We start from the raw sequence: 288,358 nt of genomic DNA, 5'->3' as shown, positions 1-288,358 counted from the left end.
GAGCCTTCGCCTAAGCCCAGGCCATGTGCTGGCAGGTGAGGCTGTGGTCTTTAAACATCCTCCCTGTCTCCTGGTCTGAAGGAGGGGGTGGTCACCCTGCCCACATTCTTGAGAAGAAGGAAGACCAGCAAAGAAGTAGGACCCTGATGAAGCACTGGGTGGTAGACACCTTCCAAGGAGCATGAGGGGCCTGTCTTGGCAGTGTTCACAGATGACCTCACCAAGGAAATGACGTGTGAGAGATGAGGTCCAGGATTTGTGTTATTGCGGGTAAAATTTCTTAAAGACAAGCCTGTCGTTCAGATTTCCTTATGTTTTATTCATTCAACATGTCTTCAGGAGTAAAATATGAACTGTCACAACCTTGATGAAAGCTGTGTTCTAAACCTTTCCAGGAAAACGCTTTTTTCAGATGATAGATTGAGGAAAACTGCTTCTCCTTCACTTCTCAGCACGCTCTGAACTTGAACAATTTGACATGTTATTAACTGCTCTGAACGTGATTGTATTGCATTTGACCCTGGAAGAGGCCACCTCTCAGTGATTAACATTTCTGGGTGATTAACATTTTTAATAACTTATTTTAAGTTTGTAGTTTAGTAACTACTCTGTAAATACTCGTTCTTTAAGACTATTGCATCTGAAAAGTAATTCAGCTTTCATGTGACTGCCATCAACTTGACTTAGAATGTGATCCATTATTAAAGATTTAACAAGTTGAATGTTTTAAAATAACTGATTTCAAAGATGGAGCATTATAGCTACATAACAATTCCATTTCCATTACGATAAAGGCTCCCTTGGATCTCTGCTGTAATTTGCTACACCTGAAAAAAAAAAGTGGCTAAAATGAAATGACAACTTTTGTTTTTCAAAATTCCAAAATTAAATACATTCAAATTATACAAAGCTGCCCCTGACAGTTAAATTTTGGAGGTTTAAATGGAAAGGTTGCAAAGGCCTCAAACTAGTTTTAAAACCCAATAACTTAAAATGGCAAAGAAGTAGATACATCAAGTTCATGTTTTAGAGCTTTAAATGAATGTTTATAACACATTCTTACAAAACTTGACAGATTTGTTACAGTGAATAAAGTTTCTTGTGTACCATGAATTGTTCATTCTTTATATGTATATATATATATAAAAGCATTTCTATATAAAGTGCTATGATATATACAGTCTTAATATTAAGACTAGTGAAATAGATACTATTGTGATCATCATTTGACAGGAAAACTGAGCCACCAAGTGGCTAATTAACTGTTAGTATGGTATGGATCCAAGCTTTGAAACCAGATTCCAGAGCTCATAATATACCACTTCCAAATGTTGTTGAATGTATATAAACTATCTGATTGTTTTGCCTTCTAAGTCTTCTATTTAAAATATTGTTTTATTTATACTTTTTTCTTCCTTAAGGAAAAATAGGTTAGTTGTACTGAAAAGCAGTAAGGTATAATAAGAAGAGGCTACATGAGGTTTCCTAAGCATGTCAGGGCCAACCGGTAGAAACAAACTGTAAAATTAAACATGCACAGTGAATTCTTACCTTAAGGAAGAGAGTAGATTATTTTAATTCTGAGATCCTGGTCTCCATTTCTCAAGTGTCATGAACTCTCTTCAATTCATAACAGAAAAGCTTTCACCTGTAATATGTATTTGGAGAACGCTTCATGCATTCTTTTCTGTACAAATGCCTTTTATTACATATTTCACTAACTACTCTGCAGGCAATTTAACTAAATTTAGCATAAAATAGAATTGGCTTTGGCAGGACATTATTTGTCATTAAATCCTATGCATTGACACAATGGAAAATTTATTAGAGGATTCAATAATATTTACCTTAAGTGTGTTTTATTTTGTTATATAAATGCCATATGACTCATTTATGAAAACAGAGACATGTACCTCAGCCTGAAATTCTGAGTGTTGCAATGGCTGTACAGGTGAACTGTTTTATCTTCAGATCCGTATGGATTAGAGTGATTCTGAATTCACACTGATGAAAAAATGACCATAACTTCCATCTCAATGTGAAAAGCAAAAATTTCTATATTATAAAAAATATTTCCCTTCTCCTAGAAAGCAGTGCATGAAAATATCACCTTTCTAAATCTGCAATAAACACTGTTAAACAAGAGTCTTATGTAACAAATATTTCCTCTGGAGTTTGTTCATTAAATAGTTTCTCTGACATAGAATTTGTGTGGGACTTGTGCTGTCCAGAACAGGAGAAGAGGATCTTGACCAAATTCACTAGATGATAAACTATGCAAAAGACTTGATTATGTCTTATTTTTCTTTATTTTGCCCACAGTGTATTATTACACAGTGCTCTACATGGTAAAAGCCTAATATTTGTGTATTACTTGGAGAATCACGGAACGTCAGACCCAAGAGGAAACTTAAGAACACTGGTTCTGGGGTGAGTCTGAATTCAAACAACAAACTCTACCACATATTCATTGTGTGACCCAGGCCTCAGTTACTCATCTGCCAAATGGGGCAATAATAGGAGCCACAACATAGGGTTGTTGAGGGTCTTGAACAAGTTAATGTGAATAAAGCCTGTAGAACAGTTCTCAACAGATGTTAACCCCTATTATTCATTACATGCAATTTTCCAGGATTCTTTTAGGAATATCAACCAAGTAATAATCCCTTTCACAAGGGTTAATGATGTTCATAAGATTGGACAGCAGATACTGCACATGTCCTGCTAAACAGGAACCCCACATGTGACAGGCTTAACCCTTTCGCCACCGGGTTGTGGGAAAGTCCAGGGGAGACAAGGTACCAGGCAATGGGGATCATGGGGTGCAATCTGTTTATTATAGCCGGAGTGGAGGTATTAATATTTCAGTACTTTAAAACTGGTACCCGTGTGCCCTGGTTGAACATCAGCTCTGCTTCACACGTTCCCGCCGTAGACATCCAAACCACTGGACTTTCTAATCACTCCACACAGCAAAACAGACCTCTTCCTCCCATGCATATTTTAGTTTCTAATTCCCTACTGAGAGAGGTGAAAACAAACATAGTAGAATAATCAGAATATATATAACAACTGATATTTATGAGAGACATGTATATCCCCTACTTCTGAGCACTTCTTAATAATAGATATTTTAAATATCTGTGTAACAGAACACATATGGGGTGGCAAGTGCCAAGGGATTCTTAAAATAACATCAACAAAATCATCCAAAATAAATAAACTAATAATAACAAAGAACTACTGAATGGATTTTGTTAGCTGCCTACTGAGAATAAATTTCATGTGAGATGAATACAATCATTAGGGAGGAAAATATTTGCCTCCACTGCAGAAAAGCAGACTGAGAAATAAAAAGAAAACAAAACCCAGGGAACATTTAAAAACCAGTGGCAGCAGAGTCCTGGAGGGAAAAGATCATGTTAAATAAAAACTTCCCAATCCTCCATTTACTAAGTTTACCTGAGGTTTCTCTGGTCAAACAACCCAAAGCCGAAGAGTGAATACCAGACCACAGCAAATTTAGTCTTTAATGTTAAGATAGTACTTTCTCTTTCTCATGAGACATTTTTGTCTCTCCAAATGAATTAGAATTAGTTTGTCAATTTCCACAAAATAACTTACTGGGATTGGGATTGCATTGAGTCTATAGATCAAATTGGGAAAAACTGACATGTTGAGAGTATTGAGTCTTGCTATCCATGAACATGAAATCTTCTTTGGTTTTTTTCATCAGAGTCTTATAGTTTTCCTCATGTGGTTCTTATACATATTTTCTTAGATTTATGCCTAAGTATTTTACTTTTAAAGATGCTAATATAAATGTTATTATGTTCCTAATGTCAAATTCTGCTTGTTTACTGATGGTATACAGGAAAGAAACTGATTTTTGTATATTAACCTTATATCTTGCAACCTTGTTATAATTAGTTATTAATTCCAGGAGGGACTTTTTGTTGTTGTTGTTGTTGATTCTTTTGAATTTTCTACATAGATGATCATGTCATCTGTGAACAAAGAGAGTTTTATTTCTTCCTTCACAATCTCTATACATTTTGTTTCCTTTCCTTATTGCATTAGCTAAAACTTTTATTTCTTTCTTCACAATCTCTATACATTTTGTTTCCTTTTCTTATTGCATTAGCTAAAACTTTCAGTACAATGTTGGGAAGGAATGGTGAGAGGGAACATCCTTGCCTTGAACCTGATTTTAATGGAAAAGCTTTGAGCTTCTCACCACTAGTATGATATCAGCTCTAAGCTTTTTTGTATATATTCTTTATTAAGTTTATTAAGAAGTGAAACCAGTAAACTAGAAAGCCAAAATTCTAGTTCTGGTTTTCTCTGTGTTACGTCACTTAACTTCTCTGGTTGTAACGTATTTGCATATACTTGCAAATTAATGAGGTACCAAGCTTACTCTTAGGCTTCCCTGATGGTTCAGGTGGCAAAGAATCTGCCTGCAATGTGGGAGACCTGGGTTCAATCCCTGGGTTGGGAAGATCCCCTGGAGAAGGGCATGGCAACCCATTCCAGTATTCTTGCCTGGAGAATCCCCATGGAGAGAGGAGCCTGACAGACTATAGTCCGTGGAGTCTCAAAGAGTCAAACACACTCAACGACTAAGCACAGCCCAGCACAGTACTCATGATGTGATAAATGACCAAATTCTTCTAGCTGCCTGTCCTTGTATGCCTTCTTTAACCTCATTCCCATGATCAAACTGGTCTGAAAATTGACTGCTCTCACCATATGCATCAGTTGAAGTCAGAATATGATTTTATTCATCCAGATTTAGGGAAGTTCTAGTTTTTTCTAGGCACACACCACCTATGCATATCTGTGTGTGTGTGTGTATACATATGTATACATTATGAGATATATGTGTGTGTATATCCCATCTTGGACATCACACAAGAGGTCATCAAGGGTGAAACAAACAAATGCGTATAAATGTGTCATGAATAATGTGAGGTTTTCTTTTCTATTTTTCTATGGTTTTTAAGTTCTCCATAAAAACATAATTTGAAAATATCACTAAATTTTTTAAAGGGAAAATATGAGGGCTACATGATTTAAAGATATTACAGCAAGATATCAGGGAAGAGGAGAATTATATAAGTAACAGAAACATGCTACAAGTCAAATAGCTATACTTATTTACCCATGACAAACATATAATTAATTTTAAAGTAGATTTAAAATAAAAATGAAGTGAAAACTACATACCTAGATTGTCATTTCTGACAAAGACAGTTACATACCATACAAATGAGAAAAGACTCAGGCAGATACTTGTCCACTTTCACAATTTTACCTAGTTCTGAAGATGGATAATTTTTGTAGAATCACGCAGGGTCCAAAAGTTCATGTTGCAGGCATCTTCATGAGAAACTCCTGAGGCATGGCCTATTTTATATTGCACACCTCAGGATTCTAACGTCTATTTATAGTCTGCTTAAGCTCCTGATGTCGTTTGTATCTTTCTTAAAACTTAAAACTAAATTGTGAATTTGGGGACATAATTTGGGGACTAATTTGAGCAAATTACAACTGAACTCTCAAACCTCAGGATTCTAAGATCTATTTATATTCTGCTTAAGCTCCTGATGTCGTTTGTATCTTTCTTAAAACTTAAAATTTAATTGTGAATTTGGGGACAAATTTGGGGACTAATTTGAGCAAATTACAACTGAACTCTCAAACAGGTTCCAGGACATACTTTACCCTAAATATAGCATGTTGTTTCAGAGAAATAAAGCAATTTCATAAGAATCTCTGCTACATTCTGTAATTTCAAGTAAATCATATTACCATGACCTTGTTACAGAAAAAAAAAATTTCTTCATGACTAAGAAGATGACTTCCAAGTTTTACTGAGTATACTTCTCAGTAGTGTAAGCTTACAGGGAGAGAACATTGTGGACACCTCTTTGAAGTATGTTGTGATGTATTTTGATCTCCAGTAGATGTACTTCAATGTTTAATACTCCTCTCATTCTTTCTACAGAGAAAAAAGTAAGTGAACCCAAGACATGAACATCAGTAATATTCCTAGGCTTGCCTCTGAGATCAGATTGTGTTGGTATCCTTCCCAATGTACTTCCTCTGCTTTCCCTGACCATGTAATAGAATCCTGATTGTATCCAGGATGGCAAGGGGCCCAGCTAAATTCTCACTTCCTAGCTTCCTTTGCAGCTAACTGAGGACGGCAGGCACTGTTCTAGCCGATGAGACATACTTGCAGGGTTTGCTCACGCCGATGGCGGGCTGGGGATCCATGGGAGCTTCTTACTTACTCCTTCCACTTGCCCTGACTGTGAGCGTGATGGCTGGAATTCCTGTAGCCATTTTGGGACAACGAGGGAAAGGCCAAAAGGATCTCAGGGAGATCATCCTAGATGTGGCTGAGCTGAGAAACCACCACCACCAACCATCTGTTTCCTGACTTCATTCTGTGTAAGAAAAACAGTTTGCATAACACTGAAGTCATGTATTTCATTATCTTCAGCTAAAAACATTCCTCTCGGTTACCCCTCCTCAATCCAATCTCTTTTGTGCAATCAGGTAGATAGCAAAGCTTTGCTCTCATCCTTAACAGAAATCAAGAATGAGGATCCCTGATACATTAATCAGAGCAGCTGTTCTTGCACCTGTCCCACTAATGAGTCACCCCGGAAGACTTTTTGCTGTCAACTACAAAATCAGCGCTCAAATAAGCAATTATTTATATTATTCAAAAAACTGCCCTATTTCCAAATCTTGCACCCCTATGTCTGCCTGAGACTGTCGTCTATTTGAAATGGGGTTGTGTCAATGGTAGTGGATGGTCTCAGTTCTACATGTTACCAAGATTGCTCTAGTCTGAGCATTAAGGACAAACTGGCTGTGAAAGGAAGATTCACAGGAGGGAAACACGAAGGGCACGATTATTCCAGACGATTAAATGAAAGCTCGGTTGGTTACAAAGGTCTCAGCTCAAAGGAATAGAGGTGTATTAAACATGAGATGCGATTTCTTTGAAAGGGTGTACCAAATAATTTAGGAAGATTTTTCTTGTTGTTGTTTAGTTGCTCAGTCATGTCTGATTCCTTTGCAACCCCGTGGACTGTCGCCCGCCAGGCTCCTCTGTCCATGACATTTCCCAGGCAAGAATACTGGAGTGGGTTGCCATTGCCTACTCCAGGGGATCTTTCCGACCCAGGGACTGAACCCGTGTCTCCTGCCAGTCTCCTGCATTGCAGGCGTATTCTTCACCACAGAGCCACCAGGGAAGCCGATTTAGTAAGATAAGAAATTACTGTCTCCCATTCTCACAAAGTAAGAGTTAAAAACTATGAAATACACTATAAAATATCTTCTAGGTTATATTGGGCAGAATTGAAGATGAATACACAAAATGAAACTAAGGGCAAGTAATGATAATAATTGCAATGCGCTTTTAAGAAGCAAAGTACTTTACTAGTCATGTTTCTTATGTAACCCTCACAACCATACCATCCGGACGTCACTATTAGTATCTCCATTTAAGATAAGCAAACAAGGCCTTGGAGAGATTGTGCATCTTGCCTGAGATTATGTAACTAATGAGAAGGAAAGTAAGGACTCAAATCAGGGTCATCTGATGACAAAGGCCACGCTCTCAGCACTGCTCCTTAACCACCATGCGGTCCTGCCCCATGGATCAGAGGATGTCAGACCTGACAGACTCTGTGGTCACCCAGCCCAAGGGCTCACAATATTTTAGGCATAAAGACCCTTTCTATCAATCATGTTTTCAAATTTTACTGGTTGAAAACATACACATGAACAGAAGTATCTGTAAATTCAATAACACTCTTAAATGATTCCACACTATATTCACCATCTACATTCATTTGGCAAGTAGTAGTTCATATAAATGTGAAACCTAGGATTTATAGTCTAAAGACATCTCTTACTGAACTTGGAATTTCCAGACCCTTTGAAATATTTTCCTGACCCTCCCACTCAAGTTAGAAGTTGTCAGTTCTGGTCCTCTGAGTAGCAGATGACAAAGAGAGGATTACATGTGCAAAAGATGTATTGAGAGTATTTTCCATGAAGGTTAAGTGGAATATGGGCAGGAGTAGGCAGGGAGTGCCTTCACATCACGGTGCAAGTCCTGGGAAGGAGATCGAGAAGGAAGGATTGGACAGGAAGAGTCTCAGACTGAAGTGTAGGCCTGGTCAGCTGAGGGGAGGCCCTGAGCCAAACCTACCCATTAGAGGAAGCCCCTCACTGGGCCAGCACCAGGACCCCTCCCATGCCCAGTCACTGGCTGGGTGCAGCCTAGTATAAATGTGGCCTCAGATTCACAGGGGCAGTAGCTGGAGGCTGTCAGTCACTCACATTCTCTATAGCAGCTTGTTTTGAAGGCAGCCACAGGTTAGGAATCATGCATATGGTCCAATATCCTCATTATACAGTTGAGGAAAATGAAGCCCAATTACATGAAGTCAATCAGGATGAGAAATTACTTGATCCAACTTCCAGGTCGGCAGAGTACTTGAACACTTTTGACTCTGGAGTTAAATTCACCTGCAAAATGGGGGACCTGAGTGAGTGATTTAATGTTTCTTAGCTTCATTGCCTTCCCAAAGAGATATTGTTTAAAGGTACATACTTGCAACTAGTAAATAAATATATCCTGCAGAGCTAAAATACAGTACAGTGATTACAGACACCCAAACTGTATTATAAACCTTTAACTTACTAAGAGACTAGAACTTCAATTGCTCCCACCACAAGAAGAAATGATAATTATGTGATGTGATAGAGGTGTTAAGCTAATGCTACAATGGCAATCACAGTGCAATATAAATGTACCAATATTTTGTACACCTTAAACTTAAAGTGTTGTATGTCTAAATTAAAAAATGAAAATAGTAGTAGCTAACTCATAATACTGTTGTGGGTTTTAAAAACGAAAACACATATAAAAATGCTTAGCACAGTACCAGAGACATACTAACCACCCAACAAATGGTAGCAATTATTTCCGATCCAATATTTTTTCTACTAGATATAGATAAACTAAAAATGCAGAGAGCGTCTTATTATGTCCTTGTCCTGTCTCTCTAATTTATCCTTGCAAAGATACTCATAGAAAAGTAGTATCATCACCTTCATAATACCTAAATTACCCTTGATGTTTGCAAAAAATCTCCACTATTCAAGATTATTATCAGCATTGCAAATCTCTTAAAGCAAGTGGCCATTGTGCCCAGAGGAGACAATTAAAATAGTTTTAGGAAGACTTCCTCAACAAGTTTTTAGAGTTGAATCATTTAGTGCTTTCAATATTAATTCAGTTAAGTTTTATTCAGGATAAAAATAAGTCTCTGATGTTTAAAATCCAATTCAATGTCTTAAAATATTTACTAAAGTGGAGGAGAACAAATCAATGCTACAAGGTCAGGGAGGCGCATGCTCATTCTTGGAGAATCACTACTGCTCCCAAGAGCTCATCTCAGGCCTTTCGTGGAGTCTGGCAAAGGGAAGAGAGCCTCGGTGGGGCTGCAAGATCGTGAGAAGAGTCTTAATCAAGGTCTTGAGCTTTCGGTTCCAGAGAGGGCGTCAGGTAGACTTGAAGACTACTCTTCAACCTCTCTTTTTAAAGAAAACCAGTGTACTGGCATAATAATGGGAATATAACTGACTATTGAATCGTACATTTAAAAAATTATTGAGATGGTGAAAAAAGAGCAATAGGGAGCTCTATGTAAGGGGTGGGGAAAGAAGGCATGTGAAACTTTTGCTCAATATTTCTGTACACTAAAATTGCTTTAATATATAAAATTCATTAATTAAAAAAGAAAGAAAAAATACATATTATTTATTCTAGGTGAAAGAAGCCAGATACAAAAGGCCACATGTGTGACTCAATTTATATGAAAACCCCAGAACAGGCAAATCTGTAGATACAGAGAGTAGTTGGGGGAGGGGGTGACAGAGATTATAGGAAGAGAAGATAAACAGGCAGAACACAGAGGGTTTTTAGGGCAGTGAAAATACTCTGTGTGATGTCATAATGGTAGATATACGTCATTATGTATGTGCGTGCTAAGTTGCTTCAGTCCCGTCTGACACTTTGCGACCCTATGGACTGTAGCCCACCAGGCTCCTCTGCCCACGGGATTCTCCAGGCAAGAGTACTGGAGTGGGTTGCCATGCCTTCCTCCAGGGGATCTTCCTGACCCAGGGATCGAACCCACATCTCTTACATCTGCTGCACTGGCAGGCAGGTTCTTTACCACTAGCGCCACCTGGGAAGCCCATATGTTTATTATACGCTTGTCCAAATCCACAGACTATACAATACCAAGAGTAAACCAAAAAGTAAGCTATGGACTCTGGATGATTATCATATATCAGTATAGGTTCTTCCTTTGTTTAACAACAACAATAACAACAAAAGGATCATTCTGGTAAGGAATACTGATTGTAGCTGAGGCTACGCACATATGGGGTCAGGAAGCATGTGGAAAATCTCTGTACATTTCTCTCAATTTTGATATAATCCTAAAACTACTCAATTATAAAATCTTTAAAACAAAAGAGTTGATAGCGGTCACTGAGGGCTTGGGGAAGGAAGGAATGGGGAGTGACTGGTAACAGATATGGGGTTTCTTTTTGGGGTGCTAAAAATGTGCTGGAATTAGGTAGTGGTGATGTTTACACAGGTCTCTGTCTATACTAAAAATCTCTGAGTTGTATACATTTAAAGGGCCTGTTTTACATTATATGAGTTATACCTCAATAAATAAGAAATGTGTACTGGGTATAGTGAAGATTCCATTCCATTTACCCAGGAGACCGCTGGATACAATGAGGAGAGTGGAGTCCAGAGGGGAGGGGACCAGCAATGGTACTTGTCTCTCTTGCCTTGGGACCTTGCCCGTCACCCTGTCATCAGAGACTGTACAGCAAGGCCAGATGCTAAACTGGCTCTCAATAACTTCACCCTTTCATTGTCCCTGTGGTCATATATATTGGCAGGGGCGTGTGGTCCCCTGCTGTAAGTAGCTTCTTCTGTGTGCTTCTATTTCTCCTTTTCTTATCTGCTACATCAATGATTATCTCTTGACTTTTACTCCTTCCCATTCAATGCATACTCTTTCCACGTCTCCTTCATCTAGTTATCTTATGGATGAATAAATAAAAGCCTCTCTGGCTGGCTGGTTATCCTTTCATTCAGCTATTAACCATCTATACATTGATCCATTATCTACCTCAGGAATCCTCATCATTTTGGAAAGAAAGGGCTTACTTCCTGGCAACACCAACAGAAAAACAGCTCCTGCAAGGGAAGAGTCACTGTTATCTCCCAGCTTCTGTGACCAGGAACTAGTGAGTCTCTTCACTTCATATTCCTAGCTGCTACTACAGTAAAGGGAACAAAGCGACTGTTCATCAAGGCCATGGCCTGTCCAGCTGACCCACAGATGTATTATTTTAGCACTTGGCAATAACCATTTACAGAGTGTTATTAGGTCACTGTTTACACAGTGATGAAGGAAGTTGAAACAAATTGTTCAAGAGGTGTCTTGGAATACTGTGTGAATTTTAGTTTATTGACAGACATTTATTGACAAATATTTATAGCCAAAAGTAGAAGTTACCTACCTCCAAATTCCTTCTCTACAATTTCACCAGTTGCAGATTAATGGGGAAAGAAAGTAAATAGGAAGTAATTTAGCATACAGATGGCCAAACAAACACATGAAAAGATACTCAACATCACTCATTATTAGGAATAGAACTACCATATGACCCCAAAGTACCACTACTGGGCATATACCCTGAGAAAACCATAACTGAAGGAGACACACGTACTCCAATGTTCATTCTAGCACTTTTTACCATGGCCAGGATGTGAAACAATCTAGATGTCCACTGACAGATGAATGGATACATGAATTGTGGTACATATATCCATTGGAATATTTACTAAGCTATAAAACAGAAGGTCAGTCCTAATGAGGTGGATAAACCCAGAGTCTATTATACAGAGTGATGTTAAGTCAGAAAGAGAAAGATAAATTTTGCATATTAACACATGCATATGGGATCTAGAAAGATGCCGCTGATGAACCTACTCCCCGGGCAGACATGGAGAGACAAACATAGAGAATAGACTTATGGACACAGCATGGGAAGGAGAGAGTGGGACACCCAAAGGATAAAAGAAGAACTGCTGGTATAAGCAGCAGCGTGAATGAATCCCAAACTATTACGCTGAGTGAAGGAAGCATGAGCAAATGAGCAAATTCTGCATGAGTCCACTTACATGAATCTCACAGGAAAGTTCAGTTTCGTCTCAAGCAACAGAATGCATGTCAGTGATTACCTGGGCCCCAGAATGGGAAGGGGCAAAAAGGGACCCTTTGCAGATGATAGAAATGTCTTATATCTTGGTAGTCGTGGTGGCAGGCTGTCAAAACTCTTCAAAGTGTACATTTAAAATGTGTATATTTTCTTGTTTATAAATTATACCTTAATCAAGTTGATTTAAAAATATATGAATTCTCCTGCATCCAACTCTTAATCTCCTATAGCACTCCATGTCTTCTCTCTCCTGTTTGTTATAAGCCCTGGCAGCTACCCTTGTCACCTTCAAATGTTCTGTAGCAATTCTGAGGCATCAAGCGCTTCACCCCCTGTGGTCAGTGCTTACCTTCACGTGGTAACTATGGTTTGTCTTTTCTGACTTCAGCTTTAGTCAAGAGAATGCCCTGGAGGGTAAGTGTCTTGCATCCTTCAAGAAATTCTGAGTCATTCATTCTCCTCCAATTCAGCCATGTGTGCATTTCAGGCAGGATCTCAGAGGACTGTTCTAATGGAGACAAGATATTCTTTCTTTCTTCCTGCCCATGAGTGTGAGCAGCTTATGGACTAGAGATGAGTGTTCCCTCTCTCACTTTACTTCCTTGAGGGGATTTTCAGTTCAATAGGCAAGCTGGTGAGGCTCTTTCCACTTCCCACCCTTCCCCAGTTTGCTTGGCCAACTCCATCTGTGGACAGAGCACATGCCTCTTTCTCTTGAGTTATGAAGATCACACTGACAGAAGGCAAATTTGATTCCTTGCAGAGTGGTTTTATTGCAACTGAAGAAAATGATCCTTATTTTCCAAAAATCTTTCTCTGGGTCAGAGTGTGGCAGAGTTGACTCTTCGGCCTTTGCCAAGCAGTAATTTCAATAAATCAACCCCTCTTGCCTTTAGCGGTATGGTTTGCTAAATGAAAGATTCCTGGCAGGGAATCTCTTAAGAAAAATGTCTGGACTTAGCAAACATTAGAGATACTGGGGAGAGTTCAAGTCACTTTCTGAATAAGAAGAGAAATAAAAGCAAAAATTCAAAAGCAAACCATGAAAGTAGCCAAGAGAACAAACCCATTGAACTGTGATCTTTCGCAGGTGGGGTTGCTATTCTGCCAGGCCCTATTTCCACCTCAGGGCTCCTTGTAGGTGCAACTGTAAGCAGGAAGCAAGTTAGGCTTTACTTGACAACATTGGACTTCTGAGAGCATTTATTAAATGATTATGAACATCTGACAAGTTGCTCTCGGCTGGTGTTAATAACCTTCTACATGAAATAGTCTGCTCAAGGTTTCTAACAGCATCAGACAAGACAGTTCATGCATATAGTTGCAGGTACTCCGTGTTTTCCAGATTAATGAGACTACCTTGAAACAGTTCTAGTTCAACAGTTCTGTCCTTATTCCATCTGAGGTTTTCAAAATCCTTCAGGATCAAAAGGATGACTTGTGAAAGTCTTTTGTAAACTCTGATATTATAACTAGAATTTGATGGTTTTTAGAGTATACATTAAAAACCTACTAGAAAAAAAAAAAAAAACCTACTAGATAGTAAAAGATATGAGCAGGTAATTCCTGGAAAAAGATACACACATGGCCTTTTATATATATTAATAATGCTCAATTTCACTTATATAAGAGAAATACAAATTAAAATTATACTGAGATATCACTTCTTAACTATCTGACAAAAATGTTAAGACTTTAATGATATCCTTAATGGCCAGACAATGGGAGAAAAAGGACTTTCATATATTGCTGGTGGGAAGGCAAAATGGTACAGCCCATTTGAAGGGAACTTTGCCATTTTCTAGAAAAATTACATGTGCATTAACCCTTTAAGCCATCAATCTCACTGCTGAAAATTTACTCTGAAAATATACCTTCACACACAAAAAAGTTGTTCATTACATTATTTGTAGTAAAGTGTTAGGAATAAACCATATGCTCATTCATGTGTGTGTGGGTGTGTTAGTTGCTCAGTCGTGTGTGACCGTTTGGACCCCATGGACTGAAGCTTGCCAGGTTCCTCTGTCCGTGGGATTCTCCAGGCAAGAATGCTGGAGTGGGTTGCCATTCCCTTCTCTAATGCCCATCCATAGGGCATTACAAACAAATTACAGTATATCTGAATGGTAGAATACTATGCAGCTATCAAAAAGGATGAGAAAGATCTCTACAAACTAACATGAAGTAATCTGAAGAATATATTGTCAAGTGACAAAAAGCAAGGTGCAAAAGAAGGCTCATTTTATGTTCTTTTGTAGAGAGAGAAAATATATACCCTTATTTATGCAAAAAAGAAAATCAAGAACAATAAATCTAAAGCTAATGAATATAACTGCCTATAGGGGGTGGGTGTAGGGGTACAAGCACGACTTCTCTGATTAGAACTTTTTTAATAGTCTTAACTTTTAAATGATGTAACTATTTTACATATTCAAACATAAAATTAAGTAAAAAGAAAGAAAATAAAACCTTGAAAGTGAAAGTGAAGTCACTCAGTCCTGTCCGACTCTTTGCAACCCCATGGACTGTAGCCCACCAGGCTCCTCCGTCCATGGGATTTTCCAGGCAAGAAGACTCGAGTGGGTTGCCATTTCCTTTTCCAGGAGATCTTCCCAACCCAGGGATTGAACCTGGGTCTCCCGCATTGTAGGCAGATGCTTTACCATCTGAGCCACCAGGGAATAAAACCTTAACATTAAATAAAGAAGTGAATATTAATATATCCTAGATAGATAACACAGTCACACAGAAAAATTATTCAAATAACTTGTAAACATAACACTAAGACTGTACATCCTTAATAGAATATATCTTAAAATCAAGAGAGTTGCAAAGACATCTTGAACTTTATTTAATAGATTCAGAATTGGTAGTGTTCTTGTTAGTTGTATTTCGGAAATTACATTGTGTTTATTGTATAATAGTATAAACAAGCTGGAATCAAGATTGCCGGGAGAAATATCAATAACCTCAGATATGCAGATGACACCACCCTTGTGGCAGAAAGTGAAGAGGAACTAAAAAGCCTCTTGATGAAAGTGAAAGAGGAGAGTGAAAAAGTTGGCTTAAAGCTTAACATTCCGAAAACTAAGATCATGGCATCTGGTCCCATCACTTCATGGCAAATAGATGGGGAGACAGTGGAAACAGTGTCAGACTTTATTTTTTTGGGTTCCAAAATCACTGCAGATGGTGACTGCAGCCAAGAAATTAAAAGACGCTTACTACTTGGAAGGAAAGTTATGACCAACCTAGATAGCAGAGACATTACTTTGCCAACAAAGGTCCGTCTGGTCAAGGCTATGATTTTTCCATTGGTCATGTATGGATGTGAGAGTTGGACTGTGAAGAAAGCTGAGTGCCGAAAAATTGATGCTTTTGAACTGTGGTATTGGAGAAGACTCTTGAGAGTCCCTTGGACTGCAAGGAGATCCAACCAATCCATCCTAAAGGAGATCAGTCCTGGGTGTTCATTGGACAGACTGATGCTGAAGCTGAAACTCCAGTACTTTGGCCACCTCATGCAAAGAGTTGACTCGTTGGAAAAGACCCTGATGCTGGGAAGGATTGGGGGCAGGATAAGAAGGGGACGACAGAGGATGAGATGGTTGGATGGCATCACTGACTCGATGGACATGGGTTTGGGTAAACTCCGGGAGTTGGTGATGGACAGGGAGGCCTGGTGTGCTGCAGTTCATGGGGTCGCAAAGAGTCGGACACAACTGAGCGACTGAACTGAACTGAACTGATAAACAAGTAAAAATGTATATATGGAATGGGGAAATTAAGGCTTGGGGCTATGTTTTATTTGAATTGAAGAAGCATTCATCATTGAATTTTTCTTCTAGCTCTGTCTATAAAAAGGGGCCAGAGGCAATGATATTCCAGTAGTAATGAGCATACCTCACACCCGGTTCTTTGCTTCCAAGTGACATTTCCCACTTAAAGAAACTAGGGCTTCTTGCGAACATGGCTGGCTTCAGGTCTGGGGCAGGGAAAGTAAAAGGTAATATGGAAACATCTTGTGGCAGATAGCAAGAAAGTGCTCTAAGGTGAATTCAGCTATATCAAAGGGACAGAGAAGCATCGAACTTTAAAACAAAACACCTGAGTCCATACTTGTTGGGCTGCACACCACAGGTCTGCAAGGCCTGTACCTGCCTAGCTTCAGATCAAAGAAAGAGCCCAGAGTCATCAAAAGAGACGTCAGTGGTTTAATGGGGGACGGGGATCTTACATGTCTGAAGCAAGGTCCTGGAGCAACATCCCATCATGTGCGGTAGATGGCAGACAGGACATAGTGGCATTCTCTCCTGGGGGCAGGGAGAGCTCACCAATTATAGAGGGAATTGACTTGAGGTTGGTTCTTCGGTTAGCAGGGAAATCAGCACAGGGGCACACTCCTCACCATCAAGCTATCATAGTGGATATGCTCTGACCTTGAGTTAGAACAATGACCAGCTGGGGCCAAGAGCAAGCACGTAGGAAGGTCCATCGGGTGATTAGGGTTAGGTGAGGCAGGTGCTGGTGGAGCAGGGGATGTACAGAGAACAAGGGTATAGCCATCTTGGGTGGCCTGACCATACAACAGTGATACTCAAGGAGCGGGCAAGACCCTCACTTGCCAAGACCTCCATGTGAAATGTCTACAATTCTGTCCCTGGAGAAACACAATGCTACCACCAGAAAAAGAATCCACACAGAGGAATGTGCGTTTTGTGATTTAACCTTGGGAGTAATAAAACAAATTCAAAACAAGCGAGCTGGATTGAAAACATTAGGACCTTAGAACAGATTTTTCTCAGGGAGCAGAGAGACATGAAAGGGAGCAGAGCTAGGTCAACATGTCCCCCTTACGTGATGACAGGGCTAGGTCTTGGGCAAGCGAGAATTCTAGGAGGGGGCCTTTGGCCTGGTTTGGCCCATGTGCAGGACCTTGACACTCATTCTCAAACGGGGCCCTCCAGGACGGACATCCTTATTCCACAAAGCCAAAGGCCTTCTTTAGCTCGGGAATTCACGCAGTTAACAAAATGATTTATTGAGCGTCACTGAACCCACTCTGTCAGGAGAACTATTAATAGATGTGGCATAAACTCACCATCCTCACGCTACCAAGGATGTACAGTGGGTTCCAATAAGAGTTTCCAGCCTTCCTCTTAAGGGGGTGGTAACAGAACTTTCTCGGGGCGGGTTTGTCCAAACCCTCAGCTGTGTGTCCTGCATTGCCCTTGTGGCCACAGACACCCTATTCAAGCCTCTCAGCCTTCCTCCAGCACTTGCTCAAATTACAGGCTCTGGGCCCACTGACTACAAGAGGAAGCATCAGAGTCCCTCCAGCTTGCCTTGCCAGATGCTGCTTGTGGTTTTGTGACCACAGAGCTTTCTCTCTCTCTTGAACCCAAGTGCTCCAGTCCTGCCTCTCTCTGCAGAGCTATCCTCCCCCGGCTGCGGCGATGGTATTGTAGGCATTTTGTCAGCTAGAGGAGCCCTTGAGACTCCTGTTGGCCAGATCTCTCTGAAAATGGACCAGAAAGAACAGGGCAGCCACATCACATCCCATGAAGCTCCCCTGACGTCCCTCAGGGGCCACAGGTCATACACTTCCCCTTTAATCACCTCATGCCCAGCATCGTTGTGGGGCTCCCCAGGTGTCCTGCTTGCTCTGGAGGGCTGTGATCCCAGTTAGCCCCAAAGCCGCACGGCCTGAATGGATGGAAGGACAGGTGGAGACAGCCTGCATTTTGCCTGGAGCGCCTTCTCTGAGGCTCAGCTAAGGATACGCCAGACGTGCTGGAGCCGGCTCACCTGGGCTCAGGGGGACAGATAAGAGTTTCAGGAATTTTGCAGGTCCGTTGCTGAACTACTGGTAGCTTGAAATGGGCCTGGTGGGAAGATTTGCACCAAGGAGGTTGGCAAACACTACAATCCAGTGTCTTTCCTCTCACCCCCAGCTGGCTGGTGTCTTTCCCAGCTCACTGCTGTGAGCGATAGTGAGCTGTGCAGTCTAGAGAGTGGAGAAGCTCAGCAGTTTGAGAATCAGGGTGATTTGAACCAACATCCTAGCATTACACTTATATCACTTAACTTTAGTTTCCCAAAGTAAAGCTGAGATTAACAAAAAATATTCTATGTTATATGTAATGCCGATCTCCCATTCCTCCTGTTTCCGTTCGGAGAACTTCCATTAGAGCCTGTGATCCCCGAGTCGGGGAGGAGTGGCTTCCGTAACTGGTGAATTGAGCAGAAGCAGCTCGGCGCGCGTGACTGCCCTCCTAGCACCCAGCGCCAAACGTCATGGCAGGAGAGCCGCCCAAGTGTCCAAAGGTCCTGCACCAGATTCCAGCGGGCCAGAGGTCCCGACAACACAAAGCGGTTCTCGGACACTAGCTGGTGGCCACTGTTGAAGTCAACACTGATGCCGTCCACCAGGAGAGAGAATCCGACGTCATCGGTTCAGGGCTGCACCCCACAGGACTACCCTTTACATCAGATGCCAGCAGCCACATCCAGATCAGATCCACACCAGTGCTTCTGACTGACTGGCGGTTAATCAGAAGTTCCCACAACCCTTTCCTAGACTCAATTATTTGCTCACAGAACTCAGAGAAACATTTGACTGACTAGATGACCAGTTGATTGTAAAAGGCTATAACTTACGTAAGATATGCGCAGGGCAGGGAATGAGGAAGGGGGTTGTGATCACAGGCTCTCTCCCAGCACCTCCACCTGTTCACCATCCTGGAAGCTCTCCAAACCCTGTCCTTCTGGGTTTTTATGGAGGCTTCATTCCATAGGCATGGCTGATTAAATCACTGGACACTGATTCCAACCTCCAGCCCCACCCTTCTCCCCTGAGGTCAGGGAAGTGGGACTAAAAGTTCTAACCCTGGCTCCTGTGCGTGGGTGCCTCTAAATATCACCTCATTAACATAATAGAAGACTTTCTAGTGCTCTCATCACGTACAAGGGTTTTAGGAGTTCTGTGCCAGAAACTAAAACAAAGACCAAATACATATTTATTATAAATCACAATATCATGCACACAGTACAGGCAGCAAGAGGGAGGCATGCCTGCCTCCCTCCTCTCGGGACACTTCCTAAACATAGCTCATGACACATGACACATGCTTACGTCCCGTTGGCCAGAACTTAACCGTGTGGCCATCCTAATGGCAAAGGAAACTGGAATTTATTTTATTCCAGCCAGTCACACACACAGCTAAAAACCACAATTTCTTTTAATATGGACGAAATGAATAACAGATATTGAGGAGAAATCAATCCTCTCCACCACGACATACAAACATTAGACGCAGAGCTTTGCTCAGAGTAAGCAGTCACTATAGAGGCTCGACCCTGAAAGGGGAGGTGCTCATTACAAACTTCGCACTCCTTATTTTGGAAAAAGCTAGCACTGCATCTTTAAGTGAAACAGAACCTGGACCTCTGCACTGTTCTTGCTATAAAATGAAGCCTTCTCTTTTATTCCTCTCCTAAGACATTTCCTAGGTGCCGTTCTCTACTCACCCCTTACCAGCCTCTACTGGGTCCCTCACTGCAGGGAGTGCTGGTCAGGTGCCATCTGTGAGATCTGGGGTTGTAAACCTCTTTACACCTCTGTTTTCCAAGATGTAAATGGAGGGATAATTGTATCTATCTTATAAACTTGTTGTGAGGATCAAGTGAGTTAAAACTTGCAATGCACCTGAAACAGAGCCTGGTACATAGCAAGTACCATATACATTTTATTACTCTACTTAACTCTGGCCCATATCATACAGTACAGTAATTTTATAAAGCGGGATTTTTGTCCTTTATCAAAAGAATGGTATCAGAATGATAGTGTGGTCAGCTGAATCCTTTCTCCCAGGAGGTTTCGAGGGTTATTCTTGTATAAGTCATCACCAATATGACATAAATGCGCTAAGCGTGACTCAGAAAATCCTTGGGATTATCTATGTCCATTTAAAATTCTGCAGCATTCTATGTCATTATTAAAGAAAATTCATTCCTTTGTTCATTCAATGAGCACTATGCTAGTATTAAAGATACACTGAGGGACAAGACAAGTTCCTTCCTTAAGATGCTCACAGTTTACATGATCTGTCTACTCATCTATCTGTTGCTATCTCTCTATCATCTATCTATCTATCATATAACAATGAGAAAGGTCCATTTCATAGAATCCTTCCTATTACAGATAACTGAAACCCAGCTTAGATGAGTTTAAAGCACAGGGAGAATTTATTGACTCATTCATTTACCCAACAATAAATGGCTGAGCTATCTAGAGGTAAATTTTTCAGACATTTCAAAGCTGGGTCTGCGTGTTTAGAACTCTCCCTCCCTCCCTCTCTTGCTTTCCTCTGACAGGCTCCTTTCACATGGGTCAAAGACGGCCCCCAGCTTTGTCTGATAATTTAACAACCTCAGCTGAAACAAGGAGCCTCTTTCTCGGCAGCTCTGGCAGAAGTGCTGAGGCTGGTCTTCTGCGGTCCAGGTGAGTCACAGGCCCACCCCTGAGCCCCTCCTCGGCCTCTGAACTGGGACTTTAGCTCAACCATCCACCCCCAGGTGGAGGTGGGATCAGTCCCACCCAAGCCTTACGGACGAACAGTGGGGTGCTGTTAGCAAAAGAAGGGAGACTGGACGCTGGGAAGGTAAACACAAAAGACACTCACAACCATTGGCCAGCTTTTGATCCTAGAGATGAGGTGGGCGAGGGGCTTTCAAAGACATCCTCATGGAAGAGTTGATGTGTGAAATGGGTTTTGAAGGGCATTTGGAGTTCAGCTGACAGATGAGAGAATTTAAAGCAAAGGTAAGAACATGTACAAAGACCTAAGCATGTGATATCTTGTGGCTTATTTGGAGAAATGAGTAGGGTTAGGATATAATTTGAGGAGAAAAGAGTCAATGTAGCGAGGAAGATGGGTAGGTGTGAATCCAGTGGGAAGGTCTTTGTGTGCCCCAATGAAGATAATTGGGGCACATACATCTTCACACTTACAGAGATTTTTCCATGGTATTTCATTGACATAAAAGAAATTAATCTAACACAAAAGAAAACTGAAGACAGAAATTATAATTTCTCTTTGTATATCCATTGCCTGGCACATGGGCCAAATAAATGTTTATAGATCTGAAACTAGAATGTCTTTTGAGCTAAATGAGGTCATTTCTCTCCACCATATCTACATAGCATAGTGCCTGGTATATTTTAAGTGTTCCATATGTGTTGGCTATTATGTTTTTGTGGTCATTAGATCAATTTTTGAGGATATATATACTTGTCTTTCATAATTCCTCAGACTTCAGCTAATTCACTGTTAATTAATCCTCAGAAAACTTGGCATCAGAGTTGGAGATGTATTTAACTCAAACATTATTTAGCAGATTTATACCTAAACCAGCAACAACATCAAAAAAATTTAATACTGCTGTCCGGTAATTTGAAAATAAGAAATGTAAGTCAACTTGCCTGGTGGCTTAGAAGGCAAAGAGTCTGCCTGCAATGCAGGAGACCCAGGTTCAATCCTTGGGTCAGGAAGACCCCCTGGAGAAGGGAATGGCTACCCACTCCAGTATTCTTGCCTGGAGAATTCCATGGACAGAAGAGCCCGGGGGCTACAGTCCATGGAGTCCCAAAGAGTCAGACATGACTGAGGGACTAACACTTTCAAGATAAAAGGGACCCACAGAAACTGCACAGAGAGTGGATCTTCCAGATTGGTAAGGATTACTTTTTATTTGAGTAGACAAGGTCAGTTACACTTTGATGCATTTCTCAGTTAATTAATTTCACTTCTTTGCTGGCTAGTCTTCCCATTTTCCCAGAGCCCCTAGGAATCTATAAAATAAGAGATGATCATGCCAACCACTCCTCTTGGGATTATTACTGTATACATACAATGATCACAAGGTTATGAAACTAGACTTTAACAGTAATCAATTAAAACACTGAAAGAGTAATGGCGTATAGAAATGGGAATTCCCTCTGAAGCCAGAATTCCCATGTCCCCGTCATGTGTAGTGGTTGGAGGGGCAGAGGATCCTCTGGGCATATTTCCCGCAGACGCCTCTGTGGGACATCTTTGGTCTCCCTCTCACCTGCCCCAGGACCTCACTTCAGGCTTGCCTCTGTCAATCATTTTGAAACCTTATGTTTACACTTGATAGCCTTACCGGAGGGAGAGAGGAGAAACCATTCATTGTTCACTCAACAAATATCTATCAAGCACCTATCAGGAACATTCTAGAAACTGGGGTTACCAAACCTCTGCCCTCATGGAATTTTTATTCTCATGAAGGAACACATAAATCATGCAAATAAAAACATAATGTGAGATGGTAATAATATCCAATATATGCAGATAAATAAGGCAGAGAAGGTGGGGAGGAGAGGAGGGAATGGGTGATCAGGGAAGGCAGCCCTTTGAAGATGAGATTTGAACAGACCTGAGGGAGATAAGGGAATAGCCACGCTGAAGTTGAGGAAGACTGTTCCAGAAACTGAACAGCAAGTAGAGATGTCTTGAGGAGAAATGTATCTCGTGTGATAGAGGAGCACCAGAAACCCAATGTGTCTAGGGTGGAAGGAATAAAGAGGAGAATAGTAGATTACCTCAAAAGGGAATAGGCATTGCAAGGACCCTGTCGGCAGCTGGGAATATCCACAACTGCTTCTCTTTGCAGACACCTCATGTATTAATATTTCCTCTGTGTGCCTTCATTTCCCCCTTCTCCTACCTTTCCTCAGCAGACATTTTCTCTTCTCTTTCACAAGGCTATTTGTCATCTTTGTGACACGGGATCCCACTTCTCCTTTTCAGAGGCAGCCAGGTAACTTTTTTGCAGGGAAAGAGCATCTCCCCCATTGCTTGTATCAATCAAAGTGCGCCTCACCCACTGTCTCTGCTCAGCCAATCACACCATCTGGCCCTGGAATTAGTCTTCACCAAGATGAATTGAAGCTTAATCAACTTGACTGTGGTTCCCAGAAAAGACTGTTCAATAGCTTCAGGTCCCTGGTTCCCAAAAGCTGTCCTGGTGTCTCTCCTGTCTGGAACTTGACCACCCAGCTCTTCCTTCAAGTCCATAATCTAACCAAGTGCGTGCAAGCTCAGTCGTGTGATTCTTTGCAACTCCATGGACTGTAGCCTGCCAAGCTACTCTGTCCATGGGATTCTCCAGGCAAGAATACTAGGGTGGGTTGTCATTTCCTACTTCAGGAGATCTTCCCAACCCAAGGACTGAAACTACATCTCTTGTGTCTCCTGCACTAGCAGGCGAATTCTTTAACGCTGCACCACCTGGGAAACCCCAATCTAACCAAGACCTTCCAGTAAATTCATTTTTAACTTAACAAAGTACTCCTAACTTATCATCAATCCACTCTGGCTCTTCTTCTTGTCATGACTCATATCATGTGGTCCCCATTAATGCTAGGTTGTGGACTTGTGGGAACTTGTCCTTTTATAGCTTATAATTTGTCATTATAAAACCAAATTTTCAATCTAAAGAAAATGTTAACATTTTCCAATTGATTTATAAAGATAGTTTTTTAAAGCGAAACTGTTGTTTGCTATAATTTGACACATTAGGGAAAAAGTTATCACCACTACAAGGGATAGAAATTTAAAAAGTTCTTAAAGAGAAGGAAGGGATTAGAACATCATGATGAAACACACAAGCTCTGGAATCACACAGATTTGAGTCTGCAGTTCAGCTCTGCCATCTGGTAACACAATCTCAGGCAAAGATCTATCTTTGGCTCCCCTAGAAGCAGACCCTGAGATAAAGATTCCCGTGCAAGTCCATATCTAGGAAGTGATCCCAGGAAACTCCAGTAGGGGAAGAGAGAGAGAAGTAGATGTTGCCAGCAGAAGGTTCTTTAACCAGACAGGTAACTATGGGCCATCGGAGCACAATCCTGCTGGGAGTCTCTGAAGCCAGCCTAGAAAATGCCCCTCAGTTCTCCCCCACCCAAGGAGCAGGGGAGCTGTGATGTTTAAACACCAACTCCATCAGTCATTGGTTAAAGACCGCCATGGAGGGGGTGTGTTGGAATGGGGAATGGGCATATTCCCCAGCACTTCTGGCCTCTTCTGGGGCCAAAGAAACATATACAGACCTTGGCAGTGGGAAGCCAACCAGTGCCCATTGCATTGGCGACATGGGAGGGTACCGACAGCTCTCACCACACTACTTAGCTCTGAGGCATCAGCTTCCTCGTGTGTAAAATAGAATAATAATAATAGCACCTCACAGGGTGCTTATGAAGATTAAATGAGACGATGCGTGTGTAACTGTGGCAAATGAGTACACAGAAAGTTTGACCATGTGACCATCTGAAAGAGAAAAAGAAGGAAGCACATGGAAAATCCAAGGGGACTGCTAGGGAGAAGTGGGAGGGGGTGAACAGGGAAAAAAAAAAAAAAAACCTCCTATGAATTAAATATACAAACCAGACCTTGTGAAAGAAGCAATAATCTCCACACGTTCTAGCAGCAAACAGGCTTCTGGCAAAGAATTTCCAAGAGATTTGCTTCCTGAGAGACAGGAAGAAAGTTTGAGCAGCAAAACCCTCTACTTCCTGAAAGTTGGTAAATACAGTGAGAGAAAAGAGAGAAAAAGGGAAAGGATCTATTTTTCTGAAATTCTGCTTCTACTTTATTGTCTTTACCAGGAAGGAGGGTAATTAGTTCTCTCAACATGACAAGAACACACACTTCTGCCTTTTCCAAGAGGGAAAGAAAATTAGTTCATAAAGGCATTTAAAAAATGAAATGAAAGCTCTTTTACTTACTTTAATTTTTTATTGTTGTTAGTTTTTTTGTCATGGGCCTGGGTTCTGGGTTTTTCCCTTCCCAACAAGTCTTGCAGCTCCATGTTCTCAGGCAGAGGCGGGGCTGAATAGGGGGAGGAGAGAGAAACAATAGACAGTTCACCATCTGACTGCGAGGTACCAAGTCCTGGACAGAAAACAAAGGGTCTTCAGCTGTGTGGAGGTGGGTTTGCGATTTCCTTTCACTGTGGGAGAGAAGGGTAAGGAGACTTTTGAGCTGAGACCTGAAGGAAATGGGTCAGCCATGGGAATGCCTGGAGAAGAGCATTAAATGGCAAGTAGGAAGACTCTGCAGACAAGGCAATGGCACCCCACCCCAGTACTCTTGCCTGGAAAATCCCATGGAAGGAGGAGCCTGGTGGGCTGCAGTCCATGGGGTCGCAAAGAGTCCGACACGACTGAGTGACTTCACTTTCACTTTTCACTTTCATGCATTGGAGAAGGAAATGGCAACCCACTCCAGTGTTCTTGCCTGGAGAATCCCAGGGATGGGGGAGCCTGGTGGGCTGCCGTCTATGGGGTCGCACAGAGTCGGACACGACTAAAGTGACTTAGCAGCAGCAGCAGGAAGACCCTGGGGCAGGAAAGGGCCCAGTGTGCCTGAGACACACAAAGGGAGCCTGTGTGGCTGGAAGGGACAGAACCTGGACACATCAGACGATGCCTTCCCAGAAGCAGAGGTGGGCCTGAGAGGAGGCATTCACAGGGAGGGAAGAGGAGGACGCGAAGGAGAGGAGATGAGGGGGGCGAGGGGAAAGGGGGACCTGAGCAGACGATGGAGCAACTTGATCAGACTCACATTTCAGCAGGGTCCCCTGGCTGCTGATGTGAGAACAGCGAACAGGCTGTTCAGAAGCAAGGATGGATACAGGAAGCCTGGGGAGGGAGGCTCTCGCAACCATCCAGGTGAGCGATGACGTGGCCTGGACCTGGGTGGCCGTGATGGAGGTGCTAAGAACTCATATTCTGGATTTACCGTGAACAGACAGTCACCAGAATTTGCAGATGAACTGGATGCGGGGCCTGGGAGAGTAGAGAGGAATTAAGGAAGACTCAATTTACTCAAAGATCCTGTCCTACATGCCAGACACCATCCTAGACAATGAATAAAACAAAACTTCCGCCTTCATGAAAGATTCTGATAGTGGGGAAAACTGACCATAAAAAATGTAACTATTCAATAGGTTGGGCACATTGGGTGGTGGTGGAGCGCTATGAACAAAACCAAAACAAGGATAGGGAATGTCAAGCTTAGGGATTGCAATTAATAAAAGAGGATTTGGGGGAGGCCTTGCTGAGAAGGTAAGATCAGAATAAATACCAGAAGGAGGCGAAGGAGTGAGCCGTGTGGTTATCCTGGAGAACAGCAAGTGCAAACGCTCTGAGGTTTTGAGCACATTGATTTAATGATGCCATTTAGACATCAGAGTGGAGCTGTCGAGTGGGTAATGGGATGCATATTTCCTGAGCAGACCCTCTCAGTGTTTCTCCTGGCTTTGGGCCCACTCTCTTCCAGGTCAGGGGACTCACTGTCCTGGTTTCCCTGGGGCTGAGGGGTTTTCCAGGACAGAGAAACTTCGGTACTAAAACCAGGACAGTCCTAGGTAACAGCTGCTCACTGTGCCTCCAGGTCATCCTGCGTCTTGCTATCAGATGGATGCTTCTAAAATCTAATGCTGAAAAACGGATCCTAAAAGTCCTTCAGTTGTTCCTTCTAGGTTGAAAGATAAGAGTTAAAGTGCTGTAGAACCCAGGATGGAAGTCCCTCCCTCACCAGCACCCCACTGTCTATCAGCTGCCCCCACAGCCAACACACCTTTCCCACAACCCTCCAGCAGGGTGGCATCATCCTGGAAAAGCTGAGCTGTTTTGACTCCCCGCACCGCTTTCCTAGGTCCTGTCCTCTAGGCCCATCCCGTCCCCCGCCCTCCACTTCTCCGTGTACTTCTTGTGCTTAAGTCTCATTTCAAGGGTGACTTCCTAGAAGCCTTCAGGGAGGATATAGGTATTGTACATGCGTGTCTATCGGGTTCGCTGTATCGTGCTAAGGGCTGAATCCTGAAAAAGAATACAAATTACAAAGACAGACTTAGGTGTAAGAGTGAATATTTATTTAGAAGGGGCACATACAAACGAGGCGTCCTGAAGCATCACAGTAAATTGCCCTCTGGTCCCACCGTCTCCATCCCACATGGAAACTGGAAGCCCCCTTGTCTGCCTCCCTCTTCAGACCGCGAGACCCTTGGGGGCAGAGTTACCTGCTGTGCCTTTGCATCCCAAGTGCCTGGCACGTGGAAGCGGCTCAACGGATGTCTGTTGACTGATGAAATGAATGGTCAGGCTGGTGGTGACAAACACTGATCTGAGAGTCAAATTCTGGTTGTATTATTTATTTATCACGCTGGGGCATCGTTGCTTTACAACGCTGCGCTGGTTCCTGCTGTACGTCATGAGTCAGCCATAGGCATATGTGTGTATGTAGGCATGTGTGTGTATGTAGGCATGTGTATGTATGTAGGCAGATGTGTGTATGTAGGCATATGTATGTATGTAGGCATGTGTATGTATGTAGGCATATGTATGTATGTAGGCATATGTATGTAGGTAGGTATATGTATGTATGTAGGCATGTGTATGTATGTAGGCATATGTGTGTATGTAGGTATATGGCATACGTATGTATGTAGGCATGTGTATGTATGTAGGCATAGGTATGTATGTAGGCATAGGTATGTATGTAGGTATATGTATGTATGTAGGCATGTGTATGTATGTAGGCATAGGTATGTATGTAGGCATATGTATGTATGTAGTATATGGCATATGTATGTATGTAGGCATATGTATGTATGTAGGTATATGGCATATGTATGTATGTAGGCATATGTATGTATGTAGACATATGCATGTATATAGGCATAGGTATGCATGTAGGCATGTGTATGTATGTAGGCATATGTATGTATATAGGCATAGGTATGTATGTAGGCATATGTATGTAGGCATAGGTATGTATGCAGGCATATGTATGTATGTAGGCATATGTATGTATGTAGACATATGTATGTATGTAGACATATGTATGTGTGTAGGCATAGGTATGTATGTAGGCATATGTATGTATGTAGGCATATGTATGGGGGAGCATATCCCCCCACCCGCTCCCACCCCCGCTCCAGGTCACCGCCGAGCCCCAAGCTGAGCCCCGTGCCCTACAGTGACTCCCCAGGGGCCACCTTTCTTACGGACGGTGGGGCACTTATGTCAGTGACACTCCCCAGCTCATCGCACCCTCTCCTTCCCCCACCCTGGGTCCAGGAGACCATTCTCTGCGTAAATCCTGGTTTTGGTGACACCTGCCTCTGACTAGCTGTATCACCTGGAGACAAGGAACTTAAGCCCCCAGATATTAAAAGATGTTCGGTGACCTACCTGGGTGCAGTGGCTAGGTAGGTTGCCTGCAAGAATAAATCTCAATGCATATCCATTTCTCTTTTCCTATCCTTAGGTTCTGTCTGCCCTCCATCAGCCACAGGCCCCCGGGGCTGGGATACAAGCCAGGAAACCCCTGCCTGTGAAGACATGAATCTCTTTAGCTCCACTGTAGTACATTTCGGGACAACAATCAATGTTTCAGCTGAAATATTTTCCCCGCTGCTCACGAGTTAAGATTATTTAATTGATCTTTTAACCCTCCTATTTGTCTGCAGGTCAGCAGGTACATCCATAATATGCCATTGCGCTCTTGGAACTTGGTCCAGGGTCTGTAAATAAGGATGGGAGAGTGCTGTTTCTGCTGTTTAAGCCGATCAATGTTATTGTTTTAAAGGAACCAATTTCCTTCCTTGTAAGCCCAGGTATATAATAAATAAATAATTCAGCATCTCTGAAATATTTATTATAGGCAGGTAGCATTCGGCTCTCTGAGGAAAGCAAGTCGTCTAAGGATCGGATGCCGTTGGGTGTCAGCACCTCCACTAGTCATAGAGACTGTGTGCTTGTTGTTTTCCATCATTTGTCTGCTGCTCACAGCAACCTTGGGAGTCAGGCAGGGTGTCTCCTTTTTGAAGATGAAGAAACTCAAGAGGCATTAAGTAGCTTTACAGAGTCAGTAAGTCCGGGAGACAGTATTCTAATGGTTCTCTTTCTAATTCTCTGTGCAGCGCAAGAATTACAGTCCACTTTGTAAGCGTCAGCTCTTATAAAGGACGACAGTTACTGGGGTTTCTTTCCAGAGGAGGTGTTCTGTTTCTCTGTACTGCCTGGACGGAACCAAGTACTTATTACACTGTGCATCATGTCTGACCCCCATCCCCGAGTCAGTAGGCAGGATCCCAAACCAGCCTGTGGTTTTCAAGGCTGAGTCATGTTTGGACACACGAAGATCATCAGATGACTGCCCTATGCATTTCTTTTCCAAATCTCTGCTTTTGAGATGACCTGGCTCACACTGGTGTTTGCTAAATGTTACTCAGGTGGCCGTTACAGTCACACGCTGCTTTTTCTTGGATGGAAATCACCTGTTGTTGATGCGGATGATGGTTAATGCCATGATTAACCCAGCATTTACTTTGTCCCAAGGACTGTGCTAGCAACTTTACAAAATGTCATTTAGTTCTAAGAAACAACCTTTGAGGTAGATGTTAATGTCCTCATTTTTTAACTGAGATGCTTGAAACCCAAGAAGTTGCAAGAAATAACTAGTTCTGAACCACATAGGGAATCAGTAACCAGCACAACCAGGATTCAGACTGGGATCTCACCAATCATACAGTGGATGCCTTGAACCACAAGGATACCTCCAGTGGGAGAAGAGTCAGTATAGCCATTAACTAGCATAAACTCTAGTCATATTTAGGACATATCTATATTTCTAAGCTTAGGGTATCCATCTATCTATCCACCCATCTATTTATCCATCCATCCAGCCATTCCCTCACTCGCATAGATTGTCCCCTTTGCCTGGAATGTTTCTCTGCTCTCCCTGTAATTATGGAGCAAACCTCCTTTTCATCACTTAAGTCTCCCTTTTAAGTTTCACCTCCTCCTGGAAGCCTTCCCAGCCTGACTGTCCCAACTCCGCGCTCTCATGGTGCTCTGTGTCCCCTACTCAGGGGTGGATTCACACTCTGAGGGGTCTGAGCCACAAGGTACAGTCAAGGAGAAAGACGTGTGGTGTGATCAAGGGTAGAAACTTGAATTAAAGAAGGCAACTGGAGCTTAACTTCATTTCCTCTTCAGGCTTTTGTTTTTCTGAATATTCACTGTAGCATAATCACAGTCCTTTAGAGCTTAATCCAAGTATTAAGCTCTAAGTGTCCTTGAATCCAAGTGCTGGAATTTTATTTCTCTAAGGTACTGAACCATCTCAGCTCTAAGTAGACCAAAGTTCAGAAGATTTAAAATTATAATTGTGATTCAGATTTGAGCTCCCGAGTCTTAGATTCAGCACCCCACAGCCGTGGCCGGTAGAAATGTGAGAGCAGCCGAGCTGACCTGGCCTGAGGCCCTGAACGCCAACGCCTGTCACGATCACGCCAGTGCTCAGTCTGATTTGCCCAGCCTGTGTTTATCAGAGCTACTTCTGCTTATACGGACTTTGTTACTGAGAAAAATCAGATCACAATAAATATTACATTGGGATATTATGCTGTGTTAATAACCCATGCTGAAACTTAGAGATATTTGTTTCCTACATACAATAACAGGAACTCTGTGAATGTTATTATCTACATTTTGCCAGTATGGGAACTGAATCTGAGAGGTGTGAAGTGATCTCCTTGAGGTCACACAAACTAGTAAAAAGCACAGGAAACCAAGTTATGATTGCAGTGTAAACGTCCTTTGTCCATACTGAATCTCCCAAATACCAAATCATAAAACTAGACTTCACAGCTTCAGCAATCCTACTATAGATTTACACTTCTGCATGCAGACTAGTTTCACTAGAGAATGACAGGTTGACATGGGTGATCCAAAACAGTCGATATTTCTGCAAGTGGTATTTCCAAAGAACCTGTATTGGACCTATCTAAGCACTACTCTCTTTAATTTACATTGCTTTATCATAATCATGGAATTACCCCTCTGTTGAGACTGGTGAGTAGACGATGCCCTGAAACCTTATGTTGATTTTGATGTGATCATCTCTTTGTTAACACTTCACCTCAAACCGTCTCCTGAGAATCTTTGCTTATAAATCCCTAGACATTTCTAGAGCTAACCCAAGACTCCTGGGCTCAGAGGAATTCAAAGGGAAGCAATGAGCTGATAATCAAAGTCCCTCTGTGAGTCCTTGATGCTGTCTGGGACACCAGGCTTCCTCCACACTCTGCTTCTCTGCCAATCAAGCGAAACGACCCCAAGTCACTCTTGTGTCTATTCTTGTGTGGCACAAGCTGTTCATAATCAGAATAAAGGGGCTTGAAATGACAGGTGGAGCCCATGTTCCCCTCTCTACCTCCCAGACCACACGTCCTGGAGTAAAAAGGTAACAATGGGGTAACATTTACAGTAGAAAATCGTATTTCTCTACATCTTTTCCATGCCCCTGACTAACTTTGCTTCCCCCAGTTAGTTCTGAAAAGTCTGGGGTGATGGTTGATAGGCTCACCGGTACAGGATCCTGGGCATCTTCCTACCAGCCACCATTTCAGCCCCATTGTTGAACTCTCTGCCCTGGTCTTTTCCAGTAAGTCAGCTCTGCACATCAGGTGGCCAAAGTATAAGAGCTTCAGCTTCAGCATCAGTCCTTCCAATGAATATTCAGGGTTGATTCCCTTTAGAAGACTGGTTTGATCTTGCAGTCCAAGAGGCTCTCAAGAGTCTTCTCCAACACCACAGTTCAAAAGCATCAATTCTTCAGCACTCAGTCTTCTTTATGGTCCAACTCTCACATCCATACATGACCACTGGAAAAACCATAGCTTTGAATAGATGGATCTTTGTCCAAAAAGTGCTATCTCTGCTTTTTAATATGCTGTCTAGGTTTGTCATAGCTTTTCTTTCAAGGACCAAGTGTCTTTTAATTTCATGGCTTCAGTCACTGTCCACAGTGATTTTGAAACACAAGAAAATAAAATCTTTCACTACTTCTACTTTTCCCCCTTCTATTTGCCATGAAGTCATGGGACTGGATGTCATGGGAGACTGGATCTTTGCTTTTTGAATGTTGAGTTTTAAGCCAGCTTTTTCACTCTCCTCTTTCACCTTCATCAAGAGGCTCTTTAGTTCCTCTTCACTTTTTGCCATTAGAGTGGTATCATGTGCATGTCTGAGGTTATTGATATTTCCCCCAGCCATCTTGATTCCAGCTTGTGATTCATCCAGCCCAGTATTCTGAATAGAAGTTAAATAGGCATGGTAACAATATATAATATGTCCTACTCCTTTCCCAATTTTGAACCAGTCAGTTGCTACATGTACAGTTTTAACCGTTGTTTCTTGACCTGCATATAGGTTTCTCAGGAGACAGGTAACTGGTATTCCCATATCTTCATGAATTCGCCAGTTTGTTGTGATCCACACAGTCAAAGGCTTTAGCATAGTCAATGACGTAGAAGTAGATGTTTTCCTGGAACTCTGTTGCCTTCTCCATGATCCTACAAATGTTGGCAATTTGATTTCTAGTTCCTCTGCCTTTTCTCAACCCAGTTTATGCATCTGGAAGTTCTTAGTTCATGTGCCACTGAAGCCTAACTTAAAGGATTTTGAGTATAACCTTGCTAGCATGTGAAATGAGCACAGTTTTATGGTAGTTTGAACATTCTTTGTTATTCCCTTCTTTGAAATTGTAATGAAACTGATCTTTTCCAGTCCTGTGACCACTGCTGAGTTTTCCAAATTTGCTTACATATTGAGTGCAGCGCTTTCACAGCATCATCTCTTAGGATTTGAAATAGCTCAGATGGAATTCAATCACCTCCACCAGCTTTATTCATAGTAATGCTTCCTAAGGCCCACTTGACTTCACACTTCAGGATGTCTGAGTCTAGGTGAATGATCACACCATCGTGGTTATCTAGGTCATTAAGATCTTTTTTTGTCTAGTTCTTCTGTGAATTCTTGCCACTTCTTCTTAATATCTTCTGCTTCTGTTAGGTTCTTATAATTTCTGTCCTTTACTGTGCCCATCTTTGCATGAAATGTTCTTTTGATAGTTCCAATTTTCTTGAAGAGACCTCTAGTCTTTCCCATTCTATTATTTTCCTCTATTTCTGTGCACTGATCACTGTCTCCCATCACACCGCTATCCGCCTTCGCCCCTGAGGCACTGGGGACCACAAGCGCTGCACCCAGGCCCCTCCCTGCGGCGGCCCAGCTGCCACTCCTTCATGCTCTCTTCCTGACCCTCGGGTCTCACTGTGATGCCACAGCTGCTCTGCTAGAAGGAGGAAGTGCTCTTTCTGTGCCTTTTCTACTGTCACTGAAGCATGGCCTGGAGCAGGGCTGTTGTTCCAGACGCCCAGAGTCCTCGAGAGCAGCTCTCAGGGTTTTAGAGTGACTTCTCCGCCAGGGCTCTGATGGGAGCACTGGGAGGAGGCCTCCCTATTCTCAAACCACTTCTGTCTCGGCCACTAGGATGTTGTTCTCTGGCTGAATTTATATGCCAGCACCTCTGTCCTTAGCACCAGTTCTTCCTCAGGAGGATCTAGTGGCTCCCCACACAAAGAGGACCCTGCCAGGCCCACCCACCAGGCTTTTCCAAGCAGTGAAAAGTGTGCTCAGATCACCTGCTTCCAGCCCTGGGGTTACCAGCACTCAACTCCAAAACATACAAGAACTTGGGAAACTGGGCTGGCTGACTTCCACAAAGCCCAGCATATTCTTTCCACTTGAGGCATGAGAAGTCACCACTGTGCCCTTATCCCTGCTCCAAACACACCGGGGACTGGGTGGAAAGTCCACGCTGGCCACAAACTCCTACCAGAGACAGACAAACTGTCAACTCCAACAGTCTTCCAGACCTGAAGTCAACCAGGACATTGGTTAGCACCTGCCTGAGGTAGCCCTTCTTAGTAGATGCTAAGGTACTTAGAGGAGGAGTCCAGAAAAATGTAGCAATTGTGAGAGTCTTTGCAATTCCATAACCCCTGAGATATGCCTGCGCTGTATAGGTACTTACATAAACCTCACGAGTCCTTCCCTGGGAATTCTGCTTTTCTGAAAGACTCTTTGCAACTGGCCCCTTTGACAGCAACAAAACAGTGGCCTCTGAAAGGACAAACTTCCTCCTGGAAAAGGTTGCAGAAAAAGGATAAGTAAGGCCCAAACAAATACACATGGTAACCCCAAAACTTACCAATTCCAGTGTCCCTAATTTCCTGACCCCCGAGCCTCAGCTCCAGCTCATGCAGAGAGTGCCTGCTGCCCAAACTGTCAGCGCAGTTCCGTTCTGTTAGCCTCACCCTTGGCTTCTTTCTCGCCTGGAAAAATAATAACCTGACAAACACAGAATACCCTCAAGACATATTCAACACTCTGTTCATGTTGCTGAGCTTATAGGGCAAATGGAGAGAATATAACCAAGACATTGACAGTGAGCAATGAGCATTACCCAAGCAAGCACTGTTCTCAGCCGAGTCTGGCTTTAGTCTGGGCAGTGAAGTGAAAGTGTTAGTAGCTCAGCTGTGTCCGACTCTGCGACCTCATGGACTGTAGCCCACCAGGCTTCTCTGACCACGGGACTCTCCAGGCAAGAATACTGGAGTGGGTTGCCATTCCCTTCTCCAGGGGATCTTCCCAACCCAGGTATCAAACCCAGGTCTCCTGCATTGCAGGCAGATTCTTTAACATCTGAGCCACTAGGGAAGCCCAGTGAGGGATAAATTCAAGGGCACAGAGCAAACAGCAGAAGCCTAGAGAGATGCCCAAGACTTCTGTGCGTGGCACACGGATTTCCTAATATGAGCCAGACACTGTCAAGGACTTACCCAGTTCCCCTCCTAACCTGCACAACAGGTACCCTGAAGTGTGTATTATTAATATCATTCCTATTATAGCCCAGGTACCTGGGGCCCTTTGGTGATTGCCAAAGCTTTGCCAATGCAAAAAAAAAAGATTCTTGTGATTCTGACCAAGATCATGATCGCATTACTCAAAACTCAGCTGCAAGAAGCAGAAACTCAACTCAAACTAGCTTAAGGGGGTAAAACAGAAATTTATAGCTGGCTCGACATCAGGCATGGCTAGATCCAGGGACTAACATGTGTCCAATAGACTGACTCTGTCTCTTTCTATTGATTTTTCTGTCTCCACTTGCCACTGCTTCATTTTGTGTGTGTGGACTTTCTTCTGCAGAATATTCCTCCATAAAATAAGGAAGAGGACCATAAATGCTTCCAGGAAACATAAGCATTTACCTTACAATCCCAGAGGAAGAGAGAGACTTTTCTTTAGAATCCAATGTGTAATCTCTTAGAGAAGAGGTGGGCTCTGTTCAGGTCACATCCTGCTTACCCTTGAACCATTACCACGGGTCTAGAGGTTGAGCCCCATGATTGACAGCCAAGGCCACACAGAGAGGGAAGTTTGGCGACTCTTTGAAAGAAAGGTTGCCGTACAAACAACCCACGTGTCAACAGCACTACTAGGGCCTTTACTTGGATATAATCCCTTATGAACTTGAATCTGCTGGTTTTCATTGTGTAATTTCCCTTTGTCCATTATCTGTGGTATAATCATGAAAATGGGATCAGAACGACAAAGGCGGAAGGTCTAAGAAGGTTTGCGTGTGTGTGTGTGTGTGTTAAAATTAATTTGAGTCAGTAATTAGTGATTTTCTTTCTAGAACAAAAAGTATGTTGTGAAAATAGAATCACTGGAATCTTTTAAAAACTGTTTTAAGAAAATGCAGCGTCACCTTGTGGTGTTCATGCCAAAAATGTTTAACCCAAATTTAATCATGAAAGAAGAATCAGACAAATGCAAAAAACTGGCTTGGACTCTCCAAAAATACCAGTTTCATAAAAGACCGGCCACACACAGACACACATGTGTGTTTGTGTGCGCATGCTCAAAAAGGTAAGGAACCATATCGGGTTAAGGTGACTCAAGGTTATGACAAATATGGTGTGAGATTTTTTTATTAGATCCTGAATTTTTAAAAAATTATAAATGGCATAATTTGGACAATTTGGAAAACTCAGTACTAAGATCTATATATTAGATAATGATATCATTATCAATACTGCATTTTCTGAAAGTAATTGTGATTGTGTAGAAGAATGTCCTTGTTCTTAGGAGAATATGGTGATGTATTTAGGGATGAAGAGTCAGGTTGATGCAGCTAATTTTCAAATGATTCAGGAAGAAAAATGTACAGCTAGACAGGGAGAGATTAGAGAGACATGAGAGAGTGTGCAAGCTTGCGCATGTGGCCAAATGGTAAGAACTGGTGAATCTAGATGAAAGGTATATGGGTGTCATTATATATATATATTGTATTATTCTTACAATTTCTTTCCAAGTTTCAAATTTTTCAAAATCAAATATTGTTGGGAAGGGAGAAAAATTGACGTACAACCTCATAGCGATATAAAATCTAACCCCCACACTCGTAATGCAGAAAGTGGAGTCAAAAAACTGGCGATGTAAGTACCAGGCCTTTACTGCCAGATCAGTGAAACCGCTGAGTTTTACCAGCCAGAGCTGCAAGGCCCAAACCGGTTCACGTCCTCGCTGCAGAGGTTGGCGCCACCTGGTGGCAGTTGTCTGCTTCGGCTTAAATGAGAACGATGACTGTTCGGAGTCTGATCAGTGATTCCAGGAATTTCCATTCCTTTCAGTTCAGTCGCTCAGTCGTATCTGACTCTTTGCGACCCCATGAACTGCAACACGCCAGGCCTCCCTGTCCATCACCAAATCCTGGAGCTTGCTCAAACTCATGTCCATCGAGTCAGTGATGCCATCCAACCATCTCATCCTCTGTCATCCTCTTCTCCTCCTGCCCTCAATCTTTCCCAGCATCAGGGTCTTTTCCAAGGATTCAGCTCTTTGCATCAGGTGGCCAAAGTGTTGGAGTTTCAGCTTCAGCATCAGTCCTTCCTATAAATATTCAGGACTGATTTCCTTTAGAATTGACTGGTTTGATCTCCTTGCAGTCCAAGGGACTCTCAAGAGTCTTCAACAACACAATTTGAAAGTTATCAGTTTCCAGGTGGCATCCATTTCCTTGACTTGATTCAGGAGTGGCCAGGAGAATTCTGGAAAGGAGGTGACTACATTGTGGGCAGGGGTTGAGGGAAAGGCTATCTGTGTTCAGTCCTTGTGGGAAGTGCTGGCATCCAGAGGCTGCCTGGCTGTGACAGCGAACAGGCTTAGTTGCTCTCTGCCTGGAAGGAAGTTCCTGATTCCAGGAACCTAATGCCCAACCATGCAGTAGGGAAGTGGCTGGAAGAGTTTCACACAGCTCCTGGCTCAGAGCAGGCATCATTTAGCCAGTGACAGCAAGGTCATACCAGCGATTTCTAAAAACCAACAAACAATTTAGAAATTATTTGATGCCTCATTTCACTATGATTTACATCTTTTAAAGCAGTTTTATTAGAGAATAAAAGGGCATGTAGTTTTACATTTTTATTTACATGTGAATTTAGGTGACCATTCTTTTAAACTATTTTTAGTATCATCTATGTGCACATGTATGTTTTGAAAAACCTATGCATGTACATTTTGGGGCTTCCTTGGTGTCTCAGATGGTAAAGAATCTGCTTGCAATATGGGAGACCCAGGTTTGATTCCTGGATCGGGAAGACCCTCTGGAGAAGGGAATGGCAACCCACTCCAGTATTCTTACCTGTGAAATTCCATGGACACAGGAGCCATACACACACATATATACATATATAGACACCCAGGAGGTATTATAGCTTGTTACACTTATATGTACTCTTTCTCCACTGCTTCATTCTGCTTTTTTAATGCTGTTAATCTGAAAAGCATACATGGTATGGTTTATTTAATCAAACTCTTAACCATAAAACACATTTTGCTAAGATTTATATCTTGTCTATTTTTAGAGAAGACTTGATGTGGTGTGTTTAGCTAAATCACATATAAAACAAGTCAGTGAAAAAAATATTTAGAAGCTTGAAAAACCATCAAAAGAAGAAAGGAGCGTGGGGTAAGTTGAATTGTCCAAGTTTCGCTCTGGATTTCTTGGGGACAAAAAGGACATAAGATGCGCTGTTGCTTCTGGCCTCACACCAGGGTCTAGTCTGGCAGGAAGGGCTTCCAGGTGACCAGGACAAACGGAGACAGAGTCATTCGGCAGTAGCAGCTGCTGACGCCAAAACTAGAGGAGCAGCATCGTGAGGGCGTGGTGAGGTCCCTGCTCGCAGGCCACCGAGCACTCTGAATGGGCTGCCCAAGCCAGAGGCCCAGAGCAGGAGCGGAACACCAACGGGACAAGGGAAGAGCAGCATTCCTGGGAAGGAGGGTAAGCAGTAATTTGAAGACCAGGGATACAGAGGAGATGGATATATCTCTTCACCCCATAAAAGAAAGCTATGTTCATCTTTTGTATAAAAGACATTTGAATCACACGGTGACTCTGTATTTTGTGTAAGTGGCACAGAAATGTTCTTCTCATGAATACTTGTCCTAATACTCCTTTGCAGAAGACAGGACCCATGGTTTTAAAAAAGCTGAACAAGAGCTAAATGAATTTGTGGAAATCAATAACATGCCTGCAAACAACTGAGAAGTTAAGAAATATAATGAGAAAGATTCCAGTTCCAATTACAAGTTTAAAATATATATATATACTTGGTAGTAATTTCTATGAGAAATGTGTATGACCTCTCTAAAGAAAATCCAAAACTTAAAGAGCTCAAATACTTGGTTAATAGAAAGGATTACCATATTGGAAAATGAAATAGAATGTTGGTTCCTTGTAGATTTCATTTTTAGGTGAAAAACACCCAAACAAAATTCCAACAGAATCATTTTCATGGGAAGAAAAAGAATATATTTTAAGGACTTCCCTGGTAGCTCAAACAGTAAAGAATCTGCCTGCAATGCGGGAGACCCAGGTTCTATCCCTGGTTTGGGAAGATCCCCTGGAGAAGGGAATGGCAACCCACTCCAGTATTCTTGCCTGGAGAATTCCACTGGGCAGAGGAGCCAGGCAGGCTACAAACCACGGGGTCACAAAGAGTTGGGGTAAATATAGAATAATTTTCAAAAAGCAGCAGTAATATTAGAAAAGAGTCTTACATGGTAATTTGAAATAGTGTGGTAATCTTTGAATAACAGACAGATCATTGGACTAGAATAAGCACAAAAGATGTAGATACAATTCCACAGAAGAATTTAAATGATTTTTCACAAAACCATCACCAAATAGCAGAGGAGAGAATATAATGGTACTAGATAATTGCCTGTCAATTTGGCAGAAACTAATTATTTAGATCTTTATCTCACACATGTATCCCAATAAATTTCAAATGGATTAAATCTCTATATACAAAACTCAGGCCATTTTTTTAAAAAAGTAAAGTAAAATAAATATCTATCAAACTTCTGGGGGCAGTGCAACCTTCCAAACTTGGGAGTGGTTAAAGACATCACAAGACTGAAATTTCCCTGCACACAATTTTGAAACTTCTTCACACAAAAATATAAGCAAGCAAAAGATAGGTTGACTGAAAAAAACTATACACAACAAGGATATATGCTTAGTCGCTCAGTCGTGTCTGACTCTTTGTGATCCCATGGACTGTAGCCCACCAGGCTCCTCTGTCCCTGGGACTCTCTAGGCAAGAACACTGAAGTGGGTTGCCATTTCCTCCTCCAGGCAACAAGGACATAGACCGAGGTTAATGGTGTTTTTTTTGTTTGTTTGTTTGTTTTTTTAACCATTTTGTAATAGCATTTATGCACATTAGCAAGAAGACCACTATGACTGCTGGGGATAAAAAAATGAGCCAAGGACATTAATGGGAGAAATTGTTCGGAATCAGTGGTAACCAAAGAAATACGAACAACAGCTGAATGAAGTAAGCCAGAAAGATAAAGAACATTACAGCATACTAACACATATATATGGAATTTAGAAAGATGGTAATGATAACCCTATATGCAAAACAGAAAAAGAGACACAGAAGTACAGAACAGACTTTTGAACTCTGTGGGAGAAGGTGAGGGTGGGATGTTTCGAAAGAACAGCATGTATATTATCTATGGTGAAACAGATCACCAGCCCAGGTGGGATGCATGAGACAAGTGCTCGGGCCTGGTGCACTGGGAAGACCCAGAGGAATCGGGTGGAGAGGGAGGTGGGAGGGGGGATCGGGATGGGGAATACATGTAACTCCATGGCTGACTCATATCAATGTATGACAAAACCCACTGAAACGTTGTGAAGTAATTAGCCTCCAACTAATAAAAAAAAAAAAAAAAAGAACCAGCATTTGGTGGTGCCAGTGGTAAAGAGCCCGCTGCCAAGGCAGGAGATGTTAAGAGATGTGGATTTGATCCCTGGGTTGGGACAATCCCTTGGAGAAGGAAATGGCAACTCACTCCAGCATTCTTGCCTGGAGAATTCCATGGAAAGAGGAGCCTGGAGGGCTACAGTCTATGGGGCCACAAAGAGTCAGACACAACTGAGCATGCACATCGTTTTTCATTAAGTGAGTAAAATTTTAGGGGAAAAAAACACAAACAAAACGATTACTACCCAGAGTTGGGGGAGGGAGACTAGCAGTGTGGAAGGTATGCTCTGATCCCTCTAGTGGTGTTGGAAACCAAAAAACAACTTGCTGGAAAAGCAGTTGGTGATATTTATCAAGAACTATAAAAACAAGTGTAAACACTGACCAGTAATCCTAATAAAATTAACTTTATTTTGGACAGATCAAAATACTTTTAGATTACTTGCACTAAAGAGCTCTCTTGTTTGAAGCCACTAGCACATAATTAAAGTTGATGTACAAATATTTTACATTTCAAGAAAAAAATTCCCACTGCTGGAACTATGCTTCTCTATAGCTTGACATCTCTGCTCTCCATTATGAATACATTTGCAGAGTATCCGGAGCCTGATGCTAAGTTAGAGTAACTAATGAGTCTCAGGGTAGCTTAGAGTTATTTCTTCCCTTGGCATTGTGACCAGTCTTTCATCTAGCAAGTATTTTTTTAGCACAATCTGTATCCACACACTGGGGGGACATAGATTCAGTTCAGTTCAGTCACGCAGTTGTGTGTGACTATTCGAGACCCCATGGACTGCAGCTCGTCAGGCTTCCCTGCCCATCACCAACTTCCAAAGTTTACTCAAACTCAAGCCCATCACATCGCTGATGCCATCCAACCGTCTCATCTGCTGTCATCCCCTTCTCCTCCCACCTTCAATCTTTCCCAGCATCAGCGTCTTTTCCAAGGAGTCAGCTCTTTGCATCAGGTGGCCAAAGTATTGGAGCTTCAGCTTCAACATCAGTCCTTCCAATGAATATTCAGGACTGATTTCCTTTAGGATGGACTGGTTGGATCTCCTTGCAGTCCAAGGGACTCTTAAGAGTCTTCTCCAACACCACAGTTCAAAAGCATCCATTCTTCTGCGCTCAGCTTTCCCTATAGTCCAACTCTCACATCCATACATGACTACTGGAAAAACCACAGCTTTGACTAGATGGACCTTTTTTGGTAAAGTAATGTCTCTACTTTTTAACATGCTGCTAAGTTGGTCATAGCTTTTCTTCCAAGGAGCAAGTGTCTTTTAATTTCATGACTGCAGTCACCATCTGCAGTGATTTTGGAGCCCCCCAAAATAAAGTCCCTCACTGTTTCCATTGTTTCCCCATCTATTTATCATGAAGTGATGGGACTGGATGCCATGATCTTAGCTTTCTGAATGTTGAGTTTTAAGCCAACTTTTTCACTCTCCTCTTTCACTTTCATCAAGAGGCTCTTTAGTTCTTCTTTGCTTTCTGCCATAAGGGTGGTGTCATCTGCATATCTGCGGTTATTGATATTTCTCCCAGCAATCTTGATTCCAGCCTGTGCTCCATCCAGCCCAGCATTTCGCATGATGTATTCTGCATATAAGTTAAATAAGCAGGGTGACAATAAACAGCCTTGACATACTCCTTTCCCGATTTGGAACCAGTCTGTTGTTCTATGTTCAGTTCAAACTGTTGCTTCTTGACCTGCATACAGATTTCTCAGGAGGCAGGTCAGGTGGTCTGGTATTCCCATCTCTCTCAGAAATTTCCAGAGTTTGTTGTGATCCACACAGTCAACGGCTTTGGCATAGTCAATAAAGCAGACACAGATGTTTTTCTGGAACTCTCTTGCATTTTTGATGATCCAGCAGATGCTGGCAATTTGATCTCTGGTTCCTCTGCCTTTTCTAAATCAAGCTTGAATGTCTGGAAGTTCACGGGTCACGTACTGTTGAAGCCTGGCTTGGAGAATTTTGAGCATTACTTTGCTAGCATGTGAGATGAGTGCAATTGTGCGGTAGTTTGAGCATTCTTTGGCACTGCCTTTCTTTGGGATTGGAATGAAAATGGACCTTTTCCAGTCCTGTGGCCACTGCTGAGTTTTCCAAATTTGCTGGCATATTGAGTGCAGCACTTTCATAGCATCATCATTTAGGATTTCAAAGAGCTCAACTGGAGTTCCATCACCTCCACTAGCTTTGTTCATAGTGATGCTTCCTAAGGCCCGCTTGACTTTGCATTCCAGGACGTCTGGCTCTAGGTGAGTGATCACACCATCATGGTTATCAGGGTCATGAATATCTTTTTTGTATGGTTCATCTGTGTTTTCTTGCCACCTCTTCTTAATGTCTTCTGCTTCTGTTAGGTCCATACCATTTCTGTCCTTTATTGTGCTCATCTTTGCATGAAATATTCCCTTGGTATCTCTAATTTTCTTGAAGAGCTCTTTGGTCTTTCCCATTCTATTCACGAGACTCAATTTGGGCCCACTCAGGAAGTTTGGAGGCTGGCAGACGAGTGTATGTCATTTTAGAAGCATCCAGGAAAAAATTCCAAAATAGGAAAGAAAAAAAATCACTATGAGAAGCCACCAAATGCTTTACAACACTTCTATTTTGAGATATGCACTGCACACACATCACACCATCTTCAGCATCGATTTCTAAAATGATATACAGTACTGGTCTCATGTTACTTCATTGGTAAATGAAAAAGCAACAAACTCAGTAGCAATAAGCATCCTGAGGTGACTCTCTTGTTAGATGCTCAGAAGTGGTGAACAGAAGGCCGCCACACACACATGGACAACACACCCTGACAGCTCCAGGAGATGCCAGGGATGATGCGGAACTGCCCCTTTCCCTCTGGGATTCGCTGGGTGGTATCTATTCTGACCTGAGCAGGGATGCGTTTGGTGTTCTGACACATGAATCCACAAGCCACGAGAACCAGGATCTACAGATACACATTCCCAGCCTTGCCAGGTCTGGCCCAGAGTGGAAGGGCGTCTTGTGGTAAATTTTTCTTCATTCCCGACTTGGAAGTTTGCTAAGCTTCTTTCTTTGGTAAGGAGCTTTTACCCATGTATTTGTGTACATTTTACGTATAAAAAGGTGTCAAGTATACACTGTGTGCTCACGTTTAGTCACTCAGCTGTGTCTGATTCCATACAGACTCGATGGACTGTAGCCCACCAGGCTTCTATGTCCATGGAATTTTCCAGGCAAGAATACTGGAGTGAGTTGCCATTTCTTTCTCCAGTATATAGTAAGCACTTAGAAACAAAGCTGGCTGCATGTTAATCCGGGCAGGCTGCATTGAAAGAGGTGACTATCAAGATGTTCTTTAAGGAAAGAAGCTCATGTGCAAGGCTATTTTATAAAGTAGATTTTTGCCATAAGCTTAATTCTTCACCTTAGTGTGCATTTCTGATGCTGTTTCTTTGAACCACTGCATACTTGGTATATATTGATTTTATTTTTGCTCCTAGAGATTTAAGCAGTGAATAGAGGTTAATTTGTTATCTGGTCCATTGATTTTTCTCCTAAGAGAATGAGTTTCATTTTCATCATTTCTGACTATCAATTGCTACTAATACTTAAATGGATCCTCCCAGCTAACTTCTTTTCATGTCTAATATACTTTCTTTATTTAATATAATTTTTTGGCCACACCACACAACAGATGAGGGGGAATCTTAGTTCCCCAGCAGGGATCAAACCCGTGCCCTCTGCAGCAGAAGTAAGGAGTCTTAACCACTGGATCTCCAGGGAAGTCCCTAATACATTTTCTGAGTCATGCAATATTCCTGTGGTTATTGCAGGATTTTGTCATGATTGTTTGCTCCCATACCTCATTCTTATTTCTAAACCCCCTAGAGTGTTGCAGATTAAATGGGAGATTTCCAGGGAAATGCCCAAGAAGTAGTAACCTCTATTCTTTGATCAGGCTCTGAGCAAGTTGAGAAATAAAAGAACGAGTAAAGATAGAAGCCAGATTTCTTTTGATCCTTTTTTCTTTTTTCCTCTCTGCTTCATTTATTTCCACCATTTTATCTTCTACCTCACTTATCCTATCTTCTGCCTCCGTTATTCTACTCTTGGTTCCCTCCAAAAGAAATACAGAACAGACTTTTGAACTCTGTGGGAGAATGTGAGGGTGGGATATTTCAAAAGAACAGCATGTATACTATCTATGGTGAAACAGATCACCAGCCCAGGTGGGATGCATGAGACAAGTGCTCGGGCCTGGTGCACTGGGAAGACCCAGAGGAATCGGGTGGAGAGGGAGGTGGGAGGGGGGATCGGAATGGGGAATACGTGTAAATCTATGGCTGACTCATATCAATGTATGACAAAACCCACTGAAATGTTGTGAAGTAATTAGCCTCCAACTAATAAAAAAACAAAAAAACAAAAACAAATGAGAGGCATGAGAAATAGCACATTCATACATTCATGTCAGGAGGGTAAATTGGCACGACCTTCCTGGAAGGCAATTTGGAAATGTAGGTCAAATGTCTTTAGCCTGGCCATAATACTTCTAGAACTTTCCTCAAATAAACAGAATGCACACACACACAAAAAAAGATAGAAGCCAGAATATCAGTGTGATTCATAATAGGAACTAGATTGGAGGGCCCAGTTCAGAGTATTAACCAAATGGACTTGTTGACTGGATTAGGCAAATTTAAGTACTAAATTTCAGACAGAAATCAACCAGAAAACCTTCCTAACTTCCACCTGCCCACCCACCTCCCACATACCTCCTAGAATTGCAGAGCAGAGTAGATCTTTTCTCTGGGAAAGCAAGCTCCTTCACAAAGAGAATTAGGGAAGAATTTTTCCTCAATCTACTAATCAAGTAAATTACTACCTCCCAGGGATGAAGAGAGGGAAGGGAAATAAGTCAGGAGTTAAACTGATGGAGTGTCCTTCATGGGAAGGAAACATCAGGAGATGAGAAAAAGTGTTCCCCACTAATGAGATGTATATTGAGAGGCAATAATAAGAAATGGGAAGAGCAAGGAAGTGGGAATAAAAGTATTTGGCATTCATCTTGATTTTGCCATATTTTCTAGCCATAAAAACTTAAATAATAGCATCTCCCTGAGTCTCATCTTTCTCATCTGTAGAATGGAGATAATATCTGTTCTTCTTACCCTCCAAAGTTTTTACAAGATGACACAAATTAATACAACATAAAAAACTCTTAAGCACAAGGGTATGACATTGGCAGATAACAACTTACACAGAGTCCTAATAGAAAATGATAGGATCAAGAGCTTGATCTCTTAGTGGGTGGTTTTTGGTTTTTTCTTTCAGTTCTTAAGCTGAAGGTGGCTAATGTTATACTTGTTTATTAAAAGTCTTCCAAACAAATAGGAAAATTTATAGTCAAAGAAATAGAAATATAACAATCCCCAAAGGACTTTTATTTACATTTAAAATCTTAAAGGAGATAAAGGATGGAAGTTATAATCAAAAACAAAGAATTTTGAAAAACTACCAATTAAAAATTATGGAAAATAAGAAAGTAATCATTGACATGAGAAAGATATTAACTGTTGACTAGATTTAGTTAAAGAATCAGTGATTGAAAGGGAGGACTTGATCCAAAATAAAGCACAGAGACGAAATGAGAAAAAAATGTGAAAATGAAACTGAGATACAAAAGACAGATTATAATGCTCTGATGTAATTTTTCAGAATAAAAAAGTATTTCAACGGTACATTAAAAGGTATATCAAGCAGGACAACTTTTTAAAAAATCCACTCTTTAACTTGTAGAAGCAAAACTGTAGAACAGCAAGAGAAACTTCTCGAAAGCTAGCAGAGAGAAACTAAAAAGAATGACAATCAGACAGATGCAAAATTTCTAATTTGCAAAATGACACCAGAATAAATGAAGTTATATCTCCACAGTGCCAAGGAAAAGCAACACTGAATCTGGAATTCTATACCCAACTAAAATAACATATAACTTAATTGAATTTTGTATCATGTGAAAGTGTTCCTTATTCCCCCAACTGAGTATAATTTTAAAAGAAAGCAAGAGAGAGAATGAAATAGATATTTTCAGGCAAAGACTAAAATAATGTGTTATCCAGAAATCTTCCCTGAAAAAACAGGAAGAAGAAAAAGAAATCTATGAGGAAGGTGAAGGGTGCAATTATTGACTATAAAATAGAAATAATGATGGTCTACAAAAATAGAAATAATTAATTTTTCTTATTTAGAGACAACATAGACCTAAAATTCTAGATCATAACATAAAAGATGGTGATGAGTGAGATTAAGAGGGAAGATAAACATGCTAAGTTCCTTGTTTTCTTTGAGAGATGTATTTTACATGTGTGTTAAATATTTTATTTAATGTAATCCTTAGAAGAATAGAAGTAGAATATTTGAAAATTGGCGAAAAGAAGGTAGCATTGGGGAACAGAACAGAAGTCAGGAAAGAAGGGAAAAAAAGAGAAAGTATGAAGGTAGAAACTCAATGTAAAGTAGCAGAGATAGTCCAAATTATATCAGTAATCACAATAAATGTAGCCAGATTAAATTCACATCATAAAGGGACTTCTAGATTGAATGAAACAAGCAAAATAAGGTATTTTCATGTGACACGCCAAAGTGGAATCATCCCATTTCTTCTGAGCCAAGTGTGTATATGTGCGCATCTGTATTGTATAGGTGGTGGTGAAGGGGGAAATTCAGTTTATATGCTCTTTGCAAAAGATTCTGGTGGCACACACAAGTTTTTGTTGGGCTCAGTAGCACAATTTTTACTTTTGCATACATTCTTTTACAAGGTGTAATTCAATTAATTAAAAATTTGGGGGGGGGGGGATTCTGTGGTGATCCGATGGCTAGGACTCTGCAATCCCAGTGCATGGGGCCCAGGTTCACTCCCTGATTGGGGAACTAGGTCCCACATGTCACAACTAAGACCCAACACAGCCATATAAATAAATAAATACTAAATTTTTTTCATTAAAATTCTTCATCTGAAATGTGCAAAATCCTAATAAAAAGCAGGTGATAGTAGATATTGAAAAACCATTCAATGAGAATGGTTAAGAGACAACCCAAAATATCAGCTGGTTTATTCACTGTATGAGAAATAGGTCAACGTCACCATTTTATTCTAAATGCAGCCATTAAAATCTCAGAGAGAGAAAATTTCACACATCACTGATTATTCTTTTGACAATTTTAGCCAGAAGCTCTTCATTCTTTCCTGGGGCCTGTATAAATCAATTGTAACAAACTGTGCAATTATCATTCTTGCAACTGACTGCTTGTGGCAGATTTAAATTCCATTTTGCAAGCGAGCCAAAAACTCTCCTTTGCCTCCTAAGCTCAAAAGCCAGAAAGCAGCTGAAAGATGGTCATTGCTTTGTTCTTGAAGGGAGCTAATTACAGAGTTGTCTGCCTGCCTGGGATGGGCTCTCACAGCCAGTGTGTAAATAGGGACAATTAGAGCTCATTTCAAGCAGACATTATTTCTAAAAAAAGAAGCAGAAACTTCAGATTTTAATTACTCTCATAGGAATTATAACATTAAACAGAACCTGACCATTTTTTTTCTCCTCACAATTCAGTTCAACAAACATGACAACTCTCTGTCACAAGAATGTTCTAATTTTATCATTTCTACAGATGGTTTGGTAGGAACGTGAAGTTTAGTCCTCCCTTCTTTCCTCACTAGATTTATTTTAATCCTACATCACAGTCAAGTTTTTAGAAATTTGCATAGTATTGAAATATTAATGTTATTTTCCTACATCTTCTTAGAATCATCATTTTTACATTTAAAAATATTCAACTAATCAATCATTTATTAAACCCTACACAGATTTTTCAAGCATTTCACTTCATGCTTTGGAAACATTTTCTTGCTTAGACCTCCTATCTACATTAGGAGTGTTATTCTCAATTTATAGTTGAGGACACTGAGGTGTGGTTACTTGACCAAGGTCACACAGCCAGTGAGCCGTGGACCTGGGATTTAAATCTAGACAATTTCAAGAGCGCTTTGCTGCAGTGGAATTTAGAAAGCAGTGCTAAAGAGTCAGCACCCATCAAGGAACTCGGCGAGAGAGACAGGAGACATTATCAGGGGCTTCCCTGGTGGCTCAGCTGGTAAAGAATCTGCCTGCAATGCAGGAGACCTGGGTTCGATCCCTGGGTTGGGAAGATCCCCTGGAGAAGGAAATGGCAACCCACTCCAGTATTCTTGCCTAGAGATCCCATGGCCAGAGGAGCCTGATGGGCTGCAGTCCATGGGGTCGCAAAGAGTGGGACATAACTGAGCAACTAGCACTTGGGAACCACAGTAGGAATGTTGGCAGGGTGTGTGTGTGTCTTTCTGGGGAAGGAGCCCTACATTATCCTGGTGCAAGCTCAAGGGTGCAAGGTTATGGGGATCAGGACAGAGAGGGGATCATACTGAGTGGTCTTGGCAGTTTTTAGGTTATGGTCCAAGGTCAAATGACTGACCTTTCTCCAAGATCTGTTAGGCTTGTGGAGAGATGACTGCTTTGAGATGCTCCTTCTTCCTCTCATTTAATTTTATTCTGTGTCTGTGTTCTGAGCCTGATCCCATTGCTGTATCCCACTGACTCTCCCTTTCTCTCTGTTCCACAAGTGTTTACTATCTGCATCACACAAGTCAGTGGTTTGTTAGGTACTGTTTTCGACTCTGTTTCTGTTTTTCCATAGTCACACAACTTGGCTCAGATAGAATCACCTGACTCCTCTGAATGACGCTTTTGGCGGGAAAAACAAAATCAGGAGCGAGAATATTCTCTGACCCACAAAACCCCTCTGTGGGAGAAAAAAAATGTATCATTTTGTTATTGTTCATTAAAATATAATGAGTGTTTCTTTTTCACATCCAGACCTAGAATTGTGTGTAGTATATAGACTTGAGATTTAAAAATCAACTGGGATACAAGGAATGGTGGACAGGGCCTAAAGAAAAATATAGAGGCAGGGGAACTATTTTTATAATTTGTGATCTCAGTCTCTCTGCCTCTCTCTCTTTTTCTTGGAAGGACAGGATCACATGTCAAGTTCCCCTGGAGAAAGACTGACATGGAGATGTGCTTGCATCCGTCTACCAGGGAGTGTCCTCAGGTCAACACCTGGAAGGGAAGGGAAGGAGGGAAGGAAGACTGGGCGCAAGAAGGTGGCCTGTGATGCTATCACAACAGACACCTCAGCTGACCCTGTGGGGAGCTCTGGAGCCTGGATGGCCCTTTATAAGGGTCCTGAACTGAGGAACGAGGAAATGAGTCTTTACATCCATGTATCAAGCAGTCACTGACTGCAGGCTGCCCCCAGAAATGGAGTGGATCCATTCAAACAAAGGCAATTAGGGATCGAGGAAGTTCAAGACTCAGGTGAGAGGAAGATGATGAACCTGCCAACACTCCAGGTCGCTGAAGGAGCGAGTGCTTCAGTCCTGAAAGCTGGAGACGCACTGGCTGACATGCCACAGCATTCATTATAGGAGCTTTCTTGTTTTGCTTCTTAATTATGAAATATTTCCGATATACGGATGGAGAATAAAGCAACAAATAACCACATACCCATACACCAGTTTACAAAACAGAACATTACAAATTCAGCTAAACTATACCCAGTGCGCCTTACCCAATTTCATTTCCTTACCTTCCTGAAGTCACCCCCAATGTCTTTTTAAATATTTATTTATTTATTTGGCTGTGCCAGGCCTTAGTTGGGTTTCTCATTGTGGCATGAGAGATCTAGCTCCCGGACTAGGCAGAACCTGGGACCCCTGCGTTGGGAGCGCAGTCTTAGCCTCTGGACTGCCAGGAACGTGCCTGTAACCCTCACTCTGAGCCTGGTGTTTCTCCTCTTCAGGTAAGACAACCATTTTGCTGTGCCTGGAAATGGAGGGCTTCCAGGGTATAGAACTTTCGGTGGTAAAACGGTTCTAGGCAAACGGAGATGGCTAGTCCCCCTGTCAGGTATATTTTATACTTTTACTACATTTATATCAATTCACAAATTGTATTAGAGTCTATGTTTAAACTTCATGCAAAGAGGATCCTTATGCACTATTATTCTACACCTTGCTTTTTTTCACTCAATATAACATTGTAGAGATTGAGTCATATAAGTAATTATATTAATAGTTCAAGTTCACTCATGTCACACCTCCAGAAGATTCCACCACTGGGATACAACCATAATTAATTTACTTATTCTGCTGCTGATGAGACATTTTGGTTGTTTTCAGCTGTTCATTTCAAACTGTACTGCCATTAGCTGTTGTTCCTGTCCCCAGGCATATGTCTGAGAATTTTCTGTGTAGGAATAGATTTACTGGACTATCTTGCACACCCATCTTCACTTTTACTAGATAACGGGAAAAGTGCCCTCCAACACGACTGAACTAATTTCCCCCTCAATTAAGCTGTGTTTGAGAATGGCTTTTGCTCCTTTGAAAAAAATGAAATAGTCATTCACCTTTACCAAAGCTTGGTATTATCAGACATCGAAAATGCTGAAATCTAAGGGATATGAAATTCTGGTTTCTTTTTTTAATAGAAGTCTGTTTTTACTGTTAAAATGTAAATATTCATCAGATTTTGATTCTGATAATGATTTTGTCCTCACTGTGGACTCCAACTGTAATGACTTTTTGAATACACAGAAACCATCATGATACTTGTCACAGAGGAATCACTCAGTATATGCTTCTTGACTTAATGAATGATCAAATCCATCAAGTGTTCTATTTCTTGAAAATGTTTTCTTTCTTAAATACTTATGGAGGACCGAATAGTCATTCATTCATTCATTCATTATTATTCATTCATTATCAGGTACCTGTCATGTTTCAGGCACTCTTCCAAGGGTGCAAATATAGCAGTGAAATAGACAAAATCCCTGCCCTAGTGAGGCTCACGTTCTTGTCTATGTACTCGCTCCAGACTACAGGAGACGAAGACACAGCAGATGAGTGAGGCATGAAGTGCTCAGAGAAGGCCGCATGAGGGAGCTTGGACCAGGCTAGCCTTGAGGATGGTGCACCTCAGGTATTCAGACAGAAGATGCAAAGGGCACTTAGATGGAAGAGAAAGGGATGTTGGGTAGCAGTGAAAAAGGAGTGTTCAGGTGAGGATTTAGCGTTGGAACCAGAGAGTAGGCCCAACAAAGGACCTTGGAAGGAAGCTCAGAAACTCACATTTTCAGAGTAAAACACACTAAAAGTTTTGTGACAAGGAAGTAACATGACAAAAGATCTGTTCAAGGAAGAGAGACCTGGTTGTCATCTGCAAAACTTTTTTAGTGTGAAAAGTCTGGAGCCTGAGGGTTGCACAGAGGCTGCTGCAAAAACCCAGAAGCCTGGGAGTCTCCTAGACCCCCCTTCCTGCTTCCATCACACACACCCACAGGCCCACATTCAGGGTTCCAGTGAGTGGCCGCGTTGCATCAATCTTTTCTCTGTAGTGACTCCAGGACTCACAGTGTTGGTGGATGGTTTTCCTAAAAGACACACCTGATCATGTCACTTCTCTGTCTCACATCCATCAGCTGCCTCCACGTGCCTCACAGTGAAACCCGAATTCCGAAACATGGTTCACACTTTCATGTGGCTTGGCTTTGCGCGCCTGTTTCCACACCTTCAGAGCCCTAAATTTCAAACTGTGAATGATGTTTCACATTTCCATACCTCAGCATCCTACCACTTCTTCTACTCATAATGTGTTTCCCTGAAAGTCTGGGAACTCCTGTGCTTCCCTCAAGGTCCAGCCACTGCGTTAGCTCTTAGACAGGCCTTCTCTGGACACTTGGAGAGCTCACCACTCATTCCCAATGAGAACCTTCATAGTCGTATCACATCCTGTCTGCAGGTCTGCTCACCAATTTGTCTTCCTGCTAAAGAGAGAGCTTTTTGACAGCACAGTCTGTATTAAACCATGGGCGTAAACAGTACTTCCCTTAGGATCAAATCATATCTATTTTATTCACCATTACTCAAAGTTGAGCACATATGGGCAATAAATAAATCTTGCTGAAATCATGGAAGCTAGAAAGTACTTAATAAATGCTGAATGAGTGAACGAATGGGTTTCAAGTATAAGGTCGTGGCAGGGGGGTTGAAGTTGAACTGAATTTTCTACCACTTAGGGATTCATATTTTTCTGACTCACTGCCTGTTGATTAAAATGTGTAAAACTAACCACCTGTAGGAACCCAGTTTATATAATATTTAGTGTCCCCTGTGTGATGTGCCTAATGTATGGTTCACAGCCAGACCTTTAGTTGGGGCATCTGTGTTGTTGAAGATGATATACTTATTATTAAATAACAAGCATCTTCAGTTTGCGATTAAAGAAATTAAAGTATCAAGGGGCTTAATCACTAACTCAGTCTCTCCCCACAAAAGATGCAAAATCTCCTAGTTTACTGCCCTCACCCAGAGCCATTTTCCTTCTTAGTGAACATCTCTCTTTTGTGTACATCCCATCAATATCATTTGCAAGCGAGGTCAAGCCATTTAACTTCAAATAAAGCCAGCTCGAGCATATAACCTTGAGATGTAAAACCACAAAATGAGTACAAAGTGAACACTCATTTAGTGTACTTTCTGGAAACCACAGACCTCCTTTCAGATCACAGGTCATTACGTGGGGTGTTCTCCTGCAACTTCAAAAGGGAATGGAAATGTTAGAAGAGCCCAACAAACGATTCATGTTGGCCTGATCTAAAGCCCTGACTCAGAGCCCAGCTCATGGTAGGTCCTCACCTGAATGAATGAGTGAATGAATGTTCATTCCTATTTTTTGTTGTTATGCTCTCATACATGGCTGCTTTTGACAATCATTGTATCTGTAAGATTCATTATGCTGTTGTGTGTAGCAGTAGTTATTCCTGTTGTACTGTGTGATTTTAAGAAAACACCACAGTTTATTAATCCACTTGTTAAAAAGTTATCCGTCTCCCCTCCATTGAATTTCTTTAGCACTTTTGTCACAAATTTATGGAGTGTATTTGTGTGGATCTATTTCTAAATTCTCTGTTCCATTTCATTGATCTACCATTACCACACTTTTAAAAATTCATATTTTCCACAAATATTTATTGAGCATGTGTTAGGTACTAAATACTTTGTTAGGTAACTGCAAAGAGTAAAGACATTTTTTTTTCTTTTTTTAGATTCCATATGTGAGATCAGATGGCACTTGCCTGCCTTCTTTCACTTATCATGATGTCCTCAAGGTCCATCCATGTTGTTGCAAATGGCAAGATTTCCAAGCATTTTATGGCTGAATAATTCCAGTTAAACATATATATATATGGCACACACACATATGGCACTTTCTTTATACATTCACCCACTGATGGGCACTTAGGTTGCTTCCATATATTGGCTGTTACAGATAATGCTGCCATGAGAACTGTTTTGCATATATAGTTTCAAATCAGTGCTTTCATTTTCTTCAGTTATATACCCAGAAACAGAATTGGTTTGGATCCTATGATAACTCTATTTTCAATTTTTTGAGCAACTCCCAAACTGTTTTCCATAGTGGCTACACCAGTTTACATTACCACCAACCATGTACAAGGGTCCCCTTTTCTCCACTTCCTGGCCAACGCTTATTTCTTGTCTTTTTGATAAAAGCCATTCTAACAGGTATGAGGTGATATCTTGTGATCTTGATTTGCATTTTGCTGATATTAGTGATGTTGAGCATCTTCTCGTGTGTCTGCTGGCTATCTGCATGTTGGATTGTTTGGTTTTCACTGCTGAGTTGTATGAGTTCTTCATATATTTTGACTGTTAACCCTTTATCAAATACATGATTTGCAAATATTTCCTCCTATTCAATAGACCGCCTTTTCGTTTTAATGGCTTCCTTTGCTATGCAGCTTTCAGTTTGATGTTGTCCCACTTGTTTATTTTTGCTTTTGATTTCCTAATTTCTGTTATCAGTACCAAAGATGGCAACTATACAAAAATTAGTAGAAAAAAAAGCAACTCTCTATTATGTTTGTAACTTTTATTCTTGAGAATTATTTCACTTTGTATTTTGATTTTGTTTGAAGAGAGTCCAAGCATTTCCTTCCTCTCTCTGACATCTTTATAGCTATAAATTAATTACCTTCTCTCTTACTTTTCCTTTGGTAATTTTCCTTGTGCTTCCCGAACAAAGACCAAATTCCTGAGCCAGGCCTTCAGACTCTGTGTAGTGTGGACCCTTTTCTGCTGTTCCTCTGCAAGCACCTCACACTGCAGCCAAGGGGACCCTCTGCTATTCCCACACATGTTCCAGAATGTGCTACTTTCGCTCGCAGAGACGCCTCCAGCTGGAACACTTTTTCGCTGGTGCAGCACGGATTCAGAGCTTCGGCTATGGCGTGAGACGGGCTCCACCACTGCCCGCTGTGTGACTCCCAGTGAGCTGCTTGTGCCGGCCGTCCACCTGTGTGCTCAGACCCGCCTCTTCCCTTTCTCCCCCTGCCTGCGTTCCGGACTCTGGGCTGAGCCCGCGGGAGGCAGCGGCGGTGGGCCAGCAGAGGACGGGGGAGGGGGAGTCAGAACATTCCTCCTCCTCTCGGGCAGCATCTCTGGTGGCAGCTGCGTCTCCTCCTTGGCTTTAGCTCCCGCCAGACAGGCCTGCTGTGGTTTTAGCTTCCTGAGGTGGAAAGAGAGGCAAGGAGTCCCGAGGATCTTTGCTGAGCCCCTCATCCTGTTATTCCTAAAGCAGTAAGACATGCTCTCTGCAGTTCTCATTTATGTGAGACAATACACTCTCTTTTAAAACTTAAGCCATTTTGGCTTGAGGTTTTCCACCATTTTAGCAAGAAATAGTCTTCATTAATTTAATCTCTCAATTAATTTACTTTCTCATGCATAGAGCAGGTAAAGGAAACACTGTTCTTAAATCACTATAATGCCATTTGATGTAGAAGACAGAAGAGAGAGGATGACCCCCATGAGGACCTGTGGGGGGCACAGCCAGGATAGTTGGCCTTCACTCAGATTGGAACGGAAGCCCAGGAAGGATTTTGAGCAACCGGGTGTCAGGATTCAAGTGGAGCTATGGGCAGATGACTATAGGCTCAGTGCAGGCTTGCAGGGCCTCTGCACAACTCCAGGAGGTGCCATTGACCTAGAACACATCATGAATGGTGCTCCCGAGCTGTACCATGCGCAGCCTTGAGCCAGGCAGAGAGGCGGAAAGTGTGATGGGAGGCTCTTGTCCGCCAGGAGAGGTGAGAAGGCTGTGAGCTCGGGCAGCAGCACAGGCAAGGGGATGGATTTGAGGCGCACTCTGAAATTGTTTGGAAGTTTCAACATGAGAAGAGGAAGGGGTGTCAGCAGGAACATGGGAGTTGGAGGAAGAGTTGATTTGGTAGAGGTGGAAATTTTCTTTTGAGGTAAGAGATTCTGAGGTAGTAATGGGAGAAGGCTGATGACTACTGACAGTGGAAGTGGGACTCGGGGAAACTGGGCTGAAAAATAAAGATCTGAAGTCATTCACACAGAAATGGAAGGAAGGAAAGGTTTTTTTGCTAGAAAAGGGCCAAGGAATGGTCCTCAGGGGGCAGCTACGTGGGAAGGGCAGCACGGGAGCACAAGTCAGAACACAAGAGTGAAGGGTCAGAGAACCTAAGGAAAGCCAGTCACATCAGCAAGATCCAAACAGGAGTTTCAAAAAGCAGGGGCCGGCCACTCCCACACCCCTTCCCCCTTTCAGGGTAAGTGCTGACGTAAGGATGGAGCTTCCACCAGCCTGGGTCCCCAAGCCTCTAAGATGAGCAGAGCCCTCGAAGGCCCTGATGGACATCCGGCATGACTGAGAAGTAACTTTCTGTTGCTAAAAGCCATGAAGAGTGCTTTCCCACAGCAAAGCCTAGCCCATCCTGACCAACACATGGTGGCCACTTGGGGATGAGGGAGAAAAAGAAGAAAGTGTGGTCAGACTTGAGCCTGTCTGTAGGATTAGCGGGGAAGTGCTGGGGATGCGAGAGAAACTGGCTGTGAGAGAGGCCACACTTGGCCAGCCGTGGCTCTGAGGGAGGCCGACGGCTGTGACTCCTACACACACCCGCACACCATGGGTCTGACACCTGAGCACGTGGCCAGGCCCCTAAAGAGGAGACTCCCGTGACAGTGTGTGACCGGCCCGTGCTTCTCTGCCCAGCGAACCACTTCTGGGGAAAGCTGAAGAGTTGAAAACCGAGTATTTGTCTCAGATGATGAAGTGTCAGGCCTCAACACAGAGGAATGGAAGAAATATCTCAGTACCTCAGTTTTCTCGTCTATAAAGTAGGGGTAGTCATAGAATCTATCTTACAGAGTTGTAAACATTAAATAAGTTACTACATGGAAAGTATTTATTTATATATATATTTAAATTTATACATATTTAAATATATTTAAATTTGTTTAAATATATATTCAAATATATTTGATTTATTTTATTTAAATTCATTTATTTTATTAAATTTATTTTATTTAAATATATATATATTTAGAACAGTATCTGGCACAAAGTGAATTCTATATAAGTGTGATTTCAAAACCTCTTCAGGTTTTAGGATAAAGCTCTAAATATGGTGGTGAAATCTACTAATAGCTTCTTTTTGTTCCTCCTATAATCACTTGAACAAGGAAGAATTGTAAGGAACAGCAAAGTTCTGCTCTCCAAGGAGGCAAATAGACAGCAGTGAATATCTGCTAGCTTCAAAACCAGTGTTATTAAATAAAAATCAATCTTAATTTATCTTATACAGAAGTGCCATTTCATCTAACAGGAACTTCTTAGGAAAAACAATCAAAGACTCGGTGCAGGTAAAAGCCCTTGAACACTTTCAAGGAGTCACTGAAAGTCACTTGGGGACAGAATTTCAGGGACAGAAATGATTCTGGCTGATAAAATACATTCTGGGCATCTCAAACGGTGTCTTTAAAACACCAAACCACCAAAAGAAAAAGTCAACCAATCTTGGTTGTTTTTACACGATTTCCAAGCACTGGTATGCCTGTTTTTTTCTTTTTAAACAAACTGATTAAATCAATTGCTTGTTTTGATGCTGTATTGTAAGAGTTGGAGTGTTTTCTCTAGAAGTTGGGAAGCAAGGGTCTAGAACATTCTCTCTCCCTGTCAGAAAAGGGCTTTGGAAGACCCCACAGTGGGCTGCACACACACCAGGTTTCCTGAATTGGCCCACTGTTCAAATCAGGGGTAAAATAAAACTTGCTGATTTGAACATTACTTACACCCATCCTCAGTAACATATCTATATCTGTATATTTCTAGCCATCAAGTATGGATTTAGATTTGGGGGGACTACATCTACCATCATATTGGACTCAATGATCTTGAAAGAAAGGGTCAATGCTAGAAATTGAAGGCTCCCTAATGCAAAAAGACCTCCCTTGGGACCTTAGACCAAATCCAACCTAACTCTGGGCTTGTTTACCAAGAGGACTGGACAAATCAGTCATGCCCAGTCTTTTAAGGAAAACTGGCTCTAAGACAAGTGGACCAAGCTGTCCGTACATCAAGGTAGCCAGGCTCTAGACCACGTGATCTATCTGTGCACCAGGCTGGTTGATCAAGGGGGATGGGTATACGGAGGACAGTAAGTTCATTGGTTGACCTGTGCAGAGGCCTGGAGCAAAAAATCTACACAAAAACAATGGTAATTAACTAAGCCAACCAGATTCTCACGGAGACTCTGAACTGGTAAGTGGTATATCAGGCAGTTGTTTGGTTGGCTGTATAATTTTGGAGAAGATGCAAGAAAACACCCAAAGATGTGCAGAAACCTGGAGGCTGGCTAGAGTATATTCCTGGCAGAGCACCAGAGTGAAGAGGGGAAACTTGGGCTGCAGAAGGGAGATGAGGTTACCTGACTCTAGAGCTCCTTGTGCTTCTGGGAGACTCCAGTTCCAATTTCTGTGAGGCTCACTGCACAGATACTTCTGGGTTGCTGCCAGATTCCTATTGTCCTCTTAAAGCCCAGTGTATCCATAAAGCCCAGTACTAAAGAAAACCAAAGTGAATCTGTTTCTTGCAGACAAAAGTGCTGACCTAACACAGCAAGTCTCCTTGGGACACCTATGGGTCCCTTTGGGCTGCAGGACAGCGAAGAAGATGCTGCAGAGGCCGAAGGTGCTGCTCTGAGTCAGCCATCCACTTTACAGGACAAGTTTCCTGTCATCTGCTGGGGCAGTGGGAGGTGGCACTGAGATGTCAAATCACTGAGGGTGTCTGCTCGAAGCTGTGTTCCTCCGACATAACTGAGGTGGCTGGACAGAGATCAGCCTTCCTATAGGCAGCTAGTTTGAGATCCTGCCTCTGTCCGCGGCAGGGTGACTTGTTAAGGTCGAGGTGGAGTCTCTGGAGGGGGAAGGGTGGGAATCAATCCCCACTGTCACAGGAAACATCCTATGGAGTTAGAAGAGCATCTTTGTATTAGATATGTGTGCTTCTTAATTTCTACATAATGGCTTATGCAGAGAAAGCTCAGATTTCTGTTTCCAATCCTTTGTTTAAGATTTGATCCTCTCTGCTCCATTTTCTGAGTAACAATTGGTGATGAATGACTCTTGTTCTTGAGGCTCAGATACAAATAACAGGGTTTTTTGTTTGTTTGTTTTTTTCTATGGGCTTCCGATCTGAAGCAATATGAGAAAAGACAGGCTATTCTCACCAAAGTATCTCACCCCAGAAAGAACTGAGTGGGCTACAGTCAAAAAGATCATCCTTTGTAGTTGTTAGTCACCTGAACAAAGACTGTCACATCCTGGAGAGCAGGGACTGGTCTTACCGCGGTATCCCTAGCACAAAACTTGGTGACTGTCATGAAGGAGGCACTCAGAACTGTTTGCTAAATGAAAAAGTTAATGAAGTTTCACTGCCTTGCGGTCCAGTAGATTGCTCTGGAACCAATCATCCATACAGGTAATACAAGGAGTCTGCTGGGCTGGACTCAGGGCATTTAAGATACATTGAAGGGACCAGCAATCAGGGTGACTCACACAGCCCCCTGGGACCACTGCCGGGCATTCACTCTTGCTCCCAGGTGGTGTGAATTTGGTAACTAATGGGCTATACTGACAAACTCCCTGGGGCCTGAGTTTCCTCATCTGTTCAGTGTGAGAACAGAATTAGGTGGTAGTAGGACTCTTGCTAACCTCTGTCTATATATGATGCTCTGAGTAAATTCTCACAACCCCGAAAATAAATGTTTCTTTTGTTTTGTTTTTTTTGAAAATAAATGTTTTAAAACAAAAACCTGTATAGACAGTTGAGAAGTTTCTAACATTTTTCTTCTATAAAAATGCAGCATTCTCCAGAGCTAATGTAACTTATATGCAGAGTACATCATGAGAAATGCTGGGCTGGATGAAGCACAAGCCAGAATCAAGATTGCCAGGAAAAATAGCAATAACCTCAGATATGCAGATGACACCACCCTTATGGCAGAAAGTGAAGGGGAATTAAAGAGCCTCTTGATGAAAGTGAAAGAGGAGAGTGAAAAAGTTGGCTTAAACCTCGCATTCAGAAAACTAAGATCATGGCATCCGGTCCCATCACTTCATGGGAAATAGATGGGGAAACAGTGGCTGACTTTCTTTTCCTGGGCTCCAAAATCACTGCAGATGGTTATTGCAGCCATGAGATTAAAAGAAGCTTGCTCCTTGGAAGAAAAGTGATGACCAACCTAGACAGCATATTAAAAAGCAGGAACATTACTTTGCCAACAAAGGTTCATCTAGTCAAGGCAATGGTTTTTCCAGTGGTCATGTATGGATGTGAGAGTTGGACTATACAGAAAGCTGAGCGCCGAAGAATTGATGCTTTTGAACTGTGGTGTTGGAGAAGACTCTTGAGAGTCCCTTGGACTGCAAGGAGATCCAACCAGTCCATCCTAAAGGAAAACAGTCCTGAGTGTTCATTAGAAGGACTGATGCTGAAGCTGAAATTCCAATACTTTGGCCACCTGATGCAAAGAGCTGACTCATTTGAAAAGATCCTGATGCTGGGAAACAGTGAAGGCAGGAGGAGAAGGGGATGACAGAGGATGAGATGGTTGGATGGCATCACCAACTCAATGGAGATGAGTTTGAGTAGACTCCGGGAGTTGGTGATGGACAGGGAGGCCTGGCATGCTGCGGTCCATGGGGTCGCAAAGAGTCGGACTGAGCGACTGAAGTGAACTGAACGTAACAGAAGAAATACATTACTTCCAGGCCTCTCTGATTACTGCCCTCCCCCTTCTCCTCTCCATTCCCCTCCAGAAATAAGTAGGTCTTCTATGGAGCTTTTTCCAAACTCTGCCATGACATTTCCCCAGGAAAAAAAAAAACATTTTAACAGTAGGTGGGCCAACAATATTCAATTAGAGGGTCACTTTATACATACAGATGCTTATTTCCATCAGTAAAAGACTACTTCCTTCCCTCCACAAACACTTAGGCATTAAACGCAGACATTAAACCCAGGAGCTGCAACTGTCGACAAGTGAGGAACTGAGTAAGTAGTGGGAAAGTAACTGTTAGGGGGCAATGCAGTGACAGGACAAGTGTAAGGAGTGAGGAAGGTACACGGAGGCATCCAGCCAAGGCTCGGAGGGCCTGGAAGCTTCTGAGTAAGTGATGTTTAAGCAGTGACGTGGAGGGTGATGGTGAGGCAGGTGAAGGGCTGGGGGGGAAGCAGTGGGTAAAGTCAGAACCCTCAGTTCCTGCTACAGTAGCCTCTGAAGACCATCCTGGCCTCTTCGCTTCCCCTTCGGGCTTCACTGATTTCAAGGGCTGTCATTCTCAGTAGTGATGATTTTTTTTTTCCCCAATCTTTAAGGACACCTGGGACTTCCTGAACTTCAAAAATTATTTTCACTGATGCTTAACATAGATGGAAACTACCACAAATCGTTGTTTAAAGGCACTTGCATCATGTTACCTCGGGGCTTTGGAATGAAATAAGAAACGTCACGTTCCACTCCTCTTCCAGTACGCATACACCACAGTCTGGCATCTCCTTCCACAGCTGACTATTGGGTCCCTCAGCACCTAGCATGGTGCAGTGAATTACTGAAGTAATTACTGAAATTACATGACACAACTTTGTATTACCTTGTCCGGGCTGTGTGAGAGAAATTTAAATTTATTTATTCCTCCTGGAAGAAGAAGAAAATTTATTTTTATTTTTCCTGTTCACTCAAAGAGCAATCTTTTTTTTTTTTTTTTTTTAATGTTTTTAAACCTGGAGATTCTTGGGCCACCTGCAAGTAGTACCTTTCACCAAAATCTATTTCCACTGCACTAGCACGGAATTTATTTTAATTGCCAATATAAGTATTTTGTGCTAGCTTTAACTTATTTTTTTCATTCATTTATCCAGCAAATATTTACAGAGCACCTCGACTTCATGACATTGTCCTGAGGATTGAGTGCAAACATTCATCATTCCTAGAACTTACTTTGAATACAGGTTAAGTGCTTTATAAATATTAAGTTAAAAATGTAAGAATACACCAATCTCTATAAATGTATTCAAGTTTAGAATATTTAAAATAAAGGGTAATTCCTTAAGAGACAGTCACAGTGAGTAGAGTCAGACAGAGAAAGAAATATCCTGTGACATCCCTTATATGCAGAATCTAAAAAGAAATGATACAAATAAAAAAGAGTAAATCAAAACCAATTAAATAAAGGAAGAAATAAAGAAAACAGAGAATGTGATATTCCAACAGATTTTTTTTAAAATACGCCATTTAAAAAAAAAAGATGCCACTAAACTTCTATTTTATCAAATTAACACAAAGAACAAATCAAATTTGTGTAAAGTTCTAAATAGGTAAAAGTAAAATTATCCTTTAAATAAAATTCAATTAAGCAATCCTACTAGGGTATTTTTTATATTTACTACTGTCAATTATCTTGACCCTTAGTTTCCTCATTTACAAAAAAAGAGTTCATTCATTTTTTATTAACAAATATTTACTTAATGTCTATATGTGCCAAGCATTGGTTTAGGCTCTGGAAAACATTGGTAAACAAAACAGATGCAATTCCTATCTTTATGGTGTTTATATTCTAAAGAAGATAATACTATCTCATGGAACTGTTCAGAAGACTGGATGTTTTTGAAACTGTGTAATTGAAAGTGCTTCATGAGTTTCATAGTGCTCTATAAACCCAAGGTTCTTGAATGTGATGACTATCCTATTCCTCTATCTCCCATAACTCGAGAGAGGTTGTAGAAAACAGTGATTTAAGTTGACAAAAGTGTTTCAACAATGCCACAATTTGACCACTAGAGGTCCTCAACAATCACACCCAACATTAATCCATTCTACTAAATTCATTCATTATAATTTGTGAAATAATTTATCAAAAGTAATTTAAGAAAGTTGGTCAAAATAGATAAAATGTGTTATATGAAACCATAAAAGACTAGCCACAAGAGGTTAATTATAACAGATAACACACTACATGCCAACACCATGCAATAAATATTGTGCCTGGCAGAATGCAGACAATTAAGTATTATATATTAATGTTTTATCATTGCAATCTCTTAAATCACTTCATCACCATACACACTTCTTTTAAGATAAATCAACACCAATATTATTTTTTTTTAATATTTATTTATTCATTTGGCTGCATCGGGTCTTAGTTGCATCATATATGCAATTTCTCACATGAACCAAGTGATCAGAATATACTCAGAACACATAAAAAAGTAAATTGAGGACTTGGTATATACATTAAATTTTAATACTTGAGAAATTATATTTAAGTTAAAATCTGATACAAACATTGCGAGTCCAAGAAAATATACATAAATTTGGATTCAAATGGAGTCTGTATGCAAACCTGGATAACAAGACTGTATCTTGACAATTGTTACTGATGGCTTTTAAAAAAGTAGATTTTTATATCAGCTATACATCACAGAGGTTATGGCAATCTTTTTCTCAAAAAATTTCCCTTATCCTTTAAGCATTGTAAATTTAGTGTGAAGAAGAAAGTTACAGCTCATCTAATTTATCAAAACATTTTGAAGATTTAAGTTTTAAACACCTACTGTAAGACTCAAACAATGCAAAAATAGCCAGCATTTCATCTTCCCCTGAAGGTTAATTTGATATGTTATTCACAACAACAAATTATAGCAATGGAAAAACATTCCATTCTTTCTTGGAAGTACACTTTATTTCTTCTTCCAGGTACTTTAGTACTTTAAGCTTAATATTCACTTTATTAAATATTAAACAAAAAGGAACTTGAAAAATCATGCACTATTATTAAGAAATGAAAATTTCTTCCCAACTTCAACAATGTACTTTTAAAACTGTGAAAACAATTAGAAACACCAGGTCTTTTAAGAGCATATCAAAATACATTTGAAAGAATTATCTTTCAGCCATTGCTTACTTTAAAAAAAAATAGCTTTATTTTGGAAGAGTAAGCTGTCTATAAATAAAAATTCATCCAATGTGGATATAATTGGAGAAATTTTCTAGCCATGAATATTGGATTAAATGAGTATTTCAAGAATATTCTCACTGCATCAAAGTATGAAATTAAAACAGAATTATAGGAATTAGAAATTCCTACTATCAGTGGCCTGATGAAAATAGGGCTATTTATGAATTAACTTCCAACTGAAAAAAATAAAAACTAGTTCTTGGAATTTGTGCCACATGACAATTTTATTCCTGATGTTACTGATACAGAAGCACTGTTTGGTCTTACAAAGGAATAAACAAACACCTTCCTGAAGGTAAAATTCTTCCTTTTTGAAAGATACAGTAAATGTTTCTTATCACTAGAATTGTAAAGCTTCCAGTACTTCTTGAATCCTGACTTCACTTTCCAAAGATGTAAATATTATCTCCCTCAATGCCCAGACCGACAGGGAAACTAAACTATTCTGGTGACCATCTCTTTTACGAGAAGCATCAATTATTTCAAAAACTAGCTTGCATGTAACTTTTGTCTTTATTCCTCAGACAAAAGATCACTTAGTTTTATACAAAAGTGTCATGCTTTATAATCTATAAACATTAGTAGTCAGCTTAAGATGGCTATTCTATGTTTGCATATTTGTGTGAACCATTATTTTTCTTTAGAAAACACATTTTAGTTTAAAATAGGGAAACACAAACCTCAATATGGAATAACTGATAATGCTGTAAAGTTATTAAACACATCCCTAAAACTTCTGAAAGTACATTAATAAATTTTTAAATAGGCACAATCTTTTAAAAACATATTATTTACAAATATGTTAGATTGATGGAGTCTATGTAGTCATTATATTATCTGGGTAAGTTCTTTCGAGAATCTGCCTACAGAACAGAAAATGGTACATACTGACTGTTTGACATTGGAAAACTGAAGGCAGCATGACATGATTGAAGAAAACGTAACTGGAAAACTAATTAAAATGGGTATTACTATAAAGAAAATTAACAATCACATGATAGAATTTTTATGCAGCACCACTTTTTCTTCACTATCACCTTAATTTTGAGATTGTAAAAATATAATTTCGATGTTAACATTATTTTAATGTAAAAACTGCCATCTGCACTCATAGAAAATTGCATTATTAAAAAATATTCTACTGTGCTAAAACTACTAAGGTGTTTCCCCTTTCACATTGCACAATGTCCATTAAAAATATAAGTTCTTATAAATAATACATGAACTTTTTTTCCAAATTTCAATTTATATTTTTATGTCTTAATTTGTTTTTTTACCAAAAACACTGGTAACAAAATATTATCGATGTTAATATAAGTCAGTTAAAAAATCAGTTCTTTCTGATTTGGAAAGCTTAAAAAGTGTTTAAGTAGTAACCATTCTCCCACACCCAGTGTAACAGCAAGCAGTCAGTACAGCCATCAGTACGCGGTATTGTTCCTCTCAACAATCCTGATCAGGAGCCTAAACTAGGTGCCAAGATAAGTGCCAAACCGTTGCTTTTAAACTATACTGCAATAACGTAACAAGAGCACCTCTATGGCTATCGGCAGGTAATAACCGCCATATTTTAATGCATACTCAAAATATAGCAACTATGGTTACAGTCCTAGTAGTGTTATTTGACTTTATGATTCCCTTAGTGGGTAGACATTAACAAAAATGTCACGGATGGAAAATGATATAAATGTCTATAACTAATAAGAACCTCCTGGTGATTTGACCACTGTCTGCCTCAAACAGTTACCTTCTGGTGAATTCAGGTATGTGAATTCTGAGACTTCCCCTGGGCCCAGCCTATATCCCTTCTTATTATTATACCTAATGTCTGAACCTATTTGGATAAACACAAACAGGAGAAACCTTTGAGGATGAGAAGTTAACACATTCACCCTCTTTCTCTCTTGTTTTCTTAGAGTGACACATCATATTTATTTTCTAGGTTTCTTACTTCCCGTCATAACGAAATAATGGTCATCGTCTTCCTTTTTTTTAGCAGAAGGTTTTTTATCTGCACTGACCGTCTCCTTGCCAGATGAGGGTGGCTTCCTGGTTGAAGCTGGGGCTTTGCCACTTTTGGGAGGCCCAGTAGCTGAGCACTGGCTCTCGGTGGCAGTCTGTACTGACCTTGGTTCAGGTTGTGTTTTGGCAGAAGACTGGGGAAGACTCACGATGGACAGTGGGGTACGGCCCGGGGACCTGGAGGAGCTGGGTCCTGTCTTCTGGGGCGTGCTTTTATTCTGAGGTTGCTTTTTGGCAACTGAAACCATATTCTTATCTTTCAATTTCTGTGCAGCTTTTGCAGGAGCAACTGAGGATACAGAAACTGGCTGGTTTAAATTCAGGGCCGACTTAGGTTTCTGGGCTTGCGGAGCTCTACCATGGGGCTGAGCCCGTGTTTCCAGACTCCTGGTGACAGTTTTGGAACTGGCTGTTGTCACTTCTGCAGGGGACTGGAAGGAGGAAGGGTCAGGCCTCACGTGCAGACGTGCCTTAGGTGGCTTTGGACACTTTGATGATGAATTTAAATGTGAAGCTGAGGGAGAGACTGCGTGATCCCTGGAAGGTACATGATTGTGTTTCAAATGCTTTGGTTCAGTTTTTCCAGAACACTTATTTGGCAGAAGCGTAGACTCAGGCACATCTCTTGACTTCTGGGCCGGAACACGCTTGGTCTTAGGAGTACTCTGTGATGAGATACATTTTCTCAGCGACTCAGATACACAAGGTGCTGCTCTTGATAAAGCTGGTGAAAAAGTGCTTTTACCCACTGGATTTAAAGAAGCATGTGAAGATGACGCATTGTTAGAAGGAGCCTGTGGTTTCTTTGTTATGCCCTTTGAAGATGTGAGTTTGAAATGAGAAGACGCTGCTGGAGAAGTTGCCAATTTAGAACGGACTGACCCTGGAGCCAGATTCCCTCCTTTCAGGGAAGACGATGATGGCAACGCAGATGGCAGATGGACTTGCTTCTCTTTGGCCTTTGGGACACCAACTGGTGTGCCAGGTTTTGAGTTTTGTTTCTGAAACATGCTAACTGCTGACAAAGGATTCATTTCAGGAGGCTGAGGTGTTCTGGCGGGCGAATCAGGCACACTTTCATTGGAAACTCCTTTTTGAAATGCTAGAATTTTCTGTTCTAGCGTAGCAAACTGTAATATTCGACACGGGTCATATTTAAGCAAAAATCCTTGAAGAGTATCCCAGCCTCCACCGACACGGACCATGACATGTTTTCCGTGAAGCATCTTTCCCCCAAAAGAAAGCAAAAAATAAAACTGTAAAACTGTAAGGTGTAGCCATAATTTATTAGCAGTCACAGTCTGTGGTGTCTGTGACTATGAAACACAGTGTATTTGCCAACAGCTTCACTATAAATTGACAGTCTCTTTCTTGTATTATTAAAATTTAATTCATACTGAATCATGCCACTAACAATAGAGTCTTCCAGTTTGTAAGGAAGATATTTACACACAGCTTACATCCTAAAAATCCAAATTACTGAGTGCAAAACTACAAGGAGAACACTGCTCAGTAGAACAATAAAAATGACCAAATTTTATACCTTAGAATTTAATAAATTACATTCACATTAATAATATCAATTTAATCTTTCCAAAACTTTGATATAATCTATTTCTAGTTCTTCTCTGCAGATGAGGAACTAATGGCTCTGAGAGACTAAGGAAACTGTCCCAAATCACCAACTTGGCCTGAACTCACATTTACCAGGTCCCAAATGGTGCCTTCATGCAGAAACGGTACATCCTGGGTCTGCCAGGGCAGCCTAAACTGGACCTCAGGCCCCTACCCTGTTCATTCAACAGGCAAATCGGCACAGTTGTATGAGACTGCTCTACAAATTTTAACTCCAAATCCCACGCTCTGTACACTGTCACTGTATCATACTGCTTAAGAAAAGAAAGTTAATTGAAAGACAGAAAGTGCATGTACCCGTTTCTGGGTGAGTTGAGTAGGGTATGGGGATCTAATGATAATATATGAAATCAAAGAAAATGTGGATAGTGAAATTGGATTTTTTTACATACTTTTATATTACATTCCTAACTTGGGAATAAAACAGCTCTTGTATCAGAAATGGACAGAATGCTGAGCAGGTAAAACTTGAATCTCCTTATAAGCAACAGGGACAATTAATCAATAACAGATTACAGAAAGGATAAAGGAAGAAAACGAGCATGTGTATTAGAATATTAGTCTAGACGCTGTGTCAGCAAAAAAAAAAAGCTTCATACTTAAAACTCAAAGTCTTATGTTATTATCAACTACAATATTTCTATTTATTTTTCTTCTTACTGACATTTAATCTTATTAGATGTTCTGATTTTGCTTCTTTCTTCTTATGATAGAAAACTATTCCTTCTTAGGAAGTCTGGAAGTGAAATAAGTTACCTGAGGTGTTCAAAGATATTTTTCCCCCCAATTATATCCAAAGTCTAAATAGTCTTAGCTATCCCTATAGTTAGTTGCTCAAAACAAGATCTGAACCTGGGGAGGGGTGGGGGTATAAACTGGGATATTGGTGACTATATATAGGTGACTATATATATATAGGTGACTATATATAAAAATAGATTAATAAGAACCTGCCACATAGCACAGGGAACTCTACTCCATGCTCTATAATGTCCTATATGGGAAGAGAATCTAAAAAAAGAGTGGATATGTGTGTGCATATAACTGATTCACTTGGCTGTGAAACTAACACAACATTGTAAATCAACTATACTTGAATGAAATTTAATTTTAAAAAAAGATCTGAATGTAATAGGATGTAAATGGTGGACTTACTCTTATAAAAAGTATTTTATCTCCTAGTCGATATCGTCCTTCAGATAAGTACTCAATAGAAAACCGATGAGAACAACTACACGGAGGGTCTTCAGCAATGTGTTTAACCTAAGATTAAAAATAAATAAAAAGATTTAGGACTTATGCCAAAACTACTTTAACATTAAAATGCAAGGTTATTTGATAGCTGGGAAAAATCAAACTCAAAGATAAAAATTTAAAGACAGTTCAACTATTATTTCTAATCTTCTGAGTGTGTTAGTAGCTCAGTCATGTCTGACTCTTTGCTACCCCATGGACTGTGGCCTTCCAGACTCTTCTGTCCATGGAATTCTCCAGGCATGAATACTGGAGTGGGTTGCCATTTCCTTCTCCAGGGGATCTTCCCAACCCAGGGATCGAACCTGGGTCTCCCGCATTGCAGGCACCTTTACCACCTGAGACTTAGACATTCACTAATCTAATAAAAGTTAGCAGTGATGAAGTATTGAGTCTCTCTCTCACTCTCTGCCCAAGTGCAGTCAGACTCATCGTGTACTCACCGATCACCAGAAAAGGTCTGAATGTGCACACAGTGAAGTCAATTCAAAACACATTCATTAGATCATAAGAAATGTATGAGTTCATTACTAAGCTTGAATTGTTTTAAGACCTGAATTAATATATGTCAGGTCAGGGAGAAGCAAATGGCAACCCACTTCAGTATTCCTGCTGGGAAATCCCATGGACAGAGGAGACTGTGGGCTGCAGTCCATGGGGTCGCAAAGAGCCAGACTCAGTTAGTGACTAAACAACAACAAAATTTAAAGCCAAGAAAGCCAACAGAATAAAGAATTAAAAATTACGTCAGATGAAGTTTAACCTAGAATTTTCACTTGTCCCCTAATGCTATGCTACAGTAATACTATGGGGGAATATTCAGATATGTTCCAAAGTTACTGTTAAAATAGGCATAGACATATTTATACCTATTCACCTAAGATAGGGTAAATTCTAAAAATTTCAACTCAAGAGACATTTTTCTAAAAATACTTGCTTTGTTTCAAATAGTCTGATATGGAGATGAGGGTTAAATTACCTCTACTCCATAAGGGGTTTACAGAATTTTTAACTATAGTAAATATCTTAAAAATGGTAAAAACTGAAATAAAAATAAAAATTTAGGAATTCTATATTCAAAACATGGAAATTAAAATGAATTGACCCAATGAAAATATTTCCTGAGATATGTATGACTTGAAAAAAAGTCACATATCAGCCACTGTGGAAAATATTTTGTTCTCCTAAAATGACACTTTTGAAAAATCAAGACCATGTTTATTTTTCTCAACTACTTGTCATACAGAGTATATCTATACAAATTCAGTTAACTGAATACAGACATGATATTAAAGAAAGTCTCTTCAGATATACTCAGTGTAGCTGAGCAGCAACAGAAATTTATGACTGTCTTAATTATCTACTCAAGACGACACTTATGGATTCATCTGGGGCCCAATCAGAAGTGTTTGGATTTATCTCACAACATCATTCATTTAACAAAATAGCATGATTATAAACAGAACTGATTTTCATATGCCATTCAATCAAGTTTATCTTGTTCATAGCCTGGGTATATGTGCATATATATGTACACACATTCATACACACACATACATACCACATTCAAAGGATGGCTATAAATAATCTGAATTTGGGGAAAGAATTTATAATTATTTAAACCATTTATAAATCAGGTAAAAAAGTAATTTGAAAGGGGGTAATTATTTCAGTCATTATTTTCTATCCATTAAAGTTTGAGGTACACAGAGCTACAGTTCTATACTTCTTCACAGCACTCAGAAAAATGAATCAGATAATAATTGCTCCCTATTTTAGACATGACCCTAAGATCTGGCAGATCACATATGTACAGGTGGACATTGAATATATTCATATAGCACATGCAGGTTTCAAGAAATGTGTTTTCTTTCTTTTAGTTTTCATAACAAGACTAAAAGTCACTTATTTTCTTTGTTCAAAATACCAAACACCACTTATATTCAGCAGTACAAATTAGAACTAACCCACAATATAAATAAGGTGGTGAATCTAAATGAAGTTCTGATATATACTTTATACAAAATAAACATTTTTCTTATTGCTCTACGGTCTTCATAATGATCACATAAAATGATTATTCTGTAAAGATAATGAATCCTAGTTTACCTAACCAATGTCCAATTTGAGAGTATTTATATTGCTTCCAATTTTTCACCCTTACAAATAACAGTGCAATAAACACTTACATTCGTGCTACATTCTTTTCCCCTTTTCAATGACAATAAAAATGAAAGAGGAACACTTGTGGCAAACTATGAGACTCTGGCGCGTCACGGCTGGAAGACAGCGTGACAGTTACTTACAGCTTCATGCAGCTCTTCATGCTGACAACACGATTTTGGAATGCTGATGGAATCTTCAGGCCCAGAAGTATTAAGTAAAGTCTCTTCTAGTTCAATTTCTTTCTCAAGTTTCACTAATACTGGTGGCTCAACCCCATATCTGAAAATGAATCATGAGATCTCATCAATCAAGTGAAGTCTGAGGCAAGTACTTCCATGTATATCACAATAGGTTATCTTTTAATTTTAAATAAAGTCTGTATGACTCTCTTCTACCAGTTGTTTCATCAGAACATCTGAAAATGCTTTTTAATGTCCCTTAGACTGCCCAAAATTCAGATTATCACCTTTACACCATAGCATATATATTTGGGTTACTGAATGCCCCCAGTATTCCATCTGGGATCCTAAAGGTACCTTTGAAAATCAGCTCATGAGTGAAGACAGAATTGAACGAGGTATGGAGAGTACCACACCTCGGCTGTCTTATCAAACCCTCTTTGTGTTCAAAGGACTTGCCTCAATGTGAACTGCTTAAACCTTGCATGCTCTTATTCTACTCTTAACCTAAAAATCTAAGTGCCCACTTTTATAGTTTAATATTAAATAAAGGCAAGCTATATGAACAAGCAAATGTTGACACAGCTCACGTGAACAAAGTTACTAAAGGAAGAAAAAGAAAGAAAAAATAGTAAATTAAGTTACTTTATTCCAATTAAAAATTATTTTCATTTATAGAAAATAGTATTCTAGACAAAATAAAGTAGTCTGAAACATCTTTATGACTTTGCGCAAGCCTGAAATATTGTGGAATACATACCTTGAGACAATTCGACCGATTTCAAGAAGACAAAGATATACCTGTCTTGGATCTTTGTGCAAAACTGTGAAAAAATAAGACCACAAATTTTAAGGGGCAAATTAAACAGGCAATTATACATATATAAATACTTTGAGGGAATATACAGACAGTCAAGTAAAAACTTAGATAGCTTTCAGTTTGGTCACTGCACAGATGCTTCTGCTGAATTAAATGAAATGAGAAAATACATCAATAATTCTCCAGTAGAGCATGATTTTTTTAAATGATCTGTCAAAAACATTAACCCATTTAGATAACCAAGTTGGCAGCTTCTGTTTATGAGGTAAATCTAAACACCATGAGTATACATTATTTGACCTACTGTTATTTCTGTAATTATATGGTCAAAGAGAGATTACCAGTAATTTAGACTTTGTTGAATAATTCTTGATTTTTTAAAAATTGTTTTATTTTATTTATTGGACACACAGCATGTGGGATCTTAGTTCCCCAATCAGGGATCGAACCCATGCTCCCTCCATTGGGAGCTCAGAGTCTTAACCACTGGACCACTAGGGAATCCCCTAATTCTTAATTAAAACATTAATTAGTTAATAAGCATTAGTCCAAAACTTTCCCATAGCCAATTCATTTAGGAAGTAAAGTCTGTCTAAGCCATTCTAGATATATAGAATTTATAACTACAAACGAAATGTTTAATCATGTATTTGATTTGGAATCTGATTCTCCAATTGTTTCACATCTATTTAGAACATAAATTTTTCTAGGAAAATGAGACGTGGCATTTGAGTTCTTATTTGGAAAGAAAAACTAGAAGTGAGGCATACAAAAATATCCTAATAAACATTAAATACGACTACAACACTTACCTAAACCTTCAGATTCAAAGAGGTAAGTCTCATCAACCCCAATGTGCCTGCACCAGTGAAGGAAGTTCGCGGTATTGTCTCTAGCAAAGAATGAACCAGATGCAGCATCTTTCTTACAGGGCACTTTTCTCATTGGAAAATTCTGGAAAAGACAAAAGAATAATTTCAAACAGGTATCAAGAATATTTTCATTAGATATCCATTTTAATATGGCATTAAAGTGGGCATTAATAAATGTTTAGTCCCTTGAAGATAGCTAAAGATTACACAGCACCAGGGAGAAATGCATCTTCAAAAATTATTTTGCTTTTTTGAATAAGTATTGGGTTGGCCAAAAGGTTTGTTTGGGTTTTTCCATAAGATGGTACAGAAAAACTCAAACGAACTTTTTGGCCAACCCAATATATTCCAGAAAGTCATTTCTAGGAAAACAGTCTGGTCAAAATTAGCAGTTCAAGTCAGTTCAATCACTCAGTCATGTCTGACTCGTTGCAGCCCCATGAACTGTAGCATGCCAGGCACCCTGTCCATCACCAAATCCTGGAGTTTACTCAAACTCATCTCCACTGAGTTGGTGATGCCAACCAACCATCTCATCCTCTGTCTCCCCCTTCTCCTCCCACCTTCAATCTTTCCCAGCATCAGGGTCTTTTCCAGTGAGTCAGTTCTTCACATCAGGTGGCCAAAGTACTGGAGTTTCAGCTTCAGCATCAGTCCTTCCAATGAACACTCAGGACTGATTTCCTTTAGGATGGACTGGCTGGATCTCCTTGCAGTCCAAGGGACTCTCAAGAGTCTTCTCCAACACCACAATTCAAAAGCATCAATTCTTCAGCACTCAGCTTTCTGTATAGTCCAACTCTCACATCCATACATGACTACTGGAAAAACCATAGCTTTGACTAAATGGACCTTTGTTGATAAAGTAATGTCTCTGCTTTTTAATTTCATGACTGCAGTCACCATCTACAGTGATTTTGGAGCCCCAAAAAATAAAGTCTGATACTGTTTCCACTGTTTCCCCATCTATTTGCCATGAAGTGATGGGACCAGAAGCCATGATCTTAGTTTTCTGAATGTTGAGCTTTAAGCCAACTTTTTCACTCTCCTCTTTCACTTGCATCAAGAGGCTCTTTAGTTCCTCTTCACTCTCTGCCATGAGGGTGGTATCATCTGCGTATCTGAGGTTATTGATATTTCTCCCAGCAATCTTGATTCCAGCCTGTGCTTCATCCAGTCCAGCGTTTCTCATGACGTACTCTGCATATAAGTTAAATAAGCAGGGTGACAATATACAGCCTAGATGTACTCCCTTCTCTATTTGGAACCAGTCCGTTGTTCCATGTCCAGTTCTAACTGTTGCTTCCTGGCCTCCATACAGATTTCTCAGGAGGCAGGTCAGGTGGTCTGGTATTCCCATCTCTTTCAGAATTTTCCACAGTTTGTTGTGATCCACACAGTCAACAGCATTGGCATAGTCAATAAACCAAAAGTAGATGTTTTTCTGGAATCCTCTTGCTTTTTCGATGATCCAATGGATGTTGGCAATTTGATCTCTGGTTACTATGCCTTTTCTAAATCCAGCTTGAACAACTGGAAGTTCATGGTTCATGTACTGTTGGAGTCTGGCTTGGAGAATTTTGAGCATTACTTTGCTAGTTTGTGAGATGAGTGCAATTGTGCGATAGTTTGAACATTCTTTGGCATTGCCTTTCTTTGGGATTGGAATGAAAAGCTGAACTTTTCTGTCCTGTGGCCACTGCTGAGTTTTCCAAATTTGCTGGCATATTGAATGCAGCACTTTCACAGCGTCATCATTTAGGATTTGAAATAGCTCGACTGGAATTCCATCACCTCCACTAGCTTTGTTTGTTGTGATGCTTCCTAAGGCCTACTTGACTTCACATTCCAGGATGTCTGGCTCTAGGTGAGTGATCACCCATGGTGATTATCTAGGTCATGAAGATCTCTTTTGTATAGTTCTTCTGTATATTCTTGCTACCTCTTCTTAATATCTTCTGCTTCTGTTAGGTCCGTACCATTTCTGTCCTTTATCGAACGCATCTTTGCATGAAAAGTTCCCTTGGGATCTCTAATTTTCTTGAAGGGATCTCTAGTCTTTCCCATTCTGTTGTTTTCCTCTATTTCTTTGCACTGATCACTGAGGAAGGCTTTCTTATCTCTCTTTGCTATTTTTTGGAACTCTGCATTCAAATGGATATATCTTTCCTTTGCTCCTTTGCTTTTCACTTCTCTTCTTCTCATAGCTGTTTGTAAGGCCTCCTTAGACAACCATTTTGCCTTTCTGCATTTCTTTTTCTTGGGGATGGTCTTGATCACTGCCTCTTGAACAATGTTATGAACCTCTGTCCATAGTTCTTCAGGCACTCTACCTATCAGATCTAATCCCCTGAATCTATTTGTCACTTCCACTGTATAATCGTAAGGGATTTAATTCAGGTCATACTTTAATGATCTAGTGGTTTTCCCTACTTTCTTCAATTTAAGTTTGAATTTGGCAATAAGGAGTTCATGATCTGAAGCACAGTCAGCTCCCGGTCTTGCTTTTGCTGACTGTATAGAGCTTCTCCATCTCTGGCTGCAAAGAATATAATCAGTCTGATTTCGGTGTTGACCATCTGGTGATGTCCATGTGTAGAGTCTTCCCTTGTGTTTTTGGAAGAGGGTGTTTGCTATGACCAGTGAGTGCATTCTCTTGGCAAACTTTATGAGCCTTTGCCCTGCTTCATTCTGTGTTCCAAGGCCAAATTTGCCTGTTACTCCAGGTGTTTCTTGACTTCCTACTTTTGCATTCCAGTCTCCTATAATGAAAAGGATAGCTTTTGGGGTATTAGTTCTAAAAGGTTTTAAGAATGACATGAGAATTCCAAAGCACATCTTTATAGTACATCTCTCCAAACATAAATACAAATACAAAATTATTGCTGTTAAAGGTTTACAGACAGACAACTTTTTGCTTACTTCCTTATTTGCAGATTTACAAATATGGTTCTGAGTTTCTTGAGGAGAACCTCACTAACGAAATAGTAGCCCATTCTTAATTCAAGATCTTTGAAAATCGATGATCTAAGTTTTACAGAATCCTATGTTTTTATTTTTACTATCTGGACCAAATAATCCTGCCTAGGCTGAGCAGTTTTCAGTTTTGTCTTGAATTTTTACTTAAAATAAGAAATTCGTGTATGTGATTTTTAAGATGCAACAGCCAGAGCAGGGTATGTCTTTCTGCCACCTCTACCCCTCAGCTCCTTCTACTCCCGGGAGATAACCACTATTACCAGTTCCTTATATTTCCTTCCTGTTGCTATTATCTTCCAGAGTTAAAATAGCTTTCTGAGTTTTTCTAATTGTATGTAGGAAAAAAAAAAAAAAAACCAACACTGCCAAATGCAAAGTTGGTTGGTAGTAACTGAAATCTCATCCACATTTCAGTAAGACATCTCTGTACACAAGCATATGTGTCCCTACATAGTGCTACACAAACACACTCTTCTGTAGGCTGATTGTGTAAGTGCACATGCGCACTTAATGACAGGTTGCAGGCATCCTTTAGGGTAAATAAAATAGTCATTTCTAATGAACAGATAATATTCCACTATTTAGGTACCATAATTAATTTTAAACAACTTCTTTACTGATGAGCATTTAGGTTGTTCTTAAATTTTTTTCGCACAATAATTCTTGTGAATTTGCGGTTATTTTTTTAGAATAAATTTCTGGAATTAGAATTATCTTACATATCAAACAATATGCTTTATTTTCAATGTGATATATATTACCTATTTTCTCCCAGAAAAATGGTACTACTTTATATTTCTACCAGTGCTATGCTTATGCTTAGAACCCACACTCACAAACCTCAGATCCCATGAATGAAAATATCCATATTTGATAAAAAGAGAGGAAACCTTATCTACCTCAAATCAAAACCTCATGATCAATGGAGGAAAACTGTCTAAGAAAAGTATTAATCATTCAAACAATGCTTATAGAATTTACCACCAAGATAGTATATAAGGAATACAAAGATGATGATGACGATAGCTCTTAACTGTGTGCCAGGGAACCATCATTACCTCTTTTTTCATTTAAACTCTTACAGTAACCCTATAAGGAAGGGACTATTATTCTCAGGCAGAGCTAGCTGTTACATATTTACTATTGACCAGGCACGAAGCTAACCACTGTTTCTATATTATCTCATTTAATTTTGCTGACTCCTCAAATCTATATTCTATAAGGTAAATGTTAATATCTCCATTTTACAAGGGATAATTTTTTTTCAGATGCTCAAAAAGATTAAGTAAATTATCCAAGATTTACATACAGTTGAGGTGGAAGTTTATAACCTTGTAGAAATAAAAAATGTCCATAAACAAATCAATATGTACCAAAGTACAAAATCACTACTGTCAAACATCTTCTTACCACAGGTTCTTCAGAGTTGCATGTTTTCACCATGTTTTGAAGAACATCAATCAGCTGGCATAACAGCACTCCATTATCAAGTTCTTCCAATAGCCTTTCAGCTTTAACTTCAATACCTAAGAACATATTTCAAAGCTAAGATTCTTCCAGAAATGGTAAATTCAAACAATATGGCTAAAATTTAGTTAAAAGTAATCAGATTATAGCTGAAACACTAGACAAACACTAGATCAGACCCCAAGTATTCACTCTTAGATATTACAGTTAAAACAGCAGATAATGTCAAATTAAGTGAAAGTCAAATGAAGCAAAAATATCTGTGGTATAGAAGCACAGAAAAAATAAAATGACATCTACTTTATTTCATTTAAAAACACCGAAGTGTTTTATATTTCAATATTCACTATTCAGTTTTGATTCACTGCACATTACAGCTGTATGCACAAGAAAGATTCTCTATAAGATGGACTTTGTTGCAATTTAAAAATGAAAGAGCAATGTAACAAGCATTCAGGAAATACCAACTTTTCACCTCTAAAATCTTCTTTTTGGAAGCATTATTACATAATAAACTTCAAAAAAATTATCCAAATCTTCAAACTGATATGAGATCTTTAGAGTGAGTGTTTACGGTGTTTTTAATTATCTTGAAAGACCATAGATGAAATGTATGTATATCTTTTCATGAAAACTTTGGAAGGCTACACAAAATTCTGTTATTTAAAAGAGATTTCCCCCACCCCCTGATCCTGGGGGGAAAGTTCACAGCACTCACACCCTCTGAGTAAAGAAGTAAGATGCCATGTATTCCCCATCCTAACACTTCCTCCTAGGTTTCATATGCCTGTGCCCCTCAGAGCTTCAGAAACAGAAGTGAAGTGAAAGTTGCTCAGTTGTGTCCAACTCTTTGCAACCCCATGGATGGTACAGTCCATGGAATTCTCCAGGCCAGAATACTGCAGTGGGTAGCCGTTCCCTTCTTCAGGAGATCTTCCCAACCCAGGGATCAAACTCAGGTCTTCCACATTGCAGCTGGATTCTTTACCAGCTGAGCCACCAGGGAAACAGAAATCATTTTAATTACAGCATAGGTTCCACCCAGAATCTCACACTTTACACAAGTTTAAGGGGGAAAAAAAAATCAATCAAATATAGACTCCCAAACTAGACCGACATACTTAAATTTTTTTTTAATATTAACAATGAAAACATTGATTATTCACAGCTTTTACTATTTGACCACTACTTGACCTCTACCATTAAGTCTCAAATTTGCTTACTATTCAAGCCCTGGAGGTCAGAGTGAACCTGAATATGTTCTGTAAGATAGAATGCAAGTTTGGTGAAAATAAGGACATCAAATGTTTCCTTCACTAGAGGATCCCCAACTTCTGGAACAATGACTCCTTGACAAAGAGTAAGATTCTCAATAAACATTTTCTGGGTAAGAGAGTACAATTCTGAGTATCTTTGCCAGCCTTACCTAATAAACCAGACAACCAGATGGACAGGTCTTCTTGCATGGGCAACAGGGTGGCCTCATGCCTCACGGCTATCCACTCATCATACTGACAAACATCAGCCAAACCTGGCCCATGTCTGGGGGTCAGAGGACTCCGAGGACTCAGAGGCAGGTCTTCTCCAAACCACACCTAGAGAAAACATCAACCAACAGGCGCAACTTGTTAAAAGTCAGGATTCCAGCGTTTATTTAAACAGTGCATCGTAGACCATATTTAACACACATGCATACAGGGCTGCAGCAGCTCACAGAGAGCTAACACACTAGAAGCAAATGACTAGTCTAGATTCTTGCCTTACTTTCCATATTTAATTCTAAGTGAATCTCTAACTAAAGGATTCTACTGTCAAATCAAGGGGATAAAAGTCAACACATAATTATTTTTCTTTCACTTGTTAGCTCAGAAAGTTTAACAAGTTACTTGACCAGAGTCTCAGCATCTTGGTTGTAAAATGAGTTAATAATACATCTTTGTAGAATGTAGAAGACCTGAGTTTGATCCCTGGGTTGGGAAGATCCCCTGGAGAAGGGAAGGGCTACCCACTCCAGTAGTCTTGCCTGGAGAATTCTTTGGACAAAGGAAGCTGGCAGGCTACAGTCCATGGGGTCGTAAAGAATTGGACATGACTGAGTGACTAGCGCACTTGTAGAATGTAGCACTGGGCCTAACAATATTTGTTGAATAATGGACAAATAAAGGAATGAATGCACAGATGGCATTTTATAAACTTTAAATCCTAACAACAGTGTTATCTAAAAAACCTATATAATCTGGTCCATCACCTGCTATTGCAAGGCCCACAAGCAAAAAAATGATTTTCACATTTTAAAATGGTAGTTATATAAGCACCTATATAATAGCTTCAGTTTTGCCTACCAACTCATAAAGTCAAAAATATTTACTAACTGGTCAACCCCTGGTTTAAAATATAAACTGACATAAACATGCTATCAAACCAACACTTGCAAATTTTGAAATACAATTAGATGTACTTTTAACATAGAATTATTGAGAGAAAAAAGACTGTGCTAAATTTCAACTGAGGAAAGGGTATCAGAGCCCAAGTGGTGAAGGGGTTCTCACAGGAGGAGAGAAACAGAGGAGCAGAGTTTGAGTGAGGTGACAGGCATCTACCACACAGGGGTACAGCCCCAGGCACAGTGTCAGACCCGAGGCAAGGTAAGGAGGGTGTCCACTGGGGACAACGGGGGAACGTCCAGTGAGGGCGGCAGAACCCAACTGAGCTGAGAAGGACATCAACTTAGGGAGAGCTGCCAGTAACAGTGGGAGACATGAGGATTTAACAAGTTGGAGCCAGGTTTCTTCCTGCCAAAGAAGAGAGGTGTAACTATGGACTGAGAGAAAGTTAGAATGAACTCTATGGTATAGGAATGGAGTATTTTTACCAGAAAGCAAAGAAGTACTTAAAGAATGATGGAGACATGCAAAAGGACCCAGAAGTCAACTTAAAGGGACTTCTGCTGGCTAAATTAACAATTTGAGCATCAAAATAATGATGTAAGGGAATTATAACCCACTGAATAAAATGGACAACTCTGAGTTCATGCAGATACAAATAAATGAATAAATGGGAATTCTGATGAGGGATGAGATTTTTCATACAGTTTCAAAGTACTTCCACAGAAATACTTATTACAAAGAAAGAAAGAGTAATTTCACAGTTGAGAAACTTATCAGACAGCAACTTAACTGAGTGGCACAAGTGAATATGATCAATAATGGGACAAATCAAAGTCATATGCCACTTAATGGGATGTAGTGAGATGAAACAGCATCCCTCTGATATTCCTGCCAAGATGCATAACCTCAATCTAATCATGAGAATATCAGGTAAATCTAAATTGAGGGACATTCCACAAAACAATTGGTTTATAATATTCAAAAGTGTCAAGGTCATTAAAGAAAGCAAAGACTGAGATACTGCTCTGGACTGATAGAGAATAAGGGACACGACAACTAAACGCAACATGTGGTTCTGAACTGGACACTGTTGGGGCAACTGGCAATATTTGACAGTGGTCTGAGTATCAGGCGGCAGTACTGCACCGACATCAATATCCTGACTGATGGCTTATGGTGGTTTCAGAGCAGCAAGTCCTTGCACGTGAGCAGTACACGACTGAAGTCTGGAAGTAAGGGGGCACCAGATCTGCAACCTGTTTTCAAATGGTTCAGCAAACAAATACTTCTGTTCTACACTTAACAATTAGTTGTAGGTTTGTGATTGCTTTTAAGTGAAAAATTTTTTAAGTTTTCTTAAAAAGAGGCATAAATATAGTTAATATCAAGTGAATCTAATTCTTTCTTGATTTTTAAAAGCAGATAATTTCCTCCCTAAAATATATTAAACTCACTGAAGTTTATTTGAGGCAAGTCTTAACTATCAAATTAAAAGCCATATCAACACCATTGTTAGTCCAGACAAACTTGGAGGAAAATAAAGAGCCCCATCGGGATGGGGGACACATGTAAATCCATGGCTGATTCATGTCAATGTATGGCAAAAACCACTACAATATTGTAAAGTAATTAGCTTCCAACTAATAAAAATAAATGGAAAAAATAAAAAATAAAAAAAACATTAAAAAATTTTAAAAAATTAAAAAAATAAAAATAAAAAGACATGCATACAATGCAAAAAAAAAAGAAAATAAAGAGCACATTCCAATCTCCTGTGGTAAGAAATAAACACATTTTTTAAAAATCCCAAAGCAAAGAAAGACAAGGAATATATACCACCAGAGGCAAGCAGGAGTAGCAAAACTTAAAAGTACCCAAAGACAAAGAGAAACAAAATTATTTGAGTGGCAGTGGTTCAGGAACTGAGGATAGAGACTGGAGAATGAAGTCTTAAATACATGAGGATCCTATAAAGTTTTAGGAAAAAGATTTTGTTTATTTCCCCAAATTCTCTTAGAATTATTTCAAAGGGAGTATAGCAGCAATTTAATATCTAAATCTTCCCTTCATAAGCACATCTTGTTTCTGTTTATAATCTCAGGACTCAGTATAAGACCTAGCACATGATATGCAACCAAAAATATTAGCTGAAAAATTGAGGAATAGATACTAGCAAACGACTTTTTGCACCATCAAAATCAAGATGCATCTTACAATCAATGGTATTTTATAGTCAATACAATGTTATTTGTCGTTTAACTGAGCTGACAAAAGTCAGAGAAGATGTGAATGTTTGTCAAGGAAAAATGTGTATTAGCTAGGAAGGTGGTCTCAAAACAATTGTGTGCGAAAATGGAGAAGTTAAAACTAACAATTCTAAATTTCTTGCCATATTAGGGAGAAAAGTACTTGGATATTCCTATTATTGCAAACAGAAAACTATAAAAACCTGGGATGATAAAAGGGAATGAATTTGAGTTAGTTGAGTCAGTCAGTGAGGTGGGTAAACCTAGAGCCTCTTACACAGACGAAGTAAGTCAGAGAAAAACAAGTATCATATATCAATGCATATACATGGAATCTAGGAAAAACAGACAGTACTGATGAACCTAGTAGAGAACGGACTTGCGGACACAGCCAGGGGAGGTGAGGGTGGGACGAGCTGAGAAAGTAGCATGGACATATGTAGGCCGTCATGTGTGAAACAGATGGTGGGAAGTTGCTACATAACACAGGGAGGCCAGCCTCTGCTCTGTGATGACCTAGGGGGTGGGACTGGTGGGGAGGGGAGGGAGACTGCAGAGGGCATATATATAATTATGAGTGATTCACACTGTTGTATAGCAAAAACCAACACAACATTGTAAAGCAATTAGCACATTAATGTTGTTAAAAGTTAGATGTTAATAACAAAGTCTGTATGTATAAAGATTGTTCTCAATCATGCTGAAAACTGTCATATTGCAAACATTCCTAACAATAGGCAGTCTACAGAAGAACTTGAATCAGTACACAACTTACTGATTTAACCTAACTGACATTTAGGCAAAAATTTAGGCCTATGTACAAACAGTCCTTTCCTCAGAGAGAGAGAGTTCATAGTTTTTGTCAGGTTTTCAAAAGGGACTAGGACCCAAAAGCGATTAGGAGCTATAGTTCACTGATTTTTAGACTGTAAGTTTATTTACTAATCAGAACCATGGACATAATAAGGGGCAAGGAAGACCTTCATGAATTAAGTGAATAAGAAACAAATTGAAAATAGCTGTCTACTGGGTGCCTCCTCTCTGCAAGGCATTTAGGAATAACAAAGTCTAATTAGCAAAGAGGTGAAAATCCTAGGAAGTTCTCACATTTACCAGGGAAAGAAGCAAAAACTTCCATGAGGGACGTCAAAAGTACTCTTGAAAAAGAATCACTAGAGGTGGATCTGTGTAATCTAGATGAGAGAAAGGTTCATGAAACTATAAGAAAACTCTGTGAAAAAAAAAAATTTCATCAAGAAAGTATTAATGGCCAGTAGGATGGAAATGAGAAAAATATGCTCAAGGTGCAATGATAAAAAGCACTCAATAAAGAAGAAAACATAATCAACATGAAATTGACGACACACAAAGACCTGGATAAAAAGAGATAGATGTACATACTCAGATAAAAATGGTTTTTAGAAATAACAAGTTCTGAGCATACTCAACGTGGATTAGAGAGGACCCAAATAGGTAAAATAAGACCTTCTGGGAGACTGACATGAACTGCCAAGTCCAAGAGTGAAGTGTAAGTTGCTCATTCGTGTCTGACTCTGTGACCCCATGGACTGTACATTCCATGGAATTGTCCAGGCCAGAATACTGGAGTGGGTAGCCCCTCCCTTCTCCAGGGGATCTTCCCAACCCAAGAATCTCCCGCATTGCAGACAGATTCTTTACCAGCTGAGCCACAAGGGAAGCCCAGAAGGAAAACACGATGAGAGTGTTTGCTAGCAAAGCTGCACAGCTCAGAAGCAGAGAAAGAGCGTCGCAGCCAGAGCTGCTCTTAACCATGTGATAAACTATCTTCTCTAGGCTGTCACCCACTGTTATCTTGATGTCTTCTTTCTTAATAAAAAAGAAAAAGACTCTCATGACACAGGTATAATCTCCAGTTTTACACCTGGGTAATTTTGTTGTACCAGTGATACAACCAAACTTCCTAAGTGCCCACTATGTAACACATTCCAGGGCACATCTTGCTCATGTTATCTCACTGACTCCTCACAACTACCTAAAAAATAAGTGCTATTATCCTCACCCTAGAGGCAAGGAAGCGGGAACTCAGAGAGGTAAAATAACTTGCCAGGACCTCACAGAGTGGCAGAACTAATATCAGACATGAAATCTGATTGACTCTCCAATTCTCACTTTCCAAGGCAAACTTTATTATCAGTTGCTTGCATCTTTCTAAGTAGACCTTCCAGGCAGTTTTTAAGTTAAAATTCAGTCATGTTCTATGTATATCAAAAGAAAGAAAACTTTAAAGGATATAAGAATAAGTACTAACTCTGGTGTTGGAGAAGACTCTTGCGAGTCCCTTGGACTGCAAGGAGATCCAACCAGTCCATCCTAAAGGAGATCAGTCCTGGGTGTTCATTGGAAGGACTGATACTGAAGCTGAAACTCCAGTACTTTGGCCACCTCATGTGAAGAGTTGACTCACTGGAAAAGACCCTGATGCTGGGAGGGATTGGGGGCAGGAGGAGAAGAGGACGACAGAGGATGAGATGGCTGGATGGCATCACCGACTCGATGGACATGAGTTTGAGTAAGCTCCGGGAGTTGGTGATGGACAGGGAAGCCTGGCGTGCTGCGATTCATGATGTCGCAAAGAGTCGGACACGACTGAGCGACTGAACTAACTCTGGAAAGCATTCAAATTCAAATGTAAGATTATTCTGGTTTGTCTCATTATTTCCATCTTGCTTCTCCTCACCAAAAAACTAACCAAAAAAGTCCACACTTTAAATTTTAAGTTTTAATACCATGTTATTTACAGGCATTAAAGGACACATGTACAATTATCTAAAATTAAAATTTTTCACTTGTTTTCATTGAAAGCTCTTTTAACTACAAATACATCCCAAATTCTAATGAGAAGAAAATCACAAAATATTCTAATTCTTTTCCTGGGGCAAAATAATTAAGATGAACTCACCAATCCTAAGGTATTTTTGATTCTTACAAATATGCAGTATAAATGAATGCTTAAAGTCTTTTTAGAACTAGAAAGTAAAAATAGAGTATTTCTGTTATTAAATTTGATGCTTAAAAAATTAGTACAATAAAAAAAATTTGTGATAACTCTCCTAACTATTGTAATCTTGTTACATTGATCTCATTAATTTAAATACATATTTCCCCAAGAAAACCACTTACTTGAATTGCAGGCAGCATGGTCATCTATCCTGAAATGACACTGCTGTTCTGAAAATAAAACAAAACATTAATATTCACACAATGGTAGCTTTGCCATTCCCCCAAACCCTCAACTTATAAGGAATCTGCTTTATTCTATTTGATGGAAAACCTAATACTTGTTCTTCTATTTGGAGTTATTTGACGATAGGAGAATTCAATCATACTCCTAGCTTCTTCATAAAAGTACTCCTCATTTGAAAGAGGAAAATCTGAAACACTTTAATATGTTGTTTCTGGTACTAATATCAAAGAAACTCTTGAAGCATTTGACTAGCAAAATAAAATTAACAATAAAACTTAGTTTTATATGAAAAATGCCCCAGAATTTCTCCCTGTGAAGACATTGTAAGTATAATGTAATACAAACATCACAACAGCTGATACTGAAAGTATCTTTCATCTGATCTTTACAGAAAGATCATATAAGTTCATCTAAACTTCGCATAAATTCACAAGCTAAACCATAAGCCTCTTCTACCAGATAATAAGGTAAAAAGGAAAAAATATCAATTTTAACTATGAAACAATACTCAATGCCTTTCTATGATAATTTTTCATAAGTTATTTTCTCCACAAGGTGTTAAAGTCAAAAACCCAAAAGGAACAGGAATTCAAACTCTAAAGTACTATTCTTGAAACCTACAAGAAAAAAAATACAACTTTAATTAAGTTAGATTGATACAATTCTTTAATATATTTTCAGAGGAAAAAAAAAGAGTTTGAAAACATTCAGAATAATATAGACTATATAAAACCTAGAATTTTTAGATTGCTGAGAGCAGCGTAATACACTGGTCTATTTTTTAATTGTAAACCGCCATTAAAACATTCTAAGAAAAAACAGAAAATGGCTTATAAGGCTATAATGCTATCCATTTCCCAGGAAAAGTGACTTTCTTCCCTAAGTCATACCAAACATACCTCAGGCACGGTAACCACTACACATTCCACTTTCCTCTCAGGAATACTTCTGGTACCAAAGCTGAAATGGAGCTAAACCTAACTGAAAAGTCTGCTGTTACATATCACATTGGCTTTGTAAGAAGGCAAAGAACACCAGAATGTTCTTGATATCATTTTTCCTTCTCTCTACCCTAGCAAAAGGCCAAAGTACAATTGAGCATTACTAATGAGCTTGTTATGCTTCCCACGAGCTAATTCAGTGGGGGATACATTCTCCTTTAGCATAAATAATCCTTTGTCCCTAACAAAGATCCACAGTAAGAGGCTTCCGAGACCATTTTTTAAAAATGCAGCAGAGAAGCTGCTCCCATTAAAATAAGGAGTCCCACATAATCAGACAAGAGCTTGAACAGTTGGAACTGCCAACCCCAAACAAAAGAAGGCTTAAATTATAAGGCGTGTGCAAATCAAGAACAGTGACACAGTCACAAAGAAGCTATCACAAGAATGTTTAGCAGTTGCACTTTTTATGGAAAATTCAGCAAAATTAGTTTTATGAAAGAAATGAAGAATTTGTGCACAATCTTCAGTCACTGAACTTTAGCAGAGTCTATTAAATATAATATATATACACATACATATATATATTTTCCACATCATTCTTATCTCATAGAACTACTTTAAAGATGACAAAAGGATAACCATCTTGATTACCTTTTAAAAGTAGTTACTTAATAAATGTTACTCAGATAAGTTGTAACATATCTTCATATGTGGAAAACTATCATGTACACAAATATATGCTCTTACTGGAAAACTTTTATTAGTTGATGAGACTCTATCAGTAATTCATCAATTAACTCCAGAGTATTCCCTGTGTTTCAGATGCTAAGAGCCAGTGATCGATATTTTCGAGCCATTCAATATTCTCTTCATAAGCCATTTTTGTCTCAAGCATATAATCCCAAAAGCAGCTTCTTGTCTACTGTTAGCCCAGTAGCTAACCTGCATTGCAATTGCAATTCTTGCTTCTTACTCAGCTTATTACCTACTTTCCTCTTATCTATCTTTCCCTAAAAGTCTCAGTGTCTGCAATTTTTTTTCCACATAAACTAATTACACTGAATCAGCAACTCTTATTTTGGAGCTGCATCTTAATTAGCAACTTACTGGCCTTTTTGGTTTCTGGGTTTTTTTTGTCTGTCTTTTTGGAGAAGACTACTTTAATTCTGTGCCATCTTGAGGAAGTCTTTTCCCTTATATCTGGAGGAGGGGGGGCGGGGGGTGGTGGCGGTCGGAAGCTCTCATGTGACCAAGGCCAGACTATTTGCTAATGGGAACCTTCAACAAGACAAACCACAAGTGACGAATACCAGGCTCAATTTTTTAAATCTGGAGAAAATGTTGGAAGCACATAATAAGCTCATCTACCTGAAACTTGAACAGAACTTGGGCCTAGTCCACTTCGCCCAAGGCGTTGCTAAAGAGTTGGACATGACTTACTGACTGAAGAACAACACTCAGAAATAGTTTCAGCCGTGAGATCCTTAAGATTATTTATGGTAAGGCTCTTTATATCAATTTGACTTCAGATCATGATGGGAATAAAAAAAAAAAAGCCAGCCTGTGGAGCAGCTCCTTTTTTCCACAGCTGTAGGCTCTGAAACTGAGTACATATATTCCTCACTCACATTATATTAATAAAATACGGTGGGGAGAGCACAAGTGGCATGGCTCTGTCCTGGAACAAATCAGGGGCCGATTTGTAAAATAATGGCCAAAAAGCAAAGAAATAAAGTAAGATTCCTCAGAAAAATAACATTAACTGCCACTGCGACACAGCGGTAGCACCCCGCTGACAGATGAGTGCCAAGACACATAAGCTGCCGGGACACGATAAGTGCCCAGGCTGGCACAGCGGTCACTGCTGAGGAGGGAAGGAAGGGGAGCTCAGGATGCACAGAGGCACCTGTGCCAACAGGATTCTCATTCAGGAGAAGCGGTGAGAACACAAGTGTTCTCACATTACTCTGTGCTCCCTTCTGGGTGTCAAACACATCATTTTTAATGCTTCATTTAGAGAAATAGTTGAAAAAGATATCCTGATCTGTTCAGGGGAATAAAAAAAAAAACTTATTTTCTCCGTTTTAAAATTCTGAGTTAAATATTTCTTAGCTGCCTAGAAGAGAAAATAGTAATGCTGTATTCATACCATCCCCTTCATGGATCACAGCCTTGCCATGGTGAAGGGGCTTGCGTAACTCAACGAAACTATGAGCCATGCTGTGCAAGACGGGTCATAGTGCAGAGTTCTGACAAATCGTGGTACTCTGAAGGAGGAAATGGAAACCACTTCAGTATTCTTGCCGTGAGAACCTCACAAACAGTATAAAAAGACAAAAAGATACGACACCAGAAGATGAGGCCTCCAGGTTGGAAGGTGTCCAATATACTACTGGGGAAGACCAGGGGGCAATTACTAATAGCTCCAGAAAGAATGAAGTGGTTGGGCCAAAGTGGAAACAATGTGGAAACAGTTTATATGCATTATATGCTCAGTGGCTATGCCTGGTGGTGAAAGTAAAGTCTGACATTGTAAAGAAAAATATGGTGCAGGAACATGGACAGTCAGGTCCATGAACCAAGGTAAACTGGATGTGGTCAAATATGAGATGGCAAGACTAAACATTTACATCTCAGAAATCAGTGAACTAACATAGACAGGAATGGGCAAATTTAACTCAGATGACCATTATATCTACTATTGTGGGCAAGAATCCCTTAGAAGAAATGGAGTAGCCTTCATAGTCAATGAAAGAGTCCAAAATGCAGTACTTGGGTGCAACCTCAAAAATAACAGAATGATCTCAGTTCATTTTCAAGGCAAACCATTCAACATCATAGTAATCCAAGTCTACACTTCAACCACTGATGCTGAAGAAGCTAAAGTTGATTGGTTCTATGAAGACTATAAAACCTTCTAGAAATAACACCAAAAAAAAGATGCCCTTTTCATCATAGAGGATTGGAATGCAAAAGTAGGAAATCAAGAGGTACACAGAATAACAGGCAAATTTTGGTTTTCTAGAGTACAGAATGAAGCAAGACAAAGGCTAACAGTTTTGCCAAGAGAACACACTGGTCATAGCAAACAGCCTCTTCCAACAACACAAGAGAAGACTCTACACATGGACATCACCAGATGGTCAACACTACCAAAATCAGATTGATTTTATTTTTTGCAGCTGAGGATGGAGAAGTTCTATACAGTCAGCCAAAAAAAAAAAAAAAAAAAGACCTGGAGTGGACTGTGGCTCAGAACATGAGCTTCTTATTGCAAAATTCAGGCTTAAACTGAACAAAGTAGGGAAAACCACTAGATCATTCAGGTATGACTTAAATTAAATCCCTAATGATTACACAGGGAAAGTGATAAATAGATTCAAGGGATTAGATCTGGTAGACAGAGTGCCTGAAGACCTATGGATAGGGGTTCATTACATTGTACAGAAAGCGGTGACCAAAACCATCCCCAAGAAAAAGAAATGCAAGGAGGCAAAGTGGTTGTCTGAGGAGGCTTTATAAATAGCTGAGGAAAGAAGAGAAACTAAAGGCAAGGGGAAAAGGGAAAGATAAAATCCAGCTGAAGGCAAATTTCTAGAGAACAGCAAGGAAACATTTAAAAAAAAAAAAAAAGCCTACATAAATCAACAATGAAAAGAAATAGAGGAAAGGGCAGAAACAGTAAGGATCTAACAGAAGCAGAAGAGATTAAGAAGAGGTGGCAAGAATACACAGAAGAACTATACAAAAAAGATCTTAATGCCCAAATAACCACGATGGTGTGGTCACTCACCTAGAGCCAGACATCCTGGAATGTGAAGTCAAGTGGGCCTTAGGAAGCATTACTATGAACAAAGTTAGTGGAGGTGACAATCCAGCTGAGTTACTTCAAATCCTACAAGATAATGCTGTTAAAGAGCTATATTCAATATGCCAGCAAAATTTTGAAAACAGCAGTGGCCATAGGATTGGAAAAGGTCAGTTTTCATTCCAATCCCAAAGAAGGACAATGCCAAAGAATGTTCCAACTATAATTGTGCTCATTTCACATGCTAGCAAGGTTATGCTCAAAATCCCTCAAGCTAGAGGCTTCAGCACTATATGAACTGAGAACTTGGGTTCCAAAGGCAGAGGAACCAGAGATCAAATTGCCAACACTTTTCTGAATCATGGGAAAAGCAAAAGAATTCCAGAAAAACATCTATTTCTGCTTCATTAACTACACTAAAGCCTTTGACTGTGCACGACAAGAGATGGGAGTACCAGACTACCTTACCTGTCTCCTGAGAAACCTGTGTGTGGGTCAAGAAGCAACAGTTAGAATTGGACATGGAACAACTGACTAGCTCAAAATTGGGATAGGAGTACAACAAGGCTGTATATTGTCACCCTGCTTATTTAATCTATATGCAGAGTACATCATGTGAAATGCCAGCCTGGATAAACCACAAGCTGGAATCAAGATTGCTGGGTGGAATATCAACAACCTCAGATACACAGATGATACTTCTCTAACAGCAGAAAGTGAGGAGGAACTAAAGAACCTCTTGATGAGCGTAAAGGAGGAGAGTGAAAAAGCTGACTTCAAACAACACTAAAAAAAATAAGGTCATGGCATCTGGTTGCATTGCTTCATGGCAAATAGGGGGAAAAATGGAAACAGTGACAGATTTTATTTTCTTGGGCTCCAAAATCACTGTAGATGGAGACTGCAGCCATGAAATTAAAAGACACTTGCTCCTGGAAGGAAAACTACGACAAACCTAGACAGCATATTAAAAAACAGAGACATCACTTTGCCGATAAAGGTCCATATAGTCAAAGTTACACAGTTTTTCCAGTAGTCATGTATGGATGTGAGAGCTGGACCAAGAAGAAGACTGAACGCCGAAGAATTGATGATTTCTAATTGTGGCAATGGAGAAGATTTTGAGCGTCCCTTGGACTGCAAAATCAAACCTGTCAATCCTAAAGGAAATTAACCCTGAATATTCATTGGAAGGACTAATGCTGAAGCTGAAGCTCCAATACTTTGACCACCTGATGCGAAGAGTGAACACATTGGAAAAGACCCTGATCCTGTGGAAGACTGAAGGCAAAAGGAGAAGGGATCCTTTTGGAGAAGGCAGAGGATGAGATGGTTAGATAGCACCACTAACTCAATGAACATGAATCTAAGCAAACTCCAAGACAGCAGAGGACAGCGGAGCCTTGCGTTCTGCAGTCCACGGGGTCGCACTGAGTTAGACGGGACTTGGCGACTGAACAACAAATCCATATAAAACAGATTTCATGTTTTTTAATGTATAAAACAAGTCACCATAAAGGCACCACTGGGATAGTAGAAAGTAGCAGACCTATCTGGTTTGCATTTCAGATGATCTTGGTATAGTTAGTTAGCTTCCCTGGGGCTCAGACAGTAAAGCATCTGCCTGCAATGCGGGAGACCTGGGTTCAATCCCTGGGTTGGGAAGATCCCCTGGAGAAGGAAACGGTAACCCACTCCAGTACTCCTGCCTGGAAAATCCCATGGACAGAGGAGCCTAGTAGGCTACCATCCGTGGGGTCACAAAGAGTCGGACACGACTGAGTGACTTCACTTTCTTTTTCACTTTGGGATAGTTAACTTCTCTGAATCCATGTTCTCATTTGTAAATGGGATACCACCACCTCCTTTGTCATGTAAAGGATACCACCACCTCCCTGCCTCATGTAAAGATTAAATGAGGTGATACAAATAAAGTAGCTGACACATACCTAGCACTTAACAAGTGAGTTGTTGTGATGATACCATGATGAAACATAATTATAGTGCACTTAACATAATTCATCAAATTAAAAAGAGATAACAAAACTAATACTGAGAAATCATTAAATGTAATTTGGAAAGCTTCTTTTTTCTAACATAAAAAACTTACAACATACTGTAATATGGTTATAAATGAATGACTCTTTGTGACCCCATGGACTATATAGTCTATGGAATTCTCCAGGCCAGAATACTGGAGTGGGTAGCCTTTCCCTTCTCCGGGGGATTGTCCCAACCCAGGGATCGAACCCAGGTCTCCCTCATTACAAGCAGATTCTTTACCAGCTAAGCCACAAGGGAAGCCCATAAATGAACATTAAAAACTGTAAAATACCAACCACCTAATTGGAGTATACTCCAAAGCGGGTTTGTGACATACAAGTCCATTGCTAGAAGTCTTCCAGCACGTCACACAGAGGCTCTTTGCTGCACTCAAGCTGTCTCCTCAGCATCCTCTCTGCCAGTCCTGCTCAGTTCTGTGGCTCTATCACTGTTCATCCAAGCAGTGTCCATTCCTTCATTCATCCGACAAGTATTTCCTCACAGCCTTTATTAAACTAGGCACCCCAGGCAAGAGACGCATGATGAGCATGGCAGACGTGATGCTCTCAAGGAGCCACTACATTCGTTTGTGTACGTTAGTGAATCCACAGAGAATATACACTGTTAAATCATGGTAACTGCTTTGGAGGAAAGACCAGAGAGAGAACAACAGGGGCCTACTTTAAAGACTTAGACTGAGTGATATACGAATGGTTTTGCCATAGGAAAAACATGAACTTGAAGAATGGTGGGAATCAGCCAGGAAGAGAGAAGAGGAAGGGTTCTATGCATAGAGAATACTTTTTACAAAGACTCTGAACAGAGAGCATTTGGTGCATTCTGAGGACCGGAAGAAGCCAGTATGACTGCCGCGTGGAGCGTGTGTGCCTTAGGATAGGGCTGCAAAGTTAGGCAGTAGCCCCACCGCACAAAGCCAAGTTGAGGAAATTAGATTTTATTCTAAGCACAGTAGGAAGCCATGGAAGAGTTTCAACCAAAGGAAAGACAATGCAATTCACGGTTTTAACAGATCTCCTGCGGCAGGGCGGGAGACATGGGAGCAAAATAGTGAGGGGTTTAACAGAGAAAAGGGGGAAGGAAAGAGAGGGACAGGTGGGTAGAGAGGTGGGAAAGAATCAGAGGCTACAGTGAGAGGCGGAGCAGCAGAGAGGAGTGGAAACAGGGAGAGCAAAGGAAAGTGAGCACGTGGGAGACGAGACGGGGAGCAGCCTGGAAGGGGAAGAGGAGTGGGCCACGGCAGCAGTTCAGCAACAAGTGATGGTGACCGAGCAGGGATGCTGACACTGTCTCAACCAGAGACAAGTGGGTGCATCTGACGCCTATTTTGGAGTAAAGAATCAAGACTTGATAATGGTTAGAGATGGTGGAAGGATGTCAGGGCAGAGTGAGCTGTCAGGAACTACTCCAGATTTTCTGGTTTAAGCCACTAAGCAAATAGATGATGGCAGTGTTTAGCGAAATGAGGATGATGGGCATCTGAACAGACTGAAGCAGGGAAGCCAGCAGAGATGGCAAAGGCGCTGTGTTTTGGTCACGTTTAATTTGAGAAGCCTTTAAAGACATTTAAGCCAAAATGTCATTTTGGCAGTTGGAAATCTAGACCTAAGAAGAAAGTTTGGGAGGAGACAGAAATTGTCAGCAATCCTTGGGAGATAAAGCCGCTAGAAAGAATGAGACCTTCCTGGAGAAAGAAATGGAGAAAGCAGTGATTAGGGTCTAGAACAAGTCCTGAGAAAATCCAATATTTAGACAGGAGAGAAAGAGTTAACAAGAGGGACAGCGTCCTCATCTAGATTATTCCAGGTTTATAACTCTTCTGATTTACCTTCTCCCAGGAGCCCTTCCTGATTGGCCTAAATTAATTCTGCTTATATCTGTAGCTCTTGAATTCACCTAGCATTTCTCCCAATTCCTTATTTATACAGTGCTTTATACTATTTCTTCATTATTTCTGTACGTTGCTTGACCAAGTTGTGACCGTATGGACTGAATTCTGTCCATGGAATTCTGCAGGCAAGAACTGGAGTTGGTAGCCACTTCCTTCTCCAGGGGATCTCCCAGAGCCCTGGGGATTGAACCTGGGTCTCCTGCACTGTAGGCAGATTTTCTGCCATGTGAGCCACCAGGGAAGCAAGTCTGTTACAAGATTGCTATTGGGAGTAGTGTGAGAGAGGTGTTTAAGCTGAAAGTCTAGGGAAACACTTGCAGTAGAAGATGGATGTGTGAACATCTCTAGGAAAAATCAGATAGGTAAAATGTGGTACAGTCTTGGAAGCTGACACATAGCAAACAAATATCTAACAGGAAACTTTGGGGGGTATTATTTATTATTTTTCATTTTTATTATGGGACCTGAATTGATAAATAATCTTGCCTCTCATCACACATGTCCAAGGTGAAATATGTGAAGTAGTTACTAGTCAACGTACCAGCAGGTAAAGTGAGCTACCTGATATAAAATCACTGGGGGGAAAAAAAAAAAAAGACTAAACCTGGTGTACATTTAGCAGAGGATCCAAATGAACAAGGCAGAAGAGCTGTGCCAACAGGCAAGGACTCCAGGGTCAATACACTTCTCAGGAATTCATACGGCAGTCCTACTGGGTAAGTACATTATTACATCTTTTAAATAAACTCCATTTGCAGTAGACAGGATAATGAACCCCAAAGATGTCTATGTAATAACCCCCAAACCTGTGAATATACTGTTTTCATGACAGTATATTTCATGACAGCAAAATGGACTCTGCTGATTGAGTAAATCAAGGGCCTAAGAAAATGGGAGGTTATCCGGTGAGCCCATTGTAATAACAAAAATTCTTATCAGTGGGAGGCAGAAAGGTCAGAGCCAGAGAAGGGGATGTGAGAAGAGAGGTGGAAAGAGATGGTCACACTGCTGGCTTCAACAGGAAGGAGCCAAGAAATGTTTAAAGAAAAACAACAACTTAAAATCAGTTTGCCTTTATATATGATATGATAGATATATGTATAGATATATATTATATATAGATATGTAAGTATATATTATCTATAGATATATATATGATAGATATATATTATATATGACGGACTAAAAGAATCGATATAAAACATGAAAGTGAAAAATGAAGTCGCTCAGTCGTGTCTGACCCTTTGCAATCCCATGGACTGTAACCTGCCAGACCCCTCCGTCCATGGGATTCTCCAGGCAAGAATACTGGAGTGGGTTGCCATCTCCTTCTCCAGGGGATCTTCCCAACCCAGGGATCAAACCCAGGTTTCCCACACTGCAGGCAGACTCTTTACCGTCTGAGTCACCAGGGAATCCCTAATGGAAAACATACACATACAATGGAAAACATACATATATACACTAACATAAAGAAATGTAAAAACAACATTAAATGTCTACGAACAGGAAACCTCTAAAATAACATACAGGACATTCACAGAGTGGACTCATTCGGCACCTGAAAGAATAAGCACTGTGTGTATTGCTGTGAAAAGATGCCCATCGTACATGACGCATCTGAAGGCGACCCGCAGGACAGCATTTAATTACGTGACTCTGGCCACAGTGTTTTCTAAACTGTGTGAGGGTGAGAGAAAAAAATTCCTGAACAAAGTCAAATAGTTTTTTCAACAGCCAATTTTATTTTGGCAATCAAAAACATTAACAAGTCATCCATCAAAGGAAAACAAAAGTCACAATGTTTAGTAAATTCTATGTAAAGTGAGCCCTTCACCATAGCTTATACTTTCTTACAGAAAAGTTTGTTTTTGTGACAGGAGGCAGAAATCTTTACCAGTCAGCACCTCGGCAATATCTAACATATGACTGATGGTCATAATATTGTAAAAGACCCTTTCAGCAGTAAACATGAAATTGCATTTGTGTATCTGCTATATTTCATTACATTCTAGCTCTTTGAAAATTGGAAATTCATTGATGAGATACATAGCAACTTTCTGTTAAAACCCCTATTTTGTAACAATGTAATAATATGAGAAAACTTTCTGCCTCTTTAGGAGAAACACTGAAGAGATAACAATTATAATTATTGCCTGCATCTTGTAAACATTACTTCTGAGGCATTTCTCTATGGTAGTTACATTTCAATTAAAATAGGGAAATTCAAAGTGAGACAATTGACTAGACAGACTCAAGTTTCCTATTCTCTCAAATACTATGTACACTGCAAGTTTCATTAAGGATTTAAAAATAACAAAGTAGAGGGAGAAACCAATAATAGGAAGAAAGGAAAACACACACACACACAGAAACATATACAGCCAGTGTAGTGTAAGAAAGTAAAATATAACAGTATGCATTAACCTTAACCCCTTACCTTTCCTCACAACAGTCAGCTTGAAAAACAATTACTGAAATAACTGAACTTTCACTATTTCAATTAAATTGAAATTGACAGGAAAAAAAAAAAAAGACTGCTGCTTAGTAAAAAGTACAGTAAATACGCAAAAACTGAATGGGAAAATTTAAATTAGGAAACATTACCTTTGAACTGACCAATTCTCTAAACGTCATTGGACTCATTTAGTTTTTTAGTAATAGCAGTATACTGTTGACATTATTCCTTTATCACACACTTTGATTCACCATCACAAATTACTTACCACTATTTTTTAACGAAATAGTCAAAATGAACCGAAACCCATGGGAAAATGAACCTGGGCCATACAAACAACTGTGCAAAGAAGCTTAATTCTGGATATATAAATGCAAGAGTAGTGTGATTAAAAAAAGAGGCTGGACATTGGAGTGAGACAGTCTAGCCTGAATTCTGGGTGAACCTCAGTAGCTTAATTTCTTTGTCTGAGCTTAAGTTTCCTCATCTATGACGCTGCAGGATTACTAACAGGCTTAACAATATATAAGTAAAGCATCTAGAACAGGACCTGGTACATGCTAGGTAATAATGCGTTTGAGAAACAGTTCTTGCCGTTGTTGTTCAGTCCCTCAGTCATGTCCATCTCTTTGCGACCCCATGGACTGCAGCCAGCCAGGCTTCCCCATCCTTCACTGCCTCCCTAAGTTTGCGCAAACTCATGTCCATTGAGTCAGTGATGCCATCCAACCATCTCATACTGATAAACAGTAATAAGTACTTTACATGTACAAACTTAATCAATGAATGATAAATACTAATACCACTACCTCTGGTACTGTCTTCACCTTTTGCTCCTCTCTGCCCAGCAGCACAGAAATAATGCTAGTTATGTGTCAGGCAATGTACTAAACTAGTTACATGGATTATTTCATTTGACCTTCACAACCATCAAAGCAATAAGGTAGCAACTATTTATTATTAATCTTTGTTTACACAGTAGGAAATATAGACTTAGAAAGATTAAATAACTTGCCTAAGGTCACACACATAGTAAAGTGTGACTTCAGTGCCCCCACACTTAGAAACACATAAAAAGAAACATTACTTATAATTCATTAATGTGGAAATAGCGGACACACCTACCACGCAAAGTCCGTTGGTTTTTAATGAGGTTTTGAAAGAGATGAGTCAGACAGACACGTATAAGGATCTACACCAGGCGACTACTACCAGTTTTCACTTCTTCATTCAAACCCATTCCAGTCTCCTCCTAAAGGGAATCTGAGGTGGCGAGAAGGCCAGTTCCTAATTATTTAAGTGCCAACTGAGGAGATCAAACAGCAGTTCACAACATGCTTATCTTCTGAGAGAGTAGGTATTAACACTCTTCACACAAACGAAGCTAAACTGACCGAGACTGGGCCGGAAAGAAACATCTTTTCACTTAATAAGGACTGACCAGCTTCTCTAACAGACGTTCCACGAAGCACTCTAAATCAGTAAGACTCAATCCTGCGGTTCGAAGAGATTAGTTAGGAACCAGGAGCGACTGAATGGCAAGCACAGGCTCCAAAATTTTCCTTCGACTTCCAAGGCAATCTACAAACCTCCCCGCAACGCAGCCCTTCAAAGCGAAACGTGCGGGTAGGAAAAGCAGCGCTCACAGCCTTGAGGTACGTCCCCTCTTTCCGTTCATCTCGGCAACATGAGCCTTGCGTGGACTGGAGGGAACAGAGAACAAACTTTTCCCTCTGCCAGATGGCAAAATAACTATCTGCAATTTCCCTTCCAAGGTCAGTGACTACATCAGTTCTTCCCAGGGGTGACACCGAGGAATCAAGTGACCCTCTGTGAGCTAGGCGCTTGGAAACAAAGGTGCCTCTTAAGAGGCTAAATTTCAGACTCTGACCTCTTCCTGGATTCTAAAGCGGAGCGGCAGCGAGTGATTACCTCATCCCCCGCCTAGCACACCTGCCGCCCCAGCACACCTGTGGCCCCTGCACCAAACCTGGGTGGGCAGGAGAAGGCAGGGACTTGCTTCATCTTGACGGCCCCAGGGACCAATCAGCGCCCGCGACCCCCGCAGCGGACCAATCGCACATCAACTTGAATCCCGCAGCTCTGAGCCCATACTGAACCAACCCTTCGGGTGGGCTGAGCGCGGGGCCTCTTCCAGTGCCAGCTGAGGCGCCGCATCCCCAAGAAGGCGAGTAAGAGTTCGCGAGGAAAAGAGAACGGCAAACAAAGAAGTACTCACCCGCACAGGCGCAGGAGGGTCACTTCTCCCTGCTGGGCAACATCGCGCTCAATCTGTGCCGGGCCGGCACGCCCCTGCCCAACCGCCGCCGCGGCTGCCTCGGGCTCAGGGTTCGCCGCGGCCCGTTTCGAAGGAACCAATCGGCGCGGCCTGTTTCGGAGGAGGCGGGGAGGGGGCGTGGCTGGAGGCCCCGCCCCGCCTCCTGGCCTCTAGGAGCACGAGACCTGCGTGCGTCTGGATCAAGGGACTGGTCTTCCTCCGCCTGCGGTCACACAAGCCTGGCGGCCAAGTCGCTCTTCTCACAGAAAGTGGCTTGGTCACAGGGCACGTCCTTTCGTCTGGCCCCTCAGCGACAACAATAAACCCTATTTGTCCAGATTAGCAGGAGGTGAATCAGTCTCTTCTCGAAGCGTCCTGGAGTGTTGCTCAGAGTTGCCCTGAGTTTTATCCTGATCTGTTAAGAGCGCCTCCCAATCCTAAATCCAACCGAGATTTCACTGTATTGAGGGAGCTGCCGTTTCCGGATGCAAACTGTCGGCCTTGTGAGGGGCGTGGGGAGAGGGAGAGAAACCCTGCAGTTCCAGGCCACAGCTGAAAGCAGAAAGAGGATGTTGGCTGTTCCTTCGGGAAACTCCAGAGGAGGGCGTGGGGGAGGGGAGGGAGAAGGGTTTGACCGCAACACAATGAGGCTTGAGGTAAAGTGGAGACTGGTCTTGAATGAAATCAAAGATAGATGTCTGATCACTAGACGGGGCTTGTTAATATGGGGATAAAGTCAGAGCCGAAAGCCTGGAAGCCCAGGCCCTTTCTCTCAGCTTTATTTTGTCAAATTATGTCGCCTGTCTGGGTCCAGTTTCCCATCTGTAAAGAGTGGAATTGACCAGGAATGATGCTCTTTAGCTGGAGAAGGAAATGGCAAACCCACTCCAGTATTCTTGCCTGGAGAATCCTGTGGACAGAGGAGCCTGGTGGGCTGCCATCTGTGGGGTCGCACAGAGTCGGACACGACTGAAGCGACTTAGCAGCAGCAGATGCTCTTTAGCATTTATTCCTTCATTCACTTAACAAAAAAACAATGAAGAGGTACTGTTGCTTGCTGAAAGACTAAAAAGAGAAAAGTCTTTACCTTGAAAGTGCTCAGCAAGGTGGTAAAGATTCAGTAGAAATCAGAGAATCTGTGAAAGAGGAAACTCCTACAGTGTCCAAGGGTGATGGTCCGAGGCTTGAAAGGACTTGAATTTTGAAGGACAAATAGGGATCTGCCAAAGGAGAGGATGATTAGGAGCGAGGAGTGCTTTCTAGGCAGAGAGAATAAGCTTCCAAGGATGTGAGAGCATCTGGAATGCTCTGGGAATTGTAGTTCTGAATGACCAGTTTAGGGATTTGGAGGTATTGATAAATCAGGCTAGAGGAGTAAGCACAGAGGAAACCTTTGTAGATACTATGGAATTTAGATTCTTTCTTGCAAGCAATTGTGATTGATTTGTGTTTTAGGGGAAAAAATATTTTTGAGGGTTTTGGAGACAGGAGTAAGATTGGCAGCAATTCTAAAAATAAAAAAGATTATAATTACTTAAACTAGCTCAGAAGGGATAGTGAGAAAGAGATGTCTGGAGATATTTAAGAGGCTGATTTATCTGGACTTGGTATCATATGACAGTGATGCCAATCTAAGGAACACAAAGAAAACAACACTTGGGGAAGAATAATGCATTTTGGTGTGAGGTCGTGTTCACTTTGAAATGTGAGAGGAATGTGCACGTTGAGGTGTTCAGAAGATATGGTTGGAAAATTAGGTTTGAAGCTGGTTAAACTGGTTTGTGCAAGAGACAGAGATTTGAGAAGTCAATTTAACAAACACATTTACGCGCTTGTTCTGTACCAGACTCCACCCTAAGCAGTGGAGTCCTGCTCTTGCAGAGCTTGCCTTCTGGGTTAGCCTGGTAAAGATGGTCATCAAAAAGTTGACATTTAAGTGATCATTGAATCTGATACCCAAGAGTGGTTGCTCCTTTTTTACTGGTGTCTTTACCAGAACCCTTTGTTGTCCATGACCGCGATAGATCCATTTTCACAGGACCTGGTGTTCAGATCAACCTGTGTTTTATAGCAAGGGTCCCCAAATTCTGGAACCTAATGCCTGATTAACTGAGGTAGAACTGATGTAATAATAATTGAAATAAGGTGCACAATAAATGTAATGCACTTGAATCATCCCGAAACCAGCCCCACCCCGCCCCACCCCCGCCCACAGACACACACACTCTGGTCCATGGAAAAACTGTCTTCCATGTAACTGGTCCCTGGTGTCAAAAGGTTGGGAACTAGTTTTATAGTGTTTCTATTTAAAACTAAAGGGGCAATTTGTCATACCATTTCATTCAGCCAAATTTCGAGTGGAGTTCTGATTTTACGTTGGATTTGTTGAGCCCAAATATCAAAATATGTACACTGCTCTCCAGAACCTTATGAATAAGTAAATTGTGTCACACAGATTTTGTTTGAGGAGTCAATAGTTAACAGTTCTATTTTTTCTTACATGCATGCTATGTACCTAAACATTTGAATACTATTTATTAAAAATTGAAACTATGTTATGTGAAGTATGTATACATTCTGTCTCAAATACACTCACACACACACACTCACACACACCACTTAATATTTCTCTAAGCCATTTGCTGAAATTTTGGCAGCAGGGTATTTTTATGGCTGGTTTCTTTTTATTTTCATTGTCTATTTGGTTTGTCTTGGTAACTCCTCTATCTTATAAAGGACAATGTGGTGAAAAGTGAATCCAGAGTCAGGAAATCTAAGCCCATCTTCCTCATTGGTTAAAGGTGGGGAATGGGTGAGGAGTTCCCTTCTAGATTCTTTGATTCTTATTGCTTTTCCCTTATGAATGAAAAAAGTCCCGCATGTTGCTCTCTCAACCTCACTTTTACAAGAATTCTCAGTTAGTACCCCACCCCCTAAGCACAGTCACCATCTTACCTACCTTGATTTTAACACTGCAATTAGTAATTGAGGGTTTCAACAAGTGAGCTGCAATTTACTTTCATGTGTAGATTTTCTAATTGGTGGTTAGGTTAATAGTAATGTTTTAGGTGTTCTCACTTGAAATTGGCATGGTCTGAACATGCAAAGCAAGCCTCACCAGTTTGCTCCCATCAGATGGCAAAGTATTTTATTTAATGGGTCTGACTTTCTCCAGATTGTGATGAAAGCATCATGCTTGGAGATCTAAATTTTTCAAGTTATTACATTAGGAATATCCATTCACCTGACTACACATCTCTACAGAAGAGTCACCCATAATCTCATCATCCTTGAATACAGAAATGTGATTTTGGTGTTTTCCACAACCCTGAAAGGATGCTCCTTTATTGCTTAAAGTTTATTGTCATTGTCGGAGATTTTTTTCCTTTGATTGATTTGTTAGTTGTTTTGTTCTGCATTTTGTTTTTAATGCTTTGACATTAGCTATCAATCCAGAATCAATGGATTCTGCCTTGTGTGAACTACTGGATGGAATTTGGGGGCTACAGAGATCTTGATTCACTCAGTTAATTAAACTACTCATTCAGCAGATGATCTATTGAGAGCCAACATTAAAAACAAGACTAAGTTCAATCTTAAAGGAATGTTATTGATTTACATTAACAAATATTATCTGTATGTAATTCAATAATATAAAATTTCATAACAGTTATGATCAATACTAAAATGTTACATTTATATAGTGAGTTGAATAGCCTCCCCTCCAAAATTCATATCCACCTGGAACCTTAGTTGTTGTTGAGACACTCAGTCGTGTCTGACTCTTTGTGACCCCATGGACTTCAGCACGCCAGGCTTCCCTGTCCTTCACTATCTCCCAGAACTTGCTCAAACTCATGTCCATTGAGTCAGTGATGCCATCCAACCATCTCATCCTCTGTCATCCCCTTCTCCTGCTTTCAATCTTTCCCAACATCAGGGTCTTTTCCAATGAGTCAGCTCTTCGCATCAGGTGGCCAAAGTATTGGAGCTTCAGCTTCAGCATCAGTCCTTCCAATAAATATTCAGGGCTGATTTCCTTTAGAATTGACTGGTTTAATCTCTTTATTGTTCAAGGGACTCTCAAGAGTCTTCTCCAGAGCCACAATTTGAAAACATCAAATCTTTGGTGGCAAAGATTTGCTTTTTAATATGCTGTCTAGGAACCTCAAAATGTGCCCTTATGTGGAAATAAGATATGTATAGATATTCCCTCTTTAGGTTTGTTAATTTGCTGGTTTGGCTCACAGAACTCAGGAAAGCAGTTCACTTACTATTACCAGTGTATTATAAAGGCTACATCTCAGGAACAGTCAAACGAGAGAGACAAAGGGTAAACGGAGGAGGGTGTGGAGCTTCCACACTCTCTGGCACATCACCCTCCTGGCACCTCGATATGTTCATCAGCCCAGAAGCTCTCCAAATACTATCATTTAGTGTTTTTTTTTAAATTGGAATTTCCATTATATAGGCATGAATGATTAAATCATTGGCCATTGACAACTGACATCAACCTCAATATTCCTCTCCCCTCCCCAGAGTTCGAGGAATGGGACTGAATTCTAACCCTCTAATCACGTAGTTGGCTCTTCTGGCAACAATCCTCCACCCTGAAGCATCTAGAGGCCCACCAGAGTCACCTTATTAGCATTAATTCAGGTATGGATGAAAGGATCTTGTTATGAATAATAAAGATCCTCCTACCACTCAGGAAATGCCAAGAGTTTTAGAATTTCTATGTCAAGAACTAGGGACAAAGAGCAAATAAGTATTTTTCATTATATTACAATTCATTTTCCACTTGAGAAGTATTATTACTTGCTATCATAAGGTCTTAACAACTTGAATAAATCCAGACCTAAGAGATTAAATTCTATCTCCATCTACAGGACACCCTAAGCTCCAGCTCATTTCCCACCACTTGCTTTCCCCCAGATGCCTTAGGATCTGGAATCACCAAACCGCTTAGTTCCCCAAACTGACCCTTCTCCTTCAGGCATTCAGAAATTTACTTCTCTGTCTTAAATGTTCTTTCCTCACCAACCACTTCCCTGGTGAATCTGCAACTTCCCATTTACTCTTCATTCATCAGCTCAATCCCTTTTGATGGTGGGTACTGAGATCTGTACCAACAAAGGTCCATCTGGTCAAGGCTATGGTTTTTCCAGTGGTCATGTATGGATGTGAGAGTTGGACTGTGAAGAAAGCTGAGCACCAAAAAATTGATGCTTTTGAACTGTGGTGTTGGAGAAGACTCTTGAGAGTCCCTTGGACTGCAAGGAGATCCAACCAGTCCATCCTAAAGGAAATCAGTCCTGGGTGTTCATTGGTCGGACTGATGCTGAAGCTGAAACTCCAGTACTTTGGCCACCTCATGTGAAGAGTTGACTCATTGGAAAAGACCCTGATGCTGGTAGGGATTGGGGGCAGGAGGAGAAGGGGACGACAGAGGATGAGATGGCTGGATGGCATCACCGACTCGATGGACATGAGTTTGAGTAAACTCCGGGAGTTGGTGATGGACAGGGAGGCCTGGCGTGCTGCGATTCATGGGGTCGCAAAGAGTCGGACACGACTGAGCGACTGAACTGAACTGAACTGAACTGAGATCTTTATTTTGCAGAGGTGAAACGGAGGCTTACAAAGGTGCTGCGCACCCTCCCGCCCCGCCCCACGTTACTTGTGGTCCTTAAACATCTGTCCACCTCCCCCCCGCCTCTCCTTCTTTTACTCTTGCCACCATGTTCACCTTGAACCCTCCCCTTTCTTACCCCGACCCATGAAGTCCTGACTATTCTTCCAAGCCCAGGGCAAATGTCACCTCCTCCATGAGACCTTCCTAGGGAAGCCCACAGCATTCTCTTCTGCTCTTCTTTTAAGCCCCTCCAGGCAGTTACTGGGTCTTAATCATCTTTATATCTCCCATGGAGATTAGCATAAAGATTTTACTTAGTGGGGACTTGTCTTTTTTCTTGTTGAAACAAGTGGAATTCAACTAATGTTAGCCCCAGTTCACTCCTTTTTCTACTGACTAGCCTTTGTTAGAACTTCAGGATTGCCTTAACATTTTAAAATGAAAAACTCTTTGCTGCTAAGCAAGCTCCAATTTGGCTGATTTCAGGAGTAAGGGACATGTAAACCCGTTACTTGCAGAAGGTGTTTTATTATATTTACTGAAGGATGGCGGGGAGAAGAATGCAACAATATAACAATGAAGGAAGGAAATGAACTAATTCCTGCTTTAGGGGAACTACACACAGCTGTGCACCCAGCTGAAGGAGTGTTTTCCAAAAGCAAAACAAACAAATAAATGAAAAACAAGTAATTACATGCACTGAAGCCAGTAGAGAGCACTTTTATGAGAGAAAAGGGAACCTCCCACCACTGGAGTTATCTGCATGCTCTGAATTTGTAAATGCCACCTCAGGACCCTAAGTAGGGAAATAAATTGCTAGAGGGAATATTTTATGTGAGAATCATTAACTCTTCTGTATGCTATGCTCTGTGAACTTTGAAGAATAAGAAATTATCAAAGGGCTATCATAGATGAATGAATATTCACCAGGACTTCCGGGGATGAGAAAAGCACTATTTATGTTGTAAGAGTTTATCTTTTTGGAAATTACCCCTCAGACTCAATAGGATGCCATTCATCATTTAAAGAAATAAGTTTGTATATTTTTCAAATTTTGTTCCCAAAGAAAAGCCTGTCGCCATTATGTTCGGTTTATTGCCCAAATTGAACACAACTCTTTAATAAAATATATGCAATAAGGTAAAATGAAGAACAAAATGAGAGTTTCCCCTATTTCAACAGATTTACAGTAATGATTAATTTGGCAAACAGGGCATGCCAATTTGAATGAAAAATTCCCTGAAGCTTTGTAAAATACAATGTAGAGACAGTATTTCAACCTAGCCCCATATTTACAATTGTTAGGGTTATATAACTACCACATAAATACAGAGGAAAATTCTGGCATGAAGCCAGGTACAAATGCAATAAAAGAAAGTTATGTATCAGATTTATATCAGGAAAATGAAGAGCTGGACCCTGCCTCTGCAGTGCTCATCACTGCACATCCCAGATTTCACAGAGAAGTGGCGTAAACTTGTGGTCATTCACTCTCCATGACATAAGCATGTCTGCGTGGTGATGGTTGAATGTCCTCAACTCAGTCAGGCGACCCAGAAGACAGGCAAAATGTTGAGGATTCTCAGGCTGGTGAATCTTACACAACTTTTGTAGCACATCAAGCAGTGGTTCCTGAAGCTTCTCTACGGCCTCTCTGTCCTTGATGTATTGTCTGTCTGTTTTTCAAGTTCAAAAATAAAAGGACAAAAAAAAAAAAAAGGACAAGAAAAGTGGAAAAGTAAAAATCTGGCATAATTACAGCAAGGTTAACTTTTTTTGAACTGTAACTTACAAATACTGTACACTTAAAACGGGCAAAATGTTCACATTGATGAATTTTTACACACATGTATATATACTCCTGTAATCACAACTAGATCAAGCTATAAAACCTTTACTGCCCCCCAGAGGCCTGCCTAAATTCTCCTTCCAATGAATGTGTTCGGGAAAGACTAACAGTACTCCTCTGGTTTTAAACTGTGTGCTGTGTTAGTTGTGCTTAGTCATTTTGACTCTGCACTTTGTAGTAGAATGTTGCCTGGAGCCTGAAATATACAGAATAACCCATTCTCAAGGCTCTGACCTTAAAGGTAGGACACTTTTCCATTCATTTAGAGATAAAATGTTGCAGAGCAGAGAATAACATTTGTCTTGCTGGAGGTTTATAGGAACATTATAACCAGACCTACCTGGACAGCTGCGAGAACAAAGGATTCCAGCACCAAGAAGTTTGCGGCAACCACCCACACCCCCTCCAATTTTATTATCAAAGAAGCCTGAATTCTAACTTGGGTGAGATGGTTCTCTGGAACACTAGTCCACTATCGTAGTCTGCTGGCTTTCCAGATAAAGTTGCTATTCCTTGTCCTAACAACTCATCTCTTGATTTTTCGGACCACCATGTGGGGAGCAGTAGGAGCTTGGACTTGGTAACAAATGCACCCAAAAGGTAACCCCAAGAATAGACATAAGTGTCACTTGTGGTGAGTATATTCTGAGGAGTAGAATTTCTGGGTCATTCTTTCTAAAATTATAATTTCTCATGGTAAAACAAAGTAACAACTATTAATGGCTTCTGCCACAGTATCACATATTAAAATGGCTTAAGGCTAACACTGTAATTAAGCTTTCCAAATCAGGAACATGACATTACTTATTCCCAAATAACTAATCAAAAAATATAGACAAATTTTATGTACAGAGATTCATTTCAAAATTGTTTAAAACAACAGCAATGACAAATCTGGAAACATCTTGAATATCCAAACATGGTAACAACTGAGTAAATGATTATACATCATACAACATGATGTACATATTGCAACAAACTTCTACCAGTATGATTTTTAATGACATGGAGAAAGTATAAAGACAGTATATTCTTTATTACATTAAAAAAAGTATATAGTTTCATTTATGTCCTGCTCAAATTTCAACCCTTTAGATAAGCCTTCCCTGACTATTGATTATAACAGCATTTTGCTGCCACTTTCTTTCCTTATATGACATCTTAATTTTTTTGTAGTATTATCACTCCCTGAAAATTCTTTTTGTTTGTTTCTTTATTCATTGTCTTTCTCACTCTACTAGGATGTAAACTACATCCTGCCTATTTCTTTGCTGCTATATCACACAATGTCTGGAAACATGTTGAGTGTATAAACGTGTTCAAAATGCAATTATTAAATGAATGAGCATGATCTTCAGAAAAACACTGAGAAGAACTACACTGAAATGTTAACAATGGTTCAATTTGAGTGATGGAATTATAGGCCATTTTACTTTCTCTTCATGTTTTTTATCCAAGATTTTCCTTAATATTCATACTATCCTTGAGAGTAAAACCGAAAAATGGAATAAAAATAAATACATAACATTGAAATTACCTGGAGAGAGGATAACAATTGCTGTAAGCAGAGCATACTCTTCTTGAGTCATTTTCAATTCTGCAACACTTTTATAAAAGCTAAACATAGGCGTTATATATTCATCAGAGATACCTATGGGGGAAAGTTGAAAAATTGCAGAGGCATAATAAAATTTTTGAATGACTGAAAAGTGTAAAACTACAAACACATTATACACACACAGACAATATTTATACCCATATGTATACATTTAAATCAGAGAAGGAGGTAATGGCAACCCACTCGAGTGTTCTTGACTGGAGAATCCCAGGGACAGGGGAGCCTGGTGGGCTGCCGTCTGTGGCGTTGCACAGAGTTGAACACGACTGAAGCGACTTAGCAGCAGCAGCAGCATACATTTAAATAATGACTATATAAAATATATAAATATCCCAGCTAAAGGTGAGGCACTGCAAAAAAGATCGGTTAACAAAATCCTTAAAATATAAACTAATCAATCTTTGATCTTTGACTGTGCCTTTGTTTTAGTCACAACTGTGTGACAATAAATGATAATATTCTTGCACCATGCTCCACTGGCCTTTCAAAGTCTTATGTTGCATATTTCATATTCTACTTGTGACTCTATTTGTAGACTAAGGTTAAAAAAATTTAGCAAATTTGCTTAATTTAGTAATTTGGAAGCATGTCAATTCAGGAACTGTCATATAAGCCAAATGAAATGATATTTCTCTTTCGAAATTATTTTGTGTTTTTCTTTTAACACTTTAATGTGGTCTCATAGTCTAATCATAATTTTGTATATTAATTCACCTACTTATCACATGCTATTAAATATAACTGAAAATATAACTATGGTTTTTCTGGTATTCGTGTACGGATGTGAATGAACCATAAAGACAGCTAAGCACCGAAGAATTGATGCTTTCAAACTGTGGTGCTGGAGAAGACTCTTGAGAGTCCCTTGGACTGCAAGGAAATCAAACCAGTCGATCCAAAAGGAAATCAACCCTGAATATTTATTGGAAGGACCAATGCTAAAGCTGAAGCTCCAATACTTTGGCCACGAAAGTGGTTTTTTGATACGAAAAACCAACTCATTGGAAAAGACCCTGATGCTGAGAAAGATTGAAGGCAAAAGAAAAAGGGGGAAGCAGAGGATAAACTGGATAGACAGCATCCCTGACTCAATGGACATAAATCTGAGCAAACTCCAGGAGACTGTGGAGGACAGAGAAGCCTGGAGTGCTACGGTCTATAGGGCTGCAAAGAGTCAAACACGACTTACTGACTGAACAACAATTACAACAAAACATCTAAACTATCTCAGCATCTAAACAGAAGAAGTAAAGGAAAAAATTAAATATATGTGTGTGTGTGTGTGTGTGTGTGTGTGTGTGTATATATATATATATGTATACAAATTTTATCCTGTTGGAAAATCACAAATTGCCTTCAGGATCTTTTCTAGGCAACTATGCATAAAAAATCATTAAGGGTAGTAAGGCAGATATTATTACCCTGTGCCCATCACCATGTCAAGAATTCTATGTACTTTTCCTATGAAGAGAATGGCACAACTAGCCCACGTAACACACAAGGGCACTAAGACCCACAGAGGTGAAATAAGTTCCTCACAGTCTCAGAGTCGGGGAGTGATGAAGCCAGAAGCAGAACACAAGTCTCTCATTCTCTAACCCCATCCTCCTAATCACCATGAAACAAATCCATGACCAAAGGAGAAACAAAAGTGCAGGTGACAGATTTCAGAGAAAAATCATCCAAAGCATCAGAAGAATGAAGAAAACTCAGGAGAACCACAGAGATCGCTGCTACATCAGACCGTCATTCAGTATCTAAGTCATGTTCATAGCAGAAATCAAAAACCTTACACAAATTTCACAATTTGTATGGAAATACAAAAAAACCTCGAATAGCCAAAATAATCTTGAGAAAGAAGAATGGAACTGGAGGAATCAACCTGCCTGACTTCAGTCTCTACTACAAAGCCACAGTCATCAAGACAGTATGGTACTGGCACAAAGACGGAAATATAGATCAATGGAACAGAATAGAAAGCCCAGAGATAAATCCACAAACCTATGGACACCTTATCTTTGACAAAGGAGGCAAGGATATACAATGGAAAAAAGACAACCTCTTTAACAAGTGGTGCTGGGAAAACTGGTCGACCACTTGTAAAAGAATGAAACTAGAACACTTTCTAACACCATACACAAAAATAAACTCAAAATGGATTAAAGATCTAAATGTAAGACCAGAAACTATAAAACTCCTAGAGGAGAACATAGGCAAAACACTCTCCGACATAAATCACAGCAAGATCCTCTATGACCCACCTCCCAGAATATTGGAAATAAAAGCAAAACTAAACAAATGGGATCTAATGAAACTTAAAAGCTTTTGCACTACAAAAGAAACTATAAGTAAGGTGAAAAGACAGCCGTCAGATTGGGAGAAAATAATAGCAAATGAAGAAACAGACAAAGGAATAATCTCAAAAATATACAAGCAACTCCTGCAGCTCAATTCCAGAAAAATAAATGACCCAATCAAAAAATGGGCCAAAGAACTAAACAGACATTTCTCCAAAGAAGACATACAGATGGCTAACACACACATGAAAAGATGCTCAACATCACTCATTATTAGAGAAATGCAAATCAAAACCACAATGAGGTACCATTACACGCCAGTCAGGATGGCTGCTATCCAATAGTCTACAAGCAATGAATGCTGGAGAGGGTGTGGAGAAAGGGTAACCCTCTTACACTGTTGGTGGGAATGCAAACTAGTACAGCCGCTATGGAGAACAGTGTGAGATTTCTTAAAAAACTGGAAATAGAACTGCCATTGACCAGCAACTCCCACTCCTGGGTACCACTGAGGAAACGATCCTGAAAGAGGACACGTGCACCCATGTTCATTGCAGACTTGTTTATAATAGCCAGGGACATGGAAGCAACCTAGAATGCCCATCAGCAGAATGAATGGATTAAGGAAGCTTGTGGTACATACTACACCATGGAATATACTCAGCCGCTTTAAAAAGACATTCATTTTGAATCAGTTCTAATTGAGAATGGATTGAAAACTTGGAGACCATATATTACAGAGTGAGTATTAGCCAGAAAGATAAAGAACCATTAGCATTATAACACATTAATGGAATTTAGAAAGATGGTATGATAACCCTAATATGCAAAACAGATAAGAGACACGAAGTACAGAACAACTTTATTGAACTCCTGGGGAGAAGTGAGGGTGGGATGTATTCGAAAGAACAGCATGTATATTATTATGGTGAAAACAGATCACAGCCACACGGTTGGGCATGCATGAGACAATGCTCGGGCCTGGTGCACTGGGAAGACCCAGAGGAATCGGGTGGAGAGGGAGGTGGGAGGGGGGATCGGGATGGGGAATACGTGTAACTCTATGGCCGATTCATATCAATGTATGACAAAACCCACTGAAATGTTGTGAAGTAATTAGCCTCCAACTAATAAAAAGAAAAAAAAAAGAAAAAGTTATTTGAATAGCTAAAAGGTACTCTAAGCAAAATAATAATAATAATAATAATAATCAAAAGAATCTCTGAACTTCACCATGTTCTAGATGGGGCTTAGTTAATCTTTTAAATATCACTATCTATAATCAAGACATAGACAGCATCTTAACCAACAAAAAATTATTGTTCTTTAGTCCAGAAGTATAAACTCTACTTTATACATTAGCTAGAGTTCTTAACAGAGTTCTGATCTCTCTCTGAAGTACCAAACTGTTTATCCACTGCCTACCAAGCAATGGTACTTAGCTTTTCTCTTCAAACTCAGCATGTCTAAAATCAAAGACACCATGTACAGAACTAAATTCCCCATCCCTCCAAATCCACTTCTTTCCTGATGTTCCCATTCTTAGTGACTGGTGTGCTCACCCACCCAACTGTCTCCACCTGGTAACCAAGATTCAGCCTCCCTCCAACTCAGTCCAGCACTGGGTCCTCTGGATTTGACCAGCTAACTCTCACCTGGCTCCTGGTTGACCTAGTTTAAGTTTTTAACTGTTTTCATCTGGATTACTCCACCTGCCTCCTCACTGGTCTTCCCGTCTTCAGTGTGGTCCCTTTCAATCCATCCCAGAATCACCCTTCTAAAATTCAAACCACCTCGTGTCTCCCCAGTTCTTTCAAACCTTCAAAAACCTCTCCATGGTTTTGGCATAAACGCCTTCCTTTTTACACAGGAAACTCTAGGCCCTGTCCCCTGCCTTTCCCACCACCGACTACTCACCCACGTGATGACAACAGGAGTGAACATCTGAGTACTCCCTATGTACTAGGTGCAGGTCTAAGCACTTCTTGCACTGGGACTCATTTAATCTTTCTAACACCCCATAAGATGGGCACAGAGAGGTTACATAACTTGACCAAAGACACACGGCTGGTGAAAAGTGGAACCAGGATTCAAACCAAAGCTAGTAGGCCCCAGAATCCTGGCTCTTAGTTGTGACTAAGGGGTACCATCTTTCTATCACACAACCATTACTCCAGCTGTGTTCAGGCCCTTGGAGTTCCCTAGACAAGTCTTATTGCTCAGTTTTGTACATGTTACTTTCTCTGCTTGCAATATCCTCCTCCTTTATAACTTACTCCTCTTCATAATTTAGGATTCCTTTGTGCCACTTCCTCCAGTCATTCAAGAGCTATTAGTTTGGCGCCTGTTCTGTGCTTGGCCCCACTCCAGAAAAGCTTTGATTAGGGAATTGTGCAGAAAGAAAAAAAAAAGAAAGGTTGTGTTGTGACTTATGGATGAATTAAGATGAGACTGAGTTTCCCAGAATTGGTTCACAATAGACAACTCTATTCCATCCCAAACTAGACCTAAAGCCTTAGAGCTTAGGTTGAAACATACCAAAGTAAAATTGAATTCCAAATGCTAAAAGAGTCTGATTATCATCTAATAGTACATTTCACAGGATCAGAAAGTCTGAATCCTCATCTTTAGATGAATCTGAAGAATCTTCTCAAACAGAATCCCTGGCCTTTCTCTCTTTTAATCAAAACAGCACTTTTCTCCCCTTCAATGCTTAATCGACCCCAGTGGGCTCTCTTAACAATAGTGTCTTTGTTGAACAACTTGGGGATGACATCATGTGGAAGACTGCCCTCTATCCAGCTGTTACAGATTGAAGTGAATGCCCATGATCAAGCTAGATACAACTTAAAATTCAGAAGGCTGGAGTATGTAGGCTGGAACTACTAGTCCTGGTTGCCAACAGACATAGTAGTTAAAGAGGTAGTAAGTCTGAGCCTAAAAGCTGACCTATGACTTGATCTTGGACACATTACTTAAACTCTTTCAGCCGCAGTTTCCTCATCTGTGAAATGTGAATTGTAACAATAGCATTGTATGAGACAAAATATGTAGAGTTCTTAGCACCATGCCTAGCCTTTAGTCACTCTACTTGAAAGTAATTGTTAGGTACTTAGTATAGTCAAATGGCAACCCAGTATTCTGGCCTGGAAAACCCCATGGATGAAAGAGCCTGGTAGGCTACAGTCCACGGGGTCGCAAAAAGTCGGACACAACTGAGCAACTTCACTTTTCACTTTCTTTTTCACTTAGTATAGTCAAAGTGAAAATGTTAGTCATTCAGTCGTGTCTTACTCCTTGCAACCCCATGGACTGAGTCACCAGCTCAGATGGAGCATCCAGCCTGGCTCATGGTAAACTCTCAGTAAATGTTAAACCCTCATAAAGGTTAGAGCAAATAATCATAATAAGAACTATTATTGTCATTATTCAGGAAATTGGGTCAATACATTCATTCCATCTTAATGTTTGATTAAGCTCATGTACATTTGTATTTACAAAGCTGTATTTTTGCTTTTTGTTTTGTTTTTGCATTCTGCAGTTTGCTAGAGATGAATACAAACTGGCTGATCAGTGATTTGCCTCAGTATTTTTCTAGGTATTAAAGCTAAGCTAAGATCTGTATCTGTTAATAAGGCCACTCTTTCACTTTTGAGAAACAGCAGTCTTCTATATTTGAGTTCTACACTCATCAGTTGTGGTTAGCTAAAATAATTCACCAACTGTCTTTATTTTAAATCATACATAAAGGTTTGGAGATAAGGTTGGTGGTGGTTTAGTCACTAAGTCATGTCTGACTCTTGTGATCCCATGGACTATAGCCTGCCAGGCTCCTTGGTCCATGGGATTCTCCAGGCAAGAATACTGAGTGGATTGCCATTTCCTTTTCCAGGAGATTTTCCCAACCCAGGGACTGAACCGCCATCTCCTGCACTGTAGGCAGATTCTTTACCAACTGAGCTACCAAGGAAGCAGGCAATTGATTTGAAAATATTTATGAAATCATCTTTGACTACCTAATTTCTTATTTTGTTTTCCTAAATTCCTTTCACCTACCAAAGATGATACCATTAGCTATCTAATTGCAACTGGTAATTTTGGGGGAAAAAAACAGGTTAAAATGTTTATTAAAAATGTTCATCTTGTAAATTTTCATTTTAAAGACCAACAGTGAACATAGAAAAAATGTAGAAAATAAATAATAAAAGAGTTTAAAAAATTATTTTCCTACAGGATAGATAAATATAAAGTTGCTTTTGGAATTAGAGTGGATAATCAGAATTAATCATGCCAGCATAAACAAAGAGATGCTTTAAGTTTTATGAGTCAGCAATTTCTAACATAAGCAATGTAACAACAGCATCATCCTGAAGGGGCAGTCTTTTCCTGTTTTCCTGCTTCCTCCTCCTCCAGAAACTTGTTCTAAGTCCAATTAGTTGATTTTTGGTCACAAGAGGGGGCTATTTTCTAATTTAATCACAAAGCCTACTATGAAAATGTTAGTTGGAAAAAAAAAATCACTGTTTCTGCTTCTTTGTTTTTTGTTTTCCTTAAAAAAGTCTGTGATTGATAAATTAATTTTCCAATGATAAATATTCTCTGAGAGAATAACCATGTGATAGAATAAACACTATGCTCTTTAAAGTTACTTTAAATGTAAATGTATTTATTTCCTAATTAACTTCCTAGTTTTAATTGGGGGCAAAAATAAAGCAGAGGTATGTGTGTGTGTATCAAACACAAATGCACATATACAAGGCATCCTCATTTGGCTAGGACACCCTACTCATATTTCAAGGTCAAGTTCAAATTTTGCTTTTTCTGTGGAGCTTTTCCTGTCATGTTGAAGCAGAATTAGCTGTTCCCTCCTCTATGTTCAATTCTATTGCACCTCTCACAATTCATATCTCTTCCTCCCATTAGAGTGTGAAATACCATCTATATTTTATAAGAACAGGAGTCAACTGCTCTGTCCCCAGTGCTTGGCACACTGACTGACCAATAAAGATGGTTCTTATTCATATCTGTGTCCTTAGTAACTAGCATTCTACTGGAGACACAGCAGGAGATTAATAAATGCTTGTTAAATTACACAATATTATGTTTTGTTTGTTCCTAGCAATGAAGAGCTGTGAGATGTACTAGGAGAAAGGAGGCCTTTCAGACAATGGAAATATTCCTGTGGTGCTGAGAGATTGGACCTTGGCCTCTGTTTCAACTGCTAACCTCCACTCAGTGAGTCATTTTTGCCATACTGTTGGCCTTGATTAAAATATTTAAGATATTTAATACTTTCCAGTAGTCTGAGTGGCTAAAATTTATCTTAGGATAATGGTGCTTAGGCATTGCCAGGGTTTGGACTGTCAAATTTCAGATCCATCTCAACCAATTCACCAATTTTTGTGCACTGTGTTAGTGCTGGGAACAGTCCTCAAGAAGTTCACAGATTGATGGAGGAGACAAATGCATAAATAAATACATAATGTCCCAAACTGGACAAGTAAAACAGGCTTGGGGATTAGTGCTGAGGGGCAATAGAAATATTGACACTCATGTTACTTTAATACTATCTCTTATTTTGAAGGGGTTTCTTCCCTATAATTTTACCCCCAAATTTGTCCCATGCCAAAATTATCATGTGACCACTTTGAAAAGCAACATGAGAAGCTGTAAGATTTCTAAAATTTAAGAATTAAAACTTTCTTATAAATATTCTGTCATTTGTCTCTATACATTTCCAACCTTTCTTTCAAAGACAGTCTATGAACTGACAGTTTAAATCTGCTTCATTAGAGAATTTAGCTTTTATAACGATTTTCATTTTGTGTGAGTTACCAAAGTTAAAGCAGCAAAATCATATATATTTAAAAAGTAGAAAAAATATACTATGTATGGTATGCTTTACTATGCTACAACAACTTCATCACTCTAGTAAGCATCTCTCTTTCCTCTGACCTCATTGTCTCTACTCATTCTATTATTTGCTTAAATGCAATTTCAGATTGATAGCTGCTGCTTGTGCCTTCTTACTCAGCCAAAGGGGAAGAACCGTGTCTTACTGGGTCTTTATATTCCCCACCAGCTAGTAGCTGGGCAAATGTTAGGTCTTAGCAAGTGGCAGGTACAACGTATAGAGACAGTGCTGGGCTTTGAGTAGAACACCTGTGTTCATCTCCTGATAGTCTACTGGTTAGCTGTATGACCTTGGGCAGGCCACCCAGCCCATGTAAGCCTGTTTCCCTGATTATAAAATAGGAACATAGCCCTCACCTTTAGAGGCCACTGGAAATCCTAAGAAGATGATGCTTGTAAAAGCAAACCATTGCAAAATCATAAGGTATATTGTCATCTTGATAAACACTTACTGAACTGAATATTTCACTTATGTCTATTGCAGGTAATCAAAAAGCCAAAACTCACTGTAGTTTTCAGAGGTTATTTCTATTTGAAGTGAACATAACAGAACAAGTTGTTAAGTCTGGGAGAAGTTATTGCTAATTTCCCTAATGTAAAAATGTAAACTAATTAGTGTCGGCCAGCCCTTTTCAGTTCTATCATATTTTATGGTATCATATGATTATTCCTATTTTTATTAAAAATTCCAGGTTATAAGTGAATTTTACATAATACCACATTAGGAATAAAAAACTGATGCACTAGAATTATGAAAAAACAACTCAGCCACAGGTTGTGTCAGAAATATATTCTGAAGCCTCAATTAACATAAATAAACACTGTAATCCTCACTAAGTAAATGTATCTCAGCAGACAGTATCTTGGTGAATGTAATGGGATTTAATAATGGCAAACAAAAGAGTACGAATTTGAAGAACAGAAAAAGAAATTTCACATTGTATTCTTTAAACAGCTCTGTAGGTTTAAACAGGGTAACTTTGAAATGTAATGTTATTCTGGAATTAAACATACAATAGAAATAAGAATGTGTTACATTTGCATAAAAATAAAGTTATTCTGAAAGGTCATCTTGCAAGATCAGGTTTTTATATGGTGTGGGGAAAAGGCAATGCTCTGAAAATCCACTGGGGGAAGCAAATTCATAAACATTAATAAACGGAAGCATCACTATAGATTAAAAATATGAAGCAGCACATGAATTTGGATGGTTTTCGTTGTCACAATATGTGGCTGATGTTTGGGTATAGTATCTTATGAGCCGGAGGCATGCATATTTCTTTATACAGACTGTTCTAGAAAACTTCATTCTTGAACTTTTCTGAAATTTGCAGTATTACAAGTTCTGTAACTTATGTTATCAAGTAAGGTTTTTTCTTTTTGATCACTAGATATTTTTAGCCTGTAAGACCCTCATGTTTTCTCACCTAGTTATTCACTGGTTTCTTTATAGAGACCTGCTACTTGTCTTAATTCCTCCAAGCCTTTCTTCACAATAAAGATCTTTCCATAGTACTTTTATGGTCATATCGTATCTGTTCAGAATATTACCAAGAACCCCAATTACATAAGAACTAAAGCTACTTTTGTGGCATTCAACATCCTTAATAATCTAGCATTCACTGCATTTTCAGCTGCACAAATATTATCTTGCAGCAATATCAAGGTATTTTTCAGTCCTATACATGGATGTTCTCTCATTTCTCCACAACGTTGTGGAGAGTTTCTATATTATTTCTATATTATTACCTGCAATTTCTATATTATTATATTGTAAAGGCTATATCTCTTGGAATGCCTTTTTCAGACTTTTGTGGCTTGACAAGTTCCTAACCATCCTCCATGATTCAACTGATTATATGCATTTTCTGACTCACCAGGAAGATTTGGCAGAAGGGAGGCACATCTTTAGGCTTCTACTTCATTTTACATACATATTGCTTATAGTCTCTCTTACACTCCTTTGGAATCACTTGCTTGTACACCTTACTTCTCCACTAGTCTGTGAGTGCCCCAAGGGCAAAGACCATACATTCTCATTTCCATACCCTCCCCATCACAGTATTCCTCCACAGTAAGTTAAACTGTGTTATTCATTCACTGTTTCATTTTATCTGAGAGGCAGTGAGGTATGGCGGTTAGGACACGTGGCTTCTGAAGTCAGGCTTCCTGTCTATCTCTGAAAAAATCATTTAACCATTCTCTCTTAGTTTTTTTCACCTATAAAATGGGAAGAATAATAGTACTTAAAGGATTTTTGTGAGGCTTTGAGGAACCAATACATAAAGTATTTAGAACAGTGCCTGAAACCCAATAAGTGATGTATAAATGTTGCTATTGGTATTATTTCTTATTTGACTTTGAACTGAGATAGATTAATAGCTTGATACATAGTCATTCATAGCTGAAGTTTCTGAATAAATGGATCTTTTTCTAGACTGAATAATCCCCACTCCTTTATGTTATTTTAAAAATCAGACTAATTTTCCAGTATTAAAAAAAATTTCTCCTTTGGTCCTTCATCTTAATGCAGTGAAAAGGGTATTTTTGGTATTTTGCTATTACAACAAGAATTTTGGAACCAAGTCACTAAATTTGCATCTATTTAAATTGCATCTTTTCTTTTTTGTGTCATTTTCCATGCTAGTCACAATGGGCATAAATTGCATTAAGACAGGCAAGAGGCCTGCCTTCATGGCATATTCAAATTCTTACTTGCAGGAACAAACGCTTTTTAGGATTAACCAAATTACTTACCACTCTTTCGAATTCTTTCTTCCAGTAGGTCAGTATGTCCAGCTGGAAGTTTCTTACTGAAAATCTCAGCTGAACGGAGGAACATAGCTTCAACTGCAGATCCTTTTAGCAAAGCAATCTGATCTTCATGGTCCAATGTCTGAAATCCTGAATGAAGATGATAATCAAATCAGTATCAAAAAGTTGAATGTTATATAACAATATTTCCTCATCCCCACTGATAGAACATTTCCATAAAGTGATTTTGTAATTGTTTTAAGACTGAGTAGCCAAATTGAGTTAATAAGTAACTATTGTACTCCCCAAATAGAAGCTGACTTTTATGTTCATTGAGTGGGATTCATTCAATGAGTTAGGCAAAAAAGGATATCAAGTCTATACCAAATATATATACTTGTATATTATAGAAGACACAGGCTGATTCAGACGAAATACTGGAGACAAAGCATGTTGTCTTTGAACCATTATTTTAGTCATGTCAGAAAGGGTCAGAGAGGGTTAACTCTGTAGAATGGAAGTATCCACAAGCCAGAAAACATTTTACATGTGCTCAGAGGTTTAAATGAATATTTGACCACCTCATGAGTCTTTAATTTATGTGAAGAAGGGGCCAAAAACACAATTAGGGCCATGTTGAGGTGTCTGGTCTGAGCTCAGCACTGCGTATGCAGGGTAGGGAAAATAAGAGAAATATGGAAAAGAACTGATGACCTGAAGAAACAGAACGCTGCCCGGAAAATCCAAAGTCCTTATGCAGGCCTACAGGCTACAGTCCCCAGCAGCCTCTTGGACCTCACTTTCTCCTTCATCACCTCCTCTTCAGTCACTGTGCTCCAGCCACACTGACTCCTGGCTCTGCTGTGAGCCCACTAGACTGCTTTGCTCCAGGGTGTTTGCTCTCCACTCTCCCCACGCCTCACTCCCTCACTGTAGGCAGGTCTCTGCTTCAAGGTGACCCTTCCTAAAATAGTACTTCCCAGCACTCACTAGTCCCTACCTTCTTTATTTTCATTCATAGAACTTAACACTTTCTGACATGATACTATAGGATTACTGGCTTATTTGTTAATTGTCTCCCATTCTCCTACAGTATAAACTTTGAAGACAGAAACTTTGCCTGTTTCATTCATTTTTGTTCCAAGTGCCTGACATATAACTTGTATCCAAGAATTATTTGTTAAATAATTTTATAATGACTAAATGAATGAATGGGAAACAAACACAAACTCGTGTGCATATATGTATTAATACACAGACACACATGGACACATGAACACAGACAGAAATAAACTAATGCCATCAGAGTCTAAATGCCCTGGAAAAGCACTAAAGAGCAACAGAATTCAGAGACGAGAGTAATGCCAAAAATTAAAAGTCACTACGTTGATGACAGGCATTCAAAAATACTTGCTCAATGAATAAATGAATGAATTGAAGAACTGAAAACATAGCTAGAGTCCATTAATGGTGATTACCTAAATAAATTATGGTAAATCAGTATAAAATATGATGACAGTATGGAGGACAGTATACAATAGGTCTCTAAAATCAGGTTGCCTGGAATAAAATTCTGTCTCCGACACTTGCTATCTTCGTGGTATTAGGAAACATAATCTTAGTGCCTTACTTTCCTCATCTCCAACATGGGGATTATAAAAGTGCCTGCCCCTTAGGATTGGCAGAAGTATTAATGAGGCAATTGCATTAAATGCTTAGTACAGTGTTTGACATACAGTAAGTACTTAAATAATGTTAACTATTATTATTACAATAGAATATTATACAGTTCTTAAAAGCATGAGGCTGATTTACACATATGGACATGGGAAAATCATAGATGCTTAAAAAAATACTCTCAAAGAAATATATATTATATGATCTCATTAAATGTTAAAAAACCTATGTATGTGTATGTTTGTAGAGATAAAAATATGTGAAAGAAATCAAACCAGACTTCTATTAATGGTGGCCTAGAATAAAGGTGATACAGGTGGGTGAAGAGGGGACTTTCTAACCCTAACTTTATGCTCCATGTATTTCTGCATTGTTTGGGTCAGGTGATTGAATTACTTACAATGGACACCAATTTATTCAGAGTTTTTCCATCTAAAACTTTAAAAATGGGGTGAAAGATTCCTTCTTTGCCTTCCTGCCGAGCCTGCCTTCTGAGATGGCCCAGATCTATGAGGTATGGTTTTAAGGAGGTTTGGAAAGGTCTCTGGTAGGAATTTTTTTTTTATCAAAGTCCATTAATCTTTTAAATTCATCCCCCAATTGATAAGCAAACATTTAAACCCTTTTCCATAATTTGTGTTTTTCCCAAGTGTAAAATCAGATTGTGAGAGTAAAGAATAAGCTTTTTCAAATTATATTCCCTGTCTACCTCCTACCCAACATTCTGAATCACGCTTTTAGAAGCTGTGCCCCTTTGTTTCTCTTCCTAAAATACAACCCAGAAACTTAAATCAGTCCTAAAGTCTCATTTTCATCTCAGTGTCACAAATGCCTGATCAAGGCGAGTCTCAGAACATCTCTAAGGAGCAGCTCTGCTGTGACCATCTCTTCTCCTATTGGTAATGAATAACCTTCCCTTGTTCTAAGAATTGGTAATGAATAGCCTTCCCCTGTTCTAAGAATCTGAGTCTTTTCTGTCTCTTTTTAAAAAAGTCACTACCTTAAAGACTCTAAGAGCTCCTCTGAGGGCAGGAGCCTTGCTGAGTCTCCAGCACCCTGGACAGTGCCTGGCACAGGTTATGCTCAAAGTGCTGAAAGACTTGCTGTGTCTTTCACAAAACACCCTTTCATACTGGTATTATATCACTATTATTATTATACATAATAATGTTGTCATTTCTAAAGTTATTGTTAATCAACATTCTTAGTTTCTCAGGATTTTCTTGCCTTTAATTTTCTGCTGTATTTAAATTTTTTTCCTTCTACTTTACTCATAAAACATGCATTAATTATTCAAACATGCCTTAACTGTTCCTCTCCCTCAGGAACTATGTTAGGCACTAGAAATGAAGAGGTGTAAAAGATTCTTGCCACTGCTTTCAGATAAGCTACCTTCTTGTAAATAAGATTCTTTCTTTTCTTCAGTTATTTCTTGGTTCAATACCAACTGACCATTTGAACTGAAAAACCTTTTCCCATAAACAACCAAGGGCATCATATTCTCATGATGTTCTACCCCCCACACACAGTTTCCACTCCTGTACAATCTTGGTTTTGATCAAGATTGCTTTAGCTAAATTAGCATACAACAAATTAAGTTTCCCTTTCATTGTTAATAAAGGAATGAGATATATTAATGTTTCAATGATAACAAGAACTCTCTCCCCACATTTTATGACTTTTACATAAGCTTATGTCTATCCATGACACATTTAATAAAATAATAGCATAATGCTGGCAAAAGAAAGCAAATTAAATGTCTAATTAAAATCCTACATCAGAAGTTACCTTCTATATACTCTACTAGACCATGGGTTTCTAATGTACTAACATATTTTAAAAACACTGAAACAACTTAAACCTATTGACTTAGCATTGATAATGCGGCTGGAAAATGGGGGGTGGGGAGGGGCGTAACTTTGGGAGATAAGAATCTTGAATTCCAGTTTCTGCACTGGCACCATCTAAATGGGGCTTCCAAGGTGGCTCAGTGATAAAGAATCTGCCTGCCAATGCAGGAGACTCAGGAGACGCAGGTTCAATCCCTGGGTCGGGAAGATCAGCTGGAGAAGGGAATGGCAATCCTCTTCTTGCCTGGCCAATCCCATGGACTGTGGAGCCTGGTGGGCTACAGTCCATGGGGTAACAAAGAGTCAGACACGATTGAGCATGCACACACAATCTAAATGACTATGGATAAGTCCCTCTCCCTCATCCCCCACATACAATTGTTCATCAAGCCCTATCAATTTTTGAGTCTCTCTTCATTTCCTCTTCTCTTTCACTGCTATTGCTTTATTTCAAGCCCTTTACCTAGATTGGTGCAGTAGGCATACTAACTGATTCTGACTACCTGCAATGCTTCCCTTTTCAAATCCATCTGATACAAACCCAATAAAGTCATATCTCTGTAACATAAATTTCATCGTGTTCTACTTCAGAAATAAATAAATAAAGCCACCAAAACTCCTTACCATCCAGGAGATAAGAATTAAATCCTTTAGTTATGTCCTCATCAGCCTGGTACCAGTCTGCCTCATGTCAAACCAAGGAGCCCACCATAGATACACTGAATCTTCTCTCCCATCTCTAATGATCCTATTCTTGTTCATGCTTCATTACATTTTCACAAGCAGATCTCTCAACTTGGAATGCCCCTTCTTTCATATCACCAGGAAAACTCCTTTTTTGTTTTATACCCAAATCAAATAAGATTCTTTCTGAAGCCTCCTGGTCTTTCTCAGATACAATTAGGAACCACTTTCTCTCTGTTCAAACAGCGCTTTGTATACGTTAAAAATTTTTTTTAGCCTTTAGTCACTCTACTTGAAGGTAATTGTTAGGTACTTAGTATAGTGAAAGGGAATGTCTTAGTTGCTCAGTCGTGTCTGACTCTTTGCAACCCCATGGACTGTAGCCCACCAGGCTTCTCTATCCATGGAATTCTCTAGGCAAGAAAACTGGAGTGGGTAGCCATTCCCTTCTCCAGGGAATCTTGCCAACCCAGGGATTAAACCTAGGTCTCCCGAATTGCAAGCAGATTCTTTACCATCTGAGACAGCAGTTGAGACACAGAGTCAGACATGACTGAGCAACTTTCACTTAGTATAGAGTAGGTATCAAAAATGCTTATTGGATGAATAAATGGATGAATGACAATTCCGTAAAGTTTCAATTTTTAATCTATCATTTGGTGAATTATTATAAATGATTTGTTGATGAGTGGAACATGATCTGGCTCTAATATTTCATGTCTGTAGTAGACACATGAATTTAGAGCAGATGTGAGATGACTTCCATTCGATGATAAACAGACACCTGCCTTTCAATGTCACAAGAATATTGTACAGTATAGTAGAGAAGTAAGTTCGTGCAAAGATACCTGGAAGTTTTTTTGTGAATTCTACGAGAATCTGTACATGACTGGTAGCCATTTCAGTTAAAATGAGAAAGTTTTCTTCTGCACTGAATTCTTCTTTTAACTAAATTTTAAGAAAAAAAAAAAACACAATAAGTAGATCAGAGAAATCAACATAAAATTATTAGACTACAGAATCATATTTAGATAATAAAATTTAAGACCCAACTCATATTTTCAGATCTTTGGAGAACAAATGCTATTACCAAGCTAAATATGAGACTTACTGTTTGTTTAATGTAGCAAAAAGTTTAAAGTATAACTTTAATTCTAAGCCCTAATCATTTTAAAGTAACATATTCATATATAAATTTGACCTCCAAGGTAGTCAAAGCTCCAGAAAATATTAACTTCAAACACATAATTTTCAGATGTTGTACATACAATTTTATTTGTTATTTCCTGAGGCATCCTCTGCTTGCTATATGAATCCATAATATAATGAAGAAGATTCTGTTGATCTGGGGTGAGTTCAGTTTTCTCCTACACTGGCAAAAAAATAAAAGGTGTTAGGGAAGGTGGTTATAAGGCATGTTTCCCATATATACATTCATCTAGAGTAAACCACTAGCAGAAAAAATGTTGAGAAAAGCCCTAATTATGGCAGAAACACTGCATGCACTCTGTTATAATATGTACTTACTTTCTCTGGGCCATTAGGCAAGCTATATCACATTTCACTAAATTTGTCCCAAGTGGCTAATTTTCCTATCTACAAAACGGGGATAGCAAAATATTCCTTTCATGTATTTCTTATGAAGAAATAATAATCTGGATATGAAGCCTATCAAGAAAATTCATAAAATTACTGAAAATTCAAAGTTTAATCATAACTAAGAACAGCTTCCCACATATAAAATGGAGACTCCACATAAGTGTAGTTATGTGGAACAGGGGTCAACCAACTGTAACCCATGGATCAAATCCACCTGGTTTTAAAAATGTATTTCAACAGTACTACACTCGCTTTTCAGTGTATTGTCTATACTGCTTTTGTACTACCATGGAGGAGCTGAATGGTTCTCACAGAGACTGTGTGGCCAAGGCCTAAAATATCTGGTCCTTTATAAAAATGTTACCAACCCCTGAAGTAGTGAGTCATCAATCTGGACAATTCAGACCCCAAACACCTCTTTCCCTCTGATTAGCATCTTTTGTGAGATGAGAATAATTATGTCAACTTGTTGCTTTCTTTACCAACCTATTGACAAAGCACTATGGCAAAGCAATACAGCCGACCCTTGAACAACACAGGGTTTGAACTATGTGGGTCCACTTATGCATGAATTTCTTTTGTTAAACATGTTCTGCTGCACTACAGAATCTGTGGTTGGTTTTTGAATTCACGGATGCAGAACTGAGGTTACTGTAGGGCTAGCATGTGAAATGACATGTGGATTTTCAACTGCCTGAGAGTGGGTACCCCTAGTCACCCTCATGCTGTTTAAGGGTCATCTGTACTTTTAACATAAAATTATTTTTTCTGAAATGAATACAACAGAACATAGTTGCAAAACTAAACATGGATGACATTTTCATCAGTGGTATAACACTGAGAAAGGTATGACTTGACTGATCATGGATTACTGGTTTTTCAACTAATGGAAAGTTAAAATTTTTCCAAAAGTCCTCTGCAGCGTCATCATATGTTTGGCCAAGCATCCAAGATGCTGTTCCTCTGTTTTGTCCAAGTAGCTGAAAGGATTTCTTGAGTAATTTGTGACCGTGGGAATGGCCTTTCTGTATTGATCCACAGATGTGTATTCACCCCGTCTTACCCCTTGAGAAGGACTAATCCACAAGCCTCTATTGAATCCACATCCTTTCTAGTCTGAGCCTCCCTTCTCAATGACAAGGAAAAAATTTCATCAAAATGTGGTTTTAAAAAATCCTCTTTATACCCCAAGCCATTCCCACTGGCGAACTCAGGGAAGCAGGAGAGGAATGGGGTCAAGGAGATGGGACTCTTGTACTTATTTTACTTCACCCGTGTTTACATGGGCTTCCCTGGTGGCTCAGATGGTCAGGAGTCTGCCTGAAAAGCAGGAGACCCAGGTTTGATCCCTGGGTTGGGAAGATCCCCTGGAGAAGGGAATGGCTCTTGCTATCTTTTGAATTTTTACATGGAAGCATATATTACTCTTCTGATTAAAAAGCAAAGAGAGGGACTTCCCTGGCGGGCCAGTGGCTAAGACTCTGTGCCCCCAACACAGGAGTCCCGGGTTCAATTCCTGGTGAGGGAACTAGATCCCATGTGGTGCAACTCAAGATCTTGTTTGCAGCAACTAAGCCTTGGCGCAGCCAAATAAATGTATAAGTATTTAAAATACATAAATAAAAAGCAAAGAAGATATCCAGTTGATGCACACTTGAAATGAAATCCTGGCTGTGGCTGTGGCCCTCGTCTGAAAATCCCCGCCCGTGTCACGATATCCTGGAAGCTCGCGGCCTCTGGTTCTGACCACACTGTGGCCCGTCATTACCCTGCAGGACTTGGTCGTCGAGGTCACCTGTCGCAGGTCACGACTTTCACTGTCTTCATGGACGGCCTGATCTGCGTGCTGCTTCACATTTTTCCTCAGTCGTTTAGATTTACACTGAATTTCAGTTAACAAGCCTGAAAAAATAAGCAGAGAGTCTTCAGCATCCAAGGAAAGTCCTATTGAGTGTTTGTGGTCACAAGGCAGCTGAGCCGTAGTCGGCTCTAAAGGTCTCCTTTGCCATCTGGCACTGAGCTGGTTCTAGCCCTGCTGACACTCTAAGACTTGACCTTGGACAAGAAATGTATCTCCTCTGAGTCTCAGTTTTTTCCTTAATAAAATGGAAATGATATTTACCCTATAGAGTTTTTTGTGGATTAAATACGACTAGGTCACTTTTTAAAAAGAGTAAACAAAGAATCTGTAATAACAAAGCATTGTACAAATGTAAGGTGGTCAGTAAAAGAAGGTGGATGACACTCACTCTTCCTGGCCTAGGGGGCCTCAAATGCTCGTGTTTCAAAGCATAGTATTAATATTATTTTTCATTGATGTTTACATAATGTACTATAAGAAGTATATTCAATTTCACATTAAACACAGAAGTAAATGTGTTGGGTAAAATGATGTCAACATCCTTTAGGGAAAATTTTTAAAGTCTTGTTAATTTTCAGAATTGTATAAATTATTGAGAATATAGTTATAGATGAAAATAACTGCAGGGGACTTTGAAATTTTTTTTTTGAATTATCATGGGGCTTCCCTGGTGGCTCAAAAGTTAAAGAATTTGCCTACAATGCAGGAGACCTGGGTTTGATTCCAGGGTAGTGAAGATCCCCTGGAGAAGGTACTAGCTACCCACTCCAATATTCTTGCCTGGAGAATTCCACGGACAGAGGAGCCTGGCAGGCTACAGTCCATGGGGTCGCAGAGTAGGACATGACTGAGCAACTAACACTTTCACACTTTGAATAATCATACAATATCATCATGAATTTTCACTTAAACGGAACAATCTAAAATAGTGGAGAACAATCTCCCATGTTCCCATTTAACTTCCTCATTCTCTCAGTGTTAATGAAAGAAATCTCCAAGAATTTCTTTGTCTGGGACATGTATTTTATAGGCTCATACAAAAGTTCCTGTATCTGTTGCTGGATGAGTCTGTGTTTTCATAAATAATATTATAGACTCTTGTAGGTAGGATCATGAAGAATGTCCTCAGGACTTAGCTGGAACAGGTTCATATTTAAGTGATGAGGAACATGAACTCCCTCGGATCGAAGTGAGTGTTTCCACTGTAAGATTGGATTCCAGCCGCAGCCCCTGCTGCAGTCTCTTGTTTCATACATGCTAAGAAGAGATTGTGATCGGCCACTATAAAACTTTCATCCATCCAGAGCTGGATTATTTACACTGCCCTATTTTCTTCCCCTTCCTGCACGCATTATTTCTTTGGGTCCATCCCAGTTGCCTGTGGTTGGAGAACAATAGAACTGGAGTCACCTTCCAAAGGCTTTTATTTCATGTGGCATTCCCTCTCTGAATGTTACCATCTCCTTGGTGATGTTTGTTTGTCTATTTGTGTTTTGAGAAGGAAGAGGACATATCTCAGAATCTGAGGGGTCTGCAGAATTTTCAGAATAAAAATTAATATGTTACATACTAGCGTGTATTCCAAATTCTGATGAAGATTACGGTTTCTCACAAAGCCAGCAGTTAATACAGTGTCTCTTTATCTGATCGAAAGACCAAATTATATTAAAACTCGGAGTAGTTAATTTCCTGTGTAAACCTATACAAATTGGTTCAAAGCTGCACAAAGAGAAGGAATCTTAATAAAACGACTTGGTTTAAAACTCTATCTAGACAATTCAGAGGCAGTTATACCTTATAAAACATTCTTAATTTTCCCCACAGCTGTGAACTTTTATGCTAATTAAACAATAAGTAAGCAGGATATTAAATCATATTTGGAGGAAACTTTTAGACTTTTTTCTTTGTAGCTAATTAAAACATGCTATTTTGGCTGTATGTTAAAGCCACTTCATTTCACATATAATTCATCGCAAGAATGGACACCAAATACAGCTGTTTCTCTCAGGTGTATGAAGTGCTCTGCAGCTGACAGTTTGGACAATTTCAGTGGTTCATTATTCTTTTCAAGAACTTAGATGGCTTACTAAGTCCCTTCCTCAATTTGTGACCTACCATTCTAATCATATGCATTACCTGACATCTGCCTCCTTAAGAGACTTTTAGTGGAATTTAATTGCTTGATGCAAATACCTGTATACATACATTCAGCCAACATTCCCATTTCTTTGCATTTCCTTAGTCGACACTCTTGGCACTTCCTTCGCATGTACATGTCCATCACGCAGTTGCCCCCGTTTTTACACTTGTACACGGCGTTTTTGGTAATGCTTCTTCTGAAGAAACCTGAAGAAGAAACACAGAAAGGAGTAAGAGGCTCCGAACAACACACTCGGCTTGAGAGATGGCAGAGCACCTTCTCATGAACCCCTGCAGGGCACCCAGGCCATCCCCGACCATACCTGTGACAAATGTCCTTTCAGTTGCCCTGCATGGTCCAGATTGGCTACTATTTTAATGATTTATCTCTCAAAAATAAAGACATGCTTGAATGATAGCCTCTCTCAGAAAAACTCTTGGTTTTAAAAGATTGATTACTTTCATTAGTGTATCTTTACCGAGAGACAATTAACCACTAATGAGCTCTAGGTGCTAGTGGTAAAGAGTTGAATAAGTCATCCCAGCGCTCTTACAATTTACGGGTTGGTTGAGAACAAAGAGATGCAAACAACCAAATCAGTGAAACTCCGTGTTCCTGGGCTGTGCTGGGGAAAAGAGGCTGGCTGAATGGTCAGTTCTGGATGCAGAGGTCAGACTCAGAAGCGAGAAATGAGCTGTCTTAAAAAACAAGAGACTGTTAACCAGGCAGACAGGGAGAGGTCACATTTAAGGTTTCATTTCAGTACTTAATATACCCAGCTTGGTATAATAATAAACATGCAAACCTTGCTTTAAAAATAAGCATCTCCCTGAAGAGGATGTAGCCATAGCCACTGCTGCTTCAGTTCAGCTGTCTGGAGTAGGGCAAGGGATTGACTGACTCGCTCTCTGCTTCTCCTGTTCCTCGTCCACCCAAGGACCTGGATGACCCTAGCTCCTGACTCTTCGGTGGTAAATCAAGAGAGAATTGTGGGAGGCATGGGAGGAAGTGACAGGGAAGTGCTTACTTGCCTGGTGTTGTCAGAAGCTGGTTTCTACCTAGCAAGTTTCTGAAATTGACTCTTTCTCCCATGGGTTGGATTATTTTGAGAACTCCTCCCCTCTCCCATGAAGTTCCTTGATGAGGGCAAATATGTCTCTCTTCTAGCCCATGGCTTGTATCTTCCTCTGCTTCTAGGAATTTGGCAATTCACCTCCATTTTCTTTCTTCTGAGGTCCCTCCATGTGGTGCTCTTAGCATGGACTTAACCCCATGCCGTTTTCTCCAACAAACTCAGAGAAAGTTTCTCCCACCTATCCATGAGCAGTCAGCTGCCTGCTCTCTTGACCTTTCAACTCCTCAGGTGAAAGACAGACATCAGTCTCTGGTGTCCCTCAGCTGCGGAGAATATTTGTCAGTCTCCTCAAGTGATCCTATTGACAACCCTTCCATTGGGCGCAGGGCAACAGGGCCTCCTTAGTGTATAGACCTTATCTGGGGAAGAGGGATGTCTTTTCCTAATTCTCATAAAAGCCCATACTTCTCCCACTGGGGTTGAGTGTCTGAGTGTCTCCTGTGGAGGTATGTGTCAGCAGTGGCATGCCAGTAGGCAGGGACTCTGGGTGCAGCAGACCTGGGTGTGGCATAAGCCCTCCTGGAGGAGATCGCCATTAACCCCACCACAGAGCCACCAAAACTTACACAGGACTGGGGAAGCAGACTCTTCGAGGGCACAGATAGAAGCTTGTGTGCACCAGGGCCCAGGAGAAAGGAGCAGTGGCCCCACAAGAGACTGACCCGGGCTTGCCCATGAGTGTCCCAGAGGCTCTGGCGGAGGCGTGGGCCAGCGGTGGCCTGCGGCAGCGGTGCAGGCACTGAGTACAGCAGTGCGTGCCTGGGAACTTGTGAAGGAGGGCGCCATTATATGCATTCAGTTCAGCTCAGTCACTCACTCACGTCCGACTCTTGGCGACCCCATTGGCTGCAGCATGCCAGGCTTCCCTGTCCATCACCAACCCCCGGAGCTTACTCAAACTCATGTGCACTGCGTTGGTGATGCCATCTACTGTCTCATCCTGTCATCCCCTTCTCCTCCCACCTTCAATCTTTCCCAGTATCAGGGTTTTTTCAAATGAGTTAGTTCTTCACATCAGGTGGCCAAAGTATTGGAGTTTCAGCTACAACATCAGTCCTTCCAATGAATATTCAGGACGGATTTTCCCTAGGATGGACTGGTTGGATCTCCTTGCAGTCCAAGGGACTCTCAAGAGTATTATCCAATATCACAGTTCAACAGCATCAATTCTTTGATGCTCAGCTTTCTTTACAGTCCAACTCTCACATCCATACATGACTGCTCAGAAAACCATAGCTTTGACTAGACAGACCTTTGTTGGCAAAATAGTGTCTTTGCTTTTTAATATACTGTCTAGGTTGGTCATAACTTTTCTTTCAAGGAGTAAGAGTCTTTTAATTTCATGGTTGCAGTCACCATCTGCAGTGATTTTGGAACCCAAAAATAAAGTCTCCAACTGTTTCCACTGTTTCCCCATCTACTTGCCATGAAGTGATGGGAATGGATGCCGTGACCTTAGTTTTCTGAATGTTGAGCTTTAAGCCAACTTTTTAATTCTCCTCTTTCACCTTCATCAAGAGGTTCTTTAGTTCTTCTTCATTTTCTGCCATAAGAGTGGTATCATCTGCATATCTGAGGTTACTGATATTTTACCCGGCAATCTTGATTCCAGTCTGTGCTTCATCCAGCCCAGCATTTCTCATGATGTACTCTGCATACAAGTTAAATAAGCAGGGTGCAAACATACAGCCTTGACATACTCCTTTTCCTATTTGGAACCAGTCTGTTATTCTGTGTCCAATTCTAACTGTTACGTCCTGATCTGCATACAGATTTCTCAAGAGGCAGGTCAGGTGGTCTGGTATTCCCATCTCTTTCAGAATAAGAATTTTCCACAGTTTGTGTTGATCCACACTGTCAAAGGCTTTGGCATAGTCAATAAAGCAGAAATAGACATTTTTCTGGAACTCTTGCTTTTTTGATGATCCAACAGATGTTGGAAATATGATCTCTAGTTCCTCTACCTTTTCTAAATCTGACCTGAACATCTGGAAGTTCACAGTTCACATATTTTTAAAGCCTGGCTTGGAGAATTTTGAGCATTACTTTACTAGCATGTGAGATGAGTGTAATTATACAGTAGTTTGAGCATTCTTTGCAATTGCCTGTCTTTGGGATTGGAATGAAAACACCTTTTCCTATCCTGTGCCCACTGCTGTGTTTTCCAAATTTGCTGGCATATTGAGTGCAGCACTTTCACAGCATCATCTTTCAGGATTTGAAATAGCTCAACTGGAATTCCATCACCTCCACTAGCTTTGTTCGTAGTGGTACTTCCTAAAGCTCACTTGACTTCACATTCCAGGATGTCTGGCTCTAGGTGAGTGATCACACCATCGTGATTATCTGGGTCATGAAGATTTTTTGTATAGTTCTTTTTTTTTTTTTTGTATAGTTCTTCTGTGTATTGTTGCCATCTCTTCTTAATATCTTCTGCTTCTGTTAGGTCCAATCCATTTCTGTCCTTTATTGTGCCCATCTTTGCATGAAAATTTCCTTTAGTATCTCTAATTTTCTTGAAGAGATCTCTAGTCTTTCTCATTCTACTGTTTTCCTCTATTTCTTTGCATTGATCACTGAGGAAAGCTTTCTTATCTCTCCTTGCTATTCTTTGGAACTCTGCATTCAAATGGGTGTATCTTTCCTTTTCTCCTTTGCCTTTAACTTCTCTTCTTTTCACAGCTATTTGTAAGGCTTCCCCAGACAGCCATTTTGTGTTTTTGCATTTCTTTTTCTTGGGGATGGTCTTGATCCCTGTCTCCTGTACAATGTCATGAACCTTCATCCATAGTTCATCAGGCACTCTGATTATCTGATCTAGTCCCTTAAATCTATTTCTCACTTCCACTATATAACTGTGAGGGATTTGATTTAGGTCACACCTGAATGGTCTAGCCGTTTTCCCTACTTTTTTCAATTTAAGTCTGAATTTGGCAATAAGGAGTTCATGAACTGATTCTAGTTCAGCACCTAACCGAACTGGGGAGTTCATCTTTCAGTGCACTATCTTTTTGCCTTTTCATTCTGTTTCTGGGGTTCTCAAGGCAAGAATACTGAAGTGGTTTGTCATTCCCTCCTCCAGTGGACCACGTTTTGTCAGAACTCTCCACCATGACCCATCCATCTTGGGTGGCCCTATACGGCATGGCTCATAGTTTCATTGAGTTGGACAAGGCTGTGGTCCATGTGATTAGATTGGTTAGTATTCTGTGATTGTGATGTTCAGTCTCTCTGCCCTCTGATGGAGAAGGATAAGAGTTTGGCCTTTGAAGGATAGTTTGGCCTCAGGTCAAACAAGAGAGAAGGAACATAGCCCTCCCATCTACAGAAAATTGAATTAAAAATTTACTGAGCATGGCCCCACCCACCAAAACAAGACCCAATTTCCCCCTCAGTCAGTCTTTCCCATCAGGAAGCTTCCATAAGCCTCTTATCCTTATCCATCAGAGGGCAGACAGAATGAAAATCCCAATCACAGAAAACTAATCAAACTGATCACATGGACCACAGCCTTGTCTAGCTCAATGAAACTATGAGCCCTGCCTTGTAGGGCCACCCAGGATGGATGGGTTGCGGTGGAGAGTTCTGGCAAAATGTGGTCTACTGGAGAAGGAAATGGCAAACCACTTCAGTATTCTTGCCTTGAGAACCCCATGAACTGTATGAAGAGGCAAAAGGATAGGACACTGAAAGATGAACTCCCCAGGTTGGTAGGTGCCCAATATGCTACTGGAGAACAGTGGGGAAATAATTTGAGAAAGAATGAAGAGACGGACTCAAAGCAAAAACACCCAGTTGTGGATGTGACTGGTGATGGAAGTAAAGTCTGATGCTGTAAAGAACAGTATTGCATAGGGACCTGGCATATTAGGTCCATGAATCAAGGTAAATTGGAAGTGGCCAAACAGGAGATGGCAAGAGTGAACGTCAACATTTTAGGAATCAGTGAACTAAAATGGACTGGAATGGGTGAATTTAACTAAGATGACCATTCTATCTTCTACTGTGGGCAAGAAGAAATGGAGTAGCCCTCATAGTCAACAAAGAGTCTGGAATACAGTACTTGGATGCAGGCTCAAAAATGACAGAATGATCTCTATTCATTTCCAATGCAAACCTTTCCATATTACAGTAATCCAAGTCTATGCCCTGACCAGTAATGCTGAAGAAGCAAAGTCTATGCCCTGACCAGTAATGCTGAAGAAACTGAAATTGAATGGTTCTATAAAGACCTACAAGACCTTCTAGAACTAACACCCAAAAAAGATGTCCTTTTCATTGTAGGTGACTGGAATGCAAAAGTAAGGAGTCAAGAGATACCTGGAATAACAGGCAAATTTGGCCTTGGAGTACAAAATGAAGCTGGGAAAAGACTAACAGAGTTTTGCCAAGAGAACGCACTGGTCACAGCAAACACCCTCTTCCAACAACACAAGAGAAGACTCTACACATGGACATCACCAGATGGTCAATACTGAAATCAGATTGATTATATTCTTTGCAGCCAAAGATGGAGAAGCACTATATAGTCAGCAAAAACGAGACCAGGAACTGACTGGCTCAAATCATGAACTCCATATTGCAAAATTCAGATTTAAATTGAAGAAAGTAGGAAAACCACTAGACCATTCAGGTATGACGTAAATCAAATCCCTTATGATTATACAGTGGAAGTGACAAATAGATTCAATGGATTAGATCTGATAGACAGAATGCCTGAAGAACTATGGATGGAGGTTTGAGACATCATACAGGAGGCAGTGATCAAAACCAACCCCAAGAAAAAGAAATGCAAAAACACAAAATGGTTGTCTGAGGAGGCCTTACAAATAGCTGTGAAAAGAACAGAAGTTAAAGGCAAAGGAGAAAAGGAAAGATATTCCCATTTGAATGCAGAGTTCCAAAGAACAGCAAGGAGAGATAAGAAAGCCCTCCCTAGCGATCAATGAAAAGAAATAGAGGGAAACAATAGAATGGGAAAGACTAGAGATCTCTTCAAGAAAATTAAGAGATACCAAGGGAACATTTCATGCAAAGATGGGCACAATAAAGGACAGAAATGGTATGGACCTAACAGGAGCAGAAGATATTAAGAAGAGGTGGCAACAATACACAGAAGAACTATACAAAAAAGATCTTAATGACCCAGATAATCATGATGGTGTGATTACTCACCTAGAGCCAGACATCCTGAAATGAGAAGTCAAGTCTTCCTAAGTCAAGGGCCCTAGGAAGCGTCACTACGAACAAAGCTGGTGCAGGTGATGGAATTCCAGTTGAGCTATTTCAAATCCTAAGAGATGATGCTGTGAAAGTGCTGCACTCAATATGCCAGCAAATTTGGAAAACGCAGCAGTGGTCACAGGACAGGAAAAGGTCAGGTTCCACTCCAATCCCAAAGAAAGGCAATGCCAAGGATGTTCAAACTAGCACACAATTGCACTCATCTCACACGCTAGCATAGTAATGCTCAAAGTTCTCTAAGCCAGACTTCAACAGTACGTGAACAGTGAAATTCCAGATATTCAAGCTGGATTTAGAAAAGGCAGAGGAACCAGAGATCATATTGCCAACATCCACTGGATCATCAAAAAAGCAAGAGAGTTCCAGAAAATCATCTACTTTGCTTTATTGACTATGCCAAAGCCTTTGACTGTGTGGATCACAATAAACTGGAAAATTCTGAAAGAGATGGGAATACCAGACCACCTGATCTGCCTCCTGAGAAATCTATATGTAGGTCAAGAAGCAACAGTTAGAACCGGACATGGAACAACAGACAGGCTCCAAATCAAGAAAGGAGTACGTCAAGGCTGCATATTGCCACCCTGATTTGTTTAACTTATATGCAGAGTACATCATGAGAAACGCTGGGCTGTATGACGCACAAGCTGGAATCAAGTTTGCCAGGAGAAATATCAATAACGTCAGACATGCAGATGACACCACCCTTATGGAAGAAAGTGAAGAGGACCTAAAGAGCCTCTTGATGAAAGTGAAAGAGGAGAGTGGAAAATTGGGCTTAAAACTCAACATTCAGAACACTAAGATCATGGCATTCGGTCCCATTACTTCATGGCAAATAGATAGGGAAACAGTGGAGACAGTGAGAGACTAGTTTTTTGGGCTCCAAAATCACTGCAGATGGTAACTGCAGCCATGTAATTAAAAGATGTTTGCTCCTTAGAAGAAAAGCTGTGACCAACTTAAACAGCATATTGAAATGCAGAGATGTTGCTTTGCCAACAAAGGTCCATCTAGTCAAAGCTATGGTTTTTCCAGTAGTCATGTGTAGATGTGAGAGTTGGACTATAAAGAAAGCTGAGCACTGAAGAATTGATGCTTTTGAACTGTGGTGTTAGAGAAGAGTCTTGAGAGTCCCTTGGGCTGCAAGGATATCCGACCAGTACACCCTAAAGGAAATCTGTCCTGAATATTCATTGGAAGGACTGATGTTGAAGCTGAAACTCCAATACTTTGGCCACCTGATGCCAAAAACTGACCCTGATGCTGGGAAAGATTGAAGGCAGGAAGAGAAGGGGACAACAGAGGGTGAGATGGTGGATGGCATCACCGACTCGATGGACATGAGTTTGAATAAGCTCCGGGAGTTGGTGATGGACATGGAAGCCTGGTGGTGTGCTGCAGTCCATTGGGTTGCAAAGAGTCAGACATGAGTGAGCAACTGAATTGAACTGAACTGAACTTCCAGTGGTGGCCTTCAGGGGCAGACAGCTGCACCCCACCCCTTTGCAATGGGGATGTGGGATTACCAGCACACTAGTCACATTTCCTAAGCCTTTAAAGCTCCCTCTGTAATTTCCTCCTCACTTCAGACCTTCAAAGTGGGCACAATATTTAATAATCTTTAACTACCCACCACAAGATGGGCTTGCTTAGAATTATAGCATCTATTGTCTTCATGCCTCTGTCAAAACTGAGACAGCTGTATCCTTCCTGTTTGGAATAATAGCTGACATTTATCAAACACCCACTGGCTTTTGTTCTAACCACTTCACCTGCATTATTTATTTAGTCTTTATATCAATTTTATTATGAAGATAATATTATGTGTCCCCATATTACAGATGAAGAAAAAAGGTACATAGAGGTTAAGTACTTTGGTCATGAGCCCATCGTTAATAGATAGACTAGAAAGTTCAAATCCAGGCAATCATCCACCAAACCCCATACTCTTAACCATGAGGCTATAATTGCCCCTCTCACATCACAAGAGAATCACTTAATATTAATCCCCTACTATCTGCACGCTTCATCAAAGAATGCAAGAGCTATACCAAGATGAAGAAAACATTCCTGTCCTCAGAGCTTCCAACTGAGTGGCAAGACAAAGAAGTAAAATCACAGTATAATGCAATGGAGAGTAATAGGAGAGCTAATTAAGTAATAAATTATTGTGATGTAGATGAAAAAGTGATCATTCCATGGCCATTCTAAATTCTTGTGAAGGATATGCCACATTAAAGGGGAGACAGCAGTTCCATCATAGACTTAGAGACTTGCACATTTGTTATTACAATTTCCCAAGCAGAAGGCAATAAAAATTGTTCTAGTAAGATAAGTATATGACACCTTCCCATCACTGAGAAAGCTAGAGTCTTGAAGAAAAGGCATTATATGGGCTGGGAATGAAAGTAAGTGAAAGTTAAGTTGCTCAGTTGTGTCCAACTCTTTGTGACTCCGTGGATTGTAGCCTACCAGGCTCCTCCGTCCGTGGAACCCTGATTAATTCTAAGTAGGGGAGGTCACTTGGAATTATTCAGGGCTATTCTGAGTCCATATGATATCTTTTCATCAAGACACTAGACTTGTCCTGGGTTCGATCCCTGCGGGGGTTGGGGAGATCCCCTGGAGGAGGGCATGGCAACCCACTCCAGTGTCCTGTCCTGGAGAATCCCCATGGACAGAGGAGCCTGGCGGGCTACTGTCCACTGGGTCACAAAGAGTCGGACACGACTGAGCGACTAAGCATGGGGGAGTCACAGAACTCACGATGGAGTTGGAATTTGAGCTGGACATCAGAGAATAAGTAGAATTTTGAAACATGGACTTTGAAGGAGGAAGGAAAGACTGGGAAATGAGCAAAGGCATGGAGTTATGGAAATTCCAAAGGAGGGTTGATAATCCATCTTGATGGGAGGGTAGAGTGTGGGGAGAATTAGTGGGAACTGGATGAGGGCATGTGGTGGGACAGAATATGGTTAAATGACCTTGAACTCCAAGTAAAGAAGCTAAAATGCCTTTAAAGGGTTTTGGCAGGGGAGGATCTAACCTAATCTGTATGTTGGGAAGATGCTTTGGAGGAAAATCAAGGTGGGACCGGGAGACTGGAGACAAGAGGCTGTTGTGGCCAGAGGGTGATGGATGCCTGACTTAGAGGCAGGGAACACAGGGAGGGGGCGACAGGCACACTCAGGCCTGGGTAACTAACTCAGTATGAAAACAGGCTGAAGAAAAGGTTAGCGACATCAAGGTCAAGCAAGTCATAAATGTGCTTGTAAATTTCTCAGCTCATGTAACTCTCAGTAGGAAAGATACTACCATTTTCCTAAATGTCAAATCTAACCACATGAAGTCTAAAAAAAGACTGTGCTTCAGATCAATGTTGATATTGGGAGTGCAAATACCAGATCATGCATTTAAAAAGAAACTATAGACAAAAAAAAAAAAGATTTTTTTTTTCCTGGTACTAAATGATTGAACTCAATGACCACTTAAGCCTACCTGAGCTAATATTTCCGCTAATTTTCAGCCCCTCCCAAGGATGATTCCCTCTAAAATCATGATCAATACTGATAGTTCAATAATTAACAGAAATAAAATTCCTTATTCCAAGATGAGTCAAAGGAACAGTGCTAGGACAATTCTGCAGCGTTTTTTTGTTTGTTTGTTTTTATTCTGTTAATATTGCATTAATACTGAGAAGGAAATCATTATCATCTCAATAGCTGAACTAACTAGCTTTCACTCTGAGGTGGTAACACAATACTATCATTATATCACTTAAATAAGGCTACATATACAGTATTTATACTTATGCAAATCCATCCATACACATACCTCTATCTAGTGCATATTCAACAATGCCCATATCAAAAAAGTCATTTGAAAATGAATAGAAAGAAAATTCTCTGAGGAACAGAGGCTCCCTGGTAATCAAAGATGAGTAGACAGGGCTGGCATTGCCATCTGAGGGGTAAGTTGCACTAGGAGGGTTCCTGGGGGGGGCAGGTGAATAGCTATGGTAAAAACAGACCCCTCAATTATGCAGAACACTGGACATCCTGCTTTTTTGTTTGGGGCTTCCCTGAGCATCTGTCTGCAATGCAGGAGATCTGGGCTCCATCCCTAGTTGGGAAGATCCCTTGGAGAAGGGAATGGCAACCCACTCAAGTATTCTTGCCTGGAGAATTCTGTGGACAGACCATGGGGTCACAAAGAGTCAGACATGACTGAGTGACTAACACTCACTTATATATGACTTATTTTGTATCAGACACTTTAAAACACTTTGTATATGGTATTTCACTTAACATTTATAACAACCCTATGAAGTAGACTTATTCTTATCTCTGTCTTACAGATAAGGGGACTGAGTTACACAGAAATTAAGTAATTTGCTCAAGGTCCCATAGATAGTAAATAGTAGAGCTCAGATTTGAAACTTGATAGGCTCAGTTCCAAACTCTACGCACGTAACGACTATATCATGCTTTCCTTCTGGTAAGAATGCATTTCTAAAAATTATCTTTTGACATTAATCTCCTGAAATCCCTAATTCCTGTGAAATGCTCCACAGTTTCATCCCTATCCCCAAAACTTTCGCAGACATTTCCCTGCTGATCCAGTGGCTAACACTCCCCGCTCCTAATGCAGGGGACCTGGATTTGATCCCTGGTCAGGGAGCTAGCTCCCACATGCTGCAACTAAGAGTTCGCACGCCACAGCTAAAGATCCTGCATGCTGCAACTAAGACCCAGCAGAGCTAAATAAATAAATAGATAATTAAAGCAAAAAACCAGAACTTCTTCAGAAATATCCTATTCTCCCTCTCCCACCTCAGCTGTCTCTTCCACATCTGCTCACTGGTAGAAAGCTGCAACAGAGCAGAAACTAGAGAGAATTGCTGCCAATACTAAACTAGGTAAACTTGGTCTCCATCACATACTTTCTTAGACTTCAGGATCTCAGTTTTTCTCTTTGAGTTGCTTGCTGAAAATTTTAGAACTCAACAACAGACTCCCAATCACCTGACAGGTGACTGTTTTAAATCACTGTTTTTCAAAAAGCAAACTCTCAAACTCTTGAATTACAGTTGGTGAAAATTAGTCTTAACTATTTAGTCCTCGCTAATGGCTTCCGTGGTAAAGAATCCGCCTGCCAGTGCAGGAGACGCGGTTCAGTTCCTGGGCTGGGAAGATCCCCTGGAAAAGGAAATGGCAACCCACTCCAGTATTCTTGCGTGGGAAATCCCATGGACAGAGGAGCCTGGTGGGCTACAGTCCATGGAATGGCAAGAGAGTCAGACACGACTTAGTGACTAAACAACAACAACGTTTTTTTAAGTCCCCCCCATCTTAACTCTTAGGGAGTCACAAAAATATGTCAACCTGGTTTTTCAACACTTACTTTGATCACTACCGTTTCTCTTTTTAATTAATTAATAAATCTACTTATTGGCTCACTGGGTCTTCATTGCTGCAAGCAGGGGCTATAGTTGTGGTGCACAGACTTCTCCTTGCCATGGCTTCTCCTGTTGCAGAGTATGGGCTGCAGAGCCCGTGGGCTTTCAGTAACTGTCTTACATAAGCTCAGTAGTTGTGGCACATGGGTTTTGTTGCCCGGCTGTATGTGGAATCTTCCTTGACCAGGGATCAAACTCGTGTCCCCAGCACTGGCAGGCAGATTCTTAACCACCAGGGAAGTCCACTACAATTTGTAATAATCTTTTTACCTTATATAAATTAAAAAAGATCCGACTTTGAATTATCTTTGGAAGTTGTCTAATGTTACTCTAAAGTAGACAAATCTGCAGACAACTAAGTAGTCACAGGGCATTCATTATACTTCTATACTCCCTCTGGGGAAAAAAATACCATGAAATAAGAGAAAAATTCAATAAAATATCATAGTCTATAAAAAATGTTTGAATACAACTTCATCAGTGTATCAAAAATGTTGACGAACCTCAGAAAGACAGAAATCAGAGTAAATTTATGAAGAAACATGGCCCAAGACTGGTGCAGAAGAGTTCAGGAGTAGTAGCAATGGGGAAGTTCCAAGTTCAGATACAAGTAGATGCAGAGAGGGCCCTGAAGCATTGATGAGGAGCACTGGGTTAAGCCAGGGGTTGGCTAACTACAGCTTAAAGGATCAGTTTAGCTTCCTGACTATTTCTGTATGGCCCACAAACCTGAGAATGATTTTTACACATTTTAATGGTTGAAAGAAATCAAAACAGGAATATTTGTAGTATGTAAAAATTACATGACATTTAAATGTCGGCATCCATAAATAAAGTTTTATTGGAACAAAACCATAATCATTAGTTTACATATCTACTTCTGCACTACAATGGCAGACTCAAAGAGCTGTTACAGAGACCTTAATACCTGTAAAGCCTAAAATACTAACTTTCTGCCTCTTTACATACAGAAAGTGTTTGCCAGCCCCCATGCTAAGCCAGGGATAGCAGTAGTACTTGCATGCAGTCTCAAGAAACAAATCCAGGTCAGTGAGGGAGGGCAAGGAGGAACAGGGAATCCTTATGCTCAGACGACAAGGACCAGAACATTCCATCTAACAGCAAATCTTGTCCTCCTTCCTGACAGGGAAAAGCAGGCTGCAGAAACACAAAGAGCATCCTTAGAGAAGTGGACAAGGAATATCCTTGTCTACTCAATGAAATTACTCTTGTTTCTAGTTATTTGGGAACTGTCTTTGCATAATTAAGTGCTTCGTCTCTCTTGAGTCAATCAAGAGAGACAGAAGACATAAATTATTATTATCAGAAAAAAAGAGGGTCATCCTAATAGTTTTATGTAGCCTCAATGTGCCAGGAAGAAGCACACAACCATCTTAATAGTTTTATTTATTCCTGACGACACATCTGGAGTGGGGTCCTCCATCCTGCAGGCAATCCTGTCATGTCCCTAGCCAGCATCCTCTCCTCTCCTAGACTTTGTTACAAACTTGCCTTTTCAATCTCTCAACACCAGTCCATACTGCTGACTCCCAGCTAATGGCTGAGTTTCTTATTTAACTGACAAAATTAAACCTTTCAGAAGAGAATTTCCATGTGTACCACCACGAAATCCATCAATCTGTCTGTATTTGTACTACATAATCTGCCTTCCTTCCTTTTACTAAAGATGGACTGGTCCTCTTCTAAACCAAACCCACCCTAAAACAAAACCCTCCCTTAGCCCCCATCCTTCTATTCATTGCCCTGCTCTCTGCTCCTCTTTGTGACAAGACTTCTTTAACGAGTAGTCCACATTGGCTGTCTCCACTTGATCTCCTCTGTTTTCTCTTAAACCCATGCCAATTAGACTTTACCCCACCACAACTGAAAAGGATCCTCCACTTGATTCAGTTCTCAGTGCTCATCCTGACTGAACCACCATCAGTGTTTGATACAAATATGTGCTTCCTCTCTCTTGAGTAAATCAAGATAGAGAGAAGACATAAATTACTACTATCAGGAAAAAAAAAAAAAATAGAGGGCCATTACTGCTAATCCCATGGATATTAAGAACATAATAAAGAAATATTACCTTAAAAATTATATGCACCTTCTCTATATCTCTAAATCTGTGTTTGTAAGGAGGGAAGATAGTTCTGTGAAAATAAAGACTATCCAAATGACTAAAAACCAAAATGCAAAACACACACACACAAAACAAAACCACAAGTGCTTATCAGTGTTTGCCTCTTGGAAGCAGGAGTTGAGGTGGAAATGGTTGGGCAGGGGCTTTTCTACCATTTGACTTTTGAAAACCGTGTGCTCATTGCTTTGAAAAATGTCTCAGTGCCTAAAGGAATTGAAAGCAAAAACCACTGACACCCTCACCCCTACTGGGTATCTTTGGGAGAATAAGAGTAAATATAATGTCACTCTGCAGAGTTTGCCTAGCAGGTCTTTAACAGACATTTAAACTCCCAGGTCGGCAAATTTCCAGGCGCTGGAGGCTTACACTGTTCCCATTAGTCACTACTTTCATATTTACATACTGCTTATATATTTAAACATTTTTTCTTGTTTAAATCTAATTTTTATTGTCTTCAGTTTCTCCTATATCACTGCTCTATACTTATTAAAAATATCACTTTTTATCCATTGGAAATCACCCTTCTATCATTTCATTTTTCTGCATGTTCTTTTAGACACTGTTTTATTACTTTTGTAATTTTAAACTTTTTTGTTTGTTTTACTGATTTCTCCCTTTTATTTATTTTAGCTCAGCTGTGTGAACTGTTTTCCTACTTTGCTTCAAATGGTGACACTGAGCGCAAGAAGCTTGCTTTGTCACCATTGCATTTCCTAGGCTTAGAATACGGAGAAGGAGATGGCACCCCGCTCCAGGACTCTTGCCTGGAAAATCCTACGGACAGAGGAACCTGGGAGGCTATCGTCCATGTGGTCGCAAAGAGTTGGACACAACTGAGTGACTTTACGTACTTTACTTATGCTTAGAATAATGCCTGGAGTATAGCTGGCATTTAATAATATTTACTGAAAAAAAACTGAATTAATTCAAACTCCCAGCAGCTAGAGGCTTAATTAGTTAACTAATACGAAGAGAGAACTAAGATCATGGCATCTGGTCCCATCACTTCATGGCAAATTGATGGGGAAAAAGTGGAAGCAGTGACAGATTTTATTTTCTTGGGCTCCAAAATCACTGCAGGCAGTGACTGCAGCCTTGAAATTAAAAGATGCTTGCTTCTTGGAAGGAAGCTATGACAAATCTAGACAGCATATTAAAAATCAAAGCAAAGACATCATTTTGCCAATAAAGGTCCATCTAGTCAAAGCTGTGGTTTTTCTAGTAGTCATATACAGACATGAGAGTTGGACCATAAAGAAGGCTGAGTACTGAAGAAATGATGCCTTCGAATTATGATGCTGTGTCAGGAAGCATTTAACAGTAAGATTCCTCTGTGCTGTTTCCTATCTCTCTTGAGCCCTCTGCTCTTTATCAGTCCCTGTCAGGGGCAAGAGGAGCAGGCAAGCCTCTCCCAGGACGAAGATCAAAGAGATGGGATGCTTGCCTAGGATTTCCTTCATTAGCTTTTCCATTTGGTGAAAGGGGTTATTTACGACACTCTTTTGTTATGGATCGCCTCTTTGCCTTATGGCCTCTATTGCTCCTTGCTTCCTTGGTAAACTTGTAAAGTCTGGTCTCTTGATCTTTATCTAAAGAAGCTACTGGTATATATACTCTTACAGAATTCAGTAAAGCACCTTTGCTCCATCAGAGCTTGGGTCCCGTGTCTTTCTTTCTTTCTCTCTCTCTCTCTCTCTCTCTCTCTATTTCTGGCTGATTCCCTGGAGTGCGACAGTCGGCTGCGTAACCCAGGGCATATTAGCCTCTTTCCTTCTTTCACTCTCTCATCATCAACTCCAGACCACCAGGTTCCAGTCCAATAAAGGACCAGCAATGCTGGAGAAGACTCTTGAGAGTCCCTTGGACTGCAGGGATATCAAGCCAGTCCATCCTAAAGGAAATTAACCCTGAGTGTTCACTGGAAGGACTGAGCTGAAGCAGAAGCTCCAATACTTGGGCCACGTGGCGTGAAGAACCAACTCACTAAAAAAGACCCTGATGCTAGGAAAGACTGAAGGCAAAAAGAGAAGAGGGCAACAGAGGATGAGATAGTTAGATAGCATCACCAACTCAATGGAATGAATCTGAGCAAACTTTGGGAGACAGTGGAAGCCAGGGAAGCCTGGCGTGCTGCAGTCCATGGGCTCGCAAAGAGTCAGACACAACTTAGCAACTGAACAACAACAACAAATGATCCAAATTAGGGAGGCTGGATGAAGATAAGAATAACAATGATAAAATAGCAGGAATTCATCAACAAAACAAAAATAGCATTTGCTTTTTGAACACCCAAATGTGCCAGGTACAAAGCTAGATGTTTTAAAATCAATGTCTCATTTTATTCTTCATGGCAATCCAGTGGTAACAATAATAATAGTGGAAGGACATTTATACTATGTTAACTGCTTTATACATATTACCTTATTTAAATCTATGTCAAAGGGCTTGCTTGAAAATGAAAGGTGTTAGTACATGTAAAGTCTCCAGATAAAGCCTGCACAAAATCATCACTCAATATATGTTATTTATCTGTCTCTCATCCTCCCTCACATTACCATCATCATCATCTCACCCTCCTCCTCCTCATCTTTATTATTATCCTCATTTTACAGGTAAGGACTCTGAAGCCCAGAAACATTAAGTTACTTGGAAGAGAATCAGCTGGTTGGAATCCAGGTTATCTGCCTTCTGAGTCCTACTCTTCCCAAGATTTTGTAACACTTATTACAAAAGGCATCCCATGCAGTGAAATTCTTTAAACCCTACCCCTTGAATCACACTCTAAAATAATTTGACCTATAGAGTTCTTTGAGACCCTTACTGCATTTTATAAAATCAGACCCCAAAATCAAATAGGATTTCAGTAAGTTTGGACTGTGAAGAAAGCTGAGTGCCAAAGAATTGATGCTTTTGAACTGTGGTGTTGGAGAAGACTCTTGAGAGTCCCTTGGACTGCAAGGAGATCCAACCAGTCCATCCTAAAGGAGATCAGTCCTGGGTGTTCATTGGAAGGACTGATGTTGAAGCTGAAACTCTAATAATTTGGCCACCTCATGCGAAGAGTTGACTCATTGGAAAAGACCCTGATGCTGGGAGGGATTGCGGCAGGAGGAGAAGGGGACGACAGAGGATGAGATGGCTGGATGGCATCACCGACTCGATGGGCATGAGTTTGAGTAAGCTCCGGGAGTTGGTGATGGACAGGGAGGCCTGCCATGCTGCGATTCATGGGGTTGCAAAGAGTCGGACACGACTGAGCGACTGAACTGAACTGAACTGAACTGATAAGTAAGTCAGGGTATCTCAACTCTGAACCATAAACAAAAGATCTATTGGAAACACTATATTTGCCCAATATACCACAATTGTTTCAATAATTCTGGAATCTTCTCTTAAACTACAGAACTAAGTCTAATGTGGGTTCACTACGTTATATAGAAATATGTTCAAATGGATGAAAAGCCTCTCATTTACTCATAAAATGCCTTTTAAAAGTTCTACCATTTTCTCACTGATAGGCTAGACTTTCCTGGCATGGAGATGGGTTGTGAGTGACATTGACCTATTTGTGAATGCAGCCATTTGAAATATCCAGTCAGATGTAGATCAGTTTCGTTAGCTGAGGCTTGAGGTTTGAATAAAAATTCATCCAGACCTTAGCATATTTCCATATGCTCCACTGATAACTGAAGGGAGGGACAGGTCTCGATTTAATCTCATGCCGAGCAAACGACAGCCACTGTCACGCGGCCTTATGCTTGTGTTCTGTAGTTATTACATTTTTAAAAAAGAATCAGAATTTATCTTATTGATGCCATAAGTGCTTATATCAAATCAAACCTTTAAGAAAAATTAAAATATTTCTAACAGATATAGAGATCAGCGAAATCAGGAAGTTTAGCAAAGTTTAAAATCTTTCCTTTGTTTTTAAGTTTTAAAAAATTTTCTCATGGGTATGTATGAGTGTGTGTGTGTGTGTGTTTAAAGCATGACACACGTGACTGATCTGAGTGACGTCCTAATGCAAGAGAGCTACCAGGATCTTTGCATCTAAAAATCTAACTTAATCCTCACAAGCTCTGTGAAATAGATATTAACCCTAGTTTGCAGACTGGAGGTTCAAAGAAGTTACATATTCTGTCAGCTAAGGACTGGCTAACTGGATGTGTGCACTCTCTACTGTAAGGGCAGGATAGTTGAACACAGTCTTTCCCAGACTCCCTTGCTGCTAAATGTGGATATGATTTAACCTCTGCCAAACAGATCCTCTTGTAAGATATTTGAAAAGTGGAAGTGAAACAAAAGCTATGCTTCTGCTGTTTGTGCTGGCAAGCAGGATTGCAAAGTTCTGCTATGGCAGCATCTTGGTTTCCAGTTGCTAGCTTCCAGTGCACTAAGAAAGTTGTCACAGGGCCTTAATCTTTTGTATGTACAGATTTAGCTGGCACGCCATGGCTCTGGAGCCAGTAATTGCAGTAAGGCAGCTCCCTGTCCCTAAAGGGCAGATATGGTGCTGTGTTCCTGAAGTCAACAGTTTAGCTTCCTGCCTCCCCATCTTCTTGGACAACAACTGCCCTGGCATTCCAGTTCTGCATGTGACTTAGACTATCCTCCTGGAACACAGCACAGACGCTGTTCCTCTGCCCTTCCAACTTTTCCTGTATGGATTCTTCTCTTCTTAAAATTCTGTTTCTGCTTTACTTTGTTGAACATTGACTAATTAATATGTTAAGTAACTTGCTTAGTCAGCCGAGAAGTACAGATTCCGTGCATGCCTGTCAAATCCCAGAGCTCACACTCCCTTTGATGGAACATTATGGAGTGAGATTCCTTTTGTGTGGTAAATGCAGATACCCAAGGGGTGTGGGGTGGGGACACCAAGTTGCCTAAGCTGTTAGGCCCGCAGGTATTGGTGCTTTGGCTTGTACTCTACCCTATTCTGTGCGCCTCCTCCCCGTTCACTAAGCTAGAACAATTTTCTTTTGTTTCCGACTCTTTGCAACCCTATGGACTACAAACCCACCAGACTCCTCTGTCTATGGGATCCTCTAGGCAGGAATACTGGAGTGGGTAGCCATTCCCTTCTTCAGGGGATCTTCCTGACCCAGAAATCGAATTGCAGACAGATTTTTCATCAAGAAAGCATGAAGGAGCCAATTATTGACTTTTCAGTCACTAAAGTCTAAGCCCCAAGATCCCAGACACTAATAAAGTTTCCCCAGATTGGAAGAGGCAGACAAGCAAAGAGTAATGACACATTGAATATCTGAGAAGGTCCCGCCCTCTGTCCCTGCCACCCCCTAATTCTCAGACCGAGTCCTGGGTACTGGACTGAAAGCTTGCTTATAGGAGCTCCACATCATTGGGGAATCCTGGAATGGAGGGATTCTTGTGCTTTTTCCAGGGGAGAGTATGGGGAGGCCCCGGGGCTTCCCTGCACCCAGTGAGGCTCAGAAGCAAATGATATAGCTATGGGGTCTCCCTGGAGAACCAGGCCTTCCAGGTGACCCTGTGGGGCTGGCCAGGAAGGAGGGGTGTGGTCAGGACACCAGAACAGGGGCTCAGAGGCCTTTCCCACTGGTGACTGAAGGCCAGAAAGAACATTCTCCCACGGATGCTGGACTGAGTCCCACCTCTGGGCCCACTCCCTCCATGTGCAAGCGTGTGTGCTGAGTGACTTCAGTTGTGTCTGACTCTGTGCGACCCTGTGGACTGCAGCCTGCCAGGCTCCTCTGTCCATGGATTCTCCAGGAAAGAACACTGGAGTGGGTTGCCAGACCCAGGAACTGAACCTGTGGCTCTTACACCTCCTGCGTTGGTAGGTAGGTTCTTACCGCTAGCACCACCTGGGAAGCCCAATCCCTCCACAATGCTATGTAATTCTGGAATTCAGAGGAAACCTCAGGAAAATTCAGTAGAATCATCCTGAGTTAATGAAATGAGGTTTCCACCAGGGCTCGAAATTGGATTAAACCCAGTTACATAAAAGAAGAAATATTTTTCTTGCATGCATACCCTGAGTGCTGGGCTCTCTCACTGCACAACTCCCAATTAATTCTGATGCTGGACTCAACTCTTTTAAAATTAAGGTCAAGGAGAGTTACTGCTCTAGAACAGGGGTCAGCAAATTACAGCTAGGCCCAGAAGCCAGATTCAGCCCACTACCTGTTTTTTATTTTCCTGCCTATTTTTGTAGGCTAAGTAAAGCCACTCTTCCATAGCTGAGTTGCCGAGTTGTGTAATTGCAACAAAGACCGCTACAGTGCAAAGCCTACCGTATTTGCTATTCATCTCTTTACAGAAAAAAAATTGCCAGCCCCTGATATGGAACGTGGGCCCTGCCTGACTCTGTCTCATTTCCTGTCTTGCACTCTTGTCCTTTTGCTGTCATCATGGGGGCAAAGTCTCATATCAAAATCAATGGAAAAGCTCTGCCTTTCTCTGCTCTTACAAACGTATCCAGGTTCAGATCCAGCTTGTCCTCCCTGAACTGCCCTGAGAATCAGCCCTCCTTAGACCAGACTTCTGTACCCTTGTCTAACCCTGCACTTGCCTACCAGCCTCCCAGCTCTGACTTTTCTTCTATATCCTTTGTGGGCTTCTCATGCCGTCTGCTTTTGCAGTGGCTGTTTCTTGTGGTTGTCCACAGCACTCTGGTGTTCCTCTACTCACTCCACCACAGCTGAGAATCCTGAGGAGAACCAGACTTCACGCCAGCCTTCACCTGTAAGGGGGTGATCTGGCCCAGGTTACTGACCTCAGGGTTTTATTCCCTTGGCTTGGATAACACCAATATCTCAATGCCTAAATGGAGCACTTGATTCTCTTCCTTTGACTACCAAGTTAGTCAATGTTGGCTTGAACAAATAGCTCAAAGAGCAGTAATAAATGCTCTGGAGTCAGCTTTAGAAGCAGGAGATTTGAGGCTATGTCCCTTCTTATCTAGGAAGTGATGAGCACGGATTTTCATTATGTCATTCCAAAAAACCACTTTCTCCACATTTACTACATACCAGACACTGTGTTAGATGCTATGAGGTGTGGCAAAGCTGAAAAAGACATAATCTATGTCTTCAAAGAGTTTATATGTTCTTTTTATCCACATGGACTTGACCCTCCACAAAAAGGATAAAAGTATTTTGAAGGTCATAAAAGAATCTTTAAAATTTTCTTTATAGATCTGTCTTAATTTTTTAATTTGGGGTATAAATACTGTTTTTGGGGAAAAAAATCTCATGAAGTCACACCAAGTTTTAGACAAAGTGATCATCTGAACTTTCAAAAGTTTGAAATGTCCTCGACCATTCTTCTGTAGCTGGGTCCTCTGTTTATTTTTGTGGCAATCACTGGCATCTGGAAACACTAAATTGGCATAGCATTCAACAGATTCTACTCAAGGGATAGTTCTTAATCAGCTTTCGATGACCTAGAAGCTAACATGGTAGCATCCCATAAATACTTACTGAATGAACAAATTAAAAAATAAATAGGTGAACCTACTAGTCCACTACGTTCTTCCTCTCAAATTATACAAACTTATCATTTGTGCCCTCATTAGGAGAATGATCACATAGGGATTCATACTGAGTCATTTTCATGTTTCATATGTTGTATTTTATCTATCCTATATGGATTGCAATTTTATTGATTCCCCTATAGCACTGCTATGTCCCTGTTAAGTGAAATATTTGTTGAATATCAGCTATTCCTTTTTGTTTCCTTCTGTTTGCCTTCCTCTGTCTCTTTCTCAATTAACTAGAGTACATGAAAATGTATTTTTAAATATTTACTGAATAAAGTCTTATTCTCCTTGACCTTAATTTTAAGACAGAGGAGTTCAGCAATGTCTCTTTCTTAAAAAGACAATAAAAACAAACAAAACCCACAATCATAAATTCCTTCTAACTATATGTGAGGTTGTGAATAGGGAAAAGGTTACTTATATCCAAGCTAAATACTCTAATAAGTAGAAACCTATGACATCCCAATGAAGGTGAGGAGATAAGAAGAGGGAGAAGCAGAAGAAGAGAAATGGGAAGTTATTTGGGAAAAGGAAAGAATCCAGTTTTGAGGGATTTCAACAACAAATATAAAAAAACCTTAGTAAGGAGAAAACTGCCAACCAAAAGATGTTTACCTTTGCATCCCTCACAGGTCAGGGCGTTATAGTGGTATCCAGAAGCCCTGTCTCCGCAAACGACACAGAGCTCATCCCCTTTGATTCTCCCTGCTGAGGCTCCCAGTCGGGCCTTCTTTGTTACAGGAATCTCCACTACCTCAGTCTCTCCCTGATAGAGAGTCTCAGCAGGCATTCGCCTGAGTTCATATATTCCAGGAGAGTACCACTCTTCAGGCTGCTGGGGATAGAAACCCACATTGGAATAATAGGAAGAAGAGGAAATCTGTGGTTGAACTTGGGGAAACTGAACGTTGTTGTATTGTGAGTACGGCTCCACTTCTAGATTCTGTCCCAGAGGACCTGCCACTTGTTCTGTCAGTACACCTGGAAAAAAGTGACAACAAAACTGGAATTGATACCATCATTCTATAAACAAGAGGCAGTTTAGCATATGGTGAGGAGTACAGGCTCTAAGGAAAGACTGAAATATTTAAATATTTACATTAAAATTTTAACATAAAAATTAACTTTTTTACAGTAAAAAAAAAAAAACTATTAAAAGATTAAATGACAAAATTAAAAGCTCAGAAAGATATTTGCAACATAGAGGACAGACAAAACACTCATGTCATTAATATATAAAGAGCTTTTGCAAATCAATAAGAAAATATTCAACATGGAAAGAAGGAAAACATACAATGATGCTTAAAAGAAAAACAAAAAGGAAAGTTGGAAAACATTCAACAATTCACAGTAAAAAAGGTAACAGGTAAACATACAAATGCTGTCTTTTCTCATTTCTGTCTCATGAAATCCTATGAAGTGGGTAATAGTATTATCCTCACTTACAACTGAGTATTCCAAGGTCGAGAATAGTTCGGCAACTTTACTCCTACACACCTAAGTAGCTGAGATTTGAACTTTGAATCTGACTTCAAAGCCCAAGTGCTGAATTGCTCCTCTCTGGGATGATTTCAAATGTGTGATGTTTCAAAGAATGATGGTAAAGATTTTCTCTTCCTTCTTTTATACTTGAGTTTACTAGTCCCTTCAGTGCCTCCATTTGCAGGTAACCTATAACCAGGCCTGCAAGACTATGAATGACCCTACTATTTCTTTCTTTCCCAGCCACTTCCCATGTTCTGACTTTGTATTCCATGAATGTGCCTTGCACTTCCAGAGTCAAAACCTCTCCCACATGCTGCTTCCTGAGTCCTCCACACAGCTACCCCCTCCAAGAGCATCATCTCACTATTCTCCACTTATCTTTAAATTTCCCATTAAGTATAGCTTCTCTTGGGATGTATTCCTTGACCCTGGGTTCTGAACCTAGTTATATGTACTTACCTACCCTGCCTAAGCCTCCCTTATCTGTAAAGAGAAGACTCCATGCTTCATAATATTACAGTTCTTCTTTATATCAAAACCTCTATAAGTTTATGACCAACAGTTTATGGGCATTACAATTAACAGCCATTCTACAATGACAAAGTGGAAAATATGTATGTTAAATATTAGTTGAGAAAAAAAAAGCTTTCTGCATTGATCCAGGAAATGATTAATGCAACACAAAGTATACAGTACCTGTGTGAAATCAATTTTGTTTCTTTCATGCCCAACTTATCTATATAAAACTAGTGCTGAGTCAGTATATCTGACAGTCAAACAGTTTTGGCAATGGTGCTTTGTCTTATGACCACAAAATGGAAGAATATAAAAATATGGAATTATTACAGAAAAAAGATAAAACATAAGCAAAATTTTGATCTATTTAGTAGTTAAATATGATTAAAATTCCTGGAGTGAATACAACTGAAAATAGTTAAAAGCATTAAAATCATTAGTTTCACCTAGATTTATCCTCCAACCCATCTTACCCCTACTCAACTCCCCATTCCCACCCCCAGCCCCAGATTCTCTCCATCTACAGGTCCAGTAAGGTTAAGCAACTTGCCTGAAGTCACATAATCAATTAAAGAGAGAATGTTGGTTCTCTAGAATATAAAGAAATGTATAGTTGTTTTCTCTTCAAAATTCCAAGATCTCTGAGCATTCTTTCAATAAATCTTTTACAAATCAAGAGACACCATGGAGTTCCAACTCAAGTCAAATCATGTTATCAGTATCATGTCAATCTCTGGAATCATTTCAAATTAAAATGGAAAGCTTTCATAAAGACATCAATTCTACTATATGAAATTAATAAACAGGGTGAGATTATGATAGCAGCACACACAGTATTATTAAATAACACCTTTATTCTCAAAGCACATCCACTTCTAGTATTTCATAGTGTTTCCACCAAATCCCCACAGAGTAGAGACAATAAATATGCAGGCAACTTACAAAAATCCAGCATGAATACCATGCTCCAAAATAGTGGAACAAGAAGAGCTTCCATGAACTGACTATAAGATTTTAAACAACTGCCTAACATTTTTCTGTTTTCTCCTGTAAAATGAGGCTACTAACAACCAGCCTTCCTATCTCACAAGGTAGTTTTGAGTATAAGATACAGTTTCTGAGAAAAAGTTTTGGTAAGTTAAACACCATAAAAAGGCATGTTCATTTCCTAAAGAATCCAGCAAAATCTTGATTCTAATGACAGTTAATTGATAGTTAACTAGTAAATATTAATCACATTAATCTGTTTTGAAATGTTAGCTATCTTTTAAATAAGATATATATATACATATATATACATATATTCTAATGACAGTTAATTGATAGTTAATTAGTAAATATTAATACACATTGATCTGTTTTGATATGTTAGCTATCTTTTAAATAAGATATGTATATATATACATGTATATACGTATATATATATACATATATACACATACATACATATATGTACATATGTGTGTGTGTGTGTGTATATATCTCTCTCTTACAATTTGCTAAACACAGAACTGGGTTCTGTCTTGTGAACAAGACAGAAAAGAGACAGGAGAGGCCCCAGACTTTCTCTTGTTCGTGTGCTCGGGGTTGAAGGTATGTCAAGGGCTGGGATAAAACCAAGTAAACGAATACAGAATTTTCTGACACAGCGTGAGATGTTGAGAGGGCAAAGGTAGGTCAACTTTAGAGTTTACTTTCTGAAAAGGTAAATTTATTTCTGCTTTAATACAATTTATGAATGATTTCTTAAGAATCAGTTTATCAAGAAATAGGAGAATTTGGATTTCTTTACAATAGGAAATTTTCTGTGGGAGTTTAGGGAAGAGTTCTTAAATGGGAACACTTGAATGGACTCCAGGAGAGCCTGAGACCCCCTGCAAAATGAAGAAAATTTTTCTGGGTAGAGAGTCCTTTAGTAGCATTTAACAGTTTCTCTAAAGGAGTAGACCAAAGGGAAATTTCTGAGACGGAAGCCCTCTATAGCTTTCAACATGTTAGCTGCTAACCATGTGGAATAGTGAACATTTGAAACATGGCTAGTGACAATGAGGAAATGAATTTTTCATTTTCTGTAACTTTAAATAATTAAAATTTAAAATAGCCACGTGTAGCTAATGATGGCCACATCCAACAGCACAGCTCTAAGGACTTTGTGACCAGAACCACTGGGTACCCAGATGGGAGAATCAGGTTCATGTGAGAAGGATGGCGCTTTTTCTTGAACCTGTAGTTAACTGCTGATGAGCCCAATAAAGGGTTCATATTATATGCAGTTTTTCTCCCTGGCACAATGCTGACTCTGGTAAATGTTTCATGAATGGAAAAACTGCCTTCTTGTCCTTTCTTTGTTTCCTAACCCATGGTTCCTCAAGTAGACGATACGACTTGGTTTGTGAAATTGTTTGCCGTTCCTGGTGCCAGCCTTTGTGATGTTGGTACCTCTTCCCACCAAGTTTGTCAACCCATCGCCTGCTCTGTGAAGCCTGACCCAGTTTCCCTAAGTAGAATTAATCTCTCCTCCCCTCTGCACACACTGGTACTGCACACTCAGAAGCATGTACCATTGCTTCTGTTGGTTTACAGGCTCATGTTTCATGCTATATCATTTAAGGTGGTAGGACATAGGCATTACAAGCGCCCTGCCATGCAGACAAATCTGGATTCAGTTTACCTGCAACAAGCTAGATGTATGAACTTGGGAAACACTGAACTTCTTTAAGCTTCTGTTCCTTTCTAATAAAGCTGGGATAATCTAATACGCTACTATGTATAAAATAGATTAACTAGTGAGAACCTACTGTATAGCACAGGGAACTCTACTCAATGCTCTGTGGTGACCTAAAAGGGAAGGAAATCCAAAAAAAGAAGAGAAAAATGTATACGTATAGCTGACTCACTTTGCTATACAGCAGAAACAAATACAACATTGTAAAACAACTATATGCCAATAAAAATTAATTTTAAAAAGGCTAGGACAATATAGTAATTGAAACAAAATCTAGTACCTAGGTGAAAGGTTAAAGATAACCTAAGAAAAAGAATGTGAACTGCCCAGTGCCTGACTAAGCATAAACATTCAATACTTTTTGCTATTGTTGTGGTTAGTCTGTGGACTTTTGGGGAATACATTGGATTACTATATATTATATTCCCTTTTTTCCTTCATTTGTAGCACCTTACACAGTGCCTGACACAGTTTAAATCTTTAATAAATGTTTATTAAATTGAAATGATGGGAAATTTGCTTCTCCGGCCTTCTATCTACTTTCCATTTCTAAATACAGTCTCAGTCATTTTTAAATAATGCATTTAACCAAAATAACATGCTGTGAAGTCTACAATCAGAAATATGTTCAAAATTATAATTATTGTAAAAATGATGAGTTTCTCTAGCTGGAAATTCAAAAGGTAAGATTCTATTTTGAAAAAATATGAAAACAGACAATATTATTTATACTACCTACATTTTAATTATAATCTGTATTACAGTTCAGAGGAAAAAAACATACCGGGTTTAATGCTGAACTCTTTACTCATCTGATTTTCCATTGGCTATTGGGGGAAACCTGTTGTGAAACTATTTCAATAAATTTTTTGGATCTCTTTTTATTTTTCTCACAACAACCCATAGTTTGAAATAAATCTTATATCATGATCCCTATACACACTTATACATATGTATAAATAATCTGAAACAAAATTTCCATGAAATAACACTTATCCTTACCCCTGACTGCACTCTGATATTTCTACTGTACTTATTCAATTCTAAATTTTTAATGCTGGTCACAAGTCACAAAATAGACGTCATGACCCACTAGGATATAAGACTTGCCATTTTAAAAACATTGCATTCAACAATGTACTTTAAAATGTCTTTTCAAGTGTCCGAGGGCATTAATATTTTAGCTGCCTAGCGTTTAACTTGGAAGAACTGTGCCACTTTGACACCATATCCAGTGAAGAATTGTAGGGAAAACACACTTAGATTTAATCTCTATGAGATATTCACCTACCTCAAACCCTACCACCCCAGCCAGCTTTTCACCCGTCTCTGGTTCTGACTGAGCCATCTTCGAGGGAGCTCTGTTGCTGAAATCTCAAGCAAAAGTCCCCCACGCTGCCTCAGTCCATTGGCAGAAGCTCCATCGTGAGCAGCTGTGAACACTCTCTTACCTTTGGCAGGCTTCACGCTCATCACTTCCATGGCGAATCCTGAAGACGTGTGGCTGTGACAAGGACTGATTTGGACTGGATTTTCTAACTCCTGAAACTGCATTACCATTCTTAGCTTACTCACAGCAACTGAAAATGAGACTAGGTGAGGAGTGACAGGGGCCAGAGGTTGTGCGGTTTACTGATTAACTTCATTACTGAGCAGAATATTTGTAAATGTTTATGGGAAAAGTCCTCGATGCCAAATCGCCTAGTAAGCTGGAAAGCAGCCTCTTAGACAAACATTTGGGGGAGCACATTCCAATTTAGGAGTTTTCAGAGGATAGATTTTGGTTCAGTGGCTCTAAAAGTGGATTTGAGGGTCTAGTGCCATGTTCTATGTTTTGGCATTTGTTCCTCTCAAAAGGGTACAGAATGGTATAATTTTGTAATGTCAGGAAACATGAAAGCATAATACTGAACGGTGTGAGGCCAATTAATCTGGGTTTATACCCAGTGTTATGGGTAGAACTGTGTCCCCTCCCCACAGTCAGCAAGTGGAAGTTCTAACTCCTAGCTCCTCAGTATGCAACACGGTTTGGAGACCGGGTCTTAACAGAGCTAACCAAGTTAAAATGAGGCCATTAGATTGGTTCCTAATCCCATATGACTGGCGTCTTTATGCAAACAGGAAATCTGTATTTCAGACACAGAAGCTCAAAGAAAAGGTGATGCAAAAGACACAGGGAAACGTCATCTACAAGCTAAGAAGAGAGGCCAGAAACAGATCTGTCCGTTTCAGCCTTTGGAAAGAGCCAACTCAGCCTTGATTTTGAACTTTTAACCTCCAAACTGGTACAACAATACATCTGTCATCTAACCCACCCAATATGTGGTATTTTATTACAGCGGCCTCAGCCAACTGATACATGCAGGCTCCCTTGGCACTCACTAGCTCTATGGATCATAGACAAACCACTGCCTCAGTTTTCTCATCTGCAAAATGGGACTGATAACCACACAACCTCAGAGAGTTATTATGAGGATTAAATCAAATAATATTTATTAAATGCTTAGCACACTGGGTGGCTACCCATCATCATTATATTGATATTTTCATTATTCAGCCTTGGACTCACAATGTAGGGTGGTTTGCTTCCTGAGTAAGAATAATTTCTGTGGCATAACCTGTGGATACCAAGCTTGTGACTGTGGGTTATTTTTTGGAAGGGAGGGCTTTAGAATAGGACTCAGTAGTTCTGGGGTTCAGCTCAGGGATAATGCAACCAGACAGATCAACAGATGGTAAAACATAATTCCTGCCCTGCTTCCCTCGTGGACCTGCTGTGAAGATAAAATGACATAATACATATGAAAGCAGTTTTAAAAGGCAAACATGATCTATATAAACATAATAATCACTGCTAAGCCATTTCTACAACCTTGACAGGTTTACAAAGTGGCTCTCTATGCATTGGGCTTCCCTGGTAGCTCAGATGGTAAAGAATCTGCCTGCAATGTGGGAGACCTGGGTTCGCTCTCTGGGTTGGGAAGATCCCCTGGAGGAGGGCATGGCAACGCACTCCAGCATTCTTGCCTGGAGAATCCCCATAGACAGGTGAGTGGCAGGCTACAGTCCATGGGGTCGCAAAGACTGAGCAACTAAGCGCACGCACACACACACACACACACACACCCATTATCTCACCTGATTCTTACTTGCACACCTTGAGGAAGGTATTATTTCTGACGCCCACTATCTTTTACCTTGTTTTGCAGACTTGGAAAGCAATTCAGTGAACTTATGTGATTTGTCTTAAGTTACCCAGCTATTAAGGGATGAAGCTAAGGCTCTAATCCAGGTCTTCTCACTCAGAGACTTGTGGTGGAAAAGCTAAAGCACACCTGCCCTCACTGCCAGGAAAGAGTGATGGTTCCTGGGTGTATTTCAGTTTGGATTGCTCAACCAAGAATAACCATTTTCAAAGCTGTTTTCAATCCTCGAAATACATTTTTCCCCTGAAGGTCTGTGCTGTTTGAAACAGTAGCCACTGCCCACATATGGCTGCTGCTGCTGCTGCTAAGTCGCCTCAGCCGTGTCCGACTCTGTGCGACCCCATAGACGGCAGCCCACCAGGCTCCCCCTTCCCTGGGATTCTCCAGGCGAGAACCCTGGAGTGGGTTGCCATTTCCTTCTCCAATGCGTGAAAGTGAAGTCGTTCAGTCGTGTCTGACTCTTAGTGGTCCCATGGACTGCAGCCTACCAGGCCCCTGCATCCATGGGATTTCCCAGGCAAGAGTACTGGAGTGGGGTGCCATTGCCTTCTCCCCATATATGGCTACTTAAATTTAAATTCAGTTCAGTCACTCAGTAGTGTCCAACTCTTTGGGACCCCATGGACTGCACCTCGCTAGGCCTCCCTGTCTATCACCAAGTCCTGGAGTTTAAATTAATTTAATTCAAATTAAATTAGAATTAATCCCTCAGTTACACTAGTCCCATTTTAAGTGATCAGTAGTGGTTACTGCATTAGACAAAGTAAACCTACAACATTTTTTATCACCACAGAAAGTTCTACTGGACAGCACTGTTGCAGATGGTACTTGGGAACAATGTGAATGATATGCCAGTTGTGCCAAATGGGGGCATTAGCTATGATGCCATAAAAAAGGGAAGTCCCAGAGCAAACTCTAACAATGATTTTCTGAGAACTATCCTTGAGAAAAGACTTGACCAACAGTCTCACTGGAAAGACCTTCTCCACTGAGAAGGTGAATAGGAGTGTTCTCTTAGCCTGAATCCTTATTCATCCAAATCTGATTTCCTGGTCTGGACTATACTTTGGTTGTCTATTCACTATCTATGGAATCTTAGCAGATTATTTAACATCCTCAGATCTCTATTTTCTCATCACCAAAAGGGGAATAGTAATGGTATCTACCCTATAAAAGTGTTATGAGAATTAACATTAATAGCAAATAGAGTATTTACAATGTGCCAGGCATTCCTCTGAGAATTCTTTAAATGAGATTAGTAACTCGCACAAAGTTAAGTAATCTGCCTATGACCTCATACCAGTGATATGGGACTGGCATAGATGGGACTGAATGCAGAATCCACTAACCAATCTAAAATGTGCTTCACACGATGCCTGACATGTAGAAAGGGCTCAAGAAACGGCAGTGGTTATGATCACATTTTTCTTTTTTAACCGCTGTAAATGTATAAATTTGCAGCCTGATCTCATAGTCAACCTTTCTCAGTTTGGTTATCCTGAGAGTCCTTGAGACCTATTTCTTAGCCTGCAAGGTTGAGAGCCAGGCCTTGGATGGTAGTGGATTCACCAACTAGCTGGCCAGCCGGTACCTCACTGCATGCCTCTTCCAAACGATGCATGCCCTATCTAAAAGAAGCAGTCATTTATTAAAAAAAAAAGAAAGAAGAAGCAGTCATTTATTTTGTAATAGGGAAAGGTTCTACTGATATTCATTTTCCTTCTCCCATTTCTTAACCTTATAACCACAGTACCAGATCAGAGAATCCTGGGAGAGGAAAAACCAAAGCCACAGTGAATTAATAAAAATCTTAGAGACTGCTTCAATCTGTGGTAGAGATACGGGTAATAAAAGGTAGTAACAAAATATTTAAATAAGGCTAAAGCAAAGCTCCATTTTGTCTGAGACAATGGTACTTTCCATCTTCTGGAAACTTTCAGCTTTGATTCACCCACCAGGTCAGAACTATATTGACTTGTGTTAAACTAAGTGAGATGGAAAAAGACTTGAAATCAAATGTCAGAAATATTATACAACATTGCATCTCAAGACCTTTAATTGTACTTTAAAACCATCTGGCTGGTTCTGCAACATCTGAAAGTTTCTTTTAATTTAAGCAAAAGACATAGGCAAGAACCAGATTTCAATAAAAATAAAGCTATACAGAGAATATGAACATCAACAGCTGAGAAAAGCATAACGTAATGAGAAGTAGCTAAAGGAAATGAAGTGTAAGCGGATAGGATTATTTAGGACCTGACCTCCTGTGACTTGCTGGACCTCATTCATAACGGGGCTTTGGAAACACTGTTAGAAACAATAATAAAAGTAACACAAAAATGTAGAGTCCATAGCTGTTGTTAACAATGCTGTAATGCCAACCTGAGACAGAACATGTTTTTTTTCCCTTAGAACACCCAGAAATTTAGCTTGATACTGTTGGTTTCTGTTGGCTCCTTGAAAATTCTTAGCACTCAACAATGTTAAGATCAACAGAATTTCCTCCATTTAATAAGTAGAGCGGTGCTTATCATTCCAACAGTTTAAATAATAACAACTACATTTCAAACCCTGGAGGAGCTATACTGCTTTATGATGCCTTCAGATTTACAGGACACTTTCCCACACAGTCATTCAATCCTCCAACAAGCAGTGAAGTGTTATTATTAACCCCAATTTACAGGGAAGAAAACTGAAGTTCAGAGTCTCAACTGCCTCTGAGACTTTATTTCTTTCAATTTCATCACTTATTTCCACTCACACTCATTGAACTTTTCCCAGTAACACCGGGCTAAAGAAACTGGATTCATCGTACTTGAAATAGTTGGTATGGGAACATAAGATTTGCAGTGATGTGGATGAGCCTAGAATCTGCCATACAGAGCGAAGTAAGTCAGAAAGAGAAAAATAAATCTTGTATATTATCACATATACATGGAATTCTAGGATAACTGTACTGAGTAACCTATTTGCAGGGCAGGAATAGAGAGGCAGATATACAAAATGGACACGTGGACACAGGTTGGGGAAGGACAGGGTAGGATGAGTTGCGAGAGCAGAACTGACATATATATATATACTACCATGTGCAAACAGATAGCTGCTTTGGAATCTGCTGTATATATAACACAGAGAGCTCAGCTCAGGGCTCTGTGATGATCTAGAGGGGCTGTCGTGGGGAGTAGGTTAGAAGGAGGTCCAAGAGGGAGGGGATATATGTATGCATATAGCTGACTCACTTTGTTGCACTGCAGAAATAAACACAACATTATAAAGCAGTTACACTCCAATAAAAAAGATTGTACCTTTTCTTGCTTATTCTGTGCTATAAGAATGGTTTTCTATTTTCTGAGTCTTTCAAACTCTGTGATTTTTTCCTTTAGTTCTTAAACCACAATTTGCTAAAAGAAGACAGATTTTAATTGACATGTCACATTCTACCCTATTCATTATGTCAGACCATGGGAAGCTGTGGACTTTGTCATTATTACCTTTTATTATGTACTAATTGCATAAGACTCTGCCTTCTTCATTCATCAGAGAAGCCTCTCTTAACCCACTCAAATTAATCTTTGACCAAGTTTCCTGGCTTTTGGAATCTCCCAAAGGAAAAGAAACTTGTCTTTTTTAGGTCACCATGCCCTTCCATCCTGAGTCCTGTGTATGGATTGAGTTACCAATGAGTTGGATCCCCATGTGGATTTGTGAGGCAGGCCTGGCCACAGAATGAGTCAAGTGATCTTACAAGGTGATTCCAGACCCATCTCTGTAACTCTGTTTCTTTCCTTCTTTTCTACAAGGTCCAACCGAAGAAAAGAGAACTATAGAACAAATGTACACCATTCCCCCACCCCATCTTAGCTTTCCTTTGAGTATTCCGACTGATCTGGAACCGGGGGGATCCCATTAGCACTGTGTGGCAGCCCCTCTGGTGACGGTGCACACCCTTGGCCCACCTCTCATTTCAGCTGGAGCTGGAGCAGGGGGTCATGCAGAAGCTCGACTCACTTCACACCGGCACCTGTCCTTTCACGAGCAGGCTGCACATCTCTGCTTTTTGCCCAGAGCTTCTCCAAGGACACGGCAGACCACACAGCCTGATTGCACTGGGAGTAGCAAAAGCGCAGCTCAGAAGTGCAGGGCATTAATGCCCCCCGAGTGACCCTCAACCAAAGGGAGCAGAGGTCAGTTAATAATTTCTCCAGTGCCTGGTGCCTTGGTGGACAATTCTCTCTGCTTCTCCCAGTGCAATCAGGCTCTCCTTGCCCACAGCAGTGATCTCTATAATTTACCTCGTCTTGGTTTTTCCTCCTTCCCTGTCTTATCACCCCAGTGCTTGGCTTCTGCTCCCTAGGATCATCTCTCACATGAAGTCTGCACACAATCCTTGCTTCAGGCTCTGCTTTTCAGGGTAACCATTTATATAGATGGAAAGGCTTCCCCTTCTCCTTAAGCAAAGCCTTCTAGAGGGGCCCACAGTCCTCTCTGGAAGCAGCTGAAAGGCCTCATTCATGAGATCATTAGTGTATCCACAGTCCATTAGTGAGTGTTCATCAGTATTTGTTGAGTAACATTTATGTTACTTTCTCAATGTCTTAAATTAAATGTCAGTGCCTTGGGATTTAATTATGGCCTTTTGGGTGACCTGCAGGAAGGGGGACCATGCCCAGGACCACCTTAAAAGTCACATCATATGTCAGGTGAGTACCACTGAGTCCAAGTTGCCACTTCCTCACATGACAACTGTAGAGATTTGAGGACTTGAATTCTAGGGGTCCTAGAATTCCCAGCCTAATAATCTCCTTTTACCAATGTTGGTTAATGGAAATATGGGGTCCAGAGCCAGTTCTCTAGACTCTTTCAACTTTCCTCAATAAAAATGAGAAGACAAAGCCCTTCCAAGTCATTCTAGACTTTGGACCTTTGCATTTACATTTCCTTTACCCAGAATACCTCTTCAGATTAAGACTGTCTTTTTTAGCTCAGTTGTCAGCTCCTCAGAGGCCTCCCCTGACCACACAAGTTAGAGCAGCCTCCTTCTTCCAGTTACTATGACATCACCCTCTTTTGTTGTTTCCACAGCACTCACCACTACCTGATATTATTTCATTTATTTATTCCTTTGCCGGTTTCTTGAGAGTTTACTCTCCACTAGGATCTTGCCTGTCTTATTTCCTGCTTTATTCCAACATCCAGCATATGGTCAGTGTTCAATGTCTAGATGGAAGAAATTATAGCCATCCATACGCAATACCATAAACTTCAGTTGCTCTTGTTATAACAACACGATGGCTGGTTTTCAGTACATAGTTAGACCATAGGAAAAGAGTCCAGCTCTCCAGTTAGTTGAGCCTGTGAGTTAAATTTCTGAATTTTGGGCACATCTCAAGATCTACAAGTGGTGACGTAGGTATTGTGGGCTACTCATCCATGAGCCACAGTCTTTTCCCTGGTGCTCTGTACCCTAGGCTCAGAGTGGGAGGTCCAGAGAATGCATCAGTGTCATCAAGACACGAAAGAAGATGGGCAGGAAGGATAACAGAATGCTCTTCATCCTCCCCTTCATCAGACTTTGCTTAGGTATGTTGAACACAGTGAGACAGAGGCCCTGAGGGAAAGCTATGTGGGAGAAAAAAAGCCTTAGACCCGGCTCTAGAACTTAATAGAGAAGACTGAAGAGTAAGAGCCATGCATTGCAGCTTATGCATTTTGTGCTATGTATTCTAAGAAACATTACAGAAAGTGTTAGGAAATTGGATAAGGATATGGTCCTGCAAAGAAGAGATGAGGAAAGAGCACCACTGACAGAAAGCATGAACCACAATGCTTCTATAGAAATCATTTTCAGATGTTTCTAACTTGACAGCTCCTTCACAACTTTTTCTCTATCTACTTACCTCTTTTTCACCTCACCACCACTCAGGTCAGCTTTCAATCTGATGAGCTTGCTTAAAGTAGACTAGTTTGTAAGAAAAATCTTAACAGTTTCCTCTTGATGTATATACAAATTAAAGCTGGATGGATTTGTTTAACAATGATGACATCAGAGTTTAGATTTGGAGATCTTAACATGCAGTCATAAAATTTCAGAGCAGGAAATGGAGTCTATATGTGAAAAAAATAATCTCAAGTGCAACTTTCCTTAGTCTATGATCTGCACCTACAGTCCTAATCATCCTATGAGTTCTGATGAGTAGATACAATACTATAAAGATATCTATGCATTATATTTCTAAGGACCCATAGAAGGGTAGGCTGGAAGTAAATGGTCAAGTGTCCAGACATGGAGGTCTATGTCCCACTGCCCTTGACTGTATCCACAGGATGAAGAAAAGCCAACTGGAAGGAATAAGATGTAGCAAGTATGTCTGAGAACTGGCATTTCATAAATAATTACTGCTGCCTTTAGTTCTCTGCGAGTTACTGATAAACATCTTTTCCCCTTAAACCTCTTTTCTCCTTCCCTACTATTATTTAATGTCTGAGTCTTACTTATTAAGTAGATACTAGGATTAATAAAATATAGTCACTGCCCTTAGATGCTCTTAAACTGAATGGGGGCAGGTAGTCATGTAAAGGGATAATAATGACCCCTTCTTGGAAATGACCTGATAAACCACTTCACACTAACGCTAATGACTAGTAGGTAATAGTATAAGCTATTGATTAATATCTTCCAGGGACTTCTGCAACCAAATAGGGGATGGTGCCTTAACACATTGAATTTTGTGTAACTTCAAGTGTTTGCATTCTCACTATCATCATCGATCATGGTTCATATTTCAACATAGCGTAAAAAACTGCGAGTATCCAAGCTTCCCAGCAGAGTTACAAAGCAGAAGGGAACCTATTTTAAGAGTGGAAGAAAGCTGCTCTACCCCACCCAAAATACTGCCCCTGCCAACATTTTGCTGATGTTCTCAATTCAAACTCTTTATAATGAGGTGTTTTTTTTTTAATAAAAGCATAACGTGGAGCAATAGATCATTTTATGGTATCATCTAGTTACAGATCTACTGAAAACAGCTTAGTACAATTTGTGCTCAATCCAGTTTAAATGACTAATCCTGACAGTGTGCCATATCTCCCCCAGTACCGGAAGAAGGGCGGAAAGGAAACGCAGCACGGAGCTGTAATCTAAGTAACCTCAGCCTTTAATAGGTATAATATTAAACCGTAAGAATCATGATTTCATACTTTAGTACATCCTATAATAATATTAGAATTAGCCCTAGACAGGAATGTATTTCTACTCCCAGCTCTGTTAATTATCTAGCCCCGTGGCCTTGGACAAGTCACAAAACTCTCTGACTCTTGCAGTTCTCATCTATAAAAAAGACTATTACGTTCAATGAATCCAAGGTCTGATCTATCTCTAACCTTGCAGAGTAGCTAATGTCTATGGAGTACTTGGAACAAAAAAATTTTCTGGACTCTCTCTGGACTTAACAGTTAAGTTTTTTTTGCTTTTGTATGTCCAAATTGCAGTTTGTTGTGGTTTTTTTTTTTTTTTTTTTTTTTACTAATATTTGAATGAACTTGACAACTTACCAAATAAATTGTCAGAAAGAGAAAATTCATCTGTGGCAGGTAAGTGGGAGTGTTCAATGAGATTCATTTTTGATCCCATCCAAACTTTTCTACTTGAAAATGTATTACCTTCGTTATGGTAGTCTTCAAAAAAATCCCCTGAAAGGTAAATAAATACATAGAGTGTTGGGGAGGGTGGGGAGATGATTAAGAAAGAGAGGGAGAGACAGAGCAAGCTAATTTTAACAAGCACAAAAGACTCCATTTGTAGACATTTTATCGTAGCTTTTCTTTACATGTCTTTCCTTGATAATTACCATTTTTACACTCATTTGGACTTACAAATGTCTAAGATATATGCTTTCTGAATAGATACTCTCTAATTTATCTGGGAAAATACCACATGTTTTCATTTGTTTTCAGCACTTGGAGATTTGGGCAAGATATGATGATATTTTGGATATGTCTATTTTATGTATAGAAAAAACAAAAACAAATATAAAAGCCTTGATTAAAAATGGGGTGAATCAATATATCTTAAATTTTACACTGAAGATGAACATGTCTTTGCAAGACACAAAAATGATTTCAGATCACTTCCTACCAGAATTTTTCATTTTCTTTTTTTGGCTGTACTGTGCAGCTTATAGGATCTTAGTTCACCAACCAGGGATTGAACCCACACCCCCAACAGTGAAAGCATATAGTCTTATCAACTGGACCACCAGGAATTCCTTGGAATTTTATTAAGTTGAGTAGGCTTCATATTAGCAGATAAAAAATTCAGAAGATGTTCATCCAAGATCTTTATTTTTGCCTTTTAGAGAAAATTTAAGGGGCTTACATTTTCATTCTCATGGTCTACTTTGTCATGTATTTAATCTAGGGTAAAAGAAGCTATGGCAAGAAGAAAAATAATGGTAAGTCTCACCCAAACGTCTGAAGTTTCATCCTGAGAAGATGTCCAGGGTATAGCCAAAAGCCCAAGAGATGCAGTGTTCACTTTTACCTATATTTCTAGTTCTTCCTTCCCTCCTTCCAATATGTCTTCTACCCCCTGAAAAAGTAATGAAAAAAGTTTAATAATGAAAAGGTATGTTCTCAGAACACTTTTTTCAAGGCCATCTTCTGAGGATGGTTTTTAAACTCTTAATCCTGTCTTTACCAACAAATCATTTCATTTACAGATAACTACTTATATTTACAACTCAGAAAGAGAATACAGGGGGTTTGTTGGGCAAATATTTATTTCATTAGAACTTCCTTATTATTCACAGCTCTCTGTTTCCTCCTCACTCAGCAAGATGTTCCAGATCAAGCAGAAGTGACAGTTCAAGCAGATATTTGGTTGCTGGTAAGGTAGTCCACCAGACTACATTTGTTGTATGCAGTCATTTATTCATGTTTTCAACAAATATTTATTGAGAAGTTATTCTGGAATAAGCTCTGTGCTGGATCTTTGAAAATAAAATAACAGTAAAAATATCATCCAAGATCTTTGATATCAAGCTTAATGAGGAATAGAGACATTAAAAAACAATCACAGGAATACACAGATGATTACATGTTTTCTTGAAAGCTGCTGATAAAGGCATAGATGAGGATGTTATAGTGGGGACCAGCCTGTATTAGATTCAAGAGGCCTTCTCACCACCCTGAAGTCAGGAGGGAAAGGGATGTGAAAAGGAGTCAAGATAGGGAAGTAGCTGGAGGAAAATGTGTGATTTTGAGGGCAATTTTTAAAGACAAGCAATAATGAGAAAACAGAAACAAAAATTAAGGAAACAATTCCATTCACTATTGCAATGAAAAGAATAAAATACTTAGGAATATATCTACCTAAAGAAACAAAAGACCTATTTATAGAAAACTATAAAACACTGGTGAAAAAAAATCAAAGAGGAAACAAATAGATGGAGAAATATACCGTGTTCATGGATCAGAAGAATCAATAGAGGGAAAATGAGTATACTAGCCAAAGCAATCTATAGATTCAATGCAACCCCTATCAAGCTACCAACGGTATTTTTCAGAGAACTAGAACAAATAATTTCACAATTTGTATGGAAATACAGAAAACCTAGAATAGCCAAAGCATTCTTGAGAAAGAAGAATGGAACTGGATATCAAGCTACCAACGGTATTTTTCAGAGAACTAGAACAAATAATTTCACAATTTGTATGGAAATACAGAAAACCTAGAATAGCCAAAGCATTCTTGAGAAAGAAGAATGGAACTGGAGGGATCAACCTGCCTGACTTCAATCTCTACTACAAAGCCACAGTCATCAAGACAGTATGGTACTGGCACAAAGACAGAAATATAGATCAGTGGGACAAAATAGAAAGCCCAGAGATAAATCCACTCACCTATGGACACCTTATCTTTGACAAAGGAGGCAAGAATATACAATGGAGAAAAGACAATCTCTTTAACAAGTGGTGCTGGGAAAACTTGTCAACCACTTGTAAAAGAATGAAACTAGAACATTTTCTAATACCATACACAAAACACCATACACAAAAATAAACTCAAAATGGATTAAAGATCTAAACATAAGACCAGAAACTATTAAACTTTTAGAGGAAACATAGGCAAAACACTCTCCAACATAAACCATAGCAGGATCCTCTATGACCCACCTCCCAGAATATTGGAAATAAAAACAAAAATAAACAAATGGGACCTAATTAAAATTAAAAGCTTCTGCACAACAAAGGAAACTATAAGCAAGGTGAAAAAATAGCCTTCAGAATGGGAGAAAATAATAGCAAATGAAACAATGGACAAAGAATTAATCTCAAAAATATACAAGCAACTCCTGCAGCTCAATTCCAGAAAAATAAATGACCCAATCAAAAAGTGGGCCAAAGAACTAAGCAGACATTTCTCCAAAGAAGACATACACATGAAAAGATGCTCAACATCACTCATTATCAGAGAAATATCATTATCAGAGAAATACAAATCAAAACCACAATGAAGTACCATTTCACTCCAGTCAGAATGGCTGCTATCCAAAAGTCTACAAGCAATAAATGCTGGAGAGGGTGTGGAGAAAAGGGAACCCTCTTACACTGTTGGTGGGAATGCAAACTAGTACAGCCACTATGGAGAACAGTGTGGAGATTCCTTAAAAAACTGGAAATAGAACTGCCATATGACCCAGCAACCCCACTGCTGGGCATACACACTGAGGAAACCAGAATTGAAAGAGACATGTGCACCCCAATGTTCATTGCAGCACTGTTTATAATAGCCAGGACATGGAAGCAACCTAGATGTCCATCAGCAGATGAATGGCTAAGAAAGCTGTGGTACATATACACAATGGAGTATTACTCAGCCATTAAAAAGAATACATTTGAATCAGTTCTAATGAGGTGGATGAAACTGGAGCCTATTATACAGAGTAAGTATAGAAGTAAGCCAGAAAGAAAAACACCAATACAGTATACTAACACATATATATGGAATTTAGAAAGATGGTAATGATAACCCTGTATGCGAGATGGCAAAAGAGACACAGATGTATAGAACAGTCTTTTGGACTCTGTGGGAGAGGGCAAGGGCAGGATGATATGGGAGAATGGCATTGAAACATGTATATTATCATATGTGAAATGAATCGCCAGTCCAGGTTCAATGCATGATACAGGGTGCTCGGGGCTGGTGCACTGGGATGACCAGTGGGATGGGATGGGGAGGGAGATGGGAGGGGGGTTCAGGATGGGGAACACATGTACATCCATGGCAAATTCAAGTCAATGTATGGCAAGACCAATACAATATTGTAAAGTAAAATAAATAAATTAATTAATTTAAAAAATTAAAAAACAAAAACAAAAAAATAAAGACAAGCAATTTCAGGTCACATCTAGAATATACCAGAGAGATTGAAGAAACAGGAGAGAGTGGCTGTTGAGAAATGATACAAGCTGTATCCACTGTGGGACTGCAGACATACCTGAGTCCATCTGGTGAACCACTGGCCTAGCCCTACCAAAGTCTACTGTCCAATAAGCCAAGAGGCTTGTTAGGAGAAAACTCATCCTAAAGTCAGAGGGAACCAGGAACCATGATCTTCACCTCAAAGTAAAGCCTCGGTCCTTAGAGGAATGTGTAATCCTCAATGTGGCACAGTGTTTGACCAACCTGTATTAGATTCAAGAGGTCTTCTTGACACTCTGAGGTAAGAAGGGAGAGGGGTATAAATAAAGATGAGTCTGGAAATATTGAACTGTAAGATAGAACTTCCAAAAGAATGAAACAGGGAGGAGAGAGCTCATCTCACTTCCATCCCCACCTTCAAACAACTGCAACATATCATAATCACAGAAGCTTTGACTCCAAGGGGACTCTGGGCCTTTCTGGGGCATCTGTGAAACAGTGGTACCATCTAGGTATCACCATAACCCATGGAAACGTGCCCAGCAGAGGAATTGTGACCATTTGTTGGGCACTGCTTTCCCCCATGAACACAAAAAGTAACAGAAGCAGTGGCCAGAGTAGACTTGATGATGAACGAACATAAAGAGATCCCAGGGCATTCCTAAAACATCTGCAGGGAGAGGAGGGCTTTGATAAGGAACTAGAAGTCCTGAGGAGTAAACCAGTAAAAATTCAGTTGTCACTACTGATGGGACCACATTCATACTCATATGCTAGCTGTGTGTGTGCGTGCTCAGTTGTGTCTGACTCTTTGTGACCCCGTGGACTATAGCCCGCCAGGCTCCTCTGTCCATGGGATTTCTCAGGCAAGAATACTGGAGTGCGTAGCCTTTCCCTTCTCCAGGGGATCTTCCCAATCCAGGGATTGAACTTGCATCTCATCCTTGGTAGGCTGATTATCACTGAGCCACCTGGGAAGCCCCTGGTAGGCTAACAACAAAAATCTCCCAGAATCCAGACAGTTGACTAAGTCTGCTCAAATCAGGTCTGTTAGTTATGATTTCTGAAGGGGGTTAGTACAAAGGAAACTCTTTAATTTTTGAAATGGTAACATAAGCACATGGCAAGCAATTCAAACACTACACTGAAAAATAAATCTTCCTTGAGTTCTGTCACCCTTTTCCCTTGCCACCAGAGCTGGTTTCTTGGGTATCCTTCTCATACTGTATCCACTCTTAGCATAAAGGGCCCCATACCTTAAACTGGAGTATGGCAAACTACTGCCTATAGGCCAGAGCTGGCCTACCACCTGTTTTTGTAAAGCCTGTGAACTAAGAATGGTTTTTACGTTTTCATATAGTTGGGAAAATATCAGAAGAAAGAAATTTCATGACATGAAAATTATATAAAATTCACATTTAAATGTTCATCAACAAAGTTTTATTGGCTCACAGACACATTCATTTGTTTCTGGACAATCTATGGTTTCTTTTTCCCTGCAATGGCAGAGTTGAATAGTTGCAACACACACTGTATGACCCACAAAACCAAAATTTACTATCTAGCCCCTTTGTGGGAAAAGATTGTTTCCTCCTGCCTTATATAAAGAATAGAAGAAAAATTTAAAAATCAAAGTAATATCATAGTAAACTATGAATAACTATAATGAGTACCTTGGGGGTGTGACCCCACTTAATTTTATACATATCATGATAGTAGACTTTTCTTTGCCTCTTGACAGATCCTTCCTGGATTTGGCAGCTTTAGTCTTAATTATCCTGTGATTTAATGAGCACCTTCCATGTACGACAAAGGTCCATATTGTCAAAGCTATGGTTTTTCCAGTAGTCATGTATGGATGTGAGAGCTGGACCATAAAGAAGACTGAGTGCCAAAGAAATGATACTTTCAAACTGTGGTGCTGGAGAAGACTCTTGAGATCTTGCACAGCAAGATCAAACCAGCCAATCCTAAAGAAAATTAACCCTGAATATTTATTGGAAGGACTGATCCTGCAGTTGAAGCTCCAATACTTCAGCCACTTATGCAAAGAGTTGACTCATTTGAAAAGCCCCTGATGCTGGAAAAGATTGAGGGCAGGAGGAGAAGGGGGTGACAGAGGATGAGATGGTTTGATGGAATCATCAACCAAATGGACATGAGTTTGAGCAAACTCTGGGAGATAGTGAAGGACAGGGAAGCCTGGTGTGCTGCTGTCCATGGGGTCACAAAGAGCTGGACACAACTGAGAAACTGAACAACAAAAACTACGTCTGAAGCATTTAGCAAATGTTTCCACACATCTGTGTCTTCCTTTCTCCAATACTCTTCCCTTCCTTTGGGGGAATTGCTTCACAATAGGAGAATATCTCCCTGGAAGATCTAAGAAAGATCGTAGCTCTGGAGTCTTTTTTCCTCCTTGATTTCTCTCTTCCATACAAGGAGTCATTTTATAGGTTGAGAATAAGAAAATGAATATTCTCTACCTTAGTGACCTTTGAATTTTGCTTGCTTACCCCCAAAAATGAAGTTTTAAAAAAAATGATATGCTCCCTCAACACATTTTTGGGTTGGCATCTAAAGTTTTCTACTAAAAAATAAACTAGTTCAAAAACTGTAATTGCTGATATATTGCAAAAATTGACATTTTTACATGTTATTACATCACTCAAATCTCTTCAATTAAATCTAAATACCACAGCAACTTAATAATCTTCTTCATCATTCTAAGAAATACAAGGAAATGTTCTTTAAATATTGGGAAAAAAATTTAATCATCCCTGTCCTTTTTTGAGTTCCCATTGCATTCCACTACACTGCAGAATTTTATCCTAACATATGGTTGAATGTCTATTACTGAATATTCTATCATATTTTCTATAACTAAGTTTTGTATACAAATTTGGATTAAAAAAATTTCTAATGAATTCAGTATTTTAAATGTTTAGACAAATTTTTTCTGGAGTAAGTTTATTACTAGCTATTCATATTGGTGCTTAGTAGACTTCCTCTACAAATAGGGTGGCTCACCCTCTGTGTTCCAGAGCACAAATGGAGGCAACCATCTAGTGTGGAGGAAAGAGCACGCAGATGAGGAAGGAAGACGCCACTGTTGGGTGACAGCCAGCGCCAGCACTGGCAGAGCACACACACCAGGGGAGCACCTTCTTAGAAATACAGGTAAAGGTTCTGGCTAATAATGAACTTTGAACAACTGCAGAGAGAGCGCCTAAGCATCTCTGAAGTTAGTGATAAAATCCCTGCTAACAGAAAGCCATCCTTTCTATTCAGGTGAATTCATGCATGTATCAACACACAAAGCATTAAGTTAGGAATCGCAGCAGATAAAGAAAAATACCTTCTCTACCTTCATGCACTATTTTCCTGAAAAGCTGTTACAATTTATTTTTCAAATGAAAGCATTTTTAAAATAAGGAGGTCATTGCTAAAAATTCAGACAACAGAGAAAAGTATTTACAAAATGCCAAGTGGCATTCTATAATTTTGCTCCAATTTACACTCGTCCCAGCAGTGGATCTGGGTGCCTGACTCATCACACCTTCATTGGCATTACTTGCTCCCACTTCAAACATTCTTTTCTAATGTGCCAGCGACAATTCTATCCCACTCTATTAAATTATATTTCCTTGAATATGAAGAAGTTGAAAAGAAATGTATTTTACATCATTATTGTCTGTATGTGATAGATATTTTTTATGTCCTTTGCACCTTTCTATGGAAGTTTGCTTTTTTTATTCACTTAGAGGAGTTCTTTGTATATTGAGTGTACTAGCATTCTGATATATTTATTACAAACATTTTCATTTGTCTTTTAATTATCTTTACTTGAAAAGATTTGCACTGTATGTAGTTAAATATATTAGATTTTTAAAAGCTTTTTAGTTTTAGTTTTTGGTACAGGGTGATTTTTCTGAGAATTGCTTACTGAATACTTTTTTCCTTTTCCATTGATTTATAATTTTTCTTTTATTGAGACTGAATTTAGTTTCCCATTGATCATATAGTTACATCTGCATCAAGATCACCCTTTCCTATTATTGTTCATTTGTTTTCAACCTTTTCTAAGATATTCTTACTTTCTTATTCTCTATGATAAATTATCACATCTTGTATCACATTCTTTAAGAAAAGTTTCTTTGGGAGTTTGATATGGTACCAAACCTATATATTTAGGTAGGAAGATTTATATCTTTATAATATTCAGTTTAGTCTTTTAGGGGCAAGTTGTGGCTTCATTTATTCAAACATGCTTTTATAACTCTCAATTTTGTACATTTTCTTTCATGTATGTCCCAACTTCTCCAGGAATGCATCCCCTATCATTTATCTTCCCTGCTCCTCATGTGGTCACTAATGATTTAAGTTCATCTGTTGTCTTCTCCACTATATTGTAAACTCCCAGCAGGCAGGAACCATAGCTATGCTCCTTTTGTATCCCCTCTCACAGCTGGCAGAGTTATGCATACACAGAAATAATATCTGTGGCCCAAGACAGATGTCAAGAGGGATGAAACATGAGAAGATTAGAATGAGGAGGGAAGGAATGGGAGTTTGGAATTAGCAGAGAGAAACTATTATATACAGGAGGGAAAAACAACAGGTCCTACTGTATAACACATGCTTTCCTTGTGGCTCAGCTGGTAAAGAATCCGCCTGCAATGCAGGAGACCTGGGTTCAATCCCTGGGTTGGGAAGATCCCCTGGAGTAGGGAAAGGCTACCTACTCCAGCATTCTGGCCTGGAGAACTCCATGAACTGTACAGTTCATGGGGTTGCAAAGAGTTGGACATGACTGAATGACTTTAACTTCATTGTATAACACAGGGAATTGTATTCAATATCCTGTGACAAACCATAATGGAAAAGAATATGAAAAAGAATATATTGAACATGTGTATATGTACGTGTGTATAACTGAGTCCCTTTGCTCTACAGAAGAAACTAACACAACACTGTAAATCAACTAGTGCGTGTGTGCTCACTCAGTCATGTCTGACTCCTTGTAACCCTGCGGCCTGTAGCCCACCAGGCTCCTCTGTCCATGCGATTCTTCAGGCAAGAATGCTGGAGTGTGTTGCCATTTCCTCCACCAGGGGATCTTCCTGACCCAGCGATTGAAGAAAAGAAAAAGAAGAAGACTAGAATGGAGAACCAGTGCTGACCTTTCATAGCTTCATCTATAACCTGCAACTACGCACTTAACACTCTGCCCCGTTATACACCCTCAGCTAAATGTTTAAAAATCAAAATAATAGAATGATGTAAAATTATAAGGTAATCTTTCATAAATGTCCATAGAGAAAGTGACAGGCACAAAAATTTGACTGCATTGTTTCCAACAGTAAAAAAATAAATAAATAAATAACACTGGAAACATTAATAAATGTCCATTAATGAAAGAGTACAATAAAGAAATAGCATATGCATAGTGCTGTAAGTATATTTGTAAGTGCTATACAGCATTTAAATAACTGGACTAAGTATTCATTTGGATAAACTGAATAACTTCATATTGAGGAAAAGAATCAGGTTGCAGAGTAATACATGTAGTTTGATATAGTATATGTAAGTTTAAAGATAAGCAAAACAATGCTACATATTAATCCTGATACCCTAATGCGAGGGTCAGCAAATACGAACCCGAGGCCAATTCTAGCTTGCCCAGAACCAAACATGCCTTTCTGTTTACATATTGTATGGCTGTTTTCACACCACAGTGGCAGAGTTAAGTAGTTGCAACACAATTGCATGTGGTCTGCAAAGCCTAAAATATTCACTCTCTGGTCTTTATAGAAAAAGCTCGTGATCCCTGACTAACCTGTAGAGACAAGCCTGGAAGTGTTGAATCCACATTTAGGACGTGGTCAGAATGACTGGGTGGATACATACGGAATTTCAAAGCATCTTTAATGCTCCCCTTAATCTAGGGGTTAAATACAAGAAAGCTGATGATATTAATCAATGTTGTTCATATTGGAAATATTTCATAATTTAAAAGAATGAATGAAATTATATATCTGAAGAATTTCCTCATTTATAAAGATATGTAAACTCAAACAGAGATTTTCTCTTACACACTCTTAAACATACAAACACACACACACACACATTTTTGAGGCTTTGAGGAGGAAGTAATTCCTAGCTATAAAATATTGGGGACTTTTTAACTGTGGTCAATGAGGTGCTGCTGGAAATTTTAATAGCACAATAAAATCTATGTTCAAGAAGCTTACTCTTATGAGAAACCGGGACAGGAGGGTAAGCAGTGAAAGGAGAAGGAAAATTCAGGAAATTCTCATTCCGGAAGTGAGATGATTAGGTTCAAAGCAAGGTGGTTTCTGTAAAGATGGAAAGGAAGTGACTTGAGTACAGTTTACAGAGAGGAGGGGGAAGAAGAGAAAGCAGGCTATGATACAAAGTTTAAGACTCCGGTACTGGTGGAAGCAGGGACAAAGTGTTTATTTTACTTTATGTTTATTTGTACTATGATGTAATGTAAGCCTTAACTTAAGGGCCCAGGAATCATTTCAGAAGTGGTAAGCACTATTTGTTTTTAAAGTGATATGACACAGAGTGACTGGTAGCTTGGACTCCTACTTTCTGGCTATCAGTTTGTACTTGTTTAGATAGTGTGTGTCACAGGGAGTTCATGGTGGATGGAGCTTCTCTGATTTAGCACAACCCATTTGGAAGAGACCTTGGAAAGACTCTGCTGCAATTAAACGGCCTTGACTCTGATTTAGAAGAATCTCAGCTCTCAGAAAATGAAGATAAAAAAACAGTTTCTTGTGCTGGTTCCCCATGAACTCTCCACACCCAAAGTCACCCTTCTCAGTGACATTTTTCTCAGATAAACCCAGTTGCTGGTGGTAAAGCATACACTTTGTGGGACATCTATGTAGTTCATTCACAAAGAGCAATAAAAAATAAACTTTTTCTAACCATCATCATTTCATGCTCAGCAGAAGTCCTGGATTCAGCCCAAGGCTGAAAGAATGTTCCTAAGAGAAAAGAGAAAGGAGTTCTAGAAGAAAAGGTTTTATTTCACAGGGGATTTGGTTTTCCCAGAAGTAATCAAACCAAAGTGATTCTTTCCAGGGCCAAAATACAGATTTAGAAAAACAGATCTTTTCCATTTAGGGCAGAATGGATACTTGTAGATGTATGGTTTGAGTCCCTTTACTGTTCAACTGAAATAATCACAATATTGTTAATCAACTATGCTCCAATACAAAATAAAAAGGTTTTTCACAATATTGTTAATCAACTATGCTCCAATACAAAATAAAAAGTTTTAAAGAAAACAAACAAACAAACTGTTCTCATGGGGGAAAAAAGGGAAAAGAGAATAGATCCTTTCCGAAGTTGAGATTTAAAGGACAATGTGTGGCCATTGTGATCACATTATTCTGAGAGTAGTGCCCTGTAAGAACTGGATGACCTTTATTGCTATCACAGTAACCTTTACATCTTTTGTGAAAATAGATTAAAATAATATCTACTATTTTATGAGTACTTACTATGCGGCAGCTTTCATGCTATGTTATCTCATTTGATCTGTAATAAACCAAGTAGGTAATAATATATACGCTTGACAAATGAGAAAACTGAGGGTCAGAGAGATTAAGCAAACATTCCAAGGTCATGCTGCTAGTAAGAACCAGAGTGGGGTGTAAACCCACCACCTAACTCTAAATTCATGTTTTCTCATGCAACTCTCCCACTGAGACTGTCATTAACTACTCAGCAGTGCTTAGTGAGGGTGAGCTGGCATTTCTGCAAGGTCAATTCTGCCTAGAGCATTTCAACACTATCTGTTTATACGCACAATTAAGTAAGCCTTTACAAAGTTTGCCTGTCATATTATTTTGCTTCTTTTCAAACTTCTTTGCTGTTTCTAAAGTCTTCATTTAGGGACTTCCTGGTCATCCAGTGGCTAAGAGGGCCTGGGTTCAATCCCTGATCAGGGAACTAGATCCCACACACTGCAACAAAGAGTTGCACCTCACAACTAAAGATCCTGCATGCCACAACTAAGACTCAGCACAGTCAAATAGATAAACAAACAAAAAATAAATTATTTTTTAAATAATAAAAAATAAAGTCACCATGTAAAGGTACACTTCCTTCAGGTGTTGTACAATAAAAATATTTTTGAGTCAACCAGACCTCTACTTTTGAGCTTCTGTGCTTTGGAGGTTATACAATAGGGCTCAAAGAGTGGCTAACCTTTATTTTCAACTAAGTGCAAAAGAAGCACTTGGAATAAAGACCCCCAGGGCCATGAACTCGAGAGTCAGGACTCTTTACATTTTGCACCCTAGGTTATCTCATTTGTCTTATTCTAGTTCTAGGCCTCCTTTTCAACCTTGACCAGGGCTGATTTCCAGCAAACTATCATAGCACTGGGCACCTCTTGGAGTATGCGTCCAGCTGTAATTCTCCATTTGTTTTTGTGGTGATTTGGCTGTCGGTCACCCCACTGGGGGCTTCCCAGGTGGTACTAGTGGTAAAGAACCTGCCTACCAATGCAGGAGCCGAAAGAGATTTGGGTTTGATCCCTGGGTAGGGAAGATCCTCTTCCTGGAGGAGGGCATGGCAACCCACTCCAGTATTCTTGCCTGGGGAATCCCATGGACAGAGGAGCTTGGCAGGCTACTGTCCATAGGGTTGCAAAGAGTCAGATACGACTTATGCAACTTAACACGCATGCACGCACACATCCCTACTGGACCATCAGCTCCAGGGGTGCTCACCCTGGATCTCCAGTCACAGTCCGTGGCCAAGTACACGTTAGATACACAGTTAATTATTTGTTGACTGATGAACAAATGAATAAGTGAACTAAACACATAAACAATAAATAAATAATATATCTCACCAGATAACCATTTTTAGAATCAGTCTTATTTCAGCCACAGAATCAACAGTAAATACAGGTGTAGGATAAAAACACATGCAAGAGCTGAAGAAGCACTTTTTTTTAGTCACACAAAAAAACCTGACAACTAAGGCTGCTTCCCTACAAAGGAGTACTAATTAGTGAAGTGAAAATCCGTTCTTGTTGGAAATCTCTTAAGCAGTGATCCCCTACATTTTATACTTGGACTGACCACCCCAGGAAATAGTTTTAATAATCCTCCCAAAGCTCCCTTTGTTAATTTCTCTTCCTGGAGAGCTACCAGGAATAGTTTTTTTGTTCTACTTAACATTCATTCTTAACAGCCAGGGAAGTTTCTCCCCATTATCTGCTATAGTCAAAATGGTCAAGACTGACTTGTTATCTTCTTTTCAAATAATTCATTAGATCTTCTGAAATTTTATGACTATTACTTTTTAAATCAATTTATGTGTAATTAGAGGATAATTGCTTTACAATACTATATTGGTTTCTGCCTGCCATATTTCAACGTGAATCAGCCATAGGTATATGTATGGCCCCTCTCTCTTGAACCTTCCTCACACTTCCCACCTCATCCCAACTATTATTTATATAAATCATTTGTTATTTGTAAAAGTGGCCACCATGGCCTCTCCCATTCCCTATGCCCTTTTGCAATGAGGGTTTGCCACTACCCATCAATAGGTGAAGGCTATTTCCGCAGCCCTTGAACCTGAACTGGTCTGGTAACTTCCTTGATCACTAGAATAGCGGAAGTGATGTTGTGAGACTTCTGAGCTTGCCCTTAAGAGGCACTGCAACTTCTGTCCCCTCAGTCTAAGAATGCTGCCGGGAAAACTGTCACATTATTTGTAGATGCCCCAGATACAAAACCTGACGGAGAGAGCACTCAGCTATCCAAGCTGTCACATTTGACAGTCACACCAGGACCCCAGACCTGTGTGAGGCCATCTTGGACTTTCTGTTTCATTTGATCGTCCATCAGAAAGAATCACTTGAGTGAGCCCAGGCAAAACTACCAGAGGAACTGCTCCTCTGACTCACGGAAATATGGGAATTAAGTCATTAAACTTTGGGGTAGTTGTTACAAAGAAATAAACAACTGCTACAGAAACCTGTACTTAGAAGGGGGATGATTTTAAAAAAAAAAAAGAGGCTAAAACAAATAGCTTTGGCTTTGGGATTAGGAGGTGGACAGAACCTGGAAGGGCAGTGAGGACATGTAGAAACTGGAAGGGTGGGGAGGAACTTACTATAGGAAGCTGAAAAATGAGTAGGTCGTATTTTGCACTCTCTCCTGCCACCCATCCCCCCACCTCCCCAACACACACAGAGGGGCAAAACTGTTCAACTTGGAAGATACACAGTTTCCTAATGAATCTGTGGGTTTTTGTTTGTTTCTGTCTGGTTTGGTTTCAGGAGTGGCAGAGCCTTTTCCCCACTGACCTCCAAGTACCTCTGTGGCTCCCTTTGGGATTAAGGAGAACTCCAAATAGTAGGGTGAATGTGTCAAGCGGTGTCTTTAGCTGTGAATGATAGGTACATGAAGACAGAGAGGAATTAGGAAGGAGCTATTCGTTTTAAGCAGGATTTGAAGTGACAGCATAGTACAGCATTTTGGGCTTCCCTGGTGGCTCAGTGGTAAAGAATCTGCCTGCCAATGTAGGAGACCCAGGTTCGATCCTTGGGTCGGGAAGATCCCCTGAAGGAGGGCATGGCTATCCATGCCAGTATGCTGACCTGAAGAATCCCATGGACAGAGGGGCCTAGCAGGCCCATAACGTCGCACAGAGTCAAACACGACTGAAGCAACTTAGCACGTGAGAGGTCCAGGATGTGCTGGGTTGATAAACAAGACTATTGTACACTTTTGTTCTTCCATATGACATAAGAGTCTCAAAATAAATGATTCCACAGTAAATATCAAATCATGAATGTGGCTATAAGATCCTTTGCTGAGAGCTCAAAAAACATAAGGAGGTGCCTAGGAGACCCTCACAACCAGGTAAAAGAACTTCTAAGAATTCCAGGCATTATCCCACAACACTTGATGTGTCCAAAGTAGAGAGAAGTTTGTCTCAAAAAATTAAGGAGGTAAGTTTTCAGGCATGGAGCAAGTCCCAAAAAGACTAATAAGAAATCCACAAAGCGTTTTAGCAAATAGGTTTAATGAGAGCAATGTTATCTTAAACCAAAAGCTAACTCTGCAATTCTTCTTAGAAATAAGTAAAGCCCCACCCTTGAATGAGCTGTTTTGATGACTTGCTTTGACCAACAGAATTGTTGTATTTCTGAAGGTAAACCTCAAGAGAACCTTGTTACTTCCACTTTCATCCTCTTGGGATGTTGTCCTGAGACCCCATGCCATGAAGAAGCCAAGAATGAAACACTCCAGGACAAAGACTCTGGGTCATTTCAATTATCCCAGTCAACAGCCAGCATCAAGGCCCCGGTCGTGAGAATGAGACCTGGTTGACCCTCCAGTTGATATGTTACCTGATTGAGCTCAGGAAAAACCAGCGAACAGCCACCTAGGCAGCTCACAGAATTATAAGAAATGGTAAATTACTATCTTTTTAAGCCATTAAGTTGTGCAGTAGCTTGTTACATGGTACTAGATAACTGATACAATCTCCCAAAATGAACAGTATGGCATGTTGTCTTTTGTTTTACTGGGTCTAAAAAAGAGAGCCCTTGCTTAAAAATACTACATTTTCTCTTTTAAAGTGGCATTTCAATGTCCACTTCCAATATCAATGCCAAGAGAATTCATTCACTCACATATTTATTCATTCAATATATATGTATTGATTCTGTGTCAGGCATTGAACAGATACAGGCCAAAAAAAAAAAAATCATGATCCTTCAAGAGGCTCAGTGGAAAAGTCAGATAAGGACAACAACCCAAGTAAAACGGTATGGGGATTGCTATACTAGAGGTAAGCACAAGTCCCTTCAGGAGCACAAGCAAAGGCTTCACTCATTCAGCATTCATTAATCGTTCACCATGCACCAGGCTTTGATCTGGGTCTTGGAAATAGAATGATGGATGAGACAGAATTAAAAAAAAAAAAATCCTGATAATTTGCAAGTAAACAAGTAGTAAGGTCTTGAATGATGATAACAAGAAGATAAAGAAGATAAGGGATAAAGTGATGTGCATGCATGCATGCGAAGTCACTCAGTCGTGTCTGACTCTTTGCGACCCCATGGGCTGTAGGCTGCCAGGCTCCTCTGTCCATGGGATTCTCCAGGCAAGAATCCTGGAATGGTTGCCATACCCTCCTCCAGGGAATCTTCCACATCTCAGGGATTGAACCTGCGTCTTCACATCTGCTGCGCTGGCAGGCGGGTTCTTTACCACTAGCGCCATCTGGGAACTAGGCACTATTTTAGAGATGGTGACTAGAAGAGCTCTCTAGAGTGTGGACATTTGAACTGAGATGTGGAGGAGAAGAAGAAGTAAGCCGAAAAAGGGGGAAATAAGTCCAGGCAGAGTGGTCAGCGAGTGCTAAGGACCTTGGCTTGGGGTGCTGGAGGAACAGCGAAAGCCCAGTGAGGTCGGAGATGAGTAAGCAAAGGGGCAGCGCAGGAGATGAGGTCTGAGAGTAAGCACCTCTCTATGGCCTGTTGACTATGATAAGGAGTTCAAATTTATTCTAAATGGGAGTCTTACTGATGCGTGTTAAGCATGGATGTGACTAGGAGAGAAAGAAAGTCTTTTTGAGGGTGGGGGGCTGGTTCGTGAATTTAATCTCTAAGAAGTAAGCACTAAACTAAGCAGAAGGCATGCAGGGGGGATGGCCATAGGAGGAAAGCAGCAGGCTGTCTTCTAAGCAGCCATACATTGTCCTCCATGCTGCAGTGAGTGGACTCAGCTCAAACCAGTGGAGAACGGAGGCCTATTCAAGACCCAATATCAAGAAAAATGATGATTCCTTTGGGGTAAAAAATTTAAAAGTCCTATCTTGTATCATTTTAAGTCTCAGGTGGACTAAAGACTTTTAAAATGATAAACATTATTGGGAGAAAATATAGAAAAACACATTTGTGATCTTTATGAATTTAGGGCATTGAAAAAAAGACTGAATAAGAAACAAACAAGAAAAGAATCAATTTGACTACATTAAAATCAAGACACCATAAACAAAGCTAAATATATGAAATAAACTGGGAGAAAGTGTTTACCACATAAATAACAGCCAAAAATTAGTACAAACAACATATTACTAACTCCTATAAATAAAAACAGAAAAGATAAACAACTCAAGGAAGAAACTGGCAAAGGATACAAAGAGGAAATTCACCAAAAGGGAAATACAAGTAGTCGATGAACATACAAAAACATCTGAAGCTAGTTATTAATTAGAAAAATGCAAATTAATACAACTGGATACTATTTCCACCTACTGAATTATCAATGCTTTTTTGTCTGATAATATTAAAAATTGAAGAAGATGTGTGGAAATACACCTTCTCACACACTGCTAGTGGGGGCATAGTTGTTACATCTTTTTGGAGGACACTTTAGCAGTATATTCTGAAAAATAAAAGTACAATTCTAATTCTTAGGTATCTTCCCTGGATAAAGCTTTGCACAGGTACACAAGAATGTTCACTGTAGCACTGCTTCTATTTAAAATGGGAACTGAAATATCAAAGCTTTATTTGGACTTTTATACAGAAAAATTAAAATTAATAAAAATTTATTTTATAGTCACACCTATTGATTCTGGTCGCCAGAACTGTTGTCATTCTTAGACCTAACAAGGAAAAAACATATTTTTCCTGCGTAATACTTTCTTTCTTATACAATACTTCCCTTGGCAATCAAGCTGCATTATATTGGCATTGAACTGAAACAAGTTTACAAAGAAGAGAAAAAGAAGAGCAGACGTTCCTTTATTGCCCAGACTGGAAAGGGGCAAACTAAAGGAGAAAATAACTAATTGTGGAGGGCAAGGGTTCCAGGGGATTGCAGACTGGGATGAAAGAACAGGGAAGTAGCAGAAGAGAGGAGGGTGGATGTTTTTAGGTACTGATGACTTTTGCGTCCCCTGCAGCTGGGTGACTGAGGATGCATAGAGTGACGCCTCGTACATTTCCACTGGTAGAAAACATCAGGGCAACAAGAGATACCTGGGAAGAAAAAACTGTCCCTGTTTCTCTTAGCCCCTTCGTGATGTATGTTGCTAAGATTTAAGAGAAAAATGAGACTGAGCAAAACGAAGGAAAACCACTCCCTATCAAGAAAAGAACATGAACCTCCATTCTTTTCTTTATCCACCCACCTAATGACAATGCAAGTCTCTGAAAACCTATCACAAGGCGATACGTATTCTCCTGGTGTTCATAACCCGAGGTTTCTGTGAAACACAGCAGTTCTGAGCGCCTTTTGAAAGTCCCTGATCACAACACCAGGGAAGGTTCACCGAATCTTTAATTAAGATGACAATAACTGAGGTGTCCAGTCAGCTCTCCTAGATTGACCTTTGGGTTAAAGCAAGTAGTGCTAATAACTTTCCACTTGCCCTGCTTGAGTGTAGTTATTAGAAAATGCCCTAAGAAGTTCTGGGAATCTTCACAACTGTGCTGCTGCTGCTGCTGCTGCTAAGTCACTTCAGTTGTGTCCGACTCTGTGCGACCCCATAGACGGCAGCCCACCAGGCTCCCCCATCCCTGGGCTTCTCCAGGCAAGAACACTGGAGTGGGATGCCATTTCCTTCTCCAATGCATGAAAGTAAAAAGTGAAAGTGAAGTCGCTCAGTCGTGTCCAACTCTTAGCGACCCCATGGACTGCAGCCCACCAGGCTCCTCTGTCCGTGAGATTTTCCAGGCAAGAGTACTGGAGTGGGGTGCCATTGCCTTCTCCTCACAATTGTGCTAGGTCTTAACAAATCACCCCTGTTAACCTGAAACATTTGTGGTCTGGTCCACCTGCTCCCCTCCCATCATTCCAGATTTCAAATTCTCCCAACCTCCAGCAATACCGAGGTAGCAAGAAAAGAACTTTTGAGTTAAAAAGACTTGCCCTCATATTCAGGTCCTGTTACTTCCTAACTGTGTGACTGCAGACAGGTTACTTGTTCCCTTTGAGCCTCAGTTTTCTCATTGGTAAAAATGAGTATAAGAACCTCCATTCAGGGTTATTGTGAGAACGAAACAGGCAATTTAGACAAAGTCTCTGACATGTTGGTACATGCTCTTGCATACACAGTTCTTTTCTTTTCCTTCCAAACACAATGACTGGGTGTTCCACCACCATGTGGCCAGATTTTGGAGGTGTGGAAATAAAAGGAAGGACAGGAATTACATTACTTTGCTTCTCCAACTGGTGGGGAGAGGGCAGAGGTGTGTGGTGGAAAGCAATGCTGCAAATCCTGATGAAGGGTCTCAGGAGAAAGCATCATCCCTGGCCAGTATTTTATCAGCTAACTCTAGTTGCATCAGCCATATTGCAACATTCTCAGCCAAACAGAAGAGTCCACGGTGCAAATGGCACAGTCCACAATTTGGAGGGTGGGAGAGACTCAGAGACAACGGTGTCTATCATTTTACAAAACACACTAAAATCCTGGCGTTGGCTGTCTCTATTCCCCTTATTGATACTGCTGAGGTGGTTCTAAGGCAGGATCAGTGACATCATCAGATTTCTTTAAAGCTCAGGTGAGTTTCTCAGACCAAGGATCCAGCATGAGTCATTTGCATCCCTTTCCCCAGCCCCTCCCTTCTAAATAAAAACTCAGTTGAGAGAAATATGACCCAGGCTTTGCTCACAGTTGCCTAATACCCTATGGCAGCATGTAGAGCAGGAGATGCTTTATCTGCAGATTCAGACCTTGGAGAATTTTAGTAATAAAGTTCTTCCTAACATTTTCCATCTTATTTTAATATTTCCATCTGATACTAATATGAGAAATGGAAACCAATAGAAAAGTTTGCAGTAGGACTCCAAAGAGAAAGCTTTTGAAACCTACTCTTCTAGGAAAAACTTTCAATCAAGCATAGCTTAAATGTCATCCAAGTCCTAGATCTGAAGTCTTCTGACATTAGTAATATTCCCTAACTTGCATTAGGATTTGATAAATCACAGCACATTATACAGACGAGATTGCCTACGGAATCAGAAGAGAGACACTTCTGAAATTTACGGTCTCCAGTCATTCTCCTGGGTGATCACAATGTTGAAAAGATATTCCAAAATAATTTTTCAGTAAGAAAAGCAATTTACTTTTCAGTAGAGTACTACCCATTGATTTCTGCTTCTTTGTTTTGAAGAATTTTTTTATTTTTTTAAAAACCATCAAATTCTACCAACTGAGAATTCATTCATCGACCAAACTTCCTGATGCTAAAGAGAAACTTTCAATGACAATGTCCCCTCTGCTGTTTTGGGATGGATACCCCACTCCCAGAGGAATTAGGTACTCACTGAGATTGTCTTAGGCTGGAGGTGAACTTTCAAAGCCCTGGGAAGATTCTGAGTCCAGTCTTCCTCTCCAAAACGCAGTGGTTTTGCTACAAATGCTCAGGATCTGATTTTGCATTGGGGCGAGTCCAGGAGACAGTGGGGTGAGGAGGAGGGAGTTCCAGCAGGAGCCGGGGCCAGTCACGGGCGGCCTTCCCGCCTAGCAGCAGCATCTCTGCCTTGGCTCTGTGCCTCATGGACAGAGATTAGTCATTAACAGTCCTTTCCCTGCTAAATGATATAAACAGAGAAAGGAACCTTGGGACATGCTCGAGATTCCCAGGACGAACTCCCAAAGCCCCTGGACAGGGACTGTAACAAAGCAGAGGGGCGCCCTGAAGCCTTGAAAACACTTCTCCGCAGGCTGTGTTTTAAGGGTCCCAGGTACCCCGATTTCTGCACACATCATCTAAAACTGAATTGTCATCTTCCCTCTCTTTGTCCAACTGCTTTCAATAGCTCCACCACCTACAAGGGACTGAAGTTAGCAACTCTGAACCTTTTCGACTCTCCCTCTCCTGGGCTTTCTGTATCAAGGAGTAACAGATTAATGCAGATTTCATCTTTCTAATGTCTCCTGTTTCCAACCCACTGTGCTCCTCTGCTGATTCAGGCCTACCACCACTTCCCTTCTGAAGAACAATGTTGCTTGGCCTCTCACTCTTCTCTTCTGGTTTCTGAATTGCATAGCAGCGTAAAGTGTGGGGCTCTGGTGAGATACCTGCTCATCTGCTACAACCTCAGGAAAGACACTCAGCATTTCTGAGTCTTGGTTTCCTTGTCTATAAGATGAGGATGGTGTAACTGTCCTATGTGTGGTGGTGAGAATTACATGCACAGTTTAAAATGCATAAAATGTTTATAAAACTGCCTGACAAAGAGGAAACACCCAATACATTTTGTTGTTGTAATTCAGTTGCTCAGTCATGTCCAACTCTTTGCGACCCCATGAATTGCAGCATGCCAGGTTTCCCTGTCTTTCACCATCTCCCAGAGCTTACTCAAACTCATATCATTGATTTGGTGATGCCATCCAACCATCTTGTCCTCTGTCATCCCCTTCTCCTGCCTTCAATCTTTCCCAGGATCAATCTTCTCTAATGAGTTGGCTCTTCGCATCAGACAGCCAAAGTATTGGAGCTTCAACTTCAGCATCAGTCTTTCCAATGAATATTCAGGGTTGATTTCCTTTAGGACTGACTGATTTGATCTCCTTGCAGTCCAAGGGACTCTCAAGAGTCTTCTCCAACACCACAGTTTAAAAGCATCAATTCTTCAGTGCTCAGCTTTCTTTATAGTCCAACTCTTACATCCATACTTAACCACTGGAAAAACCATAGCCTTGACCAGACAGACCTTTGTTGGCAAAGTAATGTCTCTGCTTTTTAACATGCTATCTAGGTTGGTCATAACTTTCCTTCCAAGGAGTAAGCGTCTTTTAATTTCATGGCTGCAGTCACCATCTGCAGTGATCCTGGAGCCCAAAAAAATAAAGTCTGACACTGTTTCCACTGTCTCCCCATCTATTTCCCATGAGGTGATGGGACCAGATGCCATGATCTTCATTTTCTGAATATTGAGTTTTACGCCAACTTTTTTCCCTCTCCTCTTTCAGTTTTGTCAAGAGGTTCTTTAGTTTTTCTTCACTTTCTGCCATAAGGGTGGTGTCAGTTGCATATCTGAGGTTGTTGATATTTCTCCTGGAAATCTTGATTCCAACTTCTGCTTCATCCAGTCTGGCATTTCACATGATGTACTCTGCGTATAACTTAAATAAGCAGGGTGACAATATACAGCCTTGATGTACTCCTTTCCCAATTTGGAACCAGTATGTTGTTCCATGTCCAGTTCTAACTGCTTCTTCTTGTCCTGCATAAAGATTTCTCAGGAGGCAGGTCAGGTGGTCTGTTATTTCCATCTCTTCAGAATTTTCCACAGTTTGATTATACAGTGGAAGTGACAAATAGATTCAAGGGATTAGATCTGATAGAGAGAATGCCTAAAGAACTGTGGACAGAGGATTGTGACATTGTATAGGAAGCAGTGATCAAGACCATCTGCAACAAAAAGAAATGCAAAAAGGCAGAATGGTTGTCTGAGGAGGCCTTACAAATAGCTGAGAAAAGAAGAGATACTAAAGGCAAAGGAGAAAAGGAAAGATATTCCCATTTGAATGCAGAGTTCCAAAGAACAGCGAGGAGAGATAAGAAAGCCTTCCTCAGTGATCAATGCAAAGAAATAGAGGAAAACAATAGAATTGGAAAGACTAGAGATCTCTTCAAGAAAATCAGAGATACTAAGGGAATGTTTCATGCAAAGATGGGTACAAAGAAGGACAGAAATGGTATGGACCTAACAGAAGCAGAAGATAGTAAGAAGAGGTGGCAACAATACACAGAAGAACTATACAAAAAAGATCTTCATGACCCAGATAACCACAATGGTGTGATCACTCACCTAGAGCCAGACATCCTGGAATGAGAAGTCAAGGGGCCCTTAGGAAGCATCACTACAAACAAAGCTAGTGGAGGTGAAGGAATTCCAGTTGAGCTATTTCAAATCCTAAAAGATGATGCTGTGAAAGTGCTGCACTCAATATATCAGCAAATTTGGAAACCTCAGCAGTGGCCACAGGACAGGAAAAGGTCAGTTTTCATTTCAATCCCAAAGAAAGGCTTCAAACTACTGCATAATTACACTCATCTCACATGCTAGCAAAGTAATAATCAAAATTCTCCAAGCCAGGATTCAACAGTACATGAACTGTGAACTTCCAGATGTTCAAGCTGGATTTAGAAAAGGCAGAGGAACCAGAGGACAAATTGACAACATCCACTGGATCACTGAAAAAGCAAGAGAGTTCCAGAAAAACATCTACTTCTGCTTTGTTGACTACACCAAAGCCTTTAACTGTGTGGATCATAGCAAACTATGGAAAAAACTTGGTGGAAGGCCTACACTTAAATCTATTAGGAAAGCTATATTTAATAATTAAATAGCATCTGTGGGTCCTACAGGCTCAGACTCCCTACCCCATGGGCTTCTTCTGTCTTGAAGCACACCACCCCTACCCTCTATTACCAGGAAGAGGGAAAACCTAGCCTTGGTAAACACTCCTCTGCCAATCTGAAGAGTCTTTCCCATGACATACAGTGGACTCTGCCGCTCTGGGCTGCCCAAGGGGCTCCGGCATGACTCCCAGACCAATTCTTGGATGATGAAAGCCTTTGTCATGACTTCATTCTCTTCATCAGCTGTGGAAGGTGAAGGCTGAAAGAATTCTGTGAGAATCAGCTGACTACCTGGAGCTGTATACATACATATATACAATTGCATATATAAACTGTATATATTTATACAATTATATACTTATATAAATTGTATATTTTATTATTATTTGTAAAAACATATTAGACATCGGTTACATCAGAGAAAATTTAAATAAACTTGAGAGTGTATATGTACCTGGGAGTATATGTGTATGTGTGTGTGTACCCCCTGAGAGCTGGTTGTTAAACACTTCCCAGCACACCACTGCCCCCACCTATACTACCCCTATTTCTTCACAGTTCCTCCGCACTCTTAGTTGAAAAACACTGATGTTCTCTTTACTTAATGGGGTTCTCCAAGCTCGCTCGTGCCTCAGAACCTTTCCTTATCCTGAAATGCTCCCTTTTATCCTTCTCAGTACCTTTCACCCTTGATCCTTCAGATCTAGTCCAGGCATGCGAATGTGACAGTCTGAAATGTCAGGAGGAAAATATTGCTGAACTCTTGTAGCTAATTTATGGTTGCAGTTCAAGCATGGTTTGACAAATGGACCTGCATTCCATTCCATTAACTCCTTCCCAATACACTTATTTTCCTGATATCACACACATGATGTACTGTTAAACTCTTAGTCTCACACAAATTACATTCATTAAACTGAATGCTCTTTTGGCTCCAATACTACATATGTTGGAAATTCACTAGTTCATCAGAGATATGAACAGCTTTTTTGCTGAATCAAATAATAGCTTTCAAATACTGGAAGAGCATTTATTCAATGTTTCGTGTGTGCTCTTCACAATGTAAATAATCTGCATTATTAACATCACCACAACTTAGACCAGAGGTCAGCAAACTTTTTCTCTAAAGGGCCAAAAAGTAAATATTTTAGGCTTTGCAGCCACATCTGGTCTCTGTCATATTTTTCAAACTTTAAAAAATTTAAACTCTCTTCTTAGCCCGCAGGCTGTACAAAAACATCCATAGGCCAAATTTTGTCCCCCAGCCTTAGTCTGCCAACCCCTTGGGCCAGCGGGTTTCAACAGGGAAGAAGTGGGGGAAGTCTTGCCCACCAGGGGATATTGGCAATATGTGGAGACAGCAGTGGTTGTCACAACTCGGAGGGAGTGCCGGTGGCATTTAGTAGGTAGAGAAGAGAGACGCTGTTAAAAACCCTATGGCGCACAGCGCATCCTTCTGGAGCAAGGGATTGTTGAGCCCCAAATGTCAATAGTGCTGAGGCTGAGAAACACTGGAGCTTCCCAGGTGGCACTGGACGTAAGGAATCCGCCTGCCAATGCAGGAGATGTAAAAGAGGTGGGTGTAATCAGGACGATCCCCTACAGAAGGATATGGCAACCCACCCCAGTATTTTTGCCTGGGAAATCCCATGGACAAGGATTTCCCCTAGCCTGGCAGGCTACAGTCCTTGGGGTCACAAAGAGTCAGAAACAACTGAAGTGACTTAGCACAAAAGCATCAATAAACAGTGTTAGACAATTAGCAAAACAGTAAACGAAGTACAGATTTGTAGATTTAGTTCATTTAGCTCATTCCCATGGTGTGAATATCTTCACGGTGGTCAATTTCAAGCCATCATTATGATGTGACTGAACACAGAGATGGAAAGAGATGTACAGAGGCACATAATTGCTTAGAATTTCCACCATTCACCTACAATAGATGTGAATAGCCACGAGAGCATACATAATTGTGAAATTAAAATAGTTAGAATGTAAAGAGTTTTAAGTACATATTACCCTTGATTTTTAAATGTCTTTAATTATAAGTTAATGTAATTTAACTTTTAATAGGTGCTGTGTTTAACAACCAGTTCAGAAAAACCTGAAAACTGTTGGCTCTCATGGGCCAGGGCAAGTTGACTCAGTCCACCATTGGGGGAATGAGGACTTTCTTACATGTTGTCTTTGTAATTTAGGAGCTATGAAGTATTTTCTTCATTTTTTAAATGAGGAAAGTAAGAGTTAGACATTCAATGGCTCATGAAAGCAAGAAAGCTGGGCTTTCAGTTCTTTTCTCCAAAACTGCGATATTTTCTCCTATATTTTGTTCTACAATCAATCCAAGCAAAGTGAAATCAAAATATTTATTCTATGAAGTGCTTCTCAATACTGGCTTATTTTAATTAGTTGCTGAATAGAATACAGATGAAGGAAGTCATTACCATATTGACAGTGACCAACTTTTATACAGTATTAAGTATATAGTAGAAAAGCCATTCTGAAAAAAAAAAAAACAACAAAACTCTCCATTCATTGATAGTGTTTCTTGGTTAATGTGTTGACTTTCTTATCTTCTCCAGGTTTCGTCCTTTTTTGGAAAAATCCACTCCCTCCTCAACTCTAATGATTGAGTTCACCCCAGATCAGGGACTATAAAATATCCTGAGGTAAAAATGGGAAGTAGAACAGGTGAACTTTGAATACTTGGACAGCCAAGGTGAAACCCAGCCTAGGAGGCCTGGGTGATCACACAGAGAACAGAGCCAGGGCACTCAACTTCACAGACAGACACTAAGATGCACAGAAGAAAGGAAGGAAGGAAGAGCTTGGGTCATTGATGCTGGCCTCTTTTCCTATTGACTCAGGCTTACCTGTGAGCATTAATCTCTGCTCCAACATGTATCTATCAGAAAGTTCCATCTGCAATGGTCTTTACAGCTGTGAATAATGTCTTTTCCTTGGTAATGAGAGAGTTAATTCTTAGATAGGTTGATAAGAAGTCCAGGGCTCTCAAGGAGGAGAAAGGAATAAATGTTTTATTCTACATTGCTTTGTCTTAGTCACATAAGATATATTTTTTTAAATTCTGAGTTATGACAATAATCTTTAAGACTAACTTTCTTTAAGCCCAGAGCTGATGATTATACAACAAAACAACTCATCTTAAACTATATAACAATGTATCCTGCTCGAGGACATGTTTGTCCTTCTTAAGAACCTTCTAACTAATCCTGTTATCTTAAATTGTATATCCTGGGAGTGAGTCTGGTAAGACCTTTCTACTGTTAGTTCTAATCTTGTTAATTTAAGATGTATGCTGTGGGAGTGAGTCTGGTAAAAGTATATAAGACCTTGATAAGACTAGCAAGTGGGGCACTCTCCTTCCCCCTTCTGATGTCTATGTCAGAAGCTTTCTCTGTCCTTTTTATACTTTAATAAAACTCTGCTACACAAAAGCTCTGCATATTCAAGCCTGGTCCCTGGTCCTGAAGCTAAATCTTCTTTGGAGATCACAAATCCAACATTGTTCACTGTAAGCTATCAGTAAGACACCACTCTCAAGAAGCTGTGCTTTCATAACCAGAAGAAGCTTCCAAAACCAAGGGCACCATGGTAGAGGCACTGCTGAAAGCACTGATGTTAGTGTCAGGGGCATGGATTTGAGTTCTGACTAGTCTAACCATATGACCTTGAGCAAGTCAATCTCTGGGTCTGAATTTTCTCCCAGTACCAGCAACAACAGGGAAAATTCCTCTTTTATTGTGAAGATCAATATGAAATGTCACATGAAGATGTGCACCATAAAACAGCAAAGGGATGCATCTGGCCCCATTAGATAGGAAATTTTCCAGAAATTACCAATAGAAGCTCTATAAGGGCTCCACCCACCTCTGCATTCAGCTATTCTAAGTGACTCATTGGAGTCACTGGGTCTGCAGTAGGGAGAGAACCCTCCTGCAGATGTTGAAGAATGCAGCTAAACCTTCATCTGAACCTGGATGGAGAAGATTCTTTGAGAGTCCCTTGGACTGCAAGGAGATCAAACCAGTCAATCCTAAGGGAAATAACCCTGTATACTCATTGGAAGGACTGAGAAGCTGAAGCTCCAGTACTCTGGCCACCTGATGTGAACAGCCGAGTCATTGGAAAAGACTCTGATGCTGGGAAAGATTGAAGGCAAAAGGAGAAGAGGGTGGCAGAGGATAAAACGGTTGGATAGCATCACCGAGTCAATGGACATGATCTTGGGCAAAATCTGGGAGATGGTGAGGGACAGGGAGGCCTGGCATGCTGCAGTCCATGGGGTCACAAAGAGTCAGACATGACTTAGCAACTGAACAACAATATTCTTAAAACCCACAGAGTCACAGAATACACTATGATATAGTGTATAGAATACACTGGGATATAGTTTCTCCCAAACTCTTTAATGAAAAATAGATACATTCAAGTCTTCTCTTAAAAAATGGTGTCATATGGCATATACTGTTCTGAATATGCTTTTCTCATTTAATGTATCATAACTATTTTGATATTATTAAATATTTCATTACATACATAATACCAAACAATTTAATGGAGATGTATTATTGAATTCACAGGCATATGCCCTCATTTGACTGAACCCCTACTGCTGAACCTTTGAATTATTTCTAATTTCCCTCCATTATAAATGACATTGCAATGATCATCCTTGGTAGTTTAAATCTTTGGCTACATCTGTGATTATGTCCTTGGCCTTGTTTTCTAGAGGCAGAGTTACTAGGTCAGAGTGATCACACTTCCAAGACTCTAGTAAACTTAGCAAACTGCCTTCAGAAAGATCGTGCCAATTTTTATCCCCCTAGTAGGATCCAAATGTGTCTATTTCTTGCCCTTTGGCCAGCACATGGGGGCCTTGGTGATTCTTTTTTCCAGAAGAGCATTTCTGTGAGATGCTTCCAGTCCTCACCTACCCCTCCCAGTAGAGAATCAACATGGAAATTCAAACGAGGTTTTTGAACGGCACGATATAACCCATTGTTGTTCCCAAAATCAGTTTAGTAGGTCATGACCAGCATTTGTTTGTTTCAGTGAAATAGCATTTTTAAATAGCATAGCAAATATTTCCTTTGCAAGCAGAAAGGTAAGCACTGATTAAGGAAGTGGTGTCACTTATGTATGCGGGTGTTGTTGCAAACTAGATTTCAGTATAACACAGTTGTAAGGTCAAAGTTTGTTTGCTTATTTATTTACATTTATTTTAGATTGTGAGACAATATTTAATACATGTATCTGACAGAGGACTGATATCATGGATGCTTTTAACATACGAAATTCTTTTTTTAGTTTTTGCAAAGTAAAATGCATCAGTCTTTTTCTTAATGCTGATGCTTCTGGTGTTATTCTCAGAAAGACACTTTCATCCCCGACATTACACAAGTACTCATTTATAGTTTCTGACATTTGATTTCTCGTTTTGTTTTGTCTGTGTGGCACAGAAGATCTTAGCTCCCCAAACAAGGATGGAATCCGCGCCTCCTGCATAGGAAGTGCAGAGTCTTAACTACCAGACTTTCAGCGAAGTCCCAAGGTCAGAGTTAAGAAAGTTTGAAAAGCATGTGATCAGTCAAAAGATCATTGAATCAGTGCCCATGGACTTGGATTCTGGACATAGTTTGGTGGGGTGGGAAGCCAAGGGCAAAGAGAAAGGACACATATCCCATCTACTTTCTTTGTTGGAAAAGTATTGGTAGAAATGTGACAAAACTCTCAAAGGTACACATAACCTAAGTCATGGTTTTAGAATAGGAGAAATGATCAATTTCAAAGGGTGTGATAAGTAATCTGAACCTCTCTTGTCCATGTATTTTAGTCACACTGTATCTTTGGTTATAGATCTGACTCTGCTGCTACCCAGCTCTGCCTGGATCTTAACTCAATCTCTCCATGCCTGTTTCCCTACCTGGAAGATAAGGATGTTCAACAAGAGGACAGCCAAGTTTCCTTCCGCATCTGTGGTGCCACAGGCCTGATGAAGGGATCAGCTGTGCTAGGCTGACATATTGTAGTTTTCCGCAACCCATTTGCAGGGCTGCCTCATGAGTATGTGACCTGTTTGGTCACACAGGACCCCTCACTTAGAAGACCATACGCTTGATTTAACATCGTGCTGCTGTTCTGTTGAAATTCTTAGTTTTTCAACAAAGGTCTTTCTATTTCCATTTTCCACTGAGCCCCACAAAGTATGTAGCTGGTCCAGTGTATTAATTCAGACAACAGGAAGTCTTTCTGATAAAAAATGGAATTATTAAAAAAAAAAAAAAATGGAATTATTTACTTTGGCACTGCTAAGAGCTGAAGCAGTGACTCTGTACCTCGGGGGATCAAGTACGAGCTGCTTAGATGGTTTATGATACAGGAATTCAAAAGTCTGCTATGCATTAGAACAACACAGAAGAGAAGCTGTTTAGAGTTTCTGTTCTATCCAAGGCTTGTGTTCCATTGTTCCAGCCCCAGCTGGAGTGGATTGTCCAAACTGCATTCAACACATTAAAAAAAAAAAAAAAAAACGGTCTTAAAATAAGATGACCCATTTAATGCCATGTGTTGCTAAACGGGTTAATTAGATTTAAAACATTCACAGCAGGTTCTCAATAAGGGAAATAAAAGAGGCAATAGAAAGATGAAGGTCATTGTTGGGCCTGAGTGCTATATTATGTCCAACCTGCATTTAAAACCCAAAGGTTGCTGAAAAAGATTGTTAATAGATAGAACAAAGGACCACATTTGGGGATATGGCCTATTTTATATTTGGAAATGCCTCTATCTGTTTGGGAAATTTAGATGATAGTTCAATGGTAAACTATCTGTCTTCAACGGAGACAAAGCTACTTACTATCAGGAAAGTATGCTTTTAGAGTAGCGGTGGGGTATCTACACTACTCCTGTTGTGTTTGCCAGATATAAGTCATGACCATGAAGCAGAATCAGATACAATGAAATAATAATGCTGATTTTCTTAGAAATGAGTCTGAAGAGGAGTCAACCAGGTATTTAAAACACCAGTCTTTATACAAAGGACAAGCATTTAGGCATGTGTTACTCAGAGGCTTGGATATCCTTTGCAGATCCCTAATCAGACACAGTCCACACAAATGCTCTCTCTCCCCTGCACTCCCAAAGCATCCCAGGCGAACCCATCTCACAGTACTTTTTATTCTTTATCACAATGGTTTATTTCCTTGTCTGTCTCCCTCATGAGTCTGTAAGCTCTTTGGAGGCAATTTCTGTGGTTGTTTTTAATCTCTATATCCCTAGCCTGCCGTAGGTGACCAATGAATCTCCACAGTTAAGTAAAAGAGTGAATGTAATATGATATATGAAGAGTTCCTGCAAATCAATAAGAAAATGATCAACAACACCAAAGAAAAACTGGTAAAGTGCATGAAAAGATGAAACAAAAAGGATACAAATGACCAAGAAGCATATAAAAAGATATCCAAAATCAATCATAATAAAAGAAATGCAAATTGAAACCACACTGAGATATCACTTTTCACCTATCAGATGAGCAAAGATAAAAAGAAATTCAGTAACATACTGTGCCAGTGAGGGTAAGCACTTTCATCTATTGTTGATGGGGATATAAACTGGTATAACCTCTAAGAAGGACAAATTGCAAGTGTGCATGAGCTTTTACCTAGCAATTTCACTTTGGGGAATTTATTCTAAAAGATATATGCACAGATAGGTGAAATGATGCATGACAACAGCTAAATTCGCCTATATATTCCAGAACCGCTGTACTGATTGTTAAAATGTTGAAACTGTTGCTTGAAAAAGAAAGTAAGTGTTAGTCACTCAGTCATGTCCAAATCTTTGCAATCGCATGGACTGTAATCCACAGTCTCCTCTGTCCATGGAATTCTCCAGGAATGAATACTGCAGTGGGTAGCCATTCCCTTCTCTAGGGTATCTTCCTGACCCAGGAATCAAACCCAGATCTCCTGCATTACTCATTGGTAAGTACCGACCTGAGCCGAGACCTAGTAACTCAAGATATAATGGGTGATACTGCAGGGGCTCCGGGATCATGCTCAGCACTATGGCCAACCTCATTCTGATTGGTCAGTGCTGGTGCTATAAGTGTTGCTAAATATCTGGATATCACTCCTATGTTCAAGGTCATTTACTTCAGCATAGAATGCAATAGCAAAATTTGGGAAATAATCCAAGCAAAAACTAGCATTTATTAAGAGCTTACTATGTGCCACACATTATTCTAAGTACTTTACATTGATTAACATATTTAATTCTCAACAACCTAGGAAGAAGTGTTAGTCCCTCAGCTGTGTCTGATTCTTTGCGACCCCATAAACTGTAGCCTGCCAGGCTCCTCTGTCCATGGGATTTCCCAGGCAAGAATACTAGAGTGGGTTTCCATTTCCTACTCCAGGGGATAATCCTTACCCAGGGATCAAACCCGAGTCTTCTGCATTACAGACAGGTTCTGTACCATCTGAGCCACGAGGGAAGCCTGGGAAGAAAGCACTATTGTAATTCCCCCAAGGTCATATAACTAACAAGCGATGAGAAGAATTTTATCAAGGTAGTCTGATTCTAAATCCTCTCCTCTTAAAACCAAATGTCCTTCACCAGGGATTGGTGAAGTCAATTACTGTATAGCCACGAAAGAGAATATTACACAGCCACAAAGAAGATAAAGACGCTTATAACGGAATAGTATTCAAGCTATATTACTAATTGAAAAGAAAGTACAGAAAAATGTGTTTGCTGTTAAATACATACATAAAATTGCAAACTAGATACATAGGCTATGTCTAGAATTATATTGAATACATATGAGACTGATAACAATAACTGCTTGCCTCTGCAGGGACAAAGTATTAGGGAAAATGTTTGTAGTGTGTGCCTTTTGTACATTTTGGATTGAATACTATTTGCATGCACTGCCTATTTTAAAAATAAAACTGCCAATCAATTTTTAAATGAATGATATGATGTGGACACAGATATTCTGAGCAGAAAGTCAAAAGACCTTAGAGAGAAATAGAAAAGGTATATGGCTGGCTGGAGGTGGGTGAGAGTCCATTCTCCTGGCCATCAGGGGGGCCTGGGTCTTTGAGCAAAGCCTTTGAAGATAAGGAAGTTGTGAGGATATTTGAAGAGTGGGGGAAGGGCATTTTAAGGGGAGAGGCAGAGATAGGGAGACGTGAAAAATTTTAACAAAATGAGATGAAGGTCACCGGAGGTCTGTGTGCCCTCTATAGTTGGGAGCAGACGCACAGGAAGCTAAGACCTGCATTTGGAGGGATCCAAGGAGGGACTCCAAGGGGCCCCTGAGGCTGACTGCAGATTAGAATCAGCCCAGTGATGCTCATTTTAAGGAAATTCAGAAGAACATAAAGTCAAACTGCCTGAACCTCACCCTGCCCCACATCTAGTGCTGGTGAGGAGTTAATCTGTGGAGCCGTCCTCAAAGGACTGGGCAAGAAACAAAGATGTAATTGAAGGTTTGGGGGAAAATAGGGCCAAGGGAAAACAGTTCAAGGAGCTGAGACTGTCAGTTCTGAAGGAGGACAATTACTGTCCCCTCCTTGAACGATGCATCATTGCATTGTCAGTGGGATGGTGACCAGCTGTTCTCTGTAGTCACAAAGGAGACAAAGAGAAAAAGGGCTTCGACTGCAGCATGAGCAATTTAAATGAGATTCAGAGAAAAACTTTCCATCAGAAAAATACAAAGTTGCTAAAAGATTTTGAGGGAGAATACAGTATCACTAACCCTCCCTCTAAATTGAGCTGTCACTGCACAAATCAACCTGAGTTTGAATCAGTCATGTTCTCTGCTTCCCAGTGTCTGCATCCTGAGCTATGGGGAGTATCAATAATATCACCCTCACAAAGTTGCTGTAAAGATTTAGAGATCCTGTGTGTAAAAAATTGGAACAGGGCCTAACACAGAGTAAATCCTGAATAAATTGCAGCTTTTGTCCTTTATGGTAAAACGGTGTCAATTAAACAAGGTCTTAAATGATTTAGACAGTTTCTTGGGATGGTCCCTGAAGGTCTCTTTGATTCAAGCCAACCTCCCAAATGCTTTATCAATAGTTTTATATACATAGTTTTATAATGAAATTCTAACTTTTCTGGAATAAATATTAGACTATTCATCCTACTTGCTCTGATTGTAAAATGTTCCACTGTCAGCCATGTTCCTCAAAATCACATTTCTAACAACTTCCCCTCTGGAGGGAGGGCTGTGTAGAATAGTTCCAAACACTGCCAAAAAACTGGGTAACCTGAGGGTAGCACAGAGGTGACTGAGCTGCAGAGGCCCACAGGCTGGGACAAAGGTCAGCCCAACCGTGAACACGGTGGGTGACGTTCCATGGTTGGAGGAGCTTTGATTATGTGTGAGAACTTGACACAACACCAGGTGGAGTGCCAATAATGACCAAAATTTAATTCCTTGGCAACTTGGCAAAATGGGAAACAGGACTATTTTTCACATTCTTGAGTTTTGGCCTGAGATTTAAACCTGCTCATTTCTAGATCTAAAACCTCAGTGGTATTTCTGTGGCTGAAATATTCCTTCCCGGACCATGCAGCCTATAGTTTTTGAGAGCATCGATTTTAACATGTCTGGCAAATTTTCCCCCTGGTCCAGCCCAACTAATCAGATGCCACCCCTTGGGTATAAGCCCTCAGACTGGTGTCTCACCCAGGGATTGAACCCAGGTCTCCTGCATTGCAGGCAGATTTTTTACCATCTGAGCCACTAGGGAAGCCCTGGTGTCTTACAAGCAGGACCAAAACAATAGGTAAAAGATGAGCTGACTCTGTATACCAATCTCTGGAGTTTATGTTTGAGAAATAAACTCATACTACTACAGTGATTCATCATCATCCATTATAGTGGGAGGATATAATACAAGGTGACAATTTAAGGAGACACATCTCACTGCAGAATGATGAATTACCTTAGACATAACATGCTGTCAGCCCAGCCTCCTCTTTCCTGCTTGCAGGCAAAGGAAGGGTGTTTGTATCAGATTTGAGGATCAGATATCATAGATGAAGCTGAAAAGAGTGAATTCTTTGTTACTCAACAAAGCCCATTTTGAAAGCATTATCCCTTTCTGCTGCTATGCTTATCAAAGAGAATCAGATTATTACCAGAACAGGGCCAACCATTATTTTATAGAGAAAGCTAGATCATTACTCATTAGGATTTAATTACTGAGTTAAATTTCATTGATGCTACCTCCTCCCATTCTCTTTCTCACTGAACAAAAATTTTAGAAATTTCCCCTTTTCTTTGTGATTCTATTACTCTCTGTCTATGAGTACTGAATACCTGTTTTGCTAACATTGCTTCTTAATTGATTAAAAAAATTAAGTTCTAAACACTAGTCTCTATGAATCATTTTGGTAGTATCGTCTCTGTGAATCCATTGCCAATGATTAAATACAACTAATTGTGGGCTTTTCCATTAATAGATAGCTAAAGTATTGCTATTAAGCATAATATTAAATCATCTATCTGAAAATGTGGGCTTCCCTGGGCTTAACTGCTGAGCAAACTACATTGAAAAAGCAGAACTACTGCCTATGTGATAAAATAAGGAAAAGGTGTCTATAGCAAGAACATATAAAATCTAAAGTTGTAGTCATATCTGGAGTTTATCTTCTTCTTCCTGAAATATAAAAGAAAGTAAGATGGAGGAGGAAATTATGAAAATCAAATAGGTTTTCAGCAATAGCAGAAAATAGAGCCTGTGACTATCAATCAGACCAGTGAGAGTGTGGGGAGGGTCCAGATTCCTCTGACCTCTTCAGAAACAGAAAAACTCATACTGAGGTACAATATAATATTAGAAGAACATATTACAATGTAATATTACATTGTACCCTGAGGAGCAATGTACTTCTTCTAGTATTTCCAAACCAGAAAACTTGGTGTATGGTATGATGAGGAAGACTGTAGGTATAAGCAACAGCTCACCCCAATTCACCCTAATCCATTCATTCATTCAATCTTTCATTTAAATGCATATTTATTGAGCCCCTGCTCAGGGCCAGTTATTAGGCATACAGCAGTACATAAGACGGATACATTTCCTATCTTTGTGAAACACATAATGTAGGAAACTCCAAAGATACTTCACATAAAACAAAATGGGAAAAAAAGAAAAAAGCAAAAGTGAATGAAGAGAATTGAAATAAATTCTAATTTAGACCTTGACGGCTGCACAGAGAGGAATCAGTTTGATAGCCATCATCATTTTTGTTATGTTGTAAGCTGCCATTTTGCATACAGTTGCCCTCAGTATGTTAACAAAAACTTTCCAAAGTAGATCCTGTTCTTCTTTTTCCAGCTGAGGAAGCTGAAGCTGGTTAAGGAGCTTGCCTAAGGTCAGAGGCTAGAATGGCCAAGCAGTGGGGCTTGAACCAAGACTAACCAGCCTTCTGACACCTCACTCTTTCCCTGTACTGGACATCTTTGGGAGGAGCGCTTTTCCTCCCAAGCAAGAATCAGAATCATCACATTAGCTTAACAGAAGGAGACCTATCTAGAGCATATTAACTTAGCTCCTTATAAGATGCTTCATAAGGATTTATCATCTGTTTTTCAAAGATCATTACAAAAAATAGCTTATATATATAGATAATTTCTTCTTCTGAAATACTACAGTAAACAATATCATCAGTTATGTTACCCCAGTTATTAAAGTCTACAAAATAACTTGCTTTCTTATAAAGAGCCTCTGGATGAAAGTGAAAGAGGAGAGTGAAAAAGTTGGCTTAAAGCTCAGCATTCAGAAAACTAAGTTCATGTCATCCAGTCCCATCACTTCATGGGAAATAGATGGGGAGACAGTGGAAACAGTGTCAGACTTTATTTTTGGGAGCTCCAAAATCACTGCAGATGGTGATTGCAGCCATGAAATGAAAAGATGCTTACTCCTTGGAAGGAAAGTTATGACCAACCTAGATAGCATGTTAAAAAGCAGAGACATTACTTTGCCAACAATGGTCCATCTAGTCAAAGCTAAGGTTTTTCCAGTAGTCATGTATGGATGTGAGAGTTGGACTACAAAGAAAGCTGAGCACAAAAGAATTGATGCTTTTGAACTGTGGTGTTGGAGAAGACTCTTGAGAGTCCCTTGGACTGCAAAGAGATCCAACCAGTCCATCCTAAAGGAGACTAGTCCTGAATGTTCATTGGAAGGACTGATGTTGAAGCTGAAACTCCAATACTTTGGCCATCTGATGTAAAGAGCTGACTCCTTGGAAAAGACCCTGATGCTGGGAGAGATTGAGGGGAAGGAGAAGGGGACGACAGAGGATGAGATGGTTGGATGACATCACCAACTCAATGGACATGAGTTTGAGTAAACTCTGGGAGTTGGTGATGGACAGGGAGGCCTGGCGTGCTGCAGTCCATGGGGTCACAAAGAGTCGGACACGACTGAGCAACTGAACTGAACTGAACTGATATGCTCTCTTATGTTAGACATATCATGCTCCTCTTCGTGCTCCAGCTTCTAGGAATTTTTAAGCTTAAAATCACTATCATTTGCTCGTTCAACAAACATTTATGGAAAATGATTAATGTGATTATTTTAGTGTGATATTGTCCCCGCCTCAAAGGGCTTTTGATTTCCCTTTAATTTTTGTCACAACTGTTCTTCTCTTAAACATTTATTGCTATGTTTCTTATTAGCTGTGTTTTTCAAAAGTAGCCAGGAGAGCACAAAGTTGTAAATGATAGACAGCTAAAATGTTTTTATTGTAAGAATGGTAGCATCTGGGACGAATTGCAGCTTAGGGACTAAGAGAACAGGGCTTGAATCTCACAGACACTGCGTTTAAATCTCAGCTCTTCCCTCTGACCGTGTAAACCGAGACAGACTATACTTTGACACTCAGTTATCCATTTGTAAAATGAAACTAAGAATTTCCACAGAAATGTTTATAAAGATTAAATATGATACACCACAGTAACAAAATGAAGGATAAAAATCATATGTGATCATCTCAGTAGATGCAGAACAAAGCATCTGACAAACTTCAATATCCTTTCATGATTTAAAAAAGTTCTCAACAGAGTGGATATAGAGAGAATGTATTAAACCTAGTAAAGGCCAAATATGACAACTGTACAGCTAATAAAATACTCATCAATGGAAAGCTGAAAAAAAGCTGCCACTTTCATTCAACACAGTACTGGATATCAATACCAGAGAGATTCAACAATAAAAAAATAAATAAACAAAGGCATCCCAAACAGGAAAGGAAGAAGTAAAACTGTCATTACTTGCAGATGACATTATTTTATGTATAGGAAATGCTAAAAACTCCATCAGGAAACTGTTAGAACTAATAAGTAAATTTAGTAAAGTTGTAGGATACAAGTCAGTATATAAAAATATGTTATGTTTCTATATACTTATAATGAACAGTAAGAAAGAGAAGCTAAGAGAACAATCTCATGCACAACTGCATCAAAAAGAATAAAATATTTAGGAGTAGATTTAACCAAGGAGGTAAAAGACCTGTATATTGAAAACTACAAGACATTAATGAAAGAAATTAAAGAAGATACAAATAAATGGAAAGATATTCTGCGCTCATGGATTAGAAGATTAATGTTGCTAAAATGGATAGCTACTCAAGGAAAAATACAAATTCAGTGAACTGCCTATCGAAATTCCAGTGGCATTTTTCACAGAAATAGAACAGACAGTCCTAAAATTTGTGTGAAATCATAGAACATCCTGAATAGCCAAAGCAATCTTGAGGAAAAATAAAAAGCTGGAGGCATTACACTCCCTGATTTCAAGCCATATTACAAAGCTACAGTAACTAAAACTGTGTTATCAGTAGTAAAAATAAACATAAAGATCAATGAAAGAGAATAAAGAGTCCAGCAATAAACCCATGCACATATGGTCCAATAACATATGACAAAGAGCAAGAATACAGAATGGGGAAAGGATAGTCTCTTCAATAAATGATGTCGGGAAAACCGAACAGCCACATGCAAAAGACTGAAACTGGACTATTATTTTAAACCACACACAAAAATAAACTCAGAATGGATTAAATACTTAAATATAAAACCTGAAACTATAAATCTCCTAGAAGAAAACATAGGTGGTGAGCTCCTTGACATAGGTCTTGGCAATGATTTTTTGAATCTGATGCAAAAAGCAAAAGCAACAAAAGCAAAAGTAAATAAGTGCAAATATATCAAACTAAAAATCACCAAAAAGGAAACCATCAATAAATGAAAAGATAACCTACTGAATGTTAGAAAATGTTTGCAAATCATATATCCGATAAGAGGCTAATATTCAAAATATATAAAGAATTCATATGACTCAATAGCAAAATCACAAATAATTTGATTAAAAACAGATAGAAGATGTGAATAGACATTTTTCCAAAGAAGACATACAGGTGATCAACAGGTACATAAACAGATGCTCTATATCATTAAGCACCAGGGAAATGCAAATCAAAACCACAATGTGTTAAAATCGCTATTATCAAAAAGACTGGAAATAACAAGTGTTGGCAAGGATGTGGGAAAAAAGGAACCCTCACACACTATTGATGGGAGTGTAAATGGGTACAACCACTGCAGAAAATAGTTCCCCCAAAAAACTAAAAATATAAAAATATATGATCCAGAATTCCATTCATGTGTGTATATATGAAGAAAATGAAAATACTAATTCAAACAGAAATATGCACCCCAATGTTCATAATAGCATTTTTTTCAACAGCCATGATATGGGAGCAACTTAAGTGTTTATCAATAGATAAATGGATTAAGAAGAGGCGTTATACAGCTATAATGGAATGCTACTCTGCCATAAAAAAGAATGAAATTTTTACATGTGTGACAACATGGATGGAGGACATTATGCCAAGTGAAGTAAGTCAGAAAGAGAAAGACAAGTAGTATCTGTTATCACTCATATGTGAAATTTAAAAATAAAACAACTTAGTGACTATAACAAAAAGGAACAGACTCAGAGAAATGGAGAAATACTAGTGTTTACCAATGGGGAGAGGGATGTGGGGAGAGACAAACTATGGGTAGCAGATTAGGAGGTACAAACTACTATCTGTAAAATAAATAAGCTACAAGGATATATTGTACAGCACAGAGAACATAGTTAATATTTTATAATAACTTTCAGAGGAGTATAACCTATAAAAATTTGAATCACTATGTCATATAACTAAAATAATATTATAAATCAAATATAACTCAATAAAAAATTAAAAACATATATATACCTGGGGGGGGAATACAAGTTCAAAGACACAAAGAATATAATGGTATTCGCCAGAAGCAGAGGTTGGGGAGTAGGAGAAATAGGTGGATTGGGTTTTATTTTTTAGTTTTAGTTTAAATAAATTGACTTTAAAAACAAAATAAGGATTTCCTCAAAGAAGGTTGATAAAGGACAGCAGTATCATGAGATAAGAGAGCAAAACTAGATAATTTACAAAAAACATAAAGTGGCAGAGGAAATAGCTCCAACAGTCTTAATAGAGCTACAAATATTTTTCTCATCTCCTTCTAAGCCCAGAAGCTACTTTCTATTTTTTAATACCTCTTTCCCCATTTGTTGATTGGTAAGAAAGAATAGCAAAGTAAAATGGTTTCTTGAATAAGTTGTTTGACTACACTTCACAAAGCCCAGATTAGATGGAAAAATACCTACATAGTTGATTTCTCTCTCAGTTATCTCTTGCTTCCATTTTGCATAAAAAGATGTTCAACAAGAAACTTTGGTTCAGCAAAAAGCAAACAAACAAAAAACAACAAAAAATAAAAAAAGAAAGCAAGTTTGGTTCAAATGGATTCCTAAATACGTAATGAAAATTATGCCAATTAGTGCTATTTCTCAGTGAGACTATGAATCCCTACATTTCAGTTCAGTTCAGTTCAGTTCAGTTCAGTCGCTCAGTCGTGTCCGACTCTTTGCGACCCCATGAATCACAGCACGCCAGGCCTCCCAGTCCATCACCAACTCCCAGAATTTACTCAAACCCATCTCCATTGAGTCAGTGATGCCATCCAGCCATCTCATCCTCTGTCGTCCCCTTCTCCTCCCGCCCTCAATCTTTCCCAGCATCAGGGTCTTTTCCAATGAGTCAGCTCTTTGCATCAGGTGGCCAAACTATTGGAGTTTCAGCTTCAGCATCAGTCCTTCCAATGAACACCCAGGACTGATCTCCTTTAGGATGGATTGGTTGGATCTCCTTGCAGTCCAAGGGACTCTCAAGAGTCTTCTCCAACACCACAGTTCAAAAGCATCAATTTTTCGGTGCTCAGCTTTCTTTGTAGTCCAACTCTCACACCCATACATGACCACTGGAAAAACCATAGCCTTGACTAGATGGACCTTTGTAGGCAAAGTAATGTCTCTGCTTTTTAACATGCTATCTAGGTTGGTCATAACTTTCCTTCCAAGGAGTAAGCATCTTTTAATTTCATGGCTGCAATCACCATCTGCAGTGATTTTGGAGCCCCCCAAAAAATAAAGTAAGCCATTGTTTCCACTGTCTCCCCATCTACTCCCCATGAAGTGATGGGACCAGATGCCATGATCTTAGTTTTCTGAATGTTGAGCTTTAAGCCAACTTTTTCACTCTCATCTTTCACTTTCATCAAGAGGCTTTTTAGTTCCTCTTCACTCTCTGCCATAAGGGTGGTATCATCTGCATATCTGAGGTTATTGATATTTCTCCCGGCAATCTTGATTCCAGCTTGTGCTTCTTCCAGCCCAGCATTTCTCATGATGTACTCTGTATAGAAGTTAAATAAGCACGGTGACAATATACAGCCTTGATGTACTCCTTTTCCTATTCGGGACTAGTCTGTTGTTCCATGTCCAGTTCTAACTGTTGCTTCCTGACCTGCAAACAGGTTTCTCAAGAGGCAGGTCAGGTGGTCTGGTATTCCCATCTCTTTCAGAATTTTCCACGGTTTATTGTGATCCACACAGTCAAAGGCTTTGGCATAGTCAATAAAGCAGAAATAGATATTTTTCTGGAACTCTCTTGCTTTTTCGATGATCCAGTGGATGTTGTCAATTTGTCCTCTGGTTCCTCTGCCTTTTCTAAAACCAGCTTGAACATCTGGAAGTTCACGATTCACGTATTGCTGAAGCCTGTCTTGGAGAATTTTGAGCATTACTTTACTAGCATGTGAGATGAGTGCAATTGTGCGGTAGTTTGAGAATTCTTTGGGATTGCCTTTCTTTGGGATTGGAATGAAAATGGACCTTTTCCAGTCCTGTGGCCACTGCTGAGTTTTCCAAATTTGCTGGCATATTGAGTGTAGCACTATCACAGCACAATCTTTCAGGATTTGAAATAACTCAACTGGAATTCCATCACCTCCACTAGCTTTGTTCGTAGTGATGCTTTCTAAGGCCCCCTTGACTTCACATTCCAGGATGCCTGGCTCTAGGTCAGTGATCACACCATCATGATTATCTGGGTCATGAAGATCTTTTTTGCACAGATCTTCTGTGTATTTTTACCACCTCTTCTTAATATCTTCTGCTTCTGTTAGGTCCATACCATTTCTGTCCTTTATTGAGCCCATATTTGCATGAAATGTTCCCTTGGTATCTCTAATTTTCTTGAAGAGATCTCTGGTCTTTCCCATTCTGTTGTTTTCTTCTATTTCTTTGCATTGATCGCTGAGGAAGGCTTTCTTATCTCTCCTGGCTATTCTTCGGAACTCTGCATTCAAATGGGAATATCTTTCCCTTTCTCCTTTGCTTTTCACTTCTCTTCTTTTCACAGCTATTTGTAAGGCCTCCTCAGACAGCCATTTTGTCTTTTTGCATTTCTTTTTCATGGGGATGATCTTGAGCCCTGTCTCCTGTACAATGTCACGAACCTCCGTCCATAGTTCATCAGGCACTCTGTCTATCAGATCTAGTCCCTTAAATCTATTTCTCACTTTCACTGTATAGTCATAAGGGATTTGATTTAGGTCATACCTGAATGGTCTAGTGGTTTTCCCTACTTTCTTCAATTTAAATCTGAATTTGGCAATAAGGAGTTCATGATCTGAGCCACAGTCAGCTCCCGGTCTTGTTTTTGCTGACTATGTAGAGCTTCTCCATCTTTGGCTGCAAAGAATATAATCAATCTGATTTCAGTGTTGACCATCTGGTGATGTCCATGTGTAGAGTCTTCTCTTGTGTTGTTGGAAGAGGGCATTTGCTATGACCAGTGCGTTCTCTTGGCAAAACTCTATTAGCCTTTGCCCTGCTTCATTCTGTACTCCAAGGCCAAATTTGCCTGTTACTCCAGGTGTTTCTTGACTTCCTACTTTCGCATTCCAGTCCCCCATAATGAAAAGGACGTCTTTTTTGGTTGTTAGTACTAAAAGGTCTTGTAGGTCTTCATAGAACCATTCATCTTCAGCTCCTTCAGCTTCTTCCCTACATTTAAGTTAACACAACTGATTCGGGTAAAACTATTTTTAAGATTTTTTTAAATGTGGACTATTAAGTTTTTATTGAATTTGTTACAATACTGTTTCTCTTTCATGTTTTGGATTTTTGGCTGCAAGGCATGTGGGATCTTAGATCCCTGAACCTGTGCCCCTTGCACTGGAAAGCAAGTCTTAACCACTGGACCACTAGCAAAGTCTCACTGAGGCAAAATCTTAAATCTCACACTTGCATCCTCTATCCCTCTAGCCTCTTTAGAGAAAAAATAAGATAGAAAGTGTAAAGCATCTAGCAATGACTGGCACATGGTTAGTGTTCAACAGCCACTGTGTGTGCGTGAGTCACTCAGTTGTGTCCAAATCTTTGTGACCCCATGGACTATAGCCTGCCAGACTTCTCTGTCCATGGAATTCTCCAGGCAAGAATACTGGACTATTGAGGAGCCATTCCCTTCTCCAGGGATCTTCCTGATCCAGTGTCTCCTGTACTGAACTCCGGTCTCTTATATTGCAGGCATATTTTTTTTACCATCTGAGCCATCAATAGTCGCTACTTGTGATTAAAGCAGGTAAAAGATACCACAAAGAATTCCACCCTTAAATTCCCAGTCTCTGAGATGGGTTGACATTGGTTTCCATGAAAAATAAATGGACATTTTTAAAACCTCAAAATTTAAATTAATTGTAAACTGTTTCCCTTGGTCCTCTCCAAGATTCTCGGCAATGTTCCATCACCCCTGGTTGTTGAGCTCTCTTGTCTAATTATAAACTAAATTCTGGCTTGTTAGCAGGAAAGATTTTCTCAGGCTCTGTTCTGTAAACAAGACCAGAGAAATCACAGATGCTTTGAAAACTGGGAAGGCTCTCCAATCTGTAGTTTTTTTTCTTTTTTAAAGATCCCACAAGTAACTGGCTTTAAAAGCTGTATATTTGCTATCGACAAGCACAGCACCTTAAGCTTTCCTCTTTCATAGCATGCATCCCACTGTCTTGTAATTGTTTATCTCCTTGTCTGTTTCATCCATAGGGAACTCCTTGAGGACTGCTGGCAGATCTCATTCCTCACTTTTAACCCAGTGGCAAGTATACAGCTGGTGCTCCATAAATATTCAATGAATCAATCAATTAATGAAAAGCTCCATGAGTGCAAGGACCATATTTAATACATTGTGTTATCTTCCACAACACAGTGAATGAATGAATCAACATCATTAACTAAGTCCTTGAGATATGAAAAACTTTTAAAATACTAACAATTTAAACCTAAATTTTAATCTTATGCCACAATATATGGACTTTTTAAAAAAGTACTAGAGTTAATGCTTAGAGATCTTTCAAGCCATGGCCAGCATTTAAGAGTCTGAACATCTTTGTGACTATGTCCACCAAAATTCTCAAACAAATCTCAGTGACTTCATACAGTGTTCTGGTGTGGAGTCTTAATGTTACACGTTGTCTCTCAGTGATAGGAGGAGCTTGGGCCGAGGGTAAATGGATGCCCCCAAGATCAGACTGAGATTAGCAAAGCCTGTAGCTTCAGCCTGGGTTGTGCTCTTCTTAAAACTCAAGCATATCTGGCAGACACGACAGAGACCTGCCAGGGCTTCATTCACTATGAAAATTTAGAAGGTTCTTGGAAAATAACTCCTCCAAAACTGGGTTCAAGGACAAACCAATGGAAAGCTGACAGGTGATTCTGAATACTTTCATTTGTGAACTGTTTACTTTCTCAAGTAATCTCTTGTCATGCATGATACTGGCTCACACCGAAACTCAGTCCTTTCCTAGATTTCTACACATCAATATATAAAATCCAACTTCACAGAGCCTTTTAAAACAATATATTTATTTATTTGGCTGTGCTGGTTCTTAGTTGTGGCATGCAGGATCTAGTTCCCTGACCATGGATCAAACCTGGGCGCCCTGCATTGGTAACATGGAGTCTCAGTCACTGGACCACTAACGAAGTCCCCAAAGAGCCTTTCTTTGAGTGGCAGACTTGATAACTGTTTGGGGAGTCCAGACTTCTGTCAAATAACTTAGTATCACTCCCTCTTTCCTCTTTGTAGGAAAAGAAATGCAAATTTACCTATGCAGAGAAACATCCACATTCCTTTTACTGCACCTTCTCTTTCTAGTCTCTGCACTGCATATGTTTTCACACCAAGTGACTGAAAGATAGTTCCATAAACAAGACATTTCTCACCCTAAGAATTTTCTACCAGCTGTTAAAGAATGAAGTTTTGCCACTTGACCTCAGATTCCTAATTGTTACCCTTCATGTGCTAAGAATGAGAATGCTTGGGTTCTCATGACACCCAGAACGAAGACAATCTTTCTCAGCCTCCGTTGCTGCCAGGTGCAGCCATGGAATGGGAGAATTGACAGAGCAACTCACTAGTCACGTCCTTACAAGGAAGACGCACGCCCTCCACTTTCTTTGCACCTCCTTCCTGTTGGATGAAATGTGGGCATGATGGTGAAGGCTGGGGCAGCCATCTTCGACCAAAAGAGAAGGCTGTGGGTTGAGAATTGACAGAGCAGCAAGATAGGAGTTCAGGCCTCTGACACTCTAGAACTACTGCGTCAGTTCTGGACTACTCACACCTAGGCTATGTGCAACAGAGAAATATATTTTTCCCTTGTTTAAGCTGCTATTTTTTTGGTTCTTTGTGACAGCCACTAAAACTGTATCCTGCCTAATATTCCTCTTTACACAGATATTGGCAAACATCAACAGCATCAATAAATACTGTGACAGGCATTTTAATCAGATTATCCATTAGAGTCAGCCCTTCTCATTTCCTTTCTATGGCTTTTTTGTTTTCCTTTTTCATGTAGAATCATTCTGCAGACTCTTATCAAGTTGACAGATCTCTATTGTTTGGGGCTGTAAATAAAAATTTTAGCATTTTATATGCGATGGGATTTTTTCCAACCATTTCCAATAAATGCTTCTGAATATACGTTTAGTTTACATTTAAATTAAATTTTCTATTTAAATTTCTTAAGCATATAATTTTAATTCCTTTTAGATTTTTATCTTTTATAAATGTTTTTGGTATGAAGTCTTCAACCATACAGAAAAAGAGTATCTTTTTTTAAAACCCCGAGAAGTCACTAACTCATCAAAATCACATTTGGTTCATTTTCTTATTTGAAAGAAATAAAACCTTACATGTAGTTGAAGGTGCTGTCAACCCCCAGTGCCATCCACTTTCCTTCTTCTCCCAAGTTTGCCACTGTAATGAGCTTTGTGTGTGGCCGTTCCTGCACATATTACATTTTTATTATATACCAAGTCACAAACAGTACACAGTGCTCTTCTCTGTTTTCACACTTGGAATAAGTTTTACGCACATTACTCTGCAACTCGCTTCTTCAACACTAGGCTCTAATTCATTTGTTTTAATTCTACTTCATCACTATCCGCAACGTCGTCACTCTCCCATAGATGGACATGAAGATTTTTTCCAATTTTTCACTATTTCAATCAATCCTGCAACAAGCATTCTTGCATCTAACGCCAGGCATACAGGTTCAAATGTTTTCTAGGATATGCACCTAGAAATTAAACTGTAGTGATGTAGCGTTTCAACTTTAAAAGACTCCTGAATTGCTCTACAAGCTTGCTCTACCAATTTCTACTCTTATTCCGCTATATTTTCACTAGCATATCATATGGTCAGTTTTTATACTTTGGGGTATGAAATAATAACACATTTATTTTGGATTTCTTTGATTACTGGTTTATTTGGCATTTGGGAGAAGGAAATGGCAACCCACTCCAGTACTCTTGCCTGGAAAATCCCATGATGGAGAAGCCTGGTAGGCTATATAGTCCATGGGGTTGCAAAGAGTCAAACGTGACTGAGCAACTTTTTATTTATTTATTATTTATTATTTTGGCATTCAGTTTTCCGATGCTGTGACCTGCATCTATATTCTTTGCCCATTTTAGCACCGGGTTGCCTAGATTTTTTTGTTGATTTGTAACTATTCTTTATATATGTGGGATCCTAAACCTTTCTGGTTATATGCATTGGAAAGATCTTCTCTCAGCCTATGGGCTATCTTTCAATTTTGATACACAGAATTTAAACATGTTAATGTCAATTCTTTTTTCTACAAATTGTGCTTCTGTCTTCTGATTAAGAAATTATTTTGCTGCCTTAAATCATGAAAATATGCTTCAATATCTTATTCTAGTAATTTTGAACTTTTGCTTTTCAAATACAGGTCTTTATGGAAAAATAAATGTAAACTTAAATTTAAATGTATAATTCTGAAAATACAAAATTATGACTTTTCTGACATTTGAGGGATAAGTTAAAAAAACAAGATCACATTATTAAACAAAAGACATCCAAAAGTATCTGGAAAAATACTACAGTAGATGAAAGAATTCTGCCATATGCACTTTTTACCCTTTTTGTCACCTGTTGAGCACTTCCCGCACCCTTTCACCCGTTTCTCGTGCACTGTGTGATGTTCAGTTCACGCACGCACCAGATCTGCTCATCCTCATGTACTCTCCAGCACGGGTCACTTGCCCTTCTTCCCAGATGGGAGCCATCCCAGAGATGGCTCACACACCAGCTGCTGCCACCGTTGCCTCATATCCTAACGTCTTCAATCTTCTCAGCCTCCCCTGGGATGAGGACTGGGCTGAGACACGGGCTCCACTGTGCCAACAGCACGGGAGCTATAGCAAGTCTGGTGTGAGGCAAAACCTGGCTGAACTCCATGAAGACTCTAGTTTTTCCAGCCAGTGGTTGTCCAAAAGGGCTGAGTAATAAAGGGGTAAGTGTGAGATTCTCAATGCCTTGTAGGCAGGTTTTCACCAATGAGCCAGAAGATGGAAACAAGACTGCAGATACATGCCATGTCCTTATTCTTCTTTCACAAAGGACTGTTCTGAAAAGCAGTGAATCCACATGACTGACCACTCAGGAGATTTCCCACATTAGCTAGCAATGTTTTCTTGAGAAGGCATACCTAAGCTTGACAATACATCAGCTTCTATTGTTTTCCCTCCTTCTCTACTTTATTCCCTTTTTCCCCTCTCCTATGTCCTCAGGATTGCATCCTTTTCTCCAATAAGTGTGTAAATTTTGCTTCATACTCTCTTTTCTAGGGACTGTACACTAACAGAATTTGCTTAAAAATTTAAAAATGTGTGCTATCCATCAATAACTAAAATACAAATTTTTTTACTAAAACCATAAACAGTTTTATAAAAAAATTTTAGAAATACAATTTGAAAATTTTGTAAATATTATATAATGAGTTGGTTTGTTAGTGATTTTGCTTGTTTCTATGGAAAGCAAGATAAAGAAAAGCATAAGATCTGAGCCATATTAAGAAGACACATTGGGAATTTGTGATTGACTAAATGTGAAGATTAAGGGATAAGGGATGTTAAAGTTTACACCTAGGTGTTTATTTTGGGAAACTGAATGAATGGCAATGTCATTTGTTTCATTAAGCAGAAGGTCTATGTGTGTAATAGGGCGGGACCTCAGGGTTTAGGCAAAGGACTGTCAGGGAAAGTGGCGAGTTTATGGAATCTGAGAAGTGTGAGATAGATGTCTTGCAGGTATTTGCATAAATGGGACTAAACTTCATGAAGTAGATTTGGGTTGAAGATATTGATTTTGGGGTGCTACATTTGACATTGTTAATTAACCATCCAATGACCACTCCTTCCCATCTTCCTTGCTAATAGAGCTCTATGTACTCAGTTCAAATAATGAAATAAAAATTGGTTAAGTCAATTCTTGGAGAAGGAAATGGCAACCCACTCCAGTTCTCTTGCCTGGGAAGTTCCATGGGTGGAGGAGCCTGGTGGGCTACAGTCCATGGGGTTGCAAAGAGTCAGATACGACTGAGCGACTTCACTTTCTTTCTTTCTATAGTTCCTTTTGGAGAGGGAAATGGCAACCCACTCCCGTGTTCTTGCCTGGAGAATCCCATGGATGGAGGGGCCTGGTGGGCTGCAGCCTATGGGGTTACAGAGAGTTGGACACGACTAAGCATCTAATACACACACACACACACACACACTCATACACACACTCAAAGTCAGTCCTGGTAACCCCACTTCTCTTTGTCATTGATATGATACATGACTTACTTCTAAGGCAAGTGAAGTCCACTGAGGAAAGATTTTCCTCTCTTAAAAAGCAAAGAGCAACATGAGAAGAGAGCCCTCTTCTGCCTTCAAAACCCCCTTCCTTCCCACTTTAAAAGTATTATGTGAGAAACTGAGGTTGGAGCTTCATCTGCCATCTAGAAACTGGTAACATGGCTCCGTGAGTGCCAGAGCTGAAAGGTGTAAAGAACCCTGGTACCTGATGACGTCTCTGAACTCCTGAGCCAACCCTGGAACACACTATCTCCAGATTTCTTGTCCTGTGAGGTACCTGATATCATCGTTAGGTCATTATTGGGTCCTCTGATGTCGCCAAAACCTCCCTAAATAATACAGATATCACTTGCACATCCTAGTAACTGGAGCTATAGGTTGGATGAGACTAGCAGAAAAGGCCTTGGGTAGAGGTCTAAAAAATACCAGCGTTAAAACGACAGACAGAGGACAGTGGAAACAGCCACGAGGTATGGGAATGATCAGCTCAGGAAATGTTAATAATCCCATATAACAAAGGGAACAGGAGTCATAATCTAGCAGCACCACAAGGAAATAGATGAAAAGAAATTAACTGAAAACTGTCAGTTTAGCTCTGTTATTGCAACTCTGTTCAAATATTTGGCCAAAGATAAGGTAGAAAATGGGAGCTGTAGGTTTTTATCTAAATAAAGGGTTTGTGGTTTGTTTTTTTCCCCCAAATTCTGGGAACTTCTTTTTTTCACCACTTTATCCCAATCTAGACTTTGTTTAGAGTCATTCATTGATAAAGCAAGCTTCAAGTTCCATGCTTAAGATTTTCCTGTGGGCTTGGGTCATGAAATTCACTTGCCCTGCAGAAATTATCACTTGTCAGCATGAAGCTAGCCTGATGAATAATTCTGACAATACCGCACGACAGAGAACTGGCCAATTTCAAATTTCTCTACTAGCTCCTGTTTATGCCAAGCTTTTAATTGTGAATGGACATGATAAGGTTATCCCTCTCCCTTTGCATAGAATAAATATTTGTAGACTCATTGACATTACACTATCCATATAATCCATTTATTCTTTCATTGTGCTATGGGTGATTTAAGGGACTATACTCCATAGGACCACAGCATAAGAGATGAGGTCAGAGAATACTTCATATGAGATAACAGTGCAATTTTAAATATGTTCAAGGTAAACTAAGCTAGCACTAGGAAGAAAAAAGGTCATGGGAAAGAGCTCTGAAAGTCAAACAGAACTGGTATGAAACTTTGGCCCTACCACTTAGAAACTGTGAGAAATTAAGCAAGATGCTTATAAATACTTTCCAAATCTCAGTTTTCTCTCTGCCAGATTGGGGACAAATAATATCAACTCCAATTAGTCCTCTTGCTCTGAGGGCTAAATCATGTCTGCAAAGAATTAGCACAGTGACTGGATTATAAGTACATTTTTGATAAATATGTTGCAAAAACATTCCCCCAAGCAGTCATACATTTCTTAAATACAGTGTCTTTCTTTGGGTAAAATAATTTCCATTTTCTGCAGTCAGATCTATCCATTCTTTCTCTTTATGGTTCCTATGTTTATATTTTGCTTAGGAGAGTCATTCTAATTTTCAAGATTTAAATACGTGGTCACATATTTTTTCCTAATAATTTCTTAGTTAACCGTATCCCATTAATCTGAGAATTGGTGGTTAATTATGACCTAACTTTCTTTTCCAAATCAATATTCAATAGTCTCTCTTTTCCAATGCTATTGAAATGATAATTTTACCATAAATTGCATAAATGTATGCCTCTGTTTCTAAATGTTGTCTTCTCTGTCAATGATCAAATTATCTATTTCCACATTAAGTGTCACATTATTTTAATTAATATCACCTTATAGTACATTTTACCGTGTGGTAAGGCAAGAACCTTATTCTTCCTCAAAAAATTTTTATTCCGGCCCATTTTTTTCCAATCAGATGAACTTTAAAAATCAGTTTATTAGTTTTCCTTTTAAAAACATCCAGCTGTAATTGCTATTGGGATTGAATTAAAGTGATACTTTTATGGAATTCAGTCTTCCCATCTAGATCTGTTTATTCAAACTTTCTTTTGTGTCCTTTAATAGAACTTTCTGTACATTTTTAGGTTTATTTATATATATTTTATAGTTTTTATTCTCTCTACAAATCTTAAGTTTCTGATATGTGTTTTACACTTTTATTGTAAGATAAACAGGAGTTTTATATTTTCTAATTGATCATCACTGACACTCAGAAAGACATGGTTTCTAGCTTATCATATGATCATGTATGTATCCTTCTGAATTTTTATATTAGTCTTACTAGCTTTTCCGTTGTTTTTCTTGGATTTTTAAAAAATAGTACATCAGATTTTTACCAAAAGTGACAATTTTATCTCTTCTACTCAACTGTAAATATTTTCTTTTCTTATTAAGTTGTATGTTTAAGTCCTCCAGTTTAATGTTGAAATGGAGCAGTGATAATATGCCTCTGTCTTATTTCTGACTTTGGTAAGAATTTTTCTGATGTATTACCATTATATACAATGATGCTTTTCTAACTAGCTTTGTTAAGAGATTTTATCAGGAACAGGCATTCACTTTCATCAAATGCTTTTTCAGAATCGATCTACTTCCATCTGTTGATATATAGCTTTCTGAATGTTGAAGCTTCCTTGTATTCCTGCGATAAACCCTACTTTGCTGTGATATATTTTTTTCTACATTGTTAGGTTTAATATGTTGATGTTTTAGTTTTTTTCATCCATTTATAATATGGGATGGGTGTAAATTTTCCTTGTGTATGTGCTCTCTGAGCTCTCTCAGCTCCAAGCCCACTCTTCTATATGTTGATTTGTGATGCTGGGATTGGAATTGCACAAACCACATTTCTGCTTCGCCATCTGGCTTCTTCCTAGTCTCTGACTAACAAAGGAGATGACGAGGCTAGAAGAGGAAGAAGGGATTTGCTCCTCCCTGACAGCTTGCCGGGATCTTGCTGTCTGCTTCCTTTTCCTATGTACAGTATCCTAGCAACACTTCTTCACCCAGCCAGGGCAGTTTCTTCTCATAGCAACAGCTGAATCCAGTTTGTTGCTTTCCTGACCCTTGCAGAAGCAGCCTCAGCAACCACCACTTCCCTCCATCTCCCCACAATGCTGATACACCTGCACAGGTATGGCAGCAGCCTCTCTTCAGAGATCTGAGTTTCAGCTCATGGGCTCCCTTCTTCATATGTCTACATTTTAATATGTTCAACGTCTTTATTCCTTCACACCCTACTGTGTAAACTGCTTTCTTGCAGCTGCTACAATTCTGACACCTTAGACTTCTCCTTTTATCCTTTTGGTTACCTGAGCAACAACTTTACAACTAGTTATCAATTCTTTCCATCATTTTCAACAATTGGCAAGACTTCTGTCTCTGACTGGACCTTCACTGGTCTTCTGTGCTTGTCTGGCTTTGTTAACATGGTCTGGTAGCCTCTTAGAATGAATGAGAAAGATTTTTATAATTTTTTCATCTGTTCTCAATAGAACTTTCCTATAGATCCTTCTGGGCCTGGTGCCTTTTAATAGGCATATACTGAATTTAATTTTCAACTTCTATGAATACAGGTCTATTTGATTTTTCTACATCTCCCTAAGTCAATTTTTATTAATCTATATTTTCAAAGAAAATAATCCATATCAACTTTATTTTCTAAATTGTTCCTATTAAGCTGTCCACAGTATTCTCTTAAAATTTTACTATCACTCATATCTTAATTTGCCTGGTTATAGAATTTTAGATTCAAAATCAAATGCTTTCAGGCCTCTAAAATTTTGGTCTGCTATCTTTTAGCATTCTGGCAATGAGAATCCTGTCCCTACTAGGCTCTTCTTTCTTTTACACAGAAAGCTTCCCCTTCTCTTTTCTTTTTTCTCCCTTTGTATAAGTTTTCCATTTTTTCCTTTATTCTTTTAGAGTTATGAATTTTCACAGGGTGGATGTGGTTGCATTTACTCTGCTTATAACTTCTTCAGCCCCTTCAGTGTAAGAGAAAGTGTCTATTCAGTTCTAGAATTTTCTTTTCTATTGCTTCGATAATCATTGATAATTTTCTCTCTGTGTCTAGAAGTCTTATCAGTTGACTATTGGACCAGCTTATTCACTTTCACATGCTAACACCGTTGATGGGATAACAGGGACTGAATTTAAGCTCTTACCTTAAACAACTAGAAAAGCAGACAAAATGTATGAAACAAAGGGTTTTTTTTAGACATTGGATAGTAGAATTCAGGATTATCATCCCTGAGAAAAGTGAAAGAAATGAGGTGACCCTTATGACTGGCCCAGTCATGAGAACCCCATGAACAGTATGAAAAGGCAAAATGATAGGACACTGAAAGACGAACTCCCCAGGTCAGTAGGTGCCCAATATGCTACTGGAGATCAGTGGAGAAATAACTCCAGAAAGAATGAAGGGGTGGAGCCAAAGCAAAAACAATACCCAGTTGTGGATGTGACTGCTGATAGAAGCAAGGTCTGATGCTGTAAAGATCAATATTGCATAGGAACCTGGAATGTTAGGTCCATGAATCAAGGCAAATTGGAAATGGTCAAACAGGAGATGGCAAGAGTGAATGTTGACATTCTAGGAATCAGTGAACTAAAATGGACTGGAATGGGTGAGTTTAACTCAGATGACCATTATATCTACTACAGTGGGCAGGAATCCCTTAGAAGAAATGGAATAGCCATCATAGTCAACAAAAGAGTCCGAAATGCAGTACTTGGATGCAATCTCAAAAACGACAGAATGATCTCTGTTCGTTTCCAAGGCAAACCATTCAATATCACGGTAATTCAAGCCTATGCCCCAACCAGTAATGCTGAAAAAGCCAAAGTTGAAGGGTTCTATGAAGACCTACAAGACCTTTTAGAACTAATATCCAAAAAAGATGTCCTTTTCTTTATAGGCAACTGGAATGCAAAAGTAGGAAGTCAAGAAACACCTGGAGTAACAGGCAAATTTGGCCTTGGAGTACGAAATGAAGCAGGGCAAAGGCTAATAGAGTTTTGCCAAGAGAATGCATTATGCTGCTGTAAATAAGTTAAGACGGGGAAGATTTCTATGAGCAGTTGCTATGGTCTCCAGGATATACTGTCAAGTACAAAAGAATGTATACAGTATGCTACCTTTCCTGTAAGAAAGAAGTGTATGAGAAAACATACACGCTTCCATCCAAAAGAAATTCAGGAAAGATAAACCAGGAACTAATGAGAGTGTTTTCTGTGAGGAGTGGGTGGGATGAGATGGGAAGAATGGGGGAAGGGGGGATGGGGTAGCAGGGATGAGGTGGGCAGTGATACTTCTCTGCACATACCTTTCAGACAGCCTTGACTCTTAGAATTATGGGAATGTTTCAAATGCCAAAAATAATCAGATAACATCAACTAAGATGAGGGTATGAGTGCAAGCAGGGAGGCAGTGGGTGGGAAGGAGAGACCCAAATGGAATATAAATAACAAGTGAATCTAAGTGTATTTCAGAAGAATGATATACCCACACGTGCTGCAACCCTGCAAAGCCAGATCAGAATCCAAAGCACACAGCAAGGTTTACTGTGCAAGTCTAAGGCTGCCTTTTAGCCAGAGACCTAACTTTGTCCTCATGCTTCACGCCCAAGCCTCTGGAGCCCTCCAACAGTTTTACTGGGTTCCAGTTATTTGTCATCATCCTAAGTGACATTCTTGGCTAGCATCCAGAGAAGCTGTAAGTTTAGAAAAATGTTCATTGTTTTTAGATTTGGCTCTTAGTTTTAGACATGTCTACTACTGGGCCCAGGACCATGCCAAATAAGGGGCAGAGAAGGGAATAGGGTTGGTGGAAAAGGAAATTCTTCTCCTGTGAAATAAAAGGCACCGTGGTAGATGAAAAGATTTCATAATCATCAGTTTCTACATGACTTTCAAATGCTCTTCATGCTCATTAACACAGATTAATTATAGTTAGCCTTTTCAGTTTAATCAAAGTTGGAAGAGAAGTAGGCACTAGTTTTAAAAGCCTGGTGAGAAACTAAATAAGTGAGTGTTTAAATGATTCACTGTTGGGGACCTTAAACTCTCAACTTATCATCAAAATGTGTTAGGCATAATGCTGAGAAATGATCAATTATCAAGAAGTCATTTTTTTTAACCTTTAAAATACTGACTGCTGATTCCATGTTTAGCAATTTCTCATGAGGAAATCATCAGACACATACAAATATTTACATGCAAAGATTGCAGCATTATTTTTCATAGCAGGAAAATGGAAATTAAGTCCACAAGAGAGCAGCAGCTAAAGACATTATGCTACAGCTATACTGTGGTACATTATGCATCTATTAAAAATGTCTTCCGAAACCATCTATTGACCTAGGGGAAAATATTCAGAATATCAGAAAATAATGCTACAAGGAAGTTTGGTGGTACTACACTGCTTGCTGACAGAGAAATGCTGAATATGAATAGCTCAAAGATATAATTAGGTTAAAAGTTTTTTAAAAAGCAGCATAGGGACTTCCCTGGTGACCCAGTGGTTAAGAATCTTCCTTGGAACACAGAGAACATGGGTTTGATCCTTGGTCGGGGAACTAAGATCCCACAAGCCATGAAGAAACTAAGCTCATGCACCACAGTGAGGATCGAGTGTGCCACAGCTAGAGACTCTGCCCCACAGTGAGGATCCCGTGTGCCGCAGCTAGAGACTCTGCCCCACAGTGAGGATCCCATGTGCCACCACTAAGATTGGACACAATCGAATGAATGAACAGTTTTTAAAAAGCAGGATAAATAGGTTTCTGTACAGAGAGGAAGAGAAGGAGACAGCAGAGGATGAGAAGCTTGGATGGCATCACTGACTCAATGGATATGAGTTTAAGTAAGCTCCAGGAGTTGGTGATGGACAGGGAAGCCTTGCATGCTGCAGTCCATGGGGCCACAAAGAGTCGGACACAACTGAGTGACTGAACTGAATAGCTAAAGTAATATATGTATATGTATATATACACTGCTCTATATGTGTACTTACATTTTTGTATATATGAACATATACACATTCAGAGGGAAAAAACCTAAAACAATTAACAAGGAACAAAAAATTGACTGGATGGAAATACAGGGAAATGTTACCCATGATGATCTTTAGGTAACAGAAACTCTGGATAATGGCTGTTTTCTTAATTATATTTTAAATATTTTCCAGATATTCTGCATTAAACACGAGTTGTGTGTGTATGCTTGGTCACTCAGTCATGTCTGACTCTTTGTGACCCCATGGACTGTAGCCTGCCAGGCTCCTCTGTACATGGGATTCTCCAGGCAAGAATACTGGAGTGGGTTGCCATGCCCTCCTCCAGGGGATCTTCCCAACCCAGAGATCGAACCCAGGTCTCCCACATTACAGGCGGATTCTTTATCATCTAAGCCACCAGGAAAGCCCAAACATGAGTTACTTTTACTAATTCTACATTTCCTGTTGCTCAAGTCAATGATCCTGGGGCTATCTGGACCTTTTTTCTCTAAAACCCCATATCCAATAAATCAGCAAACCTGACAACGCTACCTTCAAAAAAACTTTTAGATCTGTTTGCTCACTAATCACCTCCCCTTTTGATGGTCCACATCGTCATCACTGGCTGCCTGGATTTCCACCACAACTTTCCTTCTGGCCTTCTTGCTTCCATACTTGTGCCCAACCCCTACCCCAGTCTCTAGAAGGACCAGAAGGAGGGGTTATAAGAGAAAATTACAGGGAATAAAACAGAGTGACATCTAGAGCAAGACACTAAGTAGAAAAGGGGAGCATTTCTAACAGGGGAATTGCAGGAAAGGCTGATAATTTCAAGGCATTAAGACATCGAGTATGAACTTAGGTTCCTACTCTGTGCTTAAATTACACACTCCATCTCCCATTATCCACACAAAACGCATGATAAAAATCTCTTATCCATAGTAAGCTTGAGTAGTGGTGCTTGGGTTGCTTGTGGTAAATCCATTCAGATCTAGCACAGAAAAAGTAGGAGACAAGATGACTAATGAAGAACAAGACAGAAACTGGGGTGAGAACTGACAAACAGGAATCATCAGAACGCTTCTTCGTAGGGTGCTGAATTTCCCACGTGCAATGGGGGCTGGAAACATTCTATTCCCATATGAAGAGAAAGGGGGACCTCAAAAGTCTGGGGAACTTAGGACCACCCACTCAGGTATTTGTTACATTAATATAATGTCATTTTAATCTTTTTAGACAGTTCATGAGGTTCTCATGGCAAATATACTGGGGTGGTTTGCCATTCTCTCCTCCAGTGGAAAAAAGGGTGTCAGAGGATGAGATGGCTCGATGACATCATCAATGCAATAGACATGAGCTTGGGCAAACTCCGGGAGATGATGAGGGACAAAGAGGCCTGGTGTGCTGCAGTCCATGGGATCTCAAAGAGTCAGACATGACTGGGTGACTGAACAACAACAATAACAACATGGATGTCAGGAAAAAGATGTGCTGGACAGATGCCATTGCTGCACTGTTTTCTAATTGGCTTCGTGTGAACATCTCACTCAGTAGGGGCAGTATCTCATTCATCTTTATATGCCCTACACATAGCACAAGACCCTTCACAAATAGGTGTCAGAAAACACCATAAAATGAATGGATTAGTGAGTTAGGAAGGAAGGAGGAAATGGACGGATGGAGGGAGGAGGAAAATGAATGAACGGATAAATGAACAAACAGATAATAAGAATGGCTAGTATTTCTGGAGCATTTTCTTACAGTTCTAAGGGCTTCCATGTATTAAGTCATTGACTGGAGATCAGAATTCAGTTCCCCTCGACTTTATGCACCTTGTATATTTTCATTATCGGCTTCACCCACGATCAGATTCATGGTGCAAAGAAACTCTCTAATGAGACAGACAGAAAAAGCAGATGTCCTTAATTAAAAAGAGGATGCTCATCAAAGTTGTTCTTATGTAAGTCCAGGTGCTGCTGGCTTATGAAGAGGCATATGAGTACCAAAGGCTAGAAACTCTGAGGGGATGTCCTCATCATTTCATTATATGAACAATCAAAAGTGACAGGCTGAGTCAAAGCAAAGTAATTATCCTGTTAATTTAGGTCTCCCCCAAAGCTGCTTGTCTTGGCAGTTGTCTTACTTAATAATAAACCTAACATAGACTTACAATTCCCACCCCCAAGGTCCTTGAGTACATTCTCTTCCATCTAGTCATTTGAGTTTACTGAGCGCCTACAATGTCACAGGCACCATTCTAAGTGTGAGTCCAGCGGTTAACCAAACAAATCACTGCTCAGAGTTCACACTGTCTCATAATTGAGACAGCATAACAGTGATCCCAATCTTACAGAAAAAGAACTTGGGGCTCAGAAAGATGAAGTAGCTCTGACCATGATCAAATAGATAACAGCAGTAGATTTCTGATTCTTGATACTTGATATTGTGTCTTACATAGAGTGATTGTTTTGATGAAATAGTTTTAAGTTTTTTCGTTCCCCTTCACACTTTAAAGTATTTTGCCATATGATGCACACACACCGTGAAGGTTCTTGAACCCTCAACTGCCTTGCAGCAGAGTTGCTTAGAAGATTCAGTGGGGAGATGTCTCGTGGGGAAGTCACAGGTATCCTTGATTCCTCTCTTTCTCTCAAATCCTTCAGCAAATCTTATCCAGAACCCAATCACTTCTCTCTCCCTCTCTTGCTACCACTCTGGTCTAGGCCATCACCATTGCTTGTCTAGATTTCTGAAGGAGGCACGTATCTGGTGTGGCCATCTTTCTCCCCTTTCACTTTCCTCAACACAACAGCCAGTGGGATCCTTTTAATGTGTAACTTTTATTCTCCTCCCCAAATCCTACAAAGACTCCCCCATTTCACTGAGAGTAAAAGCCAACCAATGTCTTAACTGCAACCTATGAGGCACAATCTGGCCCCTGTCCCACCTGATCTCACCTTCCCGCAACATTCCCTGCTTCCACTTTCACCATGGGTGTCACACTGACCACTCTTACTCTCTCTCAAACCCATAGGGCATGATCCCACCTCAGAGCCTTTGCAATCGCTCTTCTCTCTTCATCAAACATTTCACTCCAGATAACTGTATCGTCAACTCCTTCAACTATTACCTTCTGAGTGAAGTTGCCCTGATCACTCTATTTGAACATGCCCCTTACTTTGCTCTATTTTTTTTCCCCATCACATATATCACTTTGAAAAACTACATAAACTGTTTCTATATTGTATTGATTGTCTTTCTTTCCCCACAGGGCAGGAATTTTTCTTGCTTTTTAAAAACATACCCCAGAAGCTAGAATAATGTAGACACACAGTAAGTATGTGTTATAATCATCACCATCATCATCATTATTTGTGAATGTCAGGAGGTGGGAACTATGAGATCTGTACTGAGATTTTCCCACCTGGAGACACAAGACTTCAAAGAAAGAGACCAAAGATTTTCATAACAGATCTGAATAAGGAGATTTGAATCCTAGCTCTGCCATTTACTTGAAGTTTAGGGTAAGTCAGCTTCTGTCAGTCTCAGATCTCTTGAAAGTAAAAAGAAAAAATAACTTCTATCTCAAAGGTCACATTACTGATGAAATATGTGTATAGAATCTGTGTATAGAAAATGTCCAGTGTAATCAGAGTACAACTCAGATGAATTCTCTCAAATTAGTACTAGTTTCATTTTGCTTTGGCAGATTCTTATTTTACAGTGTGGCTTTAAAAACATTACTTCCCCTTTTGGAGCCTCATTTCACACAGCTACATAATAAAAAGATTCCTTGATGTTCTCTCTCACTGGTTCAGAAAATTTCGAGGGTTCGTGGGAACCCTAGGCCTCACAAGACATTGCTTAACCCTGCTGCTGTTCGTTACTGAGCCTTTTAAAAAGTCAACAGGTAATAACGGGAGATAAATAAAACCTTTGTCACTTACTGCTGCCTCAGTTTTACACAAGTGCTGCCAAAAAGAGTTGCAACAGGAACCTTTGGACAGTAGACCAGTCAAATGGTACATGCTGATAAACGTTTGTTTAAAATGCAGCTTTTTTTTCTTTCCTGGAATTTCTCAGTAATAAACCAACCACATTAACCAACATCCTTTCAGATAGCTGTTTAGAGTAGCTGTTCCCAAATTTCTTACCATCAGACACTCCCTGTGTTCCCCACAGCCTCCCCCAGGAGAGACCCAGGTTTCTGAAGTTTTTTCTGCCAAATAAACTGGTGCATCTGAGAGACAATGCCTGTATTTTTCTTTTACATTAGTCAAACTAATGAGTATAGTCAAAGACTTAGGCTCTTAAGAACTTTCAATCAGCAGGAGTTAGACACACTTTCATACTGAATGGTTATCCTTTCAGTCAAAACCCCCAGCGCCCCCCCCCCCCGAAATCTGTTATTTTAAATAGCCTAAGCAGCCTAATTTGAAGTATATTCACTCATTCATTCTGCAAATATTTAACACCTATTATCTGGCAAATGCAATTCTAGGTGCTGGGGATATATGGATGAACACAATACATCAAGTTTCTTACTCTTACAGAGTTTGCATTTTAATGAAGAGAGACAATAAATAAGAAAATAAAATATATAGATAGAATAAGTTCTAAGGGAAATACAGCAAGAAGGGAGATGGGATATGCAAAGTACAGTGGGGGTACAAGGGTGTTCTTTTCAACTGTGAGATCAGAAAAGGTCTGAGTGAGGAGGTGACAGTGATCCATTGAGATCCCTGGGAGAAGAGGGGCAAGGAAGAACCAGAAGCGAAAGCCTGCCCAGTGCGCTGAGTATCACCTAGAAGGCCAGGGCAGCTGAGACAAAGGGTGGGCCAGGAGACACAGTTAGGAAAACAGTCTGAGTTTGTACTCAGGATTGTCTTTTACTACAAGTGAGAAGGGAGTCACTGGAGCATTCTGAGAAAAGGAGTGGCCTGACCTTCCATTTTAATGGCATCATTCTAACATCTGTGTGAGCCAAAGGGATGTTTCCAGTAGTCCCTTGAAATACTGAGAATAGCACGAGAATGTAGAATGTAGTAAAGACAATCTTAAAATGCAGGGTTTAGGCATTACTCATAAAAGTCAAAAAGCATAAATAACCCAAATAACTGATGAATAGATAAAATGTGATATATCCATACAATGAAATAGTATTCCGCCATAAAAAGGAATAAGGCACTGATATCTGCTACAATGGGCTTCCCAGATGGCTCAGTGGTAAAGAATCCACCTGCCAATGCAGGAGACACAGGAGAGGCAGGTTTGATGCCAGGGTAGGGAAGATCCCCTGGAAGCGGAAATGGCAACCCACTCCAGTATGCTTACCTAGATAATCCCATAGACACAGGAGCCTTGCAGGTACAGTCCATGGGGTCACAGAGGGTCGGACATGACTGAACTGAACATGCATCCCCACATATGCTACGACATGGATAAACCTTGAAGAAATGAAAGAAGTATATGAAATGTTCACAATAGGCAAATCCACAGACAGAAAGTAGATTAGTGATTGCCAAGAGATGGGGAAAGGGGAATGAGGAATGGTTGCTAATGAGTACAGGGTTCTTTCTGGGGTGATAAAAATGTTCTGGATTAGACAGTGATGTTGACTGCACAACCTCTTGAATGTATGAAAAGCCGCTGAATTATACACCTTAAAAGAGTTAAATGTATGGCATGTGAATTATATCTCAATTTAGAAACTAAAGGATTTAGGTTTTGGAAACATGGGGCCAGGCTTTTTCTCTCTGCTCTTTGCCCTGTCATTCAGGTAACACACAGCATTACGTGAATTTAATTCTGTGAAACTGATCAATATAAATGCTCACCAAAATAATTTAACCCATGAGGGTAAGGCCACCCTTCCCTCCTAGCTGTTACACTACTGACCCATCATCATGATTTGACCCATCATCATCATGACTTGCTCTTTTTCCTGAATACCTCTCACATCCACCCTCGACTTTATGTCCCCATCACCATGACCCATATTCACTTCACGTGGATAAATACACCAGCATGGCTGGGGTACCTACCTCTTTCCTTTTCTGGCCTCTAATCTCCAATGTGTTCTTACAGAACAATCCTAAAACATCACTTTTATCACTCCTGTGCCCCTAGTTAAGGATACAAAGTTGCTTTCTTAAATGACAAGATTTCTTATATCAGAGTAGCTATTAGGTTGGTGCAAACATAATTACGGTTTTGGACTGTGAATTTTAAGTCATTATAACTAAGCTCAAACACATCATTATTAACCAAAATAGGAACCATTACAATCAATGCATTTTTGCCAATGAGAAATAAGTTTGTTTATTACTGTAGTGTAAAAATCCATGCTTTGGGAGTCAATGAACTCTTGGAAAGCATTTTCTGCCTCCTGCTAGTTGTGGAAACATTTTCCCTGAAAAACGTTGTTAAGATGCTTGAAGAAGTGGTAGTCAGTTGGCGAGAGGTCAGGTGAATATGGCGGATGAAATAAAACCTCAAAGCTCAATTCATTCAGCTTTTGAAGCAGTTGATTGTGTGACAGGTGGTCCTGCGCTGTTGTGAAGAATTGGGTACTTTCTGTTGACCAATGCCAGCTGCAGGCATTGCAGTTTTCAGTGCATCTCATTGATTTGCTGAGCATACTTCTCAGATGCAATAATTTCACTAGGATTCAGAAAGCTGTAGTAGATCAGACTGGCAGCAGACCCCCAAATAGTGACCATGACCTTTTTTGGTGCAAGTTTGGCTTTGGGAAGTGCTTTGGAGCTTCTTCTGCAACTCAGCTTGTTGTATAAAATCCACTTTCCATTACACGTCACAATCCAATTGAGAAATGGCTTGTCATTGTTGCATAGACTAAGAGAAGATGACACTTCAAAATAACAACTTTTTGATTTCCAGTCAGCTCACAAGGCACCCACTTATCAAGCTTTTTCACCTTTCCAATTTGCTTCAAATGTCGAATGATGGAAGAATAGCTGACATTGTATTCTTTGGCAACTTTTCAATTGTAAGAGGATCAGCTTCGATGATGGCTCTCAGCTGGTTGTTATCAACTTCTGATGGCCAGCCACTGAACTCATTATCTTCAAGGCTCTCATCTCCTTTGCAAAACTTCTTGAACCACCACTACATTGTATGTTCATTAGCAGTTCCTGGGCCAAATGGCTGTTGATGTTGCAAATTGCCTCTGCTGCTTTACAACCCATTTTGAACTCAAACAAGAAAACTGCTGGAATTTGCTTTTTGTCTAACATTATTTCTCTAGTCTAAAATAAATATAAACAGTAAGCAATAAGCCATTAGAAAAAATGAAAAGCAAGAAATGTGCATTAAAATGATGTATAACATAACCACATTTATTTAGAATATATTCCAATATCAAATGGCAAATTTCAACAATGCAAAAACCACAATTACTTTTGCACCAACCTAATATTTTCTAAAAAATATTCATCATTTAAAAAAAAAAAACGATTCATCATTTTACTATGATTTTGTGTTGCTTCTGCCTTAGAGTTGGAGTTTAGATGCTCAAATGTTAAAAGATGCGTTGTTGATTTACATGGAAAATGGAACACAGTATTGAAAATCAGCTAGTCTGGAAAATTCAGGAAGAACGGTCAATATACCAACAGCTTATCAGATCAAGTTAACAAGCCGATTCCTGGCGTTACTCATTCTGCAGTATCTAGTTCCTTTCCCTGTTGCTCCTCCTCCATTCTTTCTGAGAGGAAGGCTTTCTTCTTCGACCCATGTCTCTAAATCTTGCCTTCTCTTTAAGACCCAGCCCTGGTTCCTGCTCTTCTCTGAAGTTTTCAGGCTAGCCAGTGGTCCTTCCTTTTGGCTGCTCTTTGGGATCCTTTTGGCATTTCTTGTTGTCTGGAGTACAGCCTGGGCATCACCCCACACCTTCTACAGTGTAGCCAAAGTTAAGGACCATTACAAAGACACATTCTCATCCTTGAATAAATAGGAATAAACAAGACAGACAAAGCCTTAGCTCCCAAAGACCCTAAATTCCAGTGGAAAAAATTAGCAATAAGCATATTAAAAAAGAAAGATAATTTAGAAAGTGATAAATAAAATAGATAAAAGCATACAAGTAATAATGAGTTGCTAAGAAAGTGTAAGAGGCAACTTAAGACATTATGAGGGTTCTATTATGTGGAATCTAAAACAGATAAACTCAGGACCTCCCCTCACCACCACTGGTGGGCCAGTGGTTAAGAATCCATTCTTCCACTGCAAGGAGCATGGGTTCGATCCCTGGTTGGGGAAGTAAGATCCCATGTGTTGCACCGTGTGGAAAAAAAAAAAAAAAAAAGTCAAACTCGCAAAAGCAGAGTAGAATTGTGGTCACTGGGGTTAGGAAGCAAGGAAGGGATATGAGCAGGTGATGGTCAAATGGTACAAAATCTCAGTTATGCAAAATAAATTCTGGAGATCTACTACACAGCACGGTGTCTAGCCAACAGTATTGTATACTCAAAATTCACTAAGTATAGATCTTATGTTCAGTGTTTTCACCACACACTAATAATGGGGGGAAATCTTTGGGTGGTGATGGGTCTGTCTATGACCTTGACACTGATGATGGTTTCATGGGTATGTACTTATTCCCAAACTCATACAGTTATATACATTAAATAAGCATAGCTTTTTAATGTCTCAGTCATACCTCAATAAAGTGTTTTTTAAAATATACTTTTAGTGACATTTAACTAAGACCTGAATGACAAGAAGGAGCCTAGATATGAAGAAGGAGCATTTGAGACAGGGAAAACAACAAGGTGAGGTCATTTGAGTAACAGAAAGGAGGGCAATGAACGAAGGGAAGTGTGGAACAATACAAAATTGAAAAGGAAGTCAGAAGATGTAGGGACTTGGGAGCCATAGTGAAACTCTGGTTTTTATTTTAGTTGAGATGAGAAGCTATGGTAGATTTGCCTGCAAAGATGATCACTATAATCCTTGCAACCCAATATGGATGTCTCATTGCAATGTGATTTCGAGGCTCTTTCCATCAGGGGGTGAAATCTATCATCCCTCTCCTTGAACAGGGGATGGCTCTGGAGCCAAAAAATGTGGGACAAGTGACGCTGTGAGGCATCTGAGACTTGGCCTCAAGAGGCCCCTACTGCTTCCATTCTCTCCTTCTTATACTGTAAGAAGGGCATTGTACCTATTATAGCTATAATGTCTATCATGTAATGAAGCTGGGTCTAGCCAGTCAGAGGATGTGAGGCCATGTGGTAGAGAACCAGGGCACTATAGCCGACAGCTAGCACCACAGCCAGCAAAGCCATCTGGGTCATCCGAACCAAGTCCAGCACAAGATGAGCAGTCACAAGGGTGACCCCAGGGGAGACCAGGAGAAGAACCACCTGCTGAAATAGCCAACCCAGAGAGGTGTGAGCCTGAACACAGTTTTGTGTCTCAAAGACATAAAGTCAGTGGTGATTTCCCTGAAGTGATAGACAAGTAATACAGAAATCTCTGGGGTTTTAAATAGGAGTAAAATAACATTTGCATATTTTAAATACCAGTTTCATCCTTAAAACAGTAATGAATCCATCCATAAAAGCTATGGTCTTCGATCTCTCTAAAAAAGATAAAATATTATGGCCTTCATCAGAGAGAGTGCAGCTCACAGGGATATGCTGGACAACCGGTGCCTTAAATCTTTCTCTACAAAAAATGAAATCTTATCCTCAAGCATATTAAAACCGTGTGAAACCACAAACACTAGACCAAAAAGAGCCAAAAGTTATTTGACTCTTTACCCCATTTCAGACAAAAATAGAGTGAGAGAAATTCTGATGAAAACCAGGATCACATTTTAAACCAAAACTCATTATGAAATGTGTTCCTAAAGAAGATTAAAAAGGAACTATCTGCAAACCTCAAACCATGGAATTTCCATTTTATGTTATGTTGAAATAATCAAGAAAGCATTACATCATTCTTAAAAATGTGATAGACTGAAAGATGATCTTTGAACATGAATCCTTGGGAACAACTTTAAAACAATCAGCACTATCAAAATATGAAAAGCTATTTTGTGGGAAAAAAAATTCTGTAATTAGTAAAAGCCAAGATGCTTGCTCTTGCTGTGCGTAATTGTTTGATCTGCAGAGAAATGGAATTCACTTTGGTTATATAAATAGCATTATTTCTTAATGGTTCTTTAAGTGATAATATTTAACCAGGCTTTATGGCTATTTATTCACAGTACTTCATAGTATTTTCCATTAATTCACAGTTACATTCCAATCAAGGATGTCAACATTATCTTTCTGGGGTGTTTCTCATCACCCTTTAGTACACATCATGGTCAAACATCATGTAGCTTCAAACTACATGCAAGTATTTTCAAAATGAGTTTATCTATTTAATGTCAATATTTTATAATCACTACTAGGAACAGTGTGAAAAGATGATAAATAAATTGGAGACGTTCCTGCCTACCTGACTGCCCCACCACTACAAGCCAAGCTCCCCAGTGGATCTATTAAACAGTAGAGAAAGAAGAAAGGGGGTATGGGAAAGGATTAGGACGAAGACTCCAAATGAAGGAAGGTGATGGGAACTATGATAGAAAATGAAGTTCCACAAAGAAAAAAGAAAATGGGACTATGAGAAGGCCAGGCGCCTAAGCTAGAGAATCAGTCTTCCACAAAGAGCATCTCAGACAGTGACTACAATTTACTAGATTTCCTTCAATTTAGTACTGGTAGTTCTAGTCAAATCTTATTTTATTTTATTTTGGCCATGCTGTGTGTCTTGTGGGATCTTAGTTCCCCGACCAGGGATCCAACTAGTGCCCCCTGGTAGTGCAAGCCCAGTGTCCTGACCACTGGACTGCCAGGGAATTCCCAATCTTAGACTCTTTTGGATCATGGGAACCTTTGAGACTATGACAGCAGCTGTAGAAGATTACTGATAAGTCTTCTCTCCAGATGACTTTTGGGGAGAAGTTACAACTTACCATCTGGTTCATATTTTCTTGGGTGTTTGTAGACCTCATATTGAGAAGTCTGCAGGTCTCCACAGACTTGCACAACCACGACCCACAGCAAGAGTGGCTTTAACCCGCTTCAGGGGGCTTCCCTGGTGGCTCAGGTGGTAAAGAATCCGCCTGCAATGCAGGAGACCCCGGTTCCAGTCCTGGGTCGGGAAATTCCCCTGGAAAAGGAAATAGCGACCCACTCCAGTATTCCTGGGCTTCCCTGGTGTCTCAGACCGTCAAGAATCCGCCTGCAGTGCAGGGGACCTGGGTTCGATCCCTGGTTGGGAAGAGCACCTGGAGGAGGGCATGGCGACCCACTCCAGTACTCTGGCCTGGAGAACCCCATGGACGGATGAGCCTGCCGGGCTGCCGTCCACGCGGTCGCAGAGTCAGGACTGAGTGAGTAAGCACACAACCGGCTTCGGGATCTGTCTTCGCTCCTCCTTTTCCTGTGAGACTGTCTCTGCACGAAATTTGTGGCGGAGTTAACTTCATCAACACACGTTCCCCTTCTTCGCCTCGTTTCCATACGGCAGGTTAGTTCTGCTGGGCCACAAGCCTGACTGAAACGTGTCTCCATCCAGCCTCACCCGATAAAGCTGAGGAAAGGAAGAGAAGCAGATCCACCTGGCAGCTTACCCGGATCCTACAGAGGTCATCGTACGGCTGGCCGAAAGGGTCAAAAGTCTCTCACATCCGTGGTATGTCTGAGTAATTTGACTTCAACTTTACTTCAGCATCCAGACATTATAATCAGGCAGGAGAAGGTTACCTCAACTCGTCAGGATCCCAAGATGGCCCCGCCCACGCCGCAAATCACACCTCAGTCAGCACTTGACAGGATACGCCTGACGGGGAAACCTAACCCCAGTCAATCCTCCGACTCAGCGTTGGTGAGCTCACCTCATTCTGGAAAACAGGGCCTGCACGCCTTCTTAGCACATCCTCGACCTCCTAGCCAAGCACACCCAGCTTCTGAGTTGTCCCTGCTAACATTTTGTCAAATTTTCTCTTGCCCAGAATCGCTTGGAAGACTGCTTCACGGCTAGTGAGCATCGAACTACCCCTCCCTACCGCCCCTCAGCCACGGCTTGTTTCCCTTAAATAAAGGACACCAGAGTCGTTACGAAGTTGTGTTAATTTTGTCGTTAAACAAAACGAGAGAGAGAGAGAAGGGAGAGGGGAAGGGAGGAAAGGGGGAAAAGGAAGAAAAAGGGGTTACTTTGTGTTGTTTCTGTTCCTGTGTTGGAAGAGCTTTCCAGCCCCGGAGTCGTAGTCACCTCCCAGACTCAAGATTCTATCTAGCCCTATCTGCTTCTCTGAACATTTCTTCCTTTAAAAAAAAGAAATAAAAACTTATTTTTGCATCACTCACGCAGTAACGTTTCTTCTCTTTTAGATTAAGGTTTGTTCTACTCCCTGCAATGTTGGGTTTCCTCCAATTACCTTCCTCCCTATCAGTGTTGACCTCTGTCTTTAGTATCGGGAACTTTCCTGAACTCTCAGCAGTCTTTGGCTGTCTATTCAGATGTAAGAGGAAGACAGTAAAAAGTCCAGGCTTTGTTGAATACACTCCATCAGGCTTTTATCCTCACTACTACATTAAAACGATTCTTATCAAGGTCACCAGTGACCTCCATGCCGCCGGTTCCAATGGCCCATTCTCAGCCCTCTTACTTCATTTAACAGCAGCTTTGATGCAACTAATTGTGCCCTGACCCTAAGCTAACAATCATCCCTCCTCCAAGCCATTCTTTCTTCACCTAGCAGCAGGGTGCCATCCTCTCTGGGTCCCCTTCTCTAGCCCGCTCCCTCACTTTTGCATATCCTCTGCCATCTCCTCCTCATCTCCTGACATCTCTCTCTGTTGGAGTGCTCCCAGGGCTCAATCACGTGCAAGTCTTGATGATCTCATCTGGGTCTCGTGGCTTTAACTACCTTCAGTGTGATATGACAATGATTCATGAATGTACAGCTCCAGCTCTGACCTCTGCTCTGAATCCCAGACTGCCTTCCACTGCCCACTGGTATTGCTACTCAGCAATCAATAGGCAAATAAAATTTCCAAGTCAAACATATCCAAAATTTTTGATCCTGGATTTCTCCCCCTACCAAGTCTGATCCTCCCCAGTCTTCTGCTTCTCAGCAAATGTTCTGTCTTCCTTCGAAACACATCTAGAACCTGATCACTTTAAAAGACTTGGTGTTCTTTAAACATGCCAGGTGTATTCCCACTTCATGCACGGCCTTTGTACTTGCTTTTTCTTATTCCTGGAACCCTTGGCCCAAATAGGCTCCTGACTTGCTGCCTCACTGCCTTTAGGTCTCTGCTGAAAGTTCACTGCCAACCCCCTCACCCCCTGTCCGCTTACCCTGATCTATGTTTGTCTTTTAGCACTGATCACCCTCTCACATGCCATATACTGAATTTAATTATCAACCTGCTTACTGGCCGTGTCTGCCCTCTAGAATGTAAGCTCTATAAGAGCAGAGACTTGTTTTGTTCGTTTATTTTCTATTCCCAGTGCCTAGACCATTATAGATGCTCAATAATTGAAATGCTCATTATAGATGATAAATAACTGTAGATTGAATGAATGAATGTTTATTCCCATTGGGAGGGCATGGTGAGTGGTCTCCACAGGAAAGGATTGGGCAGGGGTCTACTTATTTTGATGGGGAAACCCCAAAATGTCAATGACTGTAAGCCTTTCTCTTAGAAAGTGAGTTCCCACCCCTCACACTGTAAATTCTTAGGTCTCCTGCCTAGAGGGTATGAGTTTGAGGACCAGCATTTTGGAAACTTGTGCATGAATGTGGCTGGAAGTTTTCAGTGTTTAGAATGGAAACTTTTAATTAAACCCCTGTGTTTAATGAGGTTCATTCATTCATTTATTCACTTATTCAACAAATATTTACCAAGTGACTGTTAAATGCCAGACACAGTTTTAGGTACTTGAGATTCATCAGTGACCAAAACAGACTGAAGTCTCTACCTTTTAGAATTTATATGCAGCTATGACAAGTGTTCTTGAATGCAGAGATTTCCTGTCCCATTGTGCACTAGGTGTGGGGAGGGGCATTTTAGTGGGTGAGCTCTGCAGTTAAGGCTACTCCTTACATGCACGTTCCCTAGGATTGCTACATCAGACATTTCTAACCTTCAACCAGCCCTGAGTTTTCAGCTCCCGTCCTCTAAAGCCAGTCTACCCACTCACTCTGTTCTCCAGAGGGACCTGTCCCTCGTACCGCCAACGTCTCAGCTTCCCCTCATTTGGTAACACAAAACAGCTTCCTTCTTTTTTGACTTGGTTCTGCCTAAGTCAGTTAAAGCTGACGTGAAGTGAATAGGGAGTGAAATCCCTATTTCACTCCCCAAATGTGGTTGTCTCTTCCTTTTTCTTTGTCCTGGAAAATTTATATGCTCTTTTATTCCTTTATTATAATGTTAGGAAGTAGACTTACATTTAACCTGCCATGTTTGACCAATCAACCTGAAAATCTCCTCCAGCATAATCATCCTTAAATGCATCAGATTTTGAAGAATATGTCTATTGAGCCTCTATTCTGTGCAGGGCATGTACTGAGCATCTGGGCACTGTTTGTGTTTCCATATCTTGGATGCCTGAGAGAAATTCAATCTTCTGGCAACCCCCTGCAACTCCCCAACAACAACACCACACACACACACACACACACACACACAGAGCAAGCATTGGGTTCAACCTTCCTATCAGGGTAACCAGGGAAAATTGGGAAAATAGAGGGGCCCCATTTTCCCTAGGGGTTTTCTTCCATCTCACTCCAGTTCAGTGGTTGGTGAGAAGAGAGATCTCACCTGTCCATCTGGTTTTTCACCTGGCCTTGGACTGGGATCTGGATCAAACGACCAGAGCTTATTCCATCAGTCTGCTCACACCTTCCTGAAATTACTGGGATGTTCTCCTGACTTTAAGAAATACCCTTGTCTGGAATTACTGCAGCCAGGAGAACAGGTGGAGACCAGATTAAACATCAAGAATTAAGATTAATATTTAGTTAAAATTAATATGATATTGTAAATCAATATACTTCAACTTTTAAAAAAAGAATTAAGATGAAAATATGGCCATTAGATTTCTTGAGTATAAGTTCTGCTCTGAAACACCATTTATATTTTAATAAATAGTTAAATACTTGGGAATAAATAGTTGAAATGTCCTCATTGAGTGGCCATGAGAACTAAATCAGATCATATATGGAAAGGGCCTAGCATAAGGTCCAGGATCCAGTGAGAAATGAAATTTAAAGAAAATTTCAGCTTCCTTAGCTCTTCAAATTGGTCCGCATGGCTGTTAAGGCCAGGTTTGAATCAGACCAAAATCTATTGTACTCTAGTGGCTTTTGATTCTAATAAAGATATCAATTTTGGTTTCTCCTGGAAAGGGCCAAAATAGCTCTTCCACACAAGATTTGCTCCCTACAACTTAGCTTCAATCTCCCAGAATACCGTGTAGCACAGTCACGGCATTTTTGGCATTTTTGGGGTTTGGAGAATCTTTCAATGTGCCAAGTGAGAGTTCACAAGACCTCTGCCTAGTAGAGTTGAGTAACAGAAGCAACTAGTGCTCTCTCAATAATTCACATGCTCTCCTTTATTCTCCACCCAAACTAGGAGCAGAAATAACACTGCATTTCCAGGTAAGGCAGTGAAAAGCCAGCGTGCCTCCTTCTCCCTCCCCATGTCTTTTTTCAGGGTGATATCAAATCTTATAAAGAAGTGTGGTATATACATACAATGGAATACTACTTAACCACAAAAAGGAGTGAAATATTGTCATGTGCAGCGCCAGGGACAGATTAGAGATTCCCATACTAAGTGAGGTAAGTCACAGTGAGAAAGACAAACATATGATATCACATATATGTGGAATCTAAAAAATTATGCAAATCAATCTACATACAAAAAAACAGACTCGGACATAGAAAATAAACTTACAGTTACCAAAGGGGGGCAGGGCGAAGGGGTGGATGAATTAAGAGTATGTGTTAAGAGATACACATAACCTTATGTAAAATAAACAACAAGGGTTCTTGCATATGGAACAATATTCAATATCTTATAATAACCTATAATTGTTTTCAGCTTTCTTAAAGCTGAGCACTGAAGAATTGATGCTTTTGAACTGTGGTGTTAGAGAAGACTTTTGAGAGTCCCTTGGACTACAAAGAGATCCAACCAGTCCATCCTAAAGAAAATCAGTCCTGGCTATTCATTGAGAGGACTGATGCTGAAGCTGAAACTCCAATACTTTGGCCACCTGATGTGAAGAACTGACTCCTTAGAAAAGAGTCTGATGCTGGAAAAGGTTGAAGACGTGAAAAAAGGGGACAACAGAGGATGAGATGGTTGGATGGCATCACCAACTCGATGGACATGAGTTTGAGCAAGCTCCGGGAGTTGGTGATGGACAGAGAAGCCTGGTGTGCTGCAGTCCATGGGGCTGGAAAGAGTAGGACACCACTAAGCGACTGAACTGAACTGAACCTATAATGGAAAAGAATCTGGAAAAGTATATTTTAAAAATTGCTTATATGTTCCAAATTGTGAACTACAAAATGGCAAGTGGAGAAAAAATAAATCCTGGGTGCCTGACTGACTGTTTGGAATAAGCCTCCAGTTCACCCAATCCAACCCACACTCAGATAGTAACACAAGAGAGAAATAAACATTTGCTGATATTTGAGGTTTAATTTAATACCATAATAACCTTAGGGAAATAAATTAGTTCTAGAGAACTTGTAAAGATAAAATTAAAAGGGACTTCAGCATCCATTAATGGCAGACTAGGTAGTTCAGACCAACTCCACACTAGAAAAGACAACAAAAAATGTTTTTAATGTCTGCTCAAAAGCATTGTGGAACCATCATGGCAGTGAAAAATCACCTGGCCACCATCTGGCCATCTGGGAGAAGATGCAAGTCCAGAGAAGTAAGCCTGACATTTGAGGCCACTTTTCTCCTGGGAGCATTTGCTAATTATAACAAAGCTAGTATTTGATATCTGAGTAGTTTGGTAGCCTGGTATAGACATAAAAGGTGGATGCTGGGGAAAACACAGCAGTGTGGGATGGGACCCTGAAGTACTGCATTTCAGGAACAAGAGTGAATTGAAAGAAAAAGAGCCTCCACACTGCTGATAGCCCAACGTCAGATCATCTGGGTGGCCCAGAATATCTCAGGTCTTTCAACTGGATTAAAGACAGTCCAGATTGCTAACGCCTTCAGGCTCTTGAAAGAAGCAAATGGAAATCCTTTCTGGAGACAAAGGAAGCAAACAAACAAAAAAAAAACCACACACACATTATTTTAAGTCTAAAATAAACCAACATTTTTTCTAAAAAATTCTACAAGCCATTTTCAAATATAATTTTGGATACGAGCAAAGAAAACGAAGCACAGACTGAGATAAGATACTGTGAACAAGAGTCAGCAAAACCAGTAGAAAATAGACACAGAATTACATGGTCCCCAGAAGTGACACTGATCAGACTTTAAAATAATTAGCTCCTTGAGTTCCAGGAAATAAAATACAGTGTTGAAAATTTCAGCAGAGAACTGGAAATATTTTATTTAAGGACATAGCAGAATTGAAAAAGAACTACTAAATGTTCAAAAATTGAAAATGCAATAACTGAAATTAAGAACACAATGAGTGGAGTTTTACCAGACTGAACCTTGTAGAGAGAGAAATAAAAGAACTTAAAAATAAGTCAGAAGATACCCAGAATAACACAGATAGAGGCAAAAAGCCTGGAAAATGCAGAAGTGATGGTCAGAGTGCTACCCACAGACCAGCATCCATTCTGGATTCTCAGAAAGCGCCTACAGAAAAAAGGGGCCAAAAGCAGTATAGTAAGAGAGAATGGCTGAAAATTTTCCAAAAGTGATGTAAGACATTGAGCTCCAGATTGAAAATAAAATTAAGTGGACTTGGCAGGGAAGAGAGAAAAGGCTACTTTTTTAAAAGTCAAAGATGACTCAAAGATTTAGCTCCAGTGAAAGGGTGATGTAATTAACTGAGATAAGAAACAGGGAGGCAGGAAAAGGTTTGTTGAGCTCAGAAGGAATCAGTGTGAAATAGAAATAGTAGATTCCAATTTTTACTTTGAATTTAACACCCAGACAGGGATAATAAATGTGTCATTATTTCTTAAACAAGTCCTACTTTTCTTGTTATGCTCATGTTCCAAAACTTTCATTGTTTAAAAAGGACCAGTCAAACTTTCTTGTCTCAAGAATCTAGCACCTCAGGTCGCCTTCTCTTCTTGCTAGAATCCATAGTTTGCCTCTAAGAATTGACCTGCAAATGAATATTTGCAGCAAAATGTACAGTAACTTGCAAACCATTCAATACATTTGCCTGATGTTCCGATATAATTATTTGTTCATTGCAACCTTCACTAAACCCATCACAACAAAATAATGTGTTGTCTAGTTTTTAACACCATGACTTAGGACCCCATTTTTTAAATACTGTAAGGACAAGTGACAGGTGCCCTAAAGGCTTTGATTTATCAAAGTAATTTATCAAATTTCTACATATGCTGCTGACTTCAAATGTTGGAGTAAGTACAACTTTGTGTCACAATCTGCAATATTGCCTTAAGGATTACCGTGAGTTCTTAAAATAGTTATTGACGTCATTAACAGAAGAAAAAAAGAAAACACTGGCTACCATAAATTTCTCTCTCTCTTTTTTTACTTAGAAAATGGCACGACTTTCACAATAAATCCTGTCAAGAGTGAAAATGAAACAGCATGCTTTCTTCTCAATCCAAAAAGATGATAATCTTGACGATAAGTAATGTTTATTGAGCACTTTCTATGTGCCAGGAACTGTTCTAAGTTACATAGTTTCACTCATTAAATAGATTTAAATACATACAATAACATAAATGATATACCAATGACATAAATAATACTATTTGATAGACAGTCAGGCATTTTCCCCCCAAAAGTATTCTTTTTATAAAATACACTACAATTCTGCTGATACAGTTAGGGACCAGAAATAAATATATATATATATATATGGGAGAAATTAGGAAAAAAATCTTACAATAACAAACTAGAAGTAAATCTACTATTTTTTCTACAATACTGTATTTTTCTTCTGAAAGTAGAATTAAAATTTTCAAAAACAATAAAAAGGAAAATAATTTTATTTTCAAGCAACATTTTACATGCCAACATTGTTTTCAAATATCATTAAAATTTAAAATATATTTAGACAGTATCCATGTTATTGCCTTATGCAAAGTTAAGTTTTTCAACACTAACTATGGATCTGGTTGTCCCAGATGTCTACGTTCTAATATTTCACTGTTAAACTACTGCTATGTTATTGTGGTTTCCCTGAATATCATTCTGAGTAAGGTCATTAGGAATACTTCGATCATAATTTTGTATAATTGATCAAGCTTCCTAGTATCACCAGCCGTAATGGCTAAAGACACACATTTTTTTTTTTAAATAGAGGACTCTTCTAAGAGAATTTTACCTAATAAAATTCATAAACCAACTTCTTAAATTACTAAATGCCTTAAAGATTTACAAGTAATTTGGGACATTATTTAACCACATTCTTGACATTATGATGGGTTTAAATTATATTTTTTAGGTCACACTACACAGTTTGTAGGATCCTACTTCCCTGCAGTGGAATGGCAGAGTCCTAGCCACAGGATGCCAGGGAATTCCCCAAAGGGGTGAAATTTAGTTTACCTCTTCTCAGCCATTCTGACCATCAGATTCCTGGAACTTTGCTATTTTGCTTAGTTTTTCATTTTTCCTTTTCTTTTTTTTAAACCTATTTGAATCTCTCATATAGTCTGTGACTCTTGTTATTTAAAAAAATATATAAGAAAAGTACGAATTCATGTTATGAGCTTCCCTGGTGGCTCAGATGGTAAAGAGTCTGCCTGCAATGCAGGAGACCTGGGTTTGATCCCTGGGTAGGGAAGACCCCCCTGGAGAAGGAAATGGCAAACCCACTCCAGTATTCTTGCCTGGAAAATCCCATGGACTGGAGTTGCCTGGTAGGCTACAGTCCATGGGGTCATAAAGAGCTGGACATGACCAAGCAACTTTAACATTCATATGAATTCACAGACTCATTTGGCTCTCAGTTTACCTAGGACCCTAACGATCTTTGAATCCAGTCCCCCATATGATGTTTGAATGTTCTCTGCCGCATCAACCCAAATGTTTTCCATCCTCCATGCCTGCCAAAATAGGGAATTATCCACATGACAACGCACTCCATTTACAGTTTTCAGTATTAAAAATATCTCTTCTAACCTGAAGCAAAACCTTCTTCTCCAAAACTGACATGTGTTTTGGACTCCACCGATCTCAACACTTGGAGTAGGAAATGGCAACCCACTCCAGTATTCTTCTCTGGAAATCCCATGAACAGAGGAGCCTGAAGGGCTGAAGTCCATGGGGTTGCAAAGTCGGACAAGGCTGAGCACACATGCATGCACGCAATCTCAGCACTGCTTTTGGCAGGATGACCCTGGGCAAGTCCATCTTTTGTTGCTTTCTTTTCCTCATTGTAAAATAGGGATAAAAAATGTATGTCATGGGGTGTGGAGATTAAATGAGAATGTAATAAAGCATCTGGCACAATACAGGGCCTTTGAAAGCAGTGGCCTTTATGAGGAATAGGAAACCCACCTCTACATGGCTACTCTCAGAAATGTAGTAGCAGCTATTTTTTTCCTCTCCTCCAGGCCAAATATCCCCATTTCCTTCCATTTTTCTTTGAAAAACATGACATTTTGTCTCTTATTCTTCCAATCATTCCTTCCCGAATAGTTTTTTCTTTGAGAGAAGAATCAACTGCCAATCAAAAAACTTGCAGCCATACATTTTATGAACTTGGAGCAAGTTGTTTCCCTACTGCTGAGTAAATCTCTCCCTGCTCCCCCACATGCAACGTCCCTAGAGTTAACCCCCTGGCAAGCCAGCCTGTGGAGAAGACAATGGGTGTGGATACTTCCTGGTTCTAAAGTGAGGAGGAGCCGGAAGCGCCCCTCAGACATTAGGATGCCTCTGAGAAGCTTTCCCCTTCATTCTGGTAGGATGTCAGCTCTTCCTCGTTGACGGTCACTCCTCTCTGTCCTCTCCATTTCTTCCTCTGGACTTCACACTTCTGGGTGGTGGCTCCATATGACATCTTCTTTCTGGGACTTGCAAAACTCTCATGGTTGAGTTCTGTCTCCTCAGCTAATTCATCCTGGTCAATGATTCCACACTTCTCCTCAGAAAGGTTCTCGGGGTCTGCCCACTCCTGCTTCTCCCCAGAAGCAAAGACCCCATAGAAGATGACGCCACTGTAGTGCACCAAGGCAGCTATGAGGAACACATTCTGCCACTCCTCACGGGTCTGAACAAGGAAACGGTACCAGTTAACATTTTAACCAAAAACAGAAATTAACAGTATCTTCTGGAGTCCCCCACTGGGACAAAGGCACTTAGTCACCCCAAAGCAATGCTGTGCTTCTTGGGAAGACATGTGGTAGATGCATGCCCAGGACCCAAATGGAATTTGAGTATTTAAAAAAATCAAAGTTAAGACTACAGTGAATATGCATGTTTTTTAATTTAGAAAAATACTTTATAAAATAAACATCCTGTAAGATCCTTGCTGCACCATTTCACAGCTATCCTGAGTATACAAATGAGGTTAAATTAAATTTGCTTTAGGAACCCACCATTGTAAATATCAGAGGTCTCCTTCTTGCTTACTTTGGATAAATGACAATTTAAGTCATGAAAGTGCTCAGTTTGGACTGCCAGTAGCTTATGTATAATCATATTTTCTGTGAAAATATATTGTATAAAAAATAATGGGAATTTGTGTTGAAAAAGTTCATAACAGAATTAATAATCATGTTACTAATCTTATCATCTCATGAACAGAGAGATAGTTTGGATCCTCTGCCTGTAAAGTCACCAGGGCCCACCTTCTTTTTTATCAAAAGATAAGAAGTGTTATCCCACACTTTCTTCTCTAAGAAACTAGGAGAATTTCTGAAGTTATATTTGTAATAGGCAATCCAACAACAAAGAAATAGTTGGGTAAAAATGCCATGGTATCAGACAATGTTTATTTGCAGAAGGCAGCATATCTAAGACCATTTCAAAGACAGAGATGAAGAAACCATGTGGCCTGTGGCTGAATTCTGGATGGATCTGGGATCCTAATGTACTACCCACCTTAGTCTAAATACACAAACGTTCAGTAACGACCTGCTGCCACACCTATGTAGGTTCTTAGGAAGGGTCATTAATGTCTTGTTTGTTTTCTTCATAATAAGGAAGTATAACTGCACTAATATTTTCATGCTGGAGCCTGCTAAGCAATAATTGGAAATGACTATAAAGTCTAATTACTTGGAATTATAAAACAACCTTGGGCAATTTATTTATCCTGAGTTGATTGCCTCAGTTTCTTTTTTGTGTCTTTAAACAATCTTTATGGTATTATCACTTCTTCTACACACACACACACACACACACACACACACACACACACACACACACACCCCTTCTATTTCTCAGTTTAAGAAACATAGAACCAAACATCAGTCAGTCCTGCTGCCATCAATAAATGATAATTTTTTAAAAGAAGAAGAAAAAAATATAGGAGCTCAAGTGACTCAGCCAAGTCAAGGACATAGACATTCACACAGGCTGGGATCAGGCCTTGAGGTGTAGTGCAGTATTCCGGTCCCCTCATTGTATAACCCACAGCCCCAAAGGAAACCATTACCTTATGCTTGGTCATTGCACCCACAATAAGGGGACAGACCATTCCAGAGAGGGTTCCCACTCCATTTGAGATTCCCATGAGAATGCTGGCATAGCGAGGGGCAATGTCCAAGTGGTTGACATTGAAACCTACAGTGAAGCCAAACATCTCAAAATCAGACTCAGGAGCAGAATTCCAAACACATTTTGGGAAATATTTAGCTTTCCCCAACTCTCATCAACCTCTCTCCTCTACTAACAGATGCGTTTACCAAAAGGGCTGGCTTGAGGATTGTCAGGCTGCCTCTGCTCATAGCAGAAAACCATGCTGTGATTGATTAGTAATGGCTACAATGGGTTCTTCATGGGGAGAATTATGGCACCTCTACCTCCTAGGCTTGAAACCCCAAAATAACAGTGTTTGGGGCAGCACTGAGAAGCACAGCCTGGCTCCCGTGTATTCAGAGTGAGCGGTCACACAGTCACGTTGTCGCTGTGTAGTCCCTGAGTCGTGCTTGGCTCTTTGGCAACCCCTGGGCTGTAGCCCTCCAGGCTCCTCTGACCATGGGATTTCCGAGGCAAGAATACAGGAGTGGGCTGCCGTTTCCTTCTCCAGGGATCTTCTCTACCCTGCGCTGTGGGCAGATTCTTTACCACTGAGCCACCAGGGAAGCCCACACAATCACACACAGCGTGATTAAAACTAAATCTTGCTTCATAATATCCTCCTTCCTAGCTCTCAGCTCACTCCCAAAAGGCTACCACAAAAGGCTACCACTGCCTTAGTACCACACGGCATATTATAAAGGGCTCTTTTTGGATAAGAAAGATTTACACAAACATTTGCAGGAGCCTCTGCAATTTACAAAACACTTTCACATACATACTTGATTTGGAATTTGTCAATCTGGATTCGAATCTTATTCTTATCTCTTAAACAAGTCATCTTCAGGACTTTGTTTCCTCACCTCTATGTTGAGGGTCATATTACTCCTTAACTCATAAAGATGCTGTGAGATGAGGCTTAGGGGAAATATGTACACGAGAGCTCTTGGCAGACAGCTGAGCTCTAGTAACTATCTCGGTGCTGATATCAGCATTGCTGCTGTTGCTGCCACTGCAAAACACACCCATCTCTCTGGGGTCTTTTACGAGTAGGTAATGCTGCAAGGAGTGGTGAAATAAAGAATCACCAGTACCTCACTATTCTTCTGTCTTTCAGGAGAAAAGGATGAGTGGAATGAAGGAAGCGGGAAGGCAGGGGAAGGATAAGGCTTTGAAAGAGGAGGCATCGGGCACTGGGAACCAATTCTGCCAGTGTAGTCCACGGTTGCATTTCAGAGTCAGACCTTGGATCTGGCTGTTTAACTGAGATGCAAACCTGGACAAATGATTTAATCTTTCTGAACCTCAGCTTCTTCATCTATAAACTGGGATAATCATTCTTATAAAACTGTTGTAAGAATTAAGATAAATAATATATGTCAATTACATAGGTACAAAGAGGTGAAAGCCAACATCAGTTTCTTTACAGTACAACATCCATCTACCCTGTTTACTTTCCTGAGCTGGCAAAGTGTCTGGCACATAGTAGGTACTCAATATATAGTTGTTTAATTAATTACTAACTTGAACTCTGAAATTACAGCAGGGGGTTATAGGTTTTATTTACTCATATTTTTATTTTCCCTTGTCTTGCTTTTTAATTCTCTATTTTGTGCAAAGAATTAAAAATAGAATTTAAAAAAATTCTTTTTCTAATCCAGCCTATTGGCTGCTTGCTTTATTTCCTACCTCTGTTCAGAGAGAATTTTAAGAAAACCTTTCTGGAATAAACATACCTTATCTTTCAGATCAAAGTGGCAGAAAATCAGAATATAAAACAGCTGCAAGATTAATTAATCTTACTGTTGATTTGAATGTGATAAACACTTTATTAGAAAAGAACCCAGAGATAAGAAGCAATTAATATGATTGGCGAGTATTATATTCTGACACAAAGCCTAGACATCTGTGTTCAGCTGAAGATAATATGAAAAAAGCCATTTAGGTTTCTAGCTACACAATCCTGGGGTTTGGGGGGAAAATCACTGAGAAACTGAGATACTAATAGATATATATATATATATATATATATTTTTTTTTTTTTGAAGCAGATACACAAAGCAAGTTACACACACGTTGAGAGAGTCTGTCTTCTCTACACAGGACTTCTTCTAAAGCAGATATCACCCATTCTTCATATCTTTCTAATCTCACCTGTCTCAGCTCTCCTATTTATAATCAGTTCCTAAACTGAGCAAGTCTCCCTTGGCATCCCTATAAACTCCTTATAAAGTTGATATACCCCAGACCCTAAGGAATCATCCTCCCCATGACCATAGTCCCTTCCATAGTCTCACTGTTGGATCAGATAAACCTTTATTCCAATCCTAATCACTTAATTTACTTGAGTAAGTTAAGTCACCTCTCCAAGCCTCAGTGTCCTCACTAATAAAATGAACATAGCAATACCCTTCTCATCAGGCTGCTACAGGGATTAAATGAGTTCATACCTTAAAAGTGACCAGCGCGGTATAAATGCTGAAAAAAAAAAATTTCTCTCCCTCTGATTGTCACTTAAGTTGGCAATCTGGGAACAATATGGGCCTGAATATTTCAATATCTCTGTGGACAGGATATGAATCTCTTTTGCATTACAGGGCTATCAAAAGAAGATGTCCCTTAACATCCTGCTGGGAACAATTCATGACTGATCTATCCTTGCTACTCAAAGTGTAGACTACTGATCAGTGGCATCAGCTTCACTGGGGAGCCTGCTCGAAATATAGGCTCTCAGGCTCCACTCTACACTGGCTAAATCAGAATCAAACTTTTTGCAAGATCCTAAGGTGACTTGTATGCATCATTAAATTTTGAGAAGTATTGGGCTAGATTGAATAATAATTGAACCACCATAGTGAATATTTTTTAATTGTTTTATGCATCTGGTACTGGGACTAAGATCTTCAAAAGCTTTATTTCCACTAGAATGTAAACTTTATAAGGACAGAAACTTTTCTTTTTTTCACTGCAGTATCTGCTGCGCCAAGAACAGTATCTGACTCTTGGGAAGTGTGAAGGAATGAAAGAATGACCTCAGTTCACTGCAATCTCCCAACAGCCCTATGAAGTTGCCATTATATCTCTCCAGTCTCTAGATAAGGAAACTGAGGCTGAGGATTTAAATCACTCAGCATTTTTTATTTATTTATTTTTTTGCCTTCTGTAAATAGTAAGTACTAAAGAGGGGCCTTACTCTTGCCTGGAAAATCCCATGGACAGAGGAGCCTGGTAGGCTGCAGTCCATGGGGTCGCGAAGAGTCAGACATGACTGAATGGCTTCACTTTCACTTTTCACTTTTATGCATTGGAGAAGGAAATGGCCAACCCACTCAGTGTTCTTGCCTGGAGAATCCCAGGGATGGGGTCGCATAGAGTTGGACGCAACTGAAGTGACTTAGCAGTAGCAAAGAGGGGCCTTATACCCAGGTCTTTGCATCCCTAAACCCAAGTGGTTAGCTTCAAGCTACTTTAAGTGCAAACATTTTTTTCCAATTTAACTATTCATCAGCTCTATTTATAGTTGACCCTTGAACAAAGTGGGTTGGAGCGGCATGGTTACAGGCAGATTTGTCTCTCAGTAGTAAGTACTACAGTATTGCAGGAGATGCAGGAGGCACGGGTTCAATCCCTGAGTCAGAAAGATCTCTAGGAGGAGGAAATAGCAACCCACTCCAGTATTCTTGTCTGGAAAATTCCATGGACAGAGGAGCTTGGCGGGGTACAGTTCACAGGGTCGCAAGAAGTCAGACACGACTGAGCAACTAAGCATGCAAGCACGCGTGCACAGCATCTGTGGTTGATTGAATCGTCAGATGCAAAATCGAGGATACAACAAAACCCAGGATGCAGAGGAATACTTTATACAGGAGGGCTTCCCTCGTAGTTCAGTTGGTAAAGAATCCGCCTGAATGCAGGAAACCCTGGTTTGATTCCTGGGTTGGGAAGTTCCACTGGAGAAGGGATGGGCTACCCACCCCAGTATTTGGGGCTTCCCTTGTGGCTCAGCTGGTAAAGAATCCACCTGCAATGCAGGAGACCCGGGTTCAATCCCTGAGTTGGGAAGATTCTCTGGAGAAGGGAAAGGCTACCCACTCCGGTAGAGTCAGATTTTTGACTATGTGGGGTGGGGGATCAGCACCCATAACCTCCACATTGTTCAAGGGTCAGCTGTATTTTGATAAGACCAAGGCCCTGTTTTAAGAGTAGTTTTGACCAGAGGCTGGGTGCTCTTCTATTCTAGGATGTTATCACCCTGTTTGATCTTTAAGACAGTCCAGAATCATGGGAAAGAGCTCAGGCATGAAAACCAGGTAGGACTGCACCTTAGTTCTTCCTTTGTCCCCAGTTGTGTAACAATAGGAAAGTCCTTCATTTTCCTGAGCTTTAAGTTATTCCTCAGTAAAATAATGGTAATATCATTTGCTTCTCAATGTTGTCAGAGATGCAATACATGTCAAGTGTTCTGTTAAATGACAATTTTTGGTTTTACAATCTTTTTTAGAGATAGGAAAAAAAAACCCCTAAGTTTTACTTTTTCACCCAGTTTTGCACAGGGAACTTCTGAAGTCTGTAATATGCTAGCACCGTTACTTCTCATGCAGTAGCTGGTTTCTGCTCCTATAAAATGGGGAGACCAAAGGCCCTAGGGTAGCTATTAGAATTGCAGGGATTAATACACAGAGTGGGCTGTGAACAGCCCCCTGCACAGAGTTTGTGCCTGTCAATGTTAGCTCACATCATCATTACTATTCTTAAGTCTTGCTGGCTTAGCAAGTCACATCACCTCTCTGGATCTGCATGTCCTTGTTTGGAAAATGAAAGCCATGGAGAAGACAGAAAACTAAAGAAAAATTCCACCCTTAAAACTTTCTGATTCTCTGTGTGTATGTGCATGTGCTCAGTCATGTCCAACTCTTCACGACCTCTTGGACTGTAGCCCACCAGGCTCCTCTGTCCTTGCAATTCTCCAGGCAAGAATACTGGAGTGGGTTGCCATTTCCTCCTCCAGGTGACCTCCCCAACCCAGGGATTGAATCCACATTCCTGGCACCTTCTGCATTGGCAGACAGATTCTTTAGCACTAATGCCACTTAGGAAGCCCTTCTGATTCTATAACTTTATGTCAAATGACTACATCATTTGATTGTGAGTTAATGTTAGCAGTTCTCCTGTAGAAAGTGAGAATCAAAAAAGTCACAAGAGCCTCTGTTAGGTCAGATGGCCTGGTGCTAAAGTATGAAGGTGCCACTTTGCCCTGCAACACGCATTCTGCCCATGCCCCAGAGAGGGTACCTGCCTGTTGTCATTCCCAAGATGAAGAAAGTAGTGATAATTACAGCTTGGCTGGGCTCCTAAGCCCAGTTCTCAGTGATATTCAAAATCATCCCCACTAGATGAAAATCTCTAGCTAGTGGCCTTGATCCTTGGGAATGGCCTGGCTGCCAAAGGTAGATGCTCAATATCCTTTCCTTCCTTTCTCCCAAGTCTTGCTGAATCTATGGAAAAGATTTGGAAACCCAAAGGGCACTTTACCTGAAATAGCAAAACCACTAAATCCTACAGCAAGCACCAGAAAGGAGATAGCCATCCCTTTGGTATGGGAAAAGCCAACCACGAGGAGCAAGGTTGCCTCCATGCCAAAACCTGTGAACGGAAACAGCAGGGGAAAACGTCATTTCCAAGTCAGTCAGCCCAAGTTCATGAATTTATCAAAAAGAATCTATTTTCACGGACCCAAGCTTTTAGTGCACATATTCTGGTACAATATTTACAATCTTATAGGGATTTTCTTGACTACACGACTTTGCTAATATTACCCAGGTGTTCTGTGAGCTTTCCAACAATTTCCTGGTGTGCCTTGAACACTGAATAGTCCCAGGAGGTACAATGATGCCCATGGGATGAGGAATGTTTATTATCAGTTGTTCATGGGTAGTTCCCCCTGCCATTTTTAAGACCGTCAGTGATTCTCCATTGATTACACAAATGATGGTCTCTCACAGAAAATGAAACAAAAATAAAATTTTTAAATAAAATAGCAGTATTATTGCCAAAAGTGATTAGAAAGCAGTAGTGAATATCTGAAACAAAAAGCAGAGCCTCACCACCTGTAAGCATAAGGCAAAATTCTTCCTTTTCAGAAGTTTGCCAAGCTTTCAGGCCTCTTTATAATGCCATGAGATATTTGCACATAAAATACAGTGGGACGGAAATACTTTTTGCTCCTTTCATTCAAAATAAGTGAATCCAGCACAATAAAAAAGGGTAAGGAAATGATGAAGATCCTTCTCACCAGCACACAAAAACACACACAAGTTCAGTTGATAGCAGATAGAAAGATGATAGAAGTACTGTTTCCAGGGACAGGAAGTACCCTTGGAGGTAGAAGACAGTGAAATGATGCTTCATCCTAGAGGCTATCTGCTGATTCCAGACATCGCTACACGATTGTCCCTTGAGTTACCTCAAAGATAACAGGCCCAAATCAAGTCTCTGTCCCCCATATTCACTCCAAAACAGACAAAAAACCACCACCACACTCTTTCTTCTTCTCTCAATTAATCTATCTGCCTGTGTTTAGAACCCAGACTTTATCAGACAGGCCTGCTGGGTTCAGATTCCATCTCAAAACCACTAAGGGTGTGATCTTGGACAAGCACTTCTTCTCTTAGATTCCTCATTCCTCCCTGCCAAAAACTCATAATACAACCTTGGAGCATTGGCAGATTAAATGAAATTGGGTATATAAGGTGTTGAGCATGATCGCCGGCCATTGACATGACTCAACAAATGGTAATTGAATGTTCAAAGCAGAAATCTCAGAATCAACTTGGACTTTTTCCTCTTCTTCAGTTTTCATATAGGAATCCATGACGTTGGCCTTAGAAATACCTGCTTTTCCTTCCCTGACCATTGTCTTAGTTCTGGACCCCACTACCTCTCACCCAGACAACTTCAAAAACCTCTTTATTTGTCTTCCCATCTCTTTTTCCTCTGATCCATTCTCTGGATCATTATTTTTCTAAACTACAAATCTGATTGGTTGCCACTTTACTTAAAACGCTTGTCAGTGGTTCCATACTCTAAGTATAGAGTCTATAATAAATTCCTCCTGCTGTCCCGGTTTCAGTTTCTGCTACTCTTACCCACTGGCTCACCATCCGAAGCCCATGGGAAGCCCTCTACTGTCGCACACGTCTCTCCACCATTTCCTGATCACAACACTGTTTTGTGCCCGTACCGTATTTCCACAGACTGTTCCTTCACCTCAGTACTCTTCTCGTATCACTTACTTCTCATTTCTGGAGAAATCTTACTATTCTTTAAAGTCCAGTTCAAATACTGCTTTACTTAGGAAGCTGACAACCCTGCCAGTCACCACCAGAGAAGCTGACATCTCCTTCTTCTTACTCATTTCATAGAACTTTTCAGCATTGCCCTGTAGTTTTTCATTTGTGTTTCTGCCTTCCCCAACAAAACTGTGATATTGTCCAGGGAAGGTACCATGGGTATAGTACAAAGCCTGGCAAGTATGTAGTGGGAACTTGATAATTAATGCAAAGGAAAGAAAGGAATATCAAGATTAAGTTGAAATACAAGCCAAGACACTTTTTTGTAAACCTTAATAAGTTGCTTACCTTTCTGAATCCATTCTTCAAAACTATTATAGGAATAGGGCAAGCGTCAATGATTGTTTTAGATGGTCATCTAAAGAGAATCAGCGAAATCATGGGCACAGAGGTGCTTTTTAAACTGTGAGCTTCACAGACTCACTGATACAGAGAATAAATTAGTGGGATGTGGGGGGATGACACATGGGGGACCAGTGGGGGATGCCAGTGGGGGGATGGAGAGAGGGAGGGGCAGTATAAGGGTGGGGAGTGGGAGGTTCAAACTACTGGTGTAAGACAGGCTCAAGGATGTATTGTACAACACGAAGAATATAGCCACCATTTTATAACAATTCTAAATGGAGCAAAAGCTTCAAAAATTGTATTTATAAGTTTTTAAATTTTAATTAATCAATATTTTTTAAAACTGTGGACTTTATACCATTACTGGGCATCCATGTCCCATCACCTCATGGCAAACAGATGGGGAAACAATGGAAACAGTGACAGATTTTATTTCCTAAGGCTCCAAAATCACTGCATATGGTAACTGAAGCCATGGAATTTTGCTCCTTGGAAGAAAAGCTATGACAAAGCTAGACAGCATATTAAAAAACAGAGACATTTCCTTGCTGACAGAGGACTGTCTAGCCTAAGCTATGATTTTTCCAGTAGTCATGTATGGATGTGAAAGTTGGATCATAAAGAAAGCTGAGTACCAAAGAACTGTTGCTGTTGCTTTTGAACTGTGATGTCGGAGTCCCTTGGACGGCAAGATCAAGTCACTCAACCCTAAAGGGAATCAGTCCTGCATATTCATTGGAAGGACTGATGCTGAAGCTGAAGCTCCAATACTCTGGCCACCTGATGGGAAGAACTCACTCCTTAGAAAAGACCCTGATGCTGGGAGGGATTGGGGGCAGGAGGAGAAGGGGACGACAGAGGATGAGATGGCTGGATGGCATCACCAACTCAATGGACATGAGTCTGAGCAAGCTCCAGGAGTTGGTGATGGACAGGGAGGCCTGGCATGCCGCAGTCCATGGGGTTGCAGAGTCGGACACGACTGAGCGACTGAAGAGAACCATGCATCCTTGCTCAGTCGCTCAGTCGTGTCCGACTCTTTGCAACCCCGTGGACTGCAGCCCTCCTTTGTCCATTGGGTTACCCCAGCAGGAATACGAGAGTGGGTTGCCACTTCTTCCTCGAGGGGATCTTCCTGACCCGGGGATCAAACCCATCCTTTTGCGTCTTCTGCACTGGCAGGTTATTTTTCCCTATATATAATTTAAATTGTTGAAACAAAATTAATGACAAGTAGTAATGGCATAAGGGCTTCCCAGCTGGCTCAGTGGTAAGGAATCAGCCTGCTGATGCAGGAGAAGTGGGTTCAGTCCTCGAGTCAGGAAGATCCCCTGGAGAAGGAAATGGCAACCCACTCCAGTATTCTTGCCTGGAAGATTCCATGGACAGAGGAGCCTGGCTGGCTATAGTCTAGGGAGTAGCAAAGAGTTGAACATGACTGAGTGCACACACACACACATACCATTGTATACTAACTATTTGTGTTTTGGAACTGGCCTGTCTTACATAACAAGGCACATGGTTCAAACTTCCCTTATCTTAACACTATCAAAAAAATGGAACCAGAAAGTTAATTCCCCCCAGATAATTAGAATAAAGACACTGTATGAAGAAAACCTATAAATGATACATTGATGCATCAATAAGAAAAAAAGATCTTTGCCAAATAGTAGACTTTCAAAGAAAGAAAAATCATTTAAGAGCATAAGTGACTCCTATCTACTATGAAAATGCTAGGACTGTATGTTTCAGGAGCTGAAGGATAAAATTTAAACTTTATGGGTAATCAAGAGATCCTGGGAAGTGGAACTATACCAAGAGAAACAGAACTAGAATTGAAAGGTCTGAGAAATTTTTTTCATTTCATATTAAAACAACCTGAAGTTCACACAGGCAACCAATTCAGCCAGACTAGGATCTTTTTGCCTCAGTCACACTTTCCATCTTCTATGTTGTTCAGACACTCAGTCATGTCCGACTCTTTGAGACCCCATGAACAGCAGCATGCCAGGCTTCCCTGTCATATCTTTTTAAAAAATATCTCTTTTTTGGCCACATGACCGAAAAAGTTGCCCACATCTTAGTGCACCCACCAGGGATTGAACCCAGGCCCTTGTCAGTGAGAGCACAGAGTTCTAACCGCTGGAGCGCCAAGGAATTCCCAAACTGTCATATCTCAGGTTGCACAAGGACAGGCTGAATGACCTCTAGGCAGGGGTGTGATGGACACTCAAGTATCAGCTAGGGGATGGACTTAAGGGCCTTCTCAGTGCTTAGACATAACCTCAATAATATGGTTTGCAATTCAGTTTCATCTCATTCTATAGAAGCTGCTTAAGTCACCTATGAAATCCACAGTACCTCCGCAGTTCATGACTTTTCTGACAGCAGTTGTGGTCAAAATTTTTCTGCTTCTTAAATAATCAGCCAATTGTCCTCCAATAGGCACAATGATCGTCATAACCATGTGTGGGACTGCTGACAAGAGACCCACCTGGAATGAAAAGAAACAGTGAGCTGTTTTTAGCTACTTCTGAGAGATGTACTTCTTTAACACCCTCACCATCTCCACTGAACCCCTCACCCTCACCACCAAATTTAATCATCTAATTATATAGGACCGAGACAGGCCTGAATTTTGTAATGAATAAACAACGAATGAGTGAACAACTTTAAGAATAGACCCACTCGTCTCCTCTAGGAAGCTCCTTGAGATGGGTAGGTCTGTTCTTAAAATCGTTCACAGAGGCCCCAGTACCCAGAGGGTGTTTAACTACTTGGCACATGGCAGTTAGACTCTTGGCACAGAGTGAGTACCCCCTGATGGCAGCCAATACTGGCTGGGCTGGCTCTTCCATAGCCACTTCTGACAGTGCCTGTAGCTATGCAGATATCTACCTCTGCTAGGCCTCTTCTTTATCCTGTGGGAAGGAGACTTAATACTTTTAGGATGACAGCTTATGTTTTACCATCCACACTCTTCATACCTGAAACACAGGCAACCTAATAGCAATGGTTGGGGACATTGAAAAAGGTTCTTTCTAAACCATAAAGTACTGGTCATTAGTGCTATGACTGTGATCTGCAAAATGAGCTTTAAGGTTCTTACTGCTCCTCCCCGAATAATTTATAGGAAAAAAAAAAAAAAACTTGCACCCTTAAATCTTTTGATCCTTGCCTAATATGCAGTTCTTGAGTCAGCTTCAGAAACACTTTGAGAATGGGAAGAACATAAATCTTTAAAAGCAGCTTAATACAGCTCTGATCCTTACTAAGAAGAAATTAAATAGCTATGTTTATTGTGCATAGAATGCATAACTTGTCTATCCTCCAGGGTATTAGGTGTCACAGAACTGTTAGGAATTTTGATCAGTAATGTAATTATTTTATCAAGCAAAGATTTTTGCAGTAGAAGCAAGAGATTTAAAGTTCAAGAATCTGTATGTTTACCTTACTTATTGCAAATCCAAAGACCTCTTCAAAGTAAGCAGGCTGACTTATTAACAGCAAATAAAATGTCCAGCTTCTGCAAAAATTGGCCACAATGATTGCATACACTGGCAATGACGTGAAAAATCTTTTCCATGGTGTATTAAATTTCTAGAAAGTGGAAATACCGTGAGATTTTTAGTGAATATACTGACAGATTATTTTTCTTATGAGGCTAACACAATCACTGAAAGAAATACTCATAAAAAGGGGGCAAGTCTTCATCTCTGCCTCTCTACTTACACTGAGACTAACCAAGTTGGCTCCTTCTCCTATGCTTGTCTCTATATAGGTCCTCTCCTCCTGGGATATTGTTGGGTGAGCTGCTGGACACTCATAGGCCTGCAACAGCCAAAACATGTACCAAATAATCCCCAAAATACCTGCAGTTGAAAAACAAAAGGCTTGATGATATCATCTCGTTTTCTTCCATCTCTAAATTTGTCAAATTTCAAAGTATTCTCAAATGGCACCATATTCAGCTAGTAGAAAGCATTTGGTTGATTTTTCCTGGCATTATGTTATTAACTGGTATTTAAAGAAAGATTATGTTCTGCTCATTAAGAAATTCAACTTTTATATACACATTAAATGAATCATCGTTAGACAAGTATTCCATTTATGTGATAAACTTGTCTTAGTAATCCCTATTTTCACACAGTAAACTCTTAAGCCAACCCCATTAGATAGTCAAAGGCCATATCTATCAATTACCCATGTGTGTGTGTGTTCAGTCACTTCAGTCCTGTCCAACTCTTTGTGACCCTATGGATTGTAGCCCACCAGGCTCCCCTGTCCATGGGATTCTCCAGGCAAGAATATTGAAGTGGGTTGCCATTCCCTCCTCCAGGGGATCTTCCCAACTCAGGGATCAGACCTGCATTTCCTGCATCTCCTGCATTGGCAGGGGATTCTGTACCACCGAGCCACCTGGGAAGCCCAGTTATTCATGGGAACTGATGAAATCAAATCACTCACCATAAATATAAAAGACAGAGGCCCATCCAATGTACTGGACCAACACCCCAGCCAGCGGCATGGCAATCACTGCTCCTGCATAGGAACCTAGAACAAAAAAAGTCGAAGGAAACTTACCAGTCATCAGGCAAGCCCATCCAACCCTTTAGAGTTCAGCAGTCAACCTGAAGACTGCAATCTTCAGGTTGCTCAGTGTGAAGCAATCACACCGAGTGGGAGTGAGGATGCCTCTGTGCAGAGGAGCTGGCCAACTCCCACCTTGCCTAAAAACAGGCCTCCAGGAGAGAAAGGTCTCCAGGATACTCTTTAACTTCATCCGGACCCCATGGAAGGGTTAGACAGAGATGGCTCAGGCACCTCAATTTGGAATAACAAGAAAATGGAAGGAAAAAAATGAGAAAACTGTGACAGAACTCTGAAAAATTCAGTCAGGCACAATATTGGGTGCTGAAGACAGAAAGTGAAGGAACAGGGACTTCCCTAGTGGTCCAGTGGTTAAGACTCCGTACTTCCATTGCAGGGGGCATGGGTTCAATCCCGGAAACTAACAGGAAACTAACATCCCACATGCTCGGGGTACAGCCAATAAGTAAATAAATAGCCAGAACATTAAAAAGAAAGAAAGAAAGTGAAGGCATTTATGTAACTATCTCTCTGGGTTCACAATTCAGAAGGATATCACCTAGGTCTTTACTTAAAAAAATTTTTTTTCTCCCAGTTTTAGTGAGATATAATTATATTGATATATAATTCACCTAGGTCTTTAAATGAGGAACTTCAAACTCTGAAAGGATCATGCTTTTTAGCGTCTCAATTTTTTTTTTTTAACACCAGAAAACTGTTAAATTTCAGGATGGCAGGATGACCAGGATAGCTACTGTCTTCATCCGCCTCCTAAATGGGTACATTTTTAGTTTCTTACTTTGAAATACCTAACTTTGTAAATACTTACCTGTGTGTGGATGTTTATCTTGTCTAGACAAGATAACAAGGGCTAGAGGCAGTGGCCTCACCTCCACTATCTCCGGCAGCTCTATGATATCTGGTGGAGAGACACGGGCCCTGCGAACTCCCAATAAATATTAACTGAATCAAAAAATTACTATATGAAATTCCCTCTGGGTATGAGTGGAAAGAATTCTTGCTTCACCACAAGTGAGCAGCAAAAAGGAATGCTGTATCCCATAACCCAGTGCTAAGGAAGATCTTCAGGAAACGAGAACTTGAAGAGCTTCCAGACAAAGAAATTAAATCCCATGTTTCCAAGTTGGGCCCAGCTGGCTATGAAAGGCCTGACCTGGAATCCTGGATCTGAACATCAGGACCCCTGAGGAAGTCTCTCAACTCCTCCAAATCATTTTCTTCAGATGGAAGTGAAATCTCTGTCTTACCAGGTTGTTTGAGGAGCAAATAATTTATTACATGAAGGTGCTCTAATTAAGTGTTACATAAACGCCAACTAACATAGTGGTTGTCACGTCTGCTTTACACACAGAAGGTCCTGGGTTCGAGTCCCAATGGAGCCAAGCCAAGAAGGCTGCTTTTTAGAGCTTCCCAGGTGGCGCTAGTAGTAAAAGAATCTGCCTGCAATGCGAGAGACCTGGGTTTGATCCCTGGGTCAGGAAGATCCCTTGGAGAACAAAATGGCAACCACTCCTGTATTCTTGCCTGGAGAACCCCATAGACAGAGGAGCCTGCTGAGTTGCAGTCCATGGGGTCACAAAGAGTCGGACACGACTGAGCAGCTAACACTTTCACTTTCAAACACCAACTGGGCTTCCCTGGTGACTCAGGTGCTAAAGAGTCCGCCTGCAATGCCGGAGACCTGGGTTCAATCCCTGGGTCAGGAAGATCCCCTGGAGAAAGGAATGGCAATCTACTTCAGTATTCTTGCCTGGAGAATTCCATGGACAGAGGCTGGTGGGCTACAGTCCACGGGGTTGCAAACAGTCAGACACGACTGAGGGACTAACACTTGCACTTTCAAACATCAACTATTTATGCTGCTATTGTGTACAGAAAGAAAGAGCACTTCTAATTTTTTAACCTCAGACTTCCTCAGACCGATAAGGCAAAGGTTCCAGGACACATCATCTATAAAGAAGTGCTACAGATCTGACTCCTCTGTGAGTGTGGAGAAGGTGGTCTCCTTTCCTGGAGCAAATACCCTGGGAGTGGGAGGTGGGAGCTCCAGTTTAGATGATGCAAATGGGGAGGGTCAGGGGATAACCATCTATTAATATAAGGTGCCTTGAGTGCTTTCTGTGTGATTTCTAGTATTGTGCCGAGGACTCTGGATTCCTGATTTTATTTAACCTTTTTTTTTTTCAACCTGGTAACATTGGTACTGGTGTCATCCCCATTTTACAAGAATGCTTGGGATGGGAGGTAAATTTCCTGAGGTCACATGGGTGTGAGTGACCAGAATCTAGGTCTGCAGGAATCCAAAGCCTTTAACCTTAACTGTGTAAGAATTCAGTCCTGCTTCTTCCATTCAACAATAGCCAATAATTCCTCATAGCAAGTAGCATTCTTCCACTGAGGACATTTTACAGCCTGAAATTGTCCTTTCCTGTTTTTTAGACAACTCTTCCTCATCCTTCCAAACGTGGCTGAATGTGATCTCCTATCACATCCACAAGTCCTGAGCATACCCCAGTAGGGCTCTCCACCCATGTTGCCCTAACTGCACCTTGACCCTCTGTGTGGGCACCACGGAGGAAGAGGAGGGTGCTTATTGAATGGCATCAGCAGAGAGGAGTAGCTGACCTAGGGATAAGAGAGTCCCCAGTGCTGTCCTTACTTTCCATGAGAGTTTATATCTTTTTTTCCCCTCCCTGAGCATCAGTCTCCTCTACTATAAAACAGTGGAGTTAGAAAAAGAATTCAGATTTGTGGCTATCAGAGGCAGAGGTGGGTAGACGGGAAATCACATGAAGGCAATCAAAAAGTACAAATTGCCAGGTATAAGTAAGTACTAGGGGTGTATCATACAACATAATAAAGATAACTAACACTGATATATGTTGTAAATGAAAGTTGGTAAGACAGTAAATCCTAAGAGTTCTCATCACAAGGAAAAAAGACTTTTTGCCTGTTTCTTTGATGTTGTATCTGTGTGCGATGATGACATTCACTAAACCTATTGTGACAAATATTTCATGATGTATGTAAGTCAGATCATTACATTGAACACCTGAAATGTAAACAGTACTGTATGTCTCTTCCATCTCAATAAAACTAGGGGCAAACAAAACCAGAAAGCTATGTCTTTGAATAAAGCCAGTTTTATTTCTTAAAAAATTAAAATTAATCAAAAAAATAAAACAATGAATGTGACTAGATGTTTTCTAAAGACTCTTCCAACTGCAATATTTTTTAAGTGTAAGAATCATTTATCCCCAAGCCTGGGTTTACTTCTAATGACATTTTCGCTGTGCTCTTCTTTGAAACCAAGGCCACACCTTAGCTGGGAAATACAATAAAGCCTGTGACCTTGATCAGGTAACTTTCCTTGAGAGTCAAATCATTTCTTAAATTAGCCATTTTAGGGCTATAAAAACACTAAGAATGGGGAGTGGCTGCTAGTTGTTCTTGTTTGCTGGCAAATCAAAATAAAAGGCCTTATAAGTAAATTTTCTGAAGAAAATAGGTCAAGGTCAGCTGGGGCAGAATCTTACATTCTTCTAGAGTTGGTATAAGATCAGTAGGGGAGGTGGAGTTGATCTTGAACTGCAAGTAAAAGGACAAAAATGGTTCCTAAGGATGGGGGAGACTAAAGATGTAAAGGCATCTCAGCTGTGCGTGCATTTCCAAATGAGACACAAAATAGGCACATGGGTGAGTGTTTCACACCAAATTCCCTGGGATCCTTTATTACTACTATCGCTGCTACTGCCGCTGCTGCTGCTAACACTACCACTACTTGTGCAGGTAAAGAAGAGAAAGTGAAAGTGTTAGTCACCCAGTTGTGTTCAACTCTTTGTGACCCCATGAACCGTAGCCCACCACGCTCCTCTGTCCATGGGATTCTCCAGGCAAGAATACTGGAGTGGGTTGCCATTTCCTTCTCCAGGGGATTTTCCCGACCCAGGGATCGAACACAAGTCCCTGCATTGCAGGCAGATTCTTTAATGTCTGAGCTATCAGGGAAGCCCCAAAGAAGAAGAGGGAAAAATAAATAAATATATTTAGAGAAGTAAAGCTTCCTCCTCAGTTAAAATGTACAGGTTAGCTTGTGTTAGGAGAGAGATGCTAGCTTGAAAATCTAAGCAGACCTAAATTCTGATCCTAATTCTGTGTGGGCCCATTGTTAACTTTTGTGGCCTAAGTCACTTTTGTCTTCTTGGGCCTCTTCCCCCATTAAAAAAAATATTTGAAAATATTGGTGGCAGCGCATGCTATTCTTGTTCAAATATTGATGGGTACCTAGTAGAGTCTTCTGAACACTGATTACTCTCAGAGATTCATAGAGGGGCCAGTCCCAAAGGCATGGCTTCAAATGAGGCAACCTTAACAAGGTGAAATTTGGAGACCCAGGAGTTAAAGTCACATCAGTACTTAAGGGCTATTAATTTGCTTTGGGGTAATGGATGATGTCCTCTTCATTTTTTTTTTTTTTTCTGGAAGATAATAGCAAAAGTTGATTAAATGGTCTCTGTGACAAATCACTGCAGATGGTGACTGCAGCCATGAAATTAAAAGACGCTTGCTCCTTGGAAGAAAAGCTACGACCAACCTGTGAAAAAGTGAAAAGTCGCTCAGTCGTGTCTGACTCTTTGCGACCCCATGGACTGGGGCCTACCAGGCTCCTCCGTCCATGGAATTTTCCAGGCAAGAGTACTGGAGTGGGTTGCCATTTCCTTCTCCAGGAGATCTTCCCGACCCAGGGATTGAACCTGGGTCTCCCGCATTGTAGGCTTTACTGCTTTACCGTCTGAGCCATCAGGGAAGTCTCATGACCAATCTAGACAGCATATTAAAAGGCAGAGACATTACTTTACCAACAAAGGTCTGTCTAGTCAAAGTTATGGTTTTTCCAGTAGTCATGTATGGATGTGAGAGGTGGACTATATGGAAAGCTAAGTGCTGAAATATTGATGCTTTTGAACTGTGGTGTTGGAGAAGACTCTTGAGAGTCCCTTGAACTGCAAGGAGATCCAACCAGTCCAACCTAAAGGAGATCAGTCCTGAATATTCATTGGAAGGACTGATGCTGAAGCTGAAACTCCAATACTTTGGCCACCTGATGCAAAGAACTGACTCATTTGAAAAGACCCTGATGCTGGGAAAGATTGAAGTTGGGAGGAAAAGGGGACGACAGAGGATGAGATGGTTGGATGGCATCACCGATGTGATGGACATGAGGTTGAGTAGGCTCCGGATGTTGGTGATGGGAGGACATGGACAGGGAGGCCTGGTGTGCTGCAATCCATGGGGTTGCAAAGAATCAGACATGACTGAGCGACTGAACTGAACTGAACTGATGATAGTGTGTACAAAGTAGTGTGTGGTGTGGAAAGCTCTGTATCAAGAATCCAATGTTTTAGCTCTTGCTCCGTTCTTTGGTAGCTATGTGATCTTGAGCAAGTCACTGGACTTCTGCTTTAATTCAATGAAATGAGATTTTAAATTTTAGTTTTAATTTCTCCATTTGTAAAAAGAAGAGGACTGGGGCCTTGACTGTTCTACATCTTCTACTTTCAACTTTGGGAAATATATGTTGGCTAATCCTACAACCACTTCCAATGACTTTTTTCTTACTTTTCTCTATTAAAGATGTTAGAAAAGCTAGGCACTGGCTTTCCCAGCTTTCTCTGCAGTTAGTAAAGCCTATGACACAGTTAGGATCAAGCAAATAAAAATGGAAGCCTGCTAGGGGAATTGGGAAGGCTTTTTCTTTCCTGATGAAAGGAATAGAGTTGGTTAGGACACCCATCCCTTCTTCTTTCTGCCTTTAAGGTGGACTTAATGCCTGGAATTGTGGTAGCCATTTTGCAAACATGAGGAATATGCATGAAGGCAAAAAGTTATCACTCTAAAGATAGTGGAGTAGAAAGTCAGAACATGCACAGGCCCTGGATAGATTACAGGCCAGCAGAATCAACACTAGCAACCAACCATTCACCTTTGGACTTTTGTTATGTGAAAAAATTAATTCTATTTAGCAGGGTCTTCATCTAAAGCCGAAAGCATTCCTATATGAAACTTACTATTATTCCAATACACTCACCACAAAAGGAGGTTGTAGCCAGTCTGCTTCTCTCCAGAGGTGGTGCCCACTTACTCCACATCCCGTGACATGCTGGGTATGTCACACCCTGGCAAAACAGTTCAAAATGGATGATTTGATTTGACTCCAGTTTCTTTTTGTGTTTAAAACTTGGACTTTGCCTCTCTAACATTACAATACAAAAGCCCAACTTATAGAAACTAAATAACATGTGTCAGTTATTTTGACTCACAGCACAGATGCTAAAATTCAAATACTAGTTCAAATGTAAGCAAGGTGGGGAATGGGGGAGGGGGTCTTCATATTTCATATTATTATTTAATATCAGTGTGGAAGTGGATTTCCACAATCAGCTGACCCATCCTCTCATTTAAAGATATGGAACCTGAGGCTGCCAGCCATCAGGTGACTAGGTTCTAGTCTTCAGGGCTGCTAATATCATGTTCTTTCTCCTGTGTTAGTATTTTCCAAAGTGTGGTATATGTCCCTCCAGTGGGATAAGAATTGGATTTCAAGTACTAAAACAACCTACATTTTTTATTATCATTGTTTCATATATATTCTAATATGCTTTAGAAAAATATAACTAGCACATTAAACCCATGATATCAAAAATATTGTTGGTTATGAGGAGGTTCTATTTGGTTTTGTTTTTAAGTAAACTGATCAGGGAAAAACTCTAGGCAAGCAACAATATGAATCACAGTGTGAATACGACAAAAGTGACAACGATTAGAGGCAAATGACTGAGTTTGGGAAGCATTTCTCTACATCAGGCAGGAGCAGATTATGGCCTGATGTGGCCCACACTCTGTTTTTCTCCAGCCCTCAAGCAAAGAATGGTTTTTAAATGTTTAAGTGACCAGGAAATTTTTTTTTTAAAGAATTGCATTTCTTGGCATGTAAAAATCATATGAAATAAAAAATATCAGTGTCCAAAATGTTTCACTGTAAAGTAGCCATGCCCACACGTTTACATATATTTCTGGCTGCTTTTGTAAACAATGGCAGAGTTGAGAAGTTGCAACAGACCACAGTATGGCCAGCAGAGTACAAAATATTTACCTTCTGGTTCTATATTACGCTACCCACTTCATCAAGTTAAATCTCTGTGTAAGACTACACCCCTGGAAATTTACAGACTTAGTAATAAATCCACTTAAATTGTTTTAGTGGAAAGAGCCCTGGTTATGTGAACTGAAGGCTTTGGGCTTCAGTTTCAAAATTTATTAAGCGGAAGTGGTTGGATTAAATTACCTCTAAGATCACTCCTGGCTCATCTGAAATTCTGCACTCTGTGAAATGATCCTTCATTGTGTATAAATTGGAATCACACATGGAATTTTAATTAAAGTATTCATAATTATAATCATAACCAGAAAGTTCAGACAGCCTGACAAGGTGGGAGATAGGAAAACTGCTAAAGGAGGTTTTCTTCAAAAATTAAAATTTCTAAAGGATCATGTTGTCTCCAACAATATTCAAAATTTGTTAAGAAAAGAGTCTCTTACCTCCACTAAACCTTGTAAAATCCTGACACCCATGACACAGCCGTAATGCGCTCTGGCTGCAGATGGAATGAGCATGTTCAAGGTCGATGTTAGGAAGATGGCAGCTCCAAAGACCCTGAGGGACCAAAACACTGTGTTACTGGGCAGGCCCCACCGTGGATGTGGCGCATTAGTTAAACATCAGGAACAAACCTACCTGTTCATGGAAGATCACTGCATAAATTAATAGAGAAATAGATGTGTTAGGGTCTGGTGTGTGCCTTGCTAGGCTGTCGGGCTGCTTTGATTCCCAAGCTCCAGTCCTTGGGCCAATGATGGGAAGGTTTGGGGCAGTACAGAGGTGTCCTGCCTAGATAAGATCCAGAAGCTGGAGACTGACTGGCACGAGGTAAACCTACTGGAGACCCACCATTGTTCTCAATTCTACCTGAATGATCCATTCTGACTACCACCTCATGACTTCTGCACATTTGGGTTGTATCTCCTGCTTCCCAGTTCTGCCCTCATGTTAGCCGATGGGGATACAAGCTCTCTGAGAAGCGTGCTGCGTCCTGGGACCAGACCGGGCACCTGTCTCAGCCCCCCAGCTTTCTGCCAAGTACCGTGTGTCTCCTCTTTGCCTGGACAGGAGTGTCCCAGGGAAAGAGAGCGGGCATCATTTTATTTCTTTCTCACACATGCTAATGATGCTTCAGATTTTTTTTATTCTGGGAAATCTCATTATATGCTATTTCTTTTTAGGGCAGAAGTGTGAATAGTGACTTCAAAGACCATAGGAACCAGTATTTTATCACTTTTTAAGAAGAATACAACAGGCAAGTGACAATAAATAAAGGACACAAATTAGATAAGAACATAAGTAAAATATGAGTCATGCTCATAGAAATGACTTTACATATGGATATGACTTTCAGACTTTTTTCCTTGATCCATAAAACAAAATAAATTTTATATTGCAACCCAACACACACTTATACACACAAATGTAACCAAAAAAATTTCCGAAATTTGATTCTAAAATGTGCAATGAGCTAAGATATTTTCTATTCTATTTGATTATCTTTCCTTCTATTTCTTTCTCTTTTTAGAAAATAGATATTGGTAAATCACTATTGATTTATTACCATCTAATGAGTTCTGTTTTTAGAGTTTGAAAAATACTGCTTTATAAAATGTACACTTCACAAAATCCATATATGTTAAGTCAATTACAATTAGAAATGACCTGGAAATAATTAGTACACTTCTAGTACACTCCTTTTCTAGTACATATACATATTATATATCTCCCAAGTGGCCATCACCTTTTGCTTAAATACCTTTAGTAACAGAGAACTACTACTCCTTGAGGCAGCTCATTTTTCTTGGACCTACTTTTACTTGCTCAAACACCTCCTCTAGAATCTCAAGGGTATGAAAGACATCTTACGGTCTAGAGACAAGCCCCCTCCTACTCACATGACAAAACCAGTATAGTACAGGACAATATCAACATAGTAAACAGCATCACAGAAAGTCATTGCTCAAAGGGAACTCAAACACAATCTAATCCATGTTTCATTTCATAGATGAGGAAATGGAGGTCCAGGGAAAAAGAGGAACTCAGTAGAGGTTACCAAGTGAGTTACTTAGGGTCCAGAAACTGTTTCTCCTGACTCAGGTGCAGTTGATTTTTTTTAAACTACATAATCAGATAAAGAATTGCCAGATAGATTAAATTAAACAAAAAAGTAAACAAAAAGAGATTCTTAAGAACAGGATCATATAAGGTCAATGTCTGTGAATCATGTCTTTAGGAATGACTTCTATCTTTCACTCTGCACCCCTAAATTGAGAGCCAATTGCGCAGAACTGATAAAAGCATACAAAGCCACATTATGATCTGTGTAGCGTTCATGTTAAATTAATTTATCTTACCTGTTCGCAGCAAATTTATTTGAAATGAAACCACCTGGAATTTGTGTCACAATATAACCCCAGAAAAAAGATCCATGGATAAGGCCCACCGTCTCTGGGTCCCAGTTAAATTGTGCTGTCTGGAAAAGAGAAATCAGGTACACTTGGTTTGTAAGAAAACACTTGCCTGTCATCATTCACTGATGATCCTATATAATAACCCTACGAAGTCTTTCTTTCCCTCCTTTAAATTCAGCAAATATCTTTTTCATTTTTTAATTTGCATTGGGGTATAGCAGATTATCAATGCTGTGATAGTTTCAGGCGAACAGTGAAGGGATATTCAGCAAATATTGATGGGGGGCCTCAACGGCAGCAGGGACACAGCAAAGTCCTTGTCATTGAGCTCAACTCCTAGTGAGAGAAACGAGCGACCGTGAACAAGTTAAAACAGAATGATGAAGGCTAAGAAGAAAATAAAACAACTTGTAAAGAAAACAAAAGGTAAATTCTAGGTTTACTGGGTTATTTAGGTACCAGTTTAGTCAGAGCACTAAGGGAATGACAGTCATGCCTCTCATTTCTTTATGAAGATAATAAAACCTACCTACCCATAGGATGTCTGGGGATAAATGCCATGAATATTTCTAGTAGGTTATTCCTCTGCTTAGAGATTTTTGCATTTAACACATTAGGATCATGCCTGGGGCACAGTGTAGACTCAGAAAATGTTAGCAGCTATTGTTGTCGTTACGATGATGACAACAGCAACAAAACCCCTTACACAACTCTCAGACCATCGAAGCCTTTCCTCACTTTCTTTCCCAGCAAAGAAACTCACCCTTTTCCAATTCCTTACAAATCTCCCTCCTCTGAGGAAGCTCCTCAGCCGCCCTGAATTGAAGTGGTCTCTTTTCCTAGGCCTTGGTCCACAGACCAAGTTCTTGCCATCATGGCACCCACCCTGTTCTCAAACTAGCCTGTCACGCGTCCATTTCCCACATGAGGTGGCAGGTGACTCTAAGGTGGCAGCCGTGTCCTTTTGACTTCATAACCTCTGTACCTAAGACAACTGTCTACAACATAGAAGATGCAAGTAAAGATTTGCCAAATGAATGAATGGCTTTGTAAAGCATTGGTATCAACATCCAAGATGTTCCTGTTACGGAGTAAGAGTTCTTCATTATCAACATAGAACCTTTTATGAATTTTCACCACATTTTGTTTTCCAATCACAAACTGTCACGTACTTATTTGCTCCTTTATTCAATATGCACCTCATGCTTCTTGTGCGCCAGGTCAGGTGATCGTATAAATACAAACTCAAGCGTTGCCTTTGCCTTCTAGGAGATCACGGTGCAGGTAATATTGGCCCGTGTTCTGCACTGTCGTTCCCATTTTGCAGACTAGGAAGTTGAAGCTCAAAAGTAAAGTGAAACTAACCATCATTTATTCAAATCACTTCACCAAATTCTTATTTTATGCCACTATGTGCCACACGTTGTACTAGATACTGGGCATATAGCGGTGAACAACAGCAGTGATTGCTGTTTCCACAAAGACGTCAGTGGGGATGGCACGAAGTGTACAGGTATCCATGTTAGATGGCAATCAGTGAGGAAGAAAGAAATGTGAACCGAGAAGGGGACAGAAAATGTTGGATAGGAGTGAAGTAGGGAGATATTTTACATAGAGTGGTCAGGGAAGCTTTCACTGAAGAAATGACTTCTGAGTGAACTCCTCAAGGAAGAAAGGTAGCAAGTGATGCTTCTCCTTATCGGAAGAAATTGCTTTCTAGACAAAGGAATAGTGAGTGCAAAGCCCCTGAGAAAAGGATACACTTGTGTGTTAGAGGAACAGCCAGATGTCAGAGGAGTTGGTGGGTGATGGATAAGGAAGAGAATAACAGGCATTAAAATAGGAGAGATTCAAGCGATAAAGGGCCTTCTATCACCATAAGGACCTTGACTTTTACTCAAAGGGAGATGGAAGCACTGAACCGAAGAAGGACATGATTTTAAGTCACTTTCCATGTATTTCCTCTTTACAATACCTGGAGTTAATTACGTCATTTTCTATAGAAGAGGAAATTGAGATTAATTTACTTGCCCCAAGTCATAGAACCAGTTGTAAAGAAAGCCAAGACCAAGACCTCTTTCCAAAAAACTATATTCTTTCCCTTGCTGTGGAGACTTCACTTTCTCACTAAGAAGTAGAGACTAGACTTCCCTGCCATGAGTCACAGAATGCCCCCAAGAAACCAAGGATCCAAGACAGAGGGAGCCACTTCATTCAACAACTAACTGTCAATCACATGGTCCCTTGCTTATGTCTTTCCCTCTGACATATGGTGCTTCTTTCCATGTGGCCAAGGTTACCTACAGAAAAGTACTTGTGCCTGCCAAGAACTGACTTTCACTATCATTGAGTCGATGAGAATAATAATGGTCCTATGTATGAATTCTTAAAATAAGCCAGGTGCTATGTCAGAGACAGTATAAGGCTAAAAAAATGGTCCCCAAAGATACATGCACAAAACCCCCAGAATCTATAGATGCTGTCTCATTTGAGAAAAGGGTTTTGCTGATGTGATAAAGTCAAGGATCTCAAGGTGAGTTCTTCTGGATTATCTAACTGGGCCCTAAATCTGATGATGTGTCCTTGTAAGAGAAACGCAGGGGGAGACTTGAGACATAAAAGGAAAGAAGGCCATGTGAAGATGGAGGCAGAGACTAGAGTGATGCTGCTACAAGCCAGGGAATGCTTGGAGCCGCCAAAGCTGCCAAAGGCAAAGACGGATTCTCCCCTGGAGCCTTTGGAGGGAGTGTGGCTCCCTCCAAAGTCAAGCTGGTTTCTAGCCTCCCTGACTATGAGAGACTATGTTCCCATTGTTTTTAAGCCACATGTTCATGGTCATTTGTTATAGCAGCCATAGGAAAGTAATAGAGGTGTTTAATATATTGGCACCAGATTATCTCATTTGATCTGCAAATCAGGCCTTTTATTCTCATTTCACAAATCAGCAAGGAGACTTAGTAAAGAGTTTCTAGAAATGCCAGTTCCTACCTCCCTGCTCACATTTCCTTCTAAGAGGATTCTCCTCCTCTCCTCAGTGCCAAGGGCCTCTCCCCTGTGACTGCGGATGGACACCTGAATAGAGGGAGCCAACGTGTAGGCTGGACTCAGCCTGCCTGTCTGTCTCTCTCTTTTCTGTCTGAACCCAGAGATTCCAGTTAGACAAGCTCCACTGGAGTTAGGGCCAGGTAAGCCAGCTCCCCAGCAAGGCAACGGCTTGAGGGACTTCAGCTTTGGAGAGCAGTGAGATTTGTTTGAAAAAACAAAAGCAGTCCATGGAGAGACCTGGGAGAATGGAGCCGGCTCAGAGAGAAGCAGATGCAAGACCCTGAAAGGCCAGCAAGTCGGAGAGTGAGCTGAGGAATTCCTAGCTCCCGTGAGGTCCGGCTCCCTCTGCCCCTCCTGACTCCCCCTCCTCCCCACAGTGCCCACCGCCTGGATCTCAGCCCCACCTCAGGCTGGCGCCCTCGTCTGGGGCACAGACTGCACAAGCATGCATAGCAGACAGCTTCTCAGCCTTCACTTTCCTGAGATCCCCTAGAGCCCTACAGTCATGTCCTTTTTAACTTGAGCTGGTCTCCCATTTCTGTTCTTTGCAACTGGCAGTCCCTGACCAGGACAGAAGGGCAACTTGCTCAAAGTCCCAGAGCTAATAAACAAGAGTCAAGTTTGAAACCAGGTCCGGAAGATTCCAAAGCCCGATTCTTCTTAACCTACAGGAGTTTGGATTTTCCCTGAGGGTAGTGAGAACTAACCTCCAAGTTTCTCAGACTTCAGTCATTTATTGTTTACCACATGCCAGACACCGTTCTAAGTGATTCACATGTCTTAAAACTCATAATTATTAAACTAAAAAATGATTATGATTCACATATCAACTGAAGCTACCGTTTATACGACTAGCAGAATATATGCCAGTTATTTGCAAGGCCTACCTATTTATACCTGGAGTAGGAAATGGAACCCACTCCAATATTCTTGCCTGGAAATTTCCATGGACAGAGGAGCCTGACGGGCTATACAGTGCATGGGGCTGCAAATAGTCAGACATGACTGAGCAACTGAGCACACACACCTATTCATACCACTAACTTTTCTCCCTCTAGTGAAAATGAAGATTTAAAAATATCTCAGTGCAAAATATCTAGTTTTTCTCCCATAAAGCCAACCAAACAAAATTACCAGCCATTGAGAGGCTTTCTTAATACAATTAGTGAAATCTTTGTCATTGGTTTGGACATGCTCAGATGATATGTAAGCTTTGTTCTGTTTGAATAAGAGAAATGGCCTGCTATAAATTGGAACTTCTGAAATGCTACTAAACTCTTACTTATGAGGCCAGAGAAAATGATATAAAGCATATTTTAGATCTTAATCAGTTTCTCTAAGACTCCAGAGGGCAAAACCATAGAAACTAGAGTGCACACACAGCATTGTTCCTTAAGTTTATCAAAATGCCTTTTCCATTTGCCTCAAAGCAAATTCTGTTGACCTAGGCCTATCCTTTCATGCAACAAACAAATGCAAACCAGCATCTCATTTTGATCCAGGCCTTAGCAGACAAGTTTAATTAGCTGCCTTTCCTCACAAAAGGCTGCCAGAATGCATGTGATACACATCTGAAACCTCATTAATGTCCATCATTCTTTATTTTAAAAATGTACAACATCCCTCTTACACCTCTACTGCCCTCCCTGCCCCTCTCCCCAAAATAAACAACCAGGATATCCTTTTAAAAACAGATTCAACTGTGGCATAAAAAAGAGTGGTTAGAAGAATCTCCATGGTACCCTTTTCTTCTGGTAGAATAATCTCTTAGTTAAAAAAGAAAAAGGGTAGGGGAATCTGCAGGCCAACTAAAGACTTCTTTTTAATGAACTGAAATTAAATTTTCACTAACCAGTATTTGGCAGAAACTGTTCCAGGTAATGCTGATAGACACAGCATGAAGGAAAGCATTCTGCAGTTAAGCCCAGGAAATAATGCACACCACAGCCCCCTCTTGGAGACTCTCACAGGACGCAGCACAGTAAAGGTTCCTAGTTCATATGACACCTTCAAAGCACAGCCTACAGAACAGTGGTGTCCAGACACCAGTTTGGGAAACTCTGATCTAAATGTTTTCCCAAACATGGGTAGGGACTGGAGAACTATTAGAAGTCTCTCTGCAAGAAAGGAACCCTCCTGCACTGTTGGTGGGAATGTAAATTGGTATAGCCATTATGGAGAACAATATGGAGGTTTCTTAACAAACTAAACATAGAGCCACCTTATGACCCTGCAATCCTACTCCTGGGCATATATGTGGAGAAAAACATGATCTGAAAGGATACATACACCCCAATGTTCACGGCAGCAGTTTACAATAGGCAACACGTGTGTGTGTGTGTGTGTGCACGCACGTGGGTGTGTGTCTGTGCGTGCACGTGTGTGTGTGTGTGTGTGCGCTTAGTCACTCAGTCGTGTCCGACTCTTTGCAACCACACGGACTGTAGCCCATCAGGCTCCTTTGTCCATGGGAATTCTCCAGGCAGGAATACTGGAGTGGGTTACCATGCCCGCCTGCAGGGGACCTTCCCAACCCAGGGATTTAACCCAGGTCTCCCGCACTACACGCAGATTCTTTACCATCTGAGCCACCGCGGAAGCCCCAGCCAAGACAGAATAAATGACCCAATCAAAGAGTGGGCCAAAGAACTAAACAGACATTTCTCCAAAGAAGACATACAGATGGCTAACAAACACATGAAAAGATGCTCAACATCACTCATTATTAGAGAAATGCAAATCAAAACCACAATGAGGTACCATTTCACGCCAGTCAGAATCCAAAAGTCTACAAACAATAAATGCTGGACAGGGTGTGGAGAAAAGGGAACCCTCTTACACTGTTGGTGGGAAGGCAAACTAGTACAGCCACTATGGAGAACAGTGTGGAGATTCCTTAAAACACTGGAAATAGAACTGCCATATGACCCAGCAATCCCACTCCTGGGCATACACACCGAGGAAACTAGATCTGAAAGAGACACGTGTACCCCAGTGTTCATCGCAGCACTGTTTATAATAGCCAGGACATGGGAGCAACCTAGATGCCCATCAGCAGATGAATGGATAAGAAAGTTGTGGTACATATACACAATGGAGTATTACTCAGTCATTAAAAAGAATACATTTGAATCAGTTCTAATGAGGTGGATGAAACTGGTGCCTATTATACACAGTGATGTAAGCCAGAAAGAAAAACACCAATACAGTATACTAACGCATATGTATGGAATTTAGAAAGATGGTAACGATAACCCTGTGTGGAAGACAGCAATAGAGACACAGATGTATAGAACAGTATTTTGGACTCTGTGGGAGAAGGCGAGGACGGGATGATATGGGAGAATAGCACTGAAACATGTATATTATCATATGTGAAACAGATCGCCAGTCCAGGTTCAATGCATGAGACAGGGTGTGCGGGGCTGGTGCACTGGGATGACCCAGAGGGATGGGATGGGGAGGGAGGTGGGAGGGGGGTTCAGGATGGGGAACACATGTACATCCATGGAGGATTCATGTCAATGTATGGCAAAAACCAATACAATATTGTAAAGTAAAATAAATAAATAATTAAAGACATGGAAGCAACGTCAATGTCCATCAACAGAGAAATGGATGAAGAAGATGTGTACATATACATGATGGAATATTACTCAGCCATTAAAAAGAATGAAATAATGCTACATGCAGCAGCAGGGATGGACCAAGAGAGTGTCATACTGAGTGAAGTAAATCAGACCAGACAGAGAAGGAGAAATATATGACATCCCTTATACATGGAATCTGAAAAAAAAAGATACAAATGAACTTACTTACAAAACAGAAAGAGACTCACAGACTTAGAAAATGAACTGATGGTTTGCCAGGGCTCGGGGAGAAGGGGTAGTAGGCACTTTGGGAAGGCCATGTACACAGTGCTAGAAGTCTCTCTGCAAACAGATGGATTTCCACATGCGTCACTCCAGTGTGTGCATTCAACACAATGAAACATATATTGGGTATCCACCGGGCATACGTTTTTGTTTTATTCTCCCATAATCTCAATACTTCTCAAGGCTTATCATTTAAGAAACAAACCAGATTTCATCTTTTCAGTGATTCATGAAAGTAGTACTGTTTAAGTGACATCACTATAGACTTGCTTATGACCACGAGAGCCTTTGAATGGGGCCTTGTGCTTCTATTCACTGCAGTCCTGATCCACTGGGAGATGACTGGCTGGACAGCGATCATCCTGGAGTACAAATCTGAAGGTACCATCTCTCTGCTTAAAGCCCACGCCTGACTCCCCTTAGACTTGCTGGGCTCTCTGCGACCTAACCCCACTTTACCTGTTACCTCCTTCTTCTGATGCTTACCTCATTCTATCCTTTTACCAGCATTCTTAACTGGAGTCTGTGGATGGAATCCTGTGGATCTATGAACTTGGATGGGGAAAAACCAGCATCTTTATTGCTACTAATTAATCAAGCAGCATTTCCTATAATTATGAGTGTAGGCAACAAACCCCAGTCATATTATCAGGACCTGTGATTCTATTACTAGAGGAAATTGTAAATATGCTCATATCCCACAGTGGCTGTTGCCATTATCTCAAACGACTGTTCACCATTCAAACAGCAAAATTACAGAAGTTACTAGACCCATTGCTAGATTTTGTCATCTGATGTGTTCATAAAGAAAGCCATATGTTTCTATATCACAGATTCAATTCTTCAATAGTTTGTTACCTGTATTTAAAATAATTGGTTTCCTTTGTGATCCTATGTGTTTTTTAAAGTTTTTTCATTTACTATTTATTCAGGCTGCACCATGTGGCATGGCGGGTCTTAGATCCCCGACCAGGGATCAAACTCTCATCTCCTGCAGTGGAAGTGCAGAGTCTTAACCACTGGACCACCAGGGAAGTCCCCTATGTGTTTTACTTTAAGAATTTAAAACATTAATACAGTTGTTGCCAAAAGACACTGACATAGACATAGACAGACACTGACCTGAATTTCCGGTTTTCCATCAACATACACAGTGCTGTTATTGACCATTTCCACAATGGCAACTCCAAGATTGCACCGAATCCCAAAGGAGATGCAGAACCCCAGCCCGCTCATAATAGCAATGATGTAGCGCTTGGGGACCCCACAGCAGGGGCAGTCACAGAGTGGGGGCCTCTGCTTGGACGTCTGCACCGGCCTCCCTTCTTCATTCAGCTCAATGTTACCTTCTTCCTCATGGGTCCCATCAATTTTCCTACAGCGGACAAATGAGCAGGGAAGAAAGACCAGGATTACAAAGTGTAGTAGGCAAGGAGAAAAAGTGTACCAAGAAAGAAAAAGGAAAACCCAGAGTAGGATGCATCCTGCATGTTTTAGCATCATCATCATCATTATTACTAAAATAAATTATAGTGGTTAAGATTTACTGATATTCTGGATATTGTGTTGTTGCACCCTTATAGACATTAATTTATTTTAATCTCATAACAGCTACACAAGGTAGATAGTGTTATCTTGTCCATTTATAGACAAAAAAACTAAGTCCTCTGAGATAGGATGCAAGTTCAAGTCCAGAGTTTGTATCCTCAACAATATGCCTTACTGAATATCTGAATATCCTGCTGAAAGAGTATCTATAAACTTCATCCACATGGCATGACCCAGCTGACTATTATGTTTGACTTTAATTTTAATGTCACTTGAAGCCTGATAAAAGATATACAGTAAAAAATCAATTTATTTTCAGATTCTTTTTTCTTCTTTTTCTAAGTCTTATTAAAATACTAGGTAAGGACGTACATTTTCCATCACAACACAAACCAGTTGGTTGTGTATCTGTTCTTTCTTAAGTGGTTCTAAGGTGATTCTCTGGCACTTTTTAAACAGAGGGCATGATTTCTCATTGAGTCCCATAAATTCAGATTATGGTAGTCGGTCCATTACAGTGAATTTACTCTCTTCTTAAAAAAAAAAAAGTAATTGGGCAAACTGAACACTATCTGTCAATAATAAAAGGAGCTGTTTGCATCATCACATGTATCATAACCCTTCTGAAGATACCCGATTAAGGTCTGAGTCTTTGTGAAAATAATCAAAGCTTATATGTTTTCAAGAGTATCATATTCACTAATAGCTAATACAATGTCCAACAGACTACGTAGAAGCACGAATAATTTGCCCACCAATTCATAGCAGAGATCATCTTAGTAGCTTCTTAGATGCAAGCATATGAGGTTAAAGCACATGTAGAGAGAGCGTGGGGTTGCAAAGAGTCGGACACGACCGAGCGACCGAGCTGAGAGAGCGCAAACACTGGATTTAATTCAGTTCATCAAACGTTTACTGACTGCCTACAGCATGTCAGGCCCTGTACTGAGTGTGACGGAAGGAGAAAGAAGTGACACGGCTTCTGATCTCCTTCAGCTCTGAGAGCAAGAAAGACACGTACACAGTTGTGATTGCTGGATGATGTAGGTTTTCTTGAAATCAAGGTGAAGCGCAGTGATAAAACAGGAAAGGAACTTTCAGTTTTAATTTATGAGGTCAGAATGATAGCTTAATAAATATGCAAGAATGTGGAAGAGAACATATGCAAGAACATGCAAGAGAACATGCAAGAATAATCAGAAGAGAACATCATCAACCTCCCAATGTACTTTTGTAACCTACCTGCATGTATACTGATGTGTTCTACGTTTTCTTCTATGATTGTCTTCCAAGCTTCTAGATAAGGCCAACCTCTTTCCCTGGGTACTAGATCTCATTGCCTCTCATGTACTCAAGAAAATCCCCATCCACATATTTCATCAGTTATTTACTCCTCTCTACTAGAACATTCTTCCTGTCTACAAATATGCCCTTATTTGTCATACATCAACATTTAAAATAAAAACATGTTCTCTTTCAGCTACCTACCTATTTCTCACCTCCCTTTTATAGAAAAACTCAGAAGTCACTGTCTCACTTCCCTTTGTCCCACTCTCTCTTGGACACACTCCAAACAGGTATACCCCCCAACCTGTCCACCAAAACTGCTCTTCTTGGGCTGTCAATGCCCTTCACGTGGTTCAGTTCAGTTCAGTCCTCAGTCGTGTCTGACTCTTTGTAACTCCATGGACTGCAGCATGCCAGGCTTCCCTGTCCATCACCAGCTCCTGAAGCTTGCTCAAACCCATGTCCATTGAGTCAGTGATGCCATCCAACCATCTCATCCTCTGTCATCCCCTTCTCCTCCTGCCCTCAATCTTTCCCAGCATCAGGGTCTTTTCCAGTGAGTCAACCATGAGTCCACATGATTCAGCCCAAAGGCTGTTTCCAGTCCTCATCTAGTTGACCTGTCAGCAGCACTTGACACTACTGATTATTCTTTCTTCCTTGACGACTTTGATTCCTTCATGGATACCACGCTCACTTCGTGGTCCTCCTAATCCTCTGAACACTCCTTCTGTTTTGTCTCTGAAGCTGATTTGTTACTTCCTCAACCTGTAAACCTGGGATGCCCAGGGCTCAGTTTATAGATCTCTTTTGTTTTCTGTCTGTACTTTCTAGGTGACCTCACTCATCTCTGGGCTTTAGACACCATGCTTATGCTAACAGATTTCAATTTTCATATCTAGATTTATTTGACATCTTTGTGGACACATGATCAGCATCTCAAATCTAACATATCCAAACTGAATTCCTCTTAAAAAAAAAAAAAGTTAATTCTTGAAGCTTTTTGCATTTTAAGTAAAGACAATTTTGTTCCTTTGGTTGCTCAGAAAAAAAAACTTGGGTGACATCCTGGATGCATCTCTTCTCCAATCTCCATCCAATCTATGCATCAGTGTCCCTTAGTTTGAATTTTCACTCTTCCATTTACTTAGCTGTGTGGCCTAGTTAACCTCTCTGAGCTCTCTCCCCAGGTGGCACTAGTGGTAAAAGAACCTGCCTGCCAATGCAGGAGATGTAACAGACACAGGTTCGATCCATGGGTCGGGAAGATCCCCTGGAGGAGGGCATGGCAACCTATTCCAGTATTCTTGCCTGGAGAATCCCATGGACAGGGGAGCCTGGTGTGCTGCAGTCTGTGGGGTCACAGCGAGTTGGACACGACCTAGGAACTAAACAACAACAGCATAGATCATTTAGAGCAGAACCTGACACATGTGCCCACTATTTTTATCACATTAATTCTCATAACCACTTAATGAGTCCACTCTGCTAGGATGAGCATAAATGCCATTTACTGCCATTTATATTGATATCTAAGAGCTATTCAGATCATAAAACTCTATATAAATGTGCAGCCTCAGTGGTATCCATGAGTTTCTGGCGTGAATGAATATGATACTTATATTATAGACCTGTGGCTAAGATTAAATGAATTTCTACCACCAGACAGTTGATTTGAACGGTAGTGCAGTGTAATGATTAAGAAAGATGGGCACAAAATGTCTGGTCTGAAACCCAGCTCTGCCACTTACAAGCTTGGGCAAATTACTTAACCTCTCTGTGCCTCAGTTTTCTCATCTGTAAAACTGTAATTATAATTGGCCCTCCCTCATAGGGTTGTTAATAGAATTAATGGTACCTGGAACATAGTGTTTATTACTATCATTTACTACACATAAGCAATTAGAGAACATTCATCATTTAAACTGAAAAAAGTCTGTATATAAGTTTCTGGACCTTAATTTCCAAAGGCTATGCCTTCTGTCTGTTCCAATAGTGGACGATAAGTGAACGCATCATCTTTCTTCCTACGTTTCAAAAATATTAATGTACCTTTAGCTGATGAATTGCTCAGCTGCTTCTTGTCAATGACTGCTCTCCAGGGAGACTAACAGTGTCTGGCTGTAATCAGCCCCATGTGCGAACTTCAGACACTTCTCTATGCATTTACCTCTCCCTTGACCATAAGGAATACTCCATAGTTCAAAAGCATACAGAAAATTCCATTTAGATGATGATCTCAGTAGTAAACATTATTAGACATCTATGATTTATACTGACTGCTAAGTTAGAAAGTCAGGATTCTTAACTCCCCAATGTTTCTGCCCCTTACAAAATAGAAAACATTTCTTTATGACTTTTTTCTTACACTGGATCCTGTCAACTGGTTTTATGTAAAAATCAACGAGGGGAAGAAACATCCATTACATACCAGGTTCTGGGCAAAGCATTATATATATATATATATACACATATATATATATATATATAAAATTATCTTATAGACTTGAGGTTAACACCAAGTGTTAAAACAGCAAAGCTGTTTTTGCTGGAGGAACCCTAATTCTGGAGCTCTGCTCAAAGACCACTAGAGTTGAGGATCAGTTCAGATTGCCAGTCAGCTAATGCCTACCTCTGCCAATAATTTCTCTCTAGGGATCACTGAAAGACGAGGTATGAATTTGGCTTTATTCTAAAATCAGTCATTCTATAATTACAACAACAATGATAACATCTAGCATTATTTAGTGTGCTCTCTATCTAGAACTATGATAGCAGGTTTGTTTTTTGGTTTTTTTTTTTCTGATTGTTCAGTGAGCCAATTCTGAGAAAACTCTTCAGAGTAATAGACACATAGCTTAATTTGGGGTTGAAGTCGCACAACTTGGAAATTACTGATTTTGTTATATCCCTTAGCAAACCAGTCTGGTAAACAAAAGGATATTCAAGTGGATCATTCAATCAAACATAGTAAAATAAGCCCTTAGGATTGAGAAAAGTGATTAAATTTTAAAAAGCAGCTAAAGTTAAAAAAGAATACTCCTAAGTATTTATAGAAAGCTAAATAGTTGTCATCACTTGAATATGCCAATTAAGCCACAATGCTTCCTTTTGCATTTTTAATCAAATGAAAACATAACCTGGGAGTGCTTGACAGAAGAATAAAACACTCTTAAAAGAAAAGGTTATTATAATCATTTCCTGTGTTTAGCTGGTTTATCTTGCTGTCACTGAGATAGGTTTTCATTTATACATGATAATTCAGTGTAGTTCTGACTGAAACTTTTTGTTTTTAATTACCAAAGTAATAAGGTGCCCAACCCAGTTCTCTTGCTAAGCTCACCAAAGGGATGTGGAAAAATTAACACTGGCAGGAGCCTGTGTATTATAAAACACAAGAAGTGGAATGAATCTGTGGACTAGTTTTTAAATTTATGAGAAAATATAGATAGAAAAGTTAAAAGTAGATACCAAGGGAAATTTTCATTCATCATAATTAGAAATAATGATAAAAATTTTATCAAAGTTATTTTCACATTTATTTATATCAAAGAAATTAAAAGAATCATTTTACCTTGCACATAAGGACTGCTTATTAATTCATTTATAAAACCTAGGAGGGCATTTACGATGTCTATTTTAAAAATCACAAATTAAATATCACATCAATTCATTCATTTATGGCAAATTCTCCTTCCAATAATAATATATTTTACTTTAAAAAAGATCTATTTTTTTGTTTGGACAAAAACATTCAATCCAATGACACCACTTAACACTTTCCCATTTAATCATGTAAGATTTTCTGCTTTAAATACTAATTTTTAAAGTTACTTTCTTCATACTATTGTGCAATAATCCTTCTCTTTGAAAACTACACAATCAAGAACCTCTTCATACAGTTCATATTACAAGCTATACAATTTGAAAATACCTTTCATTTACAGTGAAAAATTCTTAAAAATTATTTCAACTCAAAGCATAACCATGTAAAGCAGTTCCTGGTTTTGTTGTTACTATTGAATTAACATAAAGTGTTATATCCCCAAATATTTTCTAATTCAATGCCAAACACACAACTTGCAATATTACTGTGTCCAATAAGTGCTAATCTTGCTGCATAAACAGAGAGCTTGTTGTGGTGTTTTCCTAATTCAACCTTATCCTTTTGATGCATCTTCTTTTCCTCCAGGTATAGTCTGTTGGAGCTGGAAGGGGCTCCAGAAGCCCTTTATTCTGACCCTCCCACTCCTTTTTAAAATGTAGCTTTAAAAACAGGAGGCAAATTCTTTCAAACACCAGCAGCAATGTGAAGCTACTTTGAAATAAACCTAAAGTTTGCATTCAAACTTTACCTTTGTAAAATCCCCAACGAATCTCCCACAGCGTTCTTCACGCCCTCCTTTCCAGGTTTCCAAATTTTTTCTTTGAAGGTATCGAATGCTTTAAAAGGCATTGTGAGACGGGGGTAGTACCTCCAAGCCGTCAACAGTCAGTCTCGGGAACTCTCATCCTTCATTTCCAGCATGGGGACCACTCTGCTTTCCTCGATGAACACCTGGAAGTCAGTTCTCAGGGAGGTGACTATTTAAAATCAAAAAGGCGATGAAACCCAGCCCAGATCTTTCCAGATGAGACACAACACCCACCCCCCAAAGCAGGAGAGGCCAGATGATCTGTGACTGCGAATTCAGCCCCTCTCAGCTCCCAGCTCAGCAGCAGCCTGCGGTGCTGTCTCAGGCAGCCACTCTCAGACTGAGCGCAGCCCGGCTGCCTCCCTGGGCTGCAGCTGGAGAAGCTAAAGGGGGCTCCAGCCCACGAAGTGTCCTGCGACCAGCGAAAACCTCTGCAGCCGATCTCCAGCCCCTCCTGCTGCTTCTGACCACATTCCCCTTCTGCCTCACTCAGCTCGGCTGTGGCTTTCACTGAGGGATCCTTTCCAAGGTGATGCCATAGTAACCGGCACAATACCTGTCCCTTGGCCGCTGGGCTTATTAATGGGCCCTCAGCCAGAGCAAGCACCCAGGGCGAAGTGTGTCAAACACCCACAAGTCCTCTTCTTTTCTGAGGTCTGGCCACCAAGACAGGCTCTCGGCCACTGCATTAGGGCCTCTTATGCCTCTCTTGGGAGAGTTGAAGCAGTTTTTGCACCAGACACCAGTACAGATGTGGTCCTTGGAGGAACATTTGCACTTGAGGAGGCTAAATGCAAAACCCAAGCCCTTTGCCTCTAGGGGGGCATGTGTCTCATCCACAGGGCAGGCTCACTCAGGGAGCAGCGTGTTAAATGCCACTGGGACCATCGAGCTGAGGGTAACGGAGCCAGTCCTAGAACCTGCTTAGTGCTCTTCCCTGGTCTTCACTGCCTTCAGAATAAACCTAAATTCTTGATCATGGCACAGAAGACACTCTGTGTGACTCCAGCCCTGCTTCCTGTCACTCCGCTCTTCCTATCAGCTCTTCACTGGGTTCTGCAATCTTCCTGTCACTTCTGGGGTTTACTCAAGGTGTGCCTTCTGCCTGGGTAACTCTCCTCACCCTTCACCTGGGAAATGCCAAGGTATTCTCAAGTCTCACAGAGGCATCACTTCCTCTAGAAGTCCTCATACACAAGGTTGGGTGTCCCTCCTCTGTGCCCCCGTATCCACTGTCCTCCAAGCCAGTGCGATCTGGCAGGGAGCAGTGAAAAATCCTTGTTGGACTGGAGTAGAAACAGCACATGCTGCTCCCACATTGATGGTGGCAGGAGGAGCCGTCCACGAATGCTGCTCCCAGGAAGAAACAGCCTGCATCTGTGAGGCTCCAGAGGTCCAGTCTCCCAACTTGCAGGGGACTGACCGGCCCTGTGCTTTAGACTCTCAGGCTCCCCCGGAGTCATTTCCATAAGATCAGTCCCTGCCTTCTGCAGCCGCAGTCCAAATCCTTCTCCAGAATTTGAACTAAGTTGATCTAAATGAGCTGGATCCTTGGCAGGTTAAATACTACCATCAATAATAATAATAATTATTATAATGGCTAATATTTATTGCCCTGTCTTTACGGTCCAAACTTTGTGCTAAGCATTGTTTCCGTATTATCCCAATGTTTCCAACACTCCTTTGTGGATAAGCTAATTATTATTTTCCCCAACCTCACTGACAGGAAACTGAGGCAAAGAGAGGTTTAGACTTGCTCGGTTTCAGATCCAAACAGCCTGACTTCATGCGATCCTGTTCTCATGCTCTCTCTCTCTCCTCCCTCTTTCTTTCTCCTCCTCCATCCTTCCATCCCCTGCAACCCATATTACCTCCTCTGAATTTACTGAAATATATTTTGCATACCATATACCTTACTCATTTCAAGTGGACAATCAATGGTTTCTAGTAAATTTACCACGTTGGGCAAGCATCACCATAAAGCACAAAGCAGATAGAACATTTCTATCATCCCAATGGGAACCCTCACATCCACTATTAATCCTTGTCGCCCACCCCTCGCACTGCACCAGGCAACCATCAATTTTTCTGTCTCTATAAATTTTCCTTTAACAGAAAACATATACAATGCAGGCTTTACTTTTCTCACATACCATGGATAAGCTAAGTATTTTATATTCTGAGCTGGCTTAAAATTTTAACTTTTTTCAAATGTTCTTAATGTTCTCTAAGACTTCCCTGAATGATTCCTTTTCACTCACTGTATTATTTGGGCAGGAGGGAAAGTAGCAGGTGATTATTTGCCCTCTAAACAGAAGCGATCTTATGTTTTAGTGACTATTCTGACATTTTCCTATGCTTATACAACCATCACTGTCTTTGCATCTAATAAAGTACTTACAACTGTTTAACAACTGTAAAAAAAATTTTTTTTCCTTTAACAGACATTTTCTGTAAATGGAATCAACACACTATATACCATACAGTGTATTGTCTCTTGTGTCTGACATCTTCCATTTAATATGATGATTTTCAGATTTGTCCATGTTACAACTTGTATCAATAGTTCGGTCTTCCTTCACTGCTTTCAGAAGTGAAATAGTTTATTGTATGGACAGATCACATTGTATCTATCCATTGACCAGTTCATGGACATTTAGTTGCTTCTAATTTTTGGCTATTATGAATTAAATTGTTAAGGACATCCGTGTGAAAATCTTTCTTTGGACAAATCTTTTCATTTCTCTTGGGAAATACCTAAGAGTGGAATCAGTGGATTGCATGGTAAGCATGTTTTTAAGAAACTGCCCAATTACTTTCTAAAATGACAGCACTGTTTTACATTCCTGGTAGCATGTATGAGGGGTCTCATTTCTGACATCATCACCAATAGTGACTGTCTTTTTTAGACTTTCAAATGGGTATGAAGTGGCACATCATTGTGGTTTTAATTTGCATTTCCCTGATGACTAATGACATTGATCGTCTTTTCATGTGCTCATTAGTCCTGTGTATACATTTTTGGGTAAATTTTCTATTTAAATATTTTGTCCATTTTTAAAATGAATTTTTTACTTATTAGTGAGGTGTATGAGTATATATTCTCAGTACAAATTCTTCATCAGATAATATGATTTGCAATGTTTTCTCCCCGTCCACTGCTTGTCTTTTCATTTTCTTCATGCTGTATTTCAAAGTGCAAATTTTTTTTGTTCATTCATTCATAGACTGTGCCTTTTTCATTCACATAAGTAAGAAATCTTTGCCTAACTTGAGGTCTTAAAGATTTTCTATGTTCTCCCCCAAGAAGTTTGCTTGTTTAGTTCTTACATATCAGTCTATGCTCCATTTTGAGCTCATTTTTACACATGGTACAAGGTAAACATCTGTGTTCAACTCTTCCCATGCAGATCTCCAGTTGTTGGTAGGCTATTTTTTGTCTAATGAATTGCCTTAGCACCCCTGTCAAAAATCAGTGAAACATAAATATTAAAAAGAATTATTTCTGGACTCAGTTCTCTTCTATTGATCTCTGTGTCTATCCTTCCAACAATTTAGACTCTGTTCACTGTAGTTCTACAGAGTAAGTTTTGACATCGGGAAATGAAAGCCTTCCAACTTTGCTCTTTCATTAAGATTGTTTTGGCTATTCTGTCTTTCACAATTCCATACAAAGTTTAGAACCAACTTATCAGTTTCTGCAAAAAATCCTGTCTAGCCTTGTGCTCTTAAAAGGACAGATATTTTCGGGCCATCAACTTTGCCACCTACAACCCCTCAAGGCTGAGAATGCTAAGACTCCAGGAAATCACATATCCAATCACTCCACCAATATGTCTTCCCCCTGTCTCCAGAAAGCTCACTCATTCCTCAAAAGCAAATACAATCTAACTAAAATATGATAAACACACTATCTTGCTACAGAAGTCATTCCCTGGTGAAGCTTTTAACCTTTTTGCCAATCCCCAGATACCCTCAGTTACTGACCTCTTAGAGCACATAATGGAAGCACCAACAGGCAAAGACCACATGAATCTCTCTTAAGGGTCAATGACTATTAAGAGCACTAACCATTCCTGCAGAATGGATTGCTCATGAAACGTATCTGAATCTGCAAAGGGTTTTTGGCGGTGATTTAGATGTTGGTGATAATAACTAACACTTATGGAGCCACCTCTAGGGGCCAGGCCCTACGCAGTTAACTCACTTAATTCCCAGAATGACTCTCTAAGGTAAGTACTCTCATTATACCATCCACAGATGAGGAAACTGGGGCACAGAGATTTTAAGTCCACACAACTAGGCAACTAGGCAGAGATCAGCTGCGGCCACAGGAAGTCTGGCATTAAAGCCTGTACCCCACACTAGTACCATACAAGTACTCCATTCTAGTGCTCTAGTGTTGATAATAACATCTCCATTAGATCTGTTGATAACAGAGGCAAGAAAATATAAAGCCAGACTTTGCAGAAATGAGGCTCATTGTATTCATTTGTTCCCTCCCTTGAGGGCCTAGTATGTGGTAGGCCTTTTGAGACACTGGTGATGTAGGTTGAACTGTGATATTTCCCTTGAAGAAACAATTCAGAAAGTGAGTAAGTCCATATGGTGTAATGAGGGATGCATCTGGCAATGAAAGCAGAGGTAAGGACACCTAAATTAGCTTGCGAAGGAATGGAAGAAGTTTTCCTAGAAGAGGGGATGATAGTACACACTTTCAGGGATGAAAGAGTGAGGCAAATGAAAGAAAATGTGGGAGGAAAGACTTGCATGAAAGAGCCTGGTGCCTGGGGGAAAGCTGCATAGTTTCAGAGTCAGGTGAGTGCACCATATAGTTGAAAATAAGGTTGGAACAGTGATTGTGAACTTTATATAATTTATAGAAGAGCATTAAAACATGTGCTCCCCATCTCAAAATATCAAATAAAACAAAGAGGAAATGACATGTAGAGCAGAAACCCAAGGGCCATGAAATTAGAGCTTTGGTCTATGCCGGGAATATGTAGACTGAATATGCATTAGGAAAAAAATCCAGCTGTTGACTACTTGATGACTTCCTGTCATTCTGTACAGAAACAGCCTCTTCCCCTTGAGAAAATAGGACTGACTAGGACATCTCTAGAGGTGCTTGCCAAGATCATAGCAACTCCTCATTCTCAGGGAACTTCCCTCCCACGACCATCTCCCTCCTGTTTTATGGCAACAGGCCCCCAAAAGTCCTTTATACGCTGCGACATTTCCTGTCTCCTCTGACCACTGTTGGATGAACCAAGGATGGGCCCCTGCACCGTGCTGACCAGTCAGATGCCAAAGTCTCCGGTAGTTTAACTTTAGAATTGTAAGACTGCTGGTCATCTTGCAGAACCCGGCGGGGGCGGGTGGGATGGGGAGTACATTCGCATCATGGAGCTACAGAGGACACAGGTCTGGCTCAGAGAGGAGAATGGAACACAGTGAAGCCTTGGCAGGGCAAGAGTATCTGTTTCTAATGGCCCTCCAGTTCTGTCCGTCTAGACCCAGCTGTCCTTCTACTCTTTGGCTTCTGAAATATCCACATCCTTGTGACAAACTGTCCTCTTTTTAGCTTACTTTAGGTAAGACAGTTTCTGCTCTTCATGGATGAAGAATCTTGACTGTATTAGGGCCTTCCCTAGTGGCCCCATGGTTAGAACGCCTCCTTCCAGCACATGTGGTGGGGGTTCAATATCTGTCTGGGGAGCTACGGTCCCACATGCCACGGGGTGTGGCCAAACTTGTAACTCTATGGCTGATTCATATCAATGTATGACAAAACCCACTGAAATGTTGTGAAGTAATTAGCCTCCAACTAATTAAATAAATAAATAAATAAAAGGAAGAAAAAGAATCCTGTCTATATCAATTATTTAAAACCCAAATCCTGAAATGCTAATACTGCCTGTATCTAACACCATGAGGGCAAGCTTGACTGTTCAGTTTAAGTTTAGGTAGGACTCCAATCTCCCAACAGTGAAAAACGTGGGTCTCATAAGCTGGTTGTTAGTGAAGTCATTCCATTCCAATCTACCTAGACCTCCCTCCCCCCAGAAAGTGAACAAATCCCAAACAACTTGAAAATAAGATTTATTCAAGAAAATAATTTCATCAAATCAGATCAAAGTGTTAAGTGGAAAATTTTAACCCGGCTCAGAGCTAATGGCCAAATTATTCACCTTTGAGGATAAGAAATCTTATAAAGAAACAGAGGTAATGAAGAAAATTAATCTTCCTGAGGTTCCTTCTCTCCTGAATTCTGTGGCAGCTTTCTCAGGCCTCATTCTACACCCCAGCTCCACACTGCTCTCCCCTGCTCCTATAACACACTGATACCAACATAAACCTTTCTGTTAAACAACATTTCTCCCATCCTTTAAACGTCTGTATATTGTTGATAACTACCATTAGAACTAATCTGAATGTATATAAAACTTGATTTTTTTCACTGCACTTCTATTTTTGACATTCTTTTATTAACAGTCTGTTTCACAAAGTACTTTCTAGTATCTTATTTGATTCTCCCAATCACCTGTATAACAAGCAGATAGAGAAACCGACGCAATTTTGCCCAAGGTGGCCTGGCAAGTAGAATGTGGAGACTGGGGAGCAGGTCCTTAAATCCATCTCCTGAGCTTGTGTCGGTATAATACACGGTACATTGAGATCCTATAAATCCACTGTGGGTACTAAAGACTGTAACAAAACAACTCAGGAAAGATGTGTTCAGAATCCGTGTGTCTTTAAAAAGTCATTGAGCACAGAACTGCTGCCTGCCCTCCATCTATGGATGCTGCATCTGTGGACACAGAGCTGATAAGGGGCTTGAGTGTCCAAGATTTTGGCCTCCCGTGGGGGGTAAGGGTAGGGGCTGGAACCCCTCTCCCACACGGATATAAAGGGGCGACTCTATCGGTAAGCTTGTGATAGCAAGAGCAAAATTTCTAGAAAAGATTTTGAGGTTACATATTAATGTTTGCTTTCCCTAAGATGTTCCATCAAAAAATAGGGCAAACCAATAGTAAAATAAAGAGAAATTAACATAAAACACTGATGTACCAGCCCCTGGATTAAGACTGCCACCAGCCACCCAAGTCTGATAAGACTCCCTTTCCAAGGGGGGGAATTTTGTTGAGTCGCTCAGTCGTGTCTGACCCTATGACGTCATGGCCTGCAGCACACCAGGCTTCCCTGTCCTTCACTATTTCCTGGAGTTTGCACAAACTCATGTCCATTGGGAACAATTATCTCATTCTGTAATCGATGCTTCCTTATTTCAAGTCATTGCTGACTTGAATTTCCTGATCTCATTTCATTCTCACAAAGGAGAATGAAAAACTAGAAATGACAAAGTAGAATGACCAAACAGTTATTATCTCCATGTAACAACAGACTGGTTCCAAATAGGAAAAGGAGTACATCAAGGCTGTATATTGTCACCCTGCTTACTTAACTTATATGCAGAGTACATCATGAGAAACGCTGGGCTGGAGGAAGCACAAGCTGGAATCCAGATTGCCGGGAGAAATATCAATAACCTCAGATATGCAGATGACACCACCCTTTTGGCAGAAAGTGAAGAAGAACTAAAGAGCCTCTTGATGAAAGTGAGAGAGGAGTGAAAAAGTTGGCTTAAAGCTCAACATTCAGAAAACTAAGATCATGGAATCCAGTCCCATCACTTCATGGGAAATAGATGGGAAACAGTGGAAACAGTGGCTGACTT

At 40.2% G+C, this 288,358-nt stretch overlaps 3 protein-coding genes and 1 non-coding gene across 13 annotated transcripts; all 4 read right to left on the bottom strand.

Moving 5' to 3' along the window:
• Nucleotides 1–14,957: 14,957 nt before the first annotated feature.
• Nucleotides 14,958–15,029, bottom strand: TRNAC-ACA. Its single transcript has one exon. It is a non-coding gene; the product is annotated as a tRNA-Cys (tRNA).
• Nucleotides 15,030–63,404: 48,375 nt separating this feature from the next.
• On the bottom strand, nucleotides 63,405–98,951 carry GAS2L3 (growth arrest specific 2 like 3). Of its 6 annotated transcripts, none has more exons than XM_043441054.1 (9): nucleotides 98,795–98,930; nucleotides 85,330–85,377; nucleotides 78,961–79,129; nucleotides 77,478–77,593; nucleotides 73,029–73,170; nucleotides 72,157–72,220; nucleotides 71,358–71,496; nucleotides 68,953–69,060; nucleotides 63,405–67,388 (listed from the first exon to the last, which is right to left on the bottom strand). In XM_043441054.1, the coding sequence occupies exons 2-9, from the start codon at nucleotides 85,351–85,353 to the stop codon at nucleotides 66,072–66,074; spliced, it is 2,079 nt and encodes a 692-aa protein (XP_043296989.1). In that variant the 5' UTR covers nucleotides 85,354–85,377; nucleotides 98,795–98,930; the 3' UTR covers nucleotides 63,405–66,071. The 6 variants fall into 6 exon arrangements, with proteins under 6 accessions (XP_043296989.1, XP_043296990.1, XP_043296992.1 ...); XM_043441055.1 differs by having other exon boundaries at nucleotides 85,330–85,372; nucleotides 98,795–98,923; XM_043441057.1 differs by lacking the exon at nucleotides 98,795–98,930 and adding an exon at nucleotides 97,681–98,739.
• A 6,034-nt stretch (nucleotides 98,952–104,985) lies between these two features.
• NR1H4 (nuclear receptor subfamily 1 group H member 4) lies at nucleotides 104,986–186,062 on the bottom strand. Of its 4 annotated transcripts, none has more exons than XM_043441597.1 (11): nucleotides 185,928–186,062; nucleotides 166,612–166,737; nucleotides 165,702–165,839; nucleotides 150,834–151,199; nucleotides 128,764–128,916; nucleotides 126,478–126,611; nucleotides 124,379–124,477; nucleotides 123,959–124,058; nucleotides 118,903–119,049; nucleotides 107,855–107,968; nucleotides 104,986–106,144 (listed from the first exon to the last, which is right to left on the bottom strand). In XM_043441597.1, exons 3-11 carry the CDS (start codon nucleotides 165,778–165,780, stop codon nucleotides 105,906–105,908), a joined length of 1,431 nt encoding a protein of 476 aa, XP_043297532.1. In that variant the 5' UTR covers nucleotides 165,781–165,839; nucleotides 166,612–166,737; nucleotides 185,928–186,062; the 3' UTR covers nucleotides 104,986–105,905. The 4 variants fall into 4 exon arrangements, with proteins under 4 accessions (XP_043297532.1, XP_043297533.1, XP_043297529.1 ...); XM_043441598.1 differs by having other exon boundaries at nucleotides 128,776–128,916; XM_043441594.1 differs by lacking the exons at nucleotides 165,702–165,839; nucleotides 166,612–166,737; nucleotides 185,928–186,062 and adding an exon at nucleotides 156,396–156,908.
• Nucleotides 186,063–242,605: 56,543 nt separating this feature from the next.
• On the bottom strand, nucleotides 242,606–280,962 carry SLC17A8 (solute carrier family 17 member 8). 2 transcript variants are annotated; one of them, XM_043440841.1, is made up of 12 exons: nucleotides 280,561–280,962; nucleotides 274,493–274,745; nucleotides 266,394–266,512; nucleotides 264,477–264,591; nucleotides 262,966–263,053; nucleotides 256,734–256,820; nucleotides 255,999–256,138; nucleotides 255,717–255,866; nucleotides 254,628–254,760; nucleotides 250,105–250,215; nucleotides 244,490–244,617; nucleotides 242,606–243,100 (listed from the first exon to the last, which is right to left on the bottom strand). In XM_043440841.1, exons 1-12 carry the CDS (start codon nucleotides 280,659–280,661, stop codon nucleotides 242,756–242,758), a joined length of 1,770 nt encoding a protein of 589 aa, XP_043296776.1. In that variant the 5' UTR covers nucleotides 280,662–280,962; the 3' UTR covers nucleotides 242,606–242,755. The 2 variants fall into 2 exon arrangements, with proteins under 2 accessions (XP_043296776.1, XP_043296777.1); XM_043440842.1 differs by lacking the exon at nucleotides 255,717–255,866.
• Between the last annotated feature and the right edge of the window lie 7,396 nt (nucleotides 280,963–288,358).

This window comes from Cervus canadensis, chromosome 21 (assembly GCF_019320065.1).
Source record: "Cervus canadensis isolate Bull #8, Minnesota chromosome 21, ASM1932006v1, whole genome shotgun sequence".
NCBI classification, from domain to species: Eukaryota; Metazoa; Chordata; class Mammalia; order Artiodactyla; family Cervidae; genus Cervus; species Cervus canadensis.
This window is presented reverse-complemented; position numbering and strand designations above follow the sequence as displayed.

Excerpts from the sequence above, each read along its gene's own strand:
- GAS2L3 (XM_043441054.1), bottom strand. The coding sequence starts at position 85,353 with ATGACCATGCTGCCTGCAATTCAA. Across the intron at positions 77,594-78,960 it reads CTGGTTGTCTGGTTTATTAG|GTATTGAAGTTAAAGCTGAA; the intron begins GTAAGGCTGGCA and ends ATATGTTCTTAG. Across the intron at positions 69,061-71,357 it reads ATGAAGAGCTGCATGAAGCT|GTTAAACACATTGCTGAAGA; the intron begins GTAAGTAACTGT and ends TTTTAATCTTAG.
- NR1H4 (XM_043441594.1), bottom strand. The coding sequence starts at position 156,504 with ATGGTAATGCAGTTTCAGGAGTTAGAAAATCCAGTCCAAATCAGTCCT. Across the intron at positions 126,612-128,763 it reads GGCTGAATGTATGTATACAG|GCTTGTTAACTGAAATTCAG; the intron begins GTATTTGCATCA and ends TTATTTTTTCAG. Across the intron at positions 119,050-123,958 it reads ATTCACAAAAAAACTTCCAG|GATTTCAGACATTGGACCAT; the intron begins GTATCTTTGCAC and ends ATCTTCATTCAG.
- SLC17A8 (XM_043440841.1), bottom strand. The coding sequence starts at position 280,661 with ATGCCTTTTAAAGCATTCGATACCTTCAAAGAAAAAATTTGGAAACCT. Across the intron at positions 264,592-266,393 it reads AATAAATTTGCTGCGAACAG|GGTCTTTGGAGCTGCCATCT; the intron begins GTAAGATAAATT and ends TTGGTCCCTCAG. Across the intron at positions 255,867-255,998 it reads CCAACTTGGTTAGTCTCAGT|AAATTTAATACACCATGGAA; the intron begins GTAAGTAGAGAG and ends TCCACTTTCTAG.